Source organism: Mauremys mutica, chromosome 11 (genome assembly GCF_020497125.1).
Source record: "Mauremys mutica isolate MM-2020 ecotype Southern chromosome 11, ASM2049712v1, whole genome shotgun sequence".
In the NCBI taxonomy this organism is placed as follows: Eukaryota; Metazoa; Chordata; order Testudines; family Geoemydidae; genus Mauremys; species Mauremys mutica.
Genome location: NC_059082.1, coordinates 79,293,379 through 79,575,611, shown reverse-complemented (window position 1 = coordinate 79,575,611; position 282,233 = coordinate 79,293,379). Strand labels below are relative to the sequence as shown.

The 282,233-nt window shown below is 49.7% G+C and overlaps 7 protein-coding genes across 24 annotated transcripts; 2 read left to right on the top strand and 5 right to left on the bottom strand.

Moving 5' to 3' along the window:
* Nucleotides 1-6,914: 6,914 nt before the first annotated feature.
* Nucleotides 6,915-30,354, bottom strand: ALKBH5 (alkB homolog 5, RNA demethylase). 4 transcript variants are annotated; one of them, XM_044979635.1, is made up of 5 exons: nucleotides 30,025-30,354; nucleotides 28,618-29,465; nucleotides 19,863-19,943; nucleotides 14,600-14,755; nucleotides 6,915-12,356 (listed from the first exon to the last, which is right to left on the bottom strand). In XM_044979635.1, the coding sequence occupies exons 2-5, from the start codon at nucleotides 29,364-29,366 to the stop codon at nucleotides 12,173-12,175; spliced, it is 1,170 nt and encodes a 389-aa protein (XP_044835570.1). In that variant the 5' UTR covers nucleotides 29,367-29,465; nucleotides 30,025-30,354; the 3' UTR covers nucleotides 6,915-12,172. The 4 variants fall into 4 exon arrangements, with proteins under 4 accessions (XP_044835570.1, XP_044835569.1, XP_044835571.1 ...); XM_044979634.1 differs by lacking the exon at nucleotides 30,025-30,354 and adding an exon at nucleotides 29,787-30,009 and having other exon boundaries at nucleotides 28,618-29,468; XM_044979636.1 differs by lacking the exon at nucleotides 30,025-30,354 and adding an exon at nucleotides 29,787-30,009.
* A 10,395-nt stretch (nucleotides 30,355-40,749) lies between these two features.
* Nucleotides 40,750-116,898, bottom strand: MYO15A (myosin XVA). 4 transcript variants are annotated; one of them, XM_044980716.1, is made up of 64 exons: nucleotides 116,793-116,898; nucleotides 116,163-116,226; nucleotides 115,652-115,761; nucleotides 115,000-115,074; nucleotides 114,454-114,544; nucleotides 113,648-113,653; nucleotides 110,453-110,556; nucleotides 108,527-108,590; nucleotides 108,328-108,441; nucleotides 107,823-107,984; nucleotides 106,266-106,379; nucleotides 105,625-105,683; nucleotides 104,018-104,141; nucleotides 102,358-102,453; nucleotides 101,467-101,598; nucleotides 99,794-99,919; nucleotides 99,482-99,559; nucleotides 97,873-98,027; nucleotides 97,351-97,396; nucleotides 95,654-95,778; nucleotides 95,175-95,292; nucleotides 93,422-93,597; nucleotides 92,538-92,622; nucleotides 90,409-90,462; nucleotides 89,779-89,860; nucleotides 88,860-88,990; nucleotides 87,602-87,697; nucleotides 86,610-86,845; nucleotides 85,907-86,085; nucleotides 85,229-85,301; nucleotides 84,499-84,690; nucleotides 83,737-83,849; nucleotides 83,110-83,204; nucleotides 82,028-82,148; nucleotides 80,636-80,697; nucleotides 80,045-80,197; nucleotides 77,733-77,787; nucleotides 76,609-76,747; nucleotides 76,116-76,224; nucleotides 75,629-75,752; nucleotides 73,432-73,553; nucleotides 72,477-72,536; nucleotides 71,430-71,505; nucleotides 70,764-70,879; nucleotides 69,993-70,111; nucleotides 68,906-69,047; nucleotides 68,288-68,399; nucleotides 67,844-67,918; nucleotides 65,550-65,755; nucleotides 65,083-65,225; nucleotides 64,328-64,400; nucleotides 63,068-63,140; nucleotides 61,348-61,421; nucleotides 60,888-60,970; nucleotides 60,212-60,342; nucleotides 56,955-57,049; nucleotides 55,965-56,042; nucleotides 54,982-55,078; nucleotides 51,992-52,152; nucleotides 49,594-49,727; nucleotides 47,302-47,435; nucleotides 46,118-46,251; nucleotides 44,972-45,112; nucleotides 40,750-41,186 (listed from the first exon to the last, which is right to left on the bottom strand). In XM_044980716.1, exons 1-64 carry the CDS (start codon nucleotides 116,873-116,875, stop codon nucleotides 41,085-41,087), a joined length of 7,002 nt encoding a protein of 2,333 aa, XP_044836651.1. In that variant the 5' UTR covers nucleotides 116,876-116,898; the 3' UTR covers nucleotides 40,750-41,084. The 4 variants fall into 4 exon arrangements, with proteins under 4 accessions (XP_044836651.1, XP_044836647.1, XP_044836648.1 ...); XM_044980712.1 differs by lacking the exons at nucleotides 67,844-67,918; nucleotides 108,328-108,441; nucleotides 108,527-108,590; ... (5 more) ...; nucleotides 116,163-116,226; nucleotides 116,793-116,898 and having other exon boundaries at nucleotides 44,960-45,112; nucleotides 107,823-107,970; XM_044980713.1 differs by lacking the exons at nucleotides 107,823-107,984; nucleotides 108,328-108,441; nucleotides 108,527-108,590; ... (5 more) ...; nucleotides 116,163-116,226; nucleotides 116,793-116,898 and having other exon boundaries at nucleotides 44,960-45,112; nucleotides 106,266-106,430.
* Nucleotides 116,899-152,522: 35,624 nt separating this feature from the next.
* On the bottom strand, nucleotides 152,523-165,852 carry DRG2 (developmentally regulated GTP binding protein 2). Its single transcript, XM_044980811.1, has 13 exons — nucleotides 165,669-165,852; nucleotides 164,724-164,884; nucleotides 164,116-164,205; nucleotides 162,324-162,384; nucleotides 160,433-160,523; nucleotides 159,564-159,636; nucleotides 159,316-159,406; nucleotides 158,890-158,987; nucleotides 157,890-157,966; nucleotides 157,290-157,378; nucleotides 155,991-156,049; nucleotides 154,071-154,124; nucleotides 152,523-153,981 (listed from the first exon to the last, which is right to left on the bottom strand). Exons 1-13 carry the CDS (start codon nucleotides 165,730-165,732, stop codon nucleotides 153,895-153,897), a joined length of 1,095 nt encoding a protein of 364 aa, XP_044836746.1. The 5' UTR covers nucleotides 165,733-165,852; the 3' UTR covers nucleotides 152,523-153,894.
* A 2,086-nt stretch (nucleotides 165,853-167,938) lies between these two features.
* Nucleotides 167,939-181,561, bottom strand: GID4 (GID complex subunit 4 homolog). 2 transcript variants are annotated; one of them, XM_044978882.1, is made up of 6 exons: nucleotides 181,232-181,559; nucleotides 176,110-176,169; nucleotides 175,465-175,572; nucleotides 173,520-173,621; nucleotides 172,657-172,787; nucleotides 167,939-170,761 (listed from the first exon to the last, which is right to left on the bottom strand). In XM_044978882.1, the coding sequence occupies exons 1-6, from the start codon at nucleotides 181,421-181,423 to the stop codon at nucleotides 170,698-170,700; spliced, it is 657 nt and encodes a 218-aa protein (XP_044834817.1). In that variant the 5' UTR covers nucleotides 181,424-181,559; the 3' UTR covers nucleotides 167,939-170,697. The 2 variants fall into 2 exon arrangements, with proteins under 2 accessions (XP_044834817.1, XP_044834818.1); XM_044978883.1 differs by lacking the exon at nucleotides 175,465-175,572 and having other exon boundaries at nucleotides 181,232-181,561.
* On the top strand, nucleotides 178,206-193,002 carry ATPAF2 (ATP synthase mitochondrial F1 complex assembly factor 2). Of its 6 annotated transcripts, none has more exons than XM_044978879.1 (9): nucleotides 181,675-181,752; nucleotides 182,470-182,622; nucleotides 186,369-186,413; nucleotides 186,844-186,989; nucleotides 187,621-187,718; nucleotides 189,210-189,290; nucleotides 189,804-189,916; nucleotides 191,526-191,641; nucleotides 192,271-193,002. In XM_044978879.1, the coding sequence occupies exons 2-9, from the start codon at nucleotides 182,493-182,495 to the stop codon at nucleotides 192,406-192,408; spliced, it is 867 nt and encodes a 288-aa protein (XP_044834814.1). In that variant the 5' UTR covers nucleotides 181,675-181,752; nucleotides 182,470-182,492; the 3' UTR covers nucleotides 192,409-193,002. The 6 variants fall into 6 exon arrangements, with proteins under 6 accessions (XP_044834815.1, XP_044834814.1, XP_044834813.1 ...); XM_044978878.1 differs by having other exon boundaries at nucleotides 181,692-181,752; nucleotides 182,449-182,622; XM_044978875.1 differs by having other exon boundaries at nucleotides 181,732-181,752; nucleotides 182,438-182,622.
* Nucleotides 193,003-194,517: 1,515 nt separating this feature from the next.
* Nucleotides 194,518-213,210, bottom strand: DRC3 (dynein regulatory complex subunit 3). Of its 3 annotated transcripts, none has more exons than XM_044978872.1 (13): nucleotides 212,963-213,205; nucleotides 212,055-212,231; nucleotides 210,289-210,405; nucleotides 207,245-207,411; nucleotides 206,167-206,313; nucleotides 205,705-205,824; nucleotides 204,179-204,291; nucleotides 201,884-202,058; nucleotides 198,849-198,980; nucleotides 197,634-197,704; nucleotides 196,547-196,670; nucleotides 195,077-195,208; nucleotides 194,518-194,806 (listed from the first exon to the last, which is right to left on the bottom strand). In XM_044978872.1, exons 2-13 carry the CDS (start codon nucleotides 212,212-212,214, stop codon nucleotides 194,693-194,695), a joined length of 1,572 nt encoding a protein of 523 aa, XP_044834807.1. In that variant the 5' UTR covers nucleotides 212,215-212,231; nucleotides 212,963-213,205; the 3' UTR covers nucleotides 194,518-194,692. The 3 variants fall into 3 exon arrangements, with proteins under 3 accessions (XP_044834807.1, XP_044834808.1, XP_044834809.1); XM_044978873.1 differs by lacking the exon at nucleotides 212,963-213,205 and adding an exon at nucleotides 212,625-212,880; XM_044978874.1 differs by lacking the exons at nucleotides 194,518-194,806; nucleotides 195,077-195,208; nucleotides 196,547-196,670; nucleotides 197,634-197,704 and adding an exon at nucleotides 197,758-198,689 and having other exon boundaries at nucleotides 212,963-213,210.
* A 438-nt stretch (nucleotides 213,211-213,648) lies between these two features.
* Nucleotides 213,649-279,632, top strand: TOM1L2 (target of myb1 like 2 membrane trafficking protein). 4 transcript variants are annotated; one of them, XM_044979185.1, is made up of 16 exons: nucleotides 213,649-213,797; nucleotides 237,565-237,649; nucleotides 238,694-238,772; nucleotides 240,881-241,030; nucleotides 245,216-245,350; nucleotides 246,459-246,617; nucleotides 248,566-248,682; nucleotides 251,269-251,402; nucleotides 255,158-255,206; nucleotides 255,745-255,868; nucleotides 257,791-257,908; nucleotides 260,655-260,730; nucleotides 263,191-263,256; nucleotides 269,410-269,469; nucleotides 271,336-271,372; nucleotides 273,674-279,632. In XM_044979185.1, exons 1-16 carry the CDS (start codon nucleotides 213,746-213,748, stop codon nucleotides 273,820-273,822), a joined length of 1,590 nt encoding a protein of 529 aa, XP_044835120.1. In that variant the 5' UTR covers nucleotides 213,649-213,745; the 3' UTR covers nucleotides 273,823-279,632. The 4 variants fall into 4 exon arrangements, with proteins under 4 accessions (XP_044835120.1, XP_044835121.1, XP_044835123.1 ...); XM_044979187.1 differs by lacking the exon at nucleotides 213,649-213,797 and adding an exon at nucleotides 214,494-214,641; XM_044979186.1 differs by lacking the exon at nucleotides 263,191-263,256.
* Nucleotides 279,633-282,233: the final 2,601 nt, after the last annotated feature.

Genomic DNA, 282,233 nt, shown 5'->3' with positions numbered 1-282,233 from the left:
AAGCGCTCCGAGGGTGGACACAACGTGCTCCGGCAACGCTGCACTTTGCCCAGCGACTGGCAAAAAAAATATACTGTGTAGATGCTAGAGGCCTTGCTGGCACAGCCACATCCCCCAGAGACCACACAACCGTCTGACGGCTGTGCCGGCACAAGGGTGTAGCGCAGACCTGGCCTGCCAGCTGTGAGAGCCTGGTTGTGATATTGACGTACCTCTGGGGAAGTCTTGAGACCCTCAAACTCATTTCACACAGGAGCCAGCCCAGAGTGTTATCAGACAGGGGTGGGATTTGAACCGGTGACCCACTGGAGAGGTGAAAAAGCAGCTCCCATGCTAATTAGCTCACCCCTAGGCCAGCCAGCCAGCCCCTGCTAGGCTCCCAAAGCCTCAGAGCAGGGTGGCAGCACTCTCCCCAATCCAGGACTAATGGAAGGTAGCTCTGGAGCTCGTGCTGCATGTTGATCTGGAGGACGGACAGACTCTGACGGGACGTGAAGCCCCAACCACAAAGAGCCAGCCAGGAGATTTACACGCTGGTGCCGCTCGGCTGCAGTTTCCAATGCGGTTTCAGGCAGCCGTGCAAAGCATTAGCCGAGAGGACCGGGGGCTGGATTGATCCACGGCCCAGACACCTCACAGAGGGAGGCACTGGCTCATCAGAGGCTGTTCCCTAAGCAGACTCACTCTCCACGTGTCAGGGACCTCAGTTCACCCCGGCACTGAATTCCGAGAAGTGCGAGGGCAGCTCAGCTCTAGCACAGGGCTCAGGCCCCTGGCTGGGCCAGGCTGGGGAGCTTAAGCTGAAGCCAGACACTTCTCGGTTTCCAGGGGCCCTTAATGCTCTAACAGGTATGGGTGAGAGCCATTGTTCTCTCTGCCGATCCTGTTCCAGGTGGACCCTAAGGAGGGCTGAGAACTTCCTGGGGAATATCATCTCCCCCCCCTTGCTCAGTACAACAGCTCCTAAGCCAGGCTGTGGGGAGCAGGGGTTCGCCCACTTCATTTCTCAGGGTTTTTCGCTTTGTAGCCGTTAAGTTTCAGGGCTAGTTTCCAGGGATGGGAAATGAGAGACACATGGAGTCTTCCCCAGCTTGACTGCTCCTCTATGTTAAGTGCCCTTCTCGAAAACACCTGGGCACATGTGTAACCAACGCAGACCACAAACATTCAGCCTTTCACCACCCCTCCCACTGTAAGCAAGGCTCCCCCACCCCACCCCCAGCCCAGCCCCAGCCCCTCCTCCAGGAAAGGCTGATGGACCCTGCAGCATGGCCTGTGATGCTCTGGCAGACCAAAGGCAGGGGGCAGCTCAGGCTCAGCCTGCTCCCAACCCATCCTCAGAGCTGCTGGTTCAGGCACCAGGACTGTGTCTCCCTGCGGCAGTAGGTCACAAGGAGACCCTGGTGACACGCTCTGGAGGAGAAAGCCAGCAAAACCAGGTCGCAGCTTGAAGCTCACCACGTTTAAAGAGACAGGCCTCCTGATTTAGGCTCAGCTGGTGCAACCGGGAACCCTGACCCCAGTCCCAGCCACGCTTTGCACGGGAAGGAGACACGCTGGGAGCTTGGCCTTGGGGAAAGGTGCCGGATTGACAGCCCTGCAAGCGTCTATTTACCCATCTGCTGTCCAGCTTGGAGCCAGGAACAACTGCACCGCTCTGGGATTAGACCAAGAACAGATGCAGCATGAGCAGCCAAACAGCGAGCTCCCCCCATCCCGGGTTCCCCACTCCAGGCCTCAAGGGACAGCTGGGTAGCTCAGACTCCGTGGCCCATCCCATCTGGATCCTTCTGCTGAGATACCGCTGGGGGCTGGCGCTACTGGCAGCGGGTTGCTGTAGGCACAGAAGCCTGCATTAGATTTGGGTGAACGATGGTTCTGAATTGAATTGGGACATTGGCATGAGCAACAGGCCCAAAGCAAACAGGGCCCAGAAAACGCTCAGGAGAAAGAAGAGTAGTTGTGTTAAACTGGGGGTGACCCTTCAAAATACCAGTGTGATCTCAGGTAAGGATTGGGCTGAAATAATAGAAATAAAACACAGTTAATTGGCACCAGGTGCAGTTGCAGTAAATAAGTGCCCAGATAAGTCAGTTTAATGTATTACCAAAAAACTGCTTCCTCTGGCCTTAGCTAAGGTCTGATAATGGGCAAGGACATCACTTGTTTGTTAAAGGGGCAGAAAAAGGAAAACTGCTAATGGCTGCTGTGACCCGCTGTCTGAAGGCCACCCAGGTGGTGACACAACCTCTTACATTCTGGTTTTCAGTCCAGACCAGTGACCCCTGCCTGCCCACATCGGAGCCAACCTATATGGGTTTAGCCCCCCTGTAAGTATTTCTAATGCAATGCTCATCAGTGTCTTGGCACCGTTTTTATGTAGTACACAGCTTAAGATTTAGGATTGTTTTAGACTGTTTAGAGCAATTGTAGAAATGCTGTTCGGCCTTAAGATTTAATAAAGGAATGTTGGATGAAATGGATGTGGTGGCAGGATCCTACGTTGTTAATAATTCCAGCAGTTGCCTGATGACAGTAACTCGCCCACTAGGAGTTGGGCTGAGCCTCACCCAACTCACTGCACTGCTACCGGGGGACACAAATGGGGAACAACTTTCAGCCCCTACTGTACGGGGCTGGCTCGAAAGCCTTGTGAGAAGAGGTCACCACAGGGTGGATTTCAACAGCTAGTCCCAGGGTGGAGGGAGGGAAGAACCCTAAATGCAAAGGAGAATCCAGTGATAGACTCGGCCAGTGAGAGGCGGATTTGCAGCTGCTGTTGCATTGATCCCCAGAGGGCACAAATCCCTACCCCTCGCCTGCTCTACTTCCATAGGGGTCGTTTTCAGGGAAGCTGTCCCACCGCAGTGCCTTAGCTTTGCTTCTGACGCCACCTGGTGGAGGAAATGGGGCACTGCCGCTGTCAGGATGCAGGCCAAACCCCAGCCTGCAATTTACTGCGTTGCCAGGGTGATGTTGTGTATTATTGGAGAAGGCACAAAAGGCAACATGGCATTTAATTCTGGGAGTGTGAATCACGGCTGGATGACTCAGCCTTAAATTCCAGAGAGACAGAGGCTGGATTTACATTGCTTGTGAACCAGCAGCCCGTGGGGGCAGAACCAGAGTAGTTAAGGAGAAGTAAAGCGGGGAGGAAAGCACCATGTCACGGGGATGTCTCCGCCGAGAGCTGCTTGTGAGTCATCCTAGAAGGCCAGCACAGGCTGTGGGACAACTCGGGAACAGGACTGAAGGTGAAAAGCTAACTGCAAACGTCCATCACGAACCCGTCAGTCAACGGCGTATACACCAAGGTGAGCAAGCGCAGGGCGGGAGCGTATACACACGGCTCACCGTGCAATCCAAACTTCCTGGGATGTTTGCACCACAAACAACGCTATTAGACATGGGTGAAAAAAGTAATTTATATGCATATGGCAGCTTCCGGCCCAAATGACTTGACACAGGGATTTTATCGTCCCCCAGTCACTGGAACACAGCTAGCTCTAGGGTGGAGCACGCCAGCAGCCATTTTAAACAGCAGGAGGAATTTAGGTGGCAGGATAGCATTGTGAGTGGTCAGGATGTCATGATGAGCCTCACTTCTGTCATCATCACACACTTGGGGGGGACACTGATTGGGTAAGTAGCCAGCGAGCACCACCTGCTGACTTTCCTCCCACAGCCATCACTGCCTATTACACCACCTTTCCACCCAGGCCTGATACACAGTGCCCATTCCTGGCAGCCTCCAGTGCCATTCAGTGCTAGACACAACAAAGGAGCTGTCAGAGGACCAGGGTTTTTACATTCCCCCGTGCACTCTGCCTGCCCAGACTGTACCACATCTGCTCATCAGGGTGCGGGGGTGGGGTAATAGCCCTGAATCCCATCCCAACCCTGCATAGGGCGCTGCACTCGTTACAAGGCAGCAGAATTCAGTACAAGCACCAGGAAGCAACCACACTCTTCTTAGGTGGTATTAACTCTTCCCCTCCGAACCAGGCAACACCCGGAGACCTCCCAGGTCCTGCTCCCAGCCCTGAGATCCAACCTGCTTCTTACACCTTCAGCCTCCACGGGGCAGATTAACGTACAGTACAGTGTACCCCGTCCCAGAGATCATTGCAGTAGACCCCTTTTAAAGGCCGCTCTGAGATATAAAACTGCTGCCTGCCCAATTGCTTGCTTTGTATTGTGTTCCCGGGTGCAGGGAACGCCAGCAAGGACAATTCTACCTGTCCAACTCAACTAGATTGATGAGCGTCAAGATAAGCCCATTCTGGAGAGCTCTCCGGGAATGGAGGAAGAAGCTGACCCCACCCCTAGCAACCACATCAGGGTACAAGGAACTCCACCTACCTCAATCCCCTCTGCGGGGTCAACTGGATTCAGCATTTGTGCTAAATGACACTCTCTTCCAAGCTGGATTTTTGCTTCCTCCATAGACTGCCTCTGAGCATCCATCATGGAGGATCAGTCCATCAATAGCTATTAGCCAGTATGGTGTCCCTGGCCTGTGTTTGCCAGAAGCTGGGAATGGGCGACAGGGGCTGGATCATTTGATGATTCCCTGTTCTGTTCATTCCCTCTGGGGCACCTCCCAGTGGCCACTGTCGGCAGACAGGACACTGGGCTAGATGGACCTTTGGACTGACCCAGTCTGGCCAGTCTCATGTTCTTAAGTGAGGGCCAAGGCTGTGACAAGCCAATGAAGTTAGAGTTTCATTAGCAGGACTCAAGATATTAAGGCTGAGACAGCTTGTCTGGGGGCAGGGCGAGGTAGAGAAGCATTTTTAATGCAATATCAGAGGGGGAGCCGTGTTAGTCTGGATCTGTAAAAAGCAGAGTCCTGTGGTACCTTATAGACTAACAGACGTACTGGAGCATGAGCTTTCGTGGGTGAATACCCACTTCGTCAGTGTAGCGGAGGAGTGGATACCCAGATAAAATGGTTGGCTTTGCCCTTTGGGGGAGCCGCTGTGCCGCACAGGGACTAGCCAGGCCTGGCGCAATAGGACAAAGCACTCGTCTCCAGAGGGCAAACAGCAGGTCTGCCAAACCCATGAGAGGAAAGGGCAAAGGCAGGTTTATTTCCACTCTGAAAGGCTCCAGAGGTCTATGCCTGTGGCCTCTTGTGCCTGCCCATTGGGACCCAGACTGTCCAACCTGGCTGACTAAAGTCAGGTTCTTAAATCCATAGATTCTCAGGCCAGACAGGACTCCTGTGAGCCTTTGATCTGATCTCCTGCAGGGCACAGGCCATAGGACTTCCCCACGCTAACTCCTAGAGCAGAGCTGTAGGAAAACGGAAGTCTCACATTTAGAAATTGCCAGTGATGGAGAAACCACCAAAGCGCAGGCACCCACAACTCCCTCTGCAGCTGCAGGCTACCTATGGTAGGTGCTAAACATGGATTGAGGAGTTTAAGCTTGAAACCTGGGGGCAATAACCTTCAGGACTTCGGCATCCTTGGATGCAGTAACATGAGGAGCCTTGCAGGAAAATATCGTGCCTGGTGGCGGGCTTCCTCTTTGCCCAGGAGCAATTGCTGCGGCTTCTTGGTTGGATCCCTCTTTTGGGAGATTCTGAGATGTTGGGTAACGGCAGCCAATTGGCTTAGCCCTTTTCTCCAGCTACGTCTCAGAAAGGAACATATGGAAACATAGGGCTCTCTGCTGCTGAGAATTAGCCTCCGTCATCCTGTCCCCAACCCCTAAAACCCAGCTGGTGGGTCTCACTTCCTTTTACCTCCTGGGGGAGTGGTGGATGATAACACTGCTCCTTCATAGTACAGCCCCTCCAACTGGGGCAAGGGGGAGGGGGGGAATGAGGCACAGAAGGAACTTAATTCACCTTAGGTCACACAAGGAGCCAGTGAGGGAGTTGGGTGCAGAACCCAGGTCCCCCGACCTCTACCGCTCCCTAAATAGCTGGAGCACGTGTAACAGGTATCCTGTGATTGGCCCGTTACCTTTCAGCTATAAGGTATTTGGAGGAGATTCTGACACTATTACAGAGACATGGATACCTCATAGAGGGGAGAAAAGCTATTTCTCACTAATAATCCAAGGACTGGGCTAAACCATCCAATCCAAGAATTATCTTAAACCAAAACCCATGAGGTGGCCCCACAGCAGAATGACCACCAGCCACTCCGTTGATAGGACTGGGAGCCTGCAGACTGAATGGGGGAGCGAGCACAGCTGCTGGTAGTTGCCCCAAGACTTTGCATAGAGCCTGCAATGTGCCTGAAAAGAATGTCTGGCAACTACACGGCCTCTAGGAGTGTCTCGCCCACCTCTGATTTGACCATTCCCTTGGACCTTGCCCTTCCCTTCAGGCTCGAGTGGTCCGAGCTCCCATGCATTTCAGAAGTGCTCCACCTATCTATTTTTTCTTCTTCTTCCTGACTGACTTATGGGATACAAGGAGAGAATGGAAACCATCTTCCAAGCAATTTGTAGACTGTGGCACATTCTATCCAAGAGAAGTGAAGTCCCATTGTGACAAGATGCACTAGTAGCATACAATGGAGGCGGGAGAATGCTTCACGTCCACCAAAAAAGGTGGTTTCCAAGTCTCGATTCTAGCATAGCACCAGAGGGGATGAATTACTCCTTTGCATGTATGATGCTTTTTGTTCAGGCAATCTAGAAACTACTCCTTTGTAGAGGTGGTAAGTAATATTCTCTCCTTTCCTACTCATATGTTGGTATGCAAAGCCCAGAGATTAAGGGCCCAATATTCACAAGTGCTGAGTACCAGCAACTTCAACTGAAAAGCATTTGTTCCCTTAGGCTCTCTGAAGCAGTATGAGCCTAAGCAACTCATTGTAGACAACACAGTAAGTCAGTAGCCTACCTGGGATCAGAACTGAAGTGTACCCCGCAAAAAATCCCACAGAGTCAAGTGATGCTTTCTGCTTTTATTCAATTAAATGCAGCATTCTATACAAGAAAAAAAATGAAATCCATGAAATTCCAAACCCTGACAGTGAAGAACTAAATTCTTCCTAAGAATCAACCAGAATTAAAAGATTCCCCCCATGGTACTGTACATAAAATAATCTCTTCCCCATTTACAGCGTTCCACACAGTACTTTTTTGTATCTCAAACTTCAGAACTGTACAACTTTGTTACAAACTATGCTTTCCTATGAAAAACTTATTACAGAAAAAAATATTGCCACTTTTTATTTATTTGTAACAAAAAGTTAGAATCTTTTAAAAAACAAAATTTAAGTCAGCCAGAACTCTGTTAAGAGCGGGGGGTGTTTTGAAAATGAGGGAAGGGGTACTGTGGAGCTTGTCAGAGCATCAGATTAGCATTCCCTTTCTCTGTCTCAAAAAGGGAAACTGCATTTGGCATATAAAACTACTTATCACTAGAGGTGGGTCCAAGCCACAGGGTTCGGGTCCAGCTCTGAACCACCCCCAAATTTCAGGCCTGTTTGGATCTGAGGGTTTTGGTTTAGAGCCATCTCCAGTGAGCACTGCTATCAAAACCTCATACTAACAACATTACAAACCAAGAAACAGAGCTCTACCCTTTCCCTGCACAGGAACCCTGGGAAAGAGTTTGAGAACTTGGGGGAAAAAAAACAAAAAAAACGCTTACGCCCGCGTGTGTGTGTGCACGTGCGTTACAGTAGAAGCTACCTGATTGACTAACTCAGAAGTGTGCATGTCAGTTGCCAAAATATCAACTCATGGGCTAACCTTCAAGATGAACCAAGCCTTTGGATTACAGCTCATGTGTGCCACAACTCAAATTTATTTACAACAGCTGGATTAGAATTTAGCAGGTGGTAAAAGCCAGATGTGCCAACCCACATCTTCCTACCATTGTGTAATTTACCTAGATGCGGTTAAGTGGAACGGCTGAGGTTGCCAGATGCTTAAGAAGCAAAGCAATGTTCTAAAGAAATCCCCGTGCCAACGCTTCTCTTCTGTTACTAGCAAAGCTTTTCACTCTCTTCCTAGGGGGACACCAAGCCCATGCAACGGGCTCAGAATTTTGATTCCACCACTAGAAAAGATTAATTTCAGCTACATAGAGCCACGTGTAGCAAAAATACAAATTCCTCCCCAGCCTTTGTTTGCAGAGAAACAAAAAGCATCTACTTTCCTTAGGTAAGAAAAATACCGTCATGGTTGAGGTTGGGGGGCATGGGGTGTTTTTTGGGTTAATTTTACCGTGTCTCGGATTTAGATGATCTTTTACTGAATTATGCATACTACATGCAGATTTACAGAGAGGAATTGGGACCACATTACTGTACCAGACTATGAAAGATTTTAAAGCCAAGTTGGTTAAGTCTGTGAATAAGGCTTTGTTAGAAGCTACCTGGCTCTAGCTTCCATTTCTGAGCAGCTGGTAATGACCCAAGCTCCACCCCCTGACCCCGGAGATGAAAAAGAGGTGCGACTGGAGTGGCCATTAACCAAACCAGAGTTGCCAGAACTCAGCTCACATCTGGACATTCTCCAGGTTAGGAGAGTGCGTGCAAGTCTGAGCTGGGACTTGCAAGCAGCCCCATAAGCCACCGCAAGCCATCTACAGAGTACATGTGGGTGTCACTAACACCGTGAGCCATTGTTCCATCAAATAAAATACAGTAGGTTCTCTAGACATTAGATCTGTGTGAAAATGTAAAGTCTCCATTTTTTTTTTTTTATAATTCAAGGTTTCACTTTGAGTGATGATCAGTGCAAAAAGTTAAAAAACATGTATCTACAGATATACATACGTGTGTCTATATAAAATATCTGTACAACTGGGGAGGGTGGTCTGCCGATTCTCGTTAGGGCCGATGTCCCCCTGTGTAAAATGCCTCGAGTCCAATTAGTTGAACCCCAATCTCTCCATGCAACGTTGCAGTCAGTTTAAAAAACAAAACAAACAAAAAACCCCCACACCAAACAAACCCACCACCAGCTCAAAGATTTGAGACTAACCCTAAAAGGCTTTCCTGACCACTTGGGCAAAACCTGTACAACTGAACAAACAGCAAAGATGGAAAACAGGAAAAAGTTGCACTGAAGAATACAAAAATAAATCTGAAGTAAAAGGTACCTGTTGTCTACACAGAATGCATAAGAGTTAGAATGAGGCGTCATTTGTACCATGTTAGAGGAGAGACCTCTAGAGATAATGCATAAGTTGGTCTTGAGCTCCTTTAAGACAAATCCAGTACCTCGTTCCCATCTGGGTCACACAGCAAACCTTGCTCTATTAAGTGCTGCTTTGGGAGCCACTAATATCACATCACAAAGGAGGCACAATTGCAATCAACTTCATTTTAAGTTGGAGCCAGAACACAGTATCCTTACTGCAGAGGTAGACTTAAGATAGCGTGTTTAGGATGGGGGTGCACTGCATATCAGAAGAGGACTGTCACAGGAAATAGAGGCACAGATCACTATGGTTTCTGCTATTTATCCAGCCAGAGCTACATTTAAGCAAATCAGAATGCTACTATTTAGGAAAAAAAAAAGATGTACTCAGCACGGCACCCTAGAAGCACAGAGGGCATTTTAGCGGTATTTAAATTGTGAATCCAGAAGTGTTCTAATTAAAACCATTCCTCAGCCTCCTGCTAGGAGTCACCATCTTAAATCAGTGACATTCACGAGGCCAGCCCGAGACAGACAAGATTGCAGCAGATCCAGCATGAGAAACTGAAAGAGAAGAGTTTTTCCCCTTTCTGATTGTTAAGCTGGTCTTGGAGCGGGGTTGCTACTCTCCTCAGCAAGCTAGGAGACAGAGCAATAGCAGTTCTAATTTAACAGCTTATTTTCAAATGCAATTTACATTTTAAAGACAGCCAGAAGCACAAACTTTTAGAACTCTGCAGAGAGGTGGGGCTCTCTTTTAAAGGGCTGGCAAAAAAGTCTCTTCTCAACTTTGAGCGATGCCAACTAAAGTTTTAACCAGGAAAAAAACAAAACAAAGAAAAACACTGCAAAAAGACAAGCCTAGGATAACCTTTGAAAGACTTGGTCTAGTAATCCTTATGCAGATAGCACTTCCACTGATGTCTGTAGTTTTGTTTGCATTATGACCAATGGTGGATCTAGTTTTTAATAGACTCAGCATTGAAGAGGGACCACCTGTACACTTTGGGGTAAGAGAACCACACATGAAAAGTCAGAAGGTTGGTAAGCACATGAGGGAGCAATGCTTGGTTTCTGGACTGGAAACGCCTCATGACAGCACCAGACATGTTTCAAAATATATTAGATCTTTTTATTGTAAAGTACATAAACCATAGCTAGTGTTCAAGACACGATACCAAGGAAAACTATCAAAAAAAAAGTTTAGGGAAGGCAAAGCTGTAAAAAAGAAAAAAAACCGTTTAAAAATAAAGACCAATCTTTTTGCAATTGCTGACATTTGGATTCAAGGAATCAAATGGAGGAGAGTTTTACTATTTATTAAAATTAGGGTACTAAATAAGTTATTAGACCCCAAACTTTGACAACTCATTGAGGCTTCAAGCCAGGATAATGCAGATTGAATGTAGAAAGATGATCAGAAAAACATATTAGAATATCTAAAGTCTCCTATTAACTCCTGGAGCTCCAGGAGTCTTATTCGCAGCACTTTAAGTAGCTGGCCAAGAGGCTCACGGCACCAGAATTCCTATTGTCTCTCAGTAAATAGAAGAGGGACACAGAGCAGTTGTGATATTTGTTGAGGCTAGGAACAGACAGTGCTATGCAAGTTAAATGGGAGGCATCTGACACCTAAGCAGAAGGTTCCTGCCTCAAAAGGCCAACCCCCAGACACCCCCAAGGTACTGAGGGAAGAATAAGTCTGCTAGTTCTACTGGGGTGACAATATCACACACTTCTTCTATGCATCAGCACATCTTTGTGGCGGAGAAGTTTGAGAGTTTCTTCAAGCTGCTGCAATGCTCTGAAGCATCCTCAAATAGGGTACTCCAGAGATAATGCAGTCTGGGGATCCTTTTCCTCCTGAACCAAGAAAGGAGAGATCCACTTCCACCAAGATGCCAGCCAGCATAAAGACACCCCTTCCCAGGGTGTTGCCAAGTCACATTTCCTCAAGTGCAATCTGCTAGCACTACACATTGTTCTGGCTATTCTCTAGCTTTGAGAGGGAAAACGCATGTATCCAAAACACACACACACACACACCATTTTCATACTCAAAGGCCTAGGGGGCCAATACAAATCTCAGTCCCGTAGTTTGACAGGCCTCAATAAAGCCAACTAAGACACTTATCCAGAGATTAAAAATCCAAACACAATATACTTCTGAAAAATTGTAATGATGCTGTTAGCGAGACGGGTCAAGTGGATGGAGCAACTTCAAGTCCAATATTCCTCCCTCCTTCAAACAAGCCTATTCTCTCCTTGAGGAGCCCCTCAGAACCACCACTGATGTGAGCAAGAGCTTATGTATGGCCTTCGCAGACAGAATACACCCTCTAGTCAGCAGTGCAGAAAACGAGATGCTTGCAAGCCCAAACTAGCTGAGGGGGGAAGTGGAGGGAAGCATAGGGCATTAAAAACTGTTACTAAAGTGCAACAAATATCCTAAATACTTTGTAATCGATTGCAGTAAGAGGTGTCTGCAAAGCTTCGAACTTCCAGTTGCTGCAGGACACCTTTAAAAACAAAAAACCCAAACTATGCAATAGCAGTCGTAGGAATTCAGGAGCCCTTTGGTGTAGCATGGAGTATGAGGCCGCTACAAAAAGAGTTTCAACTCTTGGGGTCGAACAAGATATTTAGAACATTTTAAAAAGAAACTTAGTTAAACTTAAAGCAAAGGAAAAATTAATTTCTTAAATCTTCAGTAACGAAAACAGTTAACTTTTTGGTGTTTTCAAAAATACAGACCAGGCAGCCTGCCACAGCGTTAACAATATCCACTTCATGAGGGAGGGGATGCCCATCTGACACACCCCTTTGGAAACTGCAGGTGACACCTTACATATTCCACCAATATTTATGCCTCAGTATTACTCCATTCATAAAAACAAATAGCCAGATCCTTCCCAATTACTCTTCAGCCTGAAAGGAAACAACAAAACTGAAGCTAGATGAGAAATAGCCGGGAGTGGGGGGGAGGGAGGGAGAAGTTTTCATAGACTGGAGGCCAATCTCTTCAGCTTTGAGACTCCGGAAAGCTCATGCCTCAATGTCGCCTCATTTTAACTTTGCGGGCTGGACTTCCATCCTCCTCCTCCTCGTCACAGTCCTCTGTATACTCGTAAGACCTCCGCCAATAGTTCTCAGAGCTGAAGTTGCTCCGTCTCCTATGTTTTGGTAAGAGGACCGAGCGCCTGTTCTCCTCCTTATCCATTTCTAAAATCCGTGGCCTAAGGAAAAGAAGAGAAACATTTGGAGCAGACACTCGGTTGTGAATTTAAGAGATGTCTCAGACTAGCTGTGTTATTTAAAGCTACAATTTCTTGAATATTTTGACCAAATGGACCACTTGGAGCACGTGGCAGATTGGACTTCCAACACTGTCAGGTTACAACATTGCAGTATTGCTACAAGTACAGAACGCCTGTGGAGTCCAACACAGGCAAAGCAGACTAGAGTCACATGAATGCTGAGGGGAGGATTTTGCCTGTAGTGATGCATGTTCTTTCTGAATCAAGATCACAAGTTATTAAAAGGCTCTTTATTTACTCTTGTCCTACACTGAAGCTGTTAAAGAGAAACTACCAAAATATGCAACCGCTCTGCCATTCCTTCCTAGGTGTACCTGGCTGTACCAATTACCACCCCCTTTTATGGGAGATTCTTACCTGTGCTTATCACAGTGGGAATGTCAGCATTAAGGGCATGATCCCTTTTAAAAACAATGGCAGAAATCCCATTGACTTAATGGGAGCAGGATTCCATATGCCCTTGCTCTTTTAGGAGCTAGTTTACTGGTTTTTTGTTTTTGTTTTTTTAAATATATAAAAAGTAGTTCCATCAGGGTTGGGTTTTTTTGTGTGTGTGGGGGGCAAGGTTTCTTGCTCTCTTCCCCTCGGGTCTGAAACATCTGGTACTGGCCACTGCCAATGGCAAAATCCTAGACTACATGGACCAATGACCTGATCCGGTACCGCAGTAGTTACTGTCGCCATAACAAACGCATCATGTTGACATCCACGGATTATGCATATACTATACTAGAGTCTCTTAGGCTACATAAGGGGACAGACCCAAACAGTGTTGGACAGAAGTGACAGAGTAAGAACATAACCTTCAGGTTAAGGAGAAACAACCTCCCACCACCACCCATGTTGTACTGACACAGCGACTCTTGCAGTTCCATAAACAGTTTTTCCTGTACACACAATTGCGTTTATGTCGTATATTTACTCCACATTAGTTTGTGGTATGTTTAGAAGCAACGCTACATTTGTAGATGAAGCTCTCTTCTTGGCTTATGCTCATACAGTTAGTCTGGGACTTGATTTGTGTAACATCCCACTAAGACTCCCCTCAAGTGACTGGCTGCAGCATGGACTGGACCTTGCTGTAGTCAAACCATGAAACCAGGCCAATCTTTTGGTTTTACATGATGTTGAGAAGTCTTAACCCTTGCTAAGGCTCAGACACACCCCTGGGTATCAGGAATACTGGTTAGACTTTACACGGGACAGCTGGCTTTGAACTATCATGATTCTGCACCAACACACAAGTATGCCAACATTTTTTTTTTCTATAATAGGAGTTATCACTACTGGCTAGAAACCATTATATAGACCAAATGCATCACTGTAGTCACAGGTAAAAATCTCATTATGGACAGGATTCCATAAGCACACTCTAAAAGACTGGCTCAGCTTCTGGCGCTGCTAGACTAACTGGACTATTTCCAAGAAGGAGTCAGTGTCCAAATCCCTCTTGAAACCAAATCCTGCAAGAGTTCACCAGGAGTTTGGGTACGGAAGGAACGCAGGATTGTGACCACAGCAGGTATGAGAAACATCGCACATTAAAAAAAAATACCCTCACTCTTCCCTGTGAGTGAAGCCTTTTATCCTTTTCAAGAGTCATTTCATTTTATACAATAGCTTGGCAATAAAGGTCAAAATTAGCTGCAGGGAAACTTGATTGTTCTGAATGAGTGCACTACCAAGAGGAAGCTGAATCTACTGCATCTCAATCCTGCCAACCATTTGACAAGAAAAAATAAACAGCTTAAAATTCAAGCTCAGCTTTATATTTACAGGTTTGGCACTAAAAAAAAAAAAAAGCCATTTTGATTAAACAGACTTATATTGCCTATGAAGCATGTGTGGAGTAAGCAGCCCTGAAGCAGGGAAGGGGAGAAAACTTGAGTAGAACTTTAATGCACAAGAAAAGAAAAAGCTAAACTAAATAGGATAGACAGAGTTTCAGTTGTTACACAATAGCATTATAGGAATGATGCTGCATTATCTTTGCAAGAATCACACCAAGACCTATGAAATGAGCGGTTCTAGCAACTGTGATTACTAACAGGCTGATGGGTGGGTGGGATTTACCATTGTTTTGCCATACCATGAAACGTTGCAGTTCACTGAGACCAGAAGCACTGGAGCCAGATCACTACTTTCACAAGCTCTCATCATACCTGTGAGCAGCATCAGGGTCTGCTTTGCGATGGGACCGCTTTGGTTTCAGGATCTGATCCCTGTTGCTTCCTGATAGACGGTCAGAGGTGTAACCTGGTGGCAGCACAGAGCTGCTCAGAGATTTTGTTTCCAATCGAGGAGCATCTAGTCTTGTTCTGTGAATGTTAAAAGACAAGTGTTTCCAAAGAGTCTTTTGGGGAAAGTACTGACGTAGCGAAGTAGCTATTCTGTCTACAGGGCCGGCTCTAACTTTTTTGCTGCCCCAAGCAAAGAAAAAAAAAAGAGCGCTGCGCCGCCCAATGCCCCCTAAAAATCAGGTCATGGGGTTGGGTTGTAAGAAAGGGGAAAATTAGCTTTCGGGTTATTCTTGAACTTAAGTTTTGCAAGCTTGATTTCAACAGGGTCTGAAAAAAAACTTCAGATCCTTTCAAACTCCAATTACAAACTGTTTGCAGTTGCAGAGGAAACCATTGTCTCCACCAACCCTCACCAGCTTACACTCTCTGCTGCAGGTACAATGTGTTGACACATGAATGAGTATGTAGGTTTGTCAATTACACTGTGCACAGGAAGTAGGTTTGTGTCAGACTAACAATAGTCTGGATTACCTGCCAGTATCCTACTGGAATTCAGATCCAAATCAATTTGTTAGAACAATGTATGCAGAAATGATGGCAGGCCCTATGCTGAACCACTTTATTGCCATTCCAACACTACTCACAAATATGCCAAACATAACACAAGTTGCAAAGAGTCCTGTGGCACCTTATAGACTAACAGACGTATTGGAACATAAGCTTTCGTGGGTGAATACACACTTCGTCGGATGCATGTAGTGGAAAATGCATCCAATGAAGTGGGTATTCACCCACAAAATCTTATGTTCCAATACGTCTGTTAGTCTATAAGGTGCCACAGGATTCTTTGCTGCTTTTACAGATCCAGACTAACATGGCTACCCCTCTGATACATAACACAAGTTGTCTGCTTCTGATTCATGAAAGCTACAATCAGCATTCCAACAAGGATTGTAAGCTGGGCAACAGAACGTTAAAGTTCTTCCTCACCCCCAAGCACTTCATGATGGCTCACACAAAAATGATTTTATGGAAGAGTCAACTTTTGGAGGGAGAATAAAGCTTCTGAGGGTGTGGGATGATATAGCCACCCCCTGAAGTTAATGGATTAAACAAAAAAAATTAAAAATTTTTGCAGAAATTAAATATGATTGGAAATGCAAGTCTCTAAGTTTTAATTGGATTACAAAAGAGCATAAAATCTTGGCTTGAGCCCTCTGAGTTTTTAGGTCTTCTAAAATGTAGCTAGGCAGCAAAGGACACTAAAAAGGAAAGATACGCACAGGCAAGTAAATTATGAAAAGCTGAAGTCATTTAACACAGTTTCCGTCTAATGTATTGTACAGGTACAATATGCAAGAAGTATTACAAAGAGCTTGAACTATCATTTGGAAGTTACTCCCAAAGCCTGTCTGAGCAGGTCTCAGTAGGTTGCACTAACACACTGCTTATTTCCCTGGTTAGAGTTATGCTAAAAAATGGGTAGGTGTTTTTTTAAATTTAGGAGTTTCAGCCCCCTCAGGGCCTCCAACCTCTTAAGCTGAAGATAAATTCCAGCCCTTTCTGTTGCCCTCATAGGCCTGCACTCTAGTACACAGGGAACGCTGTAAATATCATTATGTTCTTGCTGCACTGAAGCGTTTATGACCTACTTGGTAACCATGCGGCTCTCAAAATATTCCACAAAACTGACCAAACATCAGAGCATTTCTCCAATACACAAGTTTGTTCTACACTCCCTGCTAAAGTAGTACAGAGCTTCACACATACAACGTATTCAGGAACAGACTCAAGCCCAAAAGATTTGCCTGTTGGCCCCTTCACCACGTGACTAGATATACTAGTTCTTAACTATACCGAAGTCTAAAGCTAAGCACCCTTGCCATAATACATTTATCTTGGTGAGAATCATTCTCTGGCTGCCCAAGCAGACCCTGCAGAAAGAATGCTCTTTATGCCATCAATATTAGGTAGTCTGTTGCTGGCATAAAGGGAAAGTAGCTATTTTCCTGGTTGCATAACACACTATTTAAATCAGCAACAGTCACGATATAGAATGTGATAAACTTCACCATAGCAATCCACACTATGGGATGCAAGTGTTTACGAAGGTCACTGCAGTCCTGCGGTGTATGGATGCAGACCAGGTTCGACAGCGAGCAAACGTTTTAGCATTACAATGGGTATGCAATAGCTAAATAAGCTGTAGGGTGCAATGTCCATAGTGTACCCTTTTGCAGAGTGGTATATCTGCATTTTAGGGATCGGGCCTGGTAGGTGCTATAAAGACTGCGGGAAAAGGGGGATTCCACTCCTTCCTTTTAGGCAGATATACCACCACCATCCTTCACCACACCAGTCAGTCAAGCAGCTATCAGAATCTTACTCGGTAAAGGCATAGAAGTTCTCATTGTGCTCTCTCCTGCTCTAACCTTGAGTGAGGCAGAGTGTAGGATGCTCAAATACACAAGAGCATTCAATTTCACTGACTAAAAAGCAAGCTCTAGAGGCATTGTGATGCAAGCCTTCCCAGCACAGTTCTGCCAAGATATGTAAATCCCTGCACTCCTAGGCCTTCTCTAGTATAGACACGTGCACTGGTTTAATGTCAAGTTCAAATCTATTTAAACTGCAATGTAAAAAAAAAAAACACAACAAAACAAAAAACAAAAACAAAACAGTGTCATCCTTTGCTTACATTGATTTAGCTGGACTAGCTAGATATTGAACTAAACAAAAACATAACCAAGAGATAAAAACACTTCAAGCATTTCCACATTATAGGTTTCTGATAGTTTAAATCTAGTTCAGGGGTAAGCAACCTATGGCACGGGTGCCGAAGGTGGCACATGAGCTGATTTTCAGTGGCACTCACACTGCCTGGGTCCTGGCCACCAGTCCAGGAGGCTCTGCATTTTAATTTAATTTTAAATGAAGCTTCTTAAACATTTGAAATCTTATTTATTTTACATACAACAATAGTTTTGTTATATATTATAGACTTATAGAAAGAGACCTTCGAAAAAACATTAAAATGTATGACTGGCACACAAAACCTTAAATTAGAAAAGTGAATAAATGAAGACTCGGCACACCACTTCTGAAAGGTTGCCGACCTCTGATCTAGTTAGTTAACCCAATGCTCTTCTCTAGCACAGAAGAATCTCTAGGCACCAGCCACTCACGAAGATAGGATACCAGGCTAGATGGACCATTGGCCTGATCCAGCGTGGCCACTCATGTTCTGAAGTCTGGAAGGCCCATTTCTCCCATAATCCTGCCAATGCACCTCAATCCGGCCCCACAGCTATGAAGACATAGGTGTCCCATGGATTTATATAGTGGCATTATGATATTTACTGTCTTATTATCTATCCCTTTCCTAAGGGTTCCTAACAGTCAGCTTTTGACTGCCGCTGCACACGGAGTGGATGTTTTTGGAGAACTATCCATGATAACTTCAAGATCTTTTTTGAGTGGTAATAGCTAATTTAGACTCCATCATTTTGTATGTATAGTTGGGATGTTTTTCAACATGTATTAGTTTGCACTTACCAACACTGAATTTCATCTGCCTTTTTGTTGCCCAGTCACCCAATTTTGTGAGCTCCATTTGTAACTCGTTGGACTTAACTATCTTGAGTAATTTAGTATCATCTGCAAGCTTTGCGCCTCGCTGTTTACCACTTTTTCCAGATCATTTAGGAGTATGCTGAACAGCATCAGTCCCAATACAGATCTGTGGGGGACCCTGCTGTTTACCTCTCTCCATTCTGAAAACCGACCATTTATTCCTACCCTTTGTTTCCTGTCTTTTAACTAGTTACTGATCCATGAGAGGACCTTCCATTTTACCCCATGACGGCTTACTCTGCATAAGAGCCTTTGGCGTGGGACCTTGTCAAAGGCTTTCTGACAGTCTAAATACACTATATCCACTTGATTGTTGACACCCTCAAAGAATTCTAACAGATTGGTGAAGCATGATTTCCCTTTATAAAGACCATGCTGACTCTTCTCCAACATACCGTGTTTATCTGTGTATGATAACTTTGTTCTTTACTGTAGCTTCAACTAGTTTGCCTAAGGCTGAAATTAGGCTTACCAGCCTGTAATTACCAGGGTCCTCTCTAGAGCTTTTTTAAAAATCAGCATAACATTAGCTACCCTTCAGTCATCTGGTATAGAGGCAGATTCAAGTGACAGGTTACATACCACAGTTGTTAGTTCTGCAATTCCATATTCGAGTTCCTTCAGATCTGTTGGGTGAATACCATCTGGTTCTGGTGACTTATTACTGTTTAATTTATCAATTCGTTCCAAAACCATCTCTACTGACACCTCATTCTGGGAAAGTTCCTCAGATTTGTCATTTAAAAAGAATGTCTCAGGTGTGGGAACCTCCCTCACATTCCATGTAAAGAATTAACGTAACTTTTACGCTGCTGAAACTTTAAAGCTATAGGGACAAACACCGGCCAGAAGAAATGCCATCTATGGAATAACATGGTGTCATAAGATAGTGCCCTGTAAATTTTCTCCTCACCCATGACACTACTTCACATTGCCAATCCCTAAAGATACATGAATTACAGAACTAGGCCTATAAATGTGTGTCAGACATCAGCATTTTTATTTCCCTGTTGGAAATGAGTCATCTTCCTCCCAGAGGAAAAGAATTTCTCTGGCTTATTGTGAAAGATGCCCCATATAGAAATTGATATGGACAATATCTACTTGAAGGGACCATGTCAGGTCATTCAGTACTTAGAGATCATGTAAACAGGCCTTAAATTGAGGCCAAAAATTTAGGGTTTTACAAGGCTAGTTTTCTTTTTTTTTTAAATAAGGCAGCCAACCAAAGACAGCTGTTTGGATGTGAACATACCCTCTGCAGTGTTTTCAAACGTTACAAAAAATATGCTGTTGCAAGAGTCAGAAAATGAACCCAAGAACTTACAGTAACAAAGAAGAGATCAGAATCAGGCAGTCTATTTTCACTGTTAGAAGCTAGTGTAGTAAGTAATCAGATATTTAAGATTTAAAATGCTGAATAAACTAGTGTTTTATACCAAGTGATTTACCACCTGATATTGTCCTTTTAAAAATGTTCTGAAATGACAGAGTGCTATAGAGTCAACTTTATTCTGTCTTTCTTGATCACCCAAAATGCTTTAACACTTACTTTCTAAGGATGATGACAGCTCTCCTCTCCTTGATGTCCTGCGGTCGAATGCAGTGCGTAATTTCATCAGCTGCATATCCACTGGAAAAAAAAAACCAACAAAAACCAAAGAACTATGAGCAGGCTGGTAAACAAATGATTCCCTGTTTCAGAGAATCAAGCACTGCTACCTACTCTATAGCTTTCATGGTGCAGTTCCTAACTTAACATTAATTTGTTTTCAGAATAGTGTGATCAGCCTTATGGAATTTTTGCTTTAAAGTTCAGGCAGACCGAGAAACAGATGGACATAAACATTTTTTGCTCCTGGTCATTTTCTGCCACAGTGTGTAAGTACCCATCAAAAGAAAATTAACACGAGCCATATTCATAAATAAAGTGACATTTAAAGCATGACCACAGAATGTACAGTCAGCTACCTCATTTAGTAAAGTATGATCAGGATCATTTAAATGAACATAATACCACTACATTACCAAAAGGGATATTCCCATGCAATTCCCCCCATACAATTGCGATGGCTTTCTAACGGAGATAAATGTGAGCAAGCTGTAGACAAGTGCTGATTACTGGAAGATTCTGCTCTGTCTTTTGAGTTTCCCCTTAAGGGTTGTGGCTTTGGGATCACAGGTGGATTTTTAGCCTGGTGAAAAGCAGAGCAGCAACGAGTGCCCTTGTGCTAGAAAGACTAACCCTGCGTCCCCAACAAGTTCAGATACTTCCCTGCATTCCACAACCACTCCCTGCTCAGCTGCCCCAAGCAAGCAACACAGACTGCCCTCCTATGTAACCACAGAGAGACTCTACTGCTGGAGTTACCAAGGCCCAGGCGCATGCATGAAGAGGATTTAGCTAGACCTGTGTCTTTAGACTAATTTCTGTAAAACAAGATACTGTGCTAAGAGCTATATACTATGGGTATTCAGAAGCATTTGAGGTTTATTGTTGGTGCTATCAAGTATCAACATTCTCGTTAGAATCCTGTTCTCATGGTTGCCTTTTTGTTGAAAAGTACAGTTTTCAGAGTTCAGTGCAACCAGCAAGGTATGTAGTTTGAGGTTTCACTGAGCAGGGCCACACTTTACATTAATATGGATGATTGCAGGCAACATCCGCTTAGACAAATTACCTTGTAAGAACTTCTGGAAATAAAACCATTCTTACGATGTTAATTGAAGGTAAGGAATGAAGCTCACTCAGTCTGGGAGGGAAGGGAACACACCACGCCAATGCTTCTCCCGCTTTTTTTCCTAGAGCAGGGGTGGGCAAACTTTTTGGCCTGAGGGCCACATCAGGGTTCCAAAACTGTATGGAGGGCTGGGTAGAGAAGGCTGTGCCTCCCCAAACAGCCTGTTCCCTGCCCCCTCCCAGAACCCCCAACCCATCCAACCCCCCTGCTCCTTGTCCTCTGACCGCCCCATCCAACCCCCCCTGCTCTCTGTCCCAACCCCTATCCACACCCCCACACCCTGACAGCCCCCCCACCTATCCAACCACCCCTTACTCCCTGTCCCGACTGCCCCCCGGGACCCACTGCCCCTTATCCAACCCCGCCACCTTACCATGCTGCTCAAAGCAGCAGGACTGGCAGCCGTGTCTGCCCAGCTGGAGCCAGACATGCGGCCGCGCTGCCTGGCAGGAGCTTATAGCCCCACCGCCCAGAGCGCTGGCGGCACAGTGAGCTGAGGCTGTGGGGGAGGGGAGACAGCAGAGGAGGGGCCAGGGGCTAGCCTCCCGGGCCAGGAGCTCAAGGGCCAGCAGGACCGTCCTGCGGGCCAGATGCGACCTGTGGGCTGTAGTTTGCCCACCTCTGTTCTAGAGCATTCTGGAGACACAGAGTGAATCCCCATCCCAGCACAGATTGCCCCATGCCCGAATGAGGCTTAAGAGAGCCCTTCTGGCAAAATAAAAGCCTTTCAGACTGTTCTGAGATAGATGGCAGGGGCTTTCAAGGATGCAAAGGATTTCTAAGGGGACTTGAGAACAGATTGGAGAGATCAGAGTGGGGCACTATGGGCCACTCTCCCATCTCTTCTTTAAAACGTAACACAGACAGCTTGCACATTCTGCAGTGCATCCACATCATTCCATAATTCAGTGATTCTATAAGAGGCTTCTATTTTCATTTTATTTGCTCATTTCCCAAGTGCTTACAGGCTGGCTGGGAAGACACCGCAGACCCTCCCCAAAGTAAAGCCCTAACACTATGCCTTCCTCATTGCAAAGTCCAGTAGTCAGCAGTCAGCATTCTTGCACGGCCTGGCTCAGTGGGCTGTAGGTTACTCAAGCAGGTCTATCCAGAGGATAGATAGCACAGGACAGCCCCTCCTACATGCATGGAGTTAACTAGTAGATGGGACTGTAATTCTTCCCCCAACCTCCCCAAAAGAGAGGGTTCTACCTTTCACTCCTTCCAAGATACAGCACCTGTTGTTTCTAGGACTGAGAAATTCTGGAGAGACGATCAGTGTGTTTTATTCAGATGTATCACAAAGAATTAAGAAGTGTTATGCAAGTGGGCTTATTATAGGGCTCTATTATGTTTCAGTATCTTTGCTTCAAGCTCCAGTGAATCAATTAAGATCAGATCACCCACGTTAGCGTTCATCTTAACAGAACCCTAATAATGCCTTTAACTTAAAAGACCAAGCCAATTTCTAAACGTGAACACTCCATAAGACGTCAGGCTGAATGTTCTGATTATTTACTGGGCGGGAGCTTATTTCACAGAGGAGTTTAATGCCAATTTGAAACTAACAAGACTCTTGGCACAAAGATTATAAACCTAGATATTCTGCCTCCCTGCTTCAAGAGGCATGTGCCAAAAAGATGGCAGCAATAAGTATCCAAAGCCGGTCAGCCCAAGCTCTATGCAGACTGAAATGAAAGTTATATTTGAAATAGCAGAAAATGCTCTCTGTCCCTCAACAGCCCCATACTGAATACGATCATTGAGGTGAGATCTAACAAAACAAAGTCACTTTCTGTTTTGCTACGGTCAGTCTGCTACATCCCCGAGCCTCCCAACACCACTAATACTAAAGCTACAAAGCAAACATTCGTTCCTCATTGTATCGTTGTGAGAATATCTGGATTCTATTCCTTGTTCTTCTGAAGGCTTCCTCTAGGACTTTGGTCAAATCCCTTAACCTGTGTGCCTGTTTACACTGCTGTAAAATGAGGTCAATACCTACCACACAGGGGTGAAGAGAGGCTTAGTTTATTGTCTGAAGTGATTTGAGATTCTCAGCTACACCATCTACTATAAGTAGAAGTTTCACCGTAATTTTATAGGCAGGTGAACTGAGGCACAGCCTGGTTAAGTGAGTTGCCCATGCCTGGCATCCCAGTCTCATTCATAGAAGCATAGACTTAAGGTCAAAAGGGACCATTATGATCATCTAGTCTGACCTCCTGCACAACACAAGCCACAGAATCTCACCCACCCACTCCTGTATCAACCCCGGAACCTATGTCTGAGCTACTGAAGTCCTCAAATCATGGTTTAAAAAGACTTCAAGGTGCAAAGAATCCTCCAGCAAGTGACCCGTGCCCCATGCTGCAGAGGAAGGCAAAAACCCCAGGGCCTCTGCCAATCTGCCCTGGAGGAAAATTCCTTCCCGACCCCAAATATGGTGATCAGCTAAACCCTGAGCATGTGGGCAAGACTCACCAGCCAGACACCCAGGAAAGAATTCTCTGTAGTAACTCAGATCCCACCCCATCTAACATCCCATCACAGGCCATTGGGCATATTTACCGCTAATAGTCAAAGATCAATTAATTGCCAGAATTAGGCTATCCCATCATACCATTCCCTCCATAAATTTATCAAGCTGAGTCTTGAAGCCAGATATGTCTTTTGCCCCCACTGCTCCCCCTGGAAGGCTGTTCCAGAATTTCACTCCTCTGATGGTTAGAAACTTTCATCTAATTTCAAGTCTAAACTTCCTGATGGCCAATTTATATCCATTTGTTCTTGTGTCCACATTGGTACTGAGATCAAATAATTCCTCTCTCCCCCTGATATATTTATAAAGAGCAATCATAGCTCCCCTCAGCCTTCTTTTGGTTAGGCTACACAAGCCAAGCTCTTTGAGACTCCTTTCATAAGACAGGTTTTCCATTCCTCGGATTGTCCTAGTAGCCCTTCTCTGTATCTGTTCCAGTTTGAATTCATCCTTCTTAAACACGGGAGACCAGAACTGCACACAGTATTCCAGATGAGGTCTCGCCAGCACCTTGTATAACAGTACTAACACCTCCTTATCTCTACTGGAAATACCTTGCCTGATGCATCCCAAGACCGCATTAACTTTTTTCACAGCCATATCACATTGAAGGCTCATAGTCATCCTGTGATCAACCAATACTCCAAGGTCCTCCACCTCCTCTGTTACTTCCAACTGATGCGTCCCCAGCTTATAGTCCAAAGAGTGCTGCTGAGCAATGAGGTACTCATCTCTGCTGGAGCGGAGCATATTCCCTACACATGGCACCAACCTCAACCCCCTGCTGGGAAGACAGACATAGGCTGTGTACTTGATGCTGCCAGTACAAATCACTAGCGCACTAGACAAAGTGCGTTTGAAGATCTCAGAAGTGCTTTGCATCTTACCCCATCAGCATAACATATCTATAGATTTCAAATCAGTGGCAATTGGGTTTAAGACGTCAGCCTATTTTCAGTGATCAGTGGTTTTGAAGGAGCCCTCCCTCCAATCAGCTGAGTCAGTGACTCTACAGGTTGAAGCAAAGCTTGAAATATTCAGATGCCTACTCATCACTGGCATGAAGTTTCCTCTGATAAGGGGATCTACACCAATTTCTGAAGTTTAAGCTCTCTTCTTAAAATAAGTTTCTAGCCTGAACAGCTAAGAAGGATTTCTTGCAACCACAAGGCAAGCAGGCTCATTCTGAGTCTGCAGCCAGCTCTAGTGTTTCTGCTATTTAGAGCATTGCCAGCAGCAGGAGAATGAAACTAACATATTGTCAGTTTCAGAACTGGTCAGCAAGAAGCAAGCAGTGGAGCATGACAGCAGTTTTCAGGTATCTAAAAGGGTGTCGTCAGGAGGAGGGAGAAAATTTGTTCACCTTAGCCTCTAAGGATAGAACAAGAAGCAATGGGCTTAAACTGCAGCAAGGGAGGTTTAGGTTGGACATTAGGAAAAGCTTCCTGTCAGGGTGGTTAAACACTGGAATAAATTACCTAGGGAGGTTGTGGAATCTCCATCTCTGGAGATATTTAAGAGCAGGTTAGATAAATGTCTATCAGGGATGGTCTAGACAGTATTTGGTCCTGCCATGAGAGCAGGGGACTGGACTCGATCACCTCTTGAGGTCCCTTCCAGTCCTAGAATCTATGAATATACTGAGGAGGACAGCCCAAAGAATGGCATGGGGAAGGCAAGAGTGTTAGAGATCTTCCCCTCATAGCAGCCAGAAGGCGCCGGGGATCAAGAGTAGAAAGCAAGGTTCCCCCTCCACCCTTTTCAGCATCCAGATGGGGACTTGGTGGGGGCATCATTACCCTAAGACTGATACAAGTGATGTAGCTCCACCACCCCAGCAAAGTTCAGAGATAGCACCTAACTCCAGCTGCTGGACCTTTCATGTGGGCATTGCTCACGAAGCTCACTAGTGTCCATCCCTCTCACACATCTCTGTTAATGATCTCTCACTATTCCTCTAGTTAATAGCAACCTAATCAGTTGTTTTCCAGACCCAAGCTGAAAGATGCATCGTTTTTAGCAATCGAGAAAGATTTGCTTCTGCTGAATTTTGTACCTTGCAAAGATCATCACGGCACATTTATGAACAGTCTAATATTCATAGTGATACAGCAGTAGCTATCAAGACATATGGTTAGATATAATGAAGGTCCCCACTATGCTCTGAATTATTTTTTTTTGGCGCAGTTTAGGTATTCTTCTCCCCTCCCCCATCAAGACACATTCTCTTCAGAAAGATTGGGAAACTGTTCTATTCCCACTGCCTCATGCACACCAGTTCTATCCTACTGGTACTCGTCAGATTCCTTTAAAAAGGAAACGCTAATATGGCTGAGTCAGTCAGTAGTCAACAGCATCCCTTGCACAACTCTAGCCTACAAAGAGTGGCACTGAAATGAAAGGTACATAGTATTTCCATCAAGCTTGAGTTACACTTCCTAATGGGAAAAGAAATTCAGCTATGGGTTGAAAAAGGTCAACTTTAAACAAGAGAGGAAGTACCATTATACCTTGGAGGGAGGGATATGACATGGCAAGATGGAACTCTTCCTCCACCCCACAAAAAAATAAAAGCCTCAAAAAACTCTACTGCAGAGAGTGATAGAATACTTAAGCCAATGGAGCAGAATGAGCAGAAGGGGGAAATAGGTGGCTACAGAGAATGAAAACTTAACAGAGAGCTTTGAAAACCAGGAAGACAGTCGTAAATTGACTGTTGATATTAGTAGGAACACCACAGTAAAGATGACATGGGGAGGGACAAAGAGAGGTGGAAAAGTGAGTTAAAATGAGAGGGAGAGATGCAACTCCCCACCCCAGACTCTTTGATGGTTCCCACACAGATCTAATCCACACAGCCAAAGCAATGCTGTTACATTGGCTTCCCGGGGAACACAGCCCTGCTGAGAACAGCCACTGACCCAGCAATGCTTGAGTCACACAGACATTTTTACAAGCATGTTACTTCTATCCATGCAGTTTCCCAGAACAATTGCCTTCAGGAAGTATTTACTTGGATTCTTCCTCCCTCCCACTTTGGAGAACTGACTTTTCAATGTGCCTAAGAGGGATGGATCTTAGGCATCACCTTCAGCAGGATCTAGAAGACTTGCAAGTCATGTTCATTCTCTCTCTAACCTGGAAACTTTAATAAGTCATTACAACTTCAATCCAGCGTGGATCACAGTATCACAAACTAATCCCTCTGGCAGAATGTCCTGGACGTGCTAAGTATTTACTAACTGCTGCATTTAAATGGAAATAATCCCTATTTTAAAATATATTATTTACTAGAAACTAATCTCTTCTCTTAGATTAAGCAAATGAATTCCAGCAAGGGTTCAGTAACAAGAAACCTTCAAAGCACTATTCCAAAATCTTTTGTTTCCATTCTACGCTTGTCTCACCCACTGACATTATTTGTCAATACTGAGCTGACGTCCTCCAATACGAGGCAATGAAAGTTTCGCCATTAACTTAATTGGGAGCAGCCCATATTCTTTCCTTTTACACCTGTCCAGCTAGAATGCTTTGCAGCAATGTCAGATTTACTATTCCAGATCAAACTGCTGGTCCATCAAGGCTGGTTATCCTGCCTATCAGTCTCTAGTACCTTACCTCAGGCCAATATTCCCCACTGGAATAAGCAGGTGGAATTTTGTAAGCTCTCAGAGAGCTGTGCCCACTTACATGTCAATTTTCTATCCCCACCAATCTGAAAGTCACTTATCACAAGGGGTACTGGGGAGAATTACTTAATGTTTGTGCAGCAGTTTAGAGATAAAAAGCAATGAGAGTGCTCAGTATCTGTTATTAATGCACCTGGTCAATTGTACAATGCTGTATGTACATGAGGGGGGAAATTCCTTCCTGACCCCCTGCAGCAATTATTTTACAAGCCAAAACATGAGACTGAGTTACCCACAGACTGCCTTACTGCTAGCATGAGCATTTACCAACTCAGACATTAGAATAGCTAAAATACTTCCCTTTGGCAATGTTGAAAAAGTTAGGGATATTTGACTACCCCTGTCAAAATGAATTCTGCAGAACTGCCCTTAGCTTCAGGACTATAAATGTTGATCATAAAATTATGCAGCCCCAGCATGTGACTTCCTCCCGTCACTGATACCTAAAAGCCCACCTGCTCCACAAAGCCACATGCACCAATCCCCACATGCAATTTAACTGGCCGCTACCTGTGCCAGTCTCAACATTCCATATGTTGTTAGAGAGGCAGCATGACACAGGGACAGAGAAAGGGATTAGAAGGTTGGGACTTGGAAGTCCCAATCCTGGCTGTACCAGTGACTTGCTGCATGACCTTGGGCAGGTCATTTCACTTCTAGGGCTGTTTCCCCATCTGTAAGAGCGTGGGGGGACCTTACTGTACCTACCATACAGGGCTGCTGCGCACAGTTCGGACAGTGCTTTGAAGTGCTACATGATTTGCACTTGCAAACTATGTTTCACAGGAGATCTCGGAGCATTCTACAAAAAGGCAGCTAAGACATAATATCCCCACTTTACAGACAGAGCAAAACGAGGCCAGTCACCTCACCCTGCGTGACTGTAAACACGGTGAGAAGTCAGTGAACAAGCTAAGAATAGAATCCAGGAGTCCTAACTTCTAAATCAGCTGCTCTATCACAGACACGCTATTGGGCATGGGCTCCATTTTATGCCTTACTGTGTATTCTAACCGTAGATAGGAGTGAGCTTCAATCCACCAACGTTCCATGCACATTCTCACCGAGACCATTGCAGATGGGCTTGTCTTCCTCCCAAGCCTAGCTGCGTCACTGCCTGCTGCCCAAGCTGAATCACTGCTCCAGCCAGACCCCCACTGACCATAATGCCTCCGTCCCAAGTTTCCTTCCTTCATCCTCCCACTCAGTCAGTGGAAAGCCCGCTATATAAACAACTCAGGTTTATGTGTTTCTGCTGATGTTTGGTATTGATAAACAAACTACTAAGGAGTCTCAGTTTAGTCCCTGAAACTCAGAGGCCTTCCACTTAGTTACCTTAGCACAGTGACACTCCCTCTCCTCACTGGCAGGAACAAGACAGGTTCGGAGACTCTGATGGGCTTGAACTGGAACTTACAGCCAAAGCAGAGGGCAGAGTCGCTGAAGAAAGACACGGAGACGATGGGTCTCTCAAAGATGTGGATAGGGTCCACATGGGAGACAATGCAGCCACCAGGCTGGTAGTCGTTGATCACCGCACTGTTCACAAAGCCCTCAGGGATCACCCTGTGCTCCACGAGCTTCCGGATCACCAGGTCATGCACCCACTCCGGGATGGCATCCACCTCCCCCTGAGGGTACAGCCTTTCCTGACCAGGGCCTCGCCTCTGCAGCTGGGACCCATATGTGTAGCCCTCCCCAAAGAAATACTTGTTCCGAAGAGGGGCCCTGTCCACCGTATGCTCTTTATAGAGGCCTTTCTCAGCTCTAGATACGACATCCTCAATCCGGGCTTCGATCTTGGCACACTCGTCTGGGCTGAAGAGACGAAGCTGCCGGATGCCACTTTTGACTTTCCGGGCCTCCTCCTCCTCCTTCTGCTGCTGCTCCTCCTCGTAGTCACTGGGCTCAGAGTCAGAGTCCTCATGGTACTTGCGTTTTCGCTCCACAGCAGCAGCACCCCCCCCAACTGCCCCATAGGGGGACTCTGTAGGATCCCGTAGGCTGTTGCCTTTGTAGTTGTCCCGATAAGGCATCATGGACTTCAGCTTCTCTCGCAGGTCTTTGTAGCCACTCCCCGCCATGGTGTGCTCGCAACCCACCTCCTCTATTGATCTCCTCTGTGCACGACTCTTTGGGTTAGAGAGTGGGAAGTGCTGCTGCTATTCATGGCCTCCACCGTCCTGCTGGGATAGTTCCAAAGGGAAGGAGGTACACGGAGTGGATTCTACAGTCAAAACTTCCACATACAGGGGACCCACCCAACTCTCTCCTTTGGTGGGGGTACAGGTAGCTCAGCTCCACTCTTCCATAAGAGCCCTGACCCCTTGGAGGGGAGAGGGACGTGCTCTGCTCCAAAACAGGAAGTCCCCCCCCCTTTCTTTTGGGTAGCAAAACAAGAGACGTATCTTGTACTGCTATAAACTTCCACGTAGGGTGCCCCCTCTCTCCTTGCTGACACGCGTGTGCGTGTGTGTGCGAGGGGGGGGGATTAGGAAGCTCACCTCCGTCTACGCGTGCAGGCTCTTCTCTGGCTACTGCGTAGGGCAAGAGGCGAGGAGGAGACAGGCAGGCAACACAGGGCCAAGCCTCCCCTCTTCCTTCCTAGGGCCGGGGGAAGCTAGCTCGGTCCCCCCCGCCACTTTCTGGTTTGCAGGGGGGGGGGGGCTGGGTAGCTCGGGTCCCCGTGTCTTGCCGGGGCGGGAGCGCGCCGTTCCCCCCGCCGCCCGCTGCCAAACTCACGGCCGGGCCGGCGTGGGAGCAGGGCTCCGCTCTGCGGGGCCACGCGGCCAGCCCCGCTCCAGGCACGGCGAGGCCTCCGGGCCGCCCGCGGGCTGTCAGCGGCTGGGCCCCGCGCTCCGCGCTGGGAGCCCGCCGCCCATGGGGCGCTTCCTCAGGCAGTGGCGGAGCCTGGCACATGCCCAGCTGCTGCCCCGGCTCCCGGCAGCCCCCTGGCCGCCCCCTCTCTCCCCATCGCAGCAGCAGGGGCTGGGGGCGGGGGCTCCGACGCGCTCGCAGACGCTGCTCGGACTCCTCGCTACGTCACCAGGAACCAGCCCGACATTATAAATAACTCAGGGGCAGCCGAGAGCGCAGGACGCGCACTGCGCAGGCGCGGTCACTGCGCCGTCCCACTGCGCCCGCGCCGACGGCCTCCCCTCCCCCCACCGCCCGCCGGCGGCGCATGCGCGCTAGGCCCGTCGCGTCTTTTTGCTGCCGACGCACTTCGGAGCCGCCGCTGCCGCTTGGCAAGGCCACCGGGGCTCTTTGGTCGGGGCGGCCCGGAAGGCGGGTGGGGCCGAACTGGGCTGAGTGAGTGAGTGATTGAGGGCAGTATCGTTCTGTGAGGGCATCACCGATACCTCAACATCGCCCCCACCTTTACGGTACAACCTAACATACCTCCCCCCCCGGCTCGATGCTGATTGGGTGAGCTGCCCTGATGAGGCGGGCACAAAAGGAAAAATCTAGCTGATTGGTCGTTGTGAGATGGGGTCCTTCTTGTGCAGCAAGTTGCGTAGAGCTGTGCGGGATGCCGAGGACCCCTCTGAGAGGAGGTATGGGGGTGCCCTGAGAGGGGCCTGATTAGGTTGGAGGTGAGAGACGTGCCTAGAAACGCGCTCTTTTCCCGATAGCAGGATGGGCGATGGCGGATAGATGGGAGCAGTCTGGCGGGGATAGGCAAAAAGAATCAGGCATCAGGCAGGACACCCCAGCCCTGGAGCATCTGCTGCTCACCGTATGGCTGCCACATGGCACTGGCAGTTCTGCCAGGAGTAGGGGGGAAATGATGGGACAGACCACGTACCCGCCCCCTGGGCACAGGGGATAGTCACCCACCTTACCACCCCTAGGGCACAAGGAATAGGCATTCACTCAAGGGGATTGGTACCCACCACTGAGGTATGGATACCAGGTACCCACCCACCCTTGCTTTGGAGACTGAGCACTGACATGGGCTGGGGGCGTGACCTTTACAATCCTGGCCCAGCTCAGGGGAGTCTCTGCACTCGTTCATTCTTCTCTCGGCATCACTGAGCATTTGTGCATCACACCTTTATTACATAACTCAGAAGCATCAAGCCCTTTGGAGGAGCAAAGAACTTGCTTTTTAAGAAGCCCTGGTAGATTCAAGAGATCCGCTCATAGCATTGTTATAATTGTTATACTTGTTACCTTGCAGTCCACCTCACAGTGCTTTATCGGGATCATCCGTTCAGAGACTTAGGGGCTGAAGGATATAAACCTTTGTGCCAACATCTGCAGTAACAGTTTTCTTGAGCCCAAGGGTGTGAACTCTGAAGTAGTTACCAAACCCTGTACTAAGTATAGGGAACTAGAATAGAAGAAGGCCAATAAGAATTCTAAATAATTGCCCACATTGCCCACACGTCCCCCGGCCTGCGCCACTTCCAGCAGCTTCCATTGGCCCAGAGCGGCGAACCATGGCCAGTGGGAGCCGCGATCGGCCGGACCTGTGGATGCGGCAGGTAAACAAACCGGCCTGGTCCACCAGGGGCTTTCCCTACACAAGCGGCGTCCCAAGTTTGGGAAACACTGCAGTAGAGCATTAAGTGACATGACTGACATCTGTCACCTGTAATTTCCTCTTCCATCCTCTCCTGGGGGGGAGTTGTGTGTGCAGTGGAGTATTTTGGTGTGGTAGGGTTGCGTTTGGTTTTTAAATGTACATGCTGCTTTGTGTGAAAGCAGGCCAAAGAAGTGCCCCTTGCACTTGGAGCAGAAGGTGGGGAGGTGTGGGACGGTCCTTGGTTCCTGGGGGCATTCATTCCACTATTTTGGGCCAGCCCCCAAGAGCGCTCGGTCTCTTGCCACAGATGAGCTATATCCATACAGTAGAAAGTTCAGTGTGCAGGAGAAGCAGCATTGTCAATCATGGCTCTCATCCCAGAGCTTTAGATGATCTAGGTGTCTTGAGCCCAAGTGTGCAAGTCTTTAGATCCTAAGGGATCTGTCTGCAGCTGAGGAGACCCATGTCACCTGTGCCCCACTTTGTTCATTCCAAGGACTCTCAGTCTCTTCCTTGCAGCCATGTTTCCTTTCAAGAGGCTCTAACTCCTTTAACTCGCCCTCCAAGGAAATGCTGGGCAAAGAGAACTGATGTTTCTTGGTTTTCCTTTTCTCACAGGGTCTGTCTTTCATGGGATTTTTTTCAGCAAGATTTCTGACCTCTGCCTGTTGCTTCATTTCAGACTGACTCGTCCCAAAGGGGAGATTGCTGTCCTAGATGACATACTGAGCTCTGTCACATTGTCTCTTCTGGGACTCATGGTGTTAATCTGTGTGTGTGTGCAAACCCCAGCAACACTGGACAGCTAATTCTGTCCATGCCCGACTTGGAAGCTTTCAAAATCGCTAAGCTTCTGGATGACCTCGCATGGCAGCAATCATGTTTCTTAGAAGACCTCAGGTTTGAGGGGATGGTGGTGGGGATTAGTAGGGCACTGGACAATTAAATGGCTTCCTAATACTGCAGTGCCTGGAGAGATGGTTATTATTACCAGGCACAAACATGAAGCACTATCACCGTAAACCAGAAGGGGAGAGACTAAGGGAACTAGAGTAAAGGGTGTTTGTGAACTAGGAAGAGCATGGGGAATAACGTTCACTAACTGCATCACCTCAGGCTATCTCCTCCTCCTTTAGGCTAAATAATGCTCTGAAACAGATGTATGTATAGTTGTTATTTCATTTCTCTGTCTATAATTTCTCCTCTGCCTCACCCTCTAATAGTCTGGCATCAGTAGTTAATAATACTTCACACTTCTGTAGCACTTGTCATCCAAAGATCTCAAAGCACTTTGCGAAGTGGGTATTGTTATCCTCATTGGACAGTGGGGCAACTGAGGCACAAAGCGGGACAGGAAATCACCCATGGGGACACTGCCATTGCATGGCCAAACTGGGACTAGAATGCAAGTCTCAGGGCTCCTGGTGCCAGACTCTAGCCACTTAGCACATATATAGCGCTTTATATTTCTCAAAGCACTGAGCGTGCGGTGTGCAGTGGAAATCTTCACATACAAACAGTATTTGTAATATCTATAAAAGAGCGAGACCATGAGAGGAAAAACAGGTCACACGGAAAGCCCAGAATTTAATTTTGCCTCTGCCCTAGTCTCTTACCGCCCTTTGGGAATCATTATCTTTAAAGCTTGGAGCGCCAGAAATAAGTGACCTGCTAACCCCTGATCGTAGGTTCTGCAGCAGGCCTGCTGTGACCCTTGTAAAACTTCTTTCTTTCTCGCTTGCCTGCCAGTTCAATTAACACAGTGTAGCTGGCTCCTTAATATGCTCTGGCAGGTTTATGCTGCTGTCGTGCCATTGATGCCTCCATTGTGGGGAGACCCCACCCGCCCTCGGTAGAGTTAGGCCTTCCACTAGGGTGGTGGTGAGAGATGAACGTCTGACTGGGTTACCCCTCCAGCGTGGCTTGTTCAGTACACGGTGGGCGGTGGAGGTAAATGGCCTGTGTAAATCAGGCTGTAGCATTTGGATACTGAGTCATGCTTGGTTGCCCAGAAAGAGTTGAGGGGGAGGGATTGGCATCTGGGCGCTGTCATCTCCATAAAGATTAGACTGAAAATGATTCACACACCTACCCCTTGGCGGGGAAGAACTCTCCTGCCCTGGCTGCACCCGTCAGGCTCCACAGCTGATCTGAAGACTTGCCCCAGACTGAGAGAACCAAAAACTAATTAGGGGGAGGAGGTCAGGCTTTTAGGTCTCTGTGACTTTTAGGTTGACCAGCTGGTCTCTTCCCAGGTCTTCAGAAGTTCTAGATCCACGCTGCTCATTGAAAGAAATGTGACTATCTTTTTATAAATGTTTACTTTAAAACTTAAATCAAGAAAACATATCCGCAAAGCTAAGCTTGTGTTAAGCAACAGAGCTATCAAATCAATATCAAGTCGACAAATTAGTCTCAATGTTGGATTGAAGTGAAATCATCAAATTAGTTAAATGGTCAAATTAATTAAAAAAAAAACACCTTCAAATTGTAAAGAGGATTCCAAGGATGTAGCTGCCCGTTTGGTTATACAATTAAAAGATTTTACCAAAATCATCCAGTCTGGAACTTGGAGCTGGCTAAAGATCTTAATATGGAAACCAAATTATTATCTAAAGCGAGTCGGTAACCTTTCAGCAGTGGTGTGCCGAGTCTTCATGTATTCACTCTAATTTAAGGTTTTGCATGCCAGTAATGCATTTTAATGTTTTTAGAAGGTCTCTTTCTATAAGTATGTAATAGATAACTAAACTATTGTTGTCTGTAAAGTAAATAAGGTTTTAAAAAATGTTTAAGAAGGTTCATTAAAAATTAAATTAAAATGCTCAGGCCCCGGACCGGTGGCCAGGACCTGGGCAGTGAGTGCCACTGAAAATCAGCTCGTGTGCCGCCTTCGGCATGCGTGCCATAGTTTGCCTACCCCTGATCTAAAGGCTGAGCCACAACCTCAGACCCAATTATAAATCTTCCTCTTAGCTTTCCATTCTTGCCTGGTGACTAACCCTTTCCTTCTGCCCTCCTATAACACAGACTAACAAAACACTCTTGATAAACCACAGTTTGACAACCATTAGTTTCTAGAAATTACAGGTGACAATCACACTTTAGCGAGTAATTTTATGAGACAATATTTAGAGCTGTATAACCCTGGGGAACTTTTCTTTCAGATACCTGTCCCATGTGGACTTTCTGGGTGTTCACGCACACACACAGCCATGCTTTCACTTGCATACCCTAACAATGTAAAGGCTGAATAGCTAAGACGTCACTCAGCTGGTTAAAAACAAAAGACAAAACCAGAAAAAAGAGAGAGTAGCTACTTGAGGGACCAGGGGTTTAGGAGCTCTTGCAGTCTCCTGAACGCTCAGAGTATGAGCTGGGGCTGCCGTGAAGGAGCCAGACAGTGATATGCTGCTGGCGCAGTACTTGTCGCTAACAGGCCTCCTTCAGATGCAGGGGCAGACTGATCAAAGGAGTGGGCTGGCCCTTGATGTCATGACTTCCTCTCCTGAACTGAAGGTGGCTGCTCTTGGGGATTTTGGAAGGTCCCTCTTCCCACTAATGGCTTGTTGGCCTGAAGGCGAGGCTTCTTGGCCTTACGGTCTGCGAACTCCGCTTACTGTGCCTTGCGGCGCCTTCCTCCAAGATCTTTGCACAAATCAGGTACAAGGCTGACACTGGAGCCGTGGAACTTGGGCCAGTCAGGTTTGAATGAGGTCATCTGTAGTGAGCGTCAGTTTTGGGAAGAGGCCACTTAAGGCTAGCAATTACAAAAGTATTTGGAGTTTTGCATACTGCAGGGACTGGTGTCTGTGACTCCCCTCCAAAAAAATCAAAGTTCCGCACACACAAGACCTGTTTTGAGGTGGCCTTGAGATGACATGATGGGACCAGAAAGTTTGACACCAAAATCCTATAAAAACAGCCGATGTCTCAGGGGGCAGGGGGTTCCCCAACAACCAGTCGCTCGACATTCTGCCATCAACAAAATTAAAAATAACCTGGAGAAACTTATATACAATTGCCAATTACAGAACCAGTTTCTCCTCCCTTGGTTTTCACACCTCAACTGCTAGAACAGGGCCTCATCCACCCTGATTGATCTAACCTCGTTATCTCTAGCTTGCTTCTTGCTTGCTTATATATACCTGCCCCAGGAAATTTCCACCACTTGCATCTGAAGAAGTGGGTATTCACCCACGAAAGCTCATGCTGCAAAATGTCTGTTAGTCTATAAGGTGCCACAGGATTCTTTGCTGCTTCTGGAGAAACTTCTGATTGATGCCCTCAACATCGTACCGTAACAGTTCTAGTTTGGAACTGGGCTATAAGTCAAACTTTTGGAATCTTTCTCTTGGTGGAGAAAAGCTACTTTGAAACCGATTGAGAGAAAACCCACTCGAGATAGAACATTTTATAGAAGGTCGGGCTTCCCATAAAAGCTGTAGACTCCAGACCCAGATGATATGCTATTGTTCATTGCGCGCAGCCATGCTCTGGAATCTAGTTGGGAAACAGGACAGAACTATACTGTGACAATATTACCTGTCAACAGATTGATTTCCTGTTTCTAAATGAACCCATCCTGAGGCACGGATCGTATACAGGAAACGAGCACTGGCTGAATTCAGGCTAGGAACTTGATGACATTCTTGTCCTAGCTTGTCGCACCACCGTGTAAAGTTACACTAGAGGTGGATGATGTTGCAGTTTTGGTTCCTCTCCTTTCGCAGGCTGGATTGGGCACGCTGTACGCAAGGATGTTATGTGAATAGTAAATGATTAATTAACAGACACAGGAGAAGGACAAGTGGTGATGTTTAGGAGAAGGCAGCAATTAATCAGCATCAGTGACTACTGCAGAGATGATGGACTAGAACACGGAGAGGAGAACTAGGATTGGAGTGCGCACTGGCTCTGAGGGGCTACAAGGAGGCATGGATTGCTTCTCCTCAGCCTGCTAGGGTGAAGTATAGCATCAGCTGAACATCTAATAGAACCTCTCTTGGGCGACTTTATTCTATCCTTCTCTAGTACTTTCCTTCTCCATCTGCCCTGCAGAAGGCTGGTTAAGTTCCTCTCCTCACTGTCCATACCTAATGGGAAGGGAAGTGACAATGGTAAGGGTTGAGCAGGCCAGGAAAGTGACTTCAGAGACCTAGGGAGAGATCGGAAGACCAGTACCAGGCAGGTGGCTTCAGAACTTGTCCTGAGATCTGTTTTGTGAGCCGAGGATTCACCATAAGCAATAGGGATGTAAATACCATTTAAAAAGTTAAACATTTAAACAATTACAAATATTTCATTTAAACGGTTAACTGATTAAAGGGCCATCCGGGGCCGATCTGGCCAGGCGGCACTGCTCCGGCCGTGCAGTGTGGTTGGGGCTGATCTGGCCGAGCGGTGCGGCTGGGGCCGATCTGGCTGAGCGGTGCGGCTGGGGCCGATCTGGCCGGGCGGTGCGGCTGGGGCCGATCTGGCCGGGCGGTGCGGCTGGGGCCGATCTGGCTAACATGGGGCCACTGGGGTCGGCCGGCCAGGGGTTAACGGTTAAGACAGGTTAACTGGTAAGACTAGTGCTTACCGGTTAACATTTTACATCCCTAGTAAGCAATTGGGTCAGGCCAGCTGTCTCTTGTCAAACAACAGGGGGTCTGAGAGCAGGATGCAAGCTTGCACCCAAACAACTAAGCTGGTGGGAGCAGTGGTCTCAGCCCAGCGAGAGGAAAGATCAGCTCACCCGACAACCGTGTCTGGCTGTCAAGGCTGGCATCGTCCTCCAAAGGAGCAGGGTCAGTCTGTGGTGAAGGGGGGCGGGGTGGAGAAACACAAGGGAAAAGAGAGACACAATGATTTCCTCAGTGAGCAATTGCAGCTGAGCGGGGACAGAAGGGGGAGCTCGCTCCCTGCCCGGCTCTGCTCTTTCGCTGCTTACTGTGTCCAGCCCCCCAACTCTCAGGGAAGTGGATGGAAGTCTCTCTCCGCCAGCACACGGCCATACGCAGGGCTGCTTTACCAGGGAGCAGGAGAACAGACCCTGGGGGATCCAACCCCTCTCCTGCCAGTGAGTCACAACAGAAGTTGAGTCCAAAACTAGCTCCGCTCTGCAGCTGCCAACAAACAGTCCCACTTGTTGAGATGATCAGCGGCTGGGTGAACCAGCACCGCAACAGTCCTCTCCATCAAAAAGGCCGCACAGTCCAGCCAGCCTGGGAGAGGCGCCTGCAGTGACGTGCTGGTGTCCCGAGTTGTGGTAACACCCTATCCCTTCCAATTCTGGTCCCAAATTTCATACCAGACATAATGTACATTTTGGGACCAATGCTGCACCTGAGACCAATAAGAACGTTGTCCTGGACTTCAGTGGGAGCAAGGCTGGACAGGTCCTTTCAGGGTGCTGGAGAAGAGAGCTAATCTCTCTACCTGAGTACCTGGCTGGCTCTCTTCTCGGTAGTGTCGGAGCACCTCCCAGTCTCTAATTCCTCACAACACCCCTGTCAGGCACAGAAGTGCGTTATCCCCCTGACAGATTAAATGACTTGCCCAAAATCACACAGAAAGTTTGGTAAATGAGGAACCGAACCTTGGTTTCCTGAGTCACATGCCAACACCCATCCCACTAGACCATCCTGCCTTCCAGGCTGCCAAGACTGTGCTATAGGGGTTTGCTTTTGAGCTGGGTCTGAGCCAGTGCCCTTGCTCAGACTCTTCATCTCTCCCATCCTTGGGGGAGTTCCACTCCACTTGTCACACCCAGCCTCTAGCAAATCAAACCTACCCCAGCCCACTCTGTGCCAACAATATGATGTGAAACTGGAGCCTCTGCATTGGCCTCAAGGAACTCACTGGTTTATGAGCTCCTAGGGCCAGGATTTAGGTGCCTAAAGAGGCAGCTAGGCTCCTAGTGGGAATTTCAGAATTTCCAGGGCACCTGGCTGCTCACAGAGTACGGTTAGGCCTGTCCGTGGTGAACGTAGAGGTCATGCTATGCAAAGCTCTCTGGTTCGGTTCGTGGGAGCAGGGGCGGCTCTACAAATTTGGCCGCCCCAAGCAGTCATGCCCGGGAGGCGCCCCCGAGCCGCGGGAGCAGCGGACCTCCCGCAGGCATGACTGCGGAGGGTCCGCTGGTCGCGCGGCTCGGCTGGACCTCCCGCAGCTGCGAGCGGTTGGCTGGTCCGGCGGCTCCGGTTGAGCTGCCGCAGTCATGCCTGCGGGAGGTCCAGCCGAGCCGCGGGACCAGCGAACCGTCCGCAGTCATGCCTGCGGGAGGTCCACTGGAGCCGCCGGCCGAGCGTCCCCTCTGCAGTCATGCCTGCGGCAGGTCCGCTGGTCCCGCGGCTCCGGTGGACCTCCTGCAGGCATAACTGCGGCAGGTCCGCCGGCCCAGCCTGCCGCCCCCCCAGGAAAGGGCCGCCCCAGGCAGGTGCTTGCCCCGCTGGGCTCTGGAGCCGGCCCTGCGTGGGAGTCACTGTTAACGTTTTGGCTGATGCTGGTTCCGCCGAGTTTGTGGCAGCCTTTAACTTTGAGTCCCTTGCAGACAATCTGCCGTGTCACCAACCCAGGCTCGTCTCAGTTCTGCGTTTACATTAGGGCAGGGGCTCAGTTGGCAAACGCTCGCGATATCGCTGGAGCTTGAACGCGGCTTTAAATGCCACAGTAATCCCTAGGGAACACGTCCAAAGTCACGTGGAAAGTCTGGCAGGGCCACGAACATAACCCGGATTCCTGGTCCTGTGCCTTAACCACATGATCATCTGTCGTGTAAAGAAATGCAGTGATTCAGATGAAGGGCCTGGCTGGATTCAGTGAATCGCAGTGTAGAAACTGCAGTTTCTCAAGGCCTAGTTGCCATGGTGGTAAAGCACTTATGGCTGGTCCAGGCTAGCGCCGCCTCTGTTGCTAGCAGCAGAGAAGCTGTAGCGATCCTCGAATATCACCAGAACCTGAGTGCAAATATGACCATCGAGTGCTTCACTGTTCTGTGGGGATCCGTCCGGACTAGAGTTTGGGGGCCTCTTTTAACCTGCGTTAACTGACGGCCAGTTAATGAACACGACTGTAAATAGTCTAGTCCTGGCACACATTTGTCTTAGGATCCAGCCTAGGGTAAACCATAACCACTCGTGTCCTGGCATAAATGTCTGTGCGGTGGTCAGACTGGCATTGACAGTAGGGCTCACTGGCAAGCAGTTGAAACTAGACTGCAAGCTCTGCTCTTGGCTCCACACCAGCGGGTCTCAAACTGGGGGTCAAGACCTCAAAGTAGGTCACGACCCCATTTTAATGGGGTCGCCAGGGCTGGCTTAGACTTGCCGGGACCAAAGCTAAAGCCCCTGCCTGAGGGCTTCGTCTTTGGCCTCCCGGCCTGGGGAAATGGAGCTTTGGTTTGCACCCTGCTCCGGGGTGACAGGGCTCCATCGGACTCAGGCTTCGTTCCCCCCCTCTGGGGTCCTGTAGTAATTTTTGTTGTCAGCAGGGGGGCGATGAAGTTTGAGAACCCCTGCTCTACACAAATCCTGGGTTGAGGAAAGAGAAAGCACTTAGTTCCCCCGCACACCCAAATGACAGGTGGCTTTGGACTTAAACGGAATTTTTAATTTTGCACAAATTAGAAACAAAATAAAATCTCAAAGCAACGTTGGGTGCAAAAAGTTACAAAAACGGGAAGCCATTTCCAGGGCTAGCGCTACAGAGCAGTATACAAATACAGGCGCCAATGACACTTATAAAAACGAGAATTAGCTCACCGGACAAACCAGACCAAAAAACCGGGAGCGAACACAAATAAAAGCCATCTGGTGTATGCAGCACGTGAGCAGTTAGATTGCCGGGTCCTTGGAACAGGCAGATGTGCAAAACTAGGCATGTCCTGCTCAAGGACAATCTGTTAATATGTTGCTACTAAAATAATGGATAAAATACACTTGATTCTGGAAAAAGGTCACGCCCTATGTCCGGGAGGGCAGTTATTAAATATAAATTAAGGCATCTGTGTTCACCTGTTAACTGGCCGGACTGCATTCCCCACACTCTTCACGCCTCAGACCTCACATATGGTCTGTAAAGCCCCCACCCCAGCCCCTCAGCAGATGTCCGTCAGCCCCAGCCGCTGAAATCAGTGGGGCTATGCTGACTCGAACCAGCTGGGAATCTGTCCCATCGGTGTCTATATTTAGTCTACGTTGCCTCTCCCAGGACACGGAGATATTTGCTTATCTCCATGCTGGCTTTCACTCAAGGGAGGGAGCGTGCGAGTGTGTAACATGCCTGATCAGAGCAGCGTAATCTCACTGGGAGGGAGGGTGAGTCTCTTCTCGCGAGCGTACAACAGACTTTCCATGTGGGTGGCGATCACGCGGCACAACTCTAGGCCCTGAAGAGGGAAGGAAGCACAATGCAGCATGACAGCATTTTAACTCGGGTTCCCCCCTGTGCTGAAATTTTGTTGTGTGGCGTCCGGTCTCGCAGTGGCGAAAGCCGAATGCCAAACCCTCGGCAGACACCTCCCGAGTACCTGCGCCCGGTAAAGCAGGGGGCCTCTGCTGCCTTTGGGCTCACTGTTTTGTTGCATTGGAATGAAAATGGTGCCTGCCTGCAGGGGCACAATGCTGTGTGAGCCAGTTGTACTCACAGGGCCCAATCCTGAGAGCTGCTGAGCGCCACCCACGCCTACTGCTGTTGCTGGGAGCACTTCCCAGGCCTGAGCCCGTAATGGTTACCAATACCCAGCTTCTCCGATTTTCTGCTTCTCTCCCTGCTGGTCCTTCCCTCTACTTACTGTTCTGCTGTGGCCTCCCATTGGCGCTTGATTGGACTCTCTATGAAACGCCCTCACACAGCTGGCCTGGAGGTGCCCTTTGCCCAACCCACCCATCACAACAGGCAGCACCAAAGCAGCCCCTGCTTCTCCCACGTCCCCCATATCTGGCAGTGCCGCTGAGCTACAAAACTACAAGCAGTTAGTGTAACACGGCCCTGGTCCATGCAGGGACATTGAGCAGCTCTGAACACTGGTAGCGAGACCGTCGGAAAGGTGTAATAACGAGCCCCAGTTTTCTTGCCTCCCAGTCCTGGGCTTTAAACCATGAGGCCACCTTCCCCTCTGCATCCTGGAGAGATGAACAGAAATTGCTCCTTGCAGGAGTCCACCAGCAATAAAAACCTGTAGATGATCTACTGGGTCCTCATGTTGCAGTTAAAAGGAGAATGCAGTGGTGCATTAGACTTTGGACACTGCTGGGCCAGCTGGTCATCTGGCAGAGCCAGGATTTCATTGGGTTTTAGACTCTGAGGATACGTCTGGATTGCAACTGGGGGCTCTGACTGCAGCGTGGGTAGACGTACCTGGGATAGCTTTAATCTAGCCAGCTTGAGTAACATCAGCAGCGATGCCGCGGCAGCCCGGGTGGCACAACCCCGCCCAAGGCTGTGGGTAGATACTTGAGCAAGTAGTCCATGCTGGAGTCTGTGTCGTCACAGCTTCACTGCTGTTGTTTCTCAAGCTGGCTTTGATCAAAGCTACCATACAGGCTGCAATCCCACCTGTGACTGCAGCACAGACGCACCCCAAGTTTTTTTCACTTGGATTCCCTTGTATTTAAGCAGCTGCCTCCATGCGCTGGTTGTCCAAGCAAGTTAGGCAGGGAAAAAGCAAACCTTGTAATGAGGAAATCCTTGCAATGATGTGCTTAGTTTGTGTACAGCGTTACCGGGACTGCATGTGAAAAGTGGGTAACTGCACACGCAGAGCAGCCTGCTTAGCACAAACGCACATTCACTGCATGTGCTGCTGCACACCTAACTTGTCTGAAGATGTCTCTTAGTTTGCCGATGCGGAGTATGTGGTGTGTGGAAGCACTTTTGTGCAGTGATCCTGGAAGAGACAGGCTGGGGACGGTGCTGGCTTTACTGTATTTCTGTACCCTCACCAAACACAACCCATGAGCACTCTCTCTGGGAGGCAGCGGCTACCTACCATCTGAAGGTTTAGCTTCAGAGATCCGGGTGAAGAAGCCAGAAGGAGACAGTAGGAAGAGAACATAAGAACATAAGAAAGGCCGTACCGGGTCAGACCAAAGGTCCATCTAGCCCAGTATCTGTCTACCGACAGTGGCCAATGCCAGGTGCCCCTGAGGGAGTGAACCTAACAGGCAATGATCAAGTGATCTCTCTCCTGCCATCTATCTCCATCCTCTGACGAACAGAGGCTAGGGACACCATTCTTACCCATCCTGGCTAATAGCCATTTATGGACTTAGCCACCATGAATTTATCCAGTCCCCTTTTAAACATTGTTATAGTCCTAGCCTTCACAACCTCCTCAGGTAAGGAGTTCCACAAGTTGACTGTGCGCTGCGTGAAGAAGAACTTCCTTTTATTTGTTTTAAACCTGCTGCCTATTAATTTCATTTGGTGACCCCTAGTTCTTGTATTATGGGAATAAGTAAATAACTTTTCCTTATCCACTTTCTCAACATCACTCATGATTTTATATACCTCTATCATGTCCCCCCTTAGTCTTCTCTTTTCCAAACTGAAGAGTCCTAGCCTCTTTAATCTTTCCTCATATGGGACCCTCTCTAAACCCCTAATCATTTTAGTTGCTCTTTTCTGAACCTTTTATAGTGCTAGAATATCTTTTTTGAGGTGAGGAGACCACATCTGTACACAGTATTCGAGATGTGGGCGTACCATGGATTTACATAAGGGCAATAATATATTCTCAGTCTTATTCTCTATCCCCTTTTTAATGATTCCTAACATCCTGTTTGCTTTTTTGACTGCTGCTGCACACTGCGTGGACATCTTCAGAGAACTATCCACGATAACTCCAAGATCTTTTTCCTGACTCGTTGTAGCTAAATTAGCCCCCATCATGTTGTATGCATAGTTGGGGTTATTTTTTCCAATGTGCATTACTTTACATTTATCCACATTAAATTTCATTTGCCATTTTGTTGCCCAATCACTTAGTTTTGTGAGATCTTTTTGAAGTTCTTCACAATCTGCTTTGGTCTTAACTATCTTGAGTAGTTTAGTATCATCTGCAAACTTTGCCACCTCACTGTTTACCCCTTTCTCCAGATCATTTATGAATAAATTGAATAGGATTGGTCCTAGGACTGACCCTTGGGGAACACCACTAGTTACCCCTCTCCATTCTGAGAATTTACCATTAATTCCTACCCTTTGTTCCCTGTCCTTTAACCAGTTCTCAATCCATGAAAGGACCTTCCCTTTTATCCCATGACAGCTTAATTTACGTAAGAGCCTTTGGTGAGGGACCTTGTCAAAGGCTTTCTGGAAATCTAAGTACACTATGTCCACCGGATCCCCCTTGTCCACATGTTTGTTGACCCCTTCAAAGAACTCTAATAGATTAGTAAGACACGATTTCCCTTTACAGAAACCATGTTGACTATTGCTCAAGAGTTTATGTTTTTCTATGTCTGACAATTTTATTCTTTACTAACAATTTTATTCTTTAAAATTTAAAAAAGAGAAGCGACAAGGAGAGAATTAAGGGGGCTGTAGAGAGGATGAGTCACATGGAGCATCCTCCGGGGGGGTACTGTCCTGAAGAGATACAGGCGCCCTGCCTGCGTTCCCTGCCCTGAGCCTCACCCTGCTGGGGTTCTGTGCTCCCCCAACCCACTGGCCAGGGACACTGCTGTCTTTACTGGGTTGTAATACAGGGGCTCAGGGTGTCTCACGAGTGCAGTGCAGACGGCCCAGGGGAGGGGTCAAGCTAGCTCCACACCCTTCACTCCCTGCTCCCGGAGGCCACAGAAACCCTCCCTGGTGCTTTGTGCAGTGAGGTGGGGTGGGATGGGCTCCTGGCATCCTGCCCCCTGCAGAGGGGAACCAGGAAGGCTGGGCCGCATCCCGCCAGCCCCATGGCTGGGGAGCAGGGCCTCGGCAGTGAAGGTCCGTGCCATTCGACCCACAAATCCCTGGGAAGCCAACCATCAGCAGTCACATTACAGTCTAAGAGCCTAAATGGCCGTGGGGAGGCGGTAACACCGTGGGAGCCTTTGCCATGCCCCCCCCCCATCCCCTAAGCACATCCTGGCATTACCGTGCGCCAGGCCTTGAATCTAGGCAGGGCCGAGGGGTTTAAAGAGCGGGAAAGGCAAGCTACTTAACTGCACTCCGTACCTGCTCCAGGTGCAGCTGCGTCAGCCTCTGTGACATCAAGTCTCCCAGCATGATCTCCACATAGGGGTAGCTGGAGCCGGCTGTGGACCGCTGGGTCCTCGTGGACTGAATCTCCTTCAGCGAGAACTTCGCAATCAGCTCCTGGGGATGGATGTGCAGCTCCTTCATACGCGCGTCCCACCAGGGACCCGGCCCCAATGTATGGACTACAAGCTCCTTCCTACCAGTTCGTCCCATCCTTCCCGGCTACTGTCATTTATCATTGGCACTGCAATCCCGCCTAGGAGCCCGAGCCATGGACCAGGACTCCTCTGTGCTAGGTGCTGTACAACCCCAGAAACACAGGCCAGCCCCTGCCCCAAAGAGCTTCCAATCTAAGCACAGGACAGGAAACAAAGGATGGATACAGACAGAGGGACGGGGGGGCACAAGCTATCCCTGCCTTGGGCCCCCTGAATAATACATCTCCATTAGTCTTTGGAAAAATTGCCGTATATCATGAGGCAATAGCTTTGCACTGAAAGGCAGACGAGAATGGGGTGGGCACTCTATGTACAGGACGGCCCCCCTTTCTGGGCCACTGGGGTTAGCCCTCTAGCCCGGTCCAACGGCCGGGGTCACAGCAACAGCAGAATTAAGCTATCACCTGAATCCAGTGCACAACAGAGTGAAGGCTCTGGTGTCTAACACGCGGGTCACTGCGGTACTATGAGGCACACGGCTGAGCCGGGGGGTGGGGGAGGGGAGAGGGGAGAGGGCTTCTCTGTGATGTACTAGAGCACACGGCCCCGCTCCCAACATGCATGATGCAAGTCCCGATGGGTTCCACTCTCGGATCCAGCCCTCCCAGGGCAGACGTCACCCGGCAGCCAATGGGCCTGGCCGACATGCTTCTGTCCTTTCCTGCTGGGCCCCTTTCAGAGGGGGAAGCAGGCCTGGACCGAACTTGCAGGGGCGGGGGCAGTTTGGCTCTTTCCAGGCCCAGTGAGCTCTCCTGGAGCCTCACCACGCTGGCGGGTAGCTCTCTGAGCCAGAGCCAGCCCACACGTAGACCATGCCCCGGCTGCAACTGTGCCCTGCACATCAGGAGCAAGCACCTCCTGGAGGGACCGGGTGAGGGGCTGGCCTGCTGCCCCCCACACCTACGTGGGTGTCCTTGTGGAGGAAGTGGAGGCCGTTCTGGCTGACAGCCAGGATGCACGGCGAGACGATGGCGTTGTTACTGCAGCTCTGGATGTAGAAGAAGGAAGAGCCGAACATGGGGAAGGCGCTCAGGAGCCCTGCGGAGACGACGGGCAGTCAGCAAAGCCAGGGACCTGCCCAGAACCCGACCCTGGCGCTGAGCCACGATGATCAGCTGGGACATACCCACAAGGGAAAGGGGGGGGTCCCCTCCAGGACAGGGAGATCCTCCCCATTGGGGCAGGTGGTAGTTGTTGTGTATTTGGTTGTCATGGGTTTTGTTACTATGGCAACTGAGTTAGACTATTAAGGGATAGCTCAGTTGCCATAGTAACAAAACCCATGACAACCAAATACACAACAGTAGTACTGCCCCTGCCCAGTAGGGGGAGGCAGCATTCGGTCCTGCAGCCCTGCTGGCGGAAGCTGCTAAGGGTGGGAGATGATCCATCATTGCATCTGGCCACACCCCCTCCTAAACAGCCCCGCCCCCTCTGGGCTCCCGCGTGCCCCCAGTGGAGGGGAAGATTGTCCCCCACGAGGCTCTTCGTGTGGGTTTATGCCGGTAGAGGCCAGGGCCTAGCCATGGAGGGCGGGAGGGGGGATAACTGGGCTCCTGGAGCCTGCTGGACAGGTTCTGCCGGAGATCTGGCTGACGGCTCAGGGCGTGGGGGGGGCACGGCCGGGGGACTCTAACGCGCCCCTCCCTCGACATGCCAGGTACCCAGCACAGCACACACTGTCTCTTCCAGAGCAAGAGCCCCTCCTGCTTCCTCCCCACCCTCTGCCACTGGCTTGGGAATCGGCCTGGGCAGCAACATTTTGCATCGCTGACGAATGAACAGAAGCCAGGACGCCCGAGGCAGCACCGAGGACATGGCGGGGGGGTGGGGGGGGGAAGCGCTGCCGAGACCCACCCAGAGCTGTCACTGCAAAGGCCCAGCCCTGGCATGGAGGGAGGGGGCTCGTCTGTTGCTGTGCCCCTCCACGTCAGGGCAGCACTCAGCTGCTTCCGCTCCTGGCCCTGGCCCACCTTTGGCCACGTTCCCCTCTGATCTAAAAACGCTCCCCCAATCCCCGGCTCGGCCGACTCCCAGCAGCGGCTCCCTCGCGAGCCTGCCCCCGGTCCCGGCGGAGGGAAGGCTTACCTAGGAACTGAGCTCTGGCCTGGTGGGCGCTCAGGGCCTGGACCTGCGGCATATGCTGCAGCACCGCGTTGAGCCACGACTGAGCCTTCAGCGCTTGGCAAAACTGGGGCGGGACGTAACCCTGCACCTCGCGGCTGGGGGGGGGGAGAGACCCAGGGGCAGGTCACAGTCAGCCCCAGACAAACGCCTCCCTGCCCATGTCGCAGGACAGAAAGCCCAGTGCAGGAGAGCGCTGCCCACCCATCCCCCAGCTCAGGGTACGTGCTGAGCACCGGGGCAGCAGAGAAACGGGGTGGGAAGGACAAAGACCCCCTCCTTGGGTAATAGCAGCCAGAGCTCAGCCCTCAGGGCGGGTCCTTACTGGCAAGTCCCACGGTGTCTTGCTGAAGTGGGGAGTCCCTCATCCCTGAATCGGTCTCATACAGTGATGGGGGAACTCCCCACCCCACTCCTAATGCAGCACATTCACCATGGGTATTGTCCAGCCTCAGTCCCATCCCCCCACCCATGCTGGGGCTCTGCCTCCATTAAATAACAAAACCGTACAGCAGGAGTGTGCTTCTGAGCATAGGTCCCCATCCTGCAAAGACCCACACACACGCTTAGCTTTATGAAACCAGTTAAATCACATGCAAAAGTCTTTGAGGGACTGGGGCCTCCTTCCTGAGCAGGCTGATGAGTGTTTCCCCCTGCAGGACTCCTGCCCTTCCCACTAGCTGTCTCTTGCAGCAGAGCAGATCTGCTCCTCAGTGGCACTAATGAGACTCACCTGGTCTGGTTACCAGGGAGAGTCAGCAGAACAGCTCTGCACCTCCCTGCAGGGTCCTACAGCTTGACATCCAGAGACAAGCACATATATACAGAGTTCAGTCTGAATACATTGCAAACCTAGGCCCAGATCCTGCAAGCTGATCTGTGTAGATGGACCCTGGCACCTGTTGGGAATCTCACTGATGTCAGTGGGGCTCTGCAAGGGCATACCCACATGGATCAGATTGCAGGGCCACCGCAGCTACACACTCAGTTTAATAAGACTGGAGGATTTTGGAGTTGAGCCACACGGTCACTGCTACCAGGAAACCCAAAGTCACAAAGCAGCCTTAGGCCAACAGCCCCTCAGTCCTTGGCATTTGGTCTGGAACTGAAATTCCTACATGAGTTCATCTTTCTTCTCATTTAGGTCTTATGTAAGTGGTAGAAAGTCTCCCACCTCTCCTCTCCCCTCAGGGCAGCAATTCTGCAGGCTCGCTGCACACCTCTAAAAGCTTCACCTTCCAGGAGATTTTTTGTAGTGACTCAAATTCCAGGAATTCCCCAGCCCCCAAAGTACACGTGGGATTTAATTCACGGCAACAGGACTAGCTAGTGCTCTGATTTGAGACCGGCATTTTGACTCTTCTCATTCCCTGCAACCAGTTCTCTGTGCAAGCACAGCTCAGGGGGGATGTCCTGTGCAGACAGCCCAGGTGACCAGCACCAGGGTCAGAGCACCCGGGTTTAGCGCCGCCCTGGTGTGAGCAGCCCCACTGCAAAGTCCAACCCGAGTTCCTGTGTCCATGCTGGTGCTGTGCTCTCCCACCTGTCTCACTAGTTCTGCTGGGGGGATGCCCATTGTTCTTGGTGCTGCAGTCAGATGAGCCGCTCTATAATTCTTTCCCAGTGAATTGTGGGAGAACTTCTCTGTCCTTCTGGGCATGGGGGGGGGGAATTGTGGGAAGGCACTGGAGGACTATCCACACTCTTTAGCCAGTGTCCTCGCTGCAGCGTGGGTGCGTTAGCAGCCTGCGTGGAAAGGGAACCTGGACTCGAACCCAGAGCCTCAGCCAGGCCGGCTAGCCTGGGTTGAAAGCACCACTAGACTCGGCTGAGAGGTTGTGTGTGTGTGGATGGGAGGTGGATTAGGGGCAACACCCAGATAAGACACTGTGCTGACTGCAGTGAAGACAGACTCCGGGGTGGCCTGTCAGGTCATACCGATGCCGATGACACCTAGTCTGTCTATAGCACGCGCCCGCCGAGGACCTGGAGGCACTCTGCAAACAATGGAGCCAAGCAGCTCTGGGAGGTGGCAGCATGTGTCACACACATTTTAGAGCAACATTAGGCAGAGAGAGGCTAAGTGACTCGCCCAAGGTCACATGACAAGTAAGCAGCAAAGTGTGGAGTTCTGGCTGCTCTGCTCCAGCCACTAGCTGGGGCTCCCTACTCACTAAGGTGCAAACACACCAGGATGGGACACAAGCCGTGATTAGCAGGGTAGCACCCAAGCGCCACCACGCCCAGGGTACCTACACGGTGGGCAGGTACATGCTGTCCTTGGCCCGGTGCTGGAGGGCTGCAAGTTTGGAGACCTGCTGGCACTGCTGTTCGCTGGGTTGCAGGGGAGGTAGGATGTTGAAAAGCCCCTTGAGATAATCGGGCAGGACCTGAAAGAAGATACAGAGCATGCCGGGCGTGGCTTTGTCACACTCTCTCATCAGGAGTCAATGGGAGCTGATCTGGGAGCTGTTGGGCTCCATGGGACGTGCCCAGGAAGTGCACATCCTGGTGTGAATGCGTTGACACACATACAGGCAGTCAGATACCACGGAGAGGGCCCCGGCCTAACAACACACGATGCAGATTGTGGCAAAGCACGTAACTTCGCATGGACTTCAAAGAGACGCGTGGGGGCATGAGTACTGACCAGAGATGCTTTCCTGAATCGCGGTCTTGGACTGTACAGGCACACCCACACACCCACTCTTTGGGGGACACACTTTGAAGAGTCAGGGAGGGATGCCCAGGGCAGAGGGGGGCACCTGAGATCTGCAGAGGAACTAGGGGGATTCTGGGACCGGCTGGGCAAGGAGACGGGGACACAGTGGGGCAAGGAGAAGAACGTGGACCTGTTGGAGGGAAAGGGACATCAGGAGTCTAGCTTGAGGGAAATAGGCATAGAGGCTGCGCCCATTAGAGAACACTCCCCTCCAGAGGCTGGAATGGAACCCAAGGTTCCTGAGTCTCACTTCCTCCACTGTCAGCAAATATCCATGAAACCTTCTGGCTAAGAGTTCCAACCCCCTCTAGTGCTGGTCCATACAGAAGATGACAACCTACTACTGCTGGACTCCAGTAACTCCATTAGCACACATGGCAGAGGTCTGGGCGATGGATCTAAAGGTTCCAACCTTGCCGATGACACACCCGGGTGGCAATATGATGCCACATGATGGAATTGCTGGGGGTTTTTCAGTTTGCTTGTCAATAAACCAAGTAAATCACAGACAGCAAATGACATTCAAAGAACATTGTTAAGGTTGCCAAGTCAAGCATACAAGTTAGAGAATGCCAGAATCAACAAATAAATACAAAGTACAGTTTAAATAATAAAATACTAAGAATAATCTCTAAAAGAAAAATAAAGTGCCAGAATTAAGGGGGTCTTTGCAGCCTTAATGTGGCTCCTTTGTGCATGCACAGTATGATACAGTCGTTAATTACACGGTCACATCTTATCCTTTCCACAAGCCTCCTGCCTCATTCAATGCCCAGGACGGATCTGCCCTGGGGATGAGTCAGGGTTGTGTAATGAAGGAGGCTGTTGTCTGTTGAATCCTGATTTATTTGCTGCAGAAGTGAAAAGGTCTGTAGTGACCGAGGCAGGGGACTGCAGGAAGAGAAAGGGAGGATCTCACTGTTAAGGCGGTTGAAAGCTGCCTTGGAGAACTGGATTCTATCCCTGCCTCTGCCACAGAATTCCTTTGTGATTCTGGGCAAGTCCCTTAAGCCAAACTTTTCAGAGGTGGTCACTGATTGTGTGCACTTCATTTTCTGGGGGCCCAACTTGACACCCTGGGGTCTGATTTGCAGAGGTGCTGAGCACTCACAACTGGAGCTGGGCTTTGAACACACAGAGCTAAGGACTCTGAAAAACCAGGGCTTAAGTGTCTCAAATTGGCCACCCAAAATTAGTGGAAATTGTTTACCTTAATCTCTCTGTGCCTCAGTTCACCAGCTGTAAAATGGGAATAATACCACCCCCACGTCACAGGGATAAAAATACATCCACTAATGTCTGCGAAGCGATCAGACACTACAGTGATGCGCACCAGAGAAAAAAGCCCACGAGGAAATGAATAATTCGGCCTTCAGAGCTGGGTTAGAATAGCATACAGCAGCTAAGGCCTGGGGCCAGCCTCTGAACAACCCGGAGAAACCGAAATATTGAATGGCTGCTCAGTAAGTGAAAACCATCCATCCTGTGCACTAAATGAGGCCGTGTCCTGTGGAAAAAAATAGTACGTGATCAGGTTAGGAAGGACTGTACCATAATGCATGGGCACACGCTGGCTGAATGACGATTGCACACGGGCCGCATCAGTTCTGGCATTTCCTAATGTTTGGGGGCTTGGCTTTGCAACCTGCCCAACGTTCCCTTAACGTCGTTTTTCCAGACAGGGGGTGCTCAGGCAGACAGAAGCTAATTACCTGGCAGTGGAAGCTGGCTGGGACTCCGGAGCTAACCCCACTGCTCTGCCAGAAAGGGGCCAGGGGATCTTTAATGACCGCGAGGGGTCAGGAGCTTGGTTTTATGACAGATGGCTCCTCAGACAGCCCTGAGCCCATACTCCAGGGAAGGGAGGAGGACGAGGCCCTCCTTAAACTAAGGCAACTGCCCCTCCGGCCCTAGCTGGGTCTGAGCTGCTACCTGGTTATAGTGCATGGTGACATACAGCTCATTGTCAAATTTCAGCGGCTGGGTCCAGGTGACGCGCCGGTACCAGAACATGTAGCTGTTGTCCACTTGCTCCAGCTCCGTGGCCACATCAAGGATATACTCCCGTCTGCTCAAGGGGCGGACGTTCTGACCTATGGGGAGCGCAGGGGAAGAGTCAGCTGCATGGCTCCGATTTTAAAGGCTGCTCTGGTTTTGCTCCTTTCCAATGCGGAAGGGTAAAGCTGGCTGGAGAACTGAATGGCGTATGCAGAGCAGAGACACTGAAGGCAGGAAATCGGATTCATTGCTACTCTTTGGCGCTTTGGGTTGTGTCCACACCTACTTAACCCCTGGGAGAACAGCTCGGTTTGTTTAGGATTCAACCACCCAGCCAAGCCGAGAACGCTGCCAGGCCCCATCTCTGAGGCTGTGTCTACATGACAGAGCCTGTGTCGGCGTAGCCCCATCAGCACCTCTTCGCCGGCGTTGTCCCTTTGTGAAGGCGCAGCGTACGCTGACAGAAGGCGATTGTCCTAACCCTGGCAGACACCACCTCCCCATACATTCGCTATGGCGGCATAGCTGAGTCTACTCTGGGGGGGTTGGCGGCAGGGGGCCATCGCTAGCCTGAGTGACATAGCTACGCCGGGGTAAGTTTTACGTGTAGACCAAGCCTCAGTCATCTGTCAAAAACCGGGAAGACAAGACTGACCATTCCTGATAGTTCTAAGATAAAAAACAGGCAGAAAAAAACCCATAAAACCCCTTTAAAATAGAAGTCCAGGCCTTCTTTACACGTCGTGCCAAAAGGACACAAGCTGAGTCTGCGTTTCCTTCTGCAGGTCGGCTCTAAATGCTTCAGGATTTGGGGCACTTGGAATTATCCATGGAACTCCTGACAGCATGTTATAATTCCAGAGTTCAGGAGAGCCCGTACACAGACAGATGAATGTGGGTGTCATAAGCCCCATTTTATAGATGGGGAAACTGAGGCAGGAGGAGGTGAATTGATTTGCCCCAGGTCACAGAACAAGTCAGAGGCAGGGCTAGGATTAGATCCCACGAGCCTGTGTCACTGGACTGTGCCGCCCCCTCTCACGGCACAGCCCCCCAGCCAGGGATCAGATCGACTGTGGAGAATCCACATTCAGAGCCCCAGGGCTCCGTTTCCAAGAAGAGGCTTCCAACTATCCTCATGAAAAGCAGCGGAGAGGGAGTGAGAGGGTTGGTGGGGCTAAGAAGGCGGGTGACATTCCTAGGGTGATGCAGTGCTTTCCCAGAAAGCAGGATATGACTCAGATATGCTATTTCCTGGTGGTTCTGAGCCCGTCCACACAGCCCTTCCAATGGTCCCTTTACAACCCTTCCCCCCACCCACACTTTAACTAGGCCAACAGGGCGGCCTGGAGCTGTGGAGAGGCACAGACAGGAAACGCTGGGATACGGTGAACAATTTCCTGGCTTTTCAGCATTTCAGAAGAAAGCCGAGGCCAATAATCCACTCCCCTCTCCTGGCACTGCCCTGGAAGCTGCAAAAATACCAAGCAGGGCACCCCTCAAAGGCAGCACAAGCCCACAGCCAGCCCCAGGGGATGGGATACTCCACTGGGGCAGGGTGAGGTGGAAACCTGCATGGCTGCTGCCTGTGCTGTACCCGTCCTGTGCCTAGTAACGCCAGGGCTGTGACCCTGGCACCATTCACCCGCCCTGAGCTCCGCTGAGGAAGGACAGCACTTTCCTCCTCCCGTCACTGCCTGTGGCTTTCCATCCTCTCTGTGCCTCCAAGCCCAGCAGCTCAGCACCGACGCCGTCTGGAGAGGCCTGGCGCTGCCAGAAGATGCCCAGAAAGAGATATTCTAGGACCACGCTCACGGCAGGCCTCGCTTGTGCCAGGGAGCATCACCGGGCGCTGGATCGACTGGCGATTGCCTCGCGCTCCCGCTGTCAGGCAGCCACTGGCAGTTAGAAGTAAACTACACTGGCACAGAAATGGCCGTCTGGGTCAGTTTGCCCGTTCTTCAGGGAGGCGGCGGGCTCTCGCTGCAGTATTTCACCTCAGCTGGGAATGCACATCACACGGGGCTTAGCCTCTGGACACACAAAGGGCTTAACCGGACAGCGTCAAGATAAAAACATCGCAATCCAGTCAGTGCCTCCTGAGCAGTCTCCCAGGGCAGCCGTTTAACTTGGCGGTGAACAGCAGCAACGGCCAGTTCATTAGGCAAGAGACAGCATTGTTCAGCCAACGCCCAGGAGCTGAGTGGTGTTTAGCCTGGTGCGAAAGCCTCCTACACTTGTCTTTTCACACAAGTTATATCAGGAGGCAATGCGGGCTAGTGGGCAGAGCGCTGCACTGGGAATCAGGAGGCCTGGGTGATATTCCCAGCTGACCTGCTGCAGGACAGTGGTCAAGTCACTTGTTTGCTCTGTGCCTCAGTTTTCCCTCCCACCCTCTGCCTGTTTACACTGTAACCTCTGTAGGGCAGGCCTGTCTGTGCCTAGATGCTCGCCCAGCGCCTAGCACAACGGCTCAACTGGGATTTCTAGGCAATAATACTCAACAGGCGAGGCAGTGAATCTCTCTCCTGTGCTTTCATTCCGTACGGGGTTTCATTTCTCTTCTCTTAATGGGGCAGTGTCTTGATCCGAACATGGCCTGTGCCGTTACTCCCCGAAGGAGGGGGGACGCCAGGGCTCAGAGCCAGGAGGCTGCTGCCCACAGCTAGTCTCTGGAGGCGGGCCACGGAAATCGGGTCAGCCAGGAAGTCCCCCCACAATGCGTTTGGGACCTGAGTGCCATCACCTGCTCTGATGCCACCTGCGGGCCTGGGGAAGCCAGACTCCGGTCAGCTCAGGCTGCCTGTCGGTGGGCATGCAATGTGGGAATGCCCAATGGCAGAGGCAGGCCACTGGGGGTGGGACGGGACCACTTCAGAGGAGAAAATGGGGAGAGCCACCCCCTGCCTGCCCCCAAGCCTCACCTCCGTTGGTAACGGCAAAGATGACATATTCGTCAAAGGCCTCGGGCCGATGCAGCCCCATTTCATCGCACATCTCCTCGATCACGTCCAGCGCAACCTAGAGAGAGGGGCAAACCACCCGGCTGAGCCCCTCCAAGGCTGGGAAGGAGGCTCTAGCGCTAGCATTGTGCCCCCACCCACCATGGTCTCTGCCCAGCACTGCTGGTGGGGCTTCCTGGAACAACACCCCTTCCTGGCTGTCTGGCAAAGCCCTGGATGGCCTGATCCCGCAAGGTGCTGAGTGCCCCGGTGCCTAGGGTGGGCTAAGCATGCAGGAGCAGGCCATGAGAAGCAGCAGGGGAATCTGCGATGGGTTCAGAGACATGGTCAGAAGTTTGGTGCTTTGCTGCTCCATCCTAGGGCTGGGCCAGCGACCCCATGGGATCTCTCCCCCCTCAGGTGAGAGAGCAGCCGGCTCAGCCTGAGGTAAACAAGAACCTGAACATGCCTTTGATGGGCAGCCAGGTTAACTGGGGCTCCGAGAAAACGCTCCACTCTGGGCAAACCTTAAACATCAGCCCCACTCCCCTGCCATTATCCCCTTCCGCCCCCTGAGCCTATGGACCCTGCAAGCCCCGGCGCTGACCTTTGGAGCCTGGGCCCAGCTGTAGGTGAAGCCGATAGCCCTGACACGTCCTGTCCCCGCCCAAGTGCTGCTGAGCTGGAGGAACAGCTGGCCAGTGCTGCAGCCACCTGGCAGGATTCCACCATGCACTGGGCCAGGGAGAGACGCTGCCAGGAAGCGGTGCCTTTCCCCCGTAGCCCCCCAGGGAAATCAGCGACTTTGGGGAGCTCTCCCTAATGCTGCTGTTGGGGAGGGGCTGAGCTCAGCTCCCGTTCGGTGCTCTCTCTGCTCCCGCACTTGTCTCCATCACTGCTCTGAGGGAGCATCCTAAGCGGGAGGGGGGGGATCTGGGCAGTGCCATGCCCCTGTGCTGACGTACCGAGCACGTTTTGATCTTCAGGTGCCTCTCGATCCCTCCCGGCAGGAGAAACAGCTGGCGTTTCGCGCTCCGGCCGGCCTTGGTTGGAGGGTAAAGCACAGAGAAGCAGGAAGGTTTCCGAACCGTTAAGCCATCCGTCAGCTCCAGAGGCCAGGCTAAAGACTCCAGGCTAGATTCTCCCACATTGGCGCAGGGAGATTTCCTGTGCGGGATCCTATTCTGCCTAGTGGAATCCCCATGTGCTTTCTGTCTGGCTCCAGCACCCCTCTGTTTCCTGCCCTGCGCGGGTAGGTGGGGCTCACACCACTCGGTTAGACACCGGGGTGTTTCAGGGAGGCGGGAAGCCGTCTTCACGATGCACTCGCAAGCCCCCAATTTGCAGAAGTGACTCGTGAGCCTGGGGCCCTCTGTTCCCGGGTTCCCGGGCCCCATTTCCAGAGGGCAGGTGCCCAGCACTGTCTGACAAACAGGCTCCCTGCAGGCCTCTTGAGTCACCAGCCCCGTGGTAAAACCACGGCCTGATCTGCAGAAGTGCTGAGCTCCCCAGAGCTCTGGCTGCAGCCAATGGGAGAGGGCAAGCAGGCCGAGACCATCCCCATCCTTGCAAGTTCCTGTCCATTTCAGCCCCTGCCACCACGGAAAGGCCTCTGCTCTCCTCCCCGCAGCCCTACCATAGGCATCCCAGGGGTTACACGCCCTGGCTGCAGCCACCCACAGGTGTAGCTGCCTGCCCAGCCCCGTTCTAGCCCTCCCAGCTGGAAGCAAGGCGCAGACAAACAGCGTAGGCCATGCAGGGGAGCCCGGAAAGCGGAGCCCCCTGGAGGAACTCGGCCTCTGTAAGCCCACGGAGCTCAAGGGGTACAGTCCCATGCCATCCCCATGGTGAGCTGTTTGTGACCCAGTCTAGCCCCTCAGAGAGCCTTCTCCCCACGTGCCCACCTGGTGCACGCTGACACCATTGCAGGGCCCCTGCGTGAGCGCCGGACTCACCACCATGGCTTTGAGCTCCAGGCTGCTGGGAAATTCGCGCCGGCCGCCAAACTGGAAGGTCTTCCTGAGGTTCTGCTCGCAGGTCTTGGCGATCCCTTAAACGTACGGACACCAGAGCCCCGTCAAAGCAGAGCCGGGCCCCAGGCACAGCGCGGGGTTCCAGGCCTCCACCTCCCCAAACGAGGGGAAGCAGGCCAGACCCAGAGCACGGCTTTGGCTCACTACAAAGACACTGGCTAACAGTGAAATTCAGGTCTGGTTCAGAGGGGCAACAACCCCAAAATCGTGAGGTTTTGGGGGGGGGGTATCGTAGCACCTGTCTGTAATCAAAGGTTACGTTTATTTCTAGGGCTGTCGATTAATCACAGTTAACTCACGCCATTACCTAAAAAAAATTAACTGTGATTAATTGCAGTTTTTCTACATTTTTCATATATCTTGTATTCTGAGTTGTAGTCTGTTGGCACAAATACTTCTACGCAAAAATAAATACAGTGAGCACTGCGCACTTTGTAGTCTGTGTTGTACTTGAAATCAATATATTTGAAAATGTAGAAAGCATCCCAACTATTTCAATAAATGGTATTGTATTCATTCTAACAGTGCGACTAATCACGCGATTAATTTTTTAATCGCTTGACAGCCCGGTTTATTTCATTTCCTGCCCCCACTTTTCCCCCCTTCCCATCCCCTATTTGCCTGGCATGTTGCCTCAGGCACTGCAGAGGCTCTGGTGCTCTGACTACCATTGTACTGCAGTAGCATCTAGTGGCCCCGATTAGGGATCAGGCCCCATTGTGCTAGGAGCTGTACATACACATATAATGACAAGACAGCCCCTGCCCTACGTGCCAATCAGCCAGCTAGTCCTGCAGCGCTGCCTGCACTGCTCCATAGAACAGGTTCGGATCAGGGTGTGAGCATCACCAGATTGGTCTCATTCATCGCCCTGGCACCAGTGGGCCCTGCCCTCCCAGCCGCTCCTGGATGCAGAGCCTGTGGGAGGAGGTCCCATTAATGGCAGCTGAAGCGGGTCTGGCCGGGAGCCAGGCTGGGGCAATCTATCACTGCAGACAATTCTCCTCCCCGAGAGCCATTTAAACAGCTGTAAGCCTGGAGCGTTTAATGAGGAAATAAGTGGTGGCTGGGCTCGGGAATCACGGGCTGGCTGATAAAGGCTTCACAGATGGGCAGCACTGCCATTTATTAATGGCTCTAGGACAGGCTTGGGCAAGCCCGCCTGGTGCTGTTTCCAAACAGGGAGCTGCCAGGATTTCTGAGGCTGTAAATGCTGCTAATTCCCCATCCTCGCAGCCCGGCTCTGCTGGGCTGGACAAACGCCACGATCCCTAGACCCCGCCAGTCACAGGGAACAGCCTTCACCTGCTCTTCAGCAAGGCTCCTCGGCCACACCTCTGCATGTGGGATACTAATGGGGAACGGGGGCAGAGTGGGATTCCAAAGGGATGGGCCAGACCAGAGCCAGGGACAAGACTGGGATACTGAGCCTTTGCCAGCTAGGCTGCTACCAGCAGTGACTCAAAGCCAGTGCTGTCTGAGGGCTGCTTGGGGGGCCACCCCAGGAAAAACAGGTGAGTGGGGCTCAGTTGTAGAAGACAAGTGTCCACAGCACCATGGCCCAGTGGTTCGGCGTTAGCCATCTGGCCTCGGGCATGTCAGGTTTTGTCTGACCTAGAATGCCAAGTGTGGAGGGCAGGTGCAGCTTTGTGTCCGGCACTGACAGCAAACCAGCGTTCAGACTCGTTCCCGATGCAGCAACAGGACTGGGGCAGCACCTGCTGCACTGTGCAGGCCACTATGATCCAAGTGATTCAATAAGAGAAGCCAGCCTGATATTCCCCCTCTCGCCAAGGGGGAAACTGAGGCACAGGGAGGGGACGTGCCTTGCCCAAGGTCGACGGGGAGTTTGGTGTCAGAGCTGGGTCTGGAATTCCAGAGTTCCTAGCCCTCAGGTTTGGGCTTAGGCCATGGCCCTTGTATGGGGCTGAGCTGGGAGGGTCCCTCTAACTCTCTGCCCCTGCCCCTCGTCTCTGCTACTCAGAGGAAAGGGGTTCAGTGAACATTCCTGACGCGCCCTGTCCCTCCCTGTGATTCTATTGGCTTTGTCCTGCTTCCGCTTCTCTTTCCATTTGGCAGGTGCCTGGTTCCAGTGTGCAATAAGTGCCTGCCCTGCTCCTTTGAAGCATGTTCGCTGCTATGGAAACTGATGTGGTGGCGACGGAGCATATTTCCAGGCAGTGTCGTCCTGGCTGGGACAGCAGCTGAGCTCGTGACGTCCAGCAGACAGAGGGGTTGGGTGCAGGGTTTACACTGAGCCTTGGCACACAAGAGGTGGCCTGATGGTTTCCAGGAGCAGGCCCGTGGTATCAAACACACACACGGGCACAACCAGGGAGGCGGAGGGGCACAGCCCAGGGCGTGGGGCAGGGCGATCTAATGGAGTCCGGAAATCCCGGTGTGACCATGGGCGAATTGCTCCCCTGGTCTGTACCTCACCTTCCCTGTCTGTAAAGGGGAGTGATGATACCTGACCTTCACCTTCAGCCTCCTCTCAGCTTAGCCGGAGACTGCAGGGTAGCGGCTCAGGGGCTGAGAGCTGCAGGCAGGCCCACGGGCCGAGCACTGGCCTCGCTATCCACCACCAGCCCCCCTGCTGACCCAGAGCGCCCCCCCCCGGGGGTCCTGCTCTGCTCCCCAGGGAGGGAGGTACCTTGATGTAGGTACCAATGACATAGGGAAGGAAAGGAGAGAGGTTCTGGAGGCCAAATTTAGGCTGTTACATAAGAGATTGAAGTCCAGGACCTCCATGGTACCGTTCTCTGAAATGCTTCCAGTTCCATGTGCTGGGCCAGTTAGCCAGGCAGAACTGCAGGGTCTCAATGCGTGGATGAGATGATGGTGTAGGGAGGAGGGGTTTAGATTTATTAGGAACTGGGGAAACTTTTGGAAAGGGGGAGCCTATACAGGAAGGATGGGCTCCACCTAAACCAAAATGGAACCTGATTGCTGGTGCTTAACATTAAAACGGTCGTAGAGCAGTTTTTAAACTAGTCCTGGGGGAAAGTCGACAGGTGCAGAGGAGCACGTGGTTCGGCCATCCCTTAGGAGAGGATCTCTAAATGTCCTAATAAGGAGGAGAGGATGGGAGATGACAAAATACCGGTAAGATCTGATGAGAACAGGCCCCCACGCCAGTCCAGGTCGGGGTTCCCGGCTTTGCAGATCGAGCGTCCTACCTTGGAACTGCGCCCCAGGGCTCCTGCAGGTCTCCTGGAGGTGCCACAGCAGGTAGGGCTTCAGGACCGCGGAGCACTTGTAGTAGGCGGTCAGGATATAGAGCAGCCGCCATCCCTTCTGACAGCTGTCCCTGTCCAAGCCATGGGCCGGGGGGAGAAAGAGGTCTCAGAGCGGGAGAGGCCCAGGCTTCGGCCCCAGAAAGTCTTTGGGACCTGTGCCCCGTACCCCCTTCCATGCCAGGCCTCCGGGCAGGCGGGTGGGACCCTGCCCAATCAGCTCTGGTATGTGGGGAGAGCGGGAGAAGGCGAGGAAGAGGAATTGGAGGAGTGAAAAGAAGACGCGAAGGAGGAGGAGAGAGCCGAGGGGAAGGGGAGAGAGCAGGGGCCCGGAGTGGGGCTGTAACGTGGAGGGGGGAGGCAGGGCGGGAGGGACCTCCAGTGGCCAAGGAAGGCTCTCCCAGCTGCCGGGGTGGCTAGGATGGCAGGAGCCAGACTGACCCATCCAGGCCCATCGTGCCGCAGCGACGCGATCAGCCAGTCCCAACCAGACTGGGGGCGCAGGAGGCTCCCTGGGATTCTCCCCCCAGACCCCGCACTGAGGAGGCCACGCAGCCCAGGCCAGGGAGGGGAGAATGGGGGGGGCCCCACACCACGGGAAGGGGAGGGCCTTGCTCACATCTTGGGGCTGGTGTTGTCTGTGGTCTGCTTGACGATCTGGCAATACACTTCGTCCCTCATGACCTCCTGGTCAGCGCACAGCTGGAGACAGAAAGGCACCGGTGGGCATCACTGCCCTGGTGCTGGGGAGCCCCCTGCCCCTCCAGCTGTACCCCGCTCCCCCACCGTGCCGGCCGCCATCCCGCCCCCGCTGCTGTGTCGGAGGGGGGCCGTTTGCAGCCTGCTCCTGGGGCCTCTCCGGGGCCATGTGGCTTGTTCCCTCGCTGGCCAATATGCAGCCGTCTGCTCCCACCTTCAGCCTCCTCCCCGCTTAGCTGCAGGCTGCGGGGCAGGGGCTCGGGCTGGGAGCTGCCCTCGCTACCCACCACCGGCCCTGGGGCTGCGGGGCAGGGCCCCCCCACTAGCCCAGAGAGCCCCCCGGCCGGGGCTCCTGCTCCGCTCCCCAGGGAGGGAGGTACCTTGAGCACAGCACAGACGACGTCCAGCTCCGTCTGCCCCTTGAGAGGCCAGTCGCCCATGAACTTCATCACGGCTGGGGATGACAAACCAACGCACGGTGACAGGCTCCGCCTCCCCTCGCCCCGAGCAGGGGGGCGGCTTTCCCGGCTCTGGACCCGCTGGGTCGGTCCTGGGACCCGCAGGAGAGCAGGTCACAGTGCCCCGGATGGGGGGAGGGGCTGAGGAGTTCCCAGCACCCCCACACCAGCGCGGGAGGAGGAGGATGGCCAAATGAAACCCAGAGCCACCAAACCGCCTGGCTCTCTTCCAGCGGGGTCTCCCGCCCCGGCCCCCGCGGGCTCACCCGCCCCGGCCCCAGCGGGGTCTCCCGCCCCGGCCCCCGCGGGCTCTCCCGCCCCGGCCCCCGCGGGCTCACCCGCCCCGGCCCCAGCGGGGTCTCCCGCCCCGGCCCCCGCGGGCTCTCCCGCCCCGGCCCCCCCGGGCTCACCCGCCCCGGCCCCGCGGGCTCTCCCGCCCCGGCCCCACCGGGCTCTCCCCCCCCCGCCCCAGCGGGCTCTCCCGCCCCGGCTCCCGCGGGCTCTCCCGCCCCGGCCCCCGCGGGCTCTCCCGCCCCGGCCCCACCGGGCTCTCCCGCCCCGGCTCCCGCGGGGTCTCCCGCCCCGGCCCCAGCGGGCTCACCCGCCCCGGCCCCCGCGGGCTCTCCCGCCCCGGCCCCAGCGGGGTCTCCCGCCCCGGCCCCAGCGGGCTCACCCGCCCCGGCCCCCGCGGGCTCTCCCGCCCCGGCCCCAGTCCCAGGGGCCTCCTGGAGTGCTGGCTCCCGGATTCCTAGTTTCTCACTGACTCACTGGTTGCCAGCCCCACGGAAACTGCCAGATCTGGGCCCACAGGCCGGCCTCAGCCCACTCCTGAGTAGGGGCAGCAGAGATTCCAGTGCCCCACCCTGGGGTGAGGTCTTTGAGCTTCACTGCCCCTGCCCCACATGGGGCGGAGGGGGGTGGAGGGCAGGCCGCGGCGCCCCACGTGGGGGGCAGGGGGGCGGAGGGCAGGCCGCGGCGCCCCACGTGGGGGGCAGGGGGGCGGAGGGCAGGCCGCGGCGCCCCATGTGCGGGGCGGAAGGGGGCGGAGGGCAGGCCGCAGCGCCCCGTGTGGGGCGGAGGGGGGCGGAGGGCAGGCCGCAGCGCCCCACGTGGGGGGCAGGGGGGCGGAGGGGGGCGAAGGGCAGGCCGCAGCGCCCCGTGCGGGGCGGAGGGAGGCGGAGGGCAGGCCGCGGCGCCCCGTGTGGGGCGGAGGGGGCGGAGGGCAGGCCGCAGTGCCCCGTATGGGGCGGAGGGCAGGCCGCGGCGCCCCACGTGGGGGGCAGGGGGGCGGAGGGCAGGCCGCGGCGCCCCACGTGGGGGGCAGGGGTGGGCAGGCTCCCGGGGGTTGAGTTTTCAGCTGGACTCTCACTAACAAACCCAAGGCTTTAGGGCATCCCACGAAACAGGCAATGGCACGAGTAGGCTGCCCCCTGCTGAGCACGCTGGTCTCAGACGCCCCTGAGCGGCCGACACCGGAGATCAAAGGCAGGAACGAACCCTGCCTCTGTGGGGTTAAACAGCACAAGGGGACATGCCAGGGGAAATGAACTGGCCCAAGACAAGTACCAGGGCCCCTCCCACTGTGGCGGCCCAGCACCCGCTCCCCCGAGCGCCCCGGGGAGACGCAGCGCCTCCCACGCACCTTGGAAGGCCTCGGCTGCGGCTCTGTTCAGGCAGCTGTCGGTGAATTCGATCAGCGACTCCTGGAGCGGGCACTGGCCGGGGAGAGCAGAAGCAGAGCTTGCGTTAGTCACCAGCGGGGAACGCCGGTGGGCTTAGCAGCTGAGCTTGCCAAGCCCTACGCTCAGTGAGCCCGCAGGTGCCCAGCTCCTGCCCCCGGTTTAGCAGAGCCACAGCCTCCAGCCCCTCACTGCAACTGGAGATCAACCAACCGGCTGATGGCACAGAGCAATACCCCGATCCTCTCTGCCCAGCCGCCCAAGAGCACCACAGAGCGGCACCCAACGACTGGCCTCCCAGGTGGAAAGAAGGGTTGGGAGGAAGGGGGGACACACAGAGCCCCTGGCAGGGAGGAGATGGGGGGACAGGAAGAATGAGGGTGCACAGAGCCCCTGGCATGGGGGAGGGTGCACAGTTCCACGTCAGGCGGGGGCCCCACCAGAAGGACACGGAGCGAAGAGCCTAGCCCGAGAGAGGCACAGGGCGCTACGGTCCATCCCTTGGTCTCATACAGTCTGAATGAGGAATGCAAACGGTGCATTGCTACAGATACCCTGCAGGGACCAGCAGCTCAGGCAGAGCCATTAACACAGCCAGGAAACAGCCTGGGATCTGGTTTGCATCCACAGCTGGCGGGCGTCCTCTGGAACCGCTGAGTGCCTATCCCACACTGCACAGGCGTCCCCAGCAAACCCACACTGCACCTGCCTGTGGAAATGGATCCTGACTGTATCAGACACCGCTGGAGACCAAGCTCCTCCACTGAGCCACAGATCAGGTTCAGTCTGACCTTCCCGCCTGCAGGGACCATCTACCGTCTCCTGTCTATGTGGCCAGCTCAGCCCCTGGCCTGTCTCAGCTCGGCTGATCGCAAATGACTGCAATGGACTTGCATCTCCTAGCAGCCAAATGGAGTCCACGTGTTCATTTCACAGAGGTCATCAGCTTTCTGTTCCCACCAGTGGATTCAAACCAACAGCCCAGAGGGGAGAGACTCTCTAGCACTTTAGCAGGGCCCGGAGCTAACCTGGCCTCCCTCTGGGTCGGCGCCATGTGGAGGCGGTAAGAGGGCCAGCAGGCCAGGTGCCCTTTCCAGCAGGGGCTGCTCTAACGCAAAGGGGGCAGGCAACAGCCTGAAATCGGCAGGTGGTGAGGCTGGGGGGCTGCCCTGCTCTGCTCTCCAGCAAAGAGCATGCGCAACGAGCTAGGGGATCCCCATTACCTTGGTGAATTTCAGCATCTCTGCTACGTCCGGCGAGTCCTTCCCTTTCCGGGATTTCTGCTTGCAGGAATCCCTGGAATAAATCGCAGAAAGAGAATGACAGGTCCCTCTCTGGGCACGAGCTGCTGGGGGCTGGGACGGGGGATCCCTCGGGGGTCAGCACATCTGCCTCCCCCATGGATAGGAGCTGTGGGCCCAAGAACAGCCTCCCTTCTGCTGCTGCAATTGCAAAATCCGTGCCTGAAGTTCTGGCACCCGCCACAAACCGCGGGCTCCCATATGAGGGTCTGATGAGCAGAACTACCCCAGCTGACACGCAGGCGCTAGCATTGATGGCTGCAGCTCCCACACAGGCCAATGACGATGCAAGCGCAGGCAGGAGGCTGCGTTGGGAACAGTGCCAGGTGTGCAGTAGCACGAGGGCCAGGCATGCAGCTGGACTGACCGGAAAGCCCATCAGTGCAGTTCCATAATCAGCCAGAGAGGTCGCTCTCAAGCCATACCAGGCCCCTCCTTCTCTGTATGCTGCCTCCTCAGGCAGCCCTTGGGCTGGGCACTGAGCCTGGGTCCGCAGTGGGGCAGTCAGCCCCAGGATGCCAACCAGGGGTCAGTTAGCGCCACGTAGGATGGTGCTTCCTGTGACGTGGCTACTGTCCCACTGGGAACTGGGCTGAGCCCCACCAAACTCATTGCACACAGGGTCACGGGAGGCTGGAAGGTTAAAGGTCACTCCCCTTCCCTCGGCCAGCACTCACGTCTTCGTCCTCTGCGCCTCCCGGAAATACTTCTTGGCAAACTCCTGCATGGGGAACTGCCTGCCCTGCAGGGCACCGTCCCCAGGAAGCTCGCCGCCATACTCCTTCACGCTCTCCGCATAGTCGCTGCCCGCGGGGGACACCTGGGGAGAGGGGGACAATGGGCTGCAGGGGATGCAACGCGCACCTGTGCCGCCAGCGTACGACTCCATGGGTCCTAGAGCCAGTAACCCTCAGAGGAGCTACAGACACTGCGGCTGCATTCTTCTGGTGCCCACTGATCAGTGCCTCACCCTGTGCCAGCTGCAATGCCTCCCTCCCCAGTCAGCCTCCTACCCAGCTGCTTAACCAGCCCCAAGGATCAGGCCCTCCCCGTCACCCACCCCGACCAACCCCCCGCCCACCCCAGCCCTCTGAGAGCTCCCAGTTTCCAGCACTGCAAGGGTTACTTGGGGACAGTCCCTCACCTCGATCTTCCTGTCCAGCTCCTGAGCCACGGCCGTGGAGGCCACGGCCACTGCCACGGCCGCCGAGGCCGCCACCTTGCCCTGCTTGTTCTTGGGCTCCTCTTTCCTGTCCGCTGGCAGGTGGATAAAATCTGGGGCTGCCACAGGCTGGACGTACTCGGCAGGGAAGCGCCCCGACCTCCCGTGGATGGCACCGAATTTCCACCCTGCACCGGGACATGTTGTTAACAGCCTAGTGCTCAGACACACACTCCAGCCAGGCTTAAACACCCCTCCCTGCCGTGACGGGCCCGGTTATCGGTCCATCCAGCCCCATACGCTCCTGCCTGCTGTGCCATGCACAGTTATCGGTCCATCCAGCCCCGTACGCCCTCCCTGCTGCGACGGGCCCAGTTATCAGTTCATCCAGCCCCGTACGCCCTCCCTGCCACACCGTGCCTGGTTATCAGTCCATCCAGCTTCGTACACTCCTTCCTGCTGCGCCATGCCCGGTTATCGGTCCATCCAACCCCATACGCTCCTTCCTGCTGCGCCATGCCCGGTTATCGGTCCATCCAACCCCATACGCTCCTGCCTGCTGCGCCATGCCCAGTTATCGGTCCATCCAGCCCCATACGCTCCTTCCTGCTGCATCACACCCGGTTATCAGTCCATCCAGCCCCATATGCTCCTGCCTGCTGTGCCACGCCCAGTTATCGGTCCATCCAGCCCCGTATGCCCTCCCTGCCGCACTGGGCCTGGTTATCGGTCCATCCAGCCCCATATGCTTTTGCCTGCTGTGCCACGCCCGGTTATCGGTCCATCCAGCCCCGTACGCCCTCCCTGCCGCACTGGGCCTGGTTATCGGTCCATCCAGCCCCATATGCTCCTGCCTGCTGTGCCACGCCCGGTTATCGGTCCATCCAGCCCCGTACGCCCTCCCTGCCATGCCGGGCCTGGTTCTTGGTCCATCCAGCCCTGTACGCCCTCCCTGTTGCGCCGGGCCCAGTTATCGGTCCATCCAGCCCCGTACGCCCCTCCCTACCGCACCACGCCCAATTATCGGTCCATCCAGCCCCTTACGCTCCTTCCTGATAGCATTCAGGGAGGGGAAGGAAGGTTCCTTCCTGACCTCTGCAGAGACCTGTACTGAAGCACAAGATTTGATTCTCTGTATCTCACCATAAACACAGCCAGCCCCCTTTGAAAATCCAGCCGCAGCGGTTGACTGGGAATGGCTGGTATTTAGACCCATATAGGCTTGCTTTTGCACAGCACTCTTAAACAAGGGGTCTGGGGCCCATGCACACTGCACATACCATCCCGTCCTACATGCAGCAACCTGCTGTTCGCCTGGGGTTAGCTAGAGCTTCCCCCCAGAGACTGAACGGGCTAGGGACCAGGATTACATGCACAAAGCAGATACAGGAGCGGGCCATGCATGGAGGAGGCCAGTAGGGGAAGCAATGTGGTTACAGTTATGGGCTGTTATCGAGAGCATGGCCAACGGCTTCTCCGCACACAGGGTCTGGAGGCCGTTGGGCAAATAACCCCCATGCCCTGCATTCAGCCTGCCCCCTAGAGTGCCAACCGCTGGAGCTGCGTGCCCCATATAAAACCACTCCTGGGATGGTGTAACAACATCCTCTCCAGATGCACTCGTGCCAATTCCTGTCCGTTCCCCATAAGCATCCGGGCGAGCGCACTCTGCTCAGGCTAATGCCCACGGTGAGCTGGTGCTAATGGGTTTCTCGGGGCCTGGAATGTGCTCGTCTCTCCTGGGGAGCTCTGTTTCTCTTTGGTGGACACACCAGGGGTCCAGCTTCCCCAATCTCTTGCCAGACCCCTGGCACAGACACCACTAGAGGAGCAGCTGGAAATCTGACAGCAGCCTGTGCCCTTAGGCCCGTGCATGGGAAATGGATCATCAGCGCCACAAGCACAGGCTTTTACAGCTCAGGCTAAAGCAGGAACTCCATGCGCTGGCAGTGATAGTAGGCGCTTGTCCTGTATATGGACTGGCCCCTAGAGGGCGACACAACACACTACGTCAATGAGTTACAGTGACAGAAAGGGGCAGGCCAGGCTACACGCCCTGACCTGGTGCTTTGATCCAGCCCCGGGCAGTGGAATGGGGTCTGGCCATGTGGGGTCCTTGGGATTCATCGCCTGGGGTAGGCTGGAGAGCACACGCTTCGTCGGGGGGGGGGAGGGCGGCGAGCTGGCTCCAGAGGAGAGAGCCCCGCAGGAGAATGGGTGCAGGGGGACAGGGCTCACGCAGGGACAGCACAACACGACACTCCAGAGCCACCCACCAAAGTCCTGGGTGCCCCTCTTCAGCTCCTCCAGGTACGTCACCTTCTTGCGGACCACACATCCGTGCCAGTGGTCTGTGGGGAGGGGACAGCCTCAGGGCACCGCGGCAGGACTAAGGGCACCCACCCAACCAGCTCCATCCCCCCACGCTGCCCAATAGTGGCCAGGGCTGGGGAGGGATCCGGGCAGCACTCTGCTCTCGGGGAGGTGGCTGGCAGCGTTCCCTTTGTGGGCCCCAGTGTATGCTATGGGGGTGGGTGGCCCAGGAGGTTATAAGCCCAGGACAGGGCTGGGTGGTCCCATTCAGCTCATCGCGCTCATGCAGGGGAAAGGGGCCCCCGCTAAGACGCCCCGTCCTCTCCTTTGCAAACTGCCCCGTGACACCCCAAGGGTGGCTCCCAGCAGAGAGTGCAGCAGCGCCAAGAGCGTCCCGCGCTGCTCACCTCTTTCGGGCTGCTCCAGCGGCTGCAGGTGGATGATGTCCCCCTTGTGGAAGCTCAGCAGGCTCCTGTCGTCTGTAACGTAGCTCTTCACGGCAACCACGTACTGCGAGTCCTGGCACGTGGGAGAGGGGCTGGGTTTGGTGCTGCTGCGGGAGGTTGTGCATGCACACACACACACAGAATACACTCATACATCCAACACCCTGCTCACATTCAGAACACAACGACACGAAGACACACCCTGTGCTCAGAGTATAACTGCACAATCAAACACACACACAGCCTGCTCAGCGTACAACACCCCCCTGCCACACACACACACACTACCCCTAGCTGAACACACTTATATACAACTGTGGCCAGGTGACCGGTTCTGGGGCTCTGTATGGAGGTGTAGAGCTCTCCGGCTGATTCACTCCGGCAGCCAGACCAGGGGGCTCTCATTGGCACCAAGACAGGAGTATAAAAGCTTGAGCTTTTCTAAGGCAAAGGTGAGCAGGGTGAGGGACAGGGCAGTATCCCATAGCATGTGTATGCTGGAGACCCTGCCCCATGGACTGAGTGCGGGAGATGCCAAGAGAGGCCATTCTGGCTCCATTCCCATGGTCGGCCTCTCACCTTCTTGAGCTCCGTGATGAAATAGTCGATCATGGCCTTCACCTGGGGGGCTTTGGGGGAGAAGAGGATGAGCTTCTCGTTGGTCAGGTTGAACTCCAGCATGTGCTTGGAGGGGATGGTCACGAACAGGATATCGGTGTAGCTGCGGGGGGGAAGGACGGGGTTAAAAACCAGGGTAGGAGAGCACAGCTGAGAAAGCCAGAGGGCTGGGCAGAGCAGCGAGGGGGAGATTAGTCTTACTGCCAGATCAAGGGCAGAACTAAGATGCCACATATGCCTCCCATGCGCCATGTTCTCCAGCCACTGGACCCTGGCTGTTTGCCATGGACTTGGATGGAGCTGAGGGGACTAGGAGTCCTGGCTCGTAAGGCTGGGCTCCATGGGGAGTGAGGGGCAGAGCTGGGGGGCCTGGGGGCCTGTCCTTTACTCCATCTCCGGGAGTGAGCCGTGGACGCACACCAGGACTGTATACAGCGAAGGATAAATCACACTTTGGAGCCTCTCCTCCTGGGGATCCCAAAGCGCCACAGGCACTGACCCCCTGGGTCGGCAGGCGTGTGTCGGTGTGTGCATAGGCGGGTGTCTGGGCTCGTGTGTATAGAGGTGTGTGCAGAGGTGCATGTGTGTGTCTATATGCATTTGTGTCTCTGTGCATCCACGCGTGCTTATATGTTTGTGTGTGTATATACAAGGGTGTGTGTATGGTTTTGTGTGTGTGTGTGTGTGTGTGTGTGTTACTGCTCACAGCACTTTGCAAAGGGAGCTCGCAGGCCTGATCTGCACAGGGAAGTGGCTCTGTCTAATTGAATCCATTAAAGCAATTCCTTCAACCCTGCACCCGCTGTTCATTGGCAAGGAACCGCCAGGCCCTTGGCTGGAGGCTGGAATTGCCTGGCGTGGTGTGACAGTGCCAGTGCCAATGCCAGGCAGCATGTGCCCAGCCTGACCCTCCAGCACAGCGGGATGCTGGCAGCCACATGCCAGTCCTTCTCCACAGGTACATGCAGGGCTGGCTCCTCTGCTCGCGTCCCCTTCCTGAGAGCCGCAGGAGTCCCAGCCCTGGGGGGCCGGCTGGCCCTGGCCTTACCTGTAGCCCCGCAGCACCCGTAGCTGCTCCCCTGGCATGTTGGTGCCCTTGACCAGCCGCAGCAGTTTAATCCCCGTGTGAGACACTGCCAGGATCTGCACCCCGGTGCCAACGCTGCCCTGGGGATAGAAGGAAAGAGGGTACAAGACAAACCAATGAGTATCAGCACCCACCCCGTGCAGCGATGAGCCCTCTTGGACTGGCACGCAGGGCCGGCTTCAGGCACCAGCTAAAGAAGCAGGTGCTAGGGGCGGCATTCCAGCCGCTATCGGGGCGGCATGTCCAGGTCTTTGGTGGTAATTTGGTAGCGGGTCCCTCAGTCCCTCTCGGAGCGAAGGCCCTGCTGCCGAATTGCTGCCGAAGAGTGGAGTGGCGCGATTGCGCTGCCGCGGCTTTTTTTTTTTTTTTGCCACTTGAGGCGGCAGAAAACCTGGAGCCAGCCCTGCTGTCATGGCAGCAGGGCTGGGCAGAGACCTTCTGCTGTGGAAATGCAGGGAACCAGCCTGATTTACCCCAAGGAACCCAGGAGCACTGACAATTCTGGCCCCTGGGATCTTCCTGGGGCCTGTCTCTAAATCCACAATGGCCTCAGGCCTGTGGACGATCTGACAGTCCCCGGAAGGACGTTTGCATCCCCTGGCCAGCACAGAGCAGCGGCTACGGGCAGCAGAGGCATCAGACCTGAGTACATCAGGGTCTGCTGCTGAGACCTGTCCCAGCCCCTGGACTATCCCCATGCTCCCTCCTGCTGGGCGTGGGGCAGGCCCTTACCGTGGCGGGGAAGAGGCGGGAGAAGTAAACCTCCCAGCCGTCCCGGGCTGCAGTCACAATCTCCTTCTTAACGCTGTCGTCGGCCACTGGGCTGAATGAGTCCAGCTTGTTTTCCGCTGTGGTGAGAAACACACGTCCCCGTCCCCCCCGCCCCGAGAGAGATGTCAGGTGCTGGCTCCCCCTCCCCGGCCAAAGCGGATCTGCTGCTGGGGCAAGGGAATCTGGGCACGGGAGTCCAGCTGGAGAACAAGGACTTCCCCGTGGGGGTACGAGCTCTGCTCCTTGCTGCGGTGCGGCCCCAGCCAGCATGGGACAGAGCAGGCGTTTCCCACCAGCTCCCTGTCGCTGCCGGGGACCCAACCTTCCCACGGGGGCTGGGAGACCCCTTAATGCCCAGGGCAGGCCAAGCACAAGCAGAACTTGTGACATTCGAGTCCCAGCTCAGACTAAACCCTGGCCCAAGAGGTGAGAGGCTGCGGGGGCCAAACCCGATGGGAAACCTCCCGTCGCCTTCCAGGAGGGCAGCTTTGCCCTACGCACTAGACATCCCCTGCCCCAGGGAAGAGCAGGGAAGTCGGGCTGGAGAGAGGAGGCCATCGTCCCCAGCGGTGGGGAGGCCAGCCCCTCAGCGTGACGCAGGACTCAGTGGGCAGGGCGGGGCGTTACCGAAGAGGGATCTCATGCGCAGCCGCTCCTCCGGGGTGATCCTGAGGCAGGCGTCGGAGAGCGTGTCGTGGAAGATCTGAGGGGGGAACCCACCACGTTGAGGTTAGGAGCTTCAGGGCCGAGGCCTCCATGTCCCTGATGCAGCCTCACTGACTCCTTCCTGTAAGCCCTATCCCACACCCATTGCCACAGTACAGGGGTCAGGAACACTGGCCCAGCCTCCCTGAAGCCTCTCAATCCTGCTGCTGAACGGGCTGCAAAGGGCAGAGTTTGCCTGAAACACACAACTCCCAGGTGTCAATCCTGCTGGGAAAAGGTTCAGTGGGTCCTGAACCCACCTGCGTTTAACAGAGGTGGGTGTGGCTCTTTACAGAGGACCTAGAGTGTGGGCTGAGCAGTCCTCATGGAGGAACCTTGGGAGCAACCCAGCCTAGGGACAAGGTATGGGCTGGACTGTACATTCCTTTTGTGAATAAGGCCAAGCCCTAGGCAAGGGAATAAGTAGATCTGAGCCACTACAGCTTGCGTGGCCTGTGCTTGGAACAGGGCAGGGAAGCTGCTGGCTCCCAGGGGCGTTGCTGAGTAAGAGGAGGCATTTCCTGCAGAAGGACAGACTGGGAAACAGAAGTCACCTTGCACATCTAGGGGTCTGGGTTCCTCCTACCCCAAGGTCTCGCTCAACCCATGATTCTGCAGCACGCCTACACCCTGCCCAGACTTTGAGGGAATACAAGCAGACTGAGCTGACAATGCTCTGACTTTCTCAAGTGCTCCCTGCTGAGGATCTCAAGGCATTTTCCGAATGTTCTTTAGCCCTCGCAACCACCCTGTGGGGAACTCTCTCTGCTGTACATATGGGGAGAGGGACACAGGGAGAGGAGCTGGTTCGCTCAAGTTCACACGGCGAGTTTGTGACCTAGCCAGAAACAGAACCCAGGAGTCCTGACTCCCAGCCCTGGACTTTAAGCCAGAAACTATCCTTCCGCTCTTATAATACAGACAACTCTACAGCAGAGAAAGCTCTGGATCTGGAGCCTGGAACCTGACCTGTCTGAAAATGAGATCCAGCAAGAAAGGGTTGTTGAAGTTATCCTTAGGATAGAACACCTGCAAGGAAAGAGATCAGAGGGGCATGGTCAGGTGCGGAAGGATCCATTAGTGAACAATTCCCTCGGCCTGTGTTACTAGCTGCTGAGATCAGTGAACCCGAAAGGATTTTCACTGCTTAGGCCCTTTATTTCATTCCTCCATTACACTCAAAGCAGGACAGGAACTCTGGGTGACATTTTCAAAGCGCCTGCGTAACTTAGCACTTCTGTCCCATCGAATCTGAAGTGCCTCGGCCACTTTGGAAAACAGGACTTAGGCTTTTAGGCACTTTTGAAAAGGCTACCCCAAGACTAGTCAATTTCACCTCTATTCACTTACCAGGGAACGCGTCAGTGAATACTGCAGCTAAAGGTGGGAAGATGCACAAAACTCTTACTGTTAATAACACGGGGGGGCTGTGGAGCTTTTTAATTTTAATAAAGAACTTAAATTTTAGGCCTGAGCTCCCTGACCAAATCGTTCATAAATCGTAATAATACCACTCATGTTAACGACACCCCCTCCCACAGTAGCCAGTGAGTCCTTCTGCTCTGGGGTCTCCTGCCATATCCACAGTAACACCTCTCCACTCTCTGTCACTCAATATCCCAGCCTTGCAAGCTCCCCTCCCCTTGTAAAGAATCCCAGGGCGGCTGGATCTGTTTGGAACATAAGTTCCTGAGGAGAAAACGGACCCTGAAACGCACTGTCTCCTCCATGGGGGCGCTTGCACCTCAGTAGCCTTAACAACCACTAGATGGCACTGTTCCCTCACAGAAACAGACAAGGGGTAGTTTTCAGGCCAGTTCTTTTGGGGCTCAGGATCTGGCCTGGGCACTGATTTCCCCTGGCCGGGTGGGTCTGGTGGGAGAGGGAGGAGGGGGCCGTGTGGAGCTGTGCCCCAGGCAAGTACCTCTTTCCTGATGTATATCTTCCAGGACACGTTGCGGTAGGCGTAGAACTCCTCGCTGCAGCACCGGTGCAGCTGCGTCTGGACCTGCTCGTGCTCGGCCGGGAGCTCCCGGGAGACTGGGACTGAAAAGAGATTGAGGGCAGAGTACTCACAGGCAGCAGGGTTAGGTGTTAGTACCATTATACGAGGCATGGTGAGACCTCATCTGGAATACTGTGTGCAGTTCTGGTCTCCCGTGTTTAAGAAGGATGAATTCAAACTGGAACAGGTTCAGAGACAGGCTACTAGGGCAATCCAAGGAATGGAAAACCTGTCTTATGAAAGGAGCAAAGAGCTTGGCTTGTTTAGCCTAACCAAAAGAAGGTTGAGGGGAGATATGATTGCTCTCTATAAATATATCAGAGGGGATAAATATCAGGGAGGGAGAGAAATTATTTGAGCTCAGTACCAATGTGGACACAAGAACAAATGGATATAAATTGGCCATCAGGAAGTTTAGACTTGAAATAAAATGAAGGTTTCTAACCATCAGAGGAGCGAAGTTCTGGAACAGGCTTCCTAGGGGAGCAGTTGGGGCAAAAGACATATCTGGCTTCAAGACTAAGCTTGATAAGTTAATGGACGGGATGGTATGATGGGATAGCCTAATTCTGGCAATTAATTGATCTTTGACTGTTAGCAGTAAATATGCCCAATGGCCTGTGATGGGATATTAGATGGGGTGGGATCTGAGTTACTACAGAGAATTCTTTCCTGGGTGCTGGCTGGTGAGTCTTGCCCACATACTCAGGGTTTAGCTGATCACCATATTTGGGGTCGGGAAGGAATTTTCCTCCAGGGCAGATTGGCAGAGGCCCTGGGGTATTTTCACCTTCCACTGCAGCGTGGGGCACGGGTCACTTGCTGGAGGATTCTCTGCACCTTGAAGTCTTTAAACCACAAGTTGAGGACTTCCATAACTCAAACATAGGTCAGAGGTTTGTTACAGGAGTGGGTGGGTGGGTGAGATTCTGTGGCCTGCGTTGTGCAGGTCAGACTAGAAGATCATAATGGTCCTTCTGACCTTGAAGTCTGTGAGTCACTATGGATGCAGGGGGAAGCCCATTAGCTGAGCCACAGCTATTTCCTACTGCACCAGGGCAAATCAGGCCTATGCTGTCTATCCATCCTACTTAACCTGCCCCCTACCCCGTAGCATCTGGGCACCTCGCAGCCTCCAGTGCATTTCTCCTCCCAACCTCCTGGGGGGCAGGGCAGTGCTATGGTCACTACAGGGGAACGAAGGCACAGAAAGACTAAGTGACTTATCCAAGGTCCCTCACAGGAAGTCTGTAGCAGAACAGGAAACAACCTGGGTTTCCTGAGTTCTCGGCCAGTGCACTAACCATTGCACCAGCCTTCCACCAGGGGGCTGGTATCAGTGCAGCTACATGTGTGGCAAAGCCTACAAGTTTCTGCCCCCATGGGATCTGGTATGTATTGGTGCAGGGATACCACCCAGCCTGTTCCTTCTCCCCTGTTCCACATTGTGCCCAGACTAACGCTCTCTTGGATTTATGGTGCATCTTATATCCTGAAGGATCTCAACGCACCTTACAAAGTTAAGATGATACACAAGGATCGGTTCACCCACCACTAAAATGCAGCCACCTCTGGAATGGAAGGCAGCAGGTATGTAACAGCAACACAGCACAACTGTTTAATACATGAAGTGATGGGGAAGGCCGTGTCCAACTGAAATTGCAGGGAGGGTTTAGTGAAGCAGGATGTCATTACTCAAGGGGGAAATTAATCTGGACATCAGGGTTTTTCCCTTTGATCCCAGGCTCAACTCTTGCAGAAGATACCAGGGGATCTTTAATGGCCATAAACCATCAGGAGCTTGGCTTAACCCCTCTTCAGAAATGGTTTGATACTCTCCCATGGGGGAGCTTTGCTTCCTGATCTCATCGGGGAATCGATCATATGCCCTGAAACATGAGGATCAAGAGCTCTGGTCACTTTATCCTGCCTAACGTCACTGCCTTCACTGCTAGGGAAACCTCTGAAAATATCCTGGCCGCAGGGCAGCCGGTGAGGGAATGGCAGCCACTTGTCCAGCCCTCTCCTTCAGAACTTGGCAGGACAGCGTGAGGCTCCGGCATCCAGCCCCTGAACCCCAGAGGAGATGAAGCTGCGCTGCCTCTCATGCTGTTACCTGGAGGCGACACTGGAGAAGACCTGGCCATGGCAGCCGGTGAGGGAACGGCGGCTGGTGATGGCGGCGAAGGCCTCTTGGTGCTGGTAACAGGCTTCACCATGGCTATTGCTTCCTTGGCCACCTACAACACAGAGGTGGAGACCAACTTCCTGTGAGGGAACAGGCCACTTCCCCGGGCTGGGGGGCTCTCCCTCATCACACCCATGGGCAGAAGTGGGGGACACTCGCTGGCCCATGCGGTGCCCTGCCAGCTATCACTGCGGTTCAGCCCAGGCAGTGGCCAGCCTGGGGATTATGCTCTCCTTGGGAGCCCTGACTCTGATCCCCAGCTGGTGGGGACTCTGAATGCTCGACTGCAGAGCAACACCCCATGCCCCTGCATTCGCCAGACAAGCAGCTGGACCTCCCCGTCCACACCCCGCAGCGCCCCAGGTTATTGACAGGGAGAACAGCCGCCTGTGCCTTCCAATCAGCGCTTTCGTACCGGAGCGGCTGTTGGGGGGGCCGGCGCCACTGACATCTGCCCCTTTAAGATCATCATAGCCTCCTCATGGGGATCCATCTTCTTCACAAAGACCTTCCCACCTTCCTTCCTGCAGAGACAAACAGCAGGGGCCAGAGCAGGCTCAGTGAGCAGCTTCTAGCACGCGTGCGTGCGTGTGTGTGTGACAGAGATATGCACAAGGCCTCATCCCCTGAGCTAAAGGGGTTGCCCCTTGAGCCAGCAACAGACTGTTACAGTTCCTGGGACTCTGCTGCTCCAGGGAGATCACAGCCTCCCAGCCGGTGCATCATCCGGGGAGCCCAGCCAGCCCTGCTGCTGCTAATGCATGGCTGGGAAATGCAACCCAGCTGCTGTCCCTGCAGCTTTAAGGGTGTGAGCGCTAGCCCAGCATCAGACGCTGATGTCCGCAGGGGCTCGGGCAGGAGATCCGAGTTCTGGCCCGTCTTTCGGGTCTGGCAGCCCAGGGTCTCACCTGATGGGCTCGGGGAGCCTGGCGGGCCGCTGGCACTGCTTAATGATGTTCTTGATGTGCTGGGTGGGCTCGGGGAAGTGCTGCGAGCTCAGCTTGGCCGGCCGCACCAGCTCACCAGCCCGCAGCCTGGAGGCAGGAGCTGTCGTGGAGGGAGGAAGCAAGCGGGAGGCTGGGTTGAGAATCTCAAGGAGGGGGGTAGGCTCCAGCATTGAAATCCTGCCCCCCCCCCCGAAGGTGGGGAAGGGCTCCTGCTCTGGTTTGCAAGGCTCAGGCTACAATTGTGACTTCTGTCCAGCACCATGCACAAGCCCAGTGCCCCCTGGGCCGCCTCTCCCTGCTGGGCTTCTATCTCCACCTTTTCAGGAACTAGGGTGACCAGATGTCCCGATTTTATAGGGACAGTCCAGATTTTTGGGTCTTTTTCTTAGATAGGCTCCTATTACTCCCCACCCCCGTCCCAATATTTCACATTTGCTGTCCGGTCGCCGTCGCAGGAATCTTCCACCACCCTGGCCTAGGCTCTGGGACACGCCCTGCAGAGCAGGCACAGGTGTCTGAGCAGCTCTTTGCTCCCGTCAAGTGATTGTCACGTGCCGGGGGAGAGCTTGGGGCTCCAGCCAGAGGCTGTGCAAGCTCCTGTCGCCCCTCACGCTTTCCCCCAGGCCTGCCGCCCCACCCCCATGCCTGACCTGCAGTCCCCACCCCCGCCTACTCCCGACTTCCTTCCCGTCTCTGCCCCGAAGCCTTAGCTGGAGCACCTGTACCTGTCCTGGGCTCCCCCCACCCCACTCCCCACCCACAGCCCTCCTGCACTCCCAGCCCTATGGCGGGTCATTTTCAAATAGCAGCAGCAAACCACACCAATGGGAACTAGACCCAAAGCCAGGCTCCCCTCAGTGCTAAGCCAGGATTCGAACCCAGGTCTCCAAAGGCAAGCGCTGCCACGTTAGCCCACGGCACCACTATGCACCTGGGCGGGGCGTCAGCTTCCCCCGACAGCTGCAAGCTCGGGGTTGGAAGGGGTTAGAAAGCTGATCTCGGTGTCCCTGCGGGGGTGGAGGGGTGAGATCCCAACCCAAGACAGGTTTCTCCAGGGGAGGCTGTATTTGTGGCTGATCCCTTACCGGCTTTCTGCAAGAGGGCCGCCGTCCTGGCTGGTGTCCCACTCACAGCCGTCCTCTGGCCAGGGGGAAGGAGAAGGAGTGTGTCACATCAGCAGGCTTTAACGGGAGGGGTGTCTGAAGCACCGCTCTAGGAATTATTTGGGGGAAGTGCTGCCCCAGGCAGGAGCCCAGACTATGTGATTCCTTCTGGCTTTAGCAGCCATGAAAACTGTCTTGGCGAGGGGTGGCCATGATGGGGCAGGGCTGTCCAGCTGCTACGGTGGCTTCTGGTTCAATAGGGTCTTTCGCCCCGAAGGATTCCAGAGCACTTTAAAGTGTACAGGGATCATTTCACCCCCCCACTCCCGAAATGCAGCTGCCTCGGGGTGGGAGGGTGCCAAGCAGCCCAGTGCGCTGTAGAACAAGCGTGGAGGCAGAAAGGCAATTCTGGCCCAGGTTCGATGGTAAATGCCTTGTCTTTCCTTGTCTGCCCAGGGGTCTTTAACGTCCGCCCAGAGCAATGAGGGGTGGCGGGAGGAGGGTGGTTAAGGCTCCATTGTAACATTTCCACCGTAGAAAGCTGCCTGGAGCGGAGTCATAATTACTAGCGTGGGCAGGTGGTATCTGGGCACCCCCCAGGATCCAAGACCTCCGGGAGGCAGAACACACTGGAGCCTTTCCCAGCGCGCAGCCCCGCCACCCAACAGCTGGGGGCAGGAAACGAAACGCGCCCCTTCAGCTGAGAGCGCAGAGGGGAGCTCAGGGAGCCCACAGGACTCATCTGTTGGAATCTGGCCAGGACTGGGGGCTGTGACCCCTCGAGGGGCTTGAATTGTCACCACAGGTCAGGACCTCACTTTTCTCTCTCCAAGCTGGGGCCTCGGGGTCAGTGCTGATTCCAAAGGGAGAGTGTCACCTACCCGCCTCCCTGCGGCATAGGGTCCCTTCGCACCACACCAGGCCCAGCACCGACTCCCCGAGTCACCTACCCGACTCCCTGCGGCACAGGGTCCCCTACGTAGCCAATTACTTTAGTTGATTACTCATGTATTGGGTGTTGTGTGAGGTTAGGGTTATAGAAGTAGAAGCCTGATCAGCAGTCAAGGGATAAGTGTGCATTAGGTAAGGAGGGTGAAATGCAAAGCCTACAGGCTGAGGCCTGTAAGATTTTAGCTTAGCCATACTAGGCCATAAGTAAGTGACCGAAGAATGACCCAATGCCATAAGTTTACGGGAAGAGAAGTGCCAAGGGATGGTATTGTGAAAAATTAGCCGTAAAATTAATTTTAGATCACAAAATGCTCTAGTAGCACAGTTTTTTCAAACACATTTCCTGAGCCTTAACCGCAGGATACAGGTCCAGAGGATAAAAGGAACTACACACAACCTGTGGGAAACAGGGTACCCCCATATTTTGGGGAGACACAACACAAATAAGGAAAAAGAGGGCTGATACTTTCACGCACAGGCGCAGAGGATGAGGTGCAGTCAGAATCACATGATAAAAGAGGGTGCCCAGAGTTGGAAAATCGAGCTTCCTGGAAAACTCCAGCAGAAGCCATCCCTCTCCTGATGATCCACGAGAGCCCTGGCAGACTCGAACACTCTCCAGGAGGAGGTGAGTACAACTGTAGCTGTAATTTGTGCCTGGACAGATGTAGGATGTATCTATCCTTGGATACTCAATACGCTGTTGGCAGCGTTAATACAATGGATAAAAGATATTAGACATTGTTCTTGTGAATGTCCATGTTTCTTTCCTTGGTCTTCGTGTGTTCCTAGCAGCTCTAGATCTGAGACTAGTGGCAGAGGTAACTCTGTTGAGACTGCTGCCACCGGAGCTGAACCCACAACGCCAGTCCTAAATTCACTTTCAATACAAACAAAAGGCTACTCCTAGCACCGCACTGGGGCCGGCACTCCCTCCGTGGCGGGAGTCCATCTCCCCCACTCCCTGGGGCTTCTATTTCTCTCTTCACCCCCAGGACACACAGCTCCAGGGAGGGTCCAAAAAACAGGGCTAGGGCCATGCCAGCCTGTGAGAGAAGAATGAGATGGCCCTGCCTGGGAGCCTGCCACCCGGTGTCCGGCAGCACTCGGCCTCCCTGGAGGGCAGCCTCACACCTTCTCTGGGCTCAGCCGCCCGCAGTGGGGACACGAGATCTGCCAAGAGACGCAGGGTCCTGTCCAGCCCTGTTCTACTCCTCACCGGGGCTGGTTTGGGCTCACAGCGGAGAAAAGGGATTTTAGGGCCATATGGTTAACTTCTTGCTCTGAACGCGGGCTGGGTGCGTTCCCATCCCCCCCAGCAGGGGCACATGAGACAGACCCACCTGCAGCGGCAGTGCTGTGCCGGGCACGCTCTGGACTGTGCTGGGGGCTCCGTCGGCAGGTCTGGGGCTGGTGGCCTGGGAGGCACTGGGAGAGGCTGTGCCGTCCGCCTGCTGCTGCTGCAGAGCTGTCGCCTGCCTGGTGATCTGACGAGCCTGCGCCGCCGAGATGAGGGAGCAGGTGTGAGCACAGGCTGCGCGCTGCCCCATGGCCGGATTCCACTGCATCCTCAGACACCCCCTTGCTCATCCCAGGGGCTCCCACATGCGAACCAGTGGCCAGGCCCCCTTCCTCCAAGGCGGCTCCAAATCTCCAGCCCCAAGCACATCCCGCTTGGAGTAGGAGGGGAGAGTTAAAACCCTGACGTCCTTGTGGCCTGTCATCTCTACCACCCCTTACTGCCTGGGGCCTCTGCCCCCTCCAGCACCCCAGTCACTATCCCGGGCAGGGATTTTACACATTTTGAACTAAGGCACTGGAATCGGCAAGGGAAAAGCCCCACAGCTCCTGCAGTACTGACATGCGTGTTGCGTGTGCTTTACACCTCACCGCTGCCCCCTACTGTGCCCCCCACGTCCCCTGGCCCCACTGACCCGGAGCAGGGCCTGCTGCTTGATGGGGTCGCGCTGCAGCACCAGGCTGGGATCCTGCAAACCTGCAAACGCAAAGAGGAGGGAGCTGGGCTGAAACCAGAACAGGAAGCGCTTGCCAAAGGCCGGTGGACAGAGCTGCTGCCTGGGCGTGCGCAGAGAAGGGGGCAGTCCAGCAAACGCAGGAGCCTGGAAGTATGCACCGCTGGGGCTCAGCCACCGCGGTGATGGGTGTAGGGCATGGACCTGGAGAGGACAGAGTGGCTGGGAAAGCAGGGGCAGAGTGCACAGCCCAGGGACAGGGGGGCGCCTTGCATTGCTCTCACCTGACCCTCTAGACCGTGGCTTCAAAGGGAGCCCTCTCCACCCTTCCCTGGCTGAAGGCCCCACGCTGGTTCGCAGCGCTGCCACCCTTACCAGCCGGGGCTGGATCCTGCGTGTACCGTGTGCCGAGGAGCCGCGTTTTCTGCAGCAGGACGGCTCGCTCACGGCCCATCTGACCGACCGTCCTGGGTGCAGCAATATGGGCATGTTGCGCCCAGAGGCGCCTGCGTTCTGGGCACCACCCCTCTTTGTGGGAGGGATACGGGAATGTCCTTGGCTGGCAGGCTGAGATCTCCACCCGCCCCACTGAAGCCCCCCGCCCCATTACTCCAGTCCCAGCCTTCAGCCAATCACCTCAAAGCTGGGGGTGGAGTGGGGAGGTGGGTAGTTAAGACTCATTTCAAGCCTCAGAAGGGGAAGACTCCATGGTCACTGAGCCAGCCAGACCCACTGAAATCAGGTGGGACGGAAGGAGCTAGACTGTCCCAGCCCCTAGTGAGTTCAACTTCCCTGAGGGAATCTGGCCCTAGCGGACCCCTATAGCGTCTCCTGGGGCTGTAGCCTCCCCTGGGATGTGCTCAGAGTCCCCTAACACACGCAGCCCTCTGCTCACAAGCATAGGGCAAGCAATCTCCTTCTGGCCACAGATCTCACACATCCACACACCTGACCTCGCCCCTCCCAGCTGAGGAAGGAGGCTGTGTGGCCTAGTGGACAGGACACTGGACTGAGACTTAGACCTGGGTTCAAGTTCCAGCTTTGCTCTGCCACTGCTTTGCTGAATGACCTTCAGCAAGTCACTTCCCCTCCCATGCCTCAGTTTCCCCATCTGTATAATGGGGACAGTGATCCTGCCCTCCTGTGTAAAGCGAATTAGATGCATGGATGAAAAGCGCTAGGCATGAGCTAGGTATTATGATCATCATCCCTACTGTGCAGATGGGGAAACCGAGGCCCAGAGCAGGGCAGTGACTTGCCGAAGGTCACCCAGCAGGCCTGTGGCAGAGCTGGGAATAGAGCCTCTGGCAGGCATTGCCCTGTGCAAGGCCAGGAGGCTCTGCCCACACTCACCAGTCTGCTGGGTCATCTCCATGGGTGCTCTGGCACTGCCTTGGTCCACATTGCTGCCCCCACCTCCTACCCGGCCTCCTCCTTTCATCTTCCGGGAGACAGCAGCCGGCTTCTCCAAGTCCTGGCACGGGAGAGAGGCGGGAACAGAGCACACAAAGGGTTCAAGGGCGGCAGGGGCGGGAGCCTCGGTGGCAGGCTGGAAAGTGATCCCAGCCACGGCAGACAAGTGCCAGGGAACATCCAGGCCAGGGAGATCGAGTGACAGCTCCTTCCCCACTAACGCTGCACTCGCAAGGGACAGGCAGGGAGCCGAAAGCGACCACGGCTGAGGTTGTAACAACTGAGGTTTCATGCCTCCTAGCTTCTCCCGGGCTAACTCGTCCCCGTGCCCCCATTCCAGGAGCCCACCTAATGGTTTTGCCTAGATGAGGGTGTCCATCCAGCCCTCCCAACTGCAATGTAACTGATCCCCGTCCCGGGGCCTGCCACCTGGCACAGCACAAGAGACAAGAATAGACTCCAGTAACATAATAGCGGGTGACGTTTATACAGCACCTTTCCTGCCACTCCCAAAGGGCCACCCCTGCTATGGAAATGCAGCCACCTCTGGGGTGGGAAGGGAAGCAGGAGAACAGAGGCCACCCAGCTCGGATTCTCACCAAAGAGCTGTGGGATCATAGGGGCCCACACAGGTGCGTAGGTGCCAGAGACTTAAAGCCGCGGTGCTTCCAACCTGGTGCTTAAGCCATTCAGCAGAGACAGCAGATTAAACCCGCCAGCCTTGCTGACACTGGGCGGGGGGCCTGGCTCGCAGACACAGACTCTGCTGCCCCGTGAATCTAGCCCCAAAGAGTTTTCTGCTGTGGTTCGTTCCCTTCTTACCCCCAAGCGCCTCAGGGTCCCGGGGGGAAACTGCTGCAGTTAAGACAGGGACTCCCTTGATCTATCTATGGTCCTTGCCTGGGCCCCATTTCCCTAGTTGCTGGGCCCCTCACAGTCCTTAATGACACCCCCGTGACGTAGGGCAGGGCTCCAAGCCCCAGCCGTCCTTCTTCTCATTCCCAGCAGGGAACTGTCCTTACCCCATTCCCATAGGACAGGACCGGGTCGAACAGACTGTCCAGGTAACGATCCAACCCCTTGTGCGTTCGAGCTTCGCTGGCGGTGTCGGAATCTGCTGGTGGGGTCACAACGGGCAGAGGAAGAGTTAGCTGAAGAGGAAGGTGTTGGCCGACTCGTGCCTATTGCTTCCAAACGCTTCCCAGGTTCATGGGCTAATGGCCCGTAACCGCGAAACTCCCTGCACTCCAGAGTCTATAGCTGGATAATTCCACGGCCACGGTGACACTAACTTCTCTGCAGGCTAAAGCGGGGGTGACCAAATCTCAGGCTTCAGGGCATCGGGTCAGGAGGGCCCTCAAACCCCTCTCCCCCACAGAGACCAGGAGTGGTCAGGTGCATTGTGGGAAGGGTTGCCCCCCCGAGAATATAGTATTCTATAGTAGTGCAACTCTTTTTTATGGAAGGGGCCCCCAAAATTGCTTTGCCCCAGGCCCCCTGAATCCTCTGGGCGCCCCTGTTCTAAAGCCCCAGGCCAAGATGGTTTTGAGCTGGATCCTGAAGTGAATGGGAGTTGCACTGCTTTGTCCGTGGAAAGAGGGGCCCAGTCTGGGGGGAGAAGGCTCCAGGAAGGAGAGTCTGACTCTTACCACGACTGTAATATCCATCTGAGTCAGGGGTGTTTGGAGGCGGCACAGTGGGGGCCTTTGTGAATGGGGGAGGAGGGACTTCCTGGTCCGAATCCAAGCCCTGTCCGAATACGCTACAGAGAAAAAAAGGGGGGGAGGCATGAAGAGGGACCAGCTGTTTAATCTCCACCCCTCACTGCTTTCTCTTCCTCGGCTGGGGACTGCAGGCGGTTGCTGGCATCATCGCTGCTGGAGACGCGCTGAGGTGGGGACCCTGCGTGCAGCCGGCTCTGAGGCAGGGCTAGGCTGAGGGTCTGGCAATGGGCTCTCACCCCACTCTGCCCAAACACTCCTGCCAGCAGCTGAGCTCGCACGATTTCTGCCCTTCCGGACGCCTAAGGTCAAAGTGAGCCAGTGGCCCTGATGTGATCAGATCCCAGCTGTTCCTGGCTCCCAGTCCTATGCTCCGCTCCCTCCACAGGCCACACCCCCTCTTCTGGCCACGCCTCCTTCTGATGGCCACGCCTCCCGCCTCTCAGAACGCATTTGCAGTGCATGCAGTGGTACGTACGCTGCACACTGTGCAGCTGAATGATCAGGAGCTTCAAAGGGGCCCGGCGCTCTGGTAGCTGTCCCTTTAAAAGCAGGGCTGCTGTGAAGGGCGTCCAGATGCTCCAAGCGGCTCTGGAACAGGTCTGCACATTGGGGTTCTGAGCTCCCCCGCAGCCCCCGGGCCCAGCCGGGCTCTCCCCCCTAGGCTACTCAGCATCCCCGGATACCTACGCACTGGTGGCACCGCTGCCCTTGTCCGCCCCCTCTGAAGCGACGATGAAATAAGATTTCTGCTTGGGGAAGCCCCTGGGCAGCTCCAGGTCGGAAACGAGGTCCAGGATGTAATCGTGGCCAGCCAGCTCGGCCCACTGGGCGCCATCCTTCATGGAGATGGCCCAGCCCCTCCAGCCGTCCGTCAGCCCCCTGCAGGCAAAGCACAGCCCCTGAGGCAGGAGCGCGCACTCCGGAGGGGGGACGCAGCGAGGAGGAGACAGAGCAGAGCCCGGCCTGCTCAACCCCACCACTAGGCCAGGCCCTGGCCCTCCGTGCATCGAGACCCAGCAGCCGCTGCTCTGACATTCACCCCCCAACACACACCCACAGCTGCCGAAATAGAACCAGGGCCCACCGGCTCCACAGCCAGCCGCTGCTGCGATACCCCGCAGCTCTGCTGGGGAAGGGCTCATTGCTTTGCGCCCAAGGGGCTGCGTATGGCTAGAGATGAGGCCTGAACGAGCCCCCTTGCTCCGCAGATCCGGATGCACCCTGCCCATTGGGAACCTGGATCCAAATTGTGTAGCGTTAGCTATTCACTGCTTCTTACATGACTAGAGAGCCCCAGCCTAGCCGGCTCTGCCTAGCACAGTGTGGGACAAGGGCTTTCACGGTCCCTGTGGGACACGGAGCAGACAGATCCATGGGGCAGGTGGTCGGGACGCCGGCAGGGCCAAAGCCCGCCTACCTGTGCTTCAGCACGTCCCCTGCCAGCTCCTCCCCTGTGCTCCAGGAATGGATGGGGCAGGAGGAGCGGTCACCTGAGAAGTTAAGAGCAGACGGTCAAATCGTTGCATGTTACCGAGCAGCCGAACCCCAGCCCTGACCCACGCACCCCCCACCTGGGGTCCGTTTGGGTACATGGGGCAGTGGGCGCAAAACTGCCCCCAGGGCCGGGGAGGGAAAGAAGGGCCTGGGGAAGGGATGGAAACAGAGGATGGTTAAGGCTAAATGAGGGCTGGAGTGCACCCAAATGTTGGGCTCCACCCAATTTCTGAGCCCCCCACTCCCTCACCCCCCATCCCATTTTCCCCTTGCCCAGCGCTTCCCACACTGCCTCTGCCTCTCAGTCCTGATCTCCCCTGCAAGCGCAGAGCCCAGCCACCAGCCTCCCTGCTTCCCCCACAGCCCCGCACTCTGGGGCCGGTTCCCCAAGAGCCCAGACTCTGGGCCACGTTCCGTCTTCACTAACCCCCGTGCGTCCCCACTGAGCCATGGGGGTGTGCGCGGGGTGCAAGCCAGGCCCACCAGTGTCTAGCCCACCAGGGCAGTGGCATCACCTCTCCCTGCAGCCGCCCTCGATCCCCCTCGCCCCCCGGGCTGAGTCTTGACCAAGGCCCCTGGGTTCGTCCCAGGGGCCCCTCACCGTTGAAGCAGTAGACGTCCAAGGCCATGCTTGCTCTCTGCCTGTTGGCCGTCCACTCGAGCAGCGACGGCGGGTAGGCCCGGGCCGTCTCGGGGCCAAGCTGGGACCGCAGCATGGCCTGCATCAGCTTGTGCTGGCACACCGGCTTGTAGCCATCAAAGGCGTAGTCGGAAACAAACCTACACAGGAAGGACGGACGTCATGGGAGGGGGCTGGGCCAGCGGGACATGCATCTGCACAATGGAGCAGGACCCAACCTCCTTTGACTTTCACTGACTTGCGCTCTCCAGGCAACGCCACAGGTCACCTGGAAGCCCTGATGGAGCCGCGAGGCAGGGGCATGTCTCCGGCTGTGCATCCAACAGCCCCAACCTTTCCAGGTGCTGATGGACTGCCCTGTGCTTAGTGTGAGTGCTGATGTCTCCCCCTAGAGGCCAGACCAGGGATTACAATAGCCTACTACTGCTGCATAGCTAAAGGAGTTCCTGCTTTAGCTCAAGGGGTACAAGCCAGAGGTTTTGAGGCAGAGGTTTGAGCCCTGCGGAGGAGCTGTATGTGCGGATGCCCTTGATTCCCATAGGGTTCGCTGGCAGCTAAGGGGGCTAGAAGAAGCCCAAGACTGGGACCATCAGCGGGATGTTCATCCCTGTCCCAGGGGCTCCTCTGGGCTCCCTCACGGCCTCTCCCCAGCCCCAGTGCTCACTTGAGCAGGTGTTTCTCCAGGCCGGCGGAGGGGGCAAAGCCGCTGAGGCAGGCGGCCAGGAGGAGCCAGCCTCGCTCCTCGTTGTTGACGTTGGTGTTGCGCCACACCTGGTTGGCGATCTGAGCCAGGATCTCGTCCCGCAGGCCCGGCGCCGAGAGCCCCTTCTGCACGATGTAGTTCCCAAACAGGTTCTCCGGGGTGCCCCCGAGGTGCGGGTCACCCATGAAGCGCAGAATCTACCGCCGAGAGAGGGGCCAGGAGAAATGGGATACCGAGCAAGGGTCAGAAATCTCTCCTTCCCTTCCCCCAACACAGACAGGCTTCCCCCCTCTTTCCAGGGGTGCCCCCGGAAATTTTTCTCCTGGGAGGCATCCTCAATCTCCATGGAGCCATCCGCGCTGCAGCTGCTGGTCCCAGCACCACACCCAGCCCCTGCCTTTGAGCCCAGCCTGCCCTGGTGCAGTGTCACTCCCCATCCCTGAGAGGAGACAGGGGTGGCAGATCCCCGGGCAGAGCACTGGTGCAGGAGCTGGCCCTCCTCCTGAAGAGCTCCCTCTCCCAGCCCCACCACCCTGGGCTCTGAGTGGGCTGGTTTCACCCCTTTGGAGATGGTGGGTCAAGATCTTTAGCATCACCCGTCATGGGCGCTGGGCTGGTGCTGAAGAAGCCATGAGGTCCCATAGCAATGCTGTGAACTCCTGGTGGTCTTTTTCTCTCCATCCCTGCTGAAAGGCCCCTCTGAGCATGTGCCTGTGGCCAGGTCAGCAGTCAGGCCAGGATCAGGGGCTGGAGGCAGGACATGAGGGGACATCCCAGGCCTCCAGCCCAAACTGATTTATGGACTTATGCCCATTGGCCACGAATCCTCCTACCCCTTGGATGGACGGAGCCTTGCTCCCTTCCCTCTGCAATCCCCAGACCGCAAGGGGACGCTCTGGACAAACCAGAGGCCTTGGGGACGAGGCCAGGAGACGCCGTGAACGCCGACCTACCAGCTTGAACAGACTGAGCGCTTCCGGCACCAGCTCCTCCTCCAGCTGGGTCAGCGGGGACGCCAGTGGCACGGTGAGCATCCCGAACGACGGCTCCTGCGGGGCAACAGAGGACAGGCACATTGAACTCTGCTGCAGGGATTCAGCAAAGCTCAGGCTATGGGCAGCCATGAAGGCCAATGATGGGCGAGGCCCATTGCAAGGTCCTGGCTGGAACGTGACTAAAGGAACGTTACAAAATCCCCCAGCACCAAACGTCTAATCCTGCTGGGAAGTGAGGGAGGTAGGGGAGCATCCCGCTGTAGAAATACAGAACGGTCTGTCAGACAGCAGCCCTACGCGGGCACACGCCACTTCCACGAGACAGGCACAGGCCAAATGCTGACCGAGGGGCCATATTCTGCTCTCAGACACAGAGTGACTCCATCACTCCAGGAGCAGTGCGGAGAGCAGGACACGGCCCCTGTGCACCAGCAGATGCTGTGCACAATCTCCTGGGAAGAGAAATGTGTGAGACAACAAGATCTTCTGGACAAAAATGCAAACATCTGCCTGTGGATTGTGGCATCCTGCTGCAAGCGTGAGACCCGAACAACACGCCGGACGAGAACAAAACCGGCTAGGATCCCGGTCCGGGCTGAGTGAAACCCAGAAGGCACATGGCACGCACAGGTCAGGGACGCTGATTCGCTGATCAAAGGGGAGCCGGTAGCACAGAGAAACATGCTTCCTTTCGCCAATCATCTGATCTTCTCTCAACCGAGTCCCTTTAAGCTCAGGCCCATTCACAGACGTTACAATCTGCCTGGAGGGAGCCCTTGCATCCAAGCCTCAGTGTCTTCGGTGCTCATTGACTCGGTGCTCAGCATGTCACAGGATCAGCCACTCCTAACTTCCCTGGGAGGTCAGTGAGCACCACCTGCCCCGTTTTGCAGCCGGGGAAAGCACGGGTAAGTAACTTGCCAAAGGTCACTCAGCAAGTCAGTGGCAGAGGCGGGAAGAGACTCCAGAGTTCTGACTCCCAGGCCCCTGCTGTAACCACTTAACACTCCCTCCCAGAGCTGGAGGAGAGCCCTGGAGTTTTAACTCCCAGCACGCCCTCTAACCACTAGGATTGACTCCCTCCCAGAGACAGGAATAGAACCCCGGTGTCCTGGCTTCCGGTCCCAGCTAACTACCGAGCATCACTCCCTCCTTATACTGCCTGTTCTTTAGAGGGCACGGGGTGCCTCAGGGGGCTGCTCGGTGCCTCCCTTACCTGGAAGTGGACCCGCACGTACTTGGCCATGGGGTAGGTGTTGATGTCGAGTGGCAGGGTGAGCTGGGAGTCCGTTTGCAGTGTGGGCGCAGGGACTGGAACGACGCACTGAGCATTCACCGGCTTGTGAGCTGGGGGAGAACAGAGGCACCAGGAGTCAGTGGGGTCGGGAGGAGGAGAGGCTCCAGCCCCTGCCACTGGATTAGGCAACAAAGAGACGCTCCCTGGGGTGTCTCGGCCTGGGATCCTTCGGCTCCAGGGCAGGGCAGAATCAAACCCATGTTGGCGCAGCCAGGAGGCTGGGCTGAGCCCTGCTGACTCTTTCTGGAGACTCCTAGACCAACGTGGCCCAGCTAAACCTCACAGTATTCCAGGGGGAAACTGAGGCCCAGAGGCCAATGACAGAACTGGGAATAGAACCCAGGCATCCTGAACCCCGTCCCGTGCTCTAACCACTAGACAGCTCTACCTAGAATCGAGTGTGGTTGGCCCCCTGCTGCCTCCTCTCTGGGAAGGGGTCGCTCTAGTTGCAGACTTGGTCATGATAACAGCTTCCATCTCTAGCCGGGTTTTCTCCCTGAGGGTCCCAAGGCATTTAACAGGCTGGGGGACAGGTCCTTTTTCTCCACTGCACCCTTGTGACTCCCATGGGGTGCTAGGGGTGCAGTACTTGGCTGGAATTTGACCCCCTAGATTTAGGGAGCTCCTCACCTACCATTGCAGGGCAACCACCTCTGGGGTGGAGTCTGGCATCTGAGCTGCACAAGAGCAGGCAGACGCTGAGCAGGGCAGTCTTGGGTTAACAGCCCTATGGGATCGTCCGCAGGGACAGGAGGCCGGTGCTGCTGAAGCTGACTTTGCTAGTGGCCTGGATCCCCACTGGACCATTCCCAGCCCTCTGTGGGAAATGAGCGCTTACCTGCTGCCAGCTCCAGCAGCCCCGCCAGCTCAGCGGGGACTTCCAGGTGCGTTACATCCACCACCTCCCTCTTGGTCAGCTCCTGAGAGCAGAGCACAGAGACACCTGTCACCGTCATGCTCTCCTCCGGAGCTGAGCTGGAGCGCTGGATGACCTAACAGGCTCCCCCGCACATCACCTCTCTAGGTCCAATCCCCTGTGCGGGGCTCCCAGACCACAGCCGTAGCAGGGCCCAGAGATGGAGAGCCGGCCACCTGCTTCGCTCAGCCAGGCCCTGAGCCCTTCGACTATCCTAGCCAAGCATAAGGATGAGGGTGAATCCAGCTGACGTAGGCAACAGCGGAACGTGACTCAGAACTGCTCCAGTGGGCAGCTACCGTAACCCCACCCTCAGCCCAGGCACACCTCACCCACCACACAAACAAAAACAAACACACACACACACACACACACAGAGTGGCACTGGCATGCACCCCCACAGCCGTCCAACGTGAGCCCTCTACCCACACCAGCGTGCATCCATCACACCCACACACCAGTGCACTCACGCACCCACCACTGCATGTGCTACACACACACTTCACACGTCCACACACCAGCATGCGTGCACTTGAACCCACCAGGCATTACCTGCTCAGCCTTTTTCTTCTCTTCCTCCGCCCGCCTGCGAGCCTCCTCCTTCCTCTGAAACCAGAGCACATTGGCACGTGGAGAGCAGCAGCGACACACACCCAGCCGACTGCTGTGCGAATGGCTCCGGTTGCCTGGGCCGGGTCACTTGCCCGCTAGGAATCTGGCCGGGATGGGAGGGGCGCGGGAGGATGATGCGGGAATGAAGCCAAACCAGCAGGATCAGAGGTCTGTACCGCGAGGTACAGCAGGCTGGGCTGGTGGCTGGACAGCACATGGACACGCATGACCTGGAGGGGCTCCCGTGTTGCCAGCACCGCCTCGGCAGAGCGGTGAGGGGGAGCCCAGCGCTGGGATAGCAGGGGGCTGCAGGTTGTATTGGCAGAGCTGGGCGTGGGAAGGGTGCCCAGCTCCTGCCTGCACCACGCCTGCCTCTATCCTCTCCTGAGCGCTAGGATCCACCCTGGCGAAAGGCAGCAGGAGACCGGCCCCGGGGCCCATCGGTCTCAGAAGACAGCCCGGTGCCTGCACACAGGAAAGCCCTGGGAGAGGGCACCAGGATCCCTCCTGCACATGCACAGATGCTGCCTCTAGCTCGCCTGGGCTCGGCCCTGTCACCCTGCTAGGCTGGGCGGACGCTCTTGCTGGTTACTCACCGCGTCCTTGCCATCCAGCTGGAACCGGACGCTCTTCATGGCCCCGACTGGCTCCCGGGGGCACAGTGCTGCTACTGCTGCTGGGCCTGGGGCAGGGGATGTGCCAGTCCCTGCACAGCTGGCCGGGGCGGGACTCGCTGCTTTGAGGCTGCTCTGTCTGTCTGCCTACAGAGCTGGCTAAGCCAAGGCTTAACCCATCCTCCTGTGCCGGCACTCGGGTGCCTGGCTCGGATCTCCCGCCCCCAGCACAGCAGCCAGAGCGTCTCTGCTCCGAACTGGGAGCACTGGGGGCCAGATGGTGAGGAGGGAGCCAGGGGCAGGGCTGGGCATTAGCACAGGCAAGTGGCCACTGGGGGCTCCTCACCCTGGGGGAGCATCTCATAAGCGCTGCAGCTCCCAACCCTCCATCCTTCCCTTAGGCAGGGGGGTCAGGCACAGCTGGATCTGTGCCCCCCTGTAGGCTACCCAGAGCCTCCTGAGGCCCCAGCCAGCAGGGGAAAACGCCCAGCCACCACCATGGGTAAGAAGATCAGACGGCACTGACAGTGGACCAGGAGCATACAGGATGCTCTGAGTTCCAGCAGCTGGCTCTGGCCCCCGGGATCCTGCCCTGGCCACGGGACTGGCCTCCTAGAGTCCAAGATCTGAATGCCATTCCCTCTGCAATCTCACATCTCTCCAGGGGCTTCTGGGCACGTGCCAGCATTGGGATCTTGCTCCCCTTAGGCAGACCAGTTCCTGGCCCATGTGACAGCCAGTCAGTGCCCCTGTGTTGGTGGGGCAGGGAGCAGACACACTTTCAAAGACTCCCATCAGGTTTGGGTGAATTCCGTCAATGTCGGTGTCTCCCACACGTCTGGTCGGAGTCACACCCGCTGGGCACAATGACGCAGCGTCGCTGGCCCTGTGCAAAGCGGCTGTCACTAACACCAGCCCCGAGTGGCACAGGCCCATAGCTTCTAGATGGTATGACTGCACCACCGCCACACAGTGCAGGAGCCGGGACCCGCCGGGACTACACGACAGAGGATGGATCACTCGATAAATTGCCCTTTTCTCTTCACGCCCTCTGGGGCATCTGGCGCCGGCCGCCATCGGAAGACAAGATCCTGCCCTAGACGGACCATTGGTCTGACCCAGCCTGGCCGTTCTTATGTCCTTACTTCTGCCTGGGCGATTGGTAACGACACCCCTACACTAAATACACTCTGGATTTTCTGGGTGAATTTGGTGCTAAAGCACAAGCTAGAGACAAGTACAGCCAGTGCAAGCTTCTGCCAGTGCCCCTCAACCCTGGCCTGCTATTCCACCCCCTGGGCCCCTCACAGTTCTGCTGTTGCCCCTTAGTCCTGACTGACGGAGCTCCCGGCGATACAGGCCCACAGCACGACCCCCTTCCCGCCCATACCCTCCCCCTGCACCACATCTGCCCCGGCCATCCCGCCGCGTCAGCCGGCGGCCACTTGCTCTCACCTTGAGGTACCTCCTGCGATTCACATACATGTGCACCAGGGACCTGAACCTGATCAGACTCTTCCTCAGCCGCTTGTACCTCTGCCTGCAGGGGACAGCAACCCCGTGGTTAGAGGGGGAGGGGGAAGTCTCTACCCCGGGCCCCGTACACGGATCCCAGCCCAGGGGGGAAGCCCCTGGCACTGCCCAAGCAGCAGGAGCAAGTAGCTCAGCTTCGGGAAGGTGGGAAGTCAGGCACAGGGAAGGGACTCTGGGCTCTGCCTGAGCAGCACTGGCCATAGGTGCGTGACACCGGAGTGCCCCCATAGCACCGAATCAGCCTGTCCCCCGTCTGCTGCCGGATGCTCCCAGTCCAGCTCCCCGTCCTCCCCTCCCCAACTTCTGGCTGGAATGGGTAGGGAGAGAACAGTGATTTTCAGCCCAGCCTCTAATTCCGGTGGGCAGCCTGGCTCGCTTGCAGGTGCCCCGCTGGTTTGGACTCTACCCCAAGGATTCTACCTACAGGTAACACAGAGGCTGGGGGCGCAAGCCGAGCCCCACTGATGCTGAGTCTTGCCTTTGGATCAGGTCCTCAGGGGTGGGGGTTGCCGTGGGGTGAAAGGTCATGCCTACTCCACAGGCCCTGACACCAGTGCAGAGGGGGCAGGTTTTCCCCTCTGTGTTTCACTTTGGAACGTGTCCCCAATAGTCTATGCTCTGCCCACTGAAACCGTTTGGCTTTGCATGGATCCTGCCTGATCCCAAAGCTCAGCCCAGGGGCTCCCCCAAGGGCTTGGGGCTTTGGTCCCCCAGTAGCTCGTGCCCAAGCAGGAGAGTGAGCGGCTGGCTGGGCCCCTGCACGGCAGGGCAGAGCAGCACCCCGGCAGGGCCCCGCCCCCCAGCACCTGGCCAGGTAGCCCCGGGACTGGCTTTGGAGGAGGATGATCTTGCGGCGCAGCGAGCGGAAGCGTTTCTTGATGAAGAAGGCGCGGGCGTAGCGCTGCAGGGTGAGCGCTGCCCGGTGCAGGGCACGGTCCCGCTTGCTCTCCAGCAGCTGGTACAGGTGCTCCTTCATGAACAGCTGGCAGCAGGGGGAGAGAGAAAAGGCATCAGGGGGGCAGCTTCTGACCAGCTCACCCACCTACCCAAACGACAGCAGCCAGGCTGGGTCCTGCTCCTGCCCCAGCAGCTCCCACTCACCTGCCCTGGGGATCTTTTCGCTTCCTCCTGCCCCTCCCTCCTGTGAGCACTGGGTCAGTTTGCTCCCTGCTCTTCACCCCCCCTCTCCTCCCCCCCCCGGTCCCTCTCGATTCTTGCTACACCAAGGCTGGGAAGCGAGGCAGTGAGGAGCCCCTGCACCTGCAAGTGAGGCTGTGGGGTGTGGGGGCAGAGCTGATGTGGGGCTGGGGGAGGGACAGAGAATTCATTAATTAGAATGTGGGGGTTGGGGAGAAGTTGGAAGCTCTGCACCATCAAGCAACAGCAAGAGCTTCTGCAGCAGGACCAGAACCACCTTACTGGCTCTACTAATTGTCCCCCACACCCCAGGGGGTGGAGCAGGGGGAGATCACACACTGTAACTGCCCCACAGGCACCCTGGGGGGGAGGGGGAGATCACACACTAACTGCCCCACACACATGGGGAATTCAAAAATCAAAGCCAAATCAAAAACATAACCTATTTTTTTTAAATCTCATAATATTGGGGCCAATCACATGATAGTTGGGGGGTCTGACTCATGATTTTTGAACTTCTGGGGTTGGCGATACTGGCGTGGTTTAGCACCCTTCTTCCAGGAGGCCTCTGGCAGGCACGAACTGATGAGATTCAGACAAATGAGTGTTGCACAATCTGGGCTGGATTATTATTATAATTAGCATTATTATTATTTGTATGGTGGTAGCATGTAGGAGCTCCAGTCAGAGACCAAGACTCCACACAGAACCACATGCAGCCCCAGCCCCGAAGAGCTTCCAATCTAAGCCAAAGACACAAGACGACAGATGGACACAGACAGACAGACAGGGCAGACCCAGGAAATATCATTAGGGTTAGGGTTTAATTTCCATATCGTGCATGTGCTAAAAGTGCGTGTGCAACAGTGTGCACGGCGTTGCCAGGATTGCAATGCAAGCAGGTAAGCATTCATGTGGAGAACCCACTCTGCACACCAGGGCCACCGGTGAGTGCAGTTACTTGATTCACAAGTGCCGTGCCACGTGCAAGCAGGGTATGCCGTTCCGTGGGCATGGCTGCACGTGCCCGCTGTGTGGGCACAACTGAAAATGTGACCTCAGGCCCGTCATTACGGTTTGGGATTTCACTCTGTTTGCTGGCGTTGACCCTCACAGTCCACCAACCTTGACAAATGTCACCCGGCCACCTAGGCCCTTCTCTGCCCTCCCTGGAGTGACTGGTTCATGCAGGGAACCTCCAGAGGTAGCTTCCCCTGCCAGTCCCTGCAAACAGACCCTGTGGCCCACAGGATACAAATGGTGCAGGGTTCCCCCAGACTGAGACATCATCCCATTCCCAGCCAGCCATAAGCCCTCACCATGGGCAGAATCCGCACAACATCTTGCCCTTGATTTCCCTTCCCCTGTCCAGGCTACTCAGACCTTCTTGGCCACGGTCAAAGGGAAAGGCAACAGCCGTACCTTGCTGACTCCAATGCAGTACGTGGTGGGACTCACGGCACACAGCTTCTTCAGCACCTCCACGCAGCTCGCACCATCTGGGGTGAGGCCAGGCCGGATATCTACAAGGCACCTGTACCTATAGAGCCCGGGAGCACAGTTAATGCAGGAGATCCAGACTCAACTCATGAGTAATTCCACCCACGTCAGAGCCAGGAACAGGGCCCAGGACATACTCCCCAGGACTCATTTAAATTAGAGAGGGAGGAGACCCGTTAGGAGCCGTCTGCGGGGGGGTGGAACTGGATTGCTCTCTACAGTGCGTTCCCCCTGTGTGGGGAACCAGCCCCTTTACAACTGATCTGAATGATGAGGAATCTACCTTGCCCTCCTTCCCCACCACTCCCACTGTCTGCTCGAGCTCACTCTTGGGAAAGGCCCCTTCCCACCCCCATCCCAAAGCTTCTCAGTCTGGAATCCGCAGCTCCAGGCAGCAGCACCTGTCGATGAAGATCTGGAAGGGGATGCGAACCGGGAAGCCCTCTTTGCGGATGCGGATGGTCTCGAGGATTCCAGAGTACCGGAGCTGGCTGCTGACAATGTCCTCCTCGAAGACAGCTGGCTCCTGAGCAAGGGGAAAGGCCGGGGGCGGGGGGGATGTCGTTACAGTCTGACTTTAATTGCCTGTTCAAGCCAAGGGGGATTGGGCAGTGGGGACCAGACAAACTCGTGAGTGAAGCAGGAGCAAGGAAGACAGGGCTGGTGGCTGTGTGGGGACAATGCAGCATCCTCGGAGCTTCGATTCAGCAAAGCACTCAAACACATGCTCAACTTCCGGCCACTGACTTCAGTGGGAGCAGAAGCTACACATTTACTTAAGAGCTTTGCTGAATCGGAGTCTGGGTGCGAGGAGTGTCACTGGTTGGGGAGAGGTCTGGGGGAGAAGAGAGAGGGTGAAATGGAGAAGGCGGCAGCGAGGAGGAGGAAGCTCTTGCATACGAGACAGCATGGCTAGAGCATCACATTTCCTGATGTTATTGAAATGCTTTTGTGCAATTCATCTGCTTGCAAACCTCCTGCTACCGGCGACTAAAGCCTGATCTCCAAGGGGGTTCTCCTCTCTGGACAGAGCTCCTTCGCCTCACTCTTTGTGACAAAGTGTTAAGCAAAGAGCTTATGTCTGCTCGGCTGTGACAAATGCTATTCCAGGAACAAAGTGGTTGGTGCCACCCAGACCGGATGCGTCTTAAGCGGCCAAACGCGCAGTCTGTGTGGTGATATTAAGGCTTATAGGCTCTCACAATTTCAGCCTCTAGAGGGCGATGTGATCACACACACTTAAGCAGGCCTGAGATTCCACCCAGCCGAGGACAGTTGGGACACACATTGCGTGAGGCCAGAGACAGACATCAATGCCGCGTGTTATTGGCTCTCTGGCCGGGTAAAGAGCAGGAAGCATGTTTGCTCGAGAGCAAACAAGCCAGACAATGGGTGAGGTCCGGTCTCGGTGCATTGTCTCCCTTCGTTCAATGAGACAGCTGCAGGCCAGACATCTCACCAGCAGCCTGTAGAGCGATAGGATCCAGGCTGGGGAACAGTGTCACTGGAGATGCACTGCAGGCCGCGTGGCACAGAACTGAAAGGCACTGGGCTACCAGCTGCCCCCTCCCTTTACAGCACCCGCTGTGACCCCAGCCAGGGTTGGGCGCACTTATCGCAATGCCCATACGGGACACCCAGGCCTTACTCCCTGTGCTAAGGAGAAGCAGGATCTAGTGGGTAAAGCCCAGGGCTGAGAGTCAGGAACTGCAGCTTCCATTCCCGGCCCCGCCACAGGCTCACAGGGTGCCTTGGGCATGTCACTTTGGCCCCCGTTTTTAAAAGCGGGATCCCTTTGTGGGTGCCTTGCTAGGACGTGATGTTCAGAGGTGCCGCTGAGCACCCACAGCTCCAGCTGATGTCAGTGGGCACTGCCATTGCTCAGCACAGGAACAAGACCTCTCGGGACACCGACCCCCTCTCCATACAGCCCGTTCCCCAGCCCACCATTTCCATCGCGCCCAGGACTAATGGAAACAGGGAGGGAAGGGGGAACTCCCTCTACGGGATTATGTCAATGAGACGTGCCTTTGGCACTGCTAACCCAGCATCCGGCCCCCACCACCACCATCACCCCAGCCGCATGGCGCGTTCTTACCTTCTTGTTGTTGGGTTTGAGGCAGCGGACGAAGAACGGGTTGCACCTGAATCGGAGAGAGAGAGAGACACATTTATCCGCTGGGGGAGCTGAGACAAAGGAACCCACGAGCTTGGATGCCACAGGGCTTCCCGGGAAGTGCTGGGAGGTCTCTGCTGCACACGGCGACCGTGAAAGCAAGCCAAGTAGCTCACCAGCTGTCTTCAGCACAGATCATTCTGGGCACATCAGCCACGCCGGCAGGAACTTCCCAAGGCACCTTACTCCCCTAGGCCCACTGAGAGTCTTAGCTTCTGGTTCTGGAGACCAATGTATTGTGACTATGCGGTTACAATGTCCTGGAAAGATCCCTTCCCTCCATGTTCCAGACCAGGACTCTGTGGGACGACTCTCTGGGCAGGTCTATACCCCACTCCGGAATGTGGAACGACAAGGAGCTGCCGGATTTTTCCCACCAGCCCATTTCCCTACCCCGAATAGGCAATTTCTGAATCCGTTTCTTTAAGCTCCCTGCTCACTCACCTCTCCATCTTCTCCACCAAGTCCAGGAGTGACTGCTGGAACTTAGCTGCCACCGTCGGTGCTTTATACCGCCGGGTGACTGTGCTGTTCTTCCCCATCATGGTCCTCTGCTGGGCCACCAACTGGGCATGGCCAAAGAAGAGGTTGGCCACCACCTTGGAAGGGAGGGGCACGGTTAAAAAGAAGGATGGAATAGGGCTCTGTTGAGATGTTTTCTGTGGTGTTGCCTAATGGACAGAGCACTGGACTGGGATTCAGGAGGCCTGGATTGATTCCCAGCTCTGCCAATGGCCTGCTGGGTGACCCTAGGCAAGTCACTGCCCCACTCTGTGCCTCAGTTTCCCCATCTGTACAATGGGCATAATGATACTGCCCTCCTCTGTGAAGCTCTTTGAGATCTACTGATGATAAGAGCTAGGGATTATTATTGTTCATTATGTCCACAGTGTATCCTCAGAGGGTTCACCGCTTAAAGCACAGGAATGGGAGTCAGGACTCCTGGGTTCTTTTCCCAGCTTGTCACTGACTTACTGTGTGATCCTGGGCAAGTCACCTCCCTGCTCTGTGCCTTGGTTTCCGCACCTACAAAATGGGATCACCCATACTGTGTCCTCATGGGATGCTGGGAAGCTTATTTGGTGTTTGCCACGTGATCTGTCTGAGATACTCAGACCAAAGGCGCCATGGAAGAGCAAAGTGCTATCGGCCAAGTTAGCTGGAGTGAGATAGGGCAATATGTCAGGAATGAGTGGAGTTCAGTGGCTGTTAAAGTCAGACTTGTCGCTAGCATCTGCGTATGAGTATTCTGCAAAATCCTAGAGTGGCCTCGTCTGCTACATTTTATCCACCCTGCCCAGGAGCACTGTCTTGGGGGAAGGTGGTACATTTACAAACCACGTTGGCCTTCTTGCCAGGTGGATTAACAAGTGCCCGTAGGTTGGCAGGTGTATCCGTGTTCTGGGGCAGCCACAGACCTCTCTAGTTCCAAGTCCGCTCACATCCACACAAGCTTCTTGAATGGACTTCAGCAGCTGGACAAATCCCTGGGAAACCTATTAGAGAGACCGATCCTGCCCCAAGCTCCGGGGAAGAAGGAGGTGACATCACAGGCCTTCTCTAGCTTCTCAAGGGCAGCCAGGACTTGCATTGTTCAGCAGAGAGCAAGCTGAACAAATACTGCCCAGAGGCATGACAGAGTTCCCAGGGGGGGAATCACATGGCAGCCCCGTTACGTTCACTGCAGCCACTGCTCTGCGTGGGAAAGGGAGTCCCACCAGTGGCAGTACATGTAACAATAACACCCAGCTCTTCTCATCCGTAGACCGCGACGCACTTTACAAAGGAGGTCAGTATCATCTGGGGACACTGAGGTCCAGAGAGAAGTCTATTCCTGATAGGCCAGAGACAGAGCTGAGACTAGAATCCTGATTTCCTGACTTCAGTCCACTGCTCTGTCTAATAGGTCACACTGCCTCTTATAGAAAATGCAATCCTGCTGTACCATACCATCAGGCAACCCCCAGATCCATCACCAGCGCCCCCCCTGCCACTCTCCCAGCCAGCGCTGCCAGCAATGGCAGCAGAGTCAGAGGCCAGCGTGAGCTCTTACTTTGGTTTTGCTGTTGACAAAAAGGTCCAGAACGTCCTGGCGAACTTGATCATAGTTTTTATCCAGGAACTTGTGCACCTGGGAAAATAAACAGATCCCTCCCCGGTTACTCAAACCCATCGGGTATGACATGGAAGATCTAGAAATGAAGGGCCAGATTCTCTGCTGGGAAACGCCAGCAGAGCACCACTGGAGTTGTGATTTACACCAGCTGAGGATCTAGCGCTCGCTGGAGAGCTGTGGGAAAGAGAGCCAGACTGGCAGTTAAAGAGCACTGGTCCTACTCCAAATCCCAGTTCTCCAGCCACTCACCTGGTAGGTTACTTTGCCAGCATAGTGTTTGATGGTGAACTCTGGGAGAGGCATCTTTGGTTTGGTGTACAATGCATTGGAGCCATGGTGGTAATGACACTTCTGGAGGAAGGTATGGTCTGTGGCCTGGAAGTAGGAATAGGGGTGCACAGGGTTAATTAAGCAACCTGACTGCCTGCAGGCTACAGCCACAAGCATGCACCCTCACAGTTTCTAGCCAGCCTTTATCACTGTTTAACCAGCCCCTGTGGACTGCTCTGCATCAGCAGGCAGCCAGATCGAGGGCTGGATGATTCTATGAGCATTGGTAACACTTGTAGCCATTCATATTAACTTTGGGGTGGGAAAAAAATTCATGCTTCAGGGCATGTAAACTGATAGCCTGAAGGGTCAGGAAGGAACTTCTGATACCTGCACTCATCATCACCATGTTCAGCATTGGCCTATAGGTGAGGGGTATTACATCACAGGGAGCACTTGGCAGAGCTGGCAAAACATTTGGAATGAAACCTATAAAACTCACCTGGATTTGGGGCACCAAGCTGGAAGGAGCACTGTCTAATGGCTAGAGCACAGAACTCTGAGTCAGACGGTCGGGTTTTGGGGATCTGTTCCTAGGTCTGCCACTGACTCACTGTGTGACCTCAACCAAGTCACCTCACTGCTGCATGTCTCAGTGTCCCCTCCTTCCTAGGGGGCTTGGGAGGCGTCATTTATTAACATCTGCAAAAGTTCTTTGAGATCCCTGGCTGGAAGCTACTCTAGACAATCTATGGCCACCTGGAATTTCCTGAACCTCTCCATGCTGCACAGGGATCCCATGACCACTCACAACTCCACAGCAACACAGCAGCTGAACTGCAGACCCTCCTGCTCGAAGGGTATGTCTACACTGGAGCTAGAGTGTAATTTCTTGGGTAGACATGCCCTTAACAGCGTAGCCACAGCTGAATGGGCGATGGGAGAGACTAGCTGCTCCGAGTACATTCCAAGGGTTTCAGACAGGATTGTACTCAGGAAAGTTAACTTGTCCCACCCCTCATAAGGCCACAGCTACACTGCTATTTTTAGCACGCCAGCTCTGTCAGAGCTAGCACAGGTATGGCTGCCTCAGTGTGGACATAGCTTGAAAGCCAAGCCCTCCTACCACGTGAGCTAAGGGAGAATCTCATCCAGCAGCACAGGGTCTGTGACACACAGTTGTGCAACTCTGATTCCATCCAGTAGGGGGCCCTGGTGTGTGCACATGCACCCACAGAGAGGAAATAATTCCTGTTTCAAGGCAGTTTTGCTCCAATCTTGCCCTTGCTCCAGTTCATTTGCCCTGCTTGGCCACCTTCATCCCTGGTGGGGAGACAGTGGAATTGCACCTGCTCACGCAGCAGCTCTGAATTTGAACCAATGCCTTTCATGTGACCATAGGATGCCTCCAGGATCCCTCTCTAAAGCTAAGGTACACAAGGATCAGAGTATATAAATAAGGCTGTCTGCCTTTACAGAGATCAAGGCATCAGAATGAATCCAGGGACTGGCGGATCAGCCCCATCATCAGTGAATCTGCAGGAGCTAATGGCACTCGCCTCTCTGGTTAGCTTGCCATGATCACTTTTTAAAATGAACAGCATTTTGCCAATAAGCAGCTGGCAATGCTGAGCCCTCTGCAGCGCCACTACCTGAGGGAAGGAGCTCTGATCATCCAGGATCCTCAGAATCCCGTGTGGCTTTTGAGCAATGAGATCGATGCAGGGCTGGTTGTCGCTGAAGGTGATTTCTTTCCACTCTATCTGTTCCCGGATGTACTCCTCCTGCAGGAAGCATATGCAAGGTCATGGGGAAGCAAAAGGCCTCAGTGATTCGGGCTTAATCTGCCGGCTCAATAGGCAGCAGGTTTAAAAATACAAGGAAGTTCTTCACGCAGCGCACAGTCAACTTGTGGAACTCCTTGCCTGAGGAGGTTGTGAAGGCTAGGACTATAACAGCGTTTAAAAGGGAACTGGATAAATTCATGGTGGTTAAGTCCATAAATGGCTATTAGCCAGGATGGGTAAGGAATGGTGTCCCTAGCCTCTGTTTGTCAGAGGGTGGAGATGGATGGCTGGAGAGAGATCACTTGATCTTTACCTGTTAGGTTCACTCCCTCTGGGGCACCTGGCACTGGCCACTGTCGGTAGACAGATACTGGGATAGATGGACCTTTGGTCTGACCCGGTACAGCCATTCTTATGTTCTTATGTTCTCATAGGTCTTTATTATGATTAATTGGCCTTGACATAGTTCTTACTAGGCCAACCTTTTCCAGAAGAACCCCCATTATCCAGAGGGCACAGGGACCAACCAAAGGCCTTCAGAGAATGAGGGGTGTCAAATAATCCTGGAGCCTGCCCTGCTGGCTTTGAAGTAAGCTCTGGGGACGAGGAATGGTTGCACCCAGCGTAGCTTTCCCTGAGGGGCTGGTGTTATAAAGGGGGACCGGACTGTTCTCTCACTTGCAGGTTTGGCAGGTAGCGTGCACTGAAGCAAGAGGCCAGGCGTTACCCCAATTCCAACCAGCTTCCCCAGCTCACCTGCTCCTCCTTAAAGATGATCTTGTTGAAGAAGAATTGCAGATATTCGTTTGCATAATTGATACATAGCTGCTCGAAGCTGTTAAAGCCGAGGTCCTGTGGAAAATACACGCCCACGTAAAGCATGCCTGGAAGCAGGCACAGCAGGGCTAAGGGATAGTGAGTGAGCACAGCAGACTTTCACCCCTGGACCTAGAAGTTTAATCCCAACGTTGCTCTGAACTGCAAACGCATTTGCTGGGCCGCAGCCTCGTTTCCATTGGTGTTCACCAGAGAAGGACCATGTAAAATGGCACCATTGGACACATCCAGCTGCATCTCTCGAGGAGAGGCCCAGGACTGGAATAGCAAGGGGTGCTGCAGGTCAGGGTTTGAGGGGCGAGCAGCAGAGGAGGCCCCATGAGGGGGAGAGAGTGGGATCAGGACTGAGATGCACTGGTGCAGCTGGACTGGAACGGCAGGTAATGATATACAGCGAGACAGCCCAGGGCTGGCATAGGAAAGAACTGGATTGTGTAGGTAGAGGATACTGACCTAGATGGTCTGATCCCTCCTGGCACCTCCTGTGTTCTTATGCATAGGAAGTTCGCAGGTGGGGCGCGGGGAGTTGTTGGAGGGGAAAGGGGGGATCAGGAGCTCAGGAGCCTGACAGCAGACAGCTAGAGATCAGGACGGGCTGGGGTAGTGGGTGAGGATCAGCGGAGCTGGGGTGGCGAGGCCAAGACTGGAACACACACAAACACCCCCGATTCTGGAGACATCAGTGCCTGGGGCCTGACAAACCGTTCAGGGGGATTTGCTCTGCTGAGGATGGGAAGAAACTGGGCCTGGACCTTACTGAGCCTCCTGCCCCAGGCAGCAAAACCATCCGAGTCTCCAGACCATTCCCGGATTCTCTGCCGCTGGCATGTTTACAGGACAACGAGGCATGTGTCACCCAGGCCCGTACTGGATTAAAACCCACAAGGCTGGAACCAGATGCATGTTAAATAGATCCACCGTTTTACACCTCGGCTGGTGACCCAACAGAGCAGCAATGATTTACACCAGCTGCGGATCTGGCCCTGAGTTGGGACTATTTTGAGTGCACGGCTGCAAAGCGCAAAGCATGCAGGGAAACGCTGGCCAGGCTCCGTGGAGGGGGAAGGGGGAGCCCTGGCCATTGATAACTCTCTCCACAGGTGTCATTAAAAAATTGGGGAGTGAAACGCCCTGGGGCCGCTAGCCCATGGGAGCTGGGGGGGTTGTGGCAGCATCAGAAAGCAGGAGGGTGCATGTCAGGTCATGGATGGGATTCCTGTGAATCCTAGCGGGGAGTTGGGGGCAGGAGAGTTTAATTTATGGTTTGATCATTTCCATTCACAATGTCTTTTGTTTCTGACCCACGGTCCCAGTAAGTCACGCTGTGGCTCCCAGTAGGTCACACTGGTGCCGGTATGAGTTGGTAACACACATTTGTACCACCAGGGCCTTCGGTGTTGTCTGCTGAGCTCATGAGGAGCCGGATTCAGGCCTGACCTGAGACCCGCGTTGGCTTCAGCGGGAGATGCCCATACGCACACCCAGGCTACACTTAGTCCCACGTTCTGATTCTCCTGATCTGCCACAGGAACATGAGGGACGGGCCAACATCTCCCATGCAGCCCTTCACCTTGCTTACCTCGAACCCATAGATATCCAGAATGGCTATGGAAAGAGCCTCCTTTTTAGGGTAGACCAGTTTGTTGATCCTGTCCGTGAGCCAGCTGAAGAGCAGGGAGTACAGGATCTTGGCAATGGCATCTCTGGGAAAAGGAGGAGACAAGCACAGCTCTTGGGATACAGCTCCCCCCCGCCCAGTCCCTCTGTCCCAGTCTGCCCTGGGCATGACCCGGCTGAAATCTGCCAGCCCCTCAGTCGCATTTTGAGCTACATGCATCAATAAAATGATCTTGAATAGGCTTGAATAGAGACTGGGAATGGCTGAGCCATTCACACATTGAATCTATTTCCCCATGTTAAGTATCCTCACACCTTCTTGTCATTATCACTGCAAAAGTTTTTTTAGTCCTGCTGATAATTGCTCATCTTAATTAATTAGCCTCTTAGAGTTGGTAGGGCAACTCCCACCTTTTCATGTTCTCTGTATGTGTATATACCTCCTCACTATATGTTCCAGTCTATGCATCCGATGAAGTGAGCTGTAGCCCACGAAAGCTTATGCTCAAATAAATGTGTTCGTCTCTAAGGTGCCACAAGTCCTCCTGTTCTTTTTTTAATAAAATGATTGAAATAGTTGGTGCATAGTGGAAAGTAACCAGATGGCCAGATCCAAAACCGTAGGATGTCTATTTCCACCTGGCAGCGTTGTAAAATTCTTCAGGCCAGCTCCTCAGTGGGTGTGAATGGCCACAGCTTCACTGAAGCCAAGAGAGTGACACTGATTTACACCAGCTGAGAATCTGGCCCTATCTGATGGGTGGGTAACACATGATTCATTTTTTCCATCGTCCTAGAAAAAAGAGGGCACGTCAATTGTGTGCCTGGGCTGGTAAATCTCCAGGGCAATTTTGCAAGGCTGAAATAATATAGCACAGGTAAAAGCAGGTTGTGCTCTGGGGCATTTCTCACACAAGTGTGGGTCCAGGGCAGAACAAAGAGCCTCAAAATGCCCTCAGATTTGAGACACACATTCAAAAAAACGCTCTCAGCATTCTCCGGGTTTGTGTCAGTCACAAGGGGGAAGGTTTCCTGCCTTTGCACTGGTTAGCCACAGGGTGGGATACCATGGGAAGAAGCAGGACAGTCTTACAATGGGGAAAGGAAAGGAAGGATAACACAACGGATAGAGAGGAAGGAAAACCTAGTGGTAAGGGCGCTAGCCTGGACTTGGGACACCTGGATTCAATTCCCTGCTCTGCCACAGGTGCCCTGTACAACCTCGAGCAGGTCACTTAGTCTCTCTGTGGCTCCATGCTCCATCTATTAAATGGGGACTATAACCATGCCCTACCTGACAGGTAAAGACTGCGAGGTGCGCAGATACTGTGGGAAGGGGAGGCGCATATAAGCAGAGAGGGCAGGTACAAAGTAGATTGGTCTGCTGAATCCCGCCTAAAGCAGGACAGCTGGGCTTGCCTGCCACCCTGTCCATAGCATCTGGCTGTGTTTATTACATGTTTTGATAAGCTGCCACTGCCTGCCAGCCTTTCCTCATTCTGAATCCCTCAGTCCCCATGTGTGGCGTGCTGACGAGCCAGAGACAGATCCCTGCATCTCCTCCTTTACCTGGCATCAACGGCACTTTCCACAGTGAGGGGGGTGAAAATCTTCTCCCTCAGCGTTTCCTGTTGAGAAGGGCAAAATCGAACAAACAGGTGAAATCCTCCCTAAAGCCGGTGTGGGGCTGCCATCACCTCTTAATGCAGACATGCGGCCCACGGGAGACTACAAGCCCCAGCATGCACTGCTCCATTCTGAACCAGGCAGATGGAGAGCGGGAGAAGAGGGATGAGATGAAACTGGGTGAAGGAAAATTCAGAAAAAGCGTCACTGTCAGTGAGGCCTATTAGAGGGTGGGACAGTCGTCCACAGGGAGCATCTCTTGAGTCCTTCGGAAATGGATGGAACAAAGGTCTGGTGACTGTCCATGGGGGGAGATGCCAAGACACACTTAGATGTTGTATAAATGGAGAGAGAGATGAGGGGGGCAGAGGACTCCACAGGGATGTTCCACAAACATGAAAAGCAAAGCAGCAGTGTCCTGCTGGCAGATCAGATACTGAAAATACACCGGTCCCCTGTGGGGCAATGAAGTGAGCAGGGTCTCAGAGCAGAGACTCTCTTCACTGCCGTCTACCTCCCCAAGATGTCCCTCTAGCCACAGCACCCATCTGTCCAACCAGCCATCTCAAATCCGTGGGCCTTACCGTCACTTTGAACGTGATGGCCTTCTGCAGCCCCTCTGGGGAGATCTGGAGCAGCTCGGCTACCGCACGGATCTCTCTCGCACTCACCACCGACGCAACCTCCTGGCAGTCTGTCTGTGAAGCGCAAAGACAGCCCGTTGGCAGGCAACTTCCCAGGGGCCAGCACAGTTGGTACCCAGGGACAACCTAAGGGACCTCGTACTGAAGGCCTTGTCCATCTCTCTTTATGACAGGGCCGCCCAGAGGGGGGAGCAAAGGGGGCAATTTGCCCCGGGCCCCGCAGGGGCCCCCAAGAGAACAGTGGAGGCTCCCGCCTCCGTCCCTCTCCTGGAGCCTCAGCGCATCAAGCGCCGAGTCTCCGCCGGGGCCCCTGAGCCCCGCCCCGCTCCGAGCCGCGTGGTGAGGGGGCAGGGCTGGGAGCTCCGGGCTGAGCTCAGCTGCCTCCGCTCGGCGTGGAGCTCCCAGCCCCGCCCCCTCCCCACGCGGCTCTGAGCGGGACGGAGCTCAGGCCCCGCCGGCCACACGCTGCGGCTGTTCCGGCGAGGCACTGAGACTCCGGGTGCGGAGGGAGCCGGGGGTAAGAGGCTGGGGCCGGGGCGGGGGGGAAGTGGGACCCGCCGCCGAAGCGCAGCCCGGTCTTCGGTGGCGGGGGCCCCTTCCGTTCCGGGACCCGCCGCCGAAGTGCCCCGAAGACCCGCGGCGGCCCCCCCACCCTCCGCCGAATTACCGCCGAAGACCGGGCTGCACTTCAGCGGCGGGTCCCGCTTAGGCGGCAATTCGGCGGCGGGGGGCCCCCGCCGCGGGTCTTGGGGCACTTCGGCGGCGGGTCCCGGAACAGAAGGGCCCCCCCGCCGCCAAAGACCCCGGGCCCCCGGAATCCTCTGGGCGGCCCTGCTTTATGACTATAGGCCCTGATCCTGAGCTGGAGTACATCAGTGTAGCCCCATCGACCTGGTGTTCATAGAAGCACTGACTTCACTTGGGCTACACTGATTTACACTAGCAGAGGATCTGGCCCATTGTTGACATTATTGTTTGGCGCTAGAGGAAGAATCAGAACGTCCCTGCCGTGGGAAAGGCTGATATTCTGATGTTGTTTTTTGACCCAGATGGACCCTTAAATGTCCAAATCTCAATTTGTTTTGCAGAACGGCAAGTTCAGAAAAGTGTTGATTTGGAAACATCAAAACATTTTGTGTCTGCTGATTCGACGTGGAACTGCGTCTGCCAAAGCTGTTGTGGGGCTTCCTGGGTGTTGTAGTTCAGGTGTCCCATGGTGCCAGGATCCTCTGTGGGCCAGGGATTTTTTTTGGATGCAGATTCCACAAAATGGAGAGAAGCTAAAATCTTGGGTTCAATTTTGTTTTGAGAGCTTCCTCCCTGCACAGGGGCTTAGGGTCTGATCCAGATTCCATGGAAGCTAAACTGGAATCTTTGCATTGGCTCCAACAGACATTGGATCAAAGCCTTAGTTGGCAGCATGCATCTAAAGTCCTTGCTATCAGTATCTCTTTGCACCCTGGGTCCCCTTCCCGTCTTCCCCCGGGAGACAATTACCTCATATTTTTCAAAGTAGACGTTCCCCAGGTGGAGGATGGAAGACAGAATTCGGAAGATGCTGTTTTGGTCTTCGGTGCTGAAGTTCAGGATCTCCATGGCGCTGAGCAACCTCCGGAAATCCTCAGCATCACTCTTGCCAGGAATCTCGCAGTTACCCCCCTGCGAAGGTCCCAATCAAAGCATATCTGTGGAACATGCAACCTGAGGCCCAGGAATTACTCACGATAGGGAAGGCAAATTTACTGGAACTGGGGATTTACCGATCTGGGGAGTGAAGCAACCGGAATGTCACAAGGACATGGCTGCTATCACAGCTCCAGAAATAAATGGAATTGCAGGTTGTCAGCTGTTTGAGGCGGGGCTGTGTCTGCCTGTGTGTTTGTACAAGGCCTTGGACAATGGGTCCCGGATTCTGATTGGGGTTTTCGGGTGCCACACCAGTAGACATAATAAATCAAGTGGGCCTGATTGCTGAGCTCACGTGCGGACGTGGGCGCCATACCTGGTTCAGGTAATAGTAAGTTTCTGCATCTTGAAGGCAGAATTGCTGCTTCTGCTGAGCAGGAAGGCCAGCCAGCATCTCATAGAATATGTGATAGTTCCTTTCGTTTTTGGCCTATGGAACAAGAGGGACCAGACTAAGGAAGCGTCGTGACATGGGGATGGCAGTGGGGGGTGGCACAATAAATGCTGGGACTCACCTGAAACACGATCCTTGATTTCTCAAGAAGGTACTGTGAGGTTATGGCACCACAGATCAAGCCTCTGGGAGAGACAAAGGTTAGCGCCTGGGGGCTGGGAATCTTAGCAAGGCATCTCGTCAGACACAAGCGAGCCAAGGAACTTGGAAGGACCGAGGATCTATCCACACCCAGCCCTCTGCACCTGCAGGACACTGGCTGTGTGGGAGGTGCCCAACCGATGCCAACCAATGGCTCCTGCTCATCACTCCAGAGGGACATGAATGTCCCCCAAGGTCCCAGCCTGTCTGCTCAGTAGGAAACATCCTACTCCAGTACTGTTCAGCTCCACAGCTGGCACTGCCAGCCCAGCGTCTCATCTCATCTCTCCCCTGAAGTACCTCTGGGTCCAAGGACTAGCCATTGCCCATTGTTTTCCCTTGAATCCGAGCTGAATCTGCCTCAGAGCTCAGCACTGTGGGTATCCTGCTACCCAGGTGCCCGTGCTGCAACTCCCAGCACAGCTGAGTGAGCGGAGAGCCACCGGTATGGCATCTGCCTGCTGCTGCCTCTGGTAAACAAAGGGCCAACCATGTGCAGCCATCAAAAACAATGGATTGGCTGTTGCAGCCTGGCAGACTATGTCAAATAGGCAGCAATTAAACCTCCTGCACTAAAAGCCAATGCGGAAGAGAACCTCCTCCTTGTTCCCAGTGGAGAGAGATGGATTCTAGTCTATTCTGCAAAGGTTCTTATGCTGCCCTCATCACCACAGTATCTGAGTGCCTTCCACCTGTGCATTAAGCAACGTTTGGATGGATGGGCAGACAGAAAACCACGATAGCTGCCCAATTCCCAGGCTAAGCGAGAGGACCAAGGAGAAGGGTGGAGGATTTGAGTTGCTGAGTGTGGCGTATTGAGGACTGTGTTGGAATTGCAAGCCATCACTTTAAGAGTGGGAAGGGGGGTAAAAGGGGGAAAGTGGTTCCTGGTCCTGCTTGCATGCTGGAGGGCTCTGTTGTGAAGTGGCTGGGAGCAGCAGGCAATCTGCAGGCAGCCAGCCTAAGAGCAAGGTGGGGTGACTTGTGCGTCTTTGTTTTAGGGAACAGCCTGCTTTGTCACTCTCTGGTTTTGGTTACCGAGTGTCATTCTGAATTCTAAGAAATAAAGTCATGTTGCATTGCAACCTTCCAGCAAGAGCAGTTACATTTTTGTCTAGCTTCTCGGTGTGTGCCATGAACTGAGGAAGCCACTGCCTTCTGCTGGGGAGCTGGTGCTCCCATGTCCTATATCCCAGCCCCAATGGAAGCCCTCCCCCGCCCCATTCATGTATCTGAATGAGAGACTGAGATGTATCCAGAGACTGGAGGAATGGCAGCCCCGCTACAAGGCCATGTCAGTTGGGACTGGGGGAGCTCAAAAGGAGGAATATTTTTAGGGCCTTATATTTGAAGCAAAGGCCTGAGTTGTGCATGTGGTTACCACGACTGCGGATGCAGCTCTAGCAGTTGGGTGTGCATGCAGCCAGTTATGCATCTATTAGGCAGTGCTCACAGTCACACAACTGGCAGTGCAAATTAGGTGTGCAATGGCACACACATGGTTTTTTTAAAAGCAGGCCCTTAAAATCAAACCACCCCTCCCCACACGCAAGAGGGACAAGGATACAATCTGTCTGGGGAGACACCTTTCCACAAAGTGTTGCCTGCGGCTGGGTTGGCTGACCGCCCAGCCCGAGGAGCTGAACTGGTTCCTGTGCTTTGAATGGAACCATTAAATCACAGCCACGGAGCACAAGGATCTAACGTCTCCCAGGGGTTCTGGTGGCCCCTCCAGTCAGCAGCCCAGAGGCAGGATCGTGGGGCAGAATTCCCTCGGGCTGGGGCTCAGTTTCAGACACACAGAGTGGGGTGTTAGAGGGACACTCATACGCTCATCATTACTTACTCCTCCAGAAAGATTTCCACAAATTTCCCAAACCTGCTGGAGTTGTCGTTCCTCACTGTTTTGGCATTTCCGAAGGATTCCAGCAGGGGGGTCGCTTCGAGGATCTGCCCCAGCCAGACAAAAAAAACCCACTAAGCACTGGTCAGGGTGAGACAGTCCAGCCAGGGATGCCAAGACGCTGCAGTGATGGGCACAGTGCAGAAACAAAAGACTGGCTAGACACATCAGATTAACCCTCAGGGCTGCCCTGGTGCCTCCACCTCCAGCTTGCTCCTCTTGGGGACGGGAAGTAAAAGCCTTCCCCATCCTTTGCATAAGAAAATAAGAAGGGCCACAATGCTCCAGTTAGCCCAGTATCCTGTCTTCCAACAGTGGCCAGTGCCGGGTGCTTCAGAGGGAATGAACAGAACTGGACAATGGTTGAGTGATCCATCCCCTGTCGCCCCGTCCCAGGTTCTGGCAATCAGAAGTTTAGGGACACTCAGAGCATGGGGTTGTGTCTCTGACCATCTTGGCTAGTAGCCATTGATGGAACCATCCTCCATGAGTTTATCTAATTCTTTTTTGAACCCATTTATACTTTTGGCCTTCACAGCATCCCCCGGCAACGAGTACCACAGTTGACAAATGTGCATCGTGTGCAGTACTTCCTTTTGTTTGTTTAAACCAGATGCCTATTCATTTCATTGTGTGATCGTCCGGTTCTTGTGTTACGGGAAGGGGTTAATAACACTTCCTTTTTCCCTTTCTCCACACCAGTCATGATTTTATAGACCTCTATCATATCCCCACTTAGTCCTCTCTTTTCCAAGCTGAAAAGTCCCAGCCTTACTAATCTCTCCTCATACGGAAGCCGTTCCATACCCCTAATAATTTTTGTTGCCCTTCCCTGAACCTTTTCCAAGTCCAATATATCTTTTTTGAGATGGGGCGACCACATCTGCACACAGTATTCAAGATGTGGGCGTACCATGGATTTATATAGAGGCAATATGATATTTTCTGTTTTATTATCTATCCCTTTCTTAATGATTCCTAACATTCTGTTCACTTTTTTGACTGCCGCTGCAGATTGAGTGGATGTTTTCAGAGAACTATGCACAATCACTCCAAGATCTCTTTCTTGAGTAGTAACAGCTAATTTAGACCCCATGATATTATACGTATAGTTGGGATTATGTTTTCCAATGTGCATTACTTTGCATTTATCAACATTGAATTCATCGGCCATTTTGTTGCCCAGTCACCAGTTTTGTGAGATCCTTTTGTAGCTCTTTGCAGTCTGCTTGGGATTTAACAATCTTGAGTAGTTTTGTATCTGCAAATTTTGCCACCTCACTGTTTACTCCCTTTTCCCAGATCATTTATGAATATGTTGAATAGGACTGGGCCCAGTACAGACCCCTGGGGGACACTATTATTTACCTCTCTCCACCCTGAAAACTGACCATTTATTCCTACCCTTTGTTTCCTATCTTTTAACCAGTTACCAATCTATGAGAGGACCTTCCCTCTCATCCCATGACTGCTTACTTTGCCTAAGAGCCTTTGGTGAGGGATCTTGTCAAAGAACATAAGAACAGCCATACTGAGTCAGACCAAAGGTCCATCCAGCCCAGTATCCTGTCTACCAACAGTGGCCAATGCCAGGTGCCCCAGAGGGAGTGAACCTAACAGGCAATGATCAAGTGATCTCTCTCCTGCCATCCATCTCCATCCTCTGACAAACAGAGACTAGGGACACCATTCCTTACCCATCCTGGCTAATAGCCATTTATGGACTTAACCTCCATGAATTTATCTAGTTCTCTTTTAAACCCTGTTATAGTCGTAGCCTTCACAACCTCCTCAGGCAAGGAGTTCCATAGGTTGACTGTGCGCTGTGTGAAGAAGAACTTCCTTTTATTTGTTTTAAACCTGCTGCCCATTAATTTCGTTTGGTGGCCTCTAGTTCTTATATTATGGGAACAAGTAAATAACTTTTCCTTATTCACTTTCTCCACATCACTCATGATTTTATATACCTCTATCATATCCCCCCTTAGTCTCCTCTTTTCCAAGCTGAAAAGTCCTAGCCTCTTTAATCTCTCCTCATATGGGACCCATTCCAAACCCCTAATCATTTTAGTTGCCTTTTTCTGAACTTTTTCTAATTCCAGTATATCTTTTTTTAAATGAGGAGACCACATCTGTATGCAGTATTCAAGATGTGGGCGTACCATGGATTTCTATAAGGGCAATAAGATATTCTCCGTCTTATTCTCTATCCCTTTTTTAATGATTCCTAACATCCTGTTTGCTTTTCTGACTGCTTTCTGAAAATCTAAGTACACTATATCTACTGGATCCCTCTTGTCCACAAGCTTGTTGACCCCCTCAAAGAATTCTAGTAGATTGGTGAGGCATGATTTCCCTTTACAAAAACCATGTTGACTTTTCCCCAACAAATCTTTTTGCTGTTTGTACAGCACCAGGCACAATGGGGTCCTGGTCCTTGACTGGGGCTCTTAGATGCCATGGTAATAATTTTAAATTAATAAGTACATTTTTTAAAGAAAGATGTTGTCTTGGGCATTGGCACCTCTGGCCCATTGGTGGACCCAGCACTGCTCGGAAGTGTTTTTCACCATCAGTATTGTGACCAACATAGCCATCCCAGGCGTTCAGGGCCTGAAAACTGGCGAACACAGCAAAACCTCCATTCTCCCCCAGACACAGCCTCAGGAAAATGGTGCTTCCAAGTTAAACATTTGGCTGAGTAATGAAGAGAGACCAGGGTTTTGCTTCCTTTAGTTCCTTTTCTATTTAAGGAGTGGAATACAGTGACCTGTCCACAAATGCAACAGTCATTGTCTACTCTGCAACAGCTCCCGCACAAGCCCGGGGGCGAGGGTCGGTTTTAATGCGAGAAGGGTTTTCTAGCCTGTCTGCTGAGTGCCTGGGGACCTGTAACTCCCCCCTTGATGATGGCTGAAGGAGGGCAGGAGGAGAGGAGGAGAGGAGAAAGGAAAGATAGTCACTGCAAAGCCATGCACACACACAGGGCTCAAGGCTGCAGGCAAAAAAAACCCCAATGACTCCTAGGGGAGTTCTGAGCTGCAGGATTTAGCCTCAGCAGAGATAACACAGCAGGCCACTTCAGCATCACTCTGTGAGGTAAGTGGAAATTTTACATCCCACACACACACCCCGTACCTCTATCTATGGTAGTGCAGCAGGGAACAACAACAGGTCAGGATCATCAACCCACCGGCAGTGAGAAGAGGATAATAAGCCACACTCTATTGCAAAGAACTGTACGTTTACCCAGGAATCACCTGGGGAATGGGAACTACCTCCCTAGAATGGGACCAACATCTGCCCATCCTGCTGCTGCAGAGGGGCTTTATGAGGCTTCCTAGAATGCAGACCCTTCTCTGGCTTTCACACGGGGTCCGTCTGATGTTCTCTTTGCCAGGCAGAACGAGGAAGGCCCCTGCTGTGGCAGGAGGGGCACAACTTGGTGTCCCCAGAGACCCCTGAGTTTAGCAACGGAGAGCAAGGGAAGGAGGGATTTGGAGGGAGCCGAGAGACCCCAAGTGGGTCCCAAGGAAAAATCCCTGCCTGCAAATGGCTCCAGGGAATAAGGCGCTGAAAGCCATCATGGGAAAAGGCTCCAAACAGCCTTCAGTTTTAACTGCCTCATGCTGCATGTGCCAGGTACCTCTGGAGGGAATGCTTGCACCTGCTGGGTTGCAAAATGTGCTGATTTTGTCCATGAGGACACATCTGCCAAGCTGCCGGCCAGGTTGGGACATCTGAGGGGGAAGGCACCTGCCGTGCTGCGGAGCAGGCCAGTACATCCTGGTCCAATGCACCTGCCAGGCGGCCGCTCACCTCCGGTACCTCCCACCAAGCTGCCAGCTCTCAGGGCACATTGGTGGCTTATGGCAGCACAGCAGCTGCAGCCGGCCAGGAGCCAGCGGCACCATAGCACGTGGCGTCTGGAAAGGACACTGTACCTGCTGCATCACATTGCGTTTCTGATTGACTGCTGTGAGGTAACGCAGGACCAGCTTGGTGGCTTCCGTTTTGCCAGAACCACTTTCGCCACTAGAAAGAGAAGACGCGAACATAAGGAAGGTCGCTGAGCGTGCAGTCAATCACCTGGAGCCAACCAAAGGTTACCGAACCGAGTGGCAGCTACACATGCTATGAGTACTGTGCTCGGCCCTGCTCCCATTGAAATCAACGGCCAAATTCCTACTGGCTTCAGCAGGGGCTGGACCAAGCCTGGCGGTTTTACCATTATATTGATTTGGTTAAAGATGCCAGCTAGAGATCGATGCGCTCAATCGACATCCCTTTGGGATTTGCCATGACGATGATGATAAAGATGCCAGCTTCGCAGCCCTGCAGAAGGACGTCTCAGATCTACCTGCAGGCCAGGTATGGCATGGGCGGTGGCTGGGCAAGCTGCCATGAGCGAGCTCAAGCCGGAGCTAGAGAGGCCAGCTCTTGGAACGAAAGGGAAGCTCCCTTTCCCCAGCCAGGCCGCAAGCTCTCACCTGATGATAATACACTGGTTGTGTTTGGCATCCATCATTTTGGTATAGGCGACGTTTGCAATAGCAAAAAGGTGCCTGCAAAAGAGCCAGACACACAGAGCGTTAGGGGAAAAACAGTCCCTGCAGAGGAGGGGTCCCCACCAGCCCAACACCTTGGCTGGGAGCAGGACAAGGCTTCTGATGCTCTGAGCTGAGCCAGCTCCTTCGCCTTAGGTCACCCACCGGCACAAAGGAAGTCGGAAGACACCCAGCAGGATCAAACCCCAGGCTTGCTACCCCTGGGCAGGAAAGATCTGGGCTGGGATCTCCACTCGAGAGAGAGGACAGCTGCTTCATCATCAGACCGACCGTTTGGGCCTGAGTGCCCTCTGCAGCACCTCCCCTAAGCTGCTCAGCACTGCCCAGGATCCTGCAAACCTTTACTGCCCCAAGTGGCTGTGGATTGCAGTGGGGCTACTGGGGTGAGAGAGGATTACTCCCTGGAGTAAAGCTCAGCAGGCTCGGGTCCCCGGCCATGACAATCTGAGCTCAAGGAGAGCGCAAGGAGCCTGAGCAGCCGGGCTGTGCAGCTGGGACACCAGCCGGAAGGGGACTGTAACATGCCAGGAGGAGATAGACAGCACACTGCGCTCTGGGTGGGGGACGTACTTACGGGGGATTCTCTCCCAGGGCCCTTCCTTCATACTGCAGCACCTGCTCCGTCCCGTAGATGTTGTACATTTTGTAGGGGTTCACGGACACTAAGATGCTGCCTATGTAGGTCTGCAGCAGCAAGAGACACACAGAGGAAGAGCTGCTTATGTTTTTACGCTCAGCCACCGCTCCGCAGAAGATGAGCGGCAGGCATCTAAGCTGAGTGACAGTAATGCCTAATGCCATTTACCAAAGGATCTCAAAGCACTTTACAAAAGTGGGGGAAGGTCCATCTCTGGGAAACAGTGGCACACATTGGTTAAGTCACTTGCTCAAAAAAATCACACAGCGAGATGGGGGTGAAGCAGACTAGAACCCAGGCGTCCTGACACGCTGTGCCGTGAGTGACCCACCCACCAGACACACACTCTGCACATCAGTGTCAGACAGGACCCTCCCCCTGGTAATGCCAAGGAGACCCTGAGGCCTGTAATAAACTCTGAGTGTGACTTCAGCTGCCAGGAACTTACATAGATTAACTCGCGGTCAAACCTCGTCTTGATGTTCTGCAGCACTGCGCCCTCCTGGAGGTCCCTGGAACACACAGCACAAAAAGGGATCAAGGCCACGGCCCTAGTGCACAGCACCTTCAGAAAGAGGATGAGGCTGATGGCCAACAAATCCGCTCCTGTCCTCTCCACCCAGCCAGCTCAGTGCCACCAACGTGCACCCCTCCCAGTCCCAGGCACAGGCAGTCAAAGCTCCGAAAAGCGAAGCTGGAGTCAGACTAAGGGAATCCACTGCCGAGGCTGGTGAGATCTTAAAGTCGGGGGAGGGCATCTGCGGGAGCTGTTCACAGCAGTGGGCACGGTCCATGCTAGGGCCTGGGGAGCACATTGTGCTAGTCACTCTACAGAACCAAGGAGAGACAACGGCCCTGCCTCAAACAGTTAAGACGGAGGGTCGAAGGTGACACTGAGACTCACCCAAGGTCACACAGCAGGTCAGTGGCAGAGCTGGGCCTGTACCCTAGATTCCTGATTCCCAGGCCAGTGCCCTGGCCCCTAGCCCATAGTGGTGCTCTGCTGAGTGACGCCAGCCAGCCCATGGTGATTAGCATTCCTTTTAGATCAGCCAGAGCATGCTGGCCAGTCACTTACTGCAGCTGGGTCATGTCCTCCACGCCATCTTCCTTCGGCTCCTCTCGGGCGCTCCTGGACGGCAGGTTGTGGATGGAGTGCATCTACACTCAGGGAGTAAGACATGCAGATCAGGCAGTTATTGCAGGGTGCAGCCGGGCAGCGTTACTCAGAGAACTTCTCTGGCCAGCTCGGGGGCCTCACGAGAGTTGGGGTCGGACCCCAAGCCAAGCTATTGCTCCCAAACTGGTCCAACTGGCATGTCCGTCTGCCGGGGCTGGGGACAAGATCCCCACTGCTCTATAGTGTCTGGACTGGCTCAACCTTCTCCCATCAGCAAGAGGAAACCCTAGGGAGCAATGAGGCTTGTGCAGGTGGAGCTGGAGGTTACAGAAGGGACTTTGCAAAGGGGGAGGTCTGACCCCAACCCTTTGCTGCCAAGTCCCTTCATCGCAGCAGGCCATCAGGTGGCATCACCCGGTACAGCCACCGATAAGGCCAGGGACTGTCTGGGGGTTGAGACACCAGGCCCTGGGGCAGTTCCTCTCTCCTCATCCCTTTCTGGGCATGGGTGTGTGACGGCTGCCATCTTGGCCAGCATGACTGGGATTAAAGTAGGGACCTCCAGAGCTAAAAGCATGAGCTGCTACAGCTTGAGCTAAAGAGCCCTTGTAGCTAGGGCCTGTCACAGGGCCAGATCTCTGCAAATTGGGACGTGCATAACACACTAACCGGTGGGTTCCAGTTGTAGCTATGGAGGCACAAAAATCAACTGCCTGATGGAGGTGGCTTTCCAATAAAGGAGAACAGAACTGGCCCTGTTCAGGGGTACAGGGGTATGGAGCGACCCCTTTGGGCAGGAGCTTCAGCAGAGAGATGTCTTGAGATCAGACCATGCCACTCGCCTCTGCATCACACCCCGGGCTCCCCCTCACTTACCATATCCAGCTCACACCTCTCAGCCTTGGTTTCCAAACCCTGCACAACTCTGCTCTGGTCTGCATCTCTAACCACATTCCCTGCCCCTCCACTTTGTTCCACTGATGATACCAGCCCTGCTGCCCTGTCTTTCCCCTCTTCACCCAGGCTTTCATGCTGGGCCCTATGTGGGACCAGCCCATCAACCCCCTCCCAAAGATTCATTTCTTCTACAAGCTGCACCCCCTCGCTCGCACACACACAGAATATTAGACTGAGGACTTGTCTACATGGGGACATTCAGGAAAGTTAATCCAAATTAATTCTTAAAGCAAATTCATTAAACCACAATCAATCCCTTTGTGGACACTCTTGTGAATTAAGCTAAACCAAATTAAGGCCACTTTAATTCTGAATGAGAGTCTCCATGCATGGGTTCAATGTGGTTTGACTAATCCACTTTTAATCTGAATTAACACAAGGTGTGAATTTATTTTCCTGATTGTTCCCATGTAGACAGAGAGAGAAAAAGAAAATGACCATTAATTATTTGCATTACAGTAGCACCAAGAGCAGGGCCTGAAACAGTCTCTGACATAAAAGGATCACAATCTAACCAGACAATGTGGCTGGGGAATCCATGCAGTGCCCTACCCACTAGACCACACTGTCCCTGAGTGTACTAAAGCAGCTCCTGCAGTGTATTGTCCCTCTGCATTCCACTACAGCGCACGCCTTGAACTGCTGGGTAACATACACAGGCCCCTATATTGTCACACTGGCACCTATTTAGCTTTCAAGAACAATGCAAAGGGTAGCTGAGGCGCTGCTACAATCCCCGCGTGACATTCAGAGGTGGAAGATACCCATTGGGTCCCCGGGTCACCTCCCCCCAGCCAGTGCAGGATTGGTCCCTATCATCTCATTCCCTGTGCTTTGTCTAACGTGATTTTAAACGCCTCGCGCAGCGTCAGCTGAATGCACAGAAGAGCCACAGAGCGTCTGTTACTTCACAAAAAGCCCAGGTAACTAAGAGTCACCAGCTTGGAAGAGCAGACAATAAACCCTAGAGCTTTTTCAATCATCACTGTAGCTCCTAAGCTGGAGAGCATCCAGCCCCGCGTGGGCTCGGGCCAGGGTAGGCAGCAAGCATGTAAGCAAATCGCCATCCACGGCAAGCCAGTCACGTACTGGGGTAGGTCTCAGATGAGCTCTGTCAGCCCGTGCGTGCCAAGAGAGGCCCCTCTAATTAAAACGCTCCTTCTGTTCCAATGCAGCTACCTGCCACAGATCAAGTCTCTGCATTTACATCTCTCTCTTTTGTTCCATTGCTATGACAGAGGTCAAACGGCTCCAAAAGTACCAGCTGCCACCCTGGCTGCAGTGGGGGGGCTTATAGTTTTACAGTGACAGAGCCCAGGGATAGCTCTGTGCCTTTATTAAACCTCAGTCTGGATTGGGCTGGTTTCCCCTTTCCAGCGTAGGTGCCAGTTCGCTAGCTGTGCCCGCACAGCCTGGCTCCTGCATCCCACTGTTGAGGAACCTCTTTCCAACAGGCCAGGTTTTTTAAGCAGCCAAAGCCAACTTTGTGGTGCCAGCTGTGGTCTCTGGGGGGTTGGCTGTCAGTGGGTAAGTCAGCCCAAGCAGGGAAGCACAGGCTGGCCACCTTAGCTTCTCTCCTGCTCAGAACTGCCATGTGGGTAGAGCCACGCTCCCGCTGGCATGGTCTGAATGCAACGGCGCGAGTCTCATCTTGCCGACACCACCGGGCATCCTTACCCCAGAGCAAGCAAGAGGAGCGTCAGAGCCAGGGCCGGATGGCACAGAGGAGAAAACATTTTTTTATTTTCACATCTGAGGCCAGCTCTTTTGCAAGAGAAGGGAGCCAGATCTAGTGGTTAGAGCAGGAGGCTGGCGGTCAGGACTCCTGGGTTCCTCGGCTGGCTGGCTGCAAGCACCTGATGTTCATTCCATGCTGTGAGGAGGGTGGGGAAGGGGCACAACCAGGGGCTACACATTAACTCTACTAATAGACAGGGTCTGGTTTTAACCCTTCAAACCCTGGTGTTTTCCACAGCACTCGGCCAATTGCCCAGAGGATTTTAAGAGAGCTGAACCTGCTTACCCATGGGGCCAATGTTGCTCACTCTTCAGTGTAAGGGCCTGATCCAACGCCCCCTGACATCATTTGGAGCTGGATCTTTGGATCCGGTCCTACATTCAGATTAACCCCCGTGGGTTTACTACAATGTAAACTGGCCCCAGGTCTGGATTCTGCTCCAAATGCACCAAACTGGCCCAAATCCCTGGAATTACCTTATCATGCCAGGGCGGTTTCTTGCCCGTGTTCCCACGCTCCCAGTGGTTCCCATCACCCTGGTTCTGCACTGAGGATCTGTGGGTCAGGTACCCAGCAGCGCTGTCTCCTCGCCGGCCCGACCACTTGTTCAGGCTCCCAGGGGGAGGGTTAGGAAGCAGTTTCTCAGAAGACCACGCGTTGGGTGACGCACGGACATTCACCATCTGCTGCTTAGACCAGTGCTGCTTGTGCATGTAGGACATCCTTCTGAAGGTGCCCAGCCTCTGGACCTGCGGCATGACAACAGCGTACCTCCCCGTGCCGTCCTCCCCTGACATGTCCTCGTTCTCAAATTGCTCAGCAGGGAGTTTTGCTGGTCTGCTGCATGCTTCCTGCAGGGATGGGGACCCGGCAAAGGAGGGGCCAGCTCCCGTCACAGAATGGGGGCCTTTGAAGGCCACAGTTCTTTGCGACTGAGGGCCCAGATTTGCTTTGCCTTTCAGCACAGCGTGGGGGCTGCAGGTGGCTGAATAAGACAAATTCCCACCCGGAACCTTATGTGCCCAGTTTGGGGTAGGTGACCGTGACCTGTTTGCTTCTCCCATTGGCATCGTAGCATGTTTTAGGGACGGAGCAGGGGAGGCCGGCTTCTGAGAAGGGCTCCTACCAAGGGGGCGTCTAGGATCTGTCGGTGATGGTGGGCGATGTCCCTGGGCTCCATGTCCGCCCTCTCTCACTGAGAATTTGAGAGCCGTGGGTCCTGATGTCTGACCTGCCACTGGCTGTCCAAATCGTTTCAGGAATGCATTCCCACCTCCTGCTTTGCTCGCAGGCATGCTGCTGGTTTCTGCAGGAGAAGGCCTCCTCGTGGAAGGGGTGTGGGTCATCCCAGCTAGAGGCTGACCGATACGTTTGATAAATGCCTTAGGGATCCCAGGAGCAGGGCTGGGAGGCGGAGGCAGCTTTGAAATGCTCCTCATGCTTCCGCCTCCTGCCATCTTGGGTGATGGAGTTCGCTGAGCTGGCATTTCGTTCCCAGACGCCCCGTCCCAACGTGGCCGTGCAGGCAGCTGCCCTGCTGGCCCATTAGCATCCATGGGCGACGGGGGCCAGCCAGGTAGAAAGTTAGGAGAGTCTTTGATGGTAACACGATGGCTTCCTTGGCGTGTCAGCATCTGAGGGGAGGGTGTTCTTGCCGATCCCCGGGGAGGCGGCTCGCCTCTGACGGACGGCATCGGGGATGGTGGGAGGGGAGACTGAGCTCCCGCTGGACGGCCCAACTGCTTCAGAAACGAGTTCCTCATTAAAGGCTTCACTGCTTTAGTTGGGGGCTCGGGCTGCCTGATCCAAGCCTGGGGGAGCCGCCTGTGCATTTCCACGGGTGAGCGGCTCAGTCTCCTTGATAGCTGAGGGGAAGATGACTGTCTGCTCCCAGTGCCCCTGACTGAAAAGCTAGGGGACCTTGCCTCAGGAGGAGACCCAAACTGCCTCAGGGATGGGTGAGGTGAAGAGGGATATTTCAGCTCCCCAGGGGCAGGATTATGGAGCCCCGGAGGGGCTAAGCTCCCAGGCAGGGTGGCTGGGGTGGTGCCTTGGGGGGTTGAGCCAAACATTTGAAACCTGGCTGAGCTGGATTTTAGGGTGGGCTGTGGGGATGGCAGGCTGGAAGGTGGCTCACCCTTTGTGCTATTGACGTGCTTTAGCACAGGCTGTGGAGACCAACTCCTCTGACTCATGAATGGGTTATGAGCTGTTGGCCTAGGAGATGGCATGGGCTGGAAGGTGGAATCTATAGGTGCTGTGCTCCCAGCGGTGGAGGAGTTTTGTCTCCAGGATAGAGGAGGAGAGGAGACATTTTCTCTGGCCACTGGAGACCCTGGTCTCCTCAAAGAGGGAGGAGGAGCAGTAGGAGGGTTCTTCATCCTCAGAGAGGATCGTGGTGAGGGAGGGGGACTTCTGGGTCTCATTGGTGTCTGGTAAGAGGGAAGCTGTGGAGACTTCCCAGTCATGTGACTACCGAACCGCTGCAGAAAGGGGTTGTTCATCTCTGGCTTTTGAAAATCCGGCTGCGGCTGGTTAAAGTTGAGCCTTTTCACACTGGGTTTTGGAGAAGGGGGTCTCTGCCACACAGAAGAATGAGACGGTGGCCTGAGGGGCTCCAGGCTGCTTCTGCTTCCTACTCTCCTTAAAGGATGTGGGGAGGAGGAGATGCTCCTCCGGGAAGGCTGAGGGGAAGGAGGCCTTTGGGAGTTGTTGTTGTTACTGGCTGGATAATCGAATTTCCTCATAGGCAAGAAAGGTGCCGAGTCCAAGGTCTCCATCCCTGCTAATTTATGGCCAAACTTTTTATAGGACGGCTCAATAAATGGATGCCGGTCATGCGATTTCTCCTGGGGGATGTCAAAACGTCTTACAGAGGGCTGTGGAGAAGAGTGATGAAAGCTCTGTCTCTCTGGACTCCTACGCTGCCTGCTAAGTTTCGGGGAAGAGGTGGAACTTGGCATGTCGCCGTGTCTAATTGATGGCTGAGGGGAAGGTGGCCTCAGAGGCCCGTTCTCACCAAATGACAGAGATGTTGCCCTCCTTACTGGAGAGGGTGTGGGGGGCCTGCCCTTCACCTCGCTCCCACGGTGTTTTAAAATGGGTTTTGGTTGCGTGAGGGATCTTTGTAAGAACTGCCCTAGGGGGCTCCCACATCCTCGCGGAGAGAAACTTTGCAAATGCGCCTCCTGGACATTGCCTTGCTGGCCACTAGGGTCGAACCTGCTTCCCATTGACTTTGGAGAGTGAGGCCTTGGAAGCCAGCTGCCATGAGCCTGGCCAACATGGCCGTATGTCACTGAGGGTTGGGGATCCCCAACGCTGAACTGGGCGAAGGGAGACGCCAGCGGCTCATATTCACCGTAGTCATCCTCATCTTGATCCACACCGCCAAGAGAAATATGCGGAGAAGGAGGGAGGGGAACATCAAGTTTGTCTCTTCCAAACAGCTTCACCTGAGGCCTGGGGAAGAGCCTGAACTTCCTGTTTAACGACAGTTTAGAAGGCAACGTTTCCTCGATGCCCTGCTGCTCAAAGAAGGAAGAATTAGGGAGCATAAAAGGGTAATCTCCATTCTCATCCACCAACTCCTCTGGCTCATCCATCTCTGTTATATCATCCAAGGGATACGCATAAGGGTTATAGGAAGACTGAGCTGGAGGGCCCCATTCGTATTCGCTGTAACTGATTTCATGCTGAGGGGAATAATCATCCAGATAGTCCATTTCATCTACCCTCAGGTTGTAGGGCCCTCCAGAAGGACCATATTTGTCTTCAAAAGAGCCATATGGCCCTGTTTGCTCTTCATAGTAATCCATATCACTCCTATATTGGTCATAGGGTTCATATGGTGAATAGCCAGAAGGTGACTCATAATCCTGGTCTTCATAGTCATAGTAGTCAGACTGGTTTTGCAGCGGATCATCGTAGTAGTCCAGGGGCTCTTCGTAAAGCCCATATTCTTCTTCCATATCATATCCAGGGTAGTCCTCGTAATCAGATACCCTTCTGTTATGAAAGTCGTGTCTGTCTGCATAGTCAGTTGGTGCCTGGAGGTAGCTTTCCTCCTCAGGGTAGCCATACTGAGCTGGGGCCTGCGAGTCGTAAAAGCTGCTGTCATCCTGGTAACAGTTGTAATAGTCCAGTGGAACTGCAGGGCCCTCATACCCGCTTGGCCTGGGCTGTGAGAACCTCCCAGAGGGCTGCCTCACAAGGCCGCCATGTTCAAAGTTTGGCTGGTAGCCATATTCCTCTTCCCCTTGGCCATAGAGCCTCCTGGCTCCAGAGAACCTTTTCATGTTGGCTCGGTGCCTCAGAATCTCGTCCTCTGATGGGAAGGGGAGTTTCTTAGCTCCAATCCTAGATAGCCAGGCCTCATTCATGGACCTCTCATTGTAGGTAAGCCTGGCCCGTTTGGACAGGAACTTCCTTGTCAGCCAGCTGGTGGCGGCAGCAGCTTTGCTCAGGATCTGAGCCCGGGGTTTGAATTTCTCTTTCGTTCTCCTTCGGCGGAAGAGGCTGCTGAAGAACCCACCCTCCTCCTTCGGTTTCTCGCCTCCCAGTCCCAGCCGTATCAGCAGGAAAGAGGGCTTTTTCGGGTTGCCACTGGCCTCCTCTTTCTTCTTCTTCTTCCCTATACTCTTGAAGCGCATCATGAGGTTGGAGGTGGATTTCAGCACTGCCTTCTTCTTCTTCATCTTCTTCTTCGTGCTGTATTTATTCAGCCCCCAGAAAAACCGGGAGGTGTTCTTGAACTGCCCCTTCTTGGAGCGCTTCAGGCCTAGCCTCTTGAAGCCCATGAAGAGCTTGGATGCACTCTTCAGGCTCTTCTTCATTTTGGACTTGGGCGGTTCCACTTCCCTCCTAGCTAGACCAGCCATAGCCTTGGTCGCCCCTTTCAGCTGAGCCTTGGCATGCTCCTTCTTCGCCCCCTTCTTCTTCCGGGCATCATCGCCCGCCAGCCCCATCACCAGGTGGGAGGCACCTTTGAGGTGCAGGTCCTTCTTCTTTTTCTTTGCAGAATAATCTTCCTCCTCCTCCTCCTCCTCTTCCTCCTCCTCTTCCGACAGCACCTTTTTCCCTCTCCCCTGCTTCTTACCACCCCTGGCTTTGGAGGCCTCCTTTTTGTCCTTCCCTTTCTTTTTCTTAGGGTCTTCCTCACTGTCCTCGTCTTCGTCCTCCTCCTCCACCATCTCACTCTCCTCATCGCTGTCTTCCTCGGCATTGCTCTTCGTTAGTTCAGAGTCCGAGGCCTCCTCCGACTCACTGAGGACCTCCTTCTTCCCCTTCTTGGCATCCTTCCCCTTCTTCTCATCCTTCCCTTTCCCCTTTGCCACTTCCTTCCCCTTCCCCCCTTTGGCATTGCTTTTCCCCCCCTTGACCTCGTCCTTGCCCTTCTTGGCATTGCCACCCTTCTCAGCGGTCTTTTTGGTCTCACCTTTTTTGCCACCCATGCTCCTGGTGTTTCAGGCTCATACTCTAGCCTCCAGGTGCGGCAGTGCCATACGTCACCCACGATCCTGAGTATAGGTGTGGGTTATAACCGTGTCCCCCTGGGTGGTCAATCCCCCCAAACCAGGCAGCAGCAGCAAGCCTTCAAAGCCAAACCTTCATGCTGCCCATGCACATTCGTGAGACAATTGTAATGTCTTCCCAGCAGCAGCAGGACAGCTTTTCTGCATTGCTCTGAAACAGGGGCACGCGGTGCCAGGAGCTGGTGCTCGTATACAAGTCTTGGTTTTATTTACCTTTGCAGGATTTCAGTGAGACAAAGCAGTTCTCCATCCTTCGCCTCCTAGGCTTAGTCGTTCCTTCTTAGTCCCCGCTACTGCACTTTAGAATGTGAATGCAGTGTCCCACCGGTGATGAGAACATCCCCTGATACTTGCAGCTGCATCCTCTGGGAGATCCTGCTTCATCCTTCCACTGGGAAGTCCCCAGTCCTGGCTCTTAACATTCCATACCGACTCCTCAGTCAAAATGTCTCATCCCATCCTGCGATGCACCTTTCTGCCAGGCACGGGGAGTTAAGAACTCAAGTTATTGCGACTGTTCTGCTAGACTGTAACTGTATCTCCTTGGCTCCCGGCCCTATGAATAATGCAAGTGGGCTGCCCTGCTTCCACTCAGAGACTCTTCCGAAGGAGACAGAAGAAGCGAAGGAAGAGAACTCAGAAATGGCCTCTGGCCAGCGCTCCAAATGCACTGGCCACAGCAATTGGAAGATAAATCTGGATGAGGGCAAAGAGTGGAACCATCCTTCTTAGAGGGTGAAATTCACATTCACCACTAGCAGCCGATGCCTCACGTCACCCAAAGGGCTTCAATCGGATAAAAAAGTGGTGCATAGTCTCTCTGCCTAGGGGGTGAATTTTCTCCCAGACAGCATAGGTCTTCTCTTGGTTTTCTCCCCACAGTATCGATCCCCACCAGGGATATCCGCATTAAAACAGGGGCTCTGATTCTCCTCTTGCTCACAGTGCCATAAATCAGGAGTAAATCAGGAGTCACTGGGAGACACACCAGTGTTCCTAGTGGGAACAGTGTCAGGAGCTTGTCTGCCTCTTTCTCCCCCAGGCTAGGAGGCTACATTTACGTGACAAAATTAGAAGACAATGATCCTGTTACAGAGGGTGGGCCAGATTCAACTTTCATCTACACTGGGGACGGTTGCTGAGAGCATGACCTCGGTTCAGAAATAAGCAGCAGGGATGGGTGAAATCTAGCCTGAAGACCCTGTTCTCATCCATCATCTTAGCCATTGACGAGGGGAGAACACAAAGGCACAGTCTTTGAATAGGACCTTTCCCATGAGACGTCAGTGACTCGCTCATGCTAGGAAAGCCCCAGCCCTTCAGAGCCAAATTCTGCTCTCACGGCCACGCATCCGCTGACTCCAGTAGGACTGCCTGGGTGAGAGGCCTTCACCCTGTGTTTGTTTTTAACCTTGCAAATCTGACAGCTGCGGTGAAATTAACCCTCAAGAATAACTAATAAGCATGTGGGTTTTCAAGGGAGCCAATGAAAAGAGCAGGACGGGACATCCTAGTTTATAGAGGGCAGCACCTTCCATCGGTGAGCCTGAATCCCACAGCGTTAGTGACACTGGATCTCCAGCCTTCTCCAACTGCCTAAGGGGACATTGGAGCAAGCAATACCACTCAGAGGGATTCAGGTGAGCTCCAGAGTCAATAAACAACAGAGAAAAGGACGGAAGGATTGGAATGATCATAAGCTGCTAGGCACATCCACGCAGCTTTCCACTGACAGTCTGAGCCCTACAGCAGTTCACATCCCAGGCAGCCTGCACTGACGAGACAGCTGTCCGCAGCCTACACACCGGCTAAAAGCATGAGCTGCTACAGATGTGCTTGCACTAAACCTGCCTGGCGGGGGAGGGGGACTGTAACAGCTCATAGCCTGTGTGGATCAGGCATGAAGGGGGCCCCATAACATGCACTCGCCAGTGGGTTACGCATGCAGTTAGCAGGGCGGTGCAGGAATGTGAACGGGCATGTTTGCTTGTTGTGTGCACAAGATTGTCTATGAAAGGGCAGGGGTTTGTGTGGCGTGACTAGTGTGTTTGCATGGCCAGGGAGTGCACAGGGACAGCAACTGTGGAATGGGAAATCAGAGCCCTGCAACAATTTGCAGCCGAGCCCCATTTTCCACCCTGCAGTTTCCCCATCGCCCCCTGCAGGACAATGGGGATAGTCTCCATGTGTTTTAAATTTACTTCCCAAGCGGGGTGGAAAGAATACAGAGATCCTGCCACCACTACCTGCACTGTTCTGGAGGACACTGGTATCTCCTCTAGCATAAGGCAGGCCCTAAGGGTAGCCAGAAAGCCTTGCCAGCTTTCTGCTGGCTGGTATAATGCTGAGAATGATTTCTGAACCTTCAGTCGCTGCCAGCTCCCTGTGACATTAATATCACTCCACGGCAAGCCCTGCAGCATGTTTTCTGTGGCCAGTAGCAAATGGCTTAATAGCACTGGGCCCTGCTGTGGTTTTTCTATCCCTTCCCCAGGAATGTCAGGCCCCGAAGCCCTTTCTAAGACCCAGAGGTCCGTGCTCCTGGCTCAGGTTTCATAAGGAAAGCAAAGGAGCACATTTCATATCAGAGCGCGACTAACTTGAAACCAGATACTCAAATCTTCCCCAGCCTTCGTGTTCGCTGCTCCGCTCCTATTGCAAATCAGGAGGGCTGCTCTCCTGTGAATTCAGTGGCGGGGGAGGCCCAGCCATGCCTCCTTGGGCAGACGAGCAGCGATCGGGCTTGCTTTTCAGCCAGGCAAAATCATGCTGAGGATACGTGTTAGCTTTGCAGCATGCTGCCTCCACTCCCAGATCCCCACGTAGTGAACTCTGCTCCCCCAGCGACTGTTCCTGCAGCGCAATGGGCAGCACTGCGGGAGACGCATTAATTGGTGGGTGCGCCGGAGCGCTCAGGGCCATGTACGTGGCGCCCTCTGCTGGGAGGATACCAGTCTTGGGCGTATTTCCCCTTTGCAATGAGGAGAATTGGTCCCCACAGAGACAGCAGGGGGCCCTGTTTTCACCTGCAGCCCTTCCTGACTGACCCCTCCTGAGTCTCTTAGGCCCAGAGCCACCAAGGTATTTAGGCTCCTAACTGCCACTGAAATCAATAGATGCCAGGAGCCTAAATCCCTTGGTGGATCGGGGTCACAGGTGTTACTCACTCCTAGCCTTCACTGAAGTGTGGCCTTGGGTGTTTCACCTGAGTAAAGGGCACAACATAAAGGGCCGAATCCTCAGCTGGTGTAAATCCATGCAGCTCCACGGAGGTCAGAGCTCCGTCACTTTACACCAGCTGAGGATCGGGCTCGTTAAGGTTTGGCCTTTACTCGGGATTCTGAAGGACATTTTTGTGCCTCTCTCTGTCCATCGCTGATCTCCAGACCCAAACCCAGCCAGGCTGTGCTGCTTGCAGGCTCACTGAAAGCCACCCAGCCAGCGAGCATCACAGCTGACAGCATCTCACGGGGAAGGAGCTGAAGCAAATGAGCATTTCGTTTCATTCAGGCCTCTCTTACCCCAGCTTCTTAGGGTCAGACAGCTGCTCCTGCTCCAGCTGACCTCAATGGTAAAAAGCTCCCATTGACTTAAGGATTCAGGATCAGGGCCTGTGTGAACAGAGAGATTCTTGACTATTTGAGCAGGGGTCACAAACAGGCCAGCTCCTCGGTGTGTGTACATGGCAAAGCTCAATAATGGAGCTACGTCAATCTAGGATCAGTGCAAAATCTCACCCCTGCCTAAAGCCCTGGGGAGAAATTCACGAAGAGAATGAAAATTGACCTTTTCTGGAAAGACCTGAAAGTGAGCGCTGCGGAGCTGGAAAGCTTGTCTCTTTCACCAACAGAAGTCGGTCCAATAAAAGATATTACCTCGCCCACCTTGTCTTCTAGGGAGATAGAGAAAGAGTGTAGAGCAGTGTTAGCAACTCTCACAATTTTAACAAGTATCACAATCATTGCTGCTTTTTCTTAAAGCTCCAGCTCCTGGAGTCATGGGAATGTGTGAGAATCTTGGCTTGTGATATTACCTCGCCCACCTTGTCTTTTAGGGAGAGAGAGACAGGGTGTATGGGGTGTGTATGTGTATAGGTTATACACAAGGAGTGTGTGTGGTGTGTGAACGCATAGTGTGCAGGAGAGTGATACGGGGGGAGTGTGGTGTGTGAATGAATGTATAGTGTGTATGGGGGCGGTGGTGTGTACGCTCACACTGGTTGTTGCACTTCCCTTTTCCACCTTCTATTCAGGACTCCCCCGCCAATCCTGCAGCTTGCTGCCAGCATCAACTATTAATGACGGACCTGGATTCAAGTGGCTGCAAATTCATGAAAATTTAAGCAGAGATGTTCTAAATTTGTCATTTGTTTCACCCACCTGGATCACCTTCCCACTGAAAAGACACTCAGAGCCACAGTCAGTCACCTTGACACTAGATTTCAAAGCTGGCCAGCTCTCCTGCCCCTGAGATGCTGCATCTCTCAGGGGTCAGAGAGATGATCGGCCAGCCAATATTTTACATGTACAACTGCTGAATGCTAAGTGCCAAGGACATTATCTCCAGACATGCTGGTGATTTACATGCAAACAGGACATGTTATGAAACGTACGAGCACGTGGACAATAGAGAGTTTTGTACAGAATCAAGGGAAATCAAGACACCATTCGTTAACGTCAACTAACAGCTTCTATGCAGGGGTTTGTGGCCACTTGATCTGGGACACTGCAGATCCACTAATCACCCTGCTCCTCAGCCTGCTCCCAACCCCTCTCCTTGCGCTGGCTGGAGGAGAACCCAGCTTCACCATGCAACAAGACAGTGGAATTCCTGCCTGCCCCTACTGCACTGCCACCCTTCCAACCCCCCGCGCAGCAAACCCCCCTGATCCTACTGAGCTGGAGCCTTCTGCAGCCCCTGCTGGCTGGCTTCTGGTTTTCCTCTGTGCACAGTGAGGCAGTGCCTGTCATGGGTACATCCCCTGGTTTTCTGCTGGTCTATTTTACATGGTTGTTGTAAAGAATGAACAGAAGAAACAAGACTGGAGCATTGCCAAGGCTGGGTTAAACAAAGACAGGGCAGGCCCATGCAAAGAAGCCAGCCTTAATGTTGCCAACCCCAAATACTCAAAAATGATGGGATTGGTTTAATAATCATGAGATTATTAAAAAAAATTGGGTTCTTTTTATTTTCTCTTTGGTTGGTGAGCCTTTAGGGTGCACTGGCTTCACATTTTCACGCTGTTTTCAGCACCCATGAGGGCTGACACTTACTTAAAAAAAAGCCAAGATTCTCACATATTCCCATGACTCCAGGAGCTGGAGCTTTAAGAAAAAGCAGCAATGATTGAGACACTCATGTTAAAATTGTGAGAGTTCCTAACACTGCTCTACACTCTGTCTCTATCTCCCTAGAAGACAAGATGGGTGAGGTAATCTCTTTTACTGGACCGACTTCTGTTGGTGAAAGAGACAAGTTTTCCAGCTCCGCAGGGCTCACCTTCAGACCTTTCCAGAAAAAGTCACTTTTCATTCTCTTCGTGAATTTTTCCCCAGGGCTTTAGACAGAGGTGAGATTTTGCACCAATCCCAGATTGGCGTAGCTCCATTATTGAACTTTGCCATGTACACACACCGAGGAGCTGGCCTGTTTGTGACTCTTGCTCAAATAGTCAAGAATCTCTTTGTTCACACAGACCCTGATCCTGAACCCTTAAGTCAATGGGAGCTTTTTACCATTGAGGTCAGCTGGAGCAGGCCCCTAGTACCAAATGTTGACGGACCCTAGGAAGCTCTGGGTAAGAGAGTTCTGAATGCAGTGGAAATGCCACCTTTCCCCAATGAATGGGATCTGCATTGCAGAGAGCTCACGTTGGGACTCTGTACTCCCCTGCTCTGTGGAGCATTGATCCATGGTATGTGTCTATGTATGGCCATGTGTACTGAGAAGGCTGCTGGTGGGTTGGAGGAGTGGCAGCGCATGGGCAGTGGATCCAATCAGTGCCAACCCCCTAGACCTGAGTGACACACTAGGGGAGTACCAAGGGCAGGGCTTTTTGGAAGGTAAAGGGCTTTTCGCCTGCCAAGATGGAGGCTCCTCATGTCTCCTGTAACAATGATAATCTCTCTTAGCAGCTACCACTATGCAGGGAGTTGTGTTCCTTACCCACCTGCAGAAACACTTTGCTTACCTGCAAATCTGACATCAGGAATTATAACATTCAAAAACCAGTAGGAAAACACTTCAGTCTCTCTGGACACTCAATAACAGACTTAAAATTGGCAATTCTTCAACAAAAAAACTTCAGAAACAGACTCCAACAAGAAACTGCAGAACTGGAATTAATTTGCTAACTGGACACCATCAAATTAGGCCTGAATAAAGACTGGGAGTGGATGGGTCACTACAAAAACTAATTTCCCCCCTGCTGATACTCACACCTTCTTGTCAACTGTTTGAAATGGGCTGCCTTGTTTACACTGGCCTCATTAGCACTACAAAAGTGATTTCCACCCCTTCTTGTTGAGAATAGCCTACTTCCACCTTAATTGAATTAGCACTGACCCCCCAACTTGGTAAGGCAACTCCCATCTTTTCATAGTCTGTGTACGTATACCTCCCTACTGTATGTTCCACTCCATGCATCTGATGAAGTGGGCTGTAGCCCACAAAAGCTTATGCCCAAATACATTTGTTAGTCTCTAAGGTGTCACAAGGACTCCTCGTTGTTTTTGCTTACTGAAATTCAACATTTACGCACAGATCTAGTATGGCAGCATGGGCAGCAGCCATGCTAGCCTTGAGGGCTGGTCTATTCTAGGGGGCGGGATCAATCTAAGGGCTTGGCTACACTTGAAAGTTGCAGCGCTGGGAGTTACAGCGCTGGTCATGCAGCTGTGCAGGAACAGCGCTGGTGTGTGGCCACACTCACAGCTACCAGCGCTGGTGTGTGGCCACATTTGCAGCATTTGCAGCGCTGTTGGGAGTGCTGCATTATGGGCAGCTATCCCAGCATTCAAGTGGCAACAACATGCTTTTCAAAAGGGGGGTGGAGGGTGGTGTACTGTGACAGGGAGCGGGGAAGATAGAGAGAGTGGATTTTTGGAGCCAACACTGTGTGTTAGCTTCCTGGATTGAAAAATCACAAAATGTTCGCAAACCCTTAGTCTTAATTGCAAACAGCCTGCATCCAACGCTGTTTCTCTGTCAAGCAAACATTCACTCCCTGCCTCTCATTTGATCGTTCACAGCCAGGTACAGATAGCTCCTGTTTGCTGTGATCAGTGTTTGTTTTTTTAGATAAGCAGTTCAACGGAGCTCCAATCGGAGTTCACAACAAAACAGAGAGGCTGCATAACAAAACAAAGAGAGTAATTTAGTTAAAAGCATTCTGGGATATCTCCTTATTCCCTGGAGGCCAATAAAAGCGCTGGTGTGTGTCCACACTTGATGAGCAGCGCTGGATCACCAGCGCTGCAATCGCTACACCCCAACCTGGCCAGGTGTACAGCCAGCGCTGCAGCCAGGGAGTTGCAGCGCTGGATGTGCCTTGCAGGTGTGGACGGTTACTAATTGCAGCGCTGGAAAGCCTCCACCAGCGCTGCAACTTGCAAGTGTAGCCAAGCCCTGAGATATGCAACTTCAGTTATGGGAGTCGACGGGGAGTGCGGCGGGGATCAATTTATCATGTCTAGACGAGACACGATAAATCTTTCCCCGATAGATCGAGCGCTACCCGCCAATCCGGCGGGTAGTGCGGACGTACCCTGAGTGTTGGCCAATTGTATCTGTCAGTGTGGCCCTTTGCAGGACAGAATATCTGACCTGTTCAATAGATTGTGCGTGTCGCCATCTAGAGGCCACAGCCTGCTGAGGCTACAAATCCTACGCAGCTAACGGTGATTTGATTTTGGTCAAATGGCTTTAACCTGTGTTTCTGGAGCAAAGGTCCTAAGTTTTGTCTCCAGTGCTGCGCGTGAGCCATTTGGCTAGCAATGGCAATGGCCATTGAATGGACCATGTGGCTTCCTTACACATTTAAACTCATGGTCTCATTTCATATAGGCCACCAAACAGCCGTCAGATGGCAACAACTTTGGGTCTCTATAGCCCCACACTGGGTTTGATTGGGTGAACTAGAAGCAAAAGGCTACAAATCCCCATATTAATGGCCAGGACCAGCTAGCCTCCCTTACATTGTTATTTTGAGCGCAGAGCTGGGAGATATTTTTCATATGAAACTTTTTTTGGCAAAAAATACAGAGTTGGTGACACCAAAATACATTGCGAATTTGTGCCAGTTTCACCAATTTTTTTTGGTTTAAAAAAAAAGCCAAAAAGTAAAAATGTTTCAATTTTTTTTAAATTACTTTTAATTTCAAAATTTCTTTTAAAAAATGCTCTGTGCGCCTGCCCCACACTGGGCTCTAAGGGGTTAATAGAGCCCTAGAGTGGCAGAGAGGCAGCCAATCAGAGAAGGGCTGAAGGGAGCAGCCAGTCAGGGCCAAGCAGACCCATATTAAAAAGGGAGCTGCAGGGCAGAGGAAGGCAGTTCTCTGCTGGGAGCCCAGGGAGGAAGGACTGTGTCTCTGGAGGCTGCCAGCACCCTAGACAAAGCAGTGCTGCTAGCAGGGACTGGGGGAGTGAGAGACAGCTCCTGGCTGGCTGCTGGGGTTTGAGGCTGAAGCCCTGAGGCAAGGGCAAAGAGAATACCAGGGGCCACAAGGAAGTGGCCAGACAATTTGTTGCAGTAGCCACTAAGGGAAATGGCTGAACAGTGGACTGCAAGTCCCCCAGAATGGGGGAGCACATCCTGTGGCACAGCCAGAGGTCTGTGTCACTGAAGAGGATGCCGCAGTCCTTGGAGAGACATAGGTCCTGGAGCAAGAGTGACAGCAGCGAGGCACCACCTGAAGAGGGTGCACTACCATGCAGAGCTAATTCCCAGGACAGCCAGCAGGAGGCGCCGCAGTGGTGAGTGAACCCCGTTACATGCTCAAAATCAAACCAAAACATTTTGTTTCGGGTCAAATTAAACTTTTTTTTTTTACCTGAAACAAAACATTTTTTGACTTTTTGATTTGCTGAAAATGATGGAAAATGTTGGTTTTGGTTCTACCTGAAACAATTACCACCCCCCTCCCTGTTTTTTGGAGTGCCAGCAAACCGAAAAATCCATTATTCTCCCAGCGCTATTTGATCAGAGTTCTCTCTCAGTGACTGAGTGGTGGGTTAAAGCAAGATCTGTATTTATGATCAACAGAACTCAGAGAAATCAAGATTAAACTGATTCCTACCTGTTACCCTTCAACATAATTCAGTCACAAAGACTGCAGCCTAGGGAATATTTTTAGTGAAGGGAAACAGGAGTCATCTGGACTCAGCTGGAATAGGAGGCTCCTGTGGAGACACCCTTAATTTCGTGCTTGGAAGCTTCAGCAAGGAGGCATCCGTGGAGAAGGTTTATCAAAGGCAGAGGATTAGCATAGCTGCAGAAAAGCAAGGGCATGGAGCAGGGAATAAAATTGCAGCTGGGGACAGTCAACCTGGGAGTGCATCTGTGCAGATAATTAGATATCAGTACAATGTCTGTAGGGCTGATATTAAGACTAATTCAACCAAAAATTATCATGTGGATCTAACAGACTCCAAGACTTCAACGGGGACAGGAGCGCGTCCTAAAGGCTTGTCTGCCCTACTGGGTCTACAACGGCATAGCTGGAGATCTACCGCGGTAACCCCATAGCGTAGACGCCTCCTACAGCAACAGAAGGGGTTTTCCCATCGCTGTAGGAATGCCACCATCTCAAGCCACGGTAGGTAAGCTGGGTCAGCAGGAGCGTTCCTCCATCGACCTAGCCACAGTTACACCTGGGGTTAGGTTAGCTTAACTACGGCACTCAGGGGTGTGAATTTTTCATAGATATGTCAATCTACATTTGTAGTGTAGAGCAGGCCGAAGGAAGGGGGGCGCTGAGCTGGGGAGTTGCTCCAGAGCAGTGCTTGCTGTGCAGGGGGTGCCGTATTTTGCATGCCCCCGGATTTACGCTTCTTAAAGGGACACACTCAAGATTCCAAGGCTGGAAGATCGACCTGATCTGACAAAGCCCATCCACAGCATCCTGCAAACCCAGCTGCTTGCCGGGCTGCAAACACCAATCTAAACCACACTGAGACACAGCTTACCAAGGCTCTCAGTAACCGGTGCTAGGCCCTGCCATAGGGGAGAAGGCCTTGGTGCCTGGAGAGTGAACACAACCTAGTGCACGGCACATAGCGACAGACAGAGCTGCACAGACACCTCCTCACCCGGCAGGACCAAGCCAGAAATACAACTCCCACAAGAGTCTGGGTCTGCCCCCACTGCAAACCCAGCTCAGTGGCGACTGAAAGGTATGTCCGTCCCCCCCAATACCTGCCTACTGGCCCTCCCTGTGGAAAATAAGTTTGCCAAAATGAGCCCAGTCAAATCCACCCTCACAATCAGCAATAACTGGTCCCCTCGTTAGCAGCTGCAGTAGACAGGCCAAGCGTAGGATGGGGCATGGAGACCCACAGTCCCTCTGATGCCTGCAGGTGAGCCCCATAGCTCAGGACTGAGGCTCCAGGGCAGGGTGCCTGTCCCTCACCACAGTGAGGTGGCCCATGCTCATGTTTTCTGAATAAAAAAGGGACTTGTCTCCAGCGCTCCAAGGATTTCCCATCAGCCTCCTGGCCAGGGGCGCAAGGAGGAGCGGGGAAGGAGGCCCAGCCCCCTGCCCCCTCCAGGCCACAGATGTCAATCAGCCCTGCCTGAGGTTACCTGGGGCTTGAACCCCAGAGTTGCACCCTGCAGGGGTCTGCAGAGAAACACTGGCTGGGTGGCTTCATGGCGCACGTGTGGTGTGTGGGATCATGGGCTCCGGGCTCCGCCTGAGGCTGCCCTGGCCCAGCACGGAGCTGCTCAGCAAGGCCAGGCTGCTGAGCTTTCCTCAGCGGCTGTGAGGGCGGCCGAGTCTGCAGCGCAGCGTGCTGGAGCGATCCAGGCCATTAATCCAGCACGGTGACCCATGGCTCCAAGGTGGGGACAGGTCAGGTGGGAGGAGCTGGTGTGGACGGAGGCTTAAGGAGATGATGATCCCTAACGGGGGAAGCCTCCCATACCTCTGTGCAATGGGCTTCCCCATCACACGCTTGGCCCTGGGGAGACACCCCCCCAGCCCCTTCCTTAGGAAAATCCTGGCTTGCCTGTCAGCTGTTGCCGGGCAGGGAGTTCTGTGACTGTGGGGCCCTCTGCTGTCCACGCGCACATCTGGACAGAGTTCCTTGGAGGACTCGGAGCAACGGGCGTTGTCCCGACTCTCTGCTCCCTGTCCCCTTCTGCTGCCCACATTTTGGCCCTATGACCTGCGCCCTGTGAGGTTTTTGTCCCCCAGGCTCAGCCGACTTCTGAGTTCTGTCGGTGGCCTCTCCCTCCTCTGAGGGGCTGGGGCTTTTCTGTGTTCTGGTTGGCTCCGCCCAGGATTTAAATCAGCCAGCACGTTTCCAAAGCACCAAAATGCTATGGACAATTTAAAATAAAGGCCCAAATTTAATTCAAACTCAATTTAAATTCCGTGTCCAACACCATCTTTTATTTTCTAGGGGGCGGGGGAATGGGACTTCGCGGGGGGGACTATGACTGGTATTCGATCTAGAGAAAACATTCTGGAGAGAAGTAACTACATAATGAAGGTAAATCAACTCCCCTTAAAGCCAGACTGAGTTCAATTCCATCGAACTCTCCAGCCAGCCACACCTGACATGCAAACCAGGATGCAATCACCTGGATGCTTTAGGCTGATTACAGTGCAGGGCAGAGAAAAGTGGCCTTTGGACTGCTTGGGTTTGAGACAGGGACATAGCACCCCCTTCCTGTGCAAGATGGGAGGGGAAGAGGGCGGGGGGCTCTGCCAGCAGATATAGGGGACACCAACCATTGGGCGGAGAACAGAGACTGTTCCACCTTCCCCAGGTCAGATGTCGTACTGATCAATTGCTGAGAACAATAAATGCTGCCGTGCCTTGGGAAGCAAGAGGATCGTTGCCCATCAGGGCCAGATTAAGGCAGGGAGACTCTAGGCCCATGCCAAGGGCCCAGCTGCTGGAGTCATGTGATCAGTTCAGAATCTCAGTTTCATTTAAAGAAAAAGTTAATGTTTCTGTCCCTCAAGGGAAGCAAAGAAACACGCTGTTCACATTTTAGTTTAACAGACACCTGCCTGAGTCTGCAGACAGCCACCCCAACTGCTCCAAGAGAAGTGAAAACTGCCCAATTCCACTGAACTCTGTTGCCATCCTAAGAAGGGGGCAGGCCACAGCAAGGGGGTGCAGCCATAGGGGGGCAATGTGGCTTGTACCTCTGGCACCAGATTGCCTTAATTCTGCCCTGGTAGTAGGGTGACCAGACAGCAAACGTGAAAAATCAGGATGGGGTGGGGAGTAATAGGAGCCTATATAAGAAAAAGACCCCAAAATCAGGACTGTCCCTATAAAATCGGGACATCTGGTCACCCTACCTGATAGTGATAACTAAAGGGGGAAGGGTCTGAGAGCCTACCTAGCCAGGCGCTGAGTTGTCAGCCGCGATGCATGTGACAAGCAGGCTGAGCCCAGACCCGCATACGGAGGGGGGGGAAATGCGCTATCTGCAATCTAAGAGCTCTGTGACTTTCTTGCACCTAACCCTAGGATCCAAAGCCCGCTAAAGTCAATGCAGAGATTCCCCTGGAGTCCAAGGGGCCGGGATTCCCAAAGTCAGGGAAGGAAATGGGGGCCTCGACCCTCCCATCCCGCCTCAGGGCTCTGGGTCCAAAGGAGCCTCTCCCCCATACCGAATTTGTGTTGCTAGCAGGGCTGCTTCCATTGGCCCTCTCAAACTGAGCAGCAGTGGGTGGAGGTGACCGGAGTAGACAGAGGCATCATGCCAGGACAGGGCCACTTTCCCACCTGCAAACCTTGGCAGCAGCCTATTAATCAACCCTCCCCAGGCTGGTGGCTGCAGTGTCCCAGTTCAGCATCTGTGGAGATTAGGGGACAACAGCAGGGTGTTTGGGCTGTAGGACAGAAACCACATGGTGGGCTGTCTAATCTGCTTAGCACATGGGGCTGGCTGGCACGTGTCACAGTAAGGATACAGGGGGGAACAGGCAGGGTTTACAAGGAGCTGTTTCTCACTGGATCTTTGCAGGTGTGAGAATTGGAGGACACAGAGGGATCAGAGGTCACTACGGGCCACTTTGTTATGGACAGAGTGGGATTTGCTGTATTGACCAGTCCCTAGAGTCAGGGATAGTCAAATAATGGTCTCTAACACCTCACTGCCGTACCACAATGGTGACACCCATTAAAGGGTTAATTTAGTGCTCTAAATTGCTAGGGCACAGGGCACTGCCCTCAGGGTAGGTCCAGCCAGTGAGCGTTTTCTAGCTGTAGTGATTCTACCTTGTGCTTCATAGGTGGAGGGTAGCGTCACTTACAAACTGTGGGTGGAGATCTGTGACCTGCTCACACCTGGAATTAGCTCTCTCCATGCTGCTCGCCTAGTGGAAATTAGCTCCTCACAGAGCAGCTGTTACTTTTCTAAATCACAGCTGGGTCCTGTTATACTTCTCCTCCAAATGCAAAACACTTATCAGTCATGCTTCTGGAATCTGATTGGCTAGTGCAGCCAGCCTAACGTTATTCCCAATAACCACCTGCTGCCATAGACAATGAGATTCCAGGCTCTTGAATATACCATAATGTATCGCATTTTATGGAACAAAACAAGATTGTGCCAGCCCACAAAAGACACAGAAATGCCCTCAACTTTCACACCACCAACAAAAAATCACACCAAAAAGTTTACAACTGACCAATGACCTCATCAGAGGCAGCAGTGACATCATAGCCTTGAAACGCAGCCTTGTAAAATGTAAATAAAAACCCGAACGTTTTTTACAGCTGTGCCTGAGATCCCTTTTCGGGCATGGTCCCGGCCACGAGCAGTTCACAGCTGATGCGTCCTAATGAAATCTTGTTCTGCACAATCCCTTGTGAAAAGGGCCGTGCCTGAGATCTACCTGATGGGATAGTCACCCTAGACAAATAAATGTGATCACGTCACCCTCTAGTGGCCAAGCTGTGTTGCCTTCTTCAAAAGAGGCCCTTCCAGCTGGGTGAGGAATGCTGCCACTAGGCTTCCAAGGAAACTCCAGCTACTTTTCCTTTGCAAAAACCCATGGGTGGGCTAGCAGAACTATTCTCCAGGGTATACCAGGGACTCCTCTGCCCCATTCCCCCCCCACACAAAAAAACCCCACACTGGTATAAGCCTCTAGCATCGAGCGCACAGCACGGTCTCTGCCTGCCAGAGCACATGACCCTGTGCTCTCAGTCACTGTGCTGTAACTAGGTCTGTATGCTGATGCCTTGAAACATCTGTTCCTGCAGGGAAGTGCCTCATCTCCTGCGAGCAATGATTTACTTCTCATTGTTGCACTTCTGTGCTCTGGGAGACCCCGGCCACAGGGCTGTCTCCCGCCTGGCTGCAAACTAGCAGGAAGCCCTCCCCCAGGGTAGCCAGTCCTAGGAGCCTTCTCCTCTAGTTCTGTCCAGCTGGATGTGATGCAGATCGCTCCGTTGCAGGGTACAGCACCCCGAGATCTGTTAGAGACCCTGCCTGAGCCAGCCAGGAAATGCTAAGACTTACCTTCAGGAATCAGAGCCACCGGGCCCCTGCCAGCCACCACGAATTACACCCTTGAGCCAGATACACCATCCCCATAGCAACCCCCGGCAAATCCGCACTGCCAGAGAGCACGAGGTCAAGGGCCCGTCAGGTGAGTCAAATCTGCCCCCAGAACCAAGGCAACAGGAGGAAGCTAAAAGCCCACAAGGGGCTGGGATCTTAAAATGGGTCCAAGGTGAAGGGCAGGGTGAGGCCAGCTGCCCTAAGGGAGCTCTTCCAGCGCTCTGGCTTCTGTCACAGGCTGCTTTCTGCCCCCACACCTGAGCTCTTAACAACTGGTGCTTCCCCTCAGACGTGCCATAGAATCCCCCCAGCCGGGCACGGCCAATGCCAGCTCGACGGCTGAAAGGGAGCTCTGCCGTCACAGCTGGCAGGAGTAAATAACAGAGACAATGAACTCTGACAAGCCGTGCTCTCCAGCCCACGCCGGGGCAGTCCAGCTATTCTCCTCTGCCTCAGGCAGCCGAACAGATGAGAGGGCTCTGGGGCAGCACGGGAGGGCAGGGCCTTGCTAGCCAGCCTTTCACAGCTTCTCCTCTGGGGTGCAAGGGTTTCTATTGTGCGTGGGACCAGTCACCAGGGTGGATCAGATCAGAGGTCCCTCTCTCCCAGTATCCTCTCTCTGGCAATGACTAATGCCTGATGCTTCACCGCAGCAGGCCGCTGTGGGATAACCTAGTGCTTTTAACGCTGCAATTGGGTTCTGTCCATGCTTACAGCAGCCGACCCATTAGACCTGCGAAGGGTTAACACATGGAACAGAGAGGTGAAGAGCAGCCCCCTGGCTGGGCTTTCCTCCCCTGTGCGTTCACACTGGCAAACCCTCTGGGTGACTCTCTCGCCAGCAGCAGTGGCTGCATCACAGCTGATCCACACAGGAGAGAGAAGAGACTTTCCCCTTTGGCCCCTGGGTGGACAGTTCCTGCAATCCCAAAGAGTTCACTCTTGGAGACGGGGGCATATGGCTACAGTGCCCTGCCTGGGGCATTCTCGTGTCTGGCAGCTTGGCAATCCACAGCACATGGGCTTAGACAGAGGTCAGTCATTCTCTGCAGCCGCCAGAGCCACTTTCAATACCTGGGAAAGGGTTAACTTACCCACAGGTCCAGTTCTCCCTAGTGCTAACAGTGGTGTCGTGCCCCGGGGTATGGTCAGCCTATCAGAGCCTGTTTTGACACTGCCATGTTTGTATTTTGATCCCGGAGTGGTGAGTCCAACTTGGCTGGGCAACCCGGGCACACGGAGAGTGCCAGGGGGTGGTGCATGGATGGAAGCGGAGAGAACTGGTGTCAGCCCTCGCCAGCTGGCTCCCGAGGTTCCCACTGAGCTCTGTGGAACTGGTCTTTCTCGTAATAAAATTGACTCTTTATTTTTTGAACTCACCTTCGGGCTCTTTGCTGCACTGACTCCCAACGCACCTCTCTTGCTTTCAGAAGTAGGAGAGACCCTGGTTTTAGACTCGCTGACTAGAGAGGAGATGGGAGCCACCCCCGTAACCAGGTCGCCTGATACTTTCCATTATAAGAGATCCTGTGCGCTGCATGAAGCAGGGCTCCTGGGGATAAAATAGTGCGTGATCATGTCATTGAAGACTGTATTGTAATGCATACACACAAGGGGACTGAATTAAGGTTGCACAGGCAACTTAATTCTGGCATTTCCTAGCTTTTGAGTGCTTAACTTTGCAGCCTTAATAACCATCTTTTAATGTCATTTTTAATGTAATATTAATTTAGATGTATTAAAAAAACAGACATTAGAAAGACCTTTCTTGAGCTCTGACTGCCTCTTCCAATAGTTAATGTTCCGTGATCAATCAGATCACATTAACCCATTCAAACCCACTGCCAGGAGATTCCCCACAGCTCTGCTCCAGTCAGCAGCCAGAGAATCTTTCGGACAGATGGCCCTCTACCATGAGCAGCTCCCAGACCCCGTCTGCTGTTCAGATCTATATTTTTCTAGAGCATTTTTGCTGGGGGATTTTCCCAGGTGTGGCAAGAAATATTTTTCCTCAAGGAAGACAGGGCATTTTCATAGTGCTGAAGGCTGGGATTTTCAAAGAACCTAAGGGAATTAGGTGCCTAGATATTCTAACTCCCTTGGACTCTCTCAAAAATCCCAATAAAATGTCTCTGTTGCTGCTTAATCAGGAAACCATTAGCAATGAACAACAGCTTTGTTGACCCTACCAGCTGATGAACCATGCTGCATATCCTGATGAATCAGTAGTTGGTGCATGCACTATCAATTCTTTCTCTCTCAACGCACACACATACACACAGACACAAAATCCCCCGCTTTAATTAGCACTCCTGTAATGAGATGGAGGAAACCATCAGTTTCCTTTTGAATTTAGAAACCTGGGTGAGGAATCAAAGGCCCTGGAAGGAAAAAGGAAAGGGAGAGAGAGAGAAATGGCGGTAAGTGATGGAGATTGCCACTGGCACAGCTACCAGAGCAGTTGCCATGGTTTTCCCCAGAAGAGCCCTTTTGCTCACCCATGATAAGGGCCCTCCAGGAGGGAACCAGCTGCCGAGAGATAGGGAGAGGCAGTGGGCAGCTGGCACAGCACGAGTTCCTGGACCTGCTCCCCCGCAGCTGCCTCTTTTATATGCGCACACAGAGGTTACGCGTCTCTCTCAAAGCCACCCACCCCTCACAGGTTAGACACCCATCCCACACCTGCTCCCCCCATCACACACACACGCACAATTCGCCCACCCCTCCCTTACACACACACACACACACACACACACACAACTGCTGAATGTTGCTCTTTCTCTACTTTCTGTGGCCTTTGTCGTTTCTGTTCACACAGGAAGCTGGAGGCCCAGTCCCACCAGACCCCTTAGACGCCCCTTCTCCTGGCCCTTTATCAATGTAAAGTGCTCACATGCTCTCCTAAGCTCTCCAGTTTCTTTTCCTCTGGCCCCCATCCCCACAGCACTGGGCACCTGACACACCCCAGTGATTTACCCTCCCCATGCCCCGGCAGGAGGCATGTCTCATCCTCCCCCTTTCCGGACATCCCCTAGGCCCCAGCCCTGGTGTCACTAGGCTCCCACTCACAGCAATTGTGCTACCATCGTGTAAGGTGCTGGGTACAATTCAGGCTCCTAAGTAACTCAGGTGCTGTTGTTTCCCCATCTCTACCATGCAGCCCCCAGCTCCTACATAGATTTTAAAATGCTGGGAAAAATGCCTCTAGGGTAAGTGCCAACGAGTTACACCAGGGGTGAGTTGACTCAGCGGGCCACATTCTGATCTCACAGCTGTCAATCCAGAGTAACTTCACTGACTCTTCTGGAGATGCTCTGGATTTGCACCGGAGTAACGGAGATCAGAATCTGATCTCGTGCCCTGAAGTACGGATGGTAATTTCTGGGTATTACACAGGATCAAAAGAACATCCTCCCTCTCAGCTAGCAGCCAGGATGTACCCAGTTCCCATAGCTTGTCTTGTCCACCCAACAGCATCTCCCCCCAAATCCCCACCACCACCAATTGCTAACCACAATGCAACTCCATCCAGGAGAGTGCGCTAGTGTTATCAGGGTAGGAGGGATGGGGGGCAAAGGGTCATTCCCCCCACCCCAGTTTTTAAACAGGGGTCCACGCTCCCCACTTTTGACAACCTGCACTCAGCTGGGGCTCACATGTGGCCCCGTTTGGTTGCTTGGCCCCCCATTTGTGCAGTGCTTCCAGTGCCCCTGAGTCAGGGCACCAGGCACTTTAATCACCACTTGATGACCTGGGGTTACAGGGCCCCAAGCAGCCACCTCGCAGTGTTGGGAAACGACAGGGAACATGCCCTAGTGTAGACAGAGCCATTCCGTCCCGTGGCATTAAGGCATCGGCCGCATGCGACTCGAGGGATAATCTCCGGGAGGATGGAATTCGGAGTGGAATTGCTCTGGCTGCTGGCCTCTGAGACTGCTGTCAAGGTGGAGCCAATAACGACTCATGGGGACACAAGGTCCCCGGGGGCTGCAATTGCTGGGAGGGTGATCAGGGTGAAATTGGGCAGCTGCATTTCTTCTGCGCACACCTCCGGGGAGTGAGGAAGGCATCGCGCTGCAGACACTTCTCCCACAGCTGGCCACCTCCCTGGGGTAAAGCTTGTCGCAGTTACCATAGACACGTGCGTCTGCCGCTGCCCCCTTAGCAACCGGGGCTGAGACCTCATCGGGGGGCAGCTTCCAGGACCCTTGGTTGAGCCTCGTGGCGGGAGTCAGCGCCGACGCCAGCAGCGCTGATGGGTTCAGAAGTTCAGGAAACGCGATCCGTGTGTGCACCTGCAGCAGGGTGCAGCTATTTTCAGAGCTGTCTGGGTCTGGCCATTTATATCAGACTAAACATGGATGGAAGCTAGATGGAGACGAGGGTGGAGCACCAAGCCCCTGGCAAGCTGCCAAGGCAGCCATAAAGCTTAAACCTCTGGATACACAGGCACTAAAGAATAATTAGAAACCCGATGGGTGCTCGGCCCTAGGTGCTGGAACTAGGGTGCTGCAGCACCCCCTGGCTTGAAGTGGTTTCCATCCTATACAGGGTTTACAGGGTTTGGTTCAATGGCTCTCAGCACCCCCAGTATACACATTGTTCCAGCCCCCCTGTGCTGTGTGAGAAAACTTTACCCAGAGATTCCCGTACGGAGCGGGTCCAGGCGGGAAAACAGCTCAAAAGTCCATTTCACGTAGAACAGCCTATTGCCCTATATTTGCATCATACTGAAGATTTAAGCTGAGGAAGGGGCTGTCAGCAGGGAGCCGGGGTGGTTTTGGGAAGGGAACTTTCCCACCGGAGCAAACACAAGAATACCAGTACTTAGCACTCCTGGCTTCCTGCCCCGTACAGACTCCTGGATCTCCCCGCCTCTCCCCGGAGAGGATGTCTCACCACTTACATTGACATGAGATTTTTTTGTCTCTCCCATCCCAGTAACAGCAGGTATTTGTGTTTGCCCCCAATGCAATGCGGCTTCTCCTCCTGCTCTGTCCCAAGCAAAGCCCTGCTCTTGTCTAAGAGACATCCCAGCCTGCAGCCATGGAACTGACCAGCATGTCCCAAATGCAGCATGCGTTGTGATGGCGCCACAGGATCGAATGGCAGAGATCAGGGATGGGCAGGAGAACAGTCTCTGCTGCACATTTTCAGCATGTCTAAGCACAGGATAGAGAGCCAACCATGGACAAGTCACTCCCCCCGCACCTCCCCCCCGCCCACACTGCTTGGCATTCACACTCAGCACTCCATATATGCTAAATGTGATAGATGCCATCGTGTGCCAGCAATGCCCCTCTGCCATGTACACTGGCCAGACCGGACAGTCTCTATGTAAAAGAATAAATGGTCACAAATCAGACGTCAAGAATTATAACATTCAAAAACCAGTCAGAGAACACGTCAATCTCCCTGGTCACTCGATTACGGACCTAAAAGTCGCAATATTACAACAAAAAAACTTCAAAACCAGACTCCAACAAGAGACTGCTGAATTGGAATTAATTTGCAAACTTGACACCATTAAATTAGGCTTGAATAAAGACTGGGAGTGGATGGGTCATTACACAAAGTAAAATTATTTCCCCATGTTAATCCCCAACCCTCCCCAGTTCTTCACACCTTCTTGGCAACTGCTGGAAATGGGCCATTTTGATTACCACTACAAAAAGTGTTTTTTTTTTCTCTTCTCCTCGTAATAGCTCACCTTAACTGATCACTCTCATTACAGTGTGTATGGTAACACCCATTGTTTCATGTTCTCTGTGTATATATATATCTTCCTACTGTATTTTCCACTGCATGCATCCAATGAAGTGGGGTTTAGCCCACGAAAGCTTATGCTCAAATAAATTTGTTAGTCTCTAAGGTGTGACAAGTCCTCCTGTTCTTTTTACTCAGCACACCGGGGACAATGTTATTGCTTGATTAGAATACCTCAGAGGTAGCAGGGGGCTGCCACAAGGAGGGAAACGCCACCAAGCGCACACAGAGCACAAGCAGTGCTGAGAGGCAGAGAGAAAGGAAGGAAACTTGCAATACCGTGGAGTTTGCCTTGTCCCACCCCAGCCAGGAACTAACACGTTCCCCTAGCACTGTACCTTTCACTGCAGCTGTGGTCCTTAGAGTACCTGTAACCCACACACCCAGTGGCTGCATCTATTTCTCGAGTGGCTCCAACGCTCCCTGTGTTACAGGTGCAGCCTAGTGTTGTCTCTGCTGTGTGCACACAGGTCAATGGTTACGCACACACATGCGCCCATCGTTTGTTCAGTGTCTGCTTGCAGCGTGTTTCATGTTACAAGAGAAGAGCACACTCCCACCTCTGTCTGTGTCCTCTGCCTCCACGGAAAGGCTCCTGCTGAAAGGCCCCATCCCCACCTCAGTGACAAGCCAGCTGACCAGCAACATCTCAGCACATCCTGAGCAGGTGGTTTGTGCTGCAAGTGGCTTCCCAGTCCCTAGAGGCCACTGTGTAGCCACGGGTTACGGCAGGTTATTAAGGAGAAGTGTTCCTGCACTAGCTGCTGCTAATCCTCTGGATGCTAACCTGGTCCAGAGTGACAATCCAAGCACACAGCAAGGGACAAGTTTTTAGCAGGTCACCAAGAAACACCCCCCCCAAATCTCACTAACAGACTTGAAGGTTTCCTTTAAGCAAAGGCTGGCCTGCGGGTGGAGACCAGCTTCTGCGGGGAAAGAGCCGCAGCAGCCAGGGTTCCGTGTGCTGGGGGACCTGGGGATGGCGAAAGGGTTCTAAGATGTGGGTTCAGCCAGGCCGTTTTGGCGGGAAAGGCCGAGAACCTGCATTATGGGGGCTGTGGGGAAGGGTGGAGGGCAGCAAAAGCAGAGATGAATGAGGCAGCCCCATAAATTAGAGAGAGACACGCCCTAGGCATGAGACAGGAGAGGGTTCTAGGCGGCAGTGCAACGGGCAGTTCAGGTTACGGCAGGCCTCAGGCCTAGCAAGCTGGCAGGTGGATGCATGTAGGGGGAACAGAAGAGCTTAGGACAGTGCAGGGTGAACACTAAAGTGCCGTGACCCAAAGGCATCTGAACTTTGCCCAGCCGTGGAGCAGACTGTTACCCAGCCTATAGCATCCCTGGGCCTCCGGGACAGAACCCTACAGCATCCTGAGCTGGCTCAGCCTGTCTCCATCGTCCCATGCTTCAGTCGGGTGATGTCTGCAACATACACTAACCACCCTGCCTGCCCCAACTGTCCATCTCCTTTGCCACCCTTGCCTCCGAAACACCTGCAGCCGGGTGGAGGGTAGTTGTGATGGGGCTCCTGAGTGACACGGAGGGAAGGAGACGTAATTCCACCACGCAAAGCCCCACGGCCCTGGCGGCTCGGCTAGCGCGATTCCACTCACCTGGGTTAAGCAGCCTCGCTCGCCCACATGCCGCCAGGGCTGCTCTGTGACAAGCTACACCTTCCAGATCTGCGCATCCCCGGGCTTTGCGGACATTGCCCCGTCAGCCTCTCCTCCAGGGAACTTCACTCCGCCGGACCCAGGGGAACCATGTTTGCTGCAAGGCGGCTGCCGGCTGCTGCCGCTGCCACCCGATGCATATTTGATGACAGCTATTATTCTCATCTCCACTCATGGACAGAGAGAGGGGAGCTAACCTTTCCTGCAGAGGAGCTGGGGAATGAGTGAGAGGCAAGGGGCAGCAAGCACTGCTCCCCCAGCTGTGCTGATGGACAGAACTGCAGATACCTCCAAGGAGGGAGAAGATGGGTGGGACAAAACCTGTTAACAGGGAAAAAGGAGGGAAAGGTGTCGTCAAAAGAGCAGCTACCTGCCAGGGGCACTAGAAAAGGAAGCCAGACTAGCCCGTCCCACTGCACCTCCTACTGGATGATGATTGAAACCGACACAGGTTTTGGAACAACAGTGCAGGGGGATATAGGTACTCAGTATCCAACAGTATCTGTCATGATGAACTAGCTTCTGTATGTCTGAGGGCCAGAGAAGAATTATTTGGGAGAACTCAGACCAATACAAAAGGGCGGCTATAAAGGCAGATGTTATATTTTGCCAACATAACATTAATCCCTCCACATGAACCAGATGTGATCTTTAAACCACTGAGGGCAGGTGTTGTCTAATGGGCTTAGCACAGACCTGGCAGGCAGAAGACCTGGGTTTTTAACCCCAACGATAGCACTGACCCACAATGTGAGCTCAGGCAATTCACTCCCCCTCTCTGTGCCTTTGTTTCCCCAGCTGTATAATGAGTATGTTACCTGCCTTTATAAATAAGGCTTTGGAAGTAGCACTGGCAGATGACAGCACTACAGAGGTGTTATTATGCACTCACTTCTAGCACTGGAGCAGTGATTCGTACCAAGGGCTGAGTGACCTGTTAGCCAGTTGTGAGAACTGTTTGCGTTAACAGATTGTGGTTTTTATGTTGACAGGCTTGGAGAGTGATGCATTGGGAGGGCACCAAAGGGTCTGAATTCAAATCCCACAAAAGGCTGAGAACCTTTGCAGTTGGTTGCATTGAGACAAGCTCATGGCCTTTCAGGCCAGAAGGGACCATCACGATCATCACCACAGAACTTCACCCACCTACTCCTGTAATAGACCCCTAACCTCTGGGTGATTTGCTGAAGTCCTCAAACCTTGATTTAAAGACTTCAAGTCACAGAGAATCCACTATTTCCTCTAATTCAAAGCAGCAAGTGCTCATCCTAGATGATCTTTTCTGCACCTGTTCCAGTTTGAATTCATCTTTCTTAAACCTGGGAGACCTGAACTGCACAAGGTGTTCCAGCTCATGTCATCCGAGGAAGGTCTAACGCGTCCAGCTCTTCTCCATCCTTAGAGAGCCCTTTGTTCACTCTTCATGATGCCACTTTGGTCTCGTTTCAGGGCTGGGCTAGCGTGTAGGTGCTGGGTGGTGTTGGTGGCCTGAGAGATACAGGTCAGACTAGATATCTAGTGGGTCCCTTCTGGCCTTAAATTCTATGACACATTCCGGTCAAAATCCACTCCACCACACAGCCCCTTGCCACCTCGTATTGGCAATACCACCCAATTGTGTGTCCTCTGCCAATTTTACTAACATCCTCCCACTTTTTGTGCCATGGTCATTAATGAAAATGTTAAATAAGATTGGTCCCAGGACCAATCCTGCAGGAACTCCCTTGAGCTGGACAGTGCACCTTTCAGCATGACCCACCGAAGTCTCTGCTTTAACCAGTTCCTACCCATCTTTCGAGTCTTGCGTTAATCTGCATCATCTCCAATTTCACTAATAATTTCCCAGGTAGAAGCTGTTACAGCCACACTGTTATATGAAGAACAACAGGGACAAGCTTAAACGGGCAGTTTTGTGCTCTTCTCTCCTGTTAGTGAACCTGCAGCAGCTTGCACCTGCTCCAGACTAATGGAATCTGTGGCCTTGGCTCTAATGCAGTGGGTATTTATTATGCCAAGTCTTCAAAAAGCAAGGGCTTAATTGCAAATTACAATCAATAACCCGCACAGGGTGACCTCCGCATTTAAAACATGCCACCAGAAAAATTCAAATGTATGTGCAGGCAAGCAATCCTCTCAGAATCTCAGGGTTGGAAGGGACCTGAGGAGGTCATCTAGTCCAACCCCCTGCTCAAAGCAGGACTAATCCCCAGACAGATTTTTACCCCAGTTCCCTAAATGGTCCCCTCAAGAACTGAGCTCACAACCCTGGGTTTAGCAGGCCAATGCTCAAACCACTGAGCTATCCCTCCCACCTCATCTCAGCAGCCTCCTGAGCCACCTCTGCTACAAAGGAGTTTCACAGGCCTAGCATATTTGGGGTGACCCTTGTCACGGTTTGAAACAATTAAGTTGTCACTGCAAGACCGTGACTGTTATATACTGCCCATGCAGCGCTTTCAATCTCACCAGGATGGCAGTAGCGAAGATGGCAGAGGAGAGCCCATGGCTGTAACTGTCTCACTGAATTAAACAAATGTAGCTGGAGTCAAGTCCCTTTTTATTACCTTGCAAATGATTCCTGGCTAAATTAAATGATAAAAGGAGCGTTCGGCCAATCAAAGGTGCTTGATTGCCTGGAACACGCACAGCCCTCTAGTTTTGAGCAGAATATGCTTCAAGCCGCAACCCTTTCCAGGATGACAATCTTGACGGAGTGACTGCTGGACTGTCTGAAACTGAAATCAGACTCATCAACATGTAGGGCTAGAAGGGACCTCAAGCAGTCCTCAAATCCAGGCCCCTGCGTTGAGACAGGACTGAGCAAAACTAAAAAACGCTGGAGTTCGTTGACTTTCTAGGGTACATAGACCATCCATCCACTCTCACTTTCATCAGACAAGGTGGCTGGGAGCTGCGTTTAAAGGGATAGCTTAACTTTACATTTGAGTTGTATTTAGTTTGACAGTGGGCAGTTGTATTTTGCAGATTATGTACATACACTGGGAGACAAATGGGAGCATTCTATTATAATTAATTTGCCTCTCCCCTCAACTTGCTGTATGGCCTTGGGAAAGTCTAACTCTCTGGCCCTCCGCAATCTCCTGTGTAACAAGGGCTAACAATCTCTCCCTTTTGTGAAATGCCACATTTGGCCTTTGAGCAACATGCAGAAGCAACTTTAAACACACACCTAATCTTTCCGTGAAGCAGATAAGGGCTATAACAGGGATTCTTTCACTCAGCACTGAAGTGCAGCTGCTTCTGGGGTGGAACACAGCAATAACACCCTGTAATTAGGGCAAGACACTGAGGAATACCACATCCCGTTGAAACTGCAAGGGAAGGATGCAGGGAGACTGTAACTAGCCATGTCATTTGGCCAAAATACCCTATTTGTGCTTAATGATACCACCCTGTTTTTCCAAGGGACTGGTGGTATCATTAAGCACAAATGGAACGAGATGTACAACTGTAATCTTACAAGAGACTGCATATAAACACAAAACACAGCCCTTCACTGTTACAGGGTATGAAGTTCTGCTGCTTCTAACCCGAGGGTTGTAATTCAAATGTTCAATTACTCACAAGAGATTTTAAGTAAGCTGCCTCATGAGAATCTACCACTCTATATGGGAACCTCTACACGGAAGCTGAGCGTGTGCTTCCCAGCTCAGACAGACACCAGAGTACACTCCCCAGGGGTCCAGTTGGGTTTGTACTTAGGCTGCCAGCCGCTGCGACACTATTATTTTTAATTTGCTAGGTTGAGCAGAGCTAGCCTGTGTACTGAAGATGGGAAGCATGGTCCCAGCTGCAGTGTAGAAATGCCCAATCCCCACTTTGCAAGAGTACCTCCTTCCTCACTGAAGGTCCCGCAAAACGTTCTTGAAATGTACTGGCTTTGCCTTTGATTTCCATGGGCAATGAGGTAACTAGGGGTCTGATCCAACGCCCAGTGGAAATCAATGGAACCTTTCCATTTCCTTCAATGAAAACTGCTGGGTTGATGTTAAATTGTTTGCAAGAATCTAATCTTCCCCTGCAGATAATTAAGCATTTCAGGATTCCCAGTAAAGGTTCTATATGTAGATCTTCAGCCCAATGTGCTCTCACAGCTGATACTAAACTGTAATGCTTGCAGCAAATGTGGGCTGCAGTTAATCTGAAAAGATGGAAACGTGTAAAAAAACCCGTATTTCCAGCTGAGTGACAGTGACCCATGCTTACTCAAGCTGCTCATGCATACAGCAGAATTAGCTGCTCTTGATCTGTTTCTGTTTTCTTCCCTGCCAAGTTTAATCAAAGTTCAGCTGCTTTATACACTTGGACTATGATGGGGGGAAAAATGATTGGCTTCCCCAGCTATAGGGAGAGTAGCTCAGATAATTTGACAGTGGTTCCAATATTGATCCAACAGATTATTAAATATGAGACAACCAAAAGACAGATGTAATGATTAGCCTTCTGTTAACCACAGCAAGTTTGGGCTGGGTTTTTTTTAAGCTTTACAATGTGAGTTTTGACAAGCTATTTTGAACATTTTTGTTCCCCCCTCCCTCTCCTGTTTGAGGAAGACGTGCAGTTCAGCATTCTGACTATCAAGTCAGGCACATGCTTTCCTCCATTGTCCTTGTTTAGTAGTTTAACGCCAGCACCCCTGAAACAGTTAAAAATGAAACAAGAAAAACTCTGTCGTGGTGTCTTGGCCTGCGCAACCTTCACGGGAAATTTAAAGGGTGAGTCAATGTGCTGGAACAGCATCCCACTCAATTAGCAGAGAGAAGTGCACGCATTAGAAAGCCAGCTCAGGCATAATGCAGCTAATTTGGAGATTTTTCTCCAGTAGCTTCTACCTGAGCCCTGATTCCCTCTGCATTCCAGCTGTGAGCAAAATCATTAACATAGAAGGTAACCTACAAAGCTCAGAGTCACCTTTGTGGCTTGGTTCTTGTGTAATTTATCCATGTCAGCTGAGGAAGGCCTAATGCGTCCAGCTCTTCTCCATCTGTAGAGAGCCCTTTGTTCACTCTTCACAATGCCACTTTGATCTCATTTCAGGGCTGGGATAGTGTGTAGGTGCTGGGTGGTGTTGGTGGCCTGAGAGATACAGGTCAGACTAGATACCTAGTGGCTCCCTTCTGGCCTTAAATTCTATGACACATTACAATCAAAATCCACTCCGCCCCTTGCCATCTCCGTTGGCCAAAAGGGAGGGAGAGGGGTGACAAAGCAAGTGTTCCCAGGTCTACTTCGAGAGACAAGTGTATCATTCACAAGAAATAGCAACTTTTATTTTCTTAAATAAAACGCTTCCGGCCGTTTCATCCTTAGTCAGTTTAGGAGGAGCACGAAGGAGGTGCTCGGGGTCACAGGACCCAGCCCTCCAACCAGGCTTCATGGTTCAGAATTCTGCGTTGGGACTGAGCTATTTTATCACAAAAGTAAAAGCTATTGGAGGCTCTTGCTCATGGAAAGAAAGGGCCGGTATCTAGCAGACACTATAAACTGTTAGCAACAACATTTAATAAAGCATGATTAGAAAAATCCAAGTTTTCTGATGGAAGATCTCCATTAAGAAGCACTATTGTTCATTTATTGTAGCCAAAAAAGGCCACAGCATAGAATGGGACTCGAGCCAGAATAGCTATCTCTGTGATTTAGGAGCCGTGGATGCATGATTTAGAGACAAGTGGTGTCCTGACAACTATACCTCAGGTACTACGGCAGAAAAGGGGGAAGGAGAAGGCAGAGGTTCCCCGCTAGGAACTCCTAATGCCATCTTTCTGACCTGTGCCATGGACACAAGTGAATCCTCTTGGTGCTCTCCTAGGATGTAGCTATGGCACCTGTGGCCTGGCCATGTGTCAATCCCGTTGTTAATAGGGATGCACTTTCCAGCTCTCTCAACAGTACGGATTGGATCAGGACACCCTATAGGCTATGTCAGAGGGTTCACAAGAGGCATGGGATGTTGGTTTTAAATTTGATAGAGTGGGACTTTCAAAAGCTCAGCCTAGGGCTGTCTCAGATGTGGGAGACTGGTGTCTAAAGCCACTGAGGTGCAGAACTAAGAAACCCGCGGAAGCTAGAAAGGCCGTGAATTCTAGCAGCCCTCCTATTGGGCGAGTGCAGAAGGGAAAGGTTTGCTTTAATGACACACTTACATTAAAGGACAGGAATGTCCAATGAATGGCAGGTAACATCTCTCAGTGCTGGTATCAATGGCACCAAGAGAAGAGTCACATTTGCATGGAGAAATCCAAGATTCCAATTGACCGAGAAAGCCGGTATAACAGACAGACGTGTATGTGAAATCTGCAGTGGTACGGGAGGCCGCCGGGGAGAGGATTCTCTTCTCATCATAACAAATGGGCTCCAGGATCCAACTTTTAGAGATGATAGGCAAGGTAGCTTGTTTGCACGAAATGTCACAAGGTGGGAATCCCCTCGTCTCCCCCATCCCCACCTGTTATAGTATATCCTTAGTCTCTTCCCGTCTCCAATGGAACAAGCTTCATGGAAGCCTACGTGGCTTTGGAGCACATATTTCTTTTTTTGGCTTTTATACGGTCACAATAAGTCAGTTCCGATTCTACAGCCTAGGGCAGGGTCAGGCACCAGTGAGCAGCGGCTAAGAGGGTTATTTCTTGACAATCTGGATGACATCTTCGTGCTCCATCAAATGCGTTAATCCTACTCTTTGAGGACTGTATTTTGTGCTGGTTCCCTTTAAACCAGGAGAAAGCAAGTTGAAACGTGTTAGGAGTGACACTTCAAATACAGGCTAATCAAATTCAGGGAGTATTAGTCACTTACCCACACCAAGGCGTATTTGAACTGGCTGGCTAACGTTCTGTGAATTCGATGGCACTGCAATAAGACAGAGTGTGTGACAGTCAAAGGATAATGCTTCAATATATATCAGCCTCTAGTCTATTCAGGTTGTTATGCTGTGCCCCTCACCGTGGTGTCTGAGCACCTGAGAATTAGACTTGAAAACACTGTTTTTGATTATTAGCGCCAACTAATCATGGCTCCCAAGACAAGAAGTGGAGATTTTCCCCAGACTTCCAGTACTCACTGCTGTCTTCAATTAACATCTACCCACTACAGACAGGAACACCTTGGGTCCATGCTGTATACTGCAAAGGCAACTTCGGAGCCACATTCAAAAACGCAGAAAGAGCATAAAGTAAATGTACTAGAATCGTGTTTTCTCCATACAAAGTTCCCAGGAATAGCGTCACAAAAGTCGCATCATTTCCCTCTGCTTGTTTGCTGAATTCTATTAAGTTACCTTTGTGACGTTACACCCCATATTCTTTATAGAAATATGGTTATGATACGAATATGGCCTAAGATATATTTTATGCAAGATGGGTCTTGTAAGGTATCATTGGAAAGGTTAAGATTTACTGAATGTGATCATCCAATTTGTCTTGCTTGTATCATTTCTGTATCTAAAGTTAGGAATAGTGACTATGTAACAATTACAACTGTGAGTGTATTTGGGAGACACCCACCAGACAACCAGCCATCACAGCCCTGATGGGCCATTAGGAAGAAACAATAAGACTGTGAAGATACTAATCTCTCTCCTTCCTGAGAGGTGTCCTGGGATGTAGCTGTGACACTACAAGGTCAGGTGGTCCTGTCACCTGGTACTAAATACCACCTTGGACACTGCTGGTACTTTTCCTCTGTAGGGGGATGGGGATCAAACAAAGGTTTCCCGCCTTAGGTAAATCCTTTTAAAGGCCGGGGAGAGGGTTAATCTGGACTCTCCTCCACTGCCTACCCAAGAAGAAAGACAGCTGAAAATACCTGAAGAGACAAAGGAACACACCTGTGGGAAAGGCAGGGGTCCAGTCTGCAAGAAGAAATAACTGGAACTCTAAGCTACAGAAACTCTGCAACTTGCCTAAAATAACACTTAGGGTGAGAAATTACTTCTTGAAAGGAGTCTCTAAGATTTTAAGCTTAGTATGCCTGTTTTGTTTTATTTGCTCAATAATCTGCTTTGTTCTGTTTGCTATCCCTTATAATCACTTAAAATCTGCCTTTTATAGTTACTACATTTGTTTGGTTTATTATTAAAACCAGTTTGCGCAATTTCTAACTGGGGTGGGAGGAGGAAGAAGTTGTGCACATCTTTCTTCACATTGAGAGGGCGAATTTTTATGCACTTGCGTTGTGCAGATCTTTCTATATAGCGCAAGACAGTATTATTTTTGGTTTATTCCACAAAGGGGGTGTGCACATGAGTGTTGGGTGAATCCTCTCACACAGAGCTGACTTCAGTCTGCGTCTGCAGCTGGGTGTGGCCCTACGTGTGTGTGTGCGCGCGTGCGCGGCAAGAGACCGCGGAGCCTAATTCAGCAAAACAGCGAGAGGGAATCCAGGCTGGTGGAGCAGGAAGGGCTCAGTGAAACCCCAGTCCATCAGGTGGTATGCCAGAAGGGGGGTGGGATGGTGTCCAACCCATCACAACCTTCATCACCTTTTATCTAGTAAAAATGTTTGTAAAGTACATAACCAGGAAAGAAACATTTGTTTCTATACCTTAGTTAGACCAAGCTAAGGAATGTTAATGGGCAACAAAACATCAACATGTGTTTTTTCATAGGACGACCTGAAATATACAAAATCCTACCAACAGTCTCGGGTAGGAAGTTTGCTTTGGACTCAGTGCTGTTATACCACCAGAGGAAGATTTTTTTTGTGTTATTTACTTACCACATGCTCTACAGAAGCCCCTTTCCGGAGAATAATGGCATCTGTGAAGTCTGGTCTCTCTAGAGAGTACAGAAAAACAAGAAGGGAAAAGATAGCATCGCTTTCCTGATCACTGTCCTTTAACATAATCTGACAATGCATTTGATTATGTGCAACTCCTGAATCCCGCCCGCTCCCCTGCGCCAGTTACACCTGACAGCAGGCTGGCATACAAAGCATCCATTCACCTGAGTTATATTGCCTACTTAGCTCCAGTGGGAGGAAATACAACCGGCTACTTACCCTGGACTTTTAAAGACCAATACATTGAATCAATTCATAATCTTCAAAGACAGTACTTCCAAGATTTGATTTACTCTCTCTCAGGTACCAAAGGTATTTCCTTCTATACTAAAACAACAAGGAGTCCGGTGGCACCTTAAAGACTAACAGATTTATTTGGGTATAAGCTTTCGTGGGTAAAAACCTCACTTCTTCAGGTAAGTGAGGATTTTTACCCACGAAAGCTTATGCCCAAATAAGTGGGACTGCTGAAAGAACCTGAAGGGACAAAGGAACTAACCTAAAGGGAAAGGCAGGGGTGAGTCCAGACAGACAGGGGTCCAGTCTGTAAGAATAACTGGAACTCAGAGCTACAGAAACTCTGCATCCTGCCTAATTCAACATTTAGGGTGAGAAATTACATTTTGCAACCTGTTTCTTTAGTGAATCAAGCTTAGTTTGCATGTTGTGTTTTATTTGCTTAGTAATCTGCTTTGTTCTGTTTGCTATCCCTTATAATCACTTAAAATCTGTCTTTTGTAGTTAATGAACTTATTTCTTGTTTATAACATAGCCCAGTTTATATCTGAGGGGGTTCAAGAAGCTGTGCATCTCTCTCCCCACATTGAGGGAGAGGGCGAATTTTTATGAGCTTGCGCTGTGCGGATTTTTCTATCCAGAGCAAGACAATATACCTTCGGGTCTGCACTCCATGGGGGGTGAGCACCTGAGTGCTGGGGCAAAGGCTGATCTCTGTGTCTGTGTCTTTCTGCAGCTGGGTGTGGCCCTGCCTAGGGGTGTGCAAGAGGAGGCTTAAGAGCCTGGCTCAGGAAGACAGGTTAAAGGGGGCCCAGGCTGGTGGAACAGGCCGCTCAGTGGTATCTCAATACATCAAGTAGCACCTTAAAAGGGGGCAACCCATCACACCAACTTCCCATTGACAGTCAATAGGAGTTGGGCACATAGTGCCCAACTCCCATTGTACTCCTGAAAATCTCCCCCTTGGACTCTTCTTTTGCCAGACAGTGTTTTGCTTACGTCCTCTCTTCTTAGTGAAGATACAGGTAAGAGCCAGGTATTCCCACAGCTTCTCCAGTAAATAGTCCAGGTTCAGCTTCATCCCACAGCTGCAAAACACCACAAACATCTCGGCTTAGTGTAATTCTATTCCCCAAAGAGCAGCCCAAATTCTGTCTTACTTGGAATCCACAAAGAAGTGTGATCGCGAAGCCTATTTAGTGCTAGATGACAAGGTGAAGCTTTCTGATGGGTCAGTATGGGAAAACAGACAATGCTTTCCAGAAGTACACCAGCTTCAAAGTGGCAGAACCCATCAGTTTCATAGAACAGATAATATAACCTAACTACCGCGAAGACCTGGTTCATGCCTGGTGTGAGGCAGCTTATAGCAGATTTGCCTCTCTCTGTGAATAGAGGCCACTGAATATTTTGTTAAAAATGACAGGGTACTTGTTGAGTTTCACTCTCAGCCAGAGCACAGGGCAGCTCTAAGTGGTGTGCCAAGGAGCGCACCCCTCTTTGAGAAGCAAAGGAAGCAGGTATTAATGAAATGTAAACTAACTTCCCTTAGTGCAGAGCCTGTAGGAGGCGTGGATTGACGGGCCTGTAAGCTCTTACCTGATCACAACACTGTTGGGTCTCCTAGCCAGACGATCTACTTCTTCCATAGATATCTGGTCAATCTTGTTATAAACCTAACTCAAAAGGGAAAAGAACATATTCTTTAGAAAGTCAATTCAAGTGACACTGCAAGCAAATACGAGACATACAAGTAGTTATGAGGTTCTGCAGCTTCCAGTCCACGCAGACATACAATAATGAGATGCTGGGGCTTGTTAAAAAATGTGGCTCTTATCAACATTGAGCAAAGATTTTTGGTAAATTGTTAAAGTTCATAAGCCTCAAAATAACTGACAAGGTTTCCCATTTTAACATTCTTTCCTTTGGGGTCACCCTCTGGTGTTTTGTTCTGGGACCGAATTATAAAAATCCAAAACATTATCAAAAGGGGCCCCTGAAATGAAAGGTGCATCTATAGTGCACCAAGGCTGCGCACATAAAGGCACCATGGCTGTTAGAGGAAATCAGCCATGGAACTTTCGGCACCAAAACACAAGTCTCTACACCGCCTGAGCTAAACGAGGAATGATCAGCTGTAGGTAGCCTGCTGCTATAGTCATTGGGGCCAGCCACAAGAGGGCGCTGGAATCATGTGCTAAATGAGCATATTACACAAGCACTCTGTTGGCACATGCGCAACAGGTTAACTAGAAGTTTTATGACAAGTGGTGGTTTTCACACAGAGCGATTCTCTCAATGCGAGAGGTCAAGATTGTTCTAAACTTAGGACCCCAATCCCAAATTTGGGAGGAGGGATAGCTCAGTGGTTTGAGCATTGGCCTGCTAACCCCAGGGTTGTGAGTTCAATCCTTGAGGGGGCCACTTAGGAATCTGGGGCAAAAATTGGTCCTGCTAGTGAAGGCAGGGGGCTGGACTTGATGACCGTTCAAGGTCCCTTCCAGTTCTAGGAGATTGGTATATCTCCAATTATTATTATTATTATTAAATTTATGTCCCATTAATGATACAGAAATAAGGCTGTTTCCGGGATACTCACATAAAGGCAGGGCATGTAGACTCTGTTACCGACAATTACATCGATAAACTCATCAGGAGAACAATCTTCTCTAAACAGAACCTCTGCATTGAAGATTTCTGAGGTGGACATCATTAAGGCCAAACTTCCTTTCTTGGTTAAATACATGGGATAGGCACAATGGGCTGGATTTGTTTAATCTTCTATAATAGGGGCTGCTAAGATGACACCCCCACCCCCAAAACAAACAAACAAAACCCCAAAACCAAACTCCTCCTACTGCTTTTAACCACACCATCACCCTATTGGCACGAACACCTTGCTCTGGAATTAGTATTGAAGATCCAATCCCATTCTAGGTCACCTTCACCTAGTGGGCTGTGGATCGGACGTGTGGGATGGTGGTCAAGACGAGCGGTTTCTGGGCTCCCCTTCAGGAAAGGATACTGTACTCATGGAGGATGAGCTGCACCAGCTTCTCGGAGCACTGGGTCAGCGTGACAGTCGAGTTAAAGGAGATGCCCCCACCCTTCTTTGGCTGGATGAACAGAACAAAGAACCTTAAAACATTCTGTAAAACGTGAAGTCCACATTATCTGTGACACAACAAAAGGGACAGGCACAGAGGAATTCGTGCTTCCATTGAATGAGCACAGGCAAACCCATGACTGTGCAGGGCCACTGGTAAGTCTCACCTTGAAGTAGATGTTTGGTTTGCATTTGTTCAGCCGGATTCCTACAGATTCCAGTTCCTTTTCCAAGAGAGACCTGCGTAGACACTGCAGATTAGTCGTTGGTACACTGGGCTTAGCGCAAGAGGAACAAATGGTCATAAGTTTGGGTTTTGACTGGCCAGCACCTTGAGGTTTCCCAGCTCCAAATCACCACTCTGTGGATCTTCTCTATACCACTGACTGGGGCCCTCTCATTCAGCAAGGCCTCTAATTGGGACTTAAGAACTCGGCCATGGGAGGAGGAAGCCTCAAATAAAGACACCACCATGTCGTCTATTATCCTTCCCTGGACAGGCCACATGTTGATGTTCTTCCCCTCAAGAAGCCAGAACTGAGGTTCCTTGCAAGCTTAGTAAACGCTGCGCCTACCTAGCCAGTAAGTATTTCTGTTGAGCACAACCAAGTCCATTGCCCAAGCCTGGGCTGCTTGCTCAGAAGCTACCAACAGGTCATCCAGCCCAGGCAATAATCTGCAGTAACAGTTAACTTGCTGCTAAAGCAATGGCCAAAAAGCCCCGATAGAAGTTTACATTTAAACTGAAACACATTAACAGAGTGGCCTCATGATGCACAAATTTTTGGAAGAACAATTTAGCAGAAATCAGCACAGGGAGTTCATTTTGGAATGCCTATGGAGAGAGGGATTAAAGTGAGAAGATGATCCCAGGAATATTAAAAAGTAAAATTATTAGCCTAAAATAGGTGACATTAGTAAATATGATGCATACGGGGTATGCTAGTTGGCCTCTGCAGCTGGAAAGTATCAAACCATCTGGATTCCTTCATTGGTTGATCAGCCCAGAACTGACTAACCTGCTCCTTGTGCTCACCTCTGTACTTCGCCCTTGGTGGCATCCAGCATCATGATGACAACATCAGCAGTCCTAGCCACAGCTATCACCTGACGTCCTCTCCCTTTCCCTGCAAAGGAAGGAGATGATGTTATCCGTGGGAAGGCAGAATAGCTAAAAGCTCTCTTGAACCAGGAGCCGTCCCATGGGACTTCTTCAAAGCAAGGAAGAATTTCATTCCCGCTTTGGCTGCACTAACCTGTTGGGAAGGCAGCCAGGCTAATGGGGTCAAGGCCCATTCAGAGCTCTTGCAGGCTGAAATATGTGCTTGTTCACAAAAGAAACACACCATATTTTGAAGGCCAGTCCAACAGAAAGCCCTATACAGACACACAAGGGACTTGGCTCTAAGCAACCGCAGGATCCATTCCCCTTGGTTGCATGGGGCTGGGATGTGACCCACTCAGCCTCTAGCACAGAGGTGGCCAAACTACGGCCCACGGGCCACATCCAGCCCGTGGGACCGTCCTGTCCGGTCCTTGAGTTCCCAGCCAGGGAGGCTAGCCCCTGCCCCTTCCCCTGCTGTCCCCCCTCCCCTGCAGCCATGCCGCCAGCACTCTGGGCGGCGGGGCTGTGCGTTCCTGCAGGGCTGCGCGGCAGCGTGTTTAGCTCCGGCCAGCTGGTGCGGCTGCCAGACATGCTGCTCTGAGCGGCACGGTAAGGGGGCCGGGGGTTTGGATAAGGGGCGGGGGATCCCGGAGGGCAGTCAGGGGACAGGGGGTGGTTGGATGGGGCAGAGGTTATGGGGTGGGGGGGGCGGTCAGGGGATGGGGAACGGGGGGGTTGCATAAGCGTGGGAGTCCCAGGGGGCCTGTCAGGGGGCAGGGGTGTGGATGGGGTAGGGGCAGTCAGGGGACTGGGAGCAGAGGGTTGGATGGGGGTGGGGTCCCGGGAGGGGGCGGTTAGGGGACAAGGAGCAGGGGGGGTTGGATGGGTCAGCGGTTCTGAGGGGGGCAGTCAGGGGGCTGGAAGTGGGAGGGGACAGATGGGGGCAGGGCCAGGCTGTTTGGGGAGGCCCAGCCTTCCCTACCTGGCCCTCCATACAGTTTTGCAACCCCAATGTGGCCCTTGGGCCAGAAAGTTTGCCCACCCCTGCTCTAGCATGAGGGTCATGTAGTTCCTGATGAGCAAGCACTCCCTCTGCAGGCAGACAGTGCAGAAGCATTGCAATCCCATCAGACTGCCTTCTTTCCAAGAGGCAGTGTGTGTGCAATTCCCTCTCTCTCCTGCACTGAAGTGAGGATACTCAGAATAGTGAAGAGGAAAACCCCGAGATCCCAGTTCAAATCAGCTAGACACACTTTCTGATCAGAAGTGAAAGGAGATGTTTATTAACCAAACTACACTGTGCTCAGACTGAAACATCAGGAGACTCCTATGAACCTCATGAGACGCTTCTTGCCACAGCTGAGCGACTGGCAGATGAAGCAAGAGGAAAGAGGTGGAATGAATTCCTGGCTCCCAAGTCAAGGAGCCACATCAGAACTCTCAGAAACACCCAGCTGATCGTAGCTGAACAATATTTCTTGCCTTGCTTAACCCTCCTCCCGCACATCTCCAGTTTCTTTCTCTAGTGACCAACACCAAAGACCTCCCCTTGTACCAGGAGAGCAGATGAGCAAAGCCAAGACTCCCCCTGAAGAGGGAGGTTTCTGCTACCCACCTCCAAAACAAGCATCTTCTACAACATAATATGCCATTACATAATTCAGGGACTCTTACAATTGTCCCCCACATTCAGGAGCTCAGGTTTTAAGTCTAAGGTGTTCACACAATACATGACCAGGCTGCCAAGGTTGGTACCATTCAGAAACTCTACACAATATTGAGAGCAATGGCACACATTAAACGAATGTAAGTGCTCACCAACCTTGTGCAGCTCCTTCGATGATTCCAGGCAGATCCAAAAGCTGAATGTTTGCTCCTTTGTACTGCAAGAGAATCAGGAAAGTGGATGATTCTGAGGACCTGCACAAAACCTTTTAACCAGCTTTCCTAACACCAGCTAAGCACTCAATGTATTGTAAACAGAGGACCAAATTCTGAAATCAACAGGGCTGCACCTGGCCCAGTAAGTTTAGCATCCCACTGAGCTGGAAACAATTTGCAGAGTTTTTACCATGAAGCTGTTTCAATAACTTTCTGAAAATTCCTCTTCCACCTCAAGATACATTTTACTGCAGCAGTTTATGGCCAAAGCTACTAAAATTCTAGACCATCTTGGTTTGACTACAAAATGACAAGACTAGAGCACACTATGGCTGTAATATTATTTTGGTCCTTTGTTCACCAAAGAAACTTGTCCATACAAGTAATAAGTTTCTTATCTGGTCCAACAGGTGAAATATTGTAATGAGAAGTGCAAACACCACTGCGTTCTCATGGCTGGATTCAGAATTACTCAGATGTGTGTCAAAGGCATAATATTACTACTGTTAACAGAGAATCTCCTTTAACTCAAGTGGTGAGGATCACTTGCTCATGCAGCAGGAGGATGAGAGTTCCATTCCTGCTGCTACAGTAAAGTTTCAAATGACGACATCGTGCAGTATAATGAAGTTGCAGGTAGATCTGTTACAATATTTATGTTTGTTTTGACATCAATGTGTTTGTTTTAATTATTTTCACTCAGCCTGAATTTTGACCCAAAAATTTCACATTATACTAGGATGCTTTCCACTTTGGTGCCTTTTATAATTTGCTTTACTGATGGATGTACAGGGCACAGATAGTAAAAACTCCTCAAGGATAGGAGTTGTCCTATTTGCCTATTTTGAAGCTTCATTAAAAACAAATCTGTCAAGGCTTCCAGCCATCTGGTCAATGGTGCCAATAGCTGTTATATATATATATATAAAATCAGTTGAGAATTATCTTATTGCCTGGTCCCTCTAAATGCAGAGTCAGATCCCCAGTGCATGCTGCCTGTCTCAGAGGAGCAATGCTGCCTGTAAAAGTGCCAGGCTCCACAGGCCTAACTGCAAATGCTTGAGACCTTCCAAGAGTTCAAAACAGAAATCAGCTGGGAAGCAGGGACCTTTGGATACAGCTGGTTCTGAGCCCTACCATACATGTAATTAGAATACACACATCAGGAACAGCAGATCCCTACATACTAAGCTTTGGGTCTTGTCGCTAACAGCTTATGATTAAGACTATGTTTTAATCATGGCTATTTTTAGTAAAAGTCATGGACAGGTCACGGCAGTAAATAAAAATTTATGGCCCATGACTTGTACTATATACCCCTGACTAAATATTGGAACTGCGACCAATGGGCACTGCGAGAGTGGTGCCTGCAAGCGGAGGCTGCATGCAGAGCTGCCTGGCCACGCCTCTGCCTAGGAGCTGACGAAGGGGAATGTCACTGCTTCCAGGGAGCCCCCCAAGGTAAGCGCCGCCCAGAGCCCGCAATGTGTCCTGTGCCCCAACCCTCTGCCCCGTCCCACACCTAAACTCCTGCTGCTGCAGGGGGGAAAAAAAGGCGGTGGTCCAAGACTGCCTCAGCAGCGGCTGGTGCAACTGGCCCAGGGGCTGCCTGTGCTGCTCAGGAAGCCCCCAGGCCAGGCACACCAGCCACTGCAGAAGTCACGGAATTTGTGACTTCTGTGACAAACTCGCAGCCTTACTTATGATGTAGAATCCATCCAAATCACACTTACTTCTATGACACCTGGAATACATGTCAGCGTTGTGAATTCATATGAGGCAGCTTCACTGGCTGTGGAGGTCATTAAGCTCAGAAATGTGGACTGAAAGGCAAGATATGATAACGTGAAATATATAAACAAATTACAGCACCACTGAATATATAAAGATACATGGAAACAATGCACATCAATGACTGCTGAACTGGCATGGGGAGAAAACGACAGTAGTTTTAACAGCCATGTGCTCTGTTATGCCAGGCATGGGAGTTTTGCGGTGAAGTGGGATACTTGGCATTTTCTCTTGAATGTCAGTTACCAGACTGCTCTTACAGACCTTTCATAGTGGTGTTGCTGTCAGATGAGAACAAACAAAAGGTTTTGGGATGCACCAAGTGTGCTTTGCATGCAAGAATGATGAAAGACTTTCCACAGTTTTAGCCTTCAGGTCTGGGTGTGCGAGTAACATTCTTTCCATTCATTTTTGGCAAACAAACACTTAAGTTGTTTCTGGCTTTTTCTGTATTTCCACATTAGCAGTCAGATAACACAAGCATATTTCAAAAGACTGAAAACAAACTTAGGAACTGCACATGCTAGAGTCAACTCTGATAGTCACTGACCTTACCCACAGAGGGAAAGCCGATCAGTGCCACTCTGGCATCTCCAGATTTCATCACATCAAAACCCTCTCCTTTAGCAGCAGCAGATTTGGAGGGTTCTAGTAGCTGAGCTCTGTACTTTGCAAGCTTTGCCTTCAGTAGGCCAAGATGGTACTCGGTAGCTTAAACAAAACAGAAAGAACCGTTAGTAACCAAATAACCAGTGATGGCATCGGAACATGCACCTAGTTCACTATTAGTTCAAGTGACTTGTTTCTAGTTTAGGAATTGCAGCAAACTAGGGCATTACTACAAATTAACATTGTAGATCAAGTTTGGTGTTTTTAAGTATTTGCTCTTTATGCTTGATGTGGCACAAAACACTGAAATAAATGCCCAAATAAAGCTGTTAGTCTTTAAGGTGCCACCAGACTTCTTCTTGTTTTTGTGGATACAGACTAACGCAGCTACCCCTGATACTTGACACTGAAATAAAGGTAGCTCCTGCCTTAAGAGTGTCCATTCTCACAGAGAAGGGAGAGGATTCCTAGTGAGAGAAAACAACAGGGTTTTGTGTTTTCTCCCCCCTTTATTTAGTTACTATAGACTCATTTCTTGTGCTGTAACTTATGTCTTTATATTTAATCTATTCCCAATGACACATCATGACACAGGTGTAAACCACGCATGAGGCGTGAGTGCAAGTTGCATTAGTTTGCACCAATATGGCACCCTGTAGGGGCGTATAAAGGCATCCAGTCAATTCTGTGGGGTGCAAATGGAGCCCCCCCCCAAAGGACGAAAACAATCAGTGTAAGGGAAGGCACTGGCAGAATGGCCCCCCCCCACCTCTCCTCCCCGCTGCCCGACAGACGGGCGGGGCGAGCCCTGCCGCCCCCCTCCCACGGACGGACGGACGGGGCGAGCTCTCCCCAGCGCCCGCGGCCGGGCCGGGCCGCCGCTGACCTTTGTTCTTCTGGGTGCGGGCGATCTCCTTCTCGATCTCCGAGATCTTCTCCAGGATGCCCATGGCGCCGGCGGGCGGGGGCGCAGCCGGGCTCCGAAGCGGCCGCCAGAGGCCTAACGCGCCGCCTTCCAGCCACCGCGGCTCCTCGCCCGGAAACTGCCGCCGGCTCGTCCGTCGCACTAATCACCCCCCTCAGCGTGACGGGGTGGCGGCCGGTGCACCCGAGTTCCAGTCCGGCCGGGACACGCAGCGTCCCGGCCCCCGCTGCAAGAGTTCCGGGAGCATAAAGGGCCTCCCCCTGCACAGCGGGGGTTGGCCCCTCCTGTGTCTGGATAGCGCTGGGTCTCTCTGACTGGCCTGGCTCCCTCCCTCCAGAGGAGCCCCGGGGCTGGCCCTGCTCCTGCAGCACCCAGCCAGACACCCTGCCAGCTCAGACATGGGGGTGCAGCTGCTGTGGGGGGAAGGGGCCTCCCCCTGTCAATAGCTGCCCCCACGTCCCCCTGCCCATGATGAGCTGCTACCCTCAGTCAGGGGAAGGAAGAGTTTGTAACTAGCTTGTGTGTGGCAACCTTCCCCCCCTGCACTGTAATAGGAGGAGGCCTGTTCTCAACCCCCACTTCAGAGACTGCACAGTCCCCCAGGAGAAGGAAGACTGGGCAGACAAAGGAGGCAGGACTCGTCTAACTTAAACAGCTCCTCCTGCTCCAGCTCAGCCATCAGTGACATTCCTGTTACAGGCATTGCCAAGGGAAAAGGCTGAGGCAGCATTTTAGATTGCCTTGCACGAGTCACCCGCCTTGCATGTCCCCCCCTGCCACACACCCTTGCTAAACCAGAAGGTTCCCACATTCTTATCAAGCAGAAAGCTCAGGCTTCTGCAATGGTTCTTTCTTTTATTGTGCAGGCTGATTTCCTTCGATGCATTGTTCTGTTTGCCATGCCATTAGCTTCAAGGGCTCTGCAATTCTGTGCACAGATTATTTTCAGACAAGAGAAATAGCCACTTAGGTTGATTATATAAAGCAGTGGTGATTTTTCATTTGTACAGTAGATAAAAGAACAGATGGGGCATTTAAATAATTAGCAGTTAAGCAGATACTTCAAAGCCACTCCACAAAACTCTCCTTACCTTGGTCTAGCAAAGAGGAACGTGCTTTTTATACAGACTAATACTGATGGTTACTAGAGGAAAAAAGTTGATTCTATAGTATCTATTGGGGGACTGCCACAAAATGGTAACAAATCCTTCATCCTTTCCTAATGCACCAATTATATACTCATGCTATAATTACCACAAATACAGAACCTGTAGCAAAAGTACCGATTGAGCATGCCGGGAAAGTTGATTACAAATGTAACTAGTTTGATTGTTGCTTACAGTACTAGGCCTAGTTAGATTGTGGGGACTGGCCAAACATTAACCCCTCTGTGTACAAGTAGCCCATTGTCAGATGTGTCCTTCAAACAACATAGCTGTACTCCAATATGATGGTGCTATATGAGAACTAGCCTGATTGTGAATGCATTAAAATTAAGTCTTTTTTAACTGCTAATGGTTTAGATGGTATCCCATTAACATTTGGATTTAGTCTCAAAGCTCTGAAACTTTAAACAGGATGCCAGGGTGGGGGAAAACCAGCATTTGTCGGAAAGTCACCATGGGCTCCAAGAAGATAATGTTAGCACCTCTCTCCACAACCACTAAAGAAACAGCAAATGCAAACAGATGGACATTGTTATACTAGTCAGCAAACATGACTCCATTCCTAAGCCACAAAAAAAACCTTTCAGGCTTTCCAGGAAAGGAAAATAAAAATAAATTATATAAGCCAGAACAGCAAGATATGTAAACTAACCACAGAGCTAATTTTCCTGAAGTGGCCATGTTCCAGGTTTGATGTGTGGAGCTGTAAGAACTGTGTTGTCACCACTGTGTTTGGGAGGGGGCATCAGACTTTTCAGCTGCCAGTCAGCCATTGTTGCTTTGAGAAAGCAGCCAAGAAAGGAGGGGGCTTAGGTGCAGGTACTTAGAAGCTTTATATAAAGCTAACAATTGGGAAGAGTTTTACAGAGAACTTTCTCACTATGATAATTTGATTGTTAGAATGGCAAGCAGAAAATAAGCTATTCCAATTAAAGCCAGGGTAATTCACTTCAGACAATCAGTGGCTTATTGGATTCTCCAGCCATAAAGCTTGATCAGCAAGATGCAACTTGCTGTTCCTATGAAACAAGAATTGCTTTAATTTACAAACACACAAACAAGCGCTCCTTAAAATACATTTCTTTTTAATTTGGACGTTGATAGCTCTGCAAAATACTTCTCCCAGTCTCTTTTCCATAATTAATCATAAATATACTCGGACTCTGCACCCATGTTAGGTTTTTTGTTTTTTTTTAAACTTTCACAAGACTCAAAGACCCACCCTCCCACTTACTTTCCCCAAGAAGTCTCACCTTGTTAGTTTTCTTTCACCACAATGCAACATAATTAAGAGCATTTCCTCTTAGCTTAAACAGTTTCAGAAGAAAAAAAACCACAAGCAAATCAAGGCTTTAGAGAATAAAAGCTTCTCCTTTTCTGAATGTAAGACAATCCTTTAAAAAAAAATTTCATTCCTTTGCAACTTTTGGATTTCAGCTGAAATATGCTTTATGTGAGGGGGAAAAGAGCCCCGTCTGTCCCAAATCCCTCTCAAAAACATCAAGTCTCAGTGGTTTAGGGAACACATTAGGAGAGCTTCCTGATTATTAGATGACCCCAGGGACCTCCTGCAACCCCGGTTTCTGCATGTGGCCACCACAGTGTTTAAAGTTAAAGCCTAACTCTAATTGTCACACAAATGTCATAGTGATGGGTTTGGGTATCAGTGACAATATTGCACACTGCTCCAGAGGCACACAAACCAATAACAGATTAAAAGTATTTGCAAATTTAATTTTTGTTAAAAGGGTCTAAGGAGGCGTTACCGCAGATGGGCCTGATCAGTTTTAGTCTGGAAAAGAGAAAAATGCTCTATTCATATTTTGTGGCCACAACTGCCTTCTCTGAAATAAGACAAACCCCTCCCAGTACACAGGAGTGAGTCGGCAGCCCCTGTGCTGCCAAGGCGCCTTATTCAATCATTGTATCATCAGAATAGTGGCCCTAGACAAGACACTTCTCTCACCCACCCTGTCCTCTGGCTGTTATCGGAGATCATTTCAGCATTTGTCTTCTAGCCATTTTTTAACTCCACCGTTGCTTTCCATCAAGACCTACAAGAAATTAAGTTCCCTCATCCTTCACCTTTTTCAATATACCAGGTGGTTTCCCTTTAAGATGGAAACCTACTCCTTGCCTGTTTAGGCAACTTTTCCCAAATGTGTCTTGAAGCTGGGGCACAGCTAGGGTAAATAGGGCCACAGGACAAAACTTTGACTATTATGTCACCGAGCAAATTAAACCGGTTCATTTTCTTAAGCAAAATAAATCAAGTTCCCAATGTGGAATATACAAAGTGAGCCCACTGAGACCTGAATGCTTTCCCATTAAGGCTTAAACTATCAACTCAGCCTCTGCAAAATACAATACGGACACTGTGAAAAGGAAAAGTTAGTTAAAAAAACAACTTTGCACTCCATAAGTGAAGGGCTTTGCTTTTTGATTGCAAGTGGCAAACATTCTTTAAAAATGATTTGCTCTGTTGGTACAAATCTCCCTTTTCTTAATAGCTTTTTTTTTTGTATTAAATAAAACAGGCAGAAAAAAGCAAGGTAAGTTGTCTCACAAAAGCCCTGCACGCATAGAGTATCATATTAAATATACAACTGATGCCAACTTTTAAAATGTCTTTTAAAAAAACCTCCCCCCACACATACACGCACACACTTTGGCACACAAGCCTTAAGTTATTTCACTTGAACGTTTCAAAGTTGTAGGACAGCCACTGTTTTTTGTTGTTTTTTTTCTGCTTTGCCTGGTATAAAGGTATCAAGCAGTGATGTTGGTGTAGCATGAAAAATAGGTACAAATGCTAAACAGTTCACTAGCATCATTTCTGCAATGCTGCTAAACACTTGTACCAGGACGATTTTTCCAAAGCTGCTGGTTGATTACATACATATATATAAAAAACTAATGTAGACATTCACGGTTTTCAATGTGAAAACAGTAAAATGTAATTCTGAATAATTGTGCATTTGCCATAGGGTCCTTGGGAAGAGGAACCATAAAAATATTTTTTTTTATTAAAAGTCTTTTTTATTTTTTTACCCTTAAGTAAAGAGCAAATATACACTTAGTAAGCAGAGCTCAGATCCACTTCTACTGAGGGCCTGGAAGTCTTTACATTTAATCTATTCCCCATGGCATATCAAGACAAAGGAACAGCTTGCAGCTCAGAAGTGGCTAGCGTTCCTGAGAGATCTGCAGCTCCGGCTAACCTCATTAGCCAGTATGAGCTGGAGATTCATTAGGTCTTCAAGACTTGTCTGTCTCAGCCAAATGCTTCTGTAGTGGACTCTGCAGATCAGCAGTTCTCTCCGCTAGGCAAAGCCTCACTCATGCATTGACACGCCCAGGCTCTGGAAGTGGCAGAGCTGTCAGACAGAGCGACAAATGTGAATGGCCACAGTTCTTTGTATTTCAGCCCATACTAGGATGTAACATGAAACCATAAGTGCTGAGCTTATGTTTTCTTATTACTCAGAGGAGAAGGTATTGATTCCAGCTAGGACCAAACTTCCAGAAGGGGGTCAGGAGGAATTTCAGTGATAAAGAAACTAGCTGTGCAAAAAGAAAGTGCATTTAAAGGTAGCTTTAAAACCAGATTAAAGATCAAATTGCCATTTGGCAGGAGGGAGACTCCCAGCTCCTGCAGCCATGCTCCTTGGGTCGGATGGGCTGACATTCATGCTTTCTTTCACAAGTCCGTTGGGCAGAAGAGAAGCGCGTGTCCCTCCACTCCGACAGGGACACCTCTCTCGTGGCAGATCACGCTCTCTCCTGCCCGGGTTGTTTTCACTTGGTATCATTCTGTCCGCCTGTCATCGGAACTCATAAATGGGTGCACTGTGCTCAGGGACATGAGTTAGATTCAGAGACTGATACCTAAGAGGAAGGAAAAACAGGGAAGATAATGACAAGACACAATGAGCCATTTCCCCTTTCGACCTTTCCCTGAGCTCTGCAGCTCTTCAGCTGCTTACACTTTAGGATCTGACCATTCAACTTCAGAATGGACGCAAGCTCTAAAACATGCCTCTTTGATTTAATCCTGATTTTCAGCCCCATCACTTTGGATTGTCTACAGCTGGTTGTATTTTGCTGCAATTCACAAGACACTTTTAAATTAACGTCTGATGCATTCATTACATCCGGAGAGAAAAAGCTGCACCCGCATCAAGGGCTCTCAAACTCTTAGACCGTTTCATTCCTCGCTGTGCAGACTTCCCACCCATTCACAATCACCTAACAGCTCTGGCCATTGCTTACTTTCCTAATATTGCTAAAAATACAGGGCTAATAGTCTTTTCAAGCTATCTAGCAAAGGAGAGCCAAGGAGAGCTCACCATGCGTCCTTGGCAGAGGCTCTGCAGACTAGGATGAAATGAATGAAACCTAACTGAAGGTTGTAACAGCAGAACTGTTAGCAGGGAGAACACTCTTTGCTCTCTTTTCAGAAGGTCCTTGCCTGCCTCCTCCACAGATGCCTGCTTTTCACTTGGTCCTGCCCAGGGCAGATGCAGAATGTTGGGTGCATGGAAGCTCTAGTCAGAGAAGATGAGCAGAACAAATAGTACAGAGGAGGCCAGTCCTGGAGTGGCAAGACTGTATTGCTGTCATCCCCCCTCCCACCTCTTTTACCTTAGCATGGGAGCAAATATGAGAGAGGCTTGTGACTTGCTAGTGCAGAGGACACAATCTTACCGAGCCCACAGGCAGCCTCCGCGGCACTGCTCAGGAGAGCCCGTTGCTAGAAGCAAAGTGCACCAAGGCTGTAGCAGTGCAGCACAGGCATGGCCAGCAGTTTGGCTCTGGAAAGAGCCTCTTGCACAGTGGCTCCTCCATTCCTTCCCCATGAACTACAGAGATTTCCGGATAGTAAAGATGGAGCGGGGGATGGCTGTTCAGGAAGCCCGCACCTACTGTACGCGTGGAATTACTGAAGGGGTCAAGTTAGCAGCTACTCACAAGGCTTGACATCAGTTATTGGGATGGTGTTACCAAGATGGGGATATTAATATAAGGACAGCTCTATAGCCAGTAAGAAAACCCTATTCACAGCATCCAGCAAGAGCCCGCAAAGCCTCAGCATCCAGGAGGCAGCCATGAGCCCATGACTTTGACCTGCTGGTGAGCCCTGCAACTAAGCGACCGACACTGGGCATCAGCACACCATGCTAACAGGGTAAGCCGGGAAGAGAAACATCCTGAAAGTCAATCCTGAAGAGGTTAAAAGGGAATTGCCAGCATCACAGAGACAGTATTTTAATCTCAAGATGCTGAGTGTTCTTCACTATGCCATCATGTGAAACAAGTCACGGCTTCCTCTCAACAGCGGGCAGCTGAAGAATGAGTCACTTGGGTAGCATACGGTAAGTATGATGCCAGACAAGCAGAAGGAGGGAAAGAAAAGCTTTTGACATGTAGCAATAGTATTTAGCAGTAATTCACCAACAGCTGCCTGACCTCTCCACTTCAGATCTTCTGACCTCGATTTTACTGTGCTCCGTGGCTAGTGACAGGTATGTGAACGGGCAGAGCTGTCAGACAGAGCGACAAACGTGACACCACTTTTGGTGCTGGCACCTACAGCTGACCTAAGCACACACTGTGCAGAAACTCTCTCTCCACGCCAGCCCGAGTTTCAGATGCCAGGGGCTGTGAGTAGGGCTGGTAGATCATTGTAAGGTCCTCCATCTAATCCCAGGGCTGTGACGTGACAGGAGCCCAGACACTGCCAGCATCCTTCAGCCTGTAGACGGGAAGAAAGCTCCCCTTACCATTCTGAACTCCTGTGGTAGTAATAGCCCTCTATGGATGCTGCAGACTTCTGGAAGCTGATGTAATAAAACCCAGCAAAGGAAGCACCGCTGATGTCTTTGATCGTGTGATCTGGGACTAGGAACTGCTCCTGCACAAAAGGTAACAAGGGTTTGTATTTAAAATGGGTTTGAACCTTTGCCTCCCGGTAGTCCTGGGGTCCAGATTTGCACTTGTCATAAGTCAGAGGGGCCGGGCTCTGGAAACTGAGCAGAGAAAGATGCCAAGTGAATATTTCATAGCGGTGAACTCATTTGAGTCACACCAGCATGGACCCCAGGACTATTCAGCACGTATATAGTGACCATTGTACTCTTTCACAAGAGCTCCACTACAACGGTCTTAAAGGGACACTGTCCATTTGCAACCAACCTGTTTTAAAGAACACATTAGAAATCATTTCAGCTCTTTCACCTGCCAATTTGTGGTTTGACAATCACATTTTCCTATTTTTAAAGGCAGCGATTTTCTCCCACTGTAACAGCATGAAAGACCCACATAAATGGGAGGAAACAGACTTAGCTACCCAGTGGAAACAATGAAATTGGCTATACAGTGTGTCAAAAACACACAGCCAAAAAAGTTTCTTATTCCTTCCAGCTACCTACATGTGTGGAGGGGTGCAGAATAACTTGACAGAAGTGCCATTTTTAAGATGTTTATGTCTCTCTCAAACAAGGAGGGATACATTCTTAGTGTTGCTCCAGAGACACCCTTCCTGGAATTTCATTCTGTATGCAGCACCCATGGTGTTTCATGTTCTAAGTATTGGCAGTTTCAGACCAGCTGGCTGGGGGACACACATCTACAGGGAGTTTTTTACCTTCCACCTCATGAAGACATAGTCCCCGTTCTTCAAATCCTCGTAATCAAAATCATCCGAGTTAAATGTTTTCGCATACTGGTAAAAGGCCTGGAATTTCCCCTGAAAGCACAGAAAACACAAAAATCAATTCCTAGAGCACAGCCGACTTTCAGTTAGCAGAGTTTATGAAGGGAAGAACCTGTTACCAGGTAAGAGTCGCTGGGAACTGCACCCTGCACTGGCAGGAATGGGAAATGGATGATCCAGTAGGATTTTTTGTTTTTATCCCCAAGTTTGGCAATTTATGATTTCTAAGCCATTGCATCACAGATTCAAGCCAGACTAGCTAGCCAACTCGCCTCGATCCAGGGCAGGCATCCATATCAAAACCACCACTGCTACTGGGCCCTCTGTGGCAAGTCACAGCAGAGGCACTAGGGATGGAATGGGCCATGGAATCAGAACTCCCCGTGTTCTCTCCAGAGGTGGCTGAAGATCGCACCCTTACAGCTACTCCCCCTGTAACTGTTCTGTTGTTAAAGCAGTGGTCTCAAAACTTTTCAGGGTCTCCCCTCCCACCAAGCCAGAGATGGGAGTGGGGCCATGGCTCCCAGGGTGGGGGAGGAACATGTACCGGGATAAAGGGGATGAGGCCGGGGGTGGGAGCGGGGCTGGGCCAGGCACAGAGCCGCAGCCAGGTGCAGGGCAGAGGGGGGCTGCGTAGCGCTCCCTCCCTGCCCTCCGTGTGGGCTGGCCCGGGCCCTGCCGCACCATCCCTGAACATTCCTCCGCACCCCCCAGGGGGGCCCACCCTACAGTTTGGGGGACCTCTGTGTTAAAGGTTCTCAGTCTCCAGGACTGTCAAGCTAGCACCTTTCACCAACAATAGAGAACATTTTTAATGTTAATGACAAAATTCAAAAATATTTGACTGCAGAAATCCAATGTCCCTTCATCCCTCCCTACAGGAGAGAGGCAGCTCCAATGTCTAAGGCCTGCCACAGTTTGTGAAATGACTTCAATCAACCTGCAAATGAGACTGGGGTATAATCCGCTTTGGCTGCGAAACACACAGCCGCTCCTTATACTCGTTGGGTAGAGACATGAAACTCACTGCCGTGAAGATGGTAAGGGATTGGTGCCCAAGAGAGGCACACCAGCATACTCTCAGTGAGGAGAGAGAAGGCCCCCCACACAGGAGGGTGACTGGCAGAAATCCCCGAGCCTGCCTCTCCCTCAGCACAAGTACTATGTTCCATTAGGAACTGAGAGGCAGAAATTTCTCCTACTTAACTGGTATTGGTTGGTCTCTTCCACTCCACTCCCCCTAGGCCTTACTCCAGATGTGGTCCCATCAGCCAGAAGATTATCATCATTCGTTCTCAGGAACACATCTGGAGTAAGGCCTGGGGGGAGTAGAGTGGAAGAGACCAACAGCACTTGTAAAGTCTGCAAAGAAATCCTCCAGCCAAGCCAGGGAAGGTCAGAAATGACATTCCTGATCTATGGGCTTGTCTACATGGGTGATTCTTACATGGACATAGCAGCACAGATGTCACTGCACTGCTGGAAATCACTAGTGCTTCACTTGGGTAAAGAGCAACTTGTGCCAGGGGAGCTTCCCCCAGTTTCAAACCAGCTGAGTCATGCTGGTGCCAGTCACTTTTTTCACCAATACAGAGTGTCCACACCAGGGCTTTGCACTGGTGCAGCGACATCAGTGGAGTTACATTAGTAGGAGTGAAAAAAAGGAAAGAAAAGAATCCCTATGGGAGAAAGCGACCAGGAGTAAAGCCTAAGGAGAGAACTTTTCAGGCTGTCTTTGTATATCAACAACAAAGATACACCACAACAAAGCCTTAATTGTTTCTTTTTAAAAAAATCTTTTGCATATCCCCTTTAAACAGGTAACATGCTTGGGTTGGTTTTAGATCTGTAGTTGGTTGCCAATGTGTCTAATTACCCAGTGTTTACGATCGACGTCTTCATCTGCATCCCATTTCCGTGTTAAGAAGGGGTGTTTTTTACTGATTATCTCCCCTTCAAAGAAAGTGGTAAGGGTCGGGTATTCCTAGGAGGAGGGTAAAAAAAGATTTAAGATTAAGGAATTTTGCCAACAACAAAACAAAAACCACAAACCCGGGTCCTGTGTAGGAGAGGAGAGACACTCAGAAAGAAACCTGACAATCTGCATGTTAAACCAGTCATCTTGCTGAATGCCTGAGAGGTCAGCTGTTAATACAGGCAGGTCCTACATGAAAGGTGTGGAAAGAAGAACTTCAGGAAGATCTGGCTTGTCTGGAGGTTTGGGGCAACAAAGATACACACACAGCCAATTAAACGGTGATGGCAAAGTCAGGTCCACTTCAGCTCAGCCCTTGTGAGCTGCTATCAAGTTAAAACAATTTTTAATTAAGTTGCTACAAAACCATTTATACTGGGTTTACACTGTGTAAAAAAAACAAAGGAAAGGGGTTAAAGTACCCAACAGGCGTCTTAATTATGGGCTCAACCTCACAGACCTTCATACCTTTAGCCAGAAATCGGAGCAGAGGCTGCCCTTCACTCCCATGGAGTATAGAAAAGGAGTTTAGTAACACGTGCTCACCTCTGTAAGGCCTTTAATCTTCAAGTATCCACAAAGATAGGAGTTTTCCATATCCACATGCTAGGACAGAGAGCACAAAATCTGTAAGTGTGTGTATCCAGGAACAAGATCCCTAAATTGGCCCAATGCACTTTGGTCTCAGCTCTGTTAAGGATGGTATAGAACTGCATTGCCCAGCTTTGTTCATAGGTCATTCACGTTGATCACACAGTGGTATCTGGGCTCAGGAGAGAATCATTTAGGGGTATCCACTTCACCTTTTCTGCAAGCGGGCTGGGGAATGTCTCATGTGCTTTCAACTAATTAATAATATGTTCTACAAAATATTTGACAAAGATGGGTAAGCATCCCCGTTTTACAGAAGGGGAAGTTGAGTTGGAAGTGAAGTGATTTGCCCAATGTCACAGCACATCACCAGAACCAGACTTCCTGATTTATCTGTCACCCTCTCTAACCACATGCTACCAGCAATCTAGACATCTGCGAGTGACAAGAACAGAGGGAACATCCTCAAACAATCAGATCTTTCTCCCTTGCCACCTGAAACTCTGGTTTCATCCTTGGCTTTGATGGCGACTGTTAGTAAATCTGTCTCTCATCACTTCCATAACGTGACCTACCCCAATGAGTTCTCTCTACTGATCTGGCACTAAGGCCTGGTCCCTTCTAAACAATCCCATCACTGCTGCACACAAGAGCCTTCTCTGGAATATCTGCCATCCAGAAAAGTCTGCATGTACCTCTCTTCAAACTGTATCTTAACACATACCTGTCTCCCATTCCCAATGCCTTCGTTTCTCCCCCGCTTCTGACTGAATGTTCCATTTACTTGCCATGCAGTGTCTAGTTACTGGGATACTTCCATTTCTAGAAACTTCTGCTCAGAAATCCACAAATCACCAGATCAGCTCTCAAAGCAAAATGAAGAGTTTGAAAAACCCTGACTCAAAAGCAAAGATGCATCTTTCCCATCTGTAGCAAATTAAGTGCAAATATTTCACTGCGCTTATGCAGAATAACTGTAGTTAACTCCGCCTCTCCGATGACATGCAAAACGTCAGGGTTTAAGCTAAAGGACTGAGTATTCTTTGGGGGGAAGAAGAGCTGTAATGAAGCTGATCAGCCATAGGAGGACTCCATTGAACCTAGCTGTTCCAGGTCACTCTTGTGCTGTTGACAAATGTAGCACTGTATGTGAAGGTTGACAGTGTGGTTTAAATGCTACTCCTGTCTGCTGACTTTAGGACTTTGACATCATTCCACAACACTGACCAATGTGTCAGGCTGCATCATAGCTCGTTATTTAAACCTCCAGATCTTTTGCAATCCAGTTGGAAACAGAGCTGAAATATGCAGCATGTTTTACTGCAAGAGCGTATCAGATATCTGGCTTGCCACTTGTACACCACCCTACATCTCACCAGCTCTGCCCAAAGTGATCATGCCAGTGCCTACAACTAAAAATACAGCACAGAGAAACAATCCCTCTAAATAGGAATGGGAGGGGCTGCAGAGACAAGTGCTCATTTAAAGAGATCCCTGCAGCACAGCTGGGCCCAACAGCTGCTCTTGCTACACTCTGTTCCAGGACTGATTGCTAGGGTTTGCTCCAATGCCTGGTCTACACTTACAATTTATCAACCTCATTGATGGCTGTGAAAGAATCACACCTGAGCCCCGTAGTTAAGCTGACCTAGTTCCCAGTGTAGAAGCAGCTAGGCTGACAGCCTAAGTCGGCAGAAGAATTCTTCTATGTCTACACTTCAACCATTACAGTGGCATGCTGCACTGCTTCAGTGTAGATCCTCACTACAGCGATGGGAGGGTTCAATCCACCTTCCTGAGTGGCAGCAGCTAGGTCGATGGAAGAATACATCCATTGACCTAGCACTGGGGGTTTGGTCAGCTTAACTACATCTCTCTAAGCAACACAGCTGAGTCGACCTAACTTTTACTGTAGACTCGGCCTCAGCTACCGCTGCCTGCAGAGGTGGATTAACTACAGCAACAGAAAACACCCGAGTGTTGCATTAAGAAGGGCCCACACTATGGCCCAACGGCGTAGCTGCAGCGCTGGAGTAGACATGGCAGTTGTTCCCTTGTCAGCATGAGATCCAAAGGCTTCAGAGCCAGAACTAGACGTGCAGAGATGGTGAATCTCAGGGCTGGAGAGCTGAAGTCCCAAGGTGAGTCCCACAGGGCCAAACCACCTGCAGTGGCTGGAAAACCTGATGTCTGGGGCATCTTACACCCAGATGACTAATATCAAGTAGTTTCCTCCCCAGCCCTCCTGATACAGGCTGGCCTGGCATGCAACTACCCACTCAGCCTATTACCAACCCACTCAGCCAATCCCAGCTGCTTGTTTTTTCTTCCTCAACTGAAGCTGAGGGACGAGCCCCCAGACTAGCAAAGGGTTTCTTTCATTTACTACGTTCTACCCCCGTTGCTCCATGAAGGATGATGGGGAGACATCATTTGCTGAGCAGATTTGCTCTAGCTCATGCAGGGGCACTCTGGGGTGGGGGCCTGGTGGGTCCCTAGAGAGGTCTCACCTGCCTCGCCCAGCTCAGAGGTTGTTCTTGTCAGTATTACAGCTGCCCTTGTGTTGCAGGCCTGGACTGGGGGATCCACCTCACAGGTGCTGCTGGCCCAAGGTACATTTAGAGCCATGAAGGCCTTCACAGGGTGGGAAGGGTCCCTAACCTCCCCTCGACATCCACCTCACAGGCACTGATCTCTGAGAATGAAGCGTCCTACAGGCAGGGGTCTCAGAAGGCAGTAGGTCCTGATCTAAGGGAAGCGGTGCCCGGGGAGGGATGTGTGTCGCACAGGTGGGTGTGTGTTTTGGGGACAATGTAGATCTCGGTCTCTGCAAGAGAAGGTTTGCGAGGGAAGGGGGCCCATGTGGAGATCTTAAGGAGTGGAGGTTGCAAACTGAGAGAGAGGGGTATTTTAAGAGCAAATATTGCATGTATAGATGTTGGATCCTGATCTCTGTGAAATGGGGGGATTAGGGAAAGAGGTCCCCATGGGGTGGTCTTTGGGGGAGGGTGCTCAGGGGGCCGTGAGTGCTTGGGCTCAGGGGGGCCGTGAGTGCTTGGGGGTCCACACTCTGGGGAACAGGCATCATTCTAGGGAGACCCTGGTGAGGCAGGGGGTGCTCAAGAGGATCCCCAAGAGCTGCTCTAGGAGAACAGGCGGGATCTTAGGAGAAAGGCCCCAAGAGGCAACACAGGGAGTACTGGGGCAGATCCGGGGCAGGGGGGTTTGCTCACGAGGGTCCCTGGGAGGCACTCTAGGGTGGACTGAGGTGCCCCAGAAAGGAGGATCCCAAGGCGATGATCCTAGGGAGAAGTCTCTGGGAGGGGAGTAGAGGGTGCTCTAGGGGGGACCCCCATGGGCAGGACCTCAGGGGGTGCTCTGAGGGAGGGGGTGCTCTAGGGGGACCCAGGGGAGGACCCCAGGAGGCAGCAGGAATGCTCTAGGAGGTCCCCAGAGGAGGGGTGCTCTGGGGCCCCCAAGGGGAGGACCCCAGAAGGAAGTGGGGGGACACTCTAGGGGGATCCCTGGGAGGGAAGCAGAGGATGCTCTAGAGGGTCCCCAGAGCACACCCTGTGGAGACCCAGGAGGGGGCACTCTAGAGGCGTCCGGGGGGGACCCCAGAAAGGGATGCAGGGGGCGCTCTGGGGGGGTCTCTGGGACAGGAGCAGAGGGTGCTCTGGGGGGTGTTTCCAGGAGGGGGGGCTCAGCGGGGCGGGGACGCTCTGGGGGGGGTCTCTGGGACGGGAGCAGAGAATGCTCTAGGGGGTCTCCAGGAAGGGGGGGCTCAGCGGGGCGGGGACGCTCTAGGGGGTCTCCAGGAAGGGGGGGGGGCGCAGCGGGGCGGGGACGCTCGGGGGGGTCTCCAGGAGGGGGGAGCTCAGCGGGGCGGGGACGCTCTAGGGGGGGTCTCTGGGACGGGAGCAGAGGGTGCTCTGGGGGGGTGTCTCCAGGAGGGGGGGGCTCAGCGGGGCGGGGACGCTCTAGGGGGGTCTCTGGGACGGGAGCAGAGGGTGCTCTAGGGGGTCTCCAGGAAGGGGGGGCTCAGCGGGGCAGGGACGCTCTAGGGGGTCTCAGCGGCGCAGGGACGCTCTAGGGGGTCTCCAGGAGGGGGGGCTCAGCGGGGCGGACGCTCTCGGGGGTCTCCCGGAGGGGGGGGCTCAGCGGGGCGGGGACGCTCTGGGGGGTCTCCAGGAGGGGGGGGCTCAGCGGGGCGGGGACGCTCTGGGGGGGCTCCAGGAGGGGGGGCTCAGCGGGGCGGGGACGCTCTGGGGGGGCTCCAGGAGGGGGGGCTCAGCGAGGCGGGGACGCTCTGGGGGGTCTCCAGGAAGGGGGGGGGCTCAGCGGGGCGGGGACGCTCTGGGGGGTCTCCAGGAAGGGGGGGGGCTCAGCGGGGCGGGGACGCACTGGGGGGTCTCCAGGAAGGGGGGGGGCTCAGCGGGGCGGGGACGCTCTGGGGGGTCTCCAGGAAGAGGGGGGGCTCAGCGGGGCGGGGACGCTCTAGGGGGTCTCCAGGAGGGAGGGCTCAGCGGGGCGGGGGCGCTCTAGGGGGTCTCCAGGAAGGGGGGCTCAGCGGGGCGGGGGCGCTCTAGGGGGTCTCCAGGAAGGGGGGGGCTCAGCGGGGCGGGGACGCTCTGGGGGGTCTCCAGGAGGGGGGGCATCTGCGGGGCGGGGACGCTCTGGGGGTCTCCAGGAGGGGGGGGCTCAGCGGGGCGGGGCGCTCTAGGGGGTCTCCAGGAGGGGGGGGCTCAGCGGGGCGGGGACGCTCTGGGGGGTCTCCAGGAGGGGGGGCTCAGCGGGGCGGGGACGCTCTAGGGGGTCTCCAGGAGGGGGGGCTCAGCGGGGCGGGGACGCTCTAGGGGGTCTCCAGGAGGGGGGGCTCAGCGGGGCGGGGACGCTCTAGGGGGTCTCCAGGAGGGGGGGGCTCAGCGGGACGGGGACGCTCTGGGGGGGCTCCAGGAGGGGGGCTCAGCGGGGCGGGGACGCTCTGGGGGGGCTCCAGGAGGGGGGGGCTCAGCGGGGCGGGGACGCTCTGGGGGGGTTCCCGAGAGGCGGGGCGGGGGATCCCCGCGGGGCTCACCTGCATCACCACCTCCACCTCGTAGGCGTTGCCCTTGCTGCGCTGCTGGCCGCGGAACTTGGCCCCGCTGTAGAGCAGGGAGGTGGCGACCCCGGGCTGCGCCGTGTTGATGGGGGGCGGCGGCACCAGGCTGGCGGCGGCCCCGCGGCCTCGGGCTCCCCCCGGGCAGCAGCACTCGCTCCGCACCGGCATCTCGGGGGGGTCCCCGGGCGCCAGCGTGACACGGGCTGCGGGGAGCCGGCCCGGCCGCCTTACCGACCCGGGAACTCGCCGGTACCCCCGCCGCCTGGCTCAGGGCCTCCCGGCGGCGCCTCCGCACATGCTGATTGGCCCAGCGGGCGCTGCGGGGGGCGGGACGACCGTCCCATTGGGCTATTGACGTCACGTGGGTGGCCGCAATGCTCCCTGGGACTCGTAGTTTTCTCTAGGCCCCAGTGACGGTGCAGTCGGAGGGACAAACTAGCGATTATGATGCTGATTGGACGTGGGCGAGCAAGATGGCGGCGCCCAGAGGCAGAGAGGTTAGCCGAGCAGCGGGGGTGAGGGGGAGGCAGCTGTCCCTCAAGCCGCTTCTGTGCGGCTCCTACAGGGAGCGGGAGAAGGGTCCAGAGCCCTTATATGCGCTGTAGGGTCGCACAGGGGATTCCGTGGGGGTCTGTCCTGCTGTCTTTGGGGCCCACTGATCCCGGCGGGGGCGGTTCCTTTGGGGGCCCGGTGATCCCGGCTGGGGGTTCCTTGGGGAGCCCATTAATCCTGGCGGAGGGCTCTTGGGGGGGGCATTGATCCTAGCAGGAGGGCTCTGGGGGGGGCATTGATCCTAGCAGGAGGGCTATTTGGGGGGGCATTGATCCTAGCAGGAGGGCTCTGGGGGGGGCATTGATCCTAGCAGGAGGGCTCTTGGGGGGGGGCATTGATCCTAGCAGGAGGGCTCTGGGGGGGGCATTGATCCTAGCAGGAGGGCTCTTTGGGGGGGCATTGATCCTAGCAGGAGGGCTCTGGGGGGGCATTGATCCTAGCAGGAGGGCTCTGGGGGGGCATTGATTCTAGCAGGAGGGCTTTTTGGGTGACGTTGATCAGGGCGGCTCCTTTGAGGGGGGGCATTGATCCCAGTTGGGGGGCTTTTTGTGGTGGCATTGATCCTAGCTTGGGAGGTGAGGGGGGAAGCCATTGATCCTGGTGGGCGGTCCCAAGTCATTAGGAGCCTAGGTCTTTAACAGGGCCAGATCGTCCCCATCTAGCCGTTGCTCGCTGCCTCCCGAGAATGTGGCGCAGTTGTCAGCGGCTGTTCTACGCCAGGCCGCCCCAGGCCCCACGGCTGTGCCTGACTCCTCCTGTTGGGGGCCCCAGCCTTTCACTGCCGGGCACGGCACGGACATACACCCCGCCGACAGGTGAGGACAAAGCTGGACAGCGATCCTGCTGCACACACGGCAGATTTCAACATGCTCGTTTCCAGATTGCAGGGACGTTTGTCCGTGGTGGATTTAGCCAGTCCTAAAAGCTGGCTGCGACCACAGTTTATGAGAGGTGCATGATCCCCTGTTTACAGAGGAGGGCTCTGGCTTGTGGGGGCCCCAACTGAACATTTGTAGCAGTAGTTGTGGAGACCCAGGTATTTCAAGCCTGACAATGAACATTTATTATTCACATGTGTGCAGGGCACTGCAGAGGCAAAAGAAAACCACATCCCTGCCCCATCCAGCTTGAAGTCTAATGCCTCATGCCTGCTGCTGACAGTGTGTGAGTGAGTCTGCTGCTGTGCTTGCCGACGGCCGCACAGATGCAGCACGTGCTGCCAGTTCTATTTTAGGTACTGCTATTACCTCAGTCACCACGGTAGCTGAGTACCTCACGTTGTTTAATTTATTCCTTCTCACAACCTCCCAGTAAGGCTAGGCAGGGCTGTGATTCCTCACTTTATAGACAGGGAACGGAGGGAAAGAGAACCTGAGGTCACACACAAAGTCTGTGGCAGAGTAGCGAATCAAATCCAGGTCTCCTGAGTTACAGGCTAACACCTCCACCACTAGTCCATCCTTCCTTAGTCGTAGAAATGGCGCTTTAAACATCTTTCCCATGTGGGTTCAGTGGTTTCTAGAGGATGGTGAAATTTGACCCTTTGTTTCTCACAAGCCAAGACCCTGAACTTGCAATGAAATGCATGTCCTGGAGCCCCATTAAAACAGGACTAGGGGGTGTGTCTTGTTGCAGGATGAAGGTCATGGGCGCATGCTTGAATAGTCCTAACAACATGGCGTTCTTTAAGTCCCTTAATCCTGCAACTGTCTTGGTCTGGGCAGACTCCCTTTGCCTTCACTGGGACTCTGGAAACCCAGGGGCCTGCGTGTGCAGTCAGATGTAGGAAGGGAGCCATAGTCCAGGCCCAGTTTGTCACTACCTTAAGGACAAGGGTTTGGAGAGGTAGCCCATTCTCCCTGCTTTGTGTGGGAAATGGAGCCAGGTATCTGTCTGTCTGTCTCTGTAAGTGGTCCAGTCCTGTGTTAACACAGACTCAGATCTGGATCCACAGTACAGGCACGTAGCTCCCAGTTTGGAACTTGTTATCAGCTGTTGCTCTGCATGTCCTCAAAGAGCCTGTCTTCCTATGTTAATTTATTACTACATTATAAAGCCAGATGGAACCACTGTGATCATCTAGGCTGGCCTCCTGCGTAACAAAGGCCCTAGGGTTCCCTTGAATTCATTCATTAATGTTGCCTGTGGTTTTTGTTTGGAGCAGGGAATACGGTGGGTGTGACGGCTATCAGTGCAGGGATCAAACTGTTACATGTGGGCAAAGTCAGGGAGTTAGCAGGTGCTGTTCATGCCATTTAGAAGTCTAATGGTTGTGCCTGGCAACAGTGCAAGTGCCAAATGGAAACTGCTTCTAAGACTGGGGCCTGTAACCCCTAGCGGTATATTTGCTATTGCACCAGATGGGCTCCTGGGCATAACAGGTGCAGCTGGGAGGGAGATCCTCAGTTTAAAGGCCTGGGGAAGAGCAAAGAGATCATTGCTCCCCCAGTATATTAAATTGCATGCTGCAGTATACCTGGCATCTATGTGAACGCCCTCAGGAAATGGGTTCATGCGTTGTGGGCAATGCTCCTGGATCCAGCCGGAGGGCATTCAGGGCAGATGACAGGCTAGCTTGTTGCTGTAATTTAGGGGCTATTGTTGAGTCAGGCACATCATTGGCTTCCGTCTGAAATCACACCCGAGGGAGCTGTTTTAAAAGCTGGTTGGATATTGGTGACCCACCTAAGCTACATAGGAGTTGTAGCTCCTGCTGATCGGAGTTGCTGCATCACTCCAGCAGGTGGAACAGCTTTGACCAGCTGAGCAAAGCTCCTGCCAGGTCACATAACTTTTGTTTCCAAGACTGTGTCTGGAGAGCTGGTCGACTGACCCAGAGCTAGTTTATTATTCAGTCTGGCAAAGAGGGGCTTGGTGGTAGGGATTGCACCAGCCTGTATTCCAGGCCTGCTCTGTGCCCTCGTGTCTCACATCTGTTTAATATTATCATCCGTCATGTTTATTAAAATAGTACCCATGGGCCAATCAAAGGTGCCCCCACTGTGCAAGGTGCTGGACATACACAGAGTAGCAGATGGTCCCTGCCCCAAAGAGTTTATAGTCTAATTAGACCAGACAGATGTGAGTGGGGCAGGTAGAACAGTCAAGCAGAGTGGACACTGGGGTGACAGCAAATGACATGTTAGTGCCATGTTTTGTTTTTTTGTTTTTTGTGGTGGGTTTAGTTAGGAACGTATCAGCTAACTGGAGAGAAAAGGGCAGGGCAGGGGAGAAGAGGCGATGTGAGGCCGGTGTGGAGAGAAACAGATGAAGAGACTGGGAGAGCAGGTTGGAGCAAACAGCTGATCAGCACTGGCCACAGACAGTCCAGTCACAATCACTGCAAATTCTCTCAGTGTCCTGCTTTGGCTTTTCTGCCCTGATCAGCTGCAGTCTCTGGCTCCTCCTCCCTACAGGTGTCCCCCAAGGCCACCCGGTGTGAAGGAGGAGAAGCAGCACCTGGTCCTAGTGCCCCCAGAGTAAACAGCATTTGAAAGCTGTATGTAGAAAAAGATCTGGAGTGCGTAATATGCCAACACCGTATTCCTCTGTTGAAATACACAGGAAAAGGATTGCTTTTGGGTGGGAGGGAGTGGAAGAATGGTGCTGTAAGTTGGGTGTCTCCCTTCTACCTGGGCACAGGTGGTGCTTAGAAAGTGGGTGGGGAGAGGGGCTGAAACTAGAGTGGATGACCCAGATGCATCCATGGGGTGACTCTTTGGTTTCAAAGGGCTCACAGCAGGACTGAGCCTGACACGTTACTAAGCCAAATGAGCCATAACACACCTGTCGATGTCATGCTGTCACGGAGTGTAGGGGGATCAGGTCCTGCACCCCCGGACTCCCTGCCGATTCATCAGGACTCTCAGCCAGCCAGTAAAGCAGAAGGTTTATTTAGACGACAGGAACACAGTCCAACACAGGTTTTGCAGGCACAGATAACAGGATCCCCCCGGTTAGGTCCATTTTGGGGGCCTTACAGCCCCCCTCGGGGATCAGAGCCCTTTCTCCCTGCTCCCCTGTTTCCCCAGCCAACAACAGTCTGCCTAACCCCCTCTGGCCCCTCCGCCTCTTTCCCGGGCCAGGAGGTCACCTGACCCCTTTGTCTCCAACACCTTTGTAGGGAGGGGCCGGGCCATCAGTTGCTAGGCGACAGAGTGTCAGGCATCTGTGCTGCTGGAACTGAGGATCTGTACCCAGCCCCCAGTAAGACTAGTCCCACTTCGTCACACATGCCCATTGCTTTGTGTATGGGTGCCACACAACAGGCATGAGACTACAGCTGGGCCCGGCGTGCTAGAGGGAAGCAGCTGCTCTGCTTAAAGAGGGGCCCCTGGTTCATGGTGAGCTCCCAGGACAGGCCTCGCCCCAAAGCCCTGAGGCAGGTCCAGAGGGACTTGGGCACATGGGCTTGTGTGGAGGGACTCTGAACCAGCTAGGGAGGGAGGCCAGCTGTGCTATGCTCAGCACTGTCATGTCAGATCCGCAGTGGGCGAGGATGAGGAGTGGGGCTTGACTATTGTTCTCGCTGCTTTCTGAGTAGATGTAATTTCCCCCCCAGAAAGGAAGAGGTTTTACCAGAACGTTAGCATCTCCCAAGGCGAAGGTGAGTGCTTCTGCCAGGAGTCTGGTGGGGTGTCTGATGCATGGCCCTTTGTGTAACAGCCGGGCACAGGGAAGGGTGGTTATGGAACGCGGGCCCTGCCTACTGGCAGTTGCTGGCCAGGCCTGGAAACCAGACCTTGAGAGCCAGCTTTGTCACAAACCTGGTTTGCCCTTTCCCCATTGGCTGGCAAAACCATGGGAAGGGAAATGGCTTCCAAGAATGGTTCTTGGGAATTCTTTTCTGGTAGAGCAGGGCCCCATAGACCTTCAGTGGGGAGACTCCTGGGCCAGGTGTATCACTGGCGTTGCCCGGGCATGAGTTTGCCCTCTTCAGCTTTCTCTCTGAATCTGTCCCCTGCCTGGGGGTTGCACGTGGATCCCGCGTGTGCTTTACCCTGGAATCCCGCTGGGTTTCTAATCTGATCCCCCAGGTGGCTTTGAAATAAACCTTGACCACAGGAAGCTGAAAACGCCCCAGGCCAAACTCTTCACTGTCCCCAGCGAGGCCCTGGCTATTGCTGTTGCTACGGAATGGGATTCCCAGCAGGACACCATCAAGTCCTACACCATGCATCTGGTGAGTGCAGAGGTGGGAAGGAATCTAACAAGTGGTTTTGCGGGGGCCACTGCTATGGACAGCCTCATCTTGGATAAAGGTGGAGCATAGCATGCTGGGAGCTGTAGTCTGTGCGGGCCCCATCTCTGAGCTAAATACATAAACTAGATTGATGTATAAAGGGGCTGAGTCTAGCCATTTTTAAATTTTTATTTTTTTTTACACTTTCTTGGCTTTTGCCTGACCCACAGTGCTGGGGCAAAGCGTGCCTCACCCGTTAGCAGCTATTGGGTCTAACCCCAGGGTTAAAAACTGCCCCCTAACATGGGCCAAATTCCCATGTGAATGGGACCTGACTCACCGCTGGAAATGCTTCTCATCCAGATTATTTTACCCCAAGGCCTCCAGCATGTTCCCATCCTGTCACTGCTCACAGGAGCACTGTCTTTATGGGCCTGATCCAAAGCCGGGAAGATTCCCATAGTCTCCAGTGGGCTTGGGCTCATTAATCTCCCGGGCTAGGCTTTGCATCACTATCCCTTCATCGTCGCTAGCACAAAAAGGATTCTTCAGCTGTTGTCTGGGACCTTGTAAAATCAGAGCTGCCGCCTCCCCAGCACTCTGGCTGGTGTAATTGCCTTTTGTTTTGCAGACCACATTGTGCAACACAGTTTTGGACAACCCATCTCAGCGAAACAAAGATCAGCTAATCAGAGCAGCTGTGAAGTTCCTGGAGACAGATACTGTCTGGTAGGAGACTGACTGCACTTGCAATTCACTAGGGAAACCTCTGGCTTAGAAGCCAGGCCAGTCTCATTGCATTATTATGGGTTATTACATCTTCCAGCTGGGCAGACCGGAGGTTTGGAAACGCATTAAGCTGGGCGACTGGTTGGCACAAATACAGCCTTTGGGACAGACGCCCTGGCTTGAACAATGCATCTGCCCTTCTCTTTCTGTAGAGGTACAGCCCCCGCAATGACCCCAGTGTGTAGTACGTCCCCTTGAGCCTAGTAGCCCATGCGGATCAGAGGACAGGCCCCTTCTGAAAGGGGACCAGCACAAAGCCACTCCTTAGGGGTAGTGAAGCACAACTCACTCATAGTGTCAACCCGCCTTCTCCAAACTCACGAACCCCTGGGAGACTTCACCACCTGCAAGGGGGGGCCAGTTCAGGCCTGGCGTGATGGGGTTCAGCTCCATTGAGACTTTGCCCTAGGCCTGAATTGCTCCCCACAAGATGTTGCGGTCTGTAAGAATTTGGAAGAGCAAGAGCCTTGGATTTGGCTTTAAGGAGCATGGCATTTTCCGTGCTGAGCCTTAACACCTGGTTTGCTCTAGAATTCCTTTCTATTATATTTTATTTTTTCACTGAACCCATGGGCCTGCCTCGTTGAACTCCAGGAGCTCTGACCAAGGGATCGGAACTGTCTTTGAAAAGTGCAAAGAACAACTTGTGGCACCGAGTCTCTGAGCCCAGATCAATTAACTTGGGCTCATGCGGTGGGACTACAAATAGCTGTGTAGACATTCAGGCTGGAGCGTGGGCTCTGGGACCCTCGCCCCTTGCCAGATTTTGTGGAAGCGTTTTTTAAAACAGATAGCTAACAAGTTTGTGCTTCAGGGGTCAGTGCCCCTGCTCTGACCACTGGACAGCACTTAATCCCACTGCTGATTTAGGGCCTGATCCAGGGTGCACTGAGGCCGACTGCTGGCCCATTTGATAGCAGACAAGTAAGTGGCCTTCCCTGTGCCTCGGTTTCCCCATCTGTAAAAGTGACTCACCGTTAGTCAAAGTGCTTTGTGGCCTGTGGCTGCAGAGGTCTCTCGTGGTGTGAAGCAGAGCTGAGGGCTGGCACTCAAGCGGGCTGTGAACAGCCCCCACAGTTATTTCAGGAGGACACAGGCACAGACCTGGAAGTGATATCACAGCATCAGGCCCTACATTTGGGCAGGGCTGTTGGAGCAGCATCTCTCCTTACAGGGATCAAGAGCTGGCTGGTTGTCTGTCCAGCAGAGGGCTCTGGATCTGGGGGAGGGTCGTCAATGGAAGCTCTTCCTTTCCTTAGCCGGCAGCATCTGCTCAGTTGAAGCTTATGGTCAGTACCTGCTCTTCAAATACTGGGCTCCCCTTGCCATCACCGAAAAAGGCTTAGCTGCCCGGTGGGTTTGCTCCATGTACTGTGTGAAGAAGGCCAATAATTTGTCGGTGAAGGTTGTTTTCTTGTTGCAATGTTCTAGCTACAGGGTGGAGGAACCAGCCGGCCTAGTAGAACTTCAGAAGAATGAATGGGATCCCATGATCGAGTGGGCTGAGAAAAGGTAAGAAGTCAAAGATTTTTCCCTTCTCGTTGCTAGCTGCCCTCTCTGTGGAATTCCGAGGGTGCTCGTCACTGCACTATCCGTTGGGCCATGGAAATGGGGTAATGAGGAGGCATTGGAGGGCAGAGACTGTACCTAAGGGGTGTCAGTGAGGAGCTGCTGTTGGCCAGTCTCCAGCGTGATGTCTTGGTGACCCCTTCACTGTGTGTCTCAGCCCATTGAGGAGGAAGGGAATTATGCTTGTAAATTCCTTAAGCAAGACCAGATGTTGCTGCACATGCAACACTGCACTGACTGGCTCTGTGAATGAATTGGAGTGGTGCAGTGTGGGTAGGAAATGTCCCCACATAGACCCCGAGGGGAAAAAGCAGGTATAACCCCAGCTGACAACAGTGAGGGTCATACCTGCTCTCGCCAGAGCTAAATTTAGCCAGAGTCTTGCTTCATAATAATACTGAGGCTCCCGTGTCTCAAAGACCAATTGTTTGTCTGGTACCATCTAACTCATTCCAGGTACAACGTGGAGATCGGCTCCTCTACTAGCATCATGGGACCCAGCATCCCAGCCAGGACCAAAGACACTTTCACCAGCCATTTGGCATCTCACAACATGTGGGCACTGCAAGGTACTGAGGACAACTTATCTGGTGTGTCCGTTCATCCAGGGTACACGAAGCACCATTCACATATATGCCCTTTCCTCGCTCAGAGCAGCAACCAGCACAACAGAAATGTTTTGGGGAAGAAAGGGAGACTTTAAATCAATGGGGGAAAACAAAGGGGGATTGTAGTTTAAAATAAATAAATCCAAGCTAGACCTTTAGCTCTGTATCGCAGGGTCTCTCTCTTCACTGTACAGTGTCTTGTTGTATTAGGCCCTGATTCTCTCAGAACTACTGATATTTTTTTCCCCCTTAACATGACATTTTCAGGTGATTTCGGTCCAAAATTTAGGTGGTTACCAAGAAAAGGGGTTTGAAACCCCAAGTGCACAGAAACGATTTTATGGTTTCATGACTTTCCCCCACCTCCACCCCAGTAAATGAAAACCCCTTGAGTTTAGATTTAAAATGTAAGAGCTGTGGTTATTGGCAGCCCAGCTGTTCTACTCTTGTGCAACTGAACAGATCCAGAAAGTGAACGTGCCTGGAAACAAAGGTGAAACTAACTAATCTGTTCTCATTGCTCATCCTCCTTGAAGTGCAAGATGCAAATAAACAGTAAAAATGGTGAAAAGCGCCCAAGACTTTAAAAATTCTTTCAGGCCAATGGTAAATATTTAAAAATGGAGTTTTACCCCAACACGTCCCCTCTTTATTCCTTGTGTCATTCTCCTTTCAAAATAAAGATGTTTTAAACAAAGCAGATTAGAAACCCACCGGAATCCCTGGCTACCTCGTCAGAAGACAATGAGCGAGACCAAATTCTTAGTAGAAAAGTGTGCTCTGTTCTGATTTCAGGGCCTCCTCAATCCTTCCTGCAAACAGTTCTGGTCACCTTTTGTTTACAGCTTGTGTTTGGGGTAAGGTCGGGGATGCTTCTTTTAGTTGATTGGTTGGTTGGTATTTTGGCACGTCTGTCTTCAGCTGGGGACAGTAAGGCCCCAGGCCCCAGCTGTTGTATTCCTGGGCAGTCAGTTAACTATTGATCCCAAATCTGGCCTTGACTCTAGCTGATCGCTCAGCTCAGATTGAGCATGATTCATGCTTCTTTGTCTCCTCCCCTTGCCTTGAACATGGGCCTGATTTTCAGTGGTGCTCAGCACCTCCAGCTGTCACAAATGCTCATCATCGCTGCGGATCAGGCCCCTTTTTCTCTATCTCCCTCTCCTAGATGGTTGTGCGTGTTCTCTGATCTAATCCCCAGCTCTTCAGTGCTAAGATGTGAGCTCTGCCATCCTGCAGAAGAGAATCCTTCCAAATTTGTACCCAGGAGTGTGGCATTATTACGTTATAAGGGTGTGTTTCAGAATGAGAGAAAGCGGTTTGCAGTCAGTGATGCAGCCATTTGCATCACAGTAACAATGGATCCTGATTAGCAACGGAAATTTCATGTGTTTATTGACTGTGGACTTGACTCTGTAGAGTGCATTGATCCAAGGTGTGGGGGATCATCTACCCGTCTGATCCTGCTGAGCATGTTACGCCTTGGCTGCACCTTCAGAAGGTGTGAAGATGCTGACGTGATTTTGTATAAATAACTGTGGTTCATGTTTGATATTTTCCCCCCTCCCAGGTATAGAATATGTGATCACACAGTTGAAATCTCTGATTCTGTCCATGGGACTGATTGACAGACACATTCCGGTAGAAAAAGCCGTGCAGCTGTCTCGCCTGGAGGAAGAATACCAGGTAAATTATGTTCCAGAGCAACCCTATCATTCAAATAGCGATAATCTCAGCATGACAAGTGATCTCCCAGCACAAACGACTGGCCACAGATCTGCCTGCTATTACAGGAGACGTTCACTCCACCAGGCTGCCTCTGATCAATACGGTTTGAATGTTCAGCCACTCAATTCACGTGACGAACAGCCAAAGGCGCTCTGAGACCAACCTGCCGAGGGCTGGACTGCTGCTTTTCGGCCCTCCTCCAACCTGCAGTGCAAAGCCCAAGGATGGTCTTTATTCTGTGTATTGGCCAGGCCTAAGCACTTTGCCAAGGACTAAGCTAACGCTAACGTGATTGTTGTGAACAGAAAAAGCTCTGTCCTTGCACAAAACCATCCTTGACCCAAAGTCCAGTGAAGTTAATGGAAGTCTGACTTGAATGAGCTTTGGATCAGGCCCTAATATGTTGCCTTCTGTAGCCCCTTTCACTTGAGGGTCTCCGAGCGCTGGGCAGGCACTGGTTAGTGAGGCGTTGGTGCCACTCCTGGGAGGTATTAGCTCTGTTTTACAGACAGGAAAATGGAGGCCAAGAAGTCCAAACCCGTTTCTAACTAACTCTTGAGTGAGCTGCTTATTCTCTCTCCTCTCAGATCCAGCAGTGGGGCAACGTGGAGTGGGCCCATGACTATGACCTGTACGAGCTGCGTGCCCGCACGGCCGCTGGGACCCTCTTTGCTCACCTTTGTTCAGAGAGCTCGACTGTAAAACACAAGCTGCTGCAGGACTGAGGCTCTGGGGAGCGACGCATCAGGCAGAGCTGGAGAATGCCCAGTACAGATTACAAATGCAGCCTGGTGGATTGGAGCCATTGGCCGGCAATCCGCGCCTGCCAGTGTGGTGACTTAGCATTGCGAGGGCCATGACTTTATGATGATTCCTAGCGGAGGCGTTTCGTCCTAGCTTGGCTAGTGCTGAGGGTGCTGGTGACCCTTAGCAGCCCTGGCTTTTGTTACAAAGGAAGTACAGTCTGAGCTCCCTTCGGCCCCAGTGAAATGCCCTGTCCCTGGCAGTTGCCACAGGCTGCAGCTCAGCCAGTGTTTATGCTTACTCAGAGGGGTAGCTAGTCTACATTCTAGGCTCCCAGCCGTGGGACCAGCACCCCAGCAAAAGGGCTTCGGTAAGGCTAGGCACACGCTCCAGCATAGGTCCCACCTTGGCATCTGCCTGCCCATGGCCCATGTTTGTTGCTAAAATCCAGAGTCATATCCTTGGAGACAAGCCCCAGCTGTGCCTGTTCCTCACCCAGTAATGGGCTTCTGCCCCTGTGCAAAGCTAGGCTCAATCCCAGTTTGATTAAAGGCGTCTCCTGCTAGATACTGGAAGCCAGTGCGTGTGGTCAGTTATTTTATACTTCCCCACCGCACTGTGGGATGTGCGCTGCCTCTCTGCCCAAGAGCGCCCAGCCAGCAGCAGAGCCATCACTGACTGACAGCTGTCTGCTTCCTCGCCCGCAGGCTTCGTCTGTGTCCCTGCCTGAGGATCTCCGTGCTCTGTTGCAGGCACTGGCCTGCCCGCTGAGGACTGGACAGGAGCTCCCCCTTGTTTTTGGACTAATTCTAACTCCCCAACTGTCTGAGGCCCTGATCCTGCAAAGGCTTATGCACATGCTGAACTCGGAGCAAACCCACTGACTTTGGTGGGACTCCTAATGCATAATATGTATTGAGCAGGCACGTATGACTTGTGGGATCAATGCCTATGCCTCACTGACCAGGCCTGTGCTGCAAAGTTCTGATCTACCCTGCCTCTCTCCCCCACGTTCAGGGGTGTTTGGTCCCTGGGCTTTCATTTAGGCCTGTCTCTGAAGAATTCAGACTCTTAAAGGAAAAGAAAATGTCAGCTGGGCAGTTGTTATGGAAACCTCCTATGAGCACGATCACCCCTGGAATCCTCCTTTAGAATCAGCTTTGTTTCCAGTTAACACGTGGGGGAATCAGTAGCGCCAGCACTTTCATGAGTGACCGCAGACTTGGGGCCCCTTCATTTCTGGGTGCCCAACTACCCGTGCAGAGCTTGGCCTTCCAGAGGGGCTGAGCACCCGCAGATCCCATGGGTTTCAGTTGGAGCTACGAGGGCTCAGCTCTGCTGAAAAGCCGGAGCCCATGGCAGCCAGCCAGTGCCGTTTCTGGGGTTAGCAATGACCAGAGGAGAGCCCGCTCTCAAACCAGCCCAAGGGAGGACAGTGTTTTGTCAGCTAAACCAGAGCAACTGCAATCAGCCCATGGGCAGGGCTAGTGCCAGGAAAGGAGGAGTGGATGTCTCGGGGTATTTGTCTCTTTCCCAAACTGTGCACTGCCACATCCGTTCCACAAGCTTGGCTTTCCCTTCTTCCCCCTCTTCAGTGCCCTGCCTCCAGCAAGGAGTCCGAGCTCCCTGCCAAGCAAATGAAGCAGCTGCTGCTGAGCAAGGAGGGAAATTAATGACTCGGCACTGAGCGGCCACAGGTGAGCTTCTGCAGAGCCACTGGTCTCCCTGCTGGTCAGAGGCCACTCTGGGCACGCTGCAGGAAGCTGCCTTAGTGTGGGGCAGAGGAAAGAGGAGGCTACCGGGAGTGCAGAGCCTCAAACCTCAGGCTTGCTGGGCCAGAAACCCATGATTGTTAGGGAGGCAGCGGTTAGTCTGATGGAGAGTGTTCTCTTCCCTGCCACGTGCCAGCTGCTGCATGAGTCCCAGGCTCCTGACACTGCCCGCAGGTGCCAAACCTTCCAGCCATGGCCTGCTGTTGGAGAATCGCAACTCAATCAGGGACCTAGCTGTTTGTGAGCTGGCTTTGATTTGCACCATAAGTCTCAGAGGTCTTCAAAGTGAAATCCTCAGCTCCTCTTCAAGAGCTTTTCCAAACTCAAATGGTATTTTTATTTGCATATGATTTTTTTCGGGGAGGGGCAGTGGGTGACACCCCAGGATGAAACATCCCCGCCAGTGAATATTTACAAGGGGGCTGTCAGAAAGGGTGAGGCGCACCTGTTAGATCACCAAGGCCTGTGTCCTAACCGGGGAGCCACTGTTGGCCTACTCCATCTGCTCCAGGCTTTCCATGTTGTCCAGCTCCTCCTGCAGATGGTCGATGTATTGATTAATCTCTCTCACACGGTTGCGGTTTCTGCTGAGCTCATTCTTGTGAACCTGAGGAGAGTGCGATCAGACAGTGGGTCCTTGGGCTTATTTCAAACCTTCAGTCACCTGCTGTAGCCAAAGGGCCCAGCAGAAAGTTGGGAGATACCTCCCTCAGCCCCTCTGACTTCCTGGCAGTGGCCCCGCTACACTGGCTGGACCCTGGTGCCTCTCTGCCTGCTGCACTAGGAAGCAGCTGTAGGCCAACGTGCTTTCATTGCCTTGCGGCTTGTCTTTTCCCTGAGCAGAGTTTTGCTCCCCAAGCCGCAGGGGTTTCCTTACCTCCTCAATCACCGAAGATGACCAGCTATTGGCTTTGGTGATGATGTCATCTTCTCTGTTATCGATCTTCAGCAGGTGGACATCGTGGGAGGCATTCACTGCGTTGACGATGGTGTCTTTGTCCACAAAAAGCTAGGGAGTGAAATTGACCGAGCGATGGGAGATGGGGATTTCACATATAAAAGCAGCAGGTCTCAGAACTAGATGTGTCACAGTGCAGCACTTGATAGCACCATCAGAGAAGAAAATAAAAGCTCCCTCTGGTACATCTCATGCTTTACCTGTTCAAAGCCCTGTACAAACTTAGCCCCACTATGGCCTTGTGCAAGGACTATTTTACAGATGGGGAAACTGATGCAGCGCAGAAGTAACTCGCCAAAGGCTGCATAGCAAACGAGAGATGGGAGTAAACGCCTAACCCCATGCTCATTTCTCCAGACTCTGCTGCCTTCCAGCATCTGGCAAGCCTATCTTGGCAGCTGTCAGTCCCAGCTCCAAGCCTCTCCCAGCAGGTATGGTAAATGGAAAAGTGCACTCAGAAGAGGTTAACACTGCCACAAACTCCTGCTGTGTTGGAGGGCTTAGAGATCAGCCTGAGAGAGCCATGCTGGCCTAGGAGGGGGCACGACCGGGCCAGTCAGAACAGACACCTCTCCCAGGCAGCTTCCAGCAGCAGAGCTCTGGCCACAACACAAATAGGTCTTCATCCCTGGTGGAAAGCTGCAGTGCCATCACCATCTTCCCTTCCCCATTTCAGCCGAGCTGCCCTTGCAGGCCCAGGGCTGCCATTTTTCTAGCACTACTGCTTTTTGGGTACAGGTGTAAGAAAATTCTGGGCTGTGATTTTTATTGTCAAACATAACGTAACTTTTTAACAAACATGGCAACTTTTTATAATTGCTGCAACTTTGCATGGCGTTATGACCCTGTGCGCCAGCTCATAATGCCACTCACTCAGATTTGGCCTGGCTGCCCTTCCATCATGCTTGCCTTAGAAAGTCAAGGGGAGGGGTGTCACACGGTGTCTCTTCTGTGCCATGGAGGGGAGGCTGAATGCCTTGGAAGAAGTTGCTGGAGCAAGGGTAGTGCTACTTGGGGTGGGGGGAAATACCCAGAGTTTCATCAGGAAACAGGTTGAGGGGAAGCCTGAGACAAGGCTTGTGAGACCCCTAGGGAGTATCTGCCTCATGCCATGCTGATGTCTGACCATGCCAAAACCACAACTTCAACAAACTTCAGCCACAATGTTTGAACCGACAAACCACGACTTCCTTGCAGCCTTATTTGTGGGGAGGTGTGGGGGGTGTGTGAAAGGAAACTACTTCTAGATTTGGCAGAATAATTCAAAACGATATTGGGTTTCTAAAACCCAATCCTGACTGGGAACATGCTGCGCTCCCTTCCTCCTCCCCACTTGGGATCCCTGCTTCCTAGAAGAGCCTAAGCTCCAGACACAACTGGGGGCCTCACCAGTCGAACATCATCTGGCATCTCCTCATCAAACTCGCTCTTGACTATCTTCTCCAGAGTGTTGATTGCGATCTCCAGCAGTTTCTCATGGTGATGATTTTCTAGATCCCGGCATTGAGCCATCGTATGGAAGAAGGTTAAGAAACAAAGAACAGTGGCATTGGAGCGGCCTCTGACAGGCTGGACCTGGTGCTGAACATCAACAGAGAATGACGTTATACGTAAGCAAGCACTGCTAACCCTAAAAGGCGATTCGTCCACCTCCTGTGAAGCAGGTGGCCAGTAAAAACTCTGCTTCCTCGAGTTTGCATTGCAAAGCCCCAAAAGTAATTGAGCTGGCTGGTGGAGAAGGTCCTGGAGTGTTCAAAAGCAATCCCCACTACCCCCATTGTGTTACGTTATCCAGAACTGACACTGGGGGCCGTTGGCACAGGAAGTTCAACGAGGCCTTTGTTTGCATATGCAAAACTCTGAACGTGACAAGTACTTGCACAGGGCCCAGAGTTTTGTGTATATAAAAATCATTTCACCTGCCACTGCAATGCAACCACCTCTGAGGCAGAAGAGGGCAGCTGTTCTGGAGCACACAGCTGCACAACAATCTAGGGCACAAAGAGACAGTACATGAGGAGTTTTAGGTATTTCACCTCTTAAAATGTCAGCAATGCAGAGATATCACACGGTCAGATTTACCAAGAGTTTGCTCAGAAACAGAGGTGGGCTTTCAAAGGCACACAGAGCAGCAAGGAATCTAATTCCCAGTGCTTTCACTGAGAATTAGGTACCTAACTCTGTAATTTCATTACATCCTCATCACTGAGTTGTGTAGCAGTTCCTGACTGGGTTGTCTTGCTCAGAATATGGTAGAGAAGTATTTGAGCGGAGTCTGTATTTCATGAACAGGGAAATGTTTCCTAAGAATTAATCAATCAAAGCCTACAACACATTAATAAGCAACAATCCATTTCCATACAGTGAGTGCTGACTTCTGGGCCTTGCAGTAATGTTGTGAAGTGACGCAACACATTTGCAGCAGGTCAGATTTATACGACACAGAGTTCAGGCCAGTAGACTGCCAAAAGGATATATCCCTTGGACGTTCTCAATAAATGTTGACACCTGGTCGGCAATGTTTCTTTCAAAATCCTTTATTATTTCCTTAACATGGAAAAGAAAAGGAAAAGTTACCAAGTACTCACACACATACAACACAGATCAGAACCAGGGAGGAGTCTAAAATGCAATACACTTTTGATCTGATTCATCAGTTTTATCAGCACCGCTGGGGACTGAAGGTACCTCAGATAAATTAATTAAGCTGAAGCACCAAAAGGCATGTGCTTTTCTGCACTGGTATGCAAATGTCAGGGAAGATTAGATTCAATCCTTTTGGGAAGAGTTGATGGAGCGATGCATTTATAACAGACTCTAGGAAGTTCACTCCATCAAATCACTTCAAACCTTCTATGTACATTATGACTAGAGAACATTTTGTCTCTGATTAGAGCCAGGTGTCAAAGTTTCTCATTTGGTTTATGAGGCTGCAGGCTTCTTGAAGACTTTGCCATCAGGAGCATAACTAACAGCTGCGATTATGAGATATTTTGTTTAAATCCTGGAAGGTGGGTGCTGCTTCTTGCTGCCTCTTTCAAAACCAGAAGATAGTCTCTTAGAGCTTCTGCTTTCCCTAACATCCCTAATCAAAGGTTTAAAACATCCGGTGCCTCAAATAGGACATGTGAAAACCGCCTCTGATATTTCTGCAAAATCTATTGGTAATAATGAAATAAATAAATTAACCCCTCCTACCCGATCTGCTAAGCATCCGGTTTGAACTCTGCTATGAGCTACCATAGTCATGCTCCCAGTGGGGAGCTCAGGAAAGTGGACTAACTTGGGATTGGGGCATGAGTGTAATTTTTCAATCAGCAATGATCCCTTTGAAAGAATTACACCACTAGAACCTTGAAATCCTATACTAGGGAACAGCTTCCACAAAACGGCCCAATAACCTCCCGGATGACCCTTTAGCCAACGCCGATGCCTTCATCCTCAATAGCAGTGCATGAATAGTAAGTGCCGATGCAACATATAAATACACTGGGTCCAATTCTCCGCTGCCTTGCAAGTCATGTACTCGCTCCTGTGCAGAGTGAGAATAAAGCCGGTGTCAGACACTACCCAGAATGATCGAGTTCTATGCTCATTCTGCACAAGTGGGACTACGCAAGGCATAAGGCAACAGAGAAGCAGCCCTAGTGTTTTCTATCTGACGCTTAGCAGATATATCCCCTTGCCTTACCTCTAGCTGGTCAACTGTCTGCATTTCCAGGGTCATAAGTGTGTCTGACAGCTGAGTGATGTCCTCATTGTACCTTACGAGTTTAGAGTCCGCGATCTCAAAATTACTCATGTTTTGAATCACGTCCAACAGCTAAACAGAGAGAGACATACAATATCATTTATGCTCACCATTCCATTGCAATTTAATTAACTGTTATTGTTACATACATGAGAAAAGTTCTGGCTCACGATTGGCTGAAATGAAATGTGATGGCTTGCTAAGTGGCTCTGGTTTACATACTCAGAGGTCAGTAATACCAAGGTGCACTACAATGTTAACCAACAAGATTCCACTGCAGCAAGTTGCGTGAAAAGTCTAATTTGCTTGCCAGTCAGCAAATGGCTTTTTCCCTAGACCTCCTACTTCATCTCACATGTAGAAAGTCCATGTCAAAGGAAAAACTATAAGCCTTCTGAAATTCTTAGAGAGACTTCCAATTACTCCTTATTAAGAAATGCAGGTCTAAATCCTGATCTCTTGGAAGCAAGCAGAATTTTGCCTGACTTCAATGGGCCCAGGATTTTGCACTCAGAAGATATGTAATAGAATATCACAAGTGATGAGTTCTTGTTACAGTGAATGACAGTAAATCTTGCTCTTCAAAGTTAAATACTGACATCAGCCTCACAGCGGTCAACAATCTTAATATTGCTAAGCAATGTATATGCTAAGCAAAGGTTATTTTCAAGAAGTGTCTTTGTAATAAATCTTTCCTACTGAAATCTGAGCGTTAAAAATATATTTTGAAGGAGCCTAATGCACCTCGCAGTTGGAGCCAATAGAAGGGGCTAAAATTAGGCAAGAACCATTGCAGAGGGCTATCTGTAAATCAAACGAGATTATGCAGACACTGTAATGTTAAACAGGGCATTTCTTTATATAAGTAATCAAGCCAGGAGGCCCCAAGCAATTAAAACCGGGCTCCTGTTAGCAACACCTGCTGCTTTAGGGCTTTGGCATAATTCTTTGCTCCTTAACCAGCTTCAGAGCAAGCTGAGCTGTCTTGCAGTTCATATAGACCTGCATGATGGAATTATAGCTAGGCAAATGGAGCCTAGCAATGGTTTATACTTTATCACCTTCTAATCTCCTCCCACCCATTTTTAAACTGGTATTACTAAGCCTGCAAGATCCATTTAGCAGCAATTCTGACTGACTGTGACTCCCTCTCTCACCTTGACCAGCTCACTTAGGTCAGAATTTTTCATACGCCACAAGGTGCCTACATTCAGCACCTAAATTCGTATCTAAGCTTGTAAGCAGGCAGAGGAGTACACAGACATATTGCCTAAAATCCAAACTTACCCACATTTTGAGTGTGGATTTATTGGTAACTCAAATAAAAACACTTTGGGGCTGGGACTTTTTGTTCTGTTTGTACAGTACCTAGCACAATGGGGTTGTGAACATATTCCTAAGTGTTCTCCCCCCCAGCCCCGGATTTCCATTCAACACCTCTGAGGCCTCAACCCCACTTCTACCCTGGCTGGAGTTAAGTCCACTTGCTCATGAGTCAGTGTTAATATACGCTGCGCCTGCACACAGGCTTCAAGCACTTGGTAACAGAATGACTCAGCATCCTGCCACGTTGTTACAAAGCACCTAAATAAAAGCAGCCTGTTTTCAGAGATGCTGAGCACAGGGGATCTCACTGCCGCCAATCATGAGCGGCTTGTTCTATACAGCTGACAAAGCCCTTTACCAGAGTTTAGCCAAGCTGATATTTCCATGGACCTCTAGAAACAATAATAACTGCCCCTCTATTTTACATGGGTAGAAAGGGATGCAGCTAGAAGCTATGACCTTGCCTTCCCCAGTGATGTGGCTGCAGCTCTCTGGAAAGCAGAGCTGGTTGAAAAATGGTATTTGCTGCCAAAATATTCAAAGAAAATGAACTTTTTTTTCTGTTCAAAGTTATTTTGTGGCTTCTTTTTTTTTTACAAAATGAATTGAAACCAAAATGATTTGAATAAATCATTTTTTGCGGTGTCATTGTAGCCATGTTGGTCCCAGGATAAGGAGACAAGGAAGGTGAGGTAATATTTTTTATTGGACCAACTTCTGTTGGTGAGAGAGACAAGCTTCAGAGGTTCCCAGTCGGGAAAAAGAGCTCTGTGTGGCTTGAGAGCTTGTCTCTCTCACCAACTGACGTTAAAAGATATGTCACCCATCTTGTCTCTTGAATAAATAATGATCATCTTGTCAGGTTTTCCCTTTCTTTCTCCTTTTCCAGTGGAGGCACAGTACCTGGGTATGGACCAAAAGGCAAAAATAAAATGAAAACTTCTATAGCTCACTGGTTTTAGCACTGGCCTGCTGAACGCAGGGTTGTGAGTTCAATCATTGAGAGGGGAAATAGTTGGGGATTGGTCCTAATTTGAGCGGGGGATTGGACCAGATAACTTCCTGAGGTCCCTTCGGATTCTATACTAGAATCAAAAACTTTCATTTCAGTTAGTTTCATGAAAATTTTCAAAAGAAACTTTTTTTGTGAACATTGTCATTTTCTTAAAAAAACACCATTTTTTTGTGGAAAAAAATTTCAGTTAAAAATCTTTGACAGCCCTCCTGCCAAGCCTTTAGGAAGAACAATTAACAAGAAGACTTGTCTGTAGTAGGAAAAGACTTGGTGTTATCATTATGTTGAATACACAGAGACAAGGACTGTCATGTTTAAAACCACACCAGCTGGTTGTGCTTTGCCCCAGAGGCCAGATGATGTGATTTTAAACACACCAGCCCTTGTCTATAATGAGTGCTAAGTCATGCTCGACATTATGTTAGTTAACACAATGTCAATCCCTCCAGTGTAGACAAGCCCATAGAAACATATACAGTAAAATCTGGGGCCATATTCTGATTTCCCTTAACCTAGTGTAAACCTGGAGTCATTAAACTGTTCTCAGTGGAGTTACTCCATACATCCCTGAGATCAGACTCTGGCCTCTGATACACAGAAATCATTTCAACAAATAAAAGCTGTAATCAAATACCCCCTGGCTGTCATTTTCAAAATCTAGGATTATTTTTGTGCCTTGCTGTTGACTGTCCTGTATTGCTTCTTGAAGGCACTCGTAGAAGGTTGAGACTTCAGCTTCTCGCTTTTCATGCTCTTTCAGACCATAGGCAAAGAGGTTCTCACAAATTAATACAAATTTACTCTTGTATGTGAAACCAGAGTCAAGGTATATAATCTGTAATAGTTTCAATGAGTCAACCCACTAAGCATGGTTGCATGATAATCAACACTGCTCTATGATGTCCAGCTATTACCAACCTCAACGCGAGGCAAAGCATCTTGACTGATAACTCCACTGAGCTCACTGACAGTTGAGGTGCTGAGCTGAGCATTCACCACCTTGAAGGCTTGGGCCACATCATCGTTTCGCACTGGGGTTTTCCTACCTTAACTGTGTGGAGGGGCAACATGGCGGGCACAAAAGGAAACAACTTGTGCATTTGCCCCTGACTCTTCTCTGCCCTGACCCTGCCTCTCTGCACAGCTGTGAGTACAGTGTTTGTAAAGCTAAAAAATCCTCCTCAAGAGCCAGAGCCCCAAACACACTGATTTGGTAGCACCACAAAGATATTGGCTCTTGGGGAGAGGGGGGAGGGTTGAAAGTTGCTTGGCAATTGAATTGTTTCAAACGTCTGTTATATTTAGTCTCTGATGAACTTTCCTGACAACAGGAAAGTTGAGCGATGATAAGCAAGGGCAAATGTGGAGCCTTGCCAATGTTCCATTAATCTGAGCTAGAAAAGGAATGATAAAATGATCTGCTTTTTTGATCATTGTCCAGGATCGGTGGTTAGAAAAATGTACTAGCCGTGAATGTGTTTGTACTGGTCCTACAGGGTTAGTGTTTCTAACTGGCAGATTTTGAGTTTATAAGATCAAAAGCTTGTTTCTCTGACCAATGGAAGTTGGTCTGTAGTGGGGTGGTTACCCGCTCCGGCCCTGACAGGGTTAAGGCCAGCCCTGGGAGAGGACTGGGGCTGTAAGGAAAAGCCCAGGCTGCTTAGGAAAGCAGGCACAGCTGGGACCATGCCCCAAGCACAGCACAACAGGTCCTTATAAAAGGCTGCTAGGTTGGAGCTAGAGTAGCTCTCTCTCTGGTCTTGGAGGGAGTAGGGCCTGGCTGTCTGTAGCAAAGGTACTAGGAGTGAAGCAGGGATGGGGAAATGTCAGAGGAGCTCCAAGCTGGCAAACCCCCAGGTTGCAGGGCCTGGTCCTAGGCCCACCCCTGAGGTACTGGGTGGTAGAGGAAGACAGCAGGTCCTACCCCCTTGCCTGTGATGACTGGCTCTTATACTGCAGTCTGCCCCAGGGAGCAGGGGCTCATTGCTGACTGGCAGTAGCCCCTGGCTGAGGCAAGGTGGGGTTTGGGGGTCCCTGGGGAGGGGAGACCCTGAGAGGGAGGGGTTACTCCCAGGGGGCAGCACCCCAGATAAAAGGGTACCGGAGTCCAGGAGGGACATGGGGGCCGAGCGGTAGTTGGACACCAATCTGCAGAGGGTGCTCTAATAGCTGGAGAGCTAATTCCCTGAGATAACCAGCAGGAGGCGCTGCAGGGGTGAGTCTCACACGCTTACATGGTCCAATAAAAGATATTACCTTATCCACCTTGTCTCTCTAACATCCTGGGACTGACATGGCTACCACAACACTGCATATAACTGGCAGGTTGTGAGATATTTGACTAGAATAATCCTGAGTATTCTTACTATGCCCTACCACTTGAACTGAAACATGATTTTAGCAATTGCTATCTCACATTCTGCTGCAGATGTAAATGAAATCACTACGCCATCTGAAAGGTTGGATGCATTCTCGGCTTTAAGAGACTGTAAATGCCCTGATTTCTAGAGGTTCAGAAGGCATTGGCTTTTATTAGCAAGTCTGATTCAAGTAGAGAAAAAGCAAGATGGTAATCAGAATGATGTGATTGTAAAACTCTGAAATCTCATGACCTGTCAGTATTGGAAGCAAGCTTTTTATACAAATGGGATTTCCTAATTTGGGGTTTCCAGTTTGCCAGTGGGACAAAGCATTTGTTTATAGCCCTTGTGTTTCATGAAATATCCGACCTTAAAACTGTCAGTGGTCTCATGGGCTAGCAGTACTTTTAAGGCACTGGTCCAAGACTGAATACAGCAAGTCTCCAATCTCAGATCAATATAGCTTTCAGTTCTGCATAAAAAGAACAGATGAAGAGTCCCTGTTGATGCACATCCTTGTGAGCTGAAGTCATCAGCTTTTATCATTAGATTTTCTAACAGAAGGATATGTCTCCAGCAAGTCAGACATTCCAGGGAGGTAAGCCAGCTTGGCAGCTTCTGTATCTTCTGCGTACATACTCTCAAATAAGAAGGGTCCATTCAGGTACTCGACGTAAGCAGCCTTTGGAGAGAATCAGTACAATATTTAAAAAAAAAAAAAAAAGCACCAACTTGCTGCAGAACTAAAGTAACACCTTGCTTCTTCTTGCAAAGTGCTAAGGAAGGTTCAGTCAGGCTGAATGGCCCATTGAAATCAATGGCACCTAATAATGTCAGCCCAGATCCTCAAAGATATTTAACTCTCCAGTTCTGAATGACGGGTGCCTCCCGCTGTGGAATGTGAATCTCCTAACAATGGACCAGATCATTACTACTATATAGTGGGGGGAGGTTTTTGGCTTTCCAGGGAAAACACTATACAATCATTGATAAGTCCGCTACCGGAATTAGACAGTGGCTCTTTCACCAAACAATGTGACAGAGCAGTTCAACTCCGCTTTGTGGTCCTGCGATGTGATATCTAAGGTATTCAGGCATAAACGGGACGGATTTTGTGAGGCCCTATGCAAAGGAAGACATGAAGGGCCCCATGCAGGTCCCTCAGCATCTATGACTTTTCCTCCTTGACCCCATCTCCATGTATTCGGCACTCCTCCACGTCAATCTTAATGCACAGGGATCTATGACTGTTTTTTTAGGGATCTATGTCATTGTGGAGGAGGCACAGGCCTCCAACAGCCACCCCGTGGAGGTGCTCCTCTGATCGCTATCTGCTCCTTGCTCTGCCCACGTGCTTAGAGGCGGGAGCAACGCTGATGTCAAGCAGAGTGCGTGGAACAAGCAAGTGGCATGGAAACAAACCTGCAGCACTCCCATATAGCCAGCAGATCATTGGAGGCAGGAGAGCAACACGCAGACAGCCTGAGGGTAGCTGAGGGCACCACTCTGCTCTATCCCATTCTCACTGCATATCTTGACAGTTTCCCCACTGTGATCTTGCAATCACTCGTAAGATTAAATTAACACGGCAATGTTATCCAGCCACTAAGTCTGAAGGGGGGAAAATCGCTGCACTGTGAATAATGCTAACAGCTCCATCAGATCTGATATTGTGTTAATCTCGCATCAGGCTGACAAGAAACCAAAGTATGATTTAGTCTGGAGCTTCCCTAGGTCCGTCATGTAGGTTTAGTTGTTCAGCCCAATGAATTATGTTCCTCCATATCATGCGTATGACATATAGGGTGACCAGATGTCCTGATTTTTTAGGGACAGTCCCGATTTTTGGGTCTTTTTCTTATATAGGCTCCTATTACCCCGTCCCAATTTTTCACATTTGCTGTCTGGTCACCCTAATGACATAGCAGCTTCTGTTTTCATTCAAAAGGTGAGATTTACAGACCCAGAGATTCACACTGACCTTATTTTTATCTCAATCAATGTTAACCTCCCGTTAAATCTTCTAACAGATAAAAGAGAAGCCGTTTGGTTTCTTTGCAGTGTGGTAACATACAGTCAGCTCCAGAACACATACCTTGTGGTGCTCCAACTCTTTCTGCTTAGCCTGCTCTTCCACCAGCTTAGCCAGGGCCTGTGCTTCACCTTGCTTTAGCTCATCAATGACGTACTGATATTTGATGTCTGCAAGTTCTCGCTGGGAAATACACACAAAGAAAACATTTGGGTTAGATTACCCTGCCTCCTAATAAATCTGGGTCAGATACAGCTCTCTGTGTAACGTACATCCAGACTGCTGTTGCTTTCCTATGTTAGGTGTCATCTACATCCTCTGCATGTTAAAAATACAGCCCATGGGCACATTTCTGATGGCTCTTATTTGTCTAGGTAGTATTTCAGAAAGAAAGCAACTGAGAAAAGAGTTACTCTAACCCTTTGAATGCTGATGTATTCCCAGAGTGCCAACACGATGAATGCTTTGGAAAGTGTGTGGCTAGTCTCCAAATGGTTAAATAAAGGGGAAGATGGAAGTACTTACTGTGTTCTCATCCACAAGCCTGAAGTCCAAGTACACCAGATCTGGAAGGTGAGCGGCAATGAACATTGAATATTGTTCATTTTCACAGACAGGGTTCCCAGTGAGATTCAATGTGCGTAGGTTTTTAAACTTCCTGAGGTAGACCACCTATGCCAAAAGAAAGGAGCTGCTGCATTCCCGCCCATCATCGGAACAACAAGCAGCAATGCCTTGACATTCGTGACATTTAGCATCTCCGTCCTAGCTCAGGACCTTGCTCACATCTCCATCCTTCGGAGAGAGTTGGCACAACACATTGGACTGACTGTCGAAGCACAGTTGCAGATTTAAAGCAGTGGCTTCTAACACAGTGTTGAATCATTTTATTTGAGAAAGAAACTGCTTTCTATATGGTTCTTATACATACAGTACAACTCTTATTGTGGGCACACAATCTGTGGGCCTGGCAATGTGTCCTTTATATGGATGGATTATAAGCTCCCAGGGGTCTCAGACTAGTAAAACTGCCCTCCATAAAGGCCCAAGCAGAAAAATCAAAGCACCCAAAATAAATCTCTGCCTCTGTTTTCTATTCACATAAGCTATTTCCACTTTTTCTGGAGTCAACAGGAGTTTTGCCATTGATTTCAATAGTAGCATGATCTGGCCCAATGAGTGAATAATCCAAAAATGGGAAAGGTAGCTGAAATAGGTATTTCCTACTTGAATATCTTACTAGAACCTTACTGCAGACTATACAGAAAGTGAGACTTTGAAGGGGAAGTCACTCCTCTAAAAAGATGTTCAGATTGAGTGAGAGGCAGAGACTATGTATGAGGGTGCGTGGATATATACAGATGGATAATGGATATATACGGGGATGGATGAATGATGGGTATATATCGTGAGGCATGAATGGATGGATAATAGGCATATATTGGGAGAAAGGGATGGATGAATAATGGATATATTTGGGGAGAAAGGGATGGATGGACAACGGGTATATATGGGGATGGAAGGAGGGGAAGACGGATATATGGATAGATAATTGGTGTGTATAGGGATAGATAGATAAGGAAGGAAACAATGGGAGTCTTACATTTTCCAAAGCAGTTAGATTATTGTTTCCTATAGAGAAGACCTGTAGTTCTTGTAGAGTGTCCAGATTCTCAATCTTAGATATTCTATTATTATAGAGGCTCAAATCCTGCAGTTTAACTAGAGCTTCCAGACCTTCAATGACTTCAATATTGTTGAAGGACAAATCTAGGGAAAAAAATTAAAGTCAAGAAGTTTTTACAAGCAAATTGTTTATCTTCAACTAAACATCATTGCTTGGGGCCTGCAGTTCAGTTTGTATCTTGCATCTAGCATATCTAGTAATTGTTTTCCCTGGCAGTGATCAGTATTCCCGATGAAGCCCTAAGAAAGGCTTTCCTCTTTACTCTCAAGGCTCTGCATAAAATCACCACTCTTTTGGCAAAGAAGGAATAGATGCAACTTTTTCTACCACTTGTTCATGTAACTCTTAAATCAGACAGAGGAGTCACTGAAGTCCTCCTCTGCCCAGAGGCTGTGTGCACGTCCAGCACACGACTCCTACCTTTTAGTGACACAGGGAGCAAGAGATGTAGAGACTAAATCCACCGACATCTCTTGTATGGAAGTGCATAGCACAGGGGAAGGGGGTAGGAAATGCCTAAAGAGATGCAATTTACAAGAAAATTTCTGCAACAAATTTGATAGCACCAGCTAGCTTTCTTTCCCTTAGACAGCTGCCTGCATCACAAAACCATCACCCTAGGGGTGATGCACCCTAGGCCAACTCCTGCTCTCAGTTCATGCAACCCCAATGAAATCAGTGGAGATACACCAGGGAAGAGTTTGTCCATTGTGGCTATTTGACTCATGGATACTTTCACTCATCTTATTCTTCAAGAACATCCCATTCAGCACCTAAACTTATATAAAGATCTAGTGTAAAAATTTCAAACGTGTATAAGTGATTTAGGAGCCTACTCATAGGCACCAACTTCTACTTGTGCCGGTGGGTGCTTGACTCCCCTCTGCTCCCTGCCCCGCCCTGACTCCACCCCTGCCCCTTCCCACCCTGCCCCCATTCCAACCCCTTCCCCAAAGTCCCCGCCCCAACTCTGCCCCCTCCCTGCCCCTATTCCGACTCCTTCCCCAAATCCCCATCCCAGCCCCGCCTCCTCCCTTGAGTGCATCACATCCCCACTCCTCCACCTCCCTCCCGGTGCTTGCTGCCGCCAAACAGCCAGCCAGCCCCGGAGCACCCACAGAGTCGGCGCCTATGAGCCTACTTCCCATTTTCAACAGACTTAGGAGCCTACATCCTATTGACTTTCAGTGAGACTTTGGCTCCGAAGTGCCTGAATCACTTTTGAAATTGGGACTTAGGCTCCTAAGTCAGTTATTCACTTTTGAAAATGACATCCTAAGATGAGACTTTCCAAGCCAGAAGATCGACAGGCAGCTTTGAAAATCAGTCTCCCCTAAAAATTTTTTCTTAAATATATATTTTAAATACTTTAATTTTTTTTTTATGATATTCATGTCCTCTGACATTTGACAATTAAATTGAGGGGCACTTCAGACAGCTGACTGTATCCCTGGGGAATCTCCCCCTGAGCAGTGTTTGAGACGGGGCATAACATCCTGTTTTCATTGTGGAGCTGCAGATGGTGAGAGATGCTTTTGTTCGCAGTAGAACTGAGCTCCACTGTGTTCAAGTTCCAGCTTCTTAGAGCCGCACGATGGCATCATCAGGATGGGTTTTGTTTTATTTCAAATAGGTCGATATGCCCAAAATAACGCTCTCTTTGGAAACTGATTCCTGATACTAGTAAAGCAGCTAGATCATAAATGGAAGCTAGAGTTGTAGGACTCTACTGGCAGACTCAGAATAGTGGCCAGAGAAGGATAAATCTCTCTCTCTTAAGAGTTTACTCTGTATATCTTAATTACTTGGATGCTACCAAACATAACAGGCATATCTGGCAAAATGCCCCCTACCACGATATCAGATTTATCAGGTGCATCCTCCTGAACATATCAGCAAATGACTGAGTCTGGGGTAGCAGCAATGAAGGTGGTCCAAACCTCTCCTCACAGTGTCCCACCCTGGAGTGTGCATTCAGGCAGAACACCCCTTGATTTACTTCAGTGGGTCTTTGCCTGAACAAGGACTGAGTAAGCAGGACTGGGCTGGGGGCCAAACTCCAGCTTCACCCTGGTGTACCACCACTGAAATCAATGCAGTAGTGAAGTCTGGCGTGGGCTTGCCTGAGGCAGTGGAGCGTCTCGCACCGTGAGCTCGCCTAGTCTTACAGCAGTCACGTTAATATTTGACTCCAAATGGCCCGCTCTGGGGCCTTACATTCCACTAAGTACAAAACAGGCTTTTGTTGGCTCAAACAAAGGCGCAGTCAGGGTTCAGCCAGGCTTCTTGGGTTAAGCCAGACAGACCTTCTTCTTCCTCTGTCCCAGCATCACTCAGAACTAATCCCTGGAAGCAGCCAGCCCTTTTTATCCTGCCTGCTGGGCCCTGATTGGTTTCTAGCTGCTCCCAGTCTTTCTGGCTGCTGGAGGTCTGATTTTCACTGGTTCCACCCATAGCTGATCCCAAGTGGCCTTTCTTGGCAGCTCCTGGAGGTCTAAACTCTGTGCTTTTTTTCCCAGAAGGACACTTTCTCTGGGCAGGGTGCACCAAGGTCGCAGGGTCTCCCTCTGGGGACAACAAATACCTGGTACATCCCATCATATTCTATCACCCTTCCCCGTGCTAGCATAGGGTGATTGTTGCCAGTATCTCCTTCCAAACACTGTTACAGTGGAATTTAAAATCTTGCGTAGGCATTTCAAAGTACAATTCTATTTCATTCTAGAAGTGCAGCATACTCAATCTACAGACACCAATTTCATTTCAACTATCAAGCAAAATACATTTAACATATAGTAAAAGCTGAGCCATCAACTGACAGTACCGCTGCCTTTTTCCAGTTATGACATGGACCTGAATCTGATCTCACTTACACCAGTGTAGCTCCACTGATTTTAATGGAATTACTCCTGATTTACACCAGTGCAAAGTGAAGCCAGCCTTATACCCCTAACTCTTACCAAGCCAGATTAGATGGACGAGACTATCCAATGCCTCTATCTTCTCAATGATGTTGTTGTCTAGCTGCAGTTTAGTCAGATTCACAAACTGCCATAGGTTATCAATCTTCAGGATATCTAAACACACACACAAAAAATACCGCAGTTCACCCATACCAGACTTTAGCTGCAACACACACTATATTGTACTAATGACACATGCCCAATATTACCTCTTTGAGCAGATTATGATGGTGCACTGGTGTGTGAAGAGCACCGTGGAGACTGCTGAAAGGTCCTTAGGCTAGATGAGGGTTTAGATTGAAACAGCTGGGATAACCTCATTGTCTTGCACCACTGCCCACTGCTAATCAGTACTGCCAGGAAGTCATTGAGGGGATGCTGACTGCAACACTGCAGACAAGAGTGGCTTTATGGATTCACTACAAGAAGGTCTTGACCTTCACTTTGATTTCTAACTTAAAGAGTGAGGCTTGGAATGAGACAGTACTTTCCTCTGAAGTTGCAGGCTACTGGTGGGTAGTAGCTAATTGTAAACAGCTACCCTATCACATTATAAAGTTACCCCACATTCTGTAATGCTCTCCACCTGCTGAGGTTATGGAATCATTGCATGAGAACAAGGTGGAACTACTATGAGAATTACAACGCAATTTTTATGCATCATATAGTCTTCTGTCTGGAGTGAAAACAAGCGTTATTGCATTTTGATTCTTGGAGAAAATTAGACACTTGAGGGCAGGCTGATATGGATTATAGCAAAACACTGGGGTCATGGTGATGGAATGCATAGGAAATTCTCATTTTCCCTTCTCTTTATACGAGTGGGAGTTGAGATAAAAAATAGGAGTAGAAATACAGAAGAGGAAAACAACACAAAAAACACATTTTGACCTCAGACAAACACGGCATGATTTTTTTTTAACATTACGTATGCAACCGCATCTGAAAAATGTGCAAACTGTACACTCCACTTGCAAGCAAATGCATGCACAAATCAGGAAATGGTGTGTGCAAATGACCAGAAGTCATCATTTGCACACACCGTTACCTCATTGGCATGCACACAATCACAATAACTGCATGAACAAATTAAGGGTACATTTTGCCCATCAATTTATTTTAATTTTTGAGTATTAATTTCCTGCTAATTTGACAGTGCTAGGGACCGAATTCCTATATCAACACTGTAATGGGGCACACTACTCCACACCACTTCTGGAATGTACCTAGACCTGTAATGGGAAGGGCAAGTGGGTAGTTCAGTCTCCTTCACAAATTAAATCCTTGGCCTCTTTGCTGAGCCCTTCAACAAAGCTGTCAATCAGTACCAATGGTGGTGCTGGGATATTATTTTAATATAGATGCTCGTCCACTCTGAACTGGACTGTGTCCACCATAAGCTACTCAAGTGCCATCAGATGAGGACAACTTGTGGTCACCAGAAGATTGGATTTGGCTTGGCCTACCACAACAGGGCCAAGCTTGGTTGTTGCCATTTTGGTGCCACCATGAGATAAATGTTAAATCGTAATAGTAATAATTAATAATAACAGAGTTGAGAAGCTTTATAGCCCATTCCCATTCAGCTAAGCCATCCAGCTCCTAATATTGTAACTTTCATATGGTTACAGCTAAAAATGTAAATTTAGTCACTTACTGTTTACATGACAAATTCCAGGCTAGTCACAATTATTTAATGGCCAATTTGTCACTTCAAACATACTACTATTATCCTTTAATGAACAAAAAAATCTGGTACTTACTTCTGAAATCAAGCTGTAGCTCTGTAACATCTTTGTAATCAATGCCTTCCCTTTTGGCAAGCTGTCCTAATTCCTCTTGGGGCCCTTGCTCTTCCACAGCTTTCTGAAGCATCTTTTCATCAATCACATTTGGCTCTATGGTATCATATAACCGACTCATTTTCACACGAAACAGGCCTTCAAGAGCAGAACAAACAGTATCCCATAGTTACCTTTTTCAATGTGTTCACTGAACTGCACGCAGTATACAAAGAAACAATAGCACAGTGGGATAGTTAGAGAGCCCAATCCTGCACCACTCAACTCTGACTTATTCGATTTTACTAAACAGCTACCCCGTGCAGGGCCAGAAGATTTTCAAACTCATGGGCCCGATCCAGACACCATGTAGAAAACCTGCACTGAGTTTAAGGAGAAATTTCCATGCAGAAGAACTGCAGCTTTGGGCACAATGAGTCATTCCACAAACATCAAGGAGCAGTTGCCACAGAGTTCCAAAGGAGCAGAAGGGGGCCCATCCCACTACAAGGATCTGCGAGTTAAATGCACCCTAGTGGAGAGGGCACGTACCAGGCTCTATGTTGGGTCTCCACACGGGGGTGAATGTCACCTCCTAATAAGACTAGATGTACCAGTCAAGAGATGGGATAATGTGCATGTGAGAATGACCGGTAACAGGTTTCTAAACTTTAAACACTCATCTGACGCTGCAAATTCTGGCATCGCTCAGACTGTGTGTGTGTGTGGGGGGGGGATTTACACACATGAGTGAGACGACCACACAGCCACCTGCCCAAGTGCCACCCATTCTGCCCTGCAACCACCCACTCACTGGCCGCCCAGCCTGTCCCGCAGCCACCTACCCATTCAGGCTGCCCCCACCCACAGCCACCTGCCCGCCTACCCACCCAGCCAGCCCCTGCTGTCTCCCTAGAAGCTCGGCCAGCCGCGGGGCCAGGCGATGATCCAGGCAGCCCGAGCCCCAAGGTGCCCTGCAGGGGGAGGGCGCAGAAGCTGACGAAGTGATCCCCGGGCAGCCGGACACCCAGCCCCAGTGACAGCGGAGGGCCCGCCAGCTTGTCCCACACCATGGGCACTAGGGCTCGCTGCTAAGGAAGCCTGCGCGGTTGCTAAGCAGAGTCATGTGATCTCAGGCGCAGGGTGACCTCAGACGCTCTCTCCGTCACGTGACAGACCGCGTCTGCCAATCGCGGCTCCGTTCGGGGGTGACTTAGAAAAGCGGGTCTGAAGCTTTGACACCAATCAGAACGCAAAGAAGCAGAGTCGGCCAATCAGAACCGGTTCTAGATATAGAAGGGGTGGAGCTTCCGCGACTGGTGTGGCCGTTGCCCAATAGAATTGGAGGCTTAGTGGAGGATTGTCCAATGGCGGGTATCGGTATAGGAGGTTCCACCCCCCCACCACTCAGTCAACGTGTTGGGGGGGGTGTAACTCTGGGGCGGGGGCGCTGATTGGCGGAGGGGCGGGGAGGCAGGACTGACAGTGATTGGCATGGTCTGCCCCCAATGCAGTCGGGGGAGGTGGGAGTCCTGGCCAGTGGGGGTTCGGTGGGCGGGCTAATGGCGGCGGCGGAGTCTCCGGTTGGTCAGTGAGGGTGCCGGTCAGGGCGAGGAGGAGGCCGCAGCTGGAGCGGAGGCCGGGCCGGGCCGGCTGTTTGTTGTCATCCCAAGATGGAGTTTCTGCTGGGGAATCCGTTCAGCACCCCGGTGGGGCAGAGCCTGGGTGAGGGGGGGCCGGGGCCGGGCCCGGCCGGGCCTGGGGAGGAGGGCGGAGCGCCCGCGGGCCGGGGGAGTAACTGGGGAATAAGGGGGCGCAGAACATGGGGGAGTAAGTAGGAGCAGAGCCAGGCTGGGTGGGGGAGGAGGGGGTAGAGCCCGGGGTGGGGGGCAAAGGGGGCAGAGCCAGGCTGGGGGGGGGGGTAGAGCCCGGGGTGGCGGGCAAAGGGGGCAGAGCCAGGCTGGGTGGGGTGGGGTGGGAGGAGGAAGAGCCTGGGGTGGAAGTAAAGGGGGCAGAGCCAGGCTGAGTGGGGGAGGAGGAGGTAGAGCCCAGCATGGGGAATAAGGGGGGGCAGAGCCAGGCTGGGTGCGGGATGAGGGGGTAGAGCCCAGGGTGGGGGGCAAAGGGGGCAGAGCCAGGCTGGGGGGGGGTAGAGCCCGGGGTGGGGGGCAAAGGGGGCAGAGCCAGGCTGGGTGGGGGAGGATGGGGTAGATCCCGGGGTGGGGGGCAAAGGGGGCAGAGCCAGGCTGGGTGGGGGGCAAAGGGGGCAGAGCCAGGCTGGGTGGAGGAAGGAGAGAACAGAGCCCAGGGGGCTAGAGCTGAGCCTGGGGTGGAGCCATGCCTGCGGCAGACCAAGGGAGGGGCAGATCTGCGTAAACGGGCCCCCAGCTGGTGGGGTGAGGGCGGACTCCAGTAGGGTTAAGCTTGGTGGAGACGGGAGGCCCGCCACAGAAGAGAGTGAGTGAGGCGGGATCCAAATCCTGGTGGGATCTTGAGGATCTGGCACCTTAGGGTGAGAGCTTTTGTGGGGAGGCGCTGGCCAGGTAGGGCTTGCAGAGCCCCTGTGGAGGTGAGTGCTGGGGTGCTCATGGCCTGTTCATTGCTGTGGTCTGTGTTTCCCAGGGTTGTCCCCAGGGCCTGGTTTGCAAGGTACGGGTGTCCTACTTCACAAACAAAATCTTGCTGAAATCCCCTTTCCTGTGGGGTTTCCAGTGACAGCTGAGGTACTAGCACCTGTGCTAGTGAAGGCAGGGGACTGGACTCGATGACCTTTCAAGGTCCCTTCCAGTTCTATGAGATAGGTATCTCTCTCTCTTTCTCTCTCTCTCTCCCTATATATATCTATAAAAGCAGGAGTATAACAGGGCAGGGCACCCTGATGCTGCCAAAGGATCTTGCCCCACTTCAATCTGCGTTTCTAAGCAACCAGTGTTATGGTGTCCCAGGAAGTCAATTCCTTCCTAGACCCAAATAACCTGTATTTGGGCTGCTGCTTCTTTCCCCTGAATATCTGCTTTGGGGGTTGTGTGTTTATATACAGGGAAGGCTGCATAGTCTGGAGCCGTAAGCACAGGCTTAGAAGTGAAAAAGTTCCAAGTTTTAATCCTGTTCCTGTTCTTGGCTTTCTCTCTCTCTCTCTCTCTTTTTTGACTCTGGGCAAGTAAGTCATGCAGGGTACGTGTTCATGTGAGAGGTAGCCCCAGGTGTTGTCCCAACCATCCTCCCAGGTGTGTACACAGGTTTTATTGATGTTTTTAACCCTGGCTAGCTGGAGTCTGGGTTAAAGCCTAGGTTCTGCTTTCACTCGGGCTGTGAACTCACTCACCTTACAATGAGGGCACAGACTGAGTGCTGATAGTCCTCCAGAGCCTTCCCACAATTCCACTGTGTGCCCAGTAGGACAGACACGTTCTTCCACGATTCACTGGGAGAGAATTACAGAGTGGCTTAGCTTACTGCAGCACAAAGAGCCATGGGGTATATCCCCAGAGGTCTAGTGACACACACAGGAGCGCAGCACCAGTGAGGGCACAGTGACTTGGGTAAGGCTTTGCTGTGTGGCTGCTCACCCCTGGGCTAGACTAACCCTGGTGCTCAGACCCAGCTGCAGATCTTCAGGGAAAACCTTACCCTTAACTATTCTGTGTCTCCGTTTCCCCGTTTGTAAAATGGGGATAATACTTCTCTACTTTGCCTGGGGGTTGTGCAGACTGTGTGAGTACAAAAATGAAAATCTCTTATAAAGTGGCAGTTCTGGCCACAAAACCAGAAAGTTCCTATACTTTACCTTCCCATGCCAGCACTCCCTATTAGAACCAAAAAAACGTGATCAACCAGATAAGTATTGCACTGTGCTTTGAAGATGACTGAACTCTGACTTTGGCAGAATGCACATAGCGTATGTATATCTGTCAAGCCAGCTGTCAGTAGCAATCTCAGGGAGGTTTGTTTCTCTAGATTATGGTAAGAAGTGCTGAGTGTTTCTGGATATAATAATGGTGGTGAAAGTTAAATGTGATCTTAAAGTGGATTTGCTTTCTTGCATTTATCCACCTGATAAGCATCTGCCAGGGCAGCTGTCTGCTTAGCTGCTTGGATTAGGGAGCTACGGGAAACAATGTTAGAGAAAGGAAGAGTGTCTGATCTATTTATTGTCTGATTGATTTAACATCAGTAAGTGATGTAACGGTGCCTTCCTAAGTCTTAGTAATTTTTTGTAATAAAATCTGTGTTTCAGCCTTTTTTCTTCTGCTTCTCCATCTCTTCCTTGTAATCATGCTCAGAGTATTTAAAGCTTCATATTAGTTCTTTCATCCCCTTCCTGCCCCTTGTTCTCTTGGAATTAATAATAGACAGTCACTGCCTGTTCAAAGTCTCTTATGACAGCAAAGCTTTGATTGAGCTATGTTTAAGTCAGTTATGCAGCGTTAGTGATATGTACATCCTGTAAGATTCTGTTGTATTTTAAGAATTTTCCTCCTCTTTTGGTGGAAGACATCAGCAGATTTTGTTCTGGAAGAAAAGTTTTGCTGCCTGTCTTACAAGTGCCAGGCATGCCTTTCCAAGGTACCAATACAACAAAAGCAAGACTTTCTCACAGAGCAGTGTTCTGCGGTTCTGCTTGAATGAGCTTGTGAGGTACAATTATTTGTTGTGCTATTTCTATTTCTATTGGTGATTTAAATAAACCCCTAGAAATGATTTCGTAGTTCCATTTAAGCATATTGTGTTGAACACTGTGTTGGTGTTTGCAGTCGAGGCCTGATGCTTACCATATTAGAGAAGTGTAGAAAATTATGGAAGGCCATAAGCGCAGGTGGAATGTGTGTTGTCTCTTCCAGGAAGCAGCAGTGGTTCACATGAAAATTTAATTAAGAGCATACAGAATGTCTTTAGGTAAATGTCAGGTTTGAAAAAGAAGATTTCGGAGGGGGTTTTGAAGAGCTGGGAGAGCTAATACAAGGCATTTCATCTTTCCTCTGAAGCTGGAGCAACCTTTCCAATAAACTGTTGCTTGAAGTATGGTTCTGATCAGGAAAATACTATTATTTATTTGGATTACTAGGATGGGACTCTGATGGACTCAGAGATTTAGTAATGGGGATATATAGCATCTTTCACATCTAAATTGGCCGATCAAATTCCAGCCAAGTTCATGGTGTGTGAAAGTTATTTACATCTGATTTTTGGCAAATTGCTTTGCTCCATTTCCAGTGGCCAAGTGTCCACTGCACAAAAACCACCACGGCTGCCTCTAACTGAAAACCACAATGTAAGTGTAAGGAGAGAGGCTATGGATTAGATGGGCTATAAAGAAAATGGACTGTGAAGGTTGAGCTATCTTCTCATCTCTAAAAATGGTCCCCGCAGAGCAAGGCTGAGGTGTGTTGGTAGGGCGTTGTGGGGAAGCTCACTCTGCGGTTGGGATACACCTGGATGCTGTGTGTGAATTTATTTAAACAAGTAATACTTGGTTCATTTTGTAATGCTTTTCATCTGTACATCTCAAATGGGGGTAGGAATCATTATCCCCATTTTATAGGTGTGGAAACTGAGGTACAGAGAGGTTAATATAAACAATATACTGCCTCTCAATACATGTTTTATGGGTAAATAGAAGATTACAGTGTCCCCACCAGGTTGTCAGATGACTAGGAGGTTGTGACCATCCCTTCTGGATGTGGTCCTCACCAGTTTTCTACTCCTTAGTAACATTCTGGTTGGATTAATGCAGCGCAATCTACACAGGGCTACTCTTGAAGATGACCTGGAAAGTTTGCTTGTTCAGAATGTGGCCTCTCACATGCTTAACTGTGCTTCTGGCACGGAGCATAACGTTACAGCTCTGCGCCATGATTGTACTGGCTTTCCAGATGCAGTTCAAACTGTTGGACTCAGAACTATAATACCCTTTTGTGATTTCAGTTCTGTATATCACTGCCTCTCACCTCAAATTCTACTCCTGTAGTTGAGACCAGCTGAGTTAAATGAGCTGATAGTGTCTAGATTTGTAAATCTAGGGCTGGTGCCAGAGTATTCTTAGTGAAAGGTGCTCGCCTGTGGAATTTACATCTTCTCATGGACTAAAAGAGCCTAAATGTGTTGACCTTCATGGAACAATGCAAAGCTTGTCTATTTGCCCAGGCTCTTCTGAAGGGGCTAGGTTGTGTGTGTGGAGGTTCTCAATGGTTGCAGAATGGCTGTGTTGTCACATCTGTTCAGATTAATTTTAGGTAGTGAACGCAAACCTAGATTTTTATTATAGGCTCACAGAGTGAATTGGGAAAAATAGTTTTATGTGGAAGGATGAACTCCAGGTAAATCTATATTCTGAGAATGCAAAACATTGTTTAGAAATACTGCTGACCTGAGAATAGGAAGAATACAGAAAAATGTGTAGTAAAGTGATGAAGCCAATTGCTTGGAAACTGGAGATAGCACTCTCCTCAGATGAGACTACCTTTTCCAATAATAAGAGTCCGTGCGTCCAGGTTGGGCATCCTCTCTTTAAATTGCATGCTCACTTTTGCTTGCTCAAGAGAATCATCTTTAAAGGGTCACTGCTTGATTAAAGGTTATTAAAACAAATATCCTTTCCATGTGTTGCTAAACTCATTTTAGATTATTAAAACTGATTGGATTACAAGAATCTGAAGTACAGCTGACCTTTTTGTTCATGCTTCCTGTCTATTTTTTGCTCTTCATTCTGCTTGCACAAGGAAAACAGTTCCATTTTCTACATCTCCTGAACTGGTGAAATCTTTGTAAACACTGCAGGGAAATGTTTAAATCCAAATCAAATCTTGCTGTGTTGAATTTTTGTTAACATCCTCAAGTGCAAAGGGCTGACACTGAGCAGTGATCTGTGAAATGGGCTCCTCACAGGTAGAACAAATAACGAATGTGCATATCCACCTTTGGGAACAATGAGGTCCATCATGAGAACTGCTTCAATCAGTCCTTTTCAACAGAGACCTAGGAGGCCTGATTGGCTGTGACCAAAAGGCCTTGCTAACGCAGATCCAGGATAAAACTTGAATTTACAATTACAGCTACCTAAAACTTCCAGTTTGACAACAATGTACTAGAAACGGAGAAGGGAGTTTCTGGAGCAAAACCTTGCGCCATGCCCAGAGTAATTTTGGAAGTTGTTTTTCTAATAACCAGGACTCCAAATGTTTGGCATTATAGTACCTTTATGGCTGTCATGCTGCATTTATTAGTCAAACACCAACTGATTCTAAGACCTTTGCCTGAGGATGGAGTGCGGGATTGGACCCTTGCCCGGGAATCCTTTTTCAGCAGGCTGCACAGTGCTAACTGTTGTGATTTACTAAATAGCATTGTTTAAGGAAGTTACAAAAACAGTGTTTCAGCAGAGGATACAGAGGCACTTTATTGAAGCAACAGTGAAACCAGACAACCTTTCAATCGATTTTTATCAAAGCACTCGCAGTTTCCATTTCAAGGCAGTTAAAGTGATGATGAATATGGTGCAGAGAGAATCTGTTTGTAGAGCTTTTTCATAAAATGAAATATTGGTGTAGGCTTCTTGGCTCTTAACATTTATTTTCCTTCCCCCCCCCCCCCGGAAATATTTAGCTGTTTCCTTGAAATATCCCCTAACATGTTTTATGACAAACTTAAACATATTTGTTCAAGAGCTATTTTTATTTTTAACAGCAAATGCAGGACTGGAAAAATGTATTATGGTGGCCAACAAAAACTAAAGATCTAGAGAAAATGAACCCATATTTCATTGTCCATGTGTGCAGTGTCTCTAAATTCCTTTCAGAGTAAATGTTTGTTTTGTTGTGGTATAAACCCGGTAAGAGTCATTCTTCAGGAAAATGCCTTTTCCCAAGGACAAAATCAAGGCTTTAAAGAGCACGTTTATCTGCTTTGCTAGTAAAGTGTTCCATTCTCATGAATTCTGTTGTAACCCCCCCACTCCACCCGCTCAAAAAAAAAAAAGGCCAGCATATGTCTTGGGACTTTATACAGAGACAGGTATGTACTGTGCATTGTTCTGAAGGTGGATTCTCCTCCACTACAAAATTGGAATAGCTATTTAGTGTCAGATTTCTAGACACAATATAGGGTACTTGAATACATCAAAAAGATACATGACTTGCCAGCCCACTGTGAATGGGATGGAGATGCTATTCTCTGTATAGGTACCTAAAATAACATGGACTGTGGTCAAAACCCAGTCTCCCAGTGTTCATACAGAATTATGATAGTCATGCAAAACAGTCTGATGATAAAGTGCTTTTAGTTTTATAAGATTACTTAGATCTGCTTTCACTTCATGATAATGTAACGTGTTGCAGAGAAAATCTCTTAGCAAAATTAGTATCTTGCTTTTAAAAGGAGCAAATAAATACTGAGTCATGAATCTGGTAGCTTAGGGAAACTACATATACGTGAGAGCTGGATAATTACTATAATACCATTTAATACCAGATTCCTAAAGCTGGATTGATTTTTATAGTCACAAAAGCAGATTGCCGCTCATGAAAGTATTAGACTATGTGTTTTTGAATAATGTAGCTTTATCTGCTGCAGCATAGCATGCTTAAATGTATATTCCATTTGTTTCTAAATATAAACCTATATGTACCAGGTTACAATCTGAGGATGGCCAGCTCACAGTTTGATATTGCTTCAAGTCCTATATCTTTAAAAGCGTGCTAAAAAACTAATGGACACTCAACATTTGGTTTTAGTTTTTAAACCTCCCATTGATGTCTCTTTATTTGAAACAATTTGCTCGCAGTACTATTTCTTGCCTTCTCTGCATATGTTTGTGGAATGCTGAATTAAGAAAACTTTCATAAAAGGAATGTTAGAATAATTTGAATTCTTAAATTGGGACCAGCCTTTAATTAAACTTTCATTGGAGGTGAATAAGGCATTTGATATGGCGCTTGGTGATACTTCTGTAAAATGATCTCTTACTGAGGAAAGAAACTTTTAGTATTTGGAGAGACAGTATTGTGTTTAGTTGGGTGGTGTTGGACTGACCAGCACTTCTTCCGTCTATTCTTGGCTCTGCCAGAGTCTTAGTAGGTGACTTTGGGCTAGGCACTTAATTCTGTGTGCCGTGGTTTCAGAATCTTTACAACATATAGTTGATGAGAAGCTAAAATGTTTAAGTGCTTTGAACTCATTGGAAGAAAGATTCTTATAGAAGCCCCAAGTATTATGAAATGTGCTCGCGGGCGAGCCTGTTTGTGGTGGCTAGTGTTTGGTGTAATATCAAAGGGATTTTTGTGGCGACTGGTGCTGTGAACCCACAGAGGTCCTGCAGCACTAGCATTCAAACACAGCTTTCTGCTTGCATCCATGCAAACATCTTCTCTGCATTTTAAAAACTGGTTTAATGTGGGAAGGCAAAAACCCAATCCTCTCTAAACTGCCATGTCTGCTGTGTTTTAGTCACATACTATGCTGCCAGAAGATCTGCTTTATTCCTGATTATTCTGTTTATTCATTTCAGATATTCTTCCTTGAAAAGGATTCTTTTGAAAGAGGCTGGTTCTTGTGCCCAAGAAAGCGTTAACCTGAATGCCTAGCTATGTCTGAACCCCTTTTCCCTTAGGAGCGGATGGTTTACTTTAGTTTAACGAGTTGTTTCTCCACGGTTCCAAATCTTTCAACTCTCTTATTTATAAATACTCCTAAAGCTGTTCCAGAAGGTGAAATGAAAGTGGAGTCAACCAATCTATCACTTCAATCTATCAGCCTCTTTTAAAAAACAAAACAGTACATTACGACTGTCCTGTACAATCTGGAGCAGTATGATGAGCAATGCAGGGATCAAATGCTATAGTCAATAGTGTAATAAAGTATCCCAAAAAATCAAGGGTTGCATAAATGCATAAACTAATTAAGTGTATTTGTATCAAGACAATGCTGAGGTCAGAGTATCCACACTGGACCATATTTGCCATTGCTTCTCTAACTTGGGAATCAGGGTAACCCAGGAACCCTCCAGGGGCTCAGCGTATGAACAGTGCCAAACTATGCCACGAGATGCAAAGAGGAGGCTGGCTAGTCACAAGCAGTGTCAGGAGACCGAGAAGACAAGTACACATTCCAGTTAAACCTGTTGTATGCTTTGGGTAAGAGCTTGTAAATCTGGTTATTGTATGGCAAGCCTGTGCAGACTATTTTCCCATTTAGCGGTCAGAGATTTTGGCCTAGAAAGAGTGGCTGCCTGGCAAGAGCTAGTCTGTTCAAATTCAGGTCAGAAGATGGCATGCAAAATGAGAGCAGATAATTGTTACAAATGTGATCAAAATGTTTTGCCACACTTCTAGGCTGTGTCTACACTTAGAATGCTATAGCGACACAGCTGTGGCACTGTAGTGTTTCAGTGTAGATGCTTACCTCTCCTGTTGCTTTGGGTAACCCACCTCCCTGAGAGGTAGTAGCTAAGTTGACAGAGAATTCTGTTAACTTAGCCATGTTGCATGCTTTGTATTTTTATGGGATACGTTTGCAGAGAGAAGTGTAGTGAACTCTGCATTTGACAAGAATAATGTGAATAAAAAAATCATATTCATGGCATGGCTGAGTTAATATGGCAGAAGGGACCTTCATGCTGACTTTTGAGTGCGTGTTTCTCAACTTTAACCTTGCATTCATTACAGCTTTCTTCATTTATTTTCCCAAAGGTTTTTTTTTTAAAGAAAAAAAGACATTCTACTCCTCCCCACGCCCCACCCCTCAAAAACCCAACAACTCATTATTAGACTTACAGAAATTGCAAGCTCCAGCGGCTTTGCCAGCAGAGCTTGAAGGTTCCTTTAAACCTAAATGGGTTGCAGTCCTGCAGCGCTTAGTAATTCTGGGCCACTTTGGCTTCCCAAGCTAACAAATGGATCCTTAAGTCTGCCCGTTCTTAACAGAAGCATCCTACTTGCATTCTGAGAACCAAATACTACTTTTAATGTGGAAGTAGGAAATTACTTGTTTTCAGCATTTGTAGTTTTAAAAAGACTGATCATGATGATTTCAAAGTTGGCCCTTTAAGTCTCTAATGAGAACAATCCAAGAGGGGAAGTCTGAAGTCTCTACTTTCAGTTATTTTTGATCTAGAAAAGCTGAAGAATGAGTTATACAAATACAAGGGGAAAAGACAACCAAACTGCTTAACTGGTTCCTTGTGGACTAAAATTTTGCCTGCTTGACTTCTGTCTAAAGGGTTAATTTTTGGAGCTGTAGAAGATACATTGATGGAGATAGTGGTTACTGTAGATTAAAATGTAATGGCGTTAAGAATGTTTGGCAAAAGAGTTTGCATTGACTCCTTTGTCAGTTAAGCCATCTGGAGTTTTGATTGCTTAGTATCAATGAAAGAGCACCCCTGTTGCGTGCTAAATTGCTTATCTGTATATTAAGCAGATGTTGACCACTACATAATTTGGCTACTTGATTTTCATCTCACTATTTAGACTTTTAGGCTCTGCTAGCACATTTTATTTATAATCTAGAAATCTGTCTTGTATCATTGTGAGCAGTTATAATCAGAGTGCTCTGGAGAATTTCCCAAGAAATCAAGTACATGGCAAGCGATGTCACAATAACAGGGACAAAAGCAGAAGAAAAGGTGCAAGCAAGGGACCTTGATTTATGGGTGCCATTATGTCTTGCCACTAGGGTCTGGTGTGGAATAGGCAATAATAAATAATTTGGTTTATGTCTGAACTGCCTTCTATAACGATGACATTTTAAGTTCTGAGTCAGGGGTAGGCAACCTATGGCACGCGTGCCAAAGGCAGCGCGCGAGCTGATTTTCAGCGGCACTCACACTGCCTGGGTCCTGGTCACCAGTCCAGGGAGCTCTGCATTTTAATTTAATTTTAAATGAAGCTTCTTAAACATTTTACAAACCTTATTTACTTTACATACAACAATAGTTTAGTTATATATTATAGACTTATAGAAAGAGACCTTCTAAATATGTTAAAATGTAATACTGGCACGCAAAACCTTAAATTAGAGTGAATAAATGAAGACTCGGCATGCCACTTCTGAAAGGTTGCCGACCCCTGTTCTAAGTAAAAGGGTATTTTATGGAAAAGAAACAGTGTATCACCAATATATTTTGCTAAGATTTGGTAAATACTGCTAAACATCAAATCATTTATTAACCAAGAAATTATTGTGGCAGCCATAAAATGGTTGGCTAATCAGAGTAAGATCAGTTTTTATTTACAGGCATAACAAGCAATTAAGTTTGAGCAGCTGTCAGACTTGGAAAGTGATTAAAGTTAAACAGAAAACAAAATGGGTCAGCATTCGGTTGTGATTGTTTTCTTGACATTACAGCTCATTAGTGTGTGTGTGTTACTATAATAAGTAAAGCAGCCTTTAAAATCTCCATCTAATGTATCAGAGGGGTAGCCGTGTTAGTCTCTGCATCTAATGTAGTGGCTTAACACAATGAGTGGGTGGTGAAAATCTGGTTTCCAACAAAGTTCTCTGGAAGTGTTAAATTTGTTTTTGATGCAGTTGGATGAGTTGGGAGTTCTTGTATGGACCTCTTCTGGGGATGGTGGCAGAGTCAGGCACTGCAATGCAAGATCTTATTTGAGGAGCAGACTGTGGAATGGTCTGTGAGGTCCTTGACACCATATAGCTCCATCCCAGCAGAAAGTGATGACTTCACCCACCTGCAAGACATCCTTTTCTAACAGATTTTTTATTTCATTGACCCAATCTGAAACTTTTTATGGATTTTTTTTGGTTCATAAAATCTTTAGGATTTTGGCTTTTTGTCCTAATTTGGGATGGGAAATATTTTTTTAACTTTGAAATCCTGCAGGACTGGAAAACTGTTTCCTGCCCAGTTCTAATGAAAATTGCAAAGACGTTTTCCAGATATAAAATGTAGCACCCAAGCTCTATTTTGGCTTCATAGCTAAACATTGCGACATAAAACCCAAGGGCTTTGAAGCAGAATTGAAATGGTTAACCCTCGAGTCAGTAGGGACTATTTCTGCCCATAACTTCCGAACAAGTGCTTTGAAAATGTAACCCTCAAGCATTTGCCCGACTAATGAGCTCGGCCTCTTGGAAGGGGCGGCTGACAACAGACTATCCCAGTGGAAACGGCTTTAGCGCAAAATTATTTCTTTCACCTGATAGGGTTTCATTGAACCCAACTTCCATAGAAAGGAAACCTTTAAAACTAGTGTCGGTGCTATACTGTTTAAGCCACAGGAGCTTGAGTGAGGTAGAGATTGTTGCCTTTTAACAAAGTCTACTGCGTTCTTTTTAGCGGTGTGAAGGAAGGCTATGGATTAGAGAAGCAAATTGATGCCCTTCCTGGTGCGTATTGCAACTTAGCTACCTCAAAAAGCTACAGATATCTGACTGCCTTGTTTTCTGCTGCTTGTTGGGTAACCCGCATCTTCCAGATGGCACTGAATTCAAGTTTTCTTATGCATAGAAATATTGGAGAGGGATGAGGTGCAATGTTTTTCAATCAGAGTAGTGCATAATTTGTTTGGTTCCACCAATGTTGTCATTACATGCATATATTTTAATGGTTCCACCTATAATTAAGTACATTGTTTTGCTTGTCAATCTGCAGCAGTGCTATAGTTGTGAAGTATGTCTGTTTTTATAACTAGTTTCTGTGTGGGAATGACAGTTTGCTTCTCTTTCTTACTAAGTGTAATTAATGTTTAAATTTATGGTGAACAAGTGAGAATGCAGGCAATTGACTTTAGTAGTGACCTGCAAAAAATAGAATACTGATGAGGGGTTCTGCAAGGTGAAAAAAATCCAGCAGTTTGTTGTTTGCAGCAAACAAAACTTGTTACGAATGGGTGGGCAGACGGGGGAGTTTTTTAAATATGAGAAGGGATTTTAGCCTTTTGAGGCTACAGTTGTTTGGAAATTCTTAGAACATTTCACCCATGAAAGGTAATTAGTTTTGTTTTATGAATATGAAAGACACATCGCTTGTAAGTACTGGAGTGAAGTCCCAAATGGGTTATTAGAACTTGCTTTATTCATGTAGTACAGAATTAACCATCAAGCACCGATGGATTTCAAATGTAGTTCACGGACACACTGATCGTCCATAATTTTCTTTACCTGTAATTGTTTGAAATTAAACACCCTCCAATGAGCGAGGAGGTGACAGAACTAAACACTGACACCCATCCTCACTCTTATTTGTGCTTTTAAGCTTGTCACGTAATGTAACTAGGTTGTCAAGCTCCAGAACTCTTAGATGTAATGTAAATGCTGACCTGTGGTATACTCTCCCCTCTTCCATACCTCATGGTTTCATCTCTTTGGTCTCAAAGGTAGTAATTTTTTTACTTTGTATGGATGGTGTCAGTCCAACCTGTATTTTTAAATGTATTTTAAACCAGCTTGTTTATGCAATTTTCCCTTTGCCATCTTATAAAAAGGACAATATATCCATTATATAGAGTATTTGTATATACCTGTTAATTGGAAAAAGGCCAGGTTGGAAGATGAATCCTTAGCTTCACCCCCTTGGAATTTTGGGCAAACAAATATTGGAAGTTCAGTTGTGTTTTCTAACCAAATAGGAAAGTTTCATGAACGTGAGTAAGAAGCTTGTTGAGGCTTTCATTGGAGCTTCTTGTCTTTATTGGTAAGGACAATATTTTCTGGCTATTAAAGGACATACTGGAAAAGCTTTTCAGGATTTTTTTAAAAATATCTTGTGATAGATATTCAGAGCTCCTGCCTTCCTCCAATCATAAATAATTTGCCTATGGTCACTCTTTGAATTAAGCAATCTTTTGTTCCCCCTAAAGGAAGCCTTTTTTAATACCTGCTGTATTCAGTTAAAACACCATGCGGTTCACCCTTGCATACCATGAGGAATCTGGCCTGCTTAGTTATCCAAAACCGATAGAGAACTGAAAACTGTACAAAAAATGTTTTGGCCAACAATTGGTGGAATGTGTACAGTAGCCAACCAAGATGCATGACTGTAACTTCATGACATCTGTACACAAACACGGCTGCCTTGTTGTGGTCAGGGGAAGGAGTGAAAGTTGATTCGATGTATCAGAATGGAGTTGGATGACTAATCCGAACTCGGCACTCAACCATACCACTCAGTCACAACTGTACTTTGTTGAGTAAGTCACAGCTTAGTACAGAAAAGGCCAGGGAGAACATTTTGTTATGTTTATACGATCCAGAAGGTTTTGATTTATGCTTCCTTTGTCACTTCCATCCACAAACAAAAGATGGACGCTCAGGATGTGTTAATACTAAAGCACTGGAAGTGTTGCTTAATCGATCACAGGGGTTTGCACACTGTAATAATAAATCAAGACATGAAGTTGTCAAAGAACTTGATTTTTAAAGGAGGGTGTAACCTGTCCTTTTAAGAGTACTTCAGCTCAGTGTATGAGGGCAATGAACTAAACAAGCATTACTTTCTTTATGAAATAACACAGTAAACACCTAAATTCAAGTAAATCCATAGAAGAAAAACTGTGTGTATGTACACGTGTGTGTACACACACACACACACCCGTCCAGAATTCCGATGGAAAGTTTCATTTGCACTGACTTCTGACATGAACTGGAATTCACTAGCCAATTCCAGACCCTGTTGGAAAAGTGCACAACCCTTGCAGTACTTCAGGGTCACGGTAAGGTAGGAATTTTGCAGAGGTCATCACTGAAAGAGCTAATGTAGCATATTGGTGCAATGTACGCTGCTTTTAAAGTTCCTAGTTCAGATAAATGCCTCTGGATTTTTGAAAATGGCTTGATATGGCAAGGAAACATTTTCACTTGACCTAGTTCTGAAGGACAGCTATTTACAGTACTTGGGTCAGTGCCTTAGCTTTAATGAGGATACAGCAGAGACAAGGGAAGCTTTTTTTTTTCTGACATGAGTGAAAATCCACTAGATTTCAAATGTTTTTTTTTTTTAAAAGCTATGGCCTCCTGCTTGTCCCTAGCATAAAAGACAGACAGGTACCCAAACGCACATTGCATCCCACCCTCAGCCAAGCATGACATCACCAGCAATAATTTCAAACTGATGGGAAGCTGCAGTGAGAAGATTAAGGATGTTTTTTCTGGCCTGGAAGCGTATTGCTCTGTTTGGGGCACAGACTCCACTTTACCCCTTGGGGCAGCACATTTAAACCATCAAGCCGCACCAGAAAATCTTGTTTTTAATTACGTGTCTATAGGTACCTCTGTAGGAAACTGTGTGGCTCCCATCACTGTAGGACGTGAGAGCCTCCCAAATGTTTAAAAATAGCTAGCACCAATATTTCTTTTCCTCTGCCTGTTGGAGAGAGGGGCTTGATTGATAGGGTTTTCCTTTGCCGTGTGTGGAAAGGAGTTTTGCATTCACTGCTGAAAGGGGTGAAGACTCTGGTCATTCTTATTTCATGTGACAGAGTTGTTGTGTCTACGTCCAGCTCCTGTGACAGTTCTGTCTCCCACACGCATGAGCCCTATTTCTCAACACTTTTATTGTTCCAATGGAACATAGCTGTCATGGGAGGCCATGGTCATGAAGGAAGAGTAGTGGTAGATAGTATTCAGAGCCCTCTCTGAAACTGCTCCTGAAATCTTGAACTGGGTTCTGCCTTGGTTGGGGAGTCGGTGCAGAGCATGAAACAGCAGCTTCAAGTTTTGTACCAAATGGGTATTTCAGGGTGTGATGTGGCTTCATTCTGAGACAAGAGTTCTGATAAAGACTAAGAGTCAGAAATGCCTGGTTGCTACGGCCTGGTCTGTATCTTTCTCCCTGCTTTTTCTACCTCAGTTCCCAGTAAGGATGTGTTAATTGGCAGGGATGCCTTACCTGCTCATCAGGTATAGAAATCATTGGCCCCTTTTGAAGGCAGCTGCTCACCTCTCCTGTTCTCTGCGTTGAAGAGAGGAGTCTAAGCGCACAGGAGGGATTTTACATAAAAGTGGCTTTCTTAAAACACAAATCTTTACAGTTTGAATGAGATCTGGATGCTGAGGCCCCACTTTTCATCACAGTCCAAGATTGCCTTGTTGGAGCCCAGCCTATATGAGTTCGTACTCTAAGGTTAGTCAGGGTTTTATTCACCTGCAAACATGCTGTGATCCTTATGGGATCTCATAAGCTAAGCCAGGTCAGGCTGATTAAAGAGACCTTATTCTGACGTGTAAGGATGTCTATTTTATTCTTCCTCTTGTCTATTGAAATTGTGATCCTAATGTAGGCACAAGGCATTCTCATTTCTATATAAATGTTAAGTTTGTTTAAGTTAATTATTTAATTTAATTTGTATATTAATCCTCTTTGGCATGGATATGGTAGGCTTTGCTTCTTGTTCTGTCTGCTGTTAAACAGGTGCTGTGTTCTGTCCAGAAGTGACTGGATTTCAGTGGTAGTTAAACAATACGCTTTATATACTGTACCTGTATCACAGGGATGTTGAAATGTAACCATAAAGCACCTTGAGATCCTCTTAAGAGACACAGTAGCAGAGCATTGTTTGTAGCTGTGCACTGTTTATTTGTAATCAATTTTGGTGGCTAAGTCCATAAATGGCCATTAGCCAGGATGGGTAAGAATGGTGTCCCTAGCCTCCGTTCGTCAGAGGATGGAGATGGATGGCAGGAGAGAGATCACTTGATCGTTGCCTGTTAGGTTCACTCCCTCTGGGGCACCTGGCATTGGCCATTGTTGGTAGACAGATACTGGACTAGATGGACCTTTGGTCTGACCCGGTACGGCTGTTCTTATGTTCATATGCCATATGGTGAGTAGTCTTCAAAAAGAGAATCAGACTGTTTATTGGGGAAATGACTGTTCCTCAATAAATTTGAACAGACTTCTTTCAAACTTGGAATGTGGACTAAATATTTTTAAGTTTGAGTCTTGAGCACGTGCCCATTCTTTTGCTATTTTGGTGTTTAGTCTGTCTGTGGGTTCAGTACAAACTGAGTATTCATTCAGAACTGCAAATGTGCATGATGCTCTAGAGACAAGACAGTCGGCCTGCCCCAAATAGCTTTCAACCCAAGCGTAGCTAAAACATGACGTAGGGTGACAATAGGCAGGAGAGAGGACCAGGGCTACAGTAATCCAATTCAAATCATGTTTTTTGGTGCTGATCCATTTTCTTTGGCGAGCCAAGCTCAGCAGTTTTAGAACAGGGAGAGCAGAGAGAGAACGGAGTAAGCAAGGTGACAGAGTGGAAAATGTTGGGCTTTTGTCTAGCAAAGAAACTGACCTTTTTTAATGACTTACTTAAAGATACCCTCAGAATTGATCTCTAAATACTGAATGGTGGTTCATATTCAGTTTTAATAGCAGCACTTTGATCAGAAATTCACATCAGCTGCAGTGATATCTAATAGTTTGACTTTAAAAAAAAAAAGTGAGCGTGGAGGAGGAAAGATTGAAGATGCAGTAGAACAATTTGTTCCTTAGCTCTGGCATCCTAGTTTCCCATGTAGGTGTTTTGAATAGGACCATGTCCTAAGCTTACCTGGGCGTGAACTCAAATGTGCTGAGGCTCATGATGTCAAATCATAGAACTGGAAGGGACCTCGAGAGGTTATCTAGTCCAGTCCCCTGCACTCAAGGCAGGACTAAGTATTATATAGACCATCCCTGACAGGTTTGTCTAGCCTGCTCTTAAAAATCCCCAATGATGGAGATTCCACCACCTCCCTAGGCAATTTATTCCAGTGCTTAACCACACTGACAGGAAGTTTTTCCTAATGTCCAACCTAAACCGCCCTTGCTGCAATTTAAGCCCATTGCTTCTTGTCCTATCCTCAGAGGTTAAGAAGAACAATTAAGAAGAACAAATCCTCTGATTCAGCAGTGTATCTCCACTTGTGGGGTAACTTGTGTAATTCTACACTCTGTTCAGAAGACTTGTAGTCCTTGAAAGATCTTTGTGTATGCTATAAAGCCATCACAACTGGCCCCAACTTGACAGCCTTTGCTTTATAAGAAGTGAACTGAGTAGGGCGTGACCAGTCAGGGTTAAGGTGAGTTAGGAGAAGGTATGATGAGGAGCCTGCCAATATTGTAGCTAGTTTTAACCATGACTGCTGTAATGACAGGGAGTGAAAATTAAACTGCTCAAAGGTTTAATTTGCTAAAATCAGTCTTGGGTCACTTCATTAAAGCACTGCTCTATCTACGACCACTGTAGAGAAGAGAGTTTTGAGATCTGCTACCTTGTGAACTACCAAGGGTAGAAATCAATGCTTTATACCATTTGAAAGCCAAAAGGGGGCAGGAAATTTGATTCACCAGGGATCTGGGCTTGATTTGAAATAAGAATGTCCTTGATTTCTAATTTCTGGAACAAGTACACCTGTATGCATTTATCTTGTGTGCACACAGGAGTTGCTCTTTAGAACAAACCTCTTGGCTCATTTGTTAGTTTGGGATGGTGAGATTCTCCATGTACAAAGAAATCCATGGGTTTTTCACACCAAGGGCTTATCTCGCTGTTGTCAGAACGTAGATCCGCATAGCAGAATGTTTACTATTCAGACTGGAGACCACACCTACATAAACATCACCCTCTTTCTCTTTGCATGCAGTTTGTACACAAGGCAGGACTTAAATGTCCATGAGCAATAACTTGCTGCCTTTGCCCAATACTGGCATTTCCACTTGTGTCTTCCAAGTGTGTTGTGCAGCACAATGACTCTTGCTGTTCGATACTTGGTAGACACTTACTGATCGGAGGAAAGGGCGCAGTGTTCAGAGAGCTCTATCCTAGCGACTGTCTTCACTGCAAATGAAAGGGGTGTTCTTAACTGGGGTTGGCTGTGGTGGGTGAAAATAGCAGTGAAGACACAACAAGTCCGCTTTTAACTCGGGTTAGCAGCTCAAGTTAAAGCCTACTGGGGAACCTGGGATTGGACTGTAGTGGTTAACCCGAGTTAAAGGCCACATTGCCGATGACCTTAAAGTATGAGAGTCTTGAGTCTTCACTGCTATTTTAACCCATAGTATGAACACACTTTTTTTTTTTCCAGTATAGACATACCCGCACATCAGCCTATTGCCTCGTTTACTGCATGCTGTCACCATTCAGCTAGGGGAAGTTTCCATAGCACTGCCTAAGACCAGCACTTCTTTCTCCAATCTAGAAACATGCATATGATACATGTATTAAATACAGTTCCTACCTGAAACCAGTCTTCTCCGTTCAGACCCTGTTGAAAGTGTTCGTCAAAAACCATACAGTGGCAGATGCAACAGCATGGTCAGATGGAGTGTGGAGATCGAACTACCCTCGTATTCATCAGTGGAGGTCTCTGAGGTCAGGGTTAAGGTGCATTGTCAGGGCAGGGAGCGGGAAGCTTGCACTGATGTTGCTTGTGCTGTATCTGTCCCGTCTCCAAGGTTATCAGGCCTGTAGCTTTAAAACAAAAGTACTAAGGGCTGAGTATGAGAAGATTGTGTAATAGGTGACCTTTTGTGCACGCTGTGTCAGCTTTCATTTGTTAGGATGCTACTGAGCAGAGCTTGAAATGAATGTTCCTCCTGAGGGCAAGCAGCTGTTTTGTCCTTGCATTTAATTAAAACAAAAGAGCACTTTCTACCTCTCCTGCATAGCCTGTTCCTACACAGTTTCTGGGCACTATTCCTTAAGAAGGAATAATCAATTGCACCAATACAAAAAATGGGAAATGACTGCCTGGGAAAGAATACTGCAGAAAAGGACCTGGGAGTTATAGTGGATCACAAACTAAATGAGTCAACAATGTAATACTGTTGTGCCAAAAAAACCACCATATCATTCTGGGATGTATGAGGAGGAGTGTTGAAAGCAAGAGACAAGAAGTGATTTTCACTCTACTCAGCACTACCAGTTCTGGGGACAAATTGGGGACAGTCTGGAGGAGCAACAAAAATGATTAAAGGTCTAGAAAACCTGATCTATGAGGGAAGATTGAAAAATTGGGTTTGTCTAGTCTGGAAAAAGAGAAGACTGAGGGGAGAGACAAGTCTTCCAGTATGTAAAAGGTTGTCATAAAGAGATGGGTGATAAATTGTGCTCCTTAACCACGGTGGACGGGACAAGAAGCAATGGGCCTAAATTGCAGCAAGGGAGTTTTAGGTTAGACCAGGAGCTCTCAAACTTCATTGCATCGTGACCCCCTTCTGATGACAAAAATTACTACACGACCCCAGGAGGGGGGACCAAAGCATGAGCCCGCCCGAGCCCCACTATCCCAGGCTGGGTGGCCAAAGCCCATGGGCTTCATCCCTGTAACCTGAAGCCTAAGCCTGAGCCCCAAGTGGTGGGGCTCAGGTTTCGGCCCTGGGCATTGGGGCTCGGGCTTCAGCTTTGGCCCTGTGTCCCAGCCAGTCTAACTCCAGCTCTGGAGACCCCATTAAAACAGGATCACGACCCACTTTGGGGTCCTGACCCACAGTTTGAGAACCACTGGGTTAGGAAAAACTTCTGAACTGTCAGGGTAGTTAGGCACTGGAACAAATTACCTAGGGAGGCTGTGGAATCTACGTCATTGGAAGTTTAACTGGTCAGACCATCACCTGTGAGGGATGGTCTAGATAATATTCAGACCTGCCTCAATGCACGGGCCTGGAATGGGGATGACCTGTTGAGGTCCCTTCCAGTCCTACATTTCTATGATTTTATGTCTAGCTTCATTTCCTTATGGTGACCTCATCCTGGTCATACTTTAGAGAGTGGGCATAGGCTTGGCTGGTAGATGATGTTCATGAAGATTGATGCACAGGGGACATTCTTAGTTGAGCAGCACCTTGTCTGAGTGCTGTAAAATGGGCAGCATGTAGCACTTTTACAGAGATTTCTCACCTAACAACCCACTGAGGTAGGATGGTATTAGCTGTCATTTTATAGATGGGCGAACTGCTTAACCCCTTTGCCTCCATTTCCCCAAGATGTCAGTGGCAGCCTGGAATTAGAACTCCAGAATTTCTGGCTGTGTCCTGTGACTGGACTTCTCTGAGATTTAATGTTCAACAGCCATGAGCGCCTTGGATGTAAGGTGCTATCGAAGTGCAAAGTATTATTCTTTCCCATCCCTGGCCCTGGGAACTAGAGACTTACGTTAGTATGAGGTGTTGTTTGTATACTGCCAATAAAAGTCTCCCAGAAATTATTCACTTTTCTTCTGACTTTTTACTTTGTCTTGGCTGGGGTGGGTATCAATTAAGATGTCCTGCCCCATCCCAGAGTTGTGTTGACAGTGTCTCCAAATCCTTTGCAAGCTAATGCCAATTGACATGTGCTGCAAACCTGTTGTGGGCAGTGGGGGAACTGATGCTTTTCTAATATATTAACTGTAGGTGCACCTACATGAGGAAAATGTGCCATTCTTCCAGGATTCTGGCACCTGCACTAGGTGTTGGAAACAGTTTGACCCTGTCAGTATTATCAGCCAACTATTTCCTGTCCAGTTTGAGAGGGAGTCGCAGGGAGATGCGTGATTGACACCTAATATCAGTTTTTTTCCAGCATTTAAAAACATTTCTAGTGTTGCTAGTTAAGGTTCTGCAGTTTCCCAGGTACAGGATGGGGATTCTCTTAGAGAAGCATGCTACATGACCCCTAGTTTATACTAATAGCACTGTTCTGATGTGTTCCTTGGGGAGCTGGAATCTATCCCTGCATTGCTGGAGCTACTTGTGAACATGGTTGTTGCTAATACTGTTTCAGTTTTGGTGTAGACGCGGCTTTAATGGAATCAAGGGACGTGCTTTCACAACTGTTAGTTCCTCTTGTCCACGTAACGTGTGCTGCTTTTGAAGTGATTTGTATTTAAAATCAGAATCTCAACACTCAGAAAGTCAGAGCCTCTTCTCCATGCTCTGAGGGGAAGAATGATCACTGACTAGCACAGTGCCACCAGAGAGAATAGTATGCCTTAAATATGGGGTGTTTCTAAGCATGGACATTTGACATGATTTGTAAAGAAAATCCAAAAATGTGCTAAAGAAAATTGTGTGTCCCCATAGCTCTTGCTCAGTCCCTGTCCTGGTGTCCGCTTTTGTACTGTGTGACTCAGTCAAAGGCTTGACTTCTCTTTAGAAATCATGTGGGAAAATGCTAACCCTGCACATGGCAATGCCAGCAGCCAATTCATTCATTGATCTTGTGATAAATATTTGGCCATGATTTATTTGGGCAAAATGTCCATGTGACACGGCTCTGTGACTGAGAATTGGGAAATCTTTTGAAACTCTTTCTCCATTTAGTGCTGCGCTGTCTCCACTCGTTGGGTGATGTTATTGGAGGTAGCAGAGAGGTTGGCCATTCAGTTAGGACCACCAACAATTTGATTCATGTGTTGTTGTTGTTTTTGTTTTTTGTCTTGTTGGTTTTGTGTGGCCAAGCTGGAGAATATAGATAATGTTGTGCCCCTTTAAATGTTTTGTTACTGACACTGACTATACTTTTATTTTACAGTTTGGTTATTTACTTGGCTTATATATGGTTCAGGGCTTCTGGTCTGTCTGTCTCTCTCTCTCACACACACACACTGACACAGAGTTGTAAATATTTAAAAAAGCCTTTGTGAGGGGTACTGATTCTAGAAACAATTAGAAGCTTATTTGCTTGTTCATCTTTCCTTAGAGAAAAACAGAATACAAGTTATTTTTGTTGTCCGTAGTCCTTTGTCCATTTCGGTGGTGCGACCCAGATTTGCTGCTGTGGTGCTTTGTGAAGTGCAGCAAAGGGGTTAAGATGCTGGAAAGAAGTCTCACGAGTATGCATCGGGTTTGTTTGAAGAACAGTATTAAACTTCAGTGACTAGAAACCACCTTGAAATCTTAAAGAATGCTACTATTGCTCAAAACACAGTAGGTCATAGTCTCTGAACTCCCTCGTTGAATTGCTGGGGAATGGGAATACTTCGTATGTGAATAGATTTTTGTGCTACTTGAACTGTACCAGGAGATAAGGTTGACTGACTCTTTCGAATCTGTGTCCCGAACAAAGATGGCACTATGGCTGTTTTTTTTTCCTCTATTCCTCCTTCGACCTGTGGGAGCCGGACAGAGATCCTTTGAGTGCCTTTCAACACTCCTTATGAGGCTGAAAGGGTCACTGTTGAGAAATGGAATGATCTCACTTTTCCTGTGTTCCTCCCACTCTGGGATTGAGCGAACCTCTCTTCAGCGCTTCTAACTTTGGCCATGTCTATGCCAGTCTTTGTTCTCAAGTTGCTACCGTTGGTGGAACTGCAGTGGTAGGAATACTGGTTGCTGGCATTTTAAGCACCAAGTTATGTGGCCCTTGCTCTGAGCTGGCACTTGGTCTGTGCTAACATTCCCACAGTTACTACTGCCAGGGGAGCTGTAACCTTGATCTCAATGGTAGGGGTTTTTTTTGGGAACAGTGTTACCATAGATGCAGTTTTCTGGTCTGGGAAGCACAAGGCAGAGTTATAGAATTGGTTCAGTCTTCTAAAAGTGAATCTACCCTGTTCAGGCAATTTTATCCTTTGAGACAAATGGGTTCAATTTGGGGAATTTGATCTAAAGAATTCAAGGTGACTACAAAGGGAACAAAGGAAATTGCACTTCTGCGGTTCTTGCTGCTTTATAATGTATAAACTGCCTGAAAGATTTATTTAGGAAAGTTTTGCTTGTGTTGTACTTTTTGTTGATTAGTTGGGTTTTTTGTTTTGTTTTGGGTTTTTTTATGTCAAAAATTCACGTCTTGTTTACCCTATTTTCCTGAAAGCTTGGTAGTAAGTCTGTAATTTCAGATGATAAGGGATCTGCAATAAAACCTGATTAATTGAGGAGGGAAAGTGATGTTTATCCAGACAGCTGAGCCCTTTTTGTTTGTAAGCATATTTAAATCAAATGTCCAACAAACAGGTGGAAGAAAACTCCTTTTGTTAAAGATTCAACACTATCACCCCTTCTGTTAAGATCTGAGCGCACTCCGGGTCCTCCAAGAAACACTTTCTGCAAAATAGGGAAGGCAGGAATTTTACATTTTTGACACTTCAAAGGTGAAAAAACAAGCAAGGAAAAACCCTTAGTGTACAAAAAGGAGCCAGGTCTTCCCCATGAAAAGAGAAATATGAATTCTGACTCCACAAAAATAGGGAGGGTTGACATAGAGGTGTTAAAATATAGTAAATTAGAACTTTGAATGATTAGCCCCTTCTCCCATCAAAATATCAGAGGTAAAGTAGGGTGATAGCTAAGAAGATAGGGCAGGAATTAACTGGCAGCCCTTCTGTGGTCTGTGAATATTGAGTAATCCAGCCCACAGGATTGATTTTTACTCCAGAAGCTTTTAAACTAGTCTCTAAATGAGGAAAAACAGTATGATAATGTCCAGAGTCAACAGTGCAAGAGCTTGGAAAATGTGTCCCTTCCTCATATGGGGAGTGCTAACTTGTGTACAAGGCACAGTAATAGAGTGAAGATAAGATGAACTATAGTAACTTAATCAAGGAGAGGTGACAGATTTTTGTGTTGGCTTCACAGAAAAGGCGACTGATGGCTCCTTGCAAAGTGAGGATTGGACACTTAACATGGAGATCTGTGACATTATCAACGAGACGGAAGAAGGGTATGTGCTATTACAGATAACTTGGGCAGTTCACACGTTTTGCTGTCGCGCTGACACTGATCTTTGTTCTTCAGCATGCTAGGTGGTGCAGTGGGCTAATGCACAGGTGTCCTCCGATTAAATTCCATTTTTAGGTAGCAAATGAGTTGTTTGGTCTCCTTATCCCAAACTGACACTGATCCACTTCAGACAATCAGCATGTCTCATGGCACTTGCTAGTGTAGACCTCTGCTCAGGAGAGTTGAAGGGTTAGAATAACATGGGAGGTGGCATGTCAGGATTGAGATTCATTAGCAGAGCTCTATGTTGGCCCAGCAGCAAAATGAGAGCACTAGATTTTCATGGTGCAATACCATCCCCATTATCCAGCCCGCTTATTCATGCCCATGACTGTCTGTAACCTGTTTGTATGAGTGATGTACCCCCACTGCCTCCTGACTATATCTTGATCCCACCCACCGTACACCCCACATTGGGGACATGACAGACTGTATATGGTATATGCTGTCCAATACCAAAACGCTAATATCCCCCTACAACCTGTATGTTACTCCTAATGAAGCAATAACTGACGCTACAAATACTTTGTATCGTTTATTTTCAAATATTCTCTAATTCCTGGGTGTTTCCAGAAAGCACATACTAAATGTGCTACTAGAGGGATCATTGAGCCTTTATTTTTAGGAGACTTGCTTGTAACTTTCAAGCCACCAAATGCTGCATTGCTACCAGATCCTAACGTTTGAAGAGAGGGACCTCTCCGGTATCATCTGCCCCTTCAGCACTCAGGCTGTGTTGCTTGCGCTACACAGCGGGCCTGTTCTCAGTGGTCTTATGCCTGTGGCCTCTTCCTGAGTGCCTGTCAGTCTTGCTGTCTCATTCATACATCGCCCTTGTATCTGCATTCACATGCTGAGCTTTCAATGATCATGGCTGGGTTATCTAAAGTTAACGCAAGTGCTCCTGCCCTGTCAGAAAGGGTTAGGGAAAGCCAATGTTCCCACCTTCTGAGGAGTGAAAATGATACGTTTGTTTCTCCTTCAGTCCAAAGGATGCTATCCGAGCACTGAAGAAGAGGCTGAATGGAAACAGAAATTACAGAGAGGTGATGCTGGCGCTAACGGTGAGTGTGGTGAGCTGGGAAAGTGCCAAAGAAACATACCACAGTAACATTCCCCTTCAGAAAAGGGAACTACACAAAAATGGGGATGCTAGTTAAATGGAAATTAAAAAGAACAGTCACAAGGGTGAAATGCCTGAAAACTGCCTGGAGACTATTTAAAAACATCATAATAGAGGCTCAAACTAAATGTATTCTCCAAATAAAAAATAAAAAAAAGTAGTAAGAGGACACCCCCCCCCCCCAAAAAAAGCCATGGTCACTAAATAGCAGAGCAAAAGAGGCAGAGATAAATAGAAAGCAGCATATACTCTGGCAAGTCAACTATAGAAGTATAAGGCAGGCCAAGAAAGAATTTGGAGAGCAACTAGCTAAGGGCACAAAAACTAATAGGGTAATTTTTTTTGTAAGTACATCAGAAACAGGAAGCCTTAAACTAAATCAGCATAAATTACTACATTGTGCATTTGCACAGCCCCGCCGGAGTGTGAGGTACTTTGGCAGTGACCTTTCCTGCTGATCATGTCAGCAAGGCTGTTGGTTGAAAAGGGCCTACTGGGTGACGTGGCAGATCAGAATATGTTTTGGTGGGTGAAACTTGCACTTCCTGAATGTAAGGGACAAATACCATTGACTAGATCAAGGCATAATGTGGGTAGGTGATCTCCATGTGTTTCCCCTGCACTCGGCCAGCACACTCCAGTCCTCCCTTGCTATAGCGTATGCTGCTCCCTCCTTAGTATAGATGGTTGCCAGTTGTGCTGACCTGTGTGGTGGTTGTCACTTGTATGAAGATGACAGTTCTAAATTCTTTTTCATTCTTTACCTACCTGGCTTTGACTCAGTCTCTGAAGATGAAGTGCTCTTGCACTAATCCATTGCTAGCTCTGTCTCCTCGTGGCCACTTCCTGCCCTGAGTTGTCATTTTGATAGCTGCCAGTTAAGGGTTTTGTTGGAGAGAATTAAAATAAGGCACTAGTGCCCCAAGGAGTAAAATGAGACTGCTGTGTCCATCATAATGTGGATATGGAATTATACGTTGTCTTGAAAAGAGGCTGAAATCTGGACTTGCCCATGTCGTCAGGTGTGAGGACATCAGTAGGAGCAGAAGCTTCTCGGCTATGGGGTCATGGCAGTTATTAGCCATGGTTATATGTAAAAGGTGTGTGTTGTATTTATCTCCATGTGCATCATGTTCTTCACAGAAAAGAGTCAATAGCTGCTGTTCCATGGTAACTGAATGTCCAAGTGAGAATGACTCCAGCTAAGTTATGGGGAAAATGTGTATTGGGGCATAACCTGTCAAAGAATTCAAAAGCAGAGTGTTTTGAAGGATTTAAGGTAATTTGGCATCATCCCCATGTAAAACTCTATAACATGGATTATAAATTGGGGTGTCCTGTTCAATCGCATTTCAGAAGCATTGAAAATGGGTCTCTCTAAACCTGACCCTGTGACAGGATATCCATTTGACATGTCCTTGCTGTAACAACCTGTGTGCTGAAATTTGGTGTACAAACAGCATAAGTGAGCAAACTTCAATGAAAATGGCAGAAACTTTTATTTCTTCATCTTGACAATGAGAAAAGTTGGATCACAAAAGTCTCGGGGGTGTTAATATTAGTGATTTGATTTATCACAAGACAAAAGGTATCAAGAAAGGAAAAAACTTGAATATGAATCAAATTTTGTCAGCATCTTTTGGTGCCCAAGGCATAATTTCTAGAGATATTCTCTCATCGGCTGGATCACCCCCTCACTGACTAATGTCCAAAAGCAAAGGTCCAAAATGATTAGTGAAAATTATAATGAGAAAGGGCTACATACTTGATCTAATTCAACTTCAGGGGACATCTAAAGGGAAATTGCTACACTTTGGCTATTAACCAGTCGACTGGTTCCTGGTAAAGGTGACTGAACCTATAAATGAATTCCTAGGGTTGTATGTAGAGGAGGAAGCTCTGTAGGGAGTGCGCAGGGGAAAGAAGCAAAAACCTGGTTCTAAGCCCCCCCCCCCCCTCCGTGCAGACACTTTGTACCAGGAGGACTCTTCCTGTTGTACACGTGATCAGACTTTGTTCCATCAGAGATTATTTGTGTTTCTTGTGTAGGTATTGGAGACCTGTGTGAAAAACTGTGGCCATCGCTTCCATGTCCTAGTGGCAAACCGAGACTTCATAGATGGTGTTCTGGTGAAAATCATCTCGCCCAAGAACAATCCTCCCACCATTGTACAGGATAAAGTACTAGCCCTGATTCAGGTATGCAAGTCAGCTCTTCAGTTCTTTACGCCAGCTCTGAGATGGGGGCTGTCTCGCTGAGAACTGTACAGTGCTGAGCATGGTGTTAGTGCTAAATGTATAATGGCAAACCCACAATGAAATGGGAGACGCTAATATATGAAGTTTAGGGGCAGAACTTACCTAGGGAAAAATGCCTTCTCAATTCTGAATGCACAGGATTCTTTAAAGACACCACTTTGGTGATGAGCGTGTTTTTTTTAAAGGCAGCACATCTACTGGTTAGACAGGTGACCTAGAAGTTGGTGACCTATATTCTGTTTCCAAGCCTAATTGACTCACTGTGTGAGGTTAGACAAGTCATTTTAGCAGCACATTCTGCTCTCAATGAAATAAATGGGAAAACTGTTGATTATTTTTTTAAATAGTACAAGATCAGTCTTTAATCTCTCTCTGCTCCATTTCCCTGTCTGAAAATGGGACTACTTTTCCATCTTTAATAAGCCCTTTGTACTTCTATAAGTAACATTCATCAAAAGATCTCATTTCCTCTGCTTGCTCTGCAGCAGCAGCTTACTCTCATACTGTTTCCTGAACTGTCAGCTCCTTACCCAAAGTGGTAAAGGTCAGAAGTGCACATCTGCCACTTTTTTGTATGCTGCACAAAAAGGTAAACAAAGCCGTGCTAATTTCATGTCCCATTAGAATTGCATGAAGAAACACTGGTGCTGGAGGAAGCTTGACAGTCATGGGAAGCTTTATTTGCAAGCTTTTACTAGGCTATTGCAAACACCAGACAGTTACAAACTTTGTATATTAAAAACTACAGTATAGAAAGGTGCTGTGGTGGTTCTTGGTGGGAATAGGTTTACAGGCACATAATACAGTTTTCAAAACATGTCTTTAATTTGAGCGGGGAAACGGGCTACTGAATCTCTAGTTGTTTCTCGGGTGGTACATATTTAAAGCATATACAGGAACATAAATGAAGCCACTAAGACTTACTAAATAAGTTATATTTTTTTTAAACAGAAAATAAATTGGGTGGACGACTTAGGAGTGGACTAGGTGCTTCAGAAGCCCCTTCGCCCTCCCTTCCACCCCACTGCTACTTCCATAAATAATGCAACTTTAATAGAACTATTTAAAAGAGACTCCTCTTAGTCCGAGTGAGCCTTCACACGTCCCTCCCTTCGGTGGGAAAGCCGACGGGTGAGGTCACAGTACAATAATCTGTATTATGTGCTATTAATAGAAACTTCTTAACACCAAAGTGTGTTTATTTCCTTACTAAGGCTTCTACAGTGGTTTTTTAGGATGCTGGCTAACTTGATACCCAGATTCACGTCGTTTCCATCCATTAATAGAACTAGAGTGGAACAGTGGTTGCAACGTTACCGTGAAGCCAGAGTCATTGCTCTTTATAGTTACATATATTTATATCTGAATAGATCTAGTTCGGTGGGGTTAAAAACCTTCATTGGTTCAGAATCCGAAATGCCTTTTGGCGTATGCAGAATGGAAATTGTGAAGAGTTGCCTGTGGTTGGCTCCTCTCACGATGGCTTTGTTTTGTCAGAGGTGGTGAGTGACTTTGTTTTCTAGCTTGCCGGATAATTCAGAGAAAGGGACTACGGAAGTACTTCTCAGCTCCCTGATGGGGGCACACACACATGGAATATCCTGCTTCTCATCCAGCTTTCCTCAGCTTTAAGACTCTACTCTTGTTCTCTGATCCAAGGGGTTGCTGTCTCTTCCCAGCTCCACTCTATTATAGCGTTTTAATGGCCCACACTTCCCCTCTTCTGTAGACTTATGATTTAATAATAGGGAATTTTAATGCCTATACAAGTGAGGACTAATAGCATAAGCTAGAAGTATGGGAATGTGCTGTGCAGACATCTCCTGAAGCAACCCTAGCTGTTATACTCCTGTGTCTTTCCTGAGCGTGGATTGCTGCAAATTGGATGGTGGCTTTGTGTCTCCATCTTAAAACTAGTTAAGTAGTTTGTGCCCCCTACTGCTGTTGGGAAGCTGTTCCAGAACCTCCCTCCTCTGATAGTTGGAAACCTTCTTCTAATTTCTACCCTAACTTTAGTCATGGCCAGTTTTATACTCATTTGTTCTTGTGCCAACATTGTTCTTTAGCTTAAATAGCTCTTCTCCCGCCCTGGTGTTTACTCCCTGATGTATTTGTCAGCCTTTGTTTTGCGAGGCTAAACAAGCCAAGCTGTTTTAGTCTCCACTAATAAAATTGGCTTTCCATTCCCCCAATCATCCTCCCAGCCCCTCTCTGAAGATGTTAGTTTGAATCCATCTTCCCTGAACATGCGTGACTAGAACTGTACACAGTATTCCAGCTGAGTTCTTCTCAGTGCCTTGTACAATGGCATTAACAGTACTACCCGTACTACATTAACTATCCCTGTCGGTACTGGAAATAACTCACCTGGCTGCTCTAGGTGCTACAGTCATACAAATAATGTTGTACTGACTAAGTTGGCCATAACGGGTAGTATGGCCTCTATAGTCAACCAACAGATTTCACAACATTTTTAATTTATTCATAGAGTGTCAATTAAAACTGTATTTTATAGAATACAGCTCTCGCCTGGATCAGGTGCTCACAAGATCAAATCTAGCAGGGCTAGGGCCTGCACTATGCCACACTACAACTTTTGGAAATAGGAGTTCAGTAGCTCAGCTATTTGGATGTGAGGTGAACTGAAGTTCCTTCTTCCCGGCTGTGCCATTGTCCAGGTGAAAGCTGGACCCCTCAAAAAAAAAAAAAAAGTTCAAATCAAAAGGCAAGATTTAAAGACTGGAGATGATTCAATGGGGAGGGAGATCCACACAGGCAGAGCAGCACAAATGAGTGTCTCCCCTTTCTGCAGGGGTGGAGAGTTGCAGAGGAAAGGCCAGATTAGCAGGTAGAAGAGTAGGAAGCCACAGAGCTGGGGGTGATGTGAGCTCACTGATTTTGAACTGGATGCAGAAATAGCTAGAGGAAGCCAGTGAAGCAGGGGTGCAATTGTCCCTCTTCCTGGGGAACCAAACCATAGTAAGGGCTCTGTGCAGCAATGCAGTGCACATGGGGTGGTACTGGGAGCGTGAGTCATTCTGTGCAATAGCTAAACAGAGCTCACCTGGGGCCACTTCCGTTTCACTCTATTAGTTAATGGTCAATAGAAAGACAAAGTGGAAAATGCTATTCTATAGAAACTGCCTCTCATGTACATTACAAACATCAGGACACTACAAGATTAGTTACTTCTGCAACAAGGATGTTTCTGTTGTAATTAAGGAAGCTTCCTTGAAACTGACCTTTCAAACCCGAATGGCTCTTGCCAATTGGAGATAGTTTCTCCTGCTGAAATGAGATCGGTGGAACTCCCATTGCATCTGAACAATCAGTGCAATTAATTTACTGTAACAGTACTGGGAAGCAGAACTGTTAGCCTCCAAGAAATGATGGATTCTTCACGAGGTATATAGGGTACTAAATACAATTTCCTAGAAGTGAGCAGAGTAAGAGTGTAATTATTTTTATTCTTATTTTTAATCTATTTTATCCTTGATTGAAGTGATGGCTGAAAACTTTTTTGGGGTGAAAATAGTCAAAGTATTTTTTCAGAAAATGACTACATAGTGAGCATTTGTGGAGAACTTACTCCAGTCTTACCCACATTTCTCTGAATAGCTCTCTCATTTAACAGTAGTTCTTTACCTTCCATGTGGCTTCTTCCACACGAAAAGCCGTGTGGACCAAACTTTTAACGAAAGTACGGTCTTTTGGAATATAACCCAAGAGATCTTGGTGTGTGCACTTAGATGATCCTTTGCCTTTTATTACATTTCTTAGGAATTGCTTCTGTCTCAACGTTTATTGCAGGGCTAGAGTTAAGTATGAGGGCAAATATCAATGTACCACCAAATGTAACTAAATGAGTGCATTAACCACTTCTGCCTATGTAATTATGTGGGACTGCTAGCCACTGTGAATCCCCATTTATGTTCTGTTTGATGCTTGACCATCTGGGTAGTAACTCAGAATCTTTCAATAAGCTCTAATATTGAAAGTCTCCTTTGAGACTGAAATGCATGAATGCGTTTCTGGTTTAGATCTGAGTCGTGTGACAAAAGAGGTAGAAGGGAACTTGCAGATCATATGGAAGTCTTATGAATAATCCTGTATATTGTTTTCCAGGCTTGGGCAGATGCATTTCGAAGTAGCCCCGATCTAACTGGAGTAGTGCATATTTATGAAGAACTCAAAAGGAAAGGGATAGAGTTTCCTATGGCAGATCTTGATGCTTTGTCTCCAATACACACACCACAGAGGGTAAGCTGCAGTGAAGCATTTTCCAGGGCCATATGAATAATTGGATACTACTCTTCTGCTCTTTTCCTCAGCTACTGATTTATGAAACTTGTCCCAAACTTTCTCAAACATGGATGGCCTTTGTAATAGTAAAAGGGAATGGAAACCAATAAGGGAACTGGGTTGAGAGGCTGATAAGCTACTGGCATCCCCTTGAGACAAACATCAGTGCAAGAACAGAATGAGTTTTATACACTTGTTCTGTACTGAATATTGTGATGTATCACCAAACTGCCACACAAATTTAACTAATCTGCTCAGGACCAGCCCTGTCAGGATCTATTGTTGAGTTAATTCTCTCTCCCCCAGAGAGGACAATTGTTTCTGTTGATATGGCGGTACTGCCTTCAATGAATGTTGTGCAGATGAACAAAGAAGGCCTGACTTTCAAAGGTTGCAAGCCAGAGTTCTGCATTTTGTGTACTTTTTATTTTGCTTTACACAATTCATGGGGGAACATCATGAGAAACCAGTAGACGTCCGCCACTTTCAAAGGTGCTAAGCAACCACAGCTCCCGTTGACTTTGTGTGAGCCTCAGGCACTCAGTACCTTTGACAATCAGGGCTTACAAACTTGACTCAGCTATTACTGTTGGAAAGTAAACGTACTGATCGCAAATATTCAGACTGTTCACTGTGAAACTATATGGCGATGTAATAATATAGCTGCAGATTTAAATACACAGAAAAAGGAAATGCACTTACGGTTGTGACAGCAAAGTAAATTACCTGCAATGTGTGTGTAGCAAATGATTTTGTAAAATGTGACTTCATTTCTAGGCTACGTTTCTTTCACTCTCTGACCCTTGTTTTTATTTTCCTCCTTGCCTTTCTTGTGGAGGAAAACTGGAACTAAAAGTTACGGATTGGGACAGAAAAGATGAACGTAGCTTGTCATTGCTATTCCACATTTGTGCTCTGATAGGTCGGCTTGTATTCCATAACAAAAATCAACCTTTTCCTGAAGGTGGAGCTATGGCTTGTATTTGGGCATATTGCCTTAGGGTTGATGCAAACCAAGCACTGTCAGCATTCAGCATTTGAACCCTTTCTTTTTCTGGTGTAACAGAGTGTTCCTGAAGTAGATCCAGCAGCAAATATGCATGTGTCCCAGTCCCAGCAAAAGACGAGCACGAGTTCCTATTCATCCCCATCTCCTACTGCATATCCAGCTCCTCAGGCCCCACCTCTGAATGTGACTGGTCCCATCACTGCCAATTCTGAGCAGGTACTGGGATATAATTCTGGTTATTTCAAGTGAATAGGTGAGTAAGGCTCTTAGCTCAGTAAATCAGCCTGTCGTCATAGTCATCTATTTTAATTTTTCTGAAGGTAAGTTTCAGTTGCAACCGAGACCTGGTTTTGTCTAGTGACCATTTCTCCTGTTGTGGATTGTGAAATCAATCTGCCTTTAAGGCTGTAAGAAAGTTGTGATTTTTGTTGTTGTTTAAATGTTGCGGCCACCATTGGTTAAAGTTGCAGTTCAAGGCATGTAGCCTGGCTTCCAAAGCAGGGCAGCAGCACAGAAGAGACATCGTGTGTCCTGCTTGGTTCTCGGAGGCAAGTGTGGCAGTGGCTGGAGTGGGCCAGATTTGAGTGGTGGTGTGACCTTGTCCAACAGGTTGCGACACCACTTGCTCAGATTACACCCAGCCACCCTTCTGCCATGGCGGGAAGGGAGGGCAGGCCTAAAGCGATGATTGGCTTTGCAACCTGGTGCAGGGGATCGTAGCATCTCTCAAATTTGCGGCAGCTGTAAAAGGTTTTAAAAGGTATTACAAGTTGTGCAATTTTCTTACAGCTGTGTCTATCTTAGATACACACATGTGAGCCCTATTACTGTACTATCTGAGCATCTCAGTCTTTTAATGTATCCATCCTCCCAGCCCCTGGGTGGTAGGTAAGTCTTACTATTCCCACCTCATGGATGGGGAGCGGAGGCACAGAGACTAAAGAACTTGGCCAAGCTCACAAAGGGAGTCTGTGCCAGAACTGGGAACTGAATTTGGGGCTCTCAAGTCCCAAGCTAGCACCCTAACCATTGGCCCCTCCTTCCTGTGAGATGAAATGAATGCAACTCCGAAGTGGAAAAGCCCTGATCCAGGGGTCATGCCTCCTTTTCCCCTCGTCCATCTGCATTTTGAGAGGGGAGTGTAATGTTTTGTAGCATAATTCGGTTTAATTTAGCTGCTCTTCTTGTTTGCTTCCATGTTTCCATCCGATTGTTAGCACAGCTGGCTTTGTCATGGTGATGAATAACTAAGCCTGGCAGGATTTGATTTCAATCCACAGAGGTCAGTAAACGTCGATTTCAGCTGACACTGAAATCGACAAAAAAAATCAATTGGCAACAGTTGGTACTGCCTTCAGGGAGAGGGTGTCCCAGCCCTGCAGTAGCACAGGGAGCCCTCTGCAGCCCTGCTGTCATGGGAGTGAGGGAGCAGGGTCACTGGGGCTCCCTGCGCTGCCATAGGGCCAATGAACCCAGACTCTGCAGGCACAAGGTGCAGGGAAGTCTGTTGTCCCGGCCCGGAGGAGCAGAGACCTCCTGGCCAAGACTGTGAGGGGGTGTTGTCGTGGGCCACCGCAGAGGCCACCTTGCTGCTGAATGGCTCCATCCCCAGGCAGGAGCCATTCAGCAACAGGAATGTCTCCGTCCTTGTGGCTCTGGTGTCTGTTCTGCCCCATCAGGACCGCAGCTTTCCCCACATCGTGTGCATTGTGATTCAATGTCACCAGCTTTCCGGCAGCACAGGGAGCCATCTGCAACCCGCCTGTCAGTGCTGCCCTAATCCCAACCCTGCCACCCCTTAATTTCCAGCAACTGTAAAAATAAAAGTAGTTAAAAATCAAAACAAGTCTTAAAAATAAAACTGAATATTAATTGTTGAAATTGGAGAAAACAAAAATCGAATTCTGTCAAGCCTGTGAATTCTGCCACGTCCTTCATAGCGTCTGTCTTCATCACCGGTCTAAAATTTACCTTACTCTAGATAAGTAATCTTCTTTATGATGACATGTAGCAGCCTCTCTGTGACCTCCAATGACAAGCATCAGATGTGCTGCTCCCAACTCAAATCGCAGAAGCAGGGGAGTTGCAGAGCCAGTTCTTAAAAATGTTCTGCTTAACTCTGAAAGGTAATATGGTCCTTGCTTTCCCTCCTCCCCAAAAACAGATCGCCCGGCTGCGTAGTGAACTGGATATTGTTCGTGGGAACACAAACGTGATGTCTGAAATGTTAACAGAAATGGTTCCTGGACAGGAGGATTCGTCGGACCTTGAGTTACTACAGGTAAGTGTGTTTTCCAGCAAATCTGTTCCTGCAGCCTGGCATGATGGGGTTTCCTTTTCCTACACTCCACTTCAATTCCTTGCTTTGCCTGGTTCTGTATTGGAGGTGTGCTTGTGTCTGGACTCCTTAACTGGGCAATAGTCACGCTTTTTGGATGCTGTTGTGCAATTGAGGTATGTGATGAAACACTCAAGGCAACTTCAGTCCTGTTCTGTGAACTTCGCGTGCTCCTTAAGCTTTCGCTAATCCTGTGATATGGAACCCGAAGAAAGAATTGACATTGGAGGAAGGCCAATGCAATCTGTACTTCAGCAAATACTCAGGACCATCTTTATAATGGCAAAAAGACCCAAATCCTGACAGAGCACCAACCTATTGTCTGTTCCAGGATGGATTAAATTTTACCCAGGGATACTGTCGATTCTTCATCTCTTTCTAAAAGGAACTCTAGCTCAACCAGAAGTTATGGGCTTGATGTAGGAAACTGTTTGATGTTCTCTGGCTTGTGCTGTGCATTTCAGACTAGGTAATCATAATGGCCCTTCTGGATCTGAATCAACAGTGGTCCAGATGAGCCAGCCTTAGTGGGACTAAGTTAATCTCTCAGGCTTCATGTCTTGTTCCCCAAGCCAGCAATGGTAAAGGGCGCTATTGGGGCAGTGCACTCAGTTTGGGGGCAGGCAGGTAGCGCTATACAAACATGAAGTAAACAAGGTCTCTGCCCTGAGAAACTGATGAGCTGACTTTCCACCTCCTGTCCCTGTTCCTGTAGTTGCCTACTTCGGAAGAGAAGGCATCGTCTCATCACTGGACCAGTGGCACAGTGGGAGCAAGGCAGGGAATTGCTTTCTGTGATGCACCAGAGTTTGAAGTTGGTCCAAACACTGCTCTCTCCGATGCAGCAGCAGTGTGTGTTGTCACGGAGCCATCATGGCAGCTGATGAGACACTTTACAATAGATAAAGAGCCTTTCAGCTACTAAGCCGTTTGGATTGGATTGATCAAAACAAAAGCAGCTTCCAGGACACCGTGGCAGACCAAAACAGCACAGAACCTTTTGTTTACATTTATAAACCCCCACAAAAATCCTGACCCAGTGTAATCTCAGTCTAGCTCTGAGGTTAGAGAAATGATCACACAGTGAAGTGTGACAGTAGTGATTCTTTATTCAGACTGTTTCTCTCCAGCTGATGCAGCCTAAATCTGGGTCACAGAGGAGAGAGACTATTTTTGACTTTTAAAGAAGGAAAGGTGTGAGCTGGATACTTATATGTGAAGGACTTCTTGCTTTGAGGTTTTATATAGTCATGCTTCTTAAATAGTTCCTGACATTTTCCTCCACAATTAAATGTAAACAGCCTGCCTAAGAGCCAAGTCTGAGCAGAATAGATAGAGACTGTCAGCCCTATCCACTATGGCAGCAAGCAAACCTCTGAAATGTCACAATCTGCTTCTAAAGTGATGGGATCAAAACTGACATTGGAGAACATGTTCCTCAAGCTGTTAAGGCAGCTGGACTGCATGAAGTGAAATTTATCCAGAGCTTAGAATGTCAGAGCAAGCAAGGAAAACAAACACGTTTTGCTTTCATCCCAAAGGTTATGTACCAACAAGTCATCCTTGTTTAGTGCTGAATTTCCTCTCTGGGGATGGGTGGGAGAAGGTGGGACATGATTTGGTTGAAAAGCTTATGCTCGTTGGAGTAAAACTGGGGTCTAAGCAGTAGTGCCAGGCAGCTCTCCTGACATGTCAGTTTTAACCTCTGGTCCGTGCCCTCTGAGACTGCCAGAGGTGAAAGAGTATTATACCCATTCATTGGTGATGGCAGAGAAAGCAGGAGATCACCTAACTAAGGCAGACTAGAACCCATATCCCTTGGGGTGAAAGACGTCTACAATGCACACATCTATGCAGCCTAGCCTTTAAGGTTCTCTCCTTAATCACTCAGTGCTCTGGGTTACATCCTATCAGTGGATACACTGACCATGATGAGACTCCACTATTTGGTGTTGCGTAATACTACTATCCAGAATGTGTCCGCATGTAGTTCAGCAATGTGTGTAGTGTTTGTTTCCATAATACATGGTCACACTTCATACTATGTGCCTCCATTTTCCCAGCTGCTGGGGTGTTCCTTTTTCACTGTGTCTAGACAAACCAGTGGCAAATACCAGTGATCGCTTCCCCATGCTCCTAAGCCCCACAGGACAATACCTTTGGTGCTTTGTGCTGCTAGGCAGAAAACCCAGTGTCTCCATTCTGGGAGGCCCGTGCTGTAGTATGCTTACTATTTATGAAAATAATCCACAGGTATTTAATTTTAAACTCTTTGCCATGTACTTATGATTAAAGAAGAACTGGACACAGAGTCGTAAATAGGCCCTCAAGGTTTTAGGCCATGGTCCTTCTGAAGTATGTGTTTTCTTGGGTGGCATTTAATCTTCCATAATCCACATTGTGTTGGTACTTCTCAGCTGACTGAGAATGCTGAGCCACTGATGCATGTGGCTGCAAACAGAGCCCAAGCAAATATACTTGTTCTTGGCTGGTTATCGTAATACAGGTGTGTGCAATTTATTTCCTTAGGAATTGAACCGAACCTGTAGAACTATGCAGCAGAGGATTGTGGAACTTATCTCCCGAGTGTCCAATGAAGAAGTCACGGAGGAACTGCTGCATGTGAATGATGATTTAAATAACGTCTTCCTCAGATATGAGAGGTGCGACACCTTTTCCAGTAGTCCCATTTACGCCCACATTTTGGGTTTTCTCACAAATGGAGGACAAATTATTAAGCAATCGATAAGATGAAACACAAAGCAAATGGGAGGAACTCGACCAAGAAACTTGTATGAAGAATTCATGTGTTCTCTGTTGTGATTGGCCTTAAATTCCTCCGCGTCCCCAAGAAGGCTTACAGATACTGGTTTTAAAAGCTGCTGAGATTTTTTTCATAGCCACTGAATTTTGGTTTCTTTTAGAATCGCAAAAAAGAGAACTGATTTGAGTGTAGCTGTGTCTTCTCAAAGCACTGGGTTGTAAAAATTGCAAATAAGGGCTGAGCTCCTACCTTTTAAATTCAAAACCAGAAATGTGTTTTTAAAATTAGGAGACTGATTGCTATTACATTACGTACCCTACTAACTGTAGCACTCTTGGGGAAAGTTTAATCTTTCCCTGACTGATTGGTGCAGGAGGCAAACCTGTTAAAAAAAAGGATGCTTGTCTCCCCTACTGATAACACCAGCCTCGTTTATAAAAAGATTTTTAAAAATAAATTAGACTCTAGCTGTGTGATTTTGTGCTGTCACAGGAAAACTGCATGTTGATGCAAAAAATCCGTATCCCCCAATCCATTTCACCTAGCCTTTTGCTCCAGACTCTTCACAATTTCCAAACTAGACTTGTTCCTCATGCTCTGAACTGGGACAATTCAGCACCTGTGAGCAGGACTTTACAAGTAGCGAATTGTAAATGTCTCTGATTAAGGCTCAGAATGAGACTGATCACCGGTAAAATGGTGAAACTTCAAACATTTTTCTCCATCTCGGATCTCACTGAATGGGGTTAAGCTTATTATTGCATTTTACACCTAAAGGTCAGCTGCACAGTTGAAAAAAAATGTTTGAAAAGAGCAAATAAATTGCAGAATCCTGCGTAGGTTTGAATATTTCAAGCATGTGAAAACCAGTTTATCCTCCTCCTCCTTTACCTCCGTTACTCAGCGTTCAAAATTCCAGATGTTGATTTCTGGTGCTACTGATGACATAAAATGCAATCAGTGGATGCAAGCAGGAGCTGACTTCTTGAATTTGGAGCTTGTTGGTTAAGAGGAGAAAGTGGCTTGTAAATCTTTCTAGTAAGAAATGTGTGCTGCTGTAGGGATGCTTTCATTTTTGGTAGTAAGCAGAGGGGGACTTGATATTCCAGCGAAGCTGAGCATGCACAGCCTCCACAGACACTTACAGAAATTTGAGCCTAAACTTCCCTTTATATTTGCACTTAATTAAAAATTTAGCTTCCACTGTTAGTTTAAGTATCAGAGGGGTAGCCATGTTAGTTTGGATCTGTAAAAGCAGCAAAGAGTCCTGTTGCACCTTATAGACTAACAGAAGTATTGGAGCATGAACTTTTGTGGGTGAATACCCACTTCGTCGGATGCATGTTAGTTTAAGAAATCTTTGCAGTTCACTCTGATATTATCTTGCTGGCAGAAGGCCCATGGTATTGAATGAACACGCACAGGTCCAGACTTTCATCCTGGGTGGAGGGGGTTGAAGTTTCTAATTAATCTTTATTCAGAAACAGGCTGACTTTAAAATGTTTTGTTGCGTTTCATAATAAGGAAGGAGAGTGATAGATGGCTTTTGTAAAGGGAAATCATGCCTCACTAATCTATTAGAATTCTTTGAGAGGGTCAACAAACATGTAGAAGGGTGATCCAGTGGATACAGTGTGCTTAGACTTGCAGAAAGCCTTTGACAAGGCTCTGAATCAAAGCAAGCACTCATGGGATAAGCTGGAAGGTCCTCTCATGGATCAATAACTGGTTAAAAGATAGGAAACAAAGGGTAGGAATAAATGGTTAGTTTTCAGAATGGAGAGAGGTAAATAGTGGTGTCTGTACTGGGACCAGTTCTATTTAACATATTCATAAATGATCTGGAAAAAGGGGTAAACAGTGAGATGGCACAATTTGCAGATGATACAAACCCACTCAAGATAGTTAAGTCCCAGGCAGACTGCGAAGGGTTACAAAGGGATCTCACAAAACTGTGTGACCGGGCAACAAAATGTCAAGTGAAAATCAATGTTGATAAATTCAAAGCAGTGCAAATTGGAAAACATAATCCAAACTAGATCTATAAAATGATGGGGTCTAAATTAGCAGTTACCACTCAAGAAAGAGATCTTGGAGTCAGTGTGATAGTTCTCCGAAAACATCCACTCAATGTGCAGCAGCAGTCAAACAAGCTAACTGAATGTTAGGAACCATTAGGAAAGGGATAGATAATAAGACAGAAAATATCATAATGCCTCTATATAAATCCATTGTACGCCCACACCTGGAATGCTGTGTGCTGATCTTGTTGCTGCATCTCAAAAAAGATATATTTAGAATTGGAAAAGATACAGAGCAGGGCAACAAAAATGAGGGGTGTGGAATAGCTTCCATATGAGAAGAGATTAAAAAGACTGAGATTTTTTAGTTTGGAAAAATATAAAATCAGGTCTATAAAATCGTGCTGGTGTGGAGAAAGTAAATAAGGAAGTGTTATTTACTCCTTCTCATAACACAAGATCTAGGATCACCAAATGAAATTAATATGCAGCAGGTTTAAAACAAACAAAAGGAAGTATTTCTTCACACAATGCACAGTCAGCCTATGGAACTCCTTGTCAGAGGATGTTGTGAAGGCCAAAACCATAACAGGGTTCAAAAAAGAACTAGATACATTCATGGAGAATAGGTCCCTTAGCGGCTATTAGCCAGGGTGGTTAGAGATGCAGTCCCATGCTCTGAGTGTCCCTAGCCTCTGTTTGCCAGAAGCTGAGAATGGAGGACAGCAGATGGATCACTTGATGATTATCTGCTCTGTTCATTCCCTCTGAAGCACGTGGCATTGGCCACTGTTGGAAGACAGGATACTAGGCTAGATGGACCATTGATCTGACCCAATATGGCCATTCTTATGTTCTTAGATCTGCATGAGGGCAACCCTGCAGAGTAGGGAAGACCCATTTTTAGTGACTGATAAGGCTTAGTCTGGGCTACAGACATACAGCTAGTGGAAACAAATGACCCTGCCCAGCCAGGCTTTTTCCTCTAATCAATCTGTTTTAGCTGAAGTGGCTTATTTTGTGCTTGGGGAGTGTCTGCCTAGGCATTGGCCCTGAGCAGCTGCTGAGTACTGGGGAGTGTTTAGACAAGGGGACAGACCCATGAGATGTTGAGAGAGATGAGGTTTGCAGAAGCACTGAATGTACTGTAGCGTGCTCCTTGGGCAGAGCTGTGCTAGGGTGCTGCTCTGCAAAGCAGGAAATGCTTGGGGAGGGGCGTGTACAGACGTTTTTTGGGTGATGGGGAGCTCCTAGATGGGAGCAAGACTTGTTAGTACTCAACTCTCCGGTCAGAGGTATTACCCTTCGGGCTCCAAGTTCTCCTACCCCGTTTCTTCGGAAAATCCTGTCAAGTGGCAGTTGATGAAGGGAAGCTGTACACTTCCCTTGACGCTGCTTACCCTGGATGTACTGGCCTCTACGTGCTGTAAGAGCAATTTAGTCAACACCATCCCTGCTGGAGCCCAAGAACACAACCTCTGTAATAGTTTCCTTTCTTCCTTCATAGCAGCTGGGAGATCCCACCAGAAGCCAAGGAAAGCTATCTTCACCCTCACAGACATGTCCTGGCTTTGTCTTGAACTTGACTGGCTCAGAGTGCATGTGTTTGATAGTCTCTTTTGTTTTATAACAGGTTTGAACGGTACAGATCAGGCCGTTCGGCACAAAGCGCCACTAATGGAGTAAGTATCCAGTTCACCTTCTACAGGCGTGGTACACTCAGAGGAAACTTCTGCCAAACACACGCTGAGTGTCTGCGTTGTAACACTAGTTATGGTGAAGAACATTTCCATGACTGGTTGGTATTGAATGTACAAAATGAGGTGAAAAAGAGAGAGGCCTTTTGGGGCTTAGCTCTTACTATTGCACGGCTCCAAAGCTAAAGGGGACGCAGAAACAGAAGGCAACTTAACTAATTCGGAGGTAATAGGGGAGATGTGTGAGCGGTTTTTCAAGGCTGTGTTGGATGGGATAATACCATAAAAGCAAGCCAGACGTTGAGCCTATACTGCTTTTTGGGCAGTGACCCAGCAAGATAGATATCTTTTCTGTCTACTTGTGTTGCATTCATAGTCTAAAAGCCTAATTAAAAATACTCCCATTTGCAACAGCTTTCCACAGAGGGCTGTTTTAGGAAGCATCCATCATTCTTCTCTTATTTTGTCTCTGTTATAATTGCTTGGCAGGAAGTATAACCTACCATCTTGACTGTCCCAACAGGTGCTGAGTGAAGTGACGGAGGATAATTTAATAGATCTGGGCCCTGGTTCCCCAGCTGTTGTGAGCCCAGTGGTGGGAAGCACAGCACCTCCAACTTCACTTTCCTCACAACTCGCAGGGCTTGGTAAGTACCTAGTTTTTAAAGGGCAGATCAGCATGGAACAGAAGCTACATACGACTAGTCCCTAGCCACTCTGTGTTGGGTCTACATTTGGGTCACTGGGTTAACAAGTGCCTGGATTTTGTTTGAGGTAGTAGTTACTAATAGCAGCCTGGTGACATTAAGAAGAGCTGTGGGTAAAAAGCATTGTCCAGTGGTTAGAAAAGGAGATGGATATGGGCTTTAGTCGGTCACCGATTCACTCTGTAACCTTGGGCTATTCACTTAACCTCTGTGCTTCCATTTTCCTATCTGTAAAGTCAGGATATTACTGATTTACTTGCTCCAAAGGGGTTTGAGACTTAGAAGCACTTTTACAAACTTTAATAGAAATCCTCAGATGAATGGTTCTCTCCAAGCGCAAAATCTTGTGTTTTAAACTAAATGAGAGGGCTCTTGATCTGGTCATTCCATTTGACCTCTGCTTTGGAGTCCCAGCCAATTTAACAATGGAGAAAAGCATAGGGCTAAGAACTACAGCTGAGAAGACTGAATCCTTGCGCAAAATAGTTGTCCTCTTCTGAACCTTACTGAACAGTAAATATTTCAGTGTGAGCATTTTTCAACAGAGAAATGCCAACATTTGGAACTTGGTGTTCTGTATTAATGCAAGGGACATTGGGGTTTAAAACCAATTAAAATATAAAATTTGTAAAACATGGTGAAAAGATTAAAAAACAAACACACCCCAAATCGTCTCTGATAAAGTTTGCAGATGACACAAATGTTGGGGGAGTGTTAAATTAAGAGGACAGGTCACAGATACAGAGTGATTTGGATCACTTGGTGCAAGCAAACAATATGCATTTTAATATGGCCAAATGTAAAGTCATACATCTAGGAACAAAGAATGGGGGGGATGGGGGATTTCTTCTGGGAAGCAGAGACTCTTCAAAATACTTGGGGTCACGGTGGATAATCAGATGAACATGTGTGATGCTGCAGCCAAAAGGGCTACTGTGATCCTTGGAATATCGAGTAGGGGTAAGGAGGGTTATATTACTACTTTGTTTGGCACTGGTGCAACTGCTCCTGGAATACTGTGTCCAGTTCTGCTGTCCACAATTCAAGAAGGATGTAGGTAAATGCACACTGAAAATAATGCTCACATTTTTAACAGGCTAATTAACCATTGGAACAACTTAACAAGAGTTGTGGCAGATTTCACCATCACTGGCAATTTTAAAATTGAGATTGGATGCTTTTCCAAGAGAGAGGCTCTAGTTCAAACAGGGAATTAATTCTGGAAAGTCCTTTGCCCTGTGTTACACAGGAAGTCAGACTAGATGTCACAGGAGTCCATTCTGGCTTTATCATCTATGAAAATTGTTTAAAATTAGCTATGTGGCTGTGATTGGTCCCTTATCACTGACAGAACCATGTGAAACCAATTGAATCTCAGTGCAAATTCATAATACAGAAAAATGCAAATGATTTTCTCTCATTCCATTAACTTTCTTCATCTCCTCACGTTCCTGCGTTTGTTTTTCCTCATTCCCTCCTTGCCTGGGTTCTCAAAAACATAATGAAACTGAGGGACGGGAGGAGAGAAAGCAGCTTTGTACTACTTACGTGGTATAGTCTATATCATGGTTCTTGAGAGATGGGAAATCTCTCTCTATGCTACTCAGAGTAAAAACTCAGCTACCATGTATAAACAGGACTGTGGCTAGTACAGTTTCAACCCTCTTGTGGACTGGGCCCAGAGGATGTCTCCTACATACTTCATCAGTGCTCAGTGCAACATCATGACTCATCTACTTTTCACTGTAACTAACTGATGATTTCCTGTGTATCCTAGGTATTCCTGACTGGTACTTGATCACAATTCACTATTCTATTGGTCCCTTATGCTCTGTACTTTGTTGTTGTTGTTGTTGTTGTAGACTTGGGCACAGACAGCGTCAGTGGAACACTCAGCTCCCTTCAACACTGTAACCCTCGAGATGACTTTGACATGTTTGCGCAGACAAGAGGCAGTTCCTTGGCTGACCAACGGAAGAGGTAAATTAGCGTTTGACCTTAATGCTCTTTATTCCTAGGGAACAAAAAAGTGAGGCCTCTTCAGATCAAAGTGATTTTATAGCTCAAATTATGTGGATTTTCGTCCTCTGACTTTACTTAATCTAAATTTTCTCCTGCTGGATTTCATCGGATTATTTGGGTAGGTGGAGATGTTGTTTTTTTAGGCTAAGGTCCACTGTAGATTGGTTCAGTAATTTCAGGTGCCATCTCATTTCACCTTCAATTTTCAAGTCACCTAGAAACTTAGGAATTAAGTCACTTAAATTATTTTTCTACACAGTGGGGGTGTGGGAATTAACCTCACCTAAATAACCCTGAAGGTATCAGAGCATGAGTGTCAACTTTGGGAGACTAGCAGTGGCTTAGGGTAAGTCTATACTGCAGTTAAAAACCCATTGCTGCCCCATGCCACCTGCGTTGGGCTCAGGCTGGGGTGCTATTTATTTGCAGTGTAGACATCCACAGTCAGCCTGGAGCCCGGGCTCTAGGGCCCTGCAAGATTGGAGGTTCCCAGAGCTCAGACTGCAGCCAAACTGGAACATCTGCACTGCAATTAAATAATCCCACAGCCTGAGCCCCACAAGCCCAAATCAGCTGGCACAGGCCAGCTGCAGTGTCTAATTGCAGTGTAGACATGCCTTTAGAGTCTTTCACCTATAGGTTATCGCTTGAAAACTGAATTACCATCTCACACTTAGGGCTTGTTCCTGCTGCTCCAGATCAAGGTATGTTGGCTGGGCACCTTGAAGAAGCTCCCACGCTCTATCTAGTCTGTAGAAAACAAGACTTCAGCCTCCAGGGCTGCAGATCAGGCACCTTTCCAGGCACTAACTAGACATGAATATTTTTAATGAAAAAGGAACCCACGTTCTTCTGAGAGCTTTTGATCTCTCTCAAGTGAGACTCATTAAGAGGAGACTGTCAAGTATTTTTGTTCCACGTAACCCTTCTCTAGGGCTCTCCCTGGTTTCAAATTCAAGGAGATACAGGTAGTATCAGAGATTGGAAGTGAGTCCAGCTATCACAGTAGGAACAGCACCAATATCCTGCAGTGACAGGCACCGTAGAAATGCAGCTAGATAGCGTCCCATGCACCTTAATTACCTTTCTCAGCTCGTAACTACCCACTGCATTCTATTTGTGCCTATTTTCTCAAAAAAATAATCCTCGTCAGGCAGAGACCAGGCCTGGAAAATCACAGCTATGAAGTTACGAGTCAAAGGTCCTTAAGAGCAGGAGGGCTTAAGCAGCCATAAATACAGATGTCCATGCTGCTCCAGCTGTAATAGAAATATATTTGATCAGTTGAGCATTTTAATTTAGAGTTGCTAAATTAGCACTAAGGGTTTCTGAATTCACACTGAGATGCTAAGCCTGGGGTAAATACATAATAGTGGGATCGAAATCCAGATCCCTTACAGGGTTTCCATTATGCCTGTTGTACTAAATGAAACCTGAAACTGCTCTTCTCAGTCTGTAACTCCATCTCCATCGTATGGGAAGTAATGGAGCAAAGAGCATACTGAAATCCATCATTTCAGAAGGGAGGATTATTGTACCTTCATTAGCTCTTATGCTGTTAAAATAGAGTGAAGCAACTCCCTAGACACTTGGCTGCAGCTTATTCTGCTGCAGAAGCAAGGCAGAGAGGTGCCACAAGGACTCCTCATTGTTAAGGCAGAGATTGTGGATCACAGGCCCTCAGGCTGTTAGAAGCAGGCATGCCAGGGAGAGGTGTTTCACCAAGTCAGGCATGTAGCACCACCCAGTGGCTAATTTACAGGTGGGTGTTGGTATCTGCTTGAGAGAGTCGATTTACTAGCCCTTGTGCTTGAAGGAGAAGTGCTGGGTAGTGCTCCCTTAGCTTAATAACTATGGTTATGATCCTTTTCAATAGCAATTTTGCTTATCTTTTTAAATACCCAGTAAACAGGCAGTGGATCTGGTGAACTGAGCTAGTGGGTTTTCCTGCATCTTTGTTTCCTTATACCACTTGTTGATTACTGAGGCCACCTTCATCATGACCTCCCCATAACTGGTAGGACCACCTTCCCTACCCATTGTCTGATGAGGTCATGTCTCCCCTTCCCTCCACTGGCTCCCCCTTCACATCATGTTCAAGCTTCTTGTCACCATCTTTTAAGGCTTCATAGAAACTTAAGTGCTCTCTATCCAGTCCCAGCATTTTGTGCCCTCCTGCTCTACCATTGATGACAGCTTCCAAGTGCCATGTGCCTGCTTCTTCCCAATCACCTTCAGGCACTCTTCTGTGCTGTCCTGTGCGTTTGGAATGCCCTTTCTGAGCTGACCGCCAAAGCCACCTGAAGGCTCACTTCTACCATGATAACTGTAAGAAACTTGCCGATTTAAATCTCATTCTGTCTCAAAAAACCCCCCCAATAGCTCCATTGTGATATGCCCTAGCCTTCAGTGAGTAACTTGGTAATCATATTTGATGCCTGTCCTGCCTCCCCTCTCACTCCCTACTCTCTCTCTTACACATCACATGTTGCGTCATATCTGAAATCCATTTGTAATCTCCTCGGGTCAGAGAATATATTTTTATCTGTACTGAGAGGCACCTACTGCACTCATAAACATGATGTGCTCCATGCTAGCCTCAAATAAAACAAAAGGCAGACTAGTAGATCAGTGCCTAATGCATTTGTCCTGGCATTCAATGACAGCTGGATTCGCATTGGTTCTGTTTGTTCCTTTGTTTCAGTGTGACGTATGAGGATCCACAGGCTGTCAAAGGACTGGCATCTGCTCTGGATGTTCGAAAACAGAACACAGGAGGGGTACGTCATTTCTCTGAATTACTGCCCTCTGAAACAAGCACTCCAGCACAAAACTGGGAGTGTGACATGTAATGCTGCATCTGTCTCTGAGTTAAACTTTTCATTTGGTATCCCACCAATGATTCGGAAGGTAGCATTGTCCAGTGCGTTTAGTGTGAATGCCAGTGAGGGCCATTTTGAAAGAAATATCAAAAGAGCATGTACTTGCTTTGTAACCATTCCTAAGGAGAAACTTAGTGTAATCAGCATAGTGAGTGAATGCTTCTGTAATCTTGCAGTCTGCCTGGATGTCTAGCTTTCAGGGAGGAGCTGCTGCAGAATTGAGTGTGGGTAACCTTCTATGAACGCTGATTAATTCTTGTCTGTGAAAATTAAGATAGTTGTTCAGAAGGAACACAATCTGTCTGAAGTCATAACAAACTAGATAGTGGTGACTTAGAGCGAGAGATCACGCTGAGGATGCCTTTAACTCCTTTGGCCAGCCCTATCTAGAGATGTGAGCTGAGTAAGGAGCAAGTGAAATGCTCAGATATTCCCTTAACCCCTTTTTACCTCTTTGTACTCTCATAGTTGTCAGTATAAGTCTAGTGATGGCTGAAGGAATTCTAACCTGGCTCTGTATTGACCACTAGGGAGCGTGGCAGAGCCAACGCAGCACACATCCTTCTCCATCAGCTGAGTTGCATCTCCCCATCCCATGTTGATCCCTTCTCAATTCTCTCACATGCTGGCAGATTGCAGTGCATTCTGAGGCATCTGGCCAGCCCAGCGAACTTTCACTCTGAGCCAGTGAGAAATGGGAATGAATGTTTGTGGGTGAGTCAGGCCAGGTGTGCCCAGCTGCCACTTAGACTATTGAGAACAGAATCTTTAATCCCTTCTTTGTTGCTGGCTGACTTTGGAATTACCAGTGGTGAGTGCTGATGTGAGACACAAGCCCTTGGCAATGGGGGCTCTATTCCACTGGTGGCTAAAGGGTTAGTATCCTTATTCATTAGCAATCTTGTTCTTATTTTATACCTGCTTCAGGCACTTCTGCCACCTGTCACTCACACCAGCGTAGCTGTTACTCTGCCTGAAGCGTTGTCAGTTCAAAGGACCATGTCTGAACTAATCTGACTGGTCAAAGTATTTGAAAACAGTCACTCTCCAGGACTATTGAACTTTGGGCTGTGGGATGTCATAACAGCTCAGATCTTCACCCTCTTTTCAAAGGTTCCAATGACTGTACCACGTAGTCAAAATAGCCCATTTTATGATTGTTAACATGGGCACTGCTTGTCTGGGAGGAAACGTAAACCCTGAATAGCTAGGAGACAAAGTACATGTTACAAAATGATGCAAGGCTGTTGGGTACTGCTACTTAGAGGTGATAACTTCTAGACGTTATTAGCATTTTTATCAACCCCTGTTGGTGTAATAAGAGTAAAGTTGTTGGTAGCTTCTTGTTCTCTATAAACTAATGTGTGGTTTAATTAGGACAGAAGGCTTAACTGAAGGATATTTCACTTATAGGGCATCCAGGGAGGAGCCAAAGCCTATTACAGCACATTCTTCTCATTTTAATGAGGTTTCCTAACGTTAAAATTCTTCTGATCAAACTGAAGAAGTTCAGTCGTTCTCAAATGGTGGTCCATGGAGAGATGGCCAGTCATAGCCAGTTGACTATCCTCGTTTCCAGCTGCTAAATCATATGATGACAGCTAAAAATATATTACTTTTACCTTTCCATGTTGGGAATTGCTGTAGTTGCCAGTGAGATGTTGCAGGATGGCAACTGGGAAGGGCAGTGCCCATGAGATAATCTTTGTTATCCACACTGTGGAGAAGTTGAGAAGATGGAGTGTTTCCACCTCATGATACGTTCTCCAGCCCAACTCCTGAAATGAGATGTTATGGTTTTGGTCCTCTTAAACTGTGAAGCCCTTAAAGATGTGCGTTTTGAAAGACTGCCAAAACATTTCATCCAGCTTGGATTATTTGCTCTCCCCTAGCCACTATCATCATGTCCTTCATAAGGTTGGCATTGCCAGGCTAAGCCTGGACAGTCTGTCTGGAGACCAAGAAAAATTGGAGGAGAAATAATGTTTGCTGTGAATTATAACCTCCAAAAAGGGAAGTTCCAGAATGTTTTAAACTTAGGGATTTTTGGGAGGTCCAACAGATTTGAGTCGTCTCATCTACAACCTGACGACTTTTAAGAAAAATAGAAACATCAGCCCCACTTAGAAATGGTTAGTTCTCTAACCTACTCAAAGGAAGGCAAGAGGCCAGGACTGCTGTTCCTGATGTACAGATCGCACAGAAGGGTGACAGAAGTGGATGGTGTCTTTAAGTGGGTATTACCAGGAAGGACCCTATGCGTAGTATATGCTTCTATTTTACTGCTGTTGTATTATTACCTTATCACGGGTGTTGTTGTGGTTTCTTTCTTTATGGGCATTTCTGTTCTCAACACAGAGGAGAGGTAAAGGTGGGAGCTCAGACGTGGAGCCCATAGACAAGTGGCTAATTACACAAGGAATGGTGAGGATTTCACCAATTAAAATGAACCCTGTTCCCCACTCCCATTCCTTCTGTAGAATAACCATCCTGTGTTTACCTCTCCCACAACCTGCTGAACGACCCCAAATCAGACAGTACAAGGATTTTATTCCCCACCTGTATAATTGTCTAGGGGATGGGGAAAGATTAATATTCAGGGGGTAGGTCTCCCAAAATTCATTTTTATATTGCCCAGAGACCTGCAGCCCCATAAGTCTCTTGTTGGCCCCAGGTGTAAGTTTCTACTGTCCATATTCACCTTCAAAACAGGGCTGGGGATCCTGTTAGTTCCTTTTACTGTCTCGATTTATATATGCAGTATCCACTTTTCAAGCATAAACACAAGCTCCATGTATTTAATTCAGGGATGGGTCATTTTCTAGGCTCATTTTTGAACTCCTTTAATAGCAGCCCACTCCTGTGGCACTTAACTTCATGTGCTGAGCTCACCATGGAGTTTGCAGAATCAAACCTAATTGGATTGAGTAGCATAGGAGAAGGGTACTTCTCTGTGTCCTTCTCTTTTTCTGCTTATCCTAAAACAAGGGAACCTGAGTGTGCTAGCTGGATTGATATGTTCCATTGGTACTGGCAAATGTCCCATTAAGGAATATTTCCTGCATTAAGGCTTTCAGGATTGGACTTTATTGGGAGGACCTGGTGCAGTGTTTCCAACTCTGGCAGTTTTATTGAGTCTCGTGATACTGGTGTTTTACTTTAAGCATCACATCCTGGAGACAGCTGAGCAGTTGAGAATCTCAGCATTCATTTAAATAATAGTTCTGTGCTCTGATGCTTATGATGAAAAGTTTGAAAGTGTGACCTGAGTGCACCTTAAAGGCTCAGAAACCAGAGGGAAATAAAGAGAACCCAACAACTGTTTTAAAATAACTCATTTTTAAGTCTGTCTTGATTCCGGGTGGGAGGAGAGGGACTGACTCATTTGTTAATGTTTGAGGTTGCAATACTGTTGTGACCTGCTTTCAGATATAAACACACACATCTTTAGGAGGAGTGGTCAAAGTCCTGACACGAGACTTATTGCAGGTTTGTAGGTATGTGTTTGGCTTAGATTTTTTTTTCAGGGGGGCGAGTGGGAAGAAGGGGGATTTTTTTTTGGAAGCAGGCTGAGGCTTTTTACTATTAAGCTTTAGAGCTGGGACTATCAAAAGAGCTTACAGGGGCTGGGTATCCAATTCCTACGGCAATTCAGTGGGGGCACCGAACTCCTGGAGGGGCCTTTGAAGATCCCAGCCTAAAGGGGACATATTGGGAGAAAAATTAAGGTCCGGAAAGTAAAGGGTGTAGGGCATCAGTACACATGCTATTAAATTAAATGAAATGGATGGATGCTAAATGGAAGAATATAACACAAGCCCAGGTTTTTAAGTGAGGTGTGTGAAACTGCACGTTGCCTAAAACATGCATGCCAGTGCCCAGTGGAAACACAGCAATCGGATATTTGGGCATGTACATAGCCAGTAAGGTGCCTGACTTGGTCACATTCATTTGCAAATGCCTGAGTGCGTGCTGGGTTCTCTGTGTGTGTGTCAGGAGCACACTATGTGCCTGGTTGTGTGCACCTAACTTTGAAATGGAACTCTGGTTCCCAGTGTTTGTCAGACCCACAATTACTGATATAAGCTTGAAAGAGCCGAAAAAGGAATGAAACCTGCTTCTCCACTGATGCCTTTGGAAGCAGTTCCCTGTGACGCTGGCTGGTCTGTGGAGCTGTCGCAGCCACTGATGATCTATTCCATTTTGTTTGAGGCTCATCCATTATGAATAATCCTGTGATTGAGTTAGTTCCCCATGTTTGCTCTTCCACTGTTTACAAGTGCAGGGAAGCATGAAATTAGTGCCCCTGCTGTTCAGTCCACTCAGGCCACTGCCTTATTAAAAACCCAAACACAATATCTGCTTATTGGCTTGTGGTTATTCAGCCTGGAAAAAAGGATACTGCAGCATTCATGGAGGCACGCAGGTTTGGGGGGGATCTGGCTGCCCTAGTATGAACAAGGTGCCAGTTTCTGCCCTCACAAGGTGCTCATCCTTGTTCGTATTATATCCCTACAATAAAACAGGACTAATCATTAACTCAGTTTCTCTCAACCAGCTGTCGTTCTTAACCATATTTATTAATCCCACTTCGTAGTATTTACAGTGTAAATGGAATAACTAGCATCCTAGTCCTGAACTGCTCAGTGTTCAAATTCTTTGGAAACTTTTTGTACTGTTGAGATATGGAAAAGAGGGATGATATTGACACACCTCTCAACTGTGTCTGTGCAACGTTAGCGATGTTAAAGGGGAGGTTTTTAAAAAGCTGCCAGAGCATCATTTAAACTTTTCATGAACCGGCACTTGGGGTTGCCTTTTTTCCAAACTGTGACAGCCGTAATTTAGGTTTCGTTCCTTCCCCCCCTCTCTCCCCCACCCTCTTTGTGCCATCCCCCAGCACCATACCCGCATGCATAAGAAGTTCACTCTAGGACTCTGTGCACACTGTTCTAGTGAACTTTGCACTATTTTCTCCTGCTTATGGTGCTAGCCCGTTGGGGGCACCAGGCAGGAATATTTTGGGGGGCCGCCCACGCAACACATACTTGAGCTGCTTGGGGTCCTAAGCATTTGCTTAGTCTGCTTACACCTAGTGCCGGCTCTGACTGAAGGTAGGGCAACAATACGTTAGTGCATGTAGTTCCAGCGTGTCTCTCCTAGATTTGAACAGCTGCCAAAGTGTAATGAAGATGTTGGTTTGTCTGAGTTATCTACACGCTACCTAGCAGCATGCCAGCCGGGTGCCTGTTACGTAAGTCAAAAGCTTACATCGCATAAGCCACCCGCTCTACTTTACAATTCAAAGCCACCACTGTTGCCAGCAGGTCAGTAGCCAAATTGTTTGGGATAAAAAACCAAACCAGAATTCACCTAAAGCTAAAAACAAACTGCTCTCCGCAGCGCGTGCTAAAAGACACGAAGCTGGCAGGGGAAGGGACGAGCTAGGAAAATAAACTTTCAGTGAAAATAGCTTCAAACGTGCCCAGATGAACTCCCTCAGCCAGAGTTTTTGGAGATCTTTATTTCCCTTAGCGGCAGGATCCCTCTCCCCGTCCTCAGTACACACAGGGCCCGTTGAGTCACTTCCTTCTGAAGACAATGTCAAGCTCATTGTCTGTCATTTCACTGTCGCTTTTCCAGGGATTCTGTAAAGCGCTTCCTACAATGTTCTGAAAAGGCTAATTCCCTGTACCCATGATGGCTTCGACTGCCTGGGCTTGCCTGACCCATAAGATGTTGCATCTTATTTACAACGGCTCGGGCACAACAGGTTGTGTTAGTGAACATACATGAGTTAAAACCTCCACTGCAGTATATGCAGTAAACACACACAGTTACAAGTTGCAGACAATCAAGTAGCCAATTGAATTGTTTAACATTAGGATACACTTTAGCTGCGTGAGGGTCACTGCAGCCTTAAAAAGACAAGATTGAAGGATTCCTCTGAAATAGGTGTTATCACACGTGCCTTAGAGCTCTGCTGCTACCATAATATATCATCCGAAGAATTTTTGATCACCAAGCGAGGGAAGAAATGAATAGCAGCTAAGCAAGTATTGATGTCAGTTGTATTAAATATCCAGAAAGGAACAGAATTAGCTAAGCTTGTACAAGGCTGTAGTCTAGCGACAAGTAGTATGAACCTTGTTGGACAGACAGTCTAAGAGCATTAATGAGTTCACCTAGAGACTCGAGGTGTCATTTCATACCTGCTTCTTTTCCAGCAGGATCCTATTGAGTAGAAACATAATTTATGTTGTTAACAACACTGCAGGGCCTTTTTAAGGGTAGAATATTGGATGTTATCAGCACTAAGGAAATGGTTTGGCAGTATTTCTTTGGTGGGGTCTTTATTGCTGATGAAACCACAAACAAAAACTGCCTTCAAATAATGGTGTCTAACTTTAATTCCAAGTTTCCTTGGATTTTATGGGTTGAAGGTTCATCCTCTGTTCTCTTACCCCTCCTTTTTCATCTTTCTCCATTGTCCAAGTGATCTCACTAATTTTGGAAAAACCCTACGAAATCGCAAATAATTTTAATAATCCGTCCTTAGTTTTTGAACTGAAGTCTATTCTTAATGTTGCTTGATTGTTTTATAGGTTAATTCCCATTTTCTGTTTGTATGTAGACTTTTGAAAAAAATGTATTGCAATAGCTTTATAAAATAACCCTCCTTTAAAACAAAACATCTTAGGGGCCACATAAATACACGAGAAAGCGAGACAGTAGTTTAAAACTCCGAGGATGGTTTTTAAATTGCCGCTGGCTGAATAATTGCACGGCTGGGGCTCGTGTCTGAAGTCAGTAATTTCCACAGCTATTAAACCAACTAGTCAGCTCTGCAAGACACAACTTGTTCGTGGAGGCTAGCAAGTCAAAAACTGTCTACAGAATCTCTCTCCCGGTTAATGGCAGTTTTAGCTAGTTCTCAGCAATTTGGAACCACTGCCTTCAGCGTCATACATGCACGATCCAATTTATTCTTGCAAATTATAAAGGGAGACTTGTCCTGCACAGAAATGTGGCCTATTCCAATCTAAACGGCAAGTGCTTCTGTGGTGTTCAGGATCTTCATACCATTACTGTGTCAGTTACTGGGCAAACTGCATCTGTGCCCCCTCCTGGTTCGGTCAAGTGCACCCTGGCCTCAACCCTCTAGCCATCACCTGTCTCTGGGTGGAATCATATGATTCTCCCACTCTCACACTGGGCCTAGTTTACCAGCTGTTTTACCATCATCCACACAGGGATCCTGGTAGAACTAACTTCCCTGAGCCTCTTCCATGGAGCTTTGCTCTGTCACCTTGTCTCCCCAGCTTAGTGACCTCTTCCTGGACAGCCCGTGGCAACTCACCCCCCTTCTTTTCCTCCGAAGGCTCTGTTTAGTGTTTAGTCTCCCTGCCTGACAGAACAGCTGTGCCACTTCAGCTTAGAGCCTGCAACATGCCATTGTCTTCCAAATGCGTGCTGGGGTGTGTCCTTATTTAGGTCTATTGCGTTACTGTCCTGTTTGCTCTTTCCACAGCCCCTCTGTTAAGTTAGATCCATACAGTCCTACAGGAACTTCTAAGAGCCCATTGTACAAGAACTTCCCTCGCTGACCAATCATACGCAGCATCAATACAACTGTTACATCCAAGTATCCATAACATTGTTACAGCTCAGATCCACTTCCGTAACCATTACAAAGCAGGAGATGGTGGTTTTTGTCCTAATCTGTGATAGCTCAGTGTTTTGAGCATTGGCCTGCTAAACCCAGGGTTGTGAGTTCAATCCTTGAGGGGGCAATTTGGGGATTTAGTTGGGGATTGGTCCTGCTTTGAGCCAGGGGGTTGGACTAGATGAGCTCCTGAGGTTCCCTTCCAACCCTGATATTCTATGACTCTATGGCTGTCTTCCTACCTATTCATAAACAATGAAGAGAGTCCTCTTTAGGCAAACTACCTTAGTAAGATTCGTGGAGACTCTCCTGTGGAAGAAACATTTTGGAATAATTTACTTTTGATTCTGAAGAGTTTATCCTCAATTTGGTCATTCTGGGTTACATTCTCTCTGGAAGGACTGATCAAATTGTCTTCATTTGCCTATGGGAAGACTGCAGTATTTGAGCCCCTTTGTTATGTTTGTTACTAACCTTAGACAATGGTTAATGTCCATTTAAAAAAAAAAGTGGGGGGTGGGGGGACATGGTTCTAAAGTTCAATATTTCAAAATGTAATCCATATCCAATATTCTATCCTCGAAAGTGTTACGTGATCCAGATTAGAGCCATCAGTCCGCATTGATGCCTTTAATGTGTAATAAAAATGTTCTCACATCTGGTCACATTCTCCATAATCTTTTGTTTTGGTTTTGTTAGCCTCACTGTTCATAATTGACCTTTAAGTGTTGCTTTATTTGCGTGCTATTTGTATTTTGTTGCTTTTTTCAGTGCATCTTACAGCTTATTTTGTGGTTTTTTGTTTTGTTCTTTTCCATCTTATTTCTGGCATTTTCCATCATTCTGTGGCCATGATTGTGGATGTATTTTGGTTTTGCCTGCCTTGCTGTGTCTCTTGCTGCACTCCATAGATCCCCGTTGCACAGTCCTCTGTCATGGATGACATTGAGGAGTGGCTCAGTACCGACTTGGTGAGACTTGACTTTTTATATTTTGTTTTTCATGTAGGAAGTAGCACTTGTGCATATGCATAACTTTTAATGCAAGCTATTGGTGCTCCTCTGTGGGAGGGAATGACACCGTATAAAACATATCTTTGGGTTTTTTCCCCCAGAGAAGGAGATCAGTAAGTACATGGACTTATAGTTGCCATTTGCAGTCACCTCATCCAAAACACGTTTCTGAGCTGCTGTTGTACTTTCACGTCTCCATTCTCAGTGCCACAGAGGTGGTATGATTGTCAGGAATTTGGATTTAAGGAGCCCAATTAAGGAAAGCATTTAAGCACATGCTGAAGTCCACCTTTATTTAACACAGTATTTAAGCACATGCTTAAGGCCTATTGAAGTCATTGGGATTTAAGCACATGTTTAACTTTAAATCTGTGCTCAAGTGCTATGCTGAATAGCTGGACTGCTGAATCGGGGCCTAGGTTCTTTACAGTTAAACAGTAAATCTAACCTGTCTCCATTTAAATTGGTTTGACAGCAGTGGCACACTTTCAGGAACTTTTAAATGTCTGTTCTCTGCCCCTGCACCCCTCTTCTTTTGGCTAATGTCATTTGACAATCTTGAAACTTCACTGAGGGAGGGAGGGGGGAGCTTCTCTGCTGATTTTTGCTTTTCCCTATTTCGACAAATGTTTAGTTCAGCCTCCTGTTCCCCAGTTCAAGGGAGCCCAAAGTACGTGACTAGGCCTTGTCACGGAATACTTCAAGGAAGTAGTACAGCTCAATTGATGGACACGACAGAGCAAACAATAGCGTTATACACTAAGCCCTGGCTATGTGCTCATTAAAAACTTCTGTACAATAGAATGATGCTTACACCTTACATGATGCTTAATCTTCAAAGTATTAGTCTTCCCAAAACCCTGGTAAGGCAGGTGGTATTCCCGTTTTACAGACGGGGAAAGTGAGGTAGAGAAGTGACTCCTCACTTCCAAAGGAGACTAGATTTTGGGGGGGGGGGGGGGTTAAAATACTTGATAGTGTCATTTTATTTTTTCATGTGGTAATTATTTGAAAATTACGCCACCTAGTTAGGATTTATTACAGTTTCCTTATTTAATCATTGTGAATTCTCAAATCCTGGTGAAACACATGCTAGATGTCTAAAGGTAAAAATGTACTAAACTTGTGGCATGTTAACCATTGCTGCTACTTCTGGCAACAGATGAGCTCCCTATCATTTTATTTCAGCCTACCCATCTTATCCTTGTCTTCGTTCGTGGCGTCACATGCTTTACAATCAGCTTTTTTTCCCCCTCAATCATGAATTCTAAATCCAAAATGAACCATCCATTTTATTCAGGAAAAATATTGTCCCTAAACACTTCATGGGGGGGTGTCTACCTCATTTGATTAAGCTTTTAAATACGATGCAATATTAACGAAAGCCTCAGCCATGATGTCCTAAAGGAATTGTAAACAGGTGAGGTGGCATCTCCTGTAGCTATTCAGTTTTGTATCAGGTTATGGCTTCTCTTGATAAGAAAAGGCCTGCTCTCTTGGAAGTGGAGAAGATGGCGATTAACTGACTTGTCACTCAGATCTAATGGGGAGTGCACTGATAATGGATGTCACCAATAATCAATAGCACCATCATTTGGACTATTTCTCTTGCTCTGCAACACAGAGAAATACTGGGTCGTTCATCTGCCTCCCGACATGAGCACCATGTGACTCATCTAGGTCATCTTGTTCCAGTAGTAGCTGTGGTTAAATAAAGGGACAGAGGCAATGAATGGTTTGGGTTACTTGTAAACATACTTAGGGTGAAACTGAAAGCAAAGTGAAGTACATATGTTCATACTTGTTTCTTTGTTCCAACTGCAGAAAGGAGAAGAACTGGAAGAAGGTGTGACAAGTGAAGGTAAGCAGGGAAGCCTCTGGCTTTCAGAGCTGTCTCAGTCCAGTGCTTTTGAGTAGAATATCCATATTGCTCTCTTCTGATACAATCACCCAGCAGAGATCCTCTTCCAATCCACCAAACTCATGGTAGCTGATGTTCCATAGTGCATCCTTCTGGAGCATCTTCCCTGAAATGGATGGGAAGTGGTGGAGAATTTCAGGAGGGAACTACAAAAAACCCACCTGTTTGTGCTGGTTACCCTGGTAGTTTTCTGTGTTTCACATCGTCTTCACTGTAGCAGTGTAGTGCCTCTGTAGCAACATATGAGACATTGAACTTCCTAAGCACTTTGAAATGATTGTCCCCTGTTTATATCAGGATGGGATGTTTCTGTTCCCAGTCTCCAGGACTCTTTTTTTTCTCTCGCCCACCCTGCCTCCAGGTGGAAGGAACTGAGTTTTTTCTTCCTTTTCATCTCACCACCTTCCCCTTTTATTTCAAATCTCCCCTCTGCTGATCTAACTGCCATGTGGCAGCTCCCTAGCAGATGGGCATAACAGTGTATATTTATCCTTCGTGCTCCTAGCGATCAGGCACCTTGAGCAGCTTTTATTAGTTACTTTTAGAGAAGTGGATTAATCAAGAGCTGTGTAAATGAGCATCTTAAAACGAGCTGTTTAAAAGGGTTAAATCAAGAGCCCAGAAAGCTCCTATTTTTAGCCTCAGTAACAGAAAAAATAATTCTGCAAAAGCAGCTGCACTGGCTTTGATGAGCAGGAGAAGGCAGGCAGACAGCAGGATATATCCAAACAAGAGAGCAATTAAAAAAAAAATGCAGTAGCCGTATCCGAGCAGTAAGACATGTTGGGGCATATTCTGTTGGCTCTGTGGGGGTGGATGCCATGCTTCCAGGGTGTTAACTAGTTAATCCTGATGTAAACAGTGCATCTGATTTCTGAACTTCAGTGAGACACCATAGTTAATGTATAAGTCGAGGGTTAATGAAGCATGCCCTGGCATGTCATAAAGCTGTAACGAGTTACGCGCTATATAGTGCTCAGTAAAACACAAGCCCAAGAAAATGTCCTCGCTGCAATTTTTCCACTTTCCCTGGACATGTACTGGGAACTTGTACTGTGTGTTCCCAGACGTTGTTCCTGCCCAACATGCCCGTACGCGATGCTCCGAAACCAATCATGGCACGTGATTTGCCCATGTGCTTTGCTTAGCAACTGAGTGTGTTGCAAAGCTCACTTAAGGGATTCTAAACTCCATAAGAATGGTGTAAAAATATTGACAGGCAGGACTCAGATACCATGCACTGGCGTGGGGAAATGTTCATTCATAGATTCATAGACTTAAGGTCAGAAGGGACCATTATGGTCATCTAGTCTGACCTCCTGCACAACACAGGCCACAGAATCTCACCCACCGACCCACTCCTGTAACAAACCCCTAGCCTATGTCTGAGTTATTGAAGTCCTCAAATCGTGGTTTAAAGACCTCAAGGTGCAGAGAATCCTCCAGCAAGTGACCCGTGCCCCATTCCTCCCCCTTTCCCCGCCCACAAGAATAGCACTTGATAGTATTTCTCCCTATATTTGGGATCGCACCCTTGACTGGCATTTGAGTTTTGATCCACTCTGCTGTCTAAACTGTATTACTGGGAGGCTCCTTTCTAAGGCTGTCTGTACCCTCGTGTGAGGAAGCCATACTTGTGCATGTGGCTTGTGTCTACGAAAGGTTGGCCCAGGGGATTGACAGTGGGGACAGAGAATGGGTTCTCAGCGTAGGGCTCGTAACCCCATATTGACAGCGTTCCCCCTCCCATGTAGCAAGGTGGGAGGAGGTCATTCCAAAGTAGAAAAAATTGAGACCCACTGGTACAGAGCCTTTCACTTTGGTCAGTGGTTCAAATCTATCCCAGATTGGCCGTGACCATAGGTATCTGTTACCATCAGATTGCTGTACCGGGGGCCTTGCGTGAAATGAGTGTGGGTCTCTGTGCTAGTTCAGGTAGTGGATTCTCTGGCATGGATACCTGTGCTCTGGGAACTGGACTAGCTGCTCACTTTGTTGGCAAGCTCAGCAAAGGGATGAGAGGTTTTGATGGCTCCTGGAGACAACTCTTATCCCTTGCGGGGTCAAGGATGGACCACCCTGGGGCAGGGGGCAGCATGAGGAAGCTTTCAGCGATACTGCCTATGCTCTGCCTGTCCTGTGCATACCCAGAGAACAGTCAGTGCACTGCTAGGTTCACGCAGAGGACGATCCCTAGTTCGACCTTAACTCTGATTCTTCTCAATGTTTTTTGCGTTGCAGAGTTTGACAAATTTTTGGAAGAACGAGCCAAAGCTGCCGAGACGGTCCCAAATTTACCTTCTCCTCCGCTGGAGGCCCCCACTCCTCCTACGAATCCTTCAGGCAGGAAGAAGCAGGAGCGCTCCGAGGATGCCCTCTTCGCACTGTGAGGAGCACTCCTGGCTGCCATCCCCGTGCTCTGCAGAAGAATGTCTCTGTACAGTCACATTGTCCTCTCACGGTTCTTGGCTAACCATGACTCCTTTGCCCTCCTGGTTTCATCAGTTGCTTCTCTTGCTTATCTCTAAAACACCCTCCCCCGCCAGCTGACTTTTGTATTAAAGGCCAGCTCTGCTCCTGCCAGACCACAGTTCTCCAGCTTAACCTGCCCCCCTCCCATTCCCATCCAAGCTGCATAAGAACAGCTCTGAATGCCGAAAACCCCTTTAAAACGCATGAGTGTTTCTTTACCTTGTTGATACGAAAGTGTAGAGAGAGCAGCCTTGCCTTTGACTTACATAGGGACCATCCCCTTCTGCAGGTAGGTGCTTCCGAATAGGCCGGTCTGAGTGTCAATCCGCATGTAATTGACTGAAACGGAATGGAAATGTATTTGAATTTTAGATACAAATGTCAAGCTATCAGCTTCTAATAGGTTTAGACAGCAAAGAACAACAGCTTTTCCCTTTCAACATGTGCTTCACAAGTTAAATTTTGCCCCCCTGCCCCCAAATCTCCTAGTACCGCATGGTGGTTGCTTGTCTCCTCTCTGAGGTGCTTCCAGTGTGTAGTCTCTCGGGGTTTTTTTCTCTGCGTTGATTTAAGCTTGCTCTGATTTGAAAGCAATTTGTTAGCTTTGTCCAGCAGAGCCATGAATAGGAAAATGCTGGGATAAATGGCTGTTGTAACACTAGGTATCATATGAAGTATTTCACTTATTGAGGGAGTTTTTCCCCTATAGTATTTTGTCTAGAATGTGTGCCTTTTTGAAACCATTACATTTCTCCCTAGCTGGAGAATGCTTCTCCAGTAATTAGCTCTGATGGTAAGCAGGCTCTGCCTTCATCTCCTCAGCTGTTTGAATAACATCCATGCAACTGGATGGGACCGAAAGCCGTAATGGGTGTGACATGTTTGCTGAATGTCCCTGGTATGCCCTGTAGCACTGGAGGGGTAAAAACAGAAATGTTGTTAGAGGTAGGTCATTAGAAAAAGGGGCCAGAGTTGTGATTTCTTGTAGGAACTTCCTAGACAAATGGATACTGGGGGAAAGATTTGAACCGGCACTTCGGCTGTGCATATTGGAGAGGCAGTTCTTTTATTTTCCTGCTAGAAGGTTTGGGCTTAAACACTGGCTGGCTGCGGTCCTATTGTATGTAATGTGAAATAGACGTGGGATGCCCTTTGCTGTCTCTGCCTCCCTAGTGTTGAGGTGCCTGTCCGTCCGTCCCCCCCCCGCCTGCCTGCATACTTGGATTCTGTTCCCTTTGTTCATCAGAGGAATAAACTAACAATGCTGTCCTCCTTGGAGCTGCCCCAAAGGATTCTGCAGTGTATGTTTACCTTGTGGAGACCGGCATTTCCAGTGTAGTCCTATGCTACTCTCCCCGACGCCTGCCCCCTCACATACCCTGCACAGATTCCTGGGTAGCAAGCCAGTGGAGCAAGATGGAACAATAGAGTCCATACACTTGAGAGCCAAGTTAACAGAGGTGCTGTATCAGCTAAGCACACTTGCACCTTGAACGCTGTTTCTCTCAACTCACAAGTCGTTGTTCCTGAGGGCAAGAGAATTTTTAGGCGGCAAACTGCGTTTTGATTCGGCACGTCATGACTTCCCTGCGTACTGCGCTGTGTGCGTGCACCACTCTCACCTGCTTTAGACCACACTTGGAACCATTCTTACAGTACAGTGTTTGGATTTAGCTAACGCTTCTCTCCCCCGTACCGGCTCCCTGAATGTTTATCTGAAATTGGTTTTATTCTGGTCAGTCTCCGTTAGCCTGCACGTGTAGGGTACTTCAGGCTTTGGCTAGGCCGTGATATATGCATGAAGCGTTGTCTGTCCCCTAATGGCCCACTGCAGTGTATTCGTCTAGAGACACAGCAGTGAAGCAGAATTGTCCATGTTGACTCTTACCCTGAAAAACAAATGTAGCTTGCCACTAGGGGCAGACCTCGGGACAGGACCATGCATGACTTGGAGCATCAGTTATAGAGGGGAGGGGGAAGCGCCATCTCAGCCTGCGTTTGTTGGCACAGAACAGCTTGGGTGCTGTTACGATCTCTGAAACAGGCCAGCTGGGGACGGTGAGTCTTGGAAGAGGAGCAAAGTAGGAAGTTGCAAGAGAATGGTTAGGGGGAGCGGGCGAGGAGAGAGACAGAGCAGGGGTTGTCAGTGATGGCAGCTGAAGGAATGTGACTTGTAAGTCTTGCTGGATAGAAGACCAGGCAACGTGTGATTGGTAATGGGCTGCCGAGAAGGACCATACCAACTTGCTTAAAGACTTTGAGGGAGTGTGTGGTATGATCTCTAGTCATCCAAGCAGGCGTGGTTTCCTGCCCTTTCGTTCTCCAGCTGCTGCCTCCCTCCCTTGCCCCAGGCAGCCGTCTTCCACGCCCCCTTTTTCTCTCTGCCCCTCTCCTTCCATTGCTTCACCCACCCTTGGTTCATTCCTCTTCGTTTAGGGGCTGAGATTGTCCTTCCAAACCCCTGCACTGGTCTAATGTTCCTTCCCTGCTCTGGATGTGCCTGTTCTCAGCCAGCCCTGTGCAGTGCAGAATGTAGGCCTGCCTGCGAATGGATTCAAAACTGGTGTTGGGACATGGAGATGGCTTGATCTAAGCACGGGGAATGAAACCATCCTTTGCCTCTTCTCTGCCACCCCACCCCCAACTTAAAATTCCAGCTCTGAGGGCTAGATGTGCTGTGCTCGGCTAGAAATCTGGTTGAGTGACCTGAGGAGGGGAGGGCCAGTGGGATGGGATCACTGTGAGGCCTGGAGATAAAATTTAGTGGTATTGGCATCACGTGATATTGCTATTGGAGATCTCCTGCGGAGTCCTCTTCCCCCAGAGAAAGACCGGTAATCTCCTTGCAGTTGTCCCTCACCTGCAGGGAAAGAAGGGGTTAAACCCCCTCCCCTCTCTACCATGCATAAACTAGAGTTGCTTCCTTGGGAAGAGACTGGTCCCTGGGGCACGATCTTGTAGAGCTGCTAATTGGCTGACTGCAGCCTCTGATAGGGGAAAAATAAAATGGAACAAAACAGATATGGCTGAGTGGAAATGTGCTGCGTGTTGCTGAGAGTCAAAGGGCCTCTGAGCTGTGCTGCTAACCTTACTAACCTCAGTCTCTGTGGGTTCCCCTTTGCCATCTGGTATTGTCAGGGAAACAGACGTAACACTGGTTTCAGAGGGCAGCAGGTGTTGCAAGCTAACATCAGTTAGTTAATGGAGTGGGCTAGACATTAGCTAGGAAAATATCCCACCTTGGGAGACATGGGCGCACATGTTAGAGGAGGAGATTGCGGATAGTTGCGTTAACTTGTCCTCGTGCTCAGTCTTGCTTCTGTTCGGACCTTTGATAGATAAATTATTTAAGAACCACCAGTTCGCTCATGCGCATTCACCCCTCCTCGCACCACCTAAAGAGTCCTGCTATCCAGGCAGGTCAAATCTGGATCCTAAAACCCTGGGGCCTGACTTGGCGTGCTGAGCACTCATGAGGGCTGTAGAAGTCAACAGGAGCTGCGAGTGCCCAGAATGTCTGAAAGTCGAGCCCATGGCCTCTGTTGCAAATGTCCGAGGTACTGCTGGAGCTTTCCAGTGTCCTGCATCAGGATCTCTCCTCCTCTCCATTCTGTTCATTGTGATTTGCAAGAATGGGAGCAGTGGAATCCCTTTGAGGAAAGGAATGGCTTGTTCCATTTGTCCTTGGAAAGTGGTTACCCCAATTACGCTTCCACCCCTTTATTGTAAATGCTTCCTCTACACGCGTGAGGAGAGAACTGACAGGGCTCTGGTATTCATGGGTGAAGGGGAAGGCCGTGTCAGAGAAGAGCAGCATGACTCAGCAGAAAGCCTTTCTCATAGTGTTTAGAAATCATAGCTACATACTCAGTGACACTAAATTAACGTTGGGATCCACTGTAAGTTCTAATGATACTTTATTCTAGGTTCTAGTATTTATTTTATCAAGATATGCTTTCCAGTGTGTTTTTTAACATCTTCTGTTAACTCCTTGTGTGCTGAGATGTAAAAAATGAATTGTTTCTATTTAAATATACCTCTTTTGGGGTTTGTTTTAAATGTTGCGTGTAGATTTCAGGTGCATCTTTGGGGAGTGTAATAGATACAATGTGCTGTACAGACTTTTAGGATGTTTAACACGTATGCAAGGTTCAAGGGAGAAAAAGCTCATAAAAACTTAGCATGGTCCCTCTTAAAGGGCAGAGAATGTATGTTAAGTGGTCCGAATTGGACCATCATGTAGCCTCCAATGTCCCTTTCTCCTGCCAACTTTAATAACCCTGTCCCCCAAATTACATTGACCAAATCAGTTCGGGTGCCAGCATTTCAGGTTTTTTTACACTTCCAGGCGGAGGGAGTTTTTAAGCTGGTTCCACCTTAAATGGAGGACTTCGCGCAGCCCGACACAGTGATGAGACTTGGTTTCCTCCAGTGGTGTAGCAGTGGATCTAGACGGGGGGGCTTCCAAAGGCACAGAGGGAGTTAACTGCCCAAGTCGTGTTGGATTTTAGTGGGAGCTGTGCACCTCCTCAACTCCGGTGGAAGCCCCAGCCAGTGTGACCTGTATCTGCTGCTTCCCATTCGCTACTCTTCTGTTTCCACCAGCGAGGATGGTGCATATGGTGGTGCTCCCATGTACCATTTTCTTTTCTTTCTTTTGGCCTTGTAAATTCTAGGGCCTCCTGTGTTGTAGGGATGTGCTGTGGGGCAGGGTTACACTGGTTGGCTTCATCCTTGGGCTGAGCTGATCAAGCTTGGTCTGTATTTGTTTACCTCCTCAGTACCAACCCCAAGGCTTGCAGAGGCTGCCCTGGGGGAAAAAACAAAACTCAGGACAGTTTTTTCATGGAAATAATGAAGCAGCAATCGGTGGGTAAATCGCATTCTTCTTGCTGGTAACCCTTTGACTGCCATAGGCATCCTGTTGGCATCTTCCTGCTGCCTTTGTCTGACTGGCCCAGTAGAAGAATGCTGGCAGAAAACCCCTTCCTGCATGCATTTGTGAGCACTCCGGTGCTGCTACCGTCCACTTATTAACCCTCTCCTGTCCCTTTCAAACTGACCCCTGTAGGCCCAGTTTGCCCCTGTGCTCACTTTCCACACACAGGGGGTTGTCCAGATCACATGCCCTTTGACATGGGACTTTCAAACCTCGCCACTCCCATCCCTGCCTCACACAAGCAGCAGCAGCAATTGCACTATCCATCTGGGCTAAGTGCAAGGCTCCATTTGACTGCGAGCTGGCTTTACCCACCCATTGCTCCCTCCTGCTGTCTCCACCTAGTCAATGGCAAGCATATGCCAAACGCACCCCCCCACCCCGCTCTGTGTTTTTATAAGTGTGAGCTCTCCTTCATTCTGTAATGTTGTTATGAGCTACCATTAACACTACAAATGTAACCTGTGTAATAGCATCTCTCTGTATATTAAAGCTGTAGGCTTTCCAGATAAAAGTGGATAATATTTATTTACTGAAGATATTGAGTATTTTTTTGTTTGGGGGAGGGGGTAGGGAAAGGGGACTTAACTGTTAAAAAAATATTGACTATGTAAAAACGGAAGAAATACACACTAAATAAATGTGTTGCTGTCTTTATGTAGAAAGCCAGTGTGTCTATGAAAGGATGATCCAAGTGTATTAATCTACCATACTTACAGAAATCATCTCTAGTTTGGCTCTTGCATGTGCAATACTCCAATAAAAGCACTACTAGTGTGAACTGTACAGTGATGGCTGTGAATCTGTCTCTTAGATACACCTGGTGTCCAGCTTTCCTTTTCTCCTGCTCTTCCTAAGCAGACCACTGATAACATTTATTTTTGTCCATAGCTGCCTTGAGTTGCTCATCAGCCCACCAAGACTCAACATATTTCCAGTGTTCCTTTCACATGACGCTCATTGTACAAAGCCGTCTTTCAGGTATCTTCAGTTGGTTTAAATGCACTAAGTCTCAGACTTGACCCGCTTTTAAAATTGCCCGCTGGTGGGAGATGTTCTCTGCATTTGTGTTGAGGTGGCTCTAGTTCCTGTGGGATGGTGTTGGATTGACAACCTGGAAACCAAAGATCTGTCCATAGACCTGGTATAATATGGGCGACAGCAATGCAGGCTTCTCTTCACTACTCAGACCAGACCTCTAGGGAGCACGAGTAGAATGGAGATTGAAATCCGCACATCCTTGGCATCTGAAACAGATTGCAAATTGGTGCCAGTTCTGTTGGTGACACCTGTCCACCTAGTACCAAACAACACATTCATTTCATAGGGACCACTGAATAGTCCTCAGATGATCACTCATTGACAATCTGATTTGGTGACCTAGTAGCAAGAGGGCATTATTAATCCCCTGTCCGTCTGGTTCCTTTTGTGTGCTGTGGATTCTAGGTAGACCCCTTCTTATAATGAGTCTTCTACCTTGCACCACAGACCTCACAATGCAAATGCTACCAGACCCCTATTCTAGGCACTTCCCCTGCTGGATGTGCAGGATCAGTAAACTGCTGAAAATGCTGTCTCCCTAGAGCTGTGTCCACTTGTACCATTCTATGGTGGCTGACAGCATACTTGGTACAGTAGTAAATGGAAGAGTAATTACTTTGCTAGTGTAGCACTAGAAATGCCATGAAATGCGTTTTCCAAATGCAAACAGGCAGGGAAAGAAATTGTGCTGTCTAGTAAAAGCAATAGTAAGTAGTTTAAAAACAAACAAAAAAATTAAACAAGTGTTTTTTAAAGTATGGAGTTTGCTAATTTGAACTGTTCTGAGAATTAAGCATTTCCCCTCATAGCAGCTGAATTAAAGTGAAACAGGCTAACTTTGAGATATTGCAAATAAAGCTGTAGTGAAGGTAAGGGCTCTGATTTTCTCCCCCCCCCATACATTCCCCACTGGTTAGATTAAGAGTAGGTGAGTGGTGCTAATAATTGATGCCTTTGACAGTTAGCTTGTCCCTACTAAAGAACTGAAATTTCAATGGTTGTTTCAGACTCATCCATTCTACTGCTAGACAGGTGTTTAGAACTGATGGGCCACACACAGCCCATCCACTGCTGCTCCCATCGCCTTTCCAAACGTTGCAGTGGTTTGTTTACTGTTAGTCAGATCATGTGCCAGACTCTGCGTGTGTCAAATGCTCTGGCAGGAGGTGTAGTGCCCAGTTCTATTCAGGACAAAGGTGCATAGCTACTGTTGGCCTGACAGAGCAGAAATGGCATGAAAGTCACTAAGTTGTACATTCCCCAAACAACAAATGCTGGACTTGCGGTAGCACATTTTAGAATGCAAAACAAACATCAGCAGGAAGCTTTGCCTGGCTGGAGAATACAGCCCCGTAGGAAGTACAGGGGTGTAACAGGCCTTTGTTCTGAAGACCTGGGTTCGAATCCCTATGCATATTACAGATGGCGATGAGTGGTGCCATCCCATCCTCCTCTGACTGCATGGCTGAGTCAAGCATGCTTGAGTCACTGCTCAGGAGAGGCCCACCGTGGGATGCGTGATGGGAGGAAGTTCAGAGCACCCATGGCGCCTGAGTCTGTTTGCTGTATATATTTTGATTGTGTACATTTTCCTATAAAAGAAAAGGCACCAACACTGTTCTAGCAATGGATACTGTAGATCAGGACTGAGGTACATTAGCAAAGCCCTCTAGGGAGTTCAGGCCTGCAGTATAGTGACGCTGCATACTGAGGAGCTGTGTGCGGACCCTGAAGTGGAATAGCTGGGTGTGCTGCAGGCCAGATTTAGTGGTGGAGCTGTTGGACCCTGGCCCTGGGGGTGCTGAAGTTTGGGATGGGAGGTGCATGGGAAAGGCTGTTTGTATGGAATGCCAGGCTGGAAAGCAGCAGTGCAGGGGATGAATGGAGGTGCATCAACAGCTGCATAGGCAAAGCTTGCATGTCTACCTGAGTTTGTCTACATAGTGTCTCATACATCGTGTCTCAGCTAGGATGACCAGCTAGCAACTGTGAAAAAATCGGGACAGGGTGTGTGGGGGTGTAATAGGAGCCTATAGAAGAGAAGGACCCAAAAATCGGGACTGTCCCTATAAAACTGGGACATCTGGTCACCCTACACTCAGCACTGGAGTCTCTGAGCGCCTTGTGGTTGTGTTTGCTCTCACAGCCTGCTCCCCCTGCTTGGCTTGGGGTGGGGTCAGTCCTTGAGGCACCTCGAACTGGCTTCTGGAACCCTGTCACAGCCAGCCCCGGCCTAACCAGCTGGGCCCTGGGCTGGGTGACTCTGAACCACGTGCCCCAGCTGCTCCATCCCCCGGGGCATCGACATGATGTAATCGCAGCCGGGCCTGAGCTGTGACGCAAAATCAC

Coding starts and splice junctions, on each gene's coding strand:
- MYO15A (XM_044980716.1), bottom strand. CDS start 116,875: ATGCACTCCATCCACAACCTGCCGTCCAGGAGCGCCCGAGAGGAGCCG. Junction 65,756..67,843: donor GAGGGGCACCCAGGACTTTG/GTGGGTGGCTCT, acceptor GTCCCGGTGCAG/GGTGGAAATTCGGTGCCATC. Junction 61,422..63,067: donor CGCAGCCGAGGCCTTCCAAG/GTGCGTGGGAGG, acceptor TGTCATCCCCAG/CCGTGATGAAGTTCATGGGC.
- DRG2 (XM_044980811.1), bottom strand. CDS start 165,732: ATGGGCATCCTGGAGAAGATCTCGGAGATCGAGAAGGAGATCGCCCGC. Junction 160,524..162,323: donor CATCGAAGGAGCTGCACAAG/GTTGGTGAGCAC, acceptor CTTCCTTTGCAG/GGAAAGGGAGAGGACGTCAG. Junction 156,050..157,289: donor CTTCACTAAGAAGAGAGGAC/GTAAGCAAAACA, acceptor TGTACTCTCTAG/AGAGACCAGACTTCACAGAT.
- DRC3 (XM_044978872.1), bottom strand. CDS start 212,214: ATGAGTCGGTTATATGATACCATAGAGCCAAATGTGATTGATGAAAAG. Junction 206,314..207,244: donor ATCTAACTGCTTTGGAAAAT/GTAAGACTCCCA, acceptor CTTTTGGCATAG/GTGGTCTACCTCAGGAAGTT. Junction 202,059..204,178: donor ATGTCTGACTTGCTGGAGAC/ATATCCTTCTGT, acceptor CTCTGGTTTCAC/ATACAAGAGTAAATTTGTAT.
- TOM1L2 (XM_044979185.1), top strand. CDS start 213,746: ATGGAGTTTCTGCTGGGGAATCCGTTCAGCACCCCGGTGGGGCAGAGC. Junction 238,773..240,880: donor AGGTGATGCTGGCGCTAACG/GTGAGTGTGGTG, acceptor TTTCTTGTGTAG/GTATTGGAGACCTGTGTGAA. Junction 263,257..269,409: donor GGCTAATTACACAAGGAATG/GTGAGGATTTCA, acceptor TGCACTCCATAG/ATCCCCGTTGCACAGTCCTC.
- ATPAF2 (XM_044978879.1), top strand. CDS start 182,493: ATGTGGCGCAGTTGTCAGCGGCTGTTCTACGCCAGGCCGCCCCAGGCC. Junction 182,623..186,368: donor GACATACACCCCGCCGACAG/GTGAGGACAAAG, acceptor TTTCCCCCCCAG/AAAGGAAGAGGTTTTACCAG. Junction 191,642..192,270: donor GCCTGGAGGAAGAATACCAG/GTAAATTATGTT, acceptor CTCTCCTCTCAG/ATCCAGCAGTGGGGCAACGT.
- GID4 (XM_044978882.1), bottom strand. CDS start 181,423: ATGCCGGTGCGGAGCGAGTGCTGCTGCCCGGGGGGAGCCCGAGGCCGC. Junction 175,573..176,109: donor AGATTAAAGGCCTTACAGAG/GTGAGCACGTGT, acceptor CCCTCCTCCTAG/GAATACCCGACCCTTACCAC. Junction 173,622..175,464: donor ACGTCGATCGTAAACACTGG/GTAATTAGACAC, acceptor CTGTGCTTTCAG/GGGAAATTCCAGGCCTTTTA.
- ALKBH5 (XM_044979635.1), bottom strand. CDS start 29,366: ATGGCGGGGAGTGGCTACAAAGACCTGCGAGAGAAGCTGAAGTCCATG. Junction 19,944..28,617: donor GGGAGTGTCACTGTGCTAAG/GTAACTAAGTGG, acceptor TTTTTTTTCCAG/TGGATATGCAGCTGATGAAA. Junction 14,756..19,862: donor GCTGTCATCATCCTTAGAAA/GTAAGTGTTAAA, acceptor TAACATTCACAG/AACAAGACTAGATGCTCCTC.